This window comes from Myripristis murdjan, chromosome 19 (assembly GCF_902150065.1).
Source record: "Myripristis murdjan chromosome 19, fMyrMur1.1, whole genome shotgun sequence".
NCBI lineage: Eukaryota > Metazoa > Chordata > Actinopteri > Holocentriformes > Holocentridae > Myripristis > Myripristis murdjan.
In genome coordinates this window covers 7730465-8018822 of record NC_043998.1, presented here as the reverse complement: position 1 = coordinate 8018822, position 288358 = coordinate 7730465, and the positions used below count along the sequence as shown (strand labels likewise).

At 41.0% G+C, this 288358-nt stretch overlaps 14 protein-coding genes and 1 pseudogene across 25 annotated transcripts in view; 4 read left to right on the top strand and 11 right to left on the bottom strand.

Annotated features, from left to right (window-relative positions):
* Positions 1–8622, bottom strand: part of LOC115377429 (rho-related GTP-binding protein RhoN-like) — a 33269-nt gene extending 24647 nt beyond the window's left edge. The window contains exons 1-2 of the mRNA XM_030077144.1: positions 8318–8622; positions 7037–7124 (exon numbers count right to left, since the gene is read on the bottom strand). Coding sequence (XP_029933004.1) covers positions 7037–7124; positions 8318–8422 — 193 coding nt within the window. The 5' untranslated portion in view covers positions 8423–8622. The remainder of the gene's footprint in view (positions 1–7036; positions 7125–8317) is intronic.
* A 6285-nt stretch (positions 8623–14907) lies between these two features.
* On the top strand, positions 14908–28403 carry LOC115377739 (synaptic vesicle membrane protein VAT-1 homolog). The gene is made up of 7 exons (XM_030077720.1): positions 14908–15003; positions 15092–15580; positions 19105–19312; positions 22741–22911; positions 23189–23278; positions 23732–23970; positions 25015–28403. Exons 2-7 carry the CDS (start codon positions 15194–15196, stop codon positions 25210–25212), a joined length of 1293 nt encoding a protein of 430 aa, XP_029933580.1. The 5' UTR covers positions 14908–15003; positions 15092–15193; the 3' UTR covers positions 25213–28403.
* A 752-nt stretch (positions 28404–29155) lies between these two features.
* On the bottom strand, positions 29156–68818 carry adam11 (ADAM metallopeptidase domain 11). 4 transcript variants are annotated; one of them, XR_003930066.1, is made up of 30 exons: positions 68466–68818; positions 68041–68177; positions 65826–65902; positions 64402–64468; positions 55705–55787; positions 55154–55217; positions 53025–53088; positions 51572–51729; positions 50600–50674; positions 49655–49726; positions 49289–49455; positions 48776–48860; positions 48595–48685; positions 47961–48012; positions 47619–47718; positions 47348–47419; positions 46474–46566; positions 46247–46327; positions 46017–46067; positions 45810–45873; positions 45161–45263; positions 44820–44939; positions 44000–44168; positions 43268–43382; positions 41910–42000; positions 41307–41324; positions 32344–32498; positions 31890–31974; positions 29365–29492; positions 29156–29248 (listed from the first exon to the last, which is right to left on the bottom strand). XR_003930066.1 is itself a non-coding variant. In XM_030077717.1 (27 exons), the coding sequence occupies exons 1-27, from the start codon at positions 68521–68523 to the stop codon at positions 40760–40762; spliced, it is 2343 nt and encodes a 780-aa protein (XP_029933577.1). In that variant the 5' UTR covers positions 68524–68818; the 3' UTR covers positions 40709–40759. The 4 variants fall into 4 exon arrangements, 3 of the variants coding, with proteins under 3 accessions (XP_029933577.1, XP_029933576.1, XP_029933579.1); XM_030077717.1 differs by lacking the exons at positions 29156–29248; positions 29365–29492; positions 31890–31974; positions 32344–32498 and adding an exon at positions 40709–40775; XM_030077716.1 differs by lacking the exons at positions 29156–29248; positions 29365–29492; positions 31890–31974; positions 32344–32498 and having other exon boundaries at positions 40942–41324; positions 68466–68817.
* LOC115377740 (endoplasmic reticulum protein SC65-like) lies at positions 30394–35835 on the top strand. The gene is made up of 7 exons (XM_030077721.1): positions 30394–31041; positions 31770–31919; positions 32412–32583; positions 32808–32936; positions 33068–33213; positions 34468–34551; positions 35452–35835. Exons 1-7 carry the CDS (start codon positions 30577–30579, stop codon positions 35596–35598), a joined length of 1293 nt encoding a protein of 430 aa, XP_029933581.1. The 5' UTR covers positions 30394–30576; the 3' UTR covers positions 35599–35835.
* Positions 68819–70611: 1793 nt separating the features above from the next.
* On the bottom strand, positions 70612–78914 carry dbf4b (DBF4B-CDC7 kinase regulatory subunit). Of its 2 annotated transcripts, none has more exons than XM_030078288.1 (12): positions 78787–78914; positions 77671–77868; positions 76987–77181; positions 76398–76448; positions 76206–76275; positions 75882–75946; positions 75565–75607; positions 75389–75434; positions 74148–74273; positions 73892–74030; positions 73648–73781; positions 70612–73355 (listed from the first exon to the last, which is right to left on the bottom strand). In XM_030078288.1, the coding sequence occupies exons 2-12, from the start codon at positions 77815–77817 to the stop codon at positions 71792–71794; spliced, it is 2580 nt and encodes an 859-aa protein (XP_029934148.1). In that variant the 5' UTR covers positions 77818–77868; positions 78787–78914; the 3' UTR covers positions 70612–71791. The 2 variants fall into 2 exon arrangements, with proteins under 2 accessions (XP_029934148.1, XP_029934149.1); XM_030078289.1 differs by having other exon boundaries at positions 77671–77821; positions 78787–78884.
* On the top strand, positions 78902–84422 carry LOC115378183 (uncharacterized; annotated as a pseudogene).
* A 1676-nt stretch (positions 84423–86098) lies between these two features.
* On the bottom strand, positions 86099–95771 carry LOC115378131 (gap junction gamma-1 protein-like). The gene is made up of 2 exons (XM_030078290.1): positions 95722–95771; positions 86099–87597 (listed from the first exon to the last, which is right to left on the bottom strand). Exon 2 carries the CDS (start codon positions 87531–87533, stop codon positions 86157–86159), a length of 1377 nt encoding a protein of 458 aa, XP_029934150.1. The 5' UTR covers positions 87534–87597; positions 95722–95771; the 3' UTR covers positions 86099–86156.
* Positions 95772–106285: 10514 nt separating this feature from the next.
* On the bottom strand, positions 106286–109134 carry LOC115378017 (probable phosphatase phospho1). The gene is made up of 2 exons (XM_030078129.1): positions 109058–109134; positions 106286–107610 (listed from the first exon to the last, which is right to left on the bottom strand). Exon 2 carries the CDS (start codon positions 107569–107571, stop codon positions 106792–106794), a length of 780 nt encoding a protein of 259 aa, XP_029933989.1. The 5' UTR covers positions 107572–107610; positions 109058–109134; the 3' UTR covers positions 106286–106791.
* Positions 109135–112192: 3058 nt separating this feature from the next.
* Positions 112193–119277, top strand: fkbp10b (FKBP prolyl isomerase 10b). Its single transcript, XM_030078140.1, has 10 exons — positions 112193–112549; positions 112913–113058; positions 113554–113743; positions 114385–114530; positions 115310–115499; positions 116379–116524; positions 116773–116962; positions 117895–118037; positions 118202–118365; positions 118867–119277. Exons 1-10 carry the CDS (start codon positions 112353–112355, stop codon positions 119059–119061), a joined length of 1707 nt encoding a protein of 568 aa, XP_029934000.1. The 5' UTR covers positions 112193–112352; the 3' UTR covers positions 119062–119277.
* A 245-nt stretch (positions 119278–119522) lies between these two features.
* LOC115378026 (7-methylguanosine phosphate-specific 5'-nucleotidase-like) lies at positions 119523–126703 on the bottom strand. The gene is made up of 10 exons (XM_030078141.1): positions 126519–126703; positions 125997–126071; positions 125221–125319; positions 124676–124745; positions 124538–124584; positions 124075–124160; positions 123670–123759; positions 123197–123359; positions 122176–122376; positions 119523–121329 (listed from the first exon to the last, which is right to left on the bottom strand). Exons 1-10 carry the CDS (start codon positions 126519–126521, stop codon positions 121210–121212), a joined length of 954 nt encoding a protein of 317 aa, XP_029934001.1. The 5' UTR covers positions 126522–126703; the 3' UTR covers positions 119523–121209.
* Positions 126704–127016: 313 nt separating this feature from the next.
* On the bottom strand, positions 127017–131677 carry klhl11 (kelch-like family member 11). The gene is made up of 2 exons (XM_030078494.1): positions 131040–131677; positions 127017–130170 (listed from the first exon to the last, which is right to left on the bottom strand). Exons 1-2 carry the CDS (start codon positions 131591–131593, stop codon positions 128586–128588), a joined length of 2139 nt encoding a protein of 712 aa, XP_029934354.1. The 5' UTR covers positions 131594–131677; the 3' UTR covers positions 127017–128585.
* Positions 131678–132219: 542 nt separating this feature from the next.
* aclyb (ATP citrate lyase b) lies at positions 132220–160014 on the bottom strand. Of its 4 annotated transcripts, XM_030077622.1 has the most exons (30): positions 159887–160014; positions 153871–154052; positions 152966–153088; positions 152108–152170; positions 151810–152000; positions 151057–151136; positions 150007–150137; positions 147845–147963; positions 146956–147092; positions 146505–146566; positions 145404–145521; positions 144851–145005; positions 143378–143471; positions 143056–143112; positions 142269–142298; positions 140203–140344; positions 139535–139703; positions 139307–139411; positions 138897–139093; positions 138252–138333; positions 136795–136905; positions 136562–136689; positions 136363–136456; positions 135964–136118; positions 135344–135494; positions 134928–135071; positions 134574–134687; positions 134080–134162; positions 133788–133864; positions 133607–133701 (listed from the first exon to the last, which is right to left on the bottom strand). In XM_030077622.1, the coding sequence occupies exons 2-30, from the start codon at positions 154027–154029 to the stop codon at positions 133607–133609; spliced, it is 3366 nt and encodes a 1121-aa protein (XP_029933482.1). In that variant the 5' UTR covers positions 154030–154052; positions 159887–160014. The 4 variants fall into 4 exon arrangements, with proteins under 4 accessions (XP_029933480.1, XP_029933482.1, XP_029933483.1 ...); XM_030077620.1 differs by lacking the exon at positions 159887–160014 and having other exon boundaries at positions 132220–133701; positions 153871–154029; XM_030077623.1 differs by lacking the exon at positions 143056–143112.
* Positions 160015–160579: 565 nt separating this feature from the next.
* On the bottom strand, positions 160580–171899 carry LOC115378099 (dnaJ homolog subfamily C member 7-like). Its single transcript, XM_030078242.1, has 14 exons — positions 171782–171899; positions 169448–169536; positions 169037–169161; positions 168764–168877; positions 168548–168622; positions 168110–168228; positions 167766–167919; positions 167512–167676; positions 165004–165095; positions 164829–164902; positions 164580–164726; positions 163359–163514; positions 162144–162218; positions 160580–162019 (listed from the first exon to the last, which is right to left on the bottom strand). The coding sequence occupies exons 1-14, from the start codon at positions 171850–171852 to the stop codon at positions 161982–161984; spliced, it is 1494 nt and encodes a 497-aa protein (XP_029934102.1). The 5' UTR covers positions 171853–171899; the 3' UTR covers positions 160580–161981.
* A 3152-nt stretch (positions 171900–175051) lies between these two features.
* LOC115378434 (zinc finger protein 385C-like) lies at positions 175052–257028 on the bottom strand. Of its 2 annotated transcripts, XM_030078701.1 has the most exons (11): positions 257011–257028; positions 255997–256094; positions 254952–255096; positions 219933–220217; positions 188375–188535; positions 187349–187456; positions 183771–183984; positions 180871–181248; positions 179250–179452; positions 178205–178303; positions 175052–176623 (listed from the first exon to the last, which is right to left on the bottom strand). In XM_030078701.1, the coding sequence occupies exons 3-11, from the start codon at positions 254992–254994 to the stop codon at positions 176393–176395; spliced, it is 1722 nt and encodes a 573-aa protein (XP_029934561.1). In that variant the 5' UTR covers positions 254995–255096; positions 255997–256094; positions 257011–257028; the 3' UTR covers positions 175052–176392. The 2 variants fall into 2 exon arrangements, with proteins under 2 accessions (XP_029934561.1, XP_029934563.1); XM_030078703.1 differs by lacking the exons at positions 219933–220217; positions 254952–255096; positions 255997–256094; positions 257011–257028 and adding an exon at positions 206594–206912.
* Positions 257029–265338: 8310 nt separating this feature from the next.
* Positions 265339–273081, bottom strand: LOC115377997 (ras-related protein Rab-5C). 4 transcript variants are annotated; one of them, XM_030078097.1, is made up of 7 exons: positions 272960–273075; positions 272790–272880; positions 271464–271822; positions 268778–268929; positions 267201–267323; positions 266654–266747; positions 265339–266307 (listed from the first exon to the last, which is right to left on the bottom strand). In XM_030078097.1, exons 3-7 carry the CDS (start codon positions 271630–271632, stop codon positions 266180–266182), a joined length of 666 nt encoding a protein of 221 aa, XP_029933957.1. In that variant the 5' UTR covers positions 271633–271822; positions 272790–272880; positions 272960–273075; the 3' UTR covers positions 265339–266179. The 4 variants fall into 4 exon arrangements, with proteins under 4 accessions (XP_029933957.1, XP_029933959.1, XP_029933956.1 ...); XM_030078099.1 differs by lacking the exon at positions 272790–272880 and having other exon boundaries at positions 272960–273081; XM_030078096.1 differs by having other exon boundaries at positions 272790–273080.
* Positions 273082–288358: the final 15277 nt, after the last annotated feature.

Genomic DNA, 288358 nt, shown 5'->3' with positions numbered 1-288358 from the left:
CATCCTTCTCAGTTTTTTGAGTCACTTGCTGCCACTGTCCCATTTATGCCCATATAAGGACAATATGTTGTTTTCATATGTGGTCATGTTAGACATATATAACCATCCCCAGACTGTTTGGTTCATTTGATTCTTTGTAACATGAATTACAGCATTTCTCTGGTGAAGGAGCATCCACTGTATGTTTATATGTTAGATTTCCACATGAGGAAGAGAGGCAGATATTAAAATGCCTCTAAAATTCAAGGTTTTTATGAAAGCAAGTAACAGAATTGACAAACCCACCATCCGCCACAAAATTTTACTACAGCTAGAGATCATTTCACACGCTGATCTCAGTCTCTACTACAGGGCCAAAACGGTCCTGCTCCAGAGAAGTAGCTAATTATTCAGCAAAACGCCCGAGGCAACTATAGATAGATAATCTTACAGATAATCCTAAGCATGAATTAAATTAGTACATAGAATCCTTTACTACACCTCGGCACAAGAGGATCTGACCTGGGACCTCATTTACAAAACTGAGCTCGGATTTCATGGTCGGCTTGATCCACCAAACTTCATTTTTCAAACTGTTTGTCCAGGATTTGTAGAAATGACTTTGGCCTGATGGCATTTAGATAAACTACACATCTACCATCCATTTACAAATAACCACCTCACACTTATGTGCTCAGGCCTTTTGGTGGTCATTTATTATAATCTATACTTGCATGCCTTATAAAGCTTCCATATGTGCACAATAGGTTAAACAGAGCAAGTTCGAGGTTCTCAAATAATTATATATACTTGCCAAGGTATGTAGGATGAAATTTGATTGCAGGGCATGTTCTTTATTAGGCCCAGATAATTAACTAAGAACTTAAAGGTCATGCTCAACTCTTTCCTATTCTACTTGATGACCTTTCTGAACCTCATTGTTGGCAAATTGGTTGATAATAGTCCAGAACAGATGCTTGTGAACAGCGAATTCACCTGAGACTAAGTCAGAGCAGCTCTGCCTAACGCGCGGTCCTAGAGGGCAATCAATGCCAGAGCAAAGCCGCGGATATAAAATCACACTGGGGTAACACACATAACGGAAAAAAACACACACTCCCTCTCTTGCTTTTCCTCCCTCTCTCTCTCTTTCAACCTTCAAGGCAGCGCAGCAGCCCTCCCCTCTCTGTCCTGCTTTCTTCTCCGTTTCTGCAGCACACAAAATCTCCACAAATCGCCTTGTACATCCGCGCTTGATCTAAATCATTTGTTGCTATGTTTGATGCCAGTTGCCAGGATGGTCAGATAAAAAACAGATCTGTGGTGAGATTGCATTCGGCGCCAACCGTAGTCCATTCTCTGGCGGTTATGTCTCTCTTTTTGTCACAGCGCATAAAGACAGATTAGAGTAAGCCATGTGTGGTATCTGGAACGCTGGATGGCCAGGATGGATTGAGCCAGGGAGGGATGAAGGCAAATGGAGGCAGGGATTGAGGAACAGGAGGCTGGTGGAGGGAGAGCGCATCGTCACTGAGAATCTCCAAAAACGAGAACAAAGAGAAACTTCAGTTTTGTGTTGAAGTTGATGCATTTTTGACATCATCCCGTGGGTTAGACAGGGAATTCATCAGACCGAGACTGACACAGTTTCAATCCATGAAGGAGCATGCAATCCTTCCGTTGAAGTTAAAACACGAAAAACCAACAAAAGTGGAGATTTTTTCAAGACAGTGGGAATACGGGTGTAGGAAAGGTGCTTATTAGGGAAATTAAAGATTAAGTGAGAGAAAGACGCACAGAGAAAGAGTGCAAGATGGGCTAATTATGTGCAAGAATGCTGAGAGGGCATTGCCTCAATAGACCGGGATTCCTGACCTTGATTCGGCTGGGAGGGAAACAGAGAGAGAGAGAACGCTAGCAGCAAGAGTGTTTACAAGAAAGAATGAATGAATTCAAAGGAGGGGGGAAAAAAACTGAGCAAAGATGCAGAGAAATGGAGAAATCAAGACAAGAACGTAGCACTCGACATCGGCTGAGACCACATTTTAAGGCTCATCTCACAAATGACGGTCATTTTTCGGCGTTTTTAATTCCGTCTCGGACAGCCAACACTTGGAAATGTATTTTCAAGAGCAGTCAAGCACATCAGTGTCATCATAATCTCCCTTGTTTGCATCATGTGAGACTAATTTGTTGCTGTTTTATTGTGATTGCACTGCGGTAAAATATTAGGGGAAGTTTTACTTGTGAATACTTTGTTTGGCGCAGAAAATTATTTTGTTTGTTTTCAAGTGGAGGCTTTCCATCTCAAATATACATCTTCCTACAACATAACCTCTGCATAGCCCGACACATACCTCAGTTGACTTACGTGAATACTGTTTATCAAACTGTGTCATTAATTTTCTTATCCGTGGCTTGTGGCAGTTTGGCAGGGAAATAATCATCACGCAGTTTTGCTCAGGTTTGCTTTCAGTCATGTAATCATTTTTATCATATGCCCAATTGCATTTCACTAAAATGCATGAGTAATGTGTGCATCTTTTTGTTTTGTTTTGTTTTGTTTTTGTTCTTTGTTTTTCATGACCAGATAAAGTGATGTAAACACAAACAAACGCAATTGCATTCATGATCTGGTCCGTGTGTTGACCCGGTCTCGACTTAGGTGATCTTAACTACAACTACAGCTGATCAACAATTCAAATCATACGATATTACAATTGTGGTATGATTCGACGTTTTATTGGGAATGCAAATTTTTGCATCAAAATTTTCATTTTCACTGAAAAAAAATTTCAAATGAAGATTGAATTTTTACTCACTACAGTTCCCTGTTCAGCCCAAACTAGTATAATGCATGGCACAAAGAAAGGAAGAACAGGACAGAGAAAGAGATAGGACAGCAGGAGGGCTGGGAGAAACGATGGGGAGAAAAAGACACATGCACAGCCAGAGCGAGGGAGAAATCAAGCGAGGCAGGAGGAAGGAAAGAAGTGAAATATAGGGTAGCGTGCAGGGTGTCGCCTGTGGGAGCAGGTGAGCGCCGGGCTGTGAGGGATGGAGGCTGGAGGCTGCGGCGACAGTGGGTGGTGCGCTGAGACAGAGAGTGGACGAGACAGGGGGCAAGTGTTTGGTCGCACAGCGAGTGATTAATTAATTCCACTGTTTGTTTCTGTACAATGAGCGAGGCAGTGAGGAGGAGGAGGAGGAGGAGGAGAAGAGCGCTGGCACCCGGCCGAACTCTTACCACTGGACGCGTCCTCCTCTCTCTCCCCTGTTCTCAGCAGGCCTCCTCCTCTCATTTCCCCTCCCTCTACTCTCATCTTCTCCTCCTCTCCTACTTCTCAGTTTGGCATCGTATCAAACTTCCTGCAAAAGTCTCAGAATGAGTGATTATTTAAAGGATTATCTCTTGGGTTGTTTATTTAATATGGGCCTTAACTTTCTAGTTTTTTTTTGTTTTGTTTTGTTTTTTTTGGTGATTATTGATTGTCTTGAAAATATCGTCATTTGCTTCACTTTAGAGCTTTCATACCCGCAGATCACCAGGAGAGCTGCTGCCAACACTCAACACTGTAATGTCCCCTTCCTACATCCAATATCCGGCTATGCATTGCCTGAAATTTGCGAATTTTCCAATTAGTGCTGAAACAATTAGTCCATTAATCAATCTGACAGTGAATAGAGAATTGATAACATAAGTTTGAGATCCAGTTAACCGTTTAAGTCAACCTCAGAGTGTGGGAATTTTTAGTAGGTTGTGAAATCTTCCATCCAGCATCAAAAATTGCGGAAGTGTGTCAACAAAAACCAGTAGGCATACTGTAGTAAACAAAATCCTGTTATTCCACTTTTTCGCACAGGGCTTGAACGCAGCCAACAAAGTAGAGAAGGTAACAAATGGACGATTATGACTGCCATGTGATATATACATAGATATAGATATATGCAAAGATATATATTTATATACATAGTGTTAAAAGGACATGGTTTAGTCACTTTTTGGATTCAGCTGCTGGAGAGATGATGTGCTGGCCCTGCATGACTGTGGGCAGCAGCAATATGTGCAGCTCTACACTGACAAGTGACGTAACTTTGGACACACTCAATCTGTATGAAAAGAAAAAAAAAAAAAAAACTGCCCAAAAACCTTTACCACATTGATTGTGACAGATTATTATGACTGCTGTAAATAAACACACTGAGCACACTGGCAGCATCTCTGCAGTGCACTTTCCATTACGTGGCACTGGGTCAGTCTTCATGGGAAATGCCCCAGACTGCTTAATAACACAAAACAACTCGGCACAACTTTAGTCCCAGTTTCAGCGACACATTGGCTTTGCATAGAATGCATATTTGCTCTTATCGCAGGTTGCTATCAACTTTTATCATTTCCCTCTTCTCTTCCAAGCAGACGCCCACAGAGTGTTGCCCTGAGGAGGCAACAGGAGGCAACAGGGCTGATGCAAAATGTGGTCTTAATTCTGAGAACAATAAAGCTCCTTTAACTCCATATTCAAGACACATTTCCTTTATTATCACTGTAACTATCTGCTGTTCTGTTAGTCCCACTGTAGCAGCCAAGCCTTCCCTTTGTTATCCATCACTGTTTCAGGTGCTGACACTCACTCCCTTTTTTTCTACATAAAACTGTGGTGTTTCCAGCATACGCACATTTATTAGCACCTCAATGCTCAATGAAGCTCTTTGTTACAAATCTGATTTTTTTTTTAAAGAGTGCTTTCGGAATAAATTTGAACTCTGAAATGACGTAACAAGTACATCTCTGACAGCAATGCAACTTCAACTGCTGAAATTTCATGGGAAAATTCGCCCTGAAAGTAGCCTGGAATGCTGGCTTTCACCCTGTCTTCCTCCAGCAGCTGTCACTTCAAACACTCAAAATAAAGCCTTTCTCGATATAGGGGAAAAAAAACAAAAAAAAACACGCTCAACAAAACACAATTTCCTTGACTATTTGTTTGATGTCGAAGTGTCACTCACAGCCTCACTCCCACTGGTTTGCTTCACCTGCTGTCATGCAAACTGAACACATCAGCAAGCCATGCCAGCACACACTGGATGCTAAACATTTGCCTAGCTGTCTCTTATGCATGCCTGCACTTGCCTGAGAATGAGTGCACGCACGCACGCACGCACGCACGCACACACACACGCACACAAACAAAAGTATGTACACAGTGAAATGAAACAGTTATTGCATAAGCAACAGGAGGCACAGAAGTAAACACATGTGGATATTACAGGTGCTCTGACACACACACACACACACATACACACACATAGAGCACATACAGAAATGCACACCATCCGTGCCAAATCACTGTAATCCCCCTATTCAGTCATTAGTAAGAAAAGGCAGGCACCTAGGGGAATTCTGGTAATACTGATGTAGGTGCCAATGCACCTGTCTCCAGAGACAGACCCAGAATAGCTTGCAGGTACGCTGGGAGGCAAAACACCCGTCTCCTCATTCACGCCTATGGAGAGCTTAAGGAGGCCGGCTCGGGTCAGGCACGGATCACAACATGCCATAAACTACATCATTAAAATCTGGAACTTGTCAGGCGGCTAATTAATTATACCCTCTTGACGTTGCACCACTAAGCTCTGATTTTTTTGTTACTTTCACCTCTGCAATTTTCTTTCACTATAGCGGTACAAGACAGAAATAGATTTCTGTAAACTTTATTTATCAAGGTAACATTTGCTGAGCATGCAGGCTCTTTTTCAGCAGCACTCTGCATCACATTCGCAGAATTACATACATTCACACCTGGGAGCTGCCCGGTGCACCCACAGTGCTGTGCTGTTGTATACAAAGCAATACCTCTGACATAATGTAATAATATCTTGAATGGCATATGCTACACACACAAAATAAGTGAGTTGGTTTGTTTGTGTGTTGCAGAAAATGCCTGTTTACGTGCTCTCCTGGTGTAATTCTGTAGCTCTGTGAGAGAAACAGCCATTAATTGCGATGGGTGGTGCTCAAAGACAATTGAGCGGCCTCACCCACTGCAGTCCCCAAGCAACGCAAGCCTCAGAAACTAGCTCTTAATCTCCAGCTCGTCTAGCTGGTCTGTCTGTCTCCGTGGGTTGAGCTAAATGGGAACGGCGCATTTTCAAGTTACAGGCTGGTGTGTGAGAACAAGTTTTTAGGCCGTTGTTACGTAAGTGGAAATGAAGCAAGAACGGGCCTACGGGCTAACCAGCCTTCAAAGGGAGAAAGTTAGCTCGTATAAATAGAGTGAAAGCACCTGACCGCATGCTCTTCACACACTTAAACTGTTTAAGTGTCAGCTGCTTGAGTTAGCCGGACGGAATACAAAATGACTCCCCGCAGCAAAATCGTCAGTGGTAATTTAACTCTGAGGGTGTAAAAAAAAAAAAAAAATCAATAGTAAGACAGTGTTTATGCTGTGGAAGTTCACACCCATCAGAGTTAACTTTTCCACAGCTGTGTCTGCTCTCTGACTGGACAAGTAACTCTCAAATAAAAAATTTTCACTGAAAAATCAACACCGGAATGTGGAATTTTCTATGAAATCATGGTTGTGATCAGGCTAAGCATTATGGACACAGCAAATTTTTGAGTGTGAGGTGATATTTTTCTGTGCCAAATGTTTCTCACTGACAAGTGTTGAATGAAGAGTTGTGCGTCCACTCATAGAGCAGATATGGGCTGGTGGCAACTATTCAAAACCGTCAGAGAGTGGCAAATTAACACTGGTGAGAGCAGAAATGGTGATTTTCAGCGACGACATGCTTGCTGATTTCTACACCCATAAGAGACCAGCTAGTAATGTGAGTCTTGTCTGAAATGTAGTGAAACGTCTGAAATGTCATGAGATATTCCAGAGGCCTCGTCCTGACACTCTCTGGACCGACGCCTGGATGCTGCTGAAAGCTCAAAGGAGTCACATCACCGCCTCTGTGGAGAGCCTGGTCCCTCATGGGTCGATACGGTTCACCTCCCGTCACACCGGCATAATAATCTTGTCATATATGGCAAACCTGAAGAGTTCCTCACCTGAAGTGTCCCACATGTTCAGCTCGATCCTGTGCTTGTCGATCTCGAAACTGGCTGTGTAATTCTCAAATACAGTGGGAACATAATTCTGAAATGAGACACAGATTACTATAATTAGATCAAAGCTGATAGGCAGGTTGTGTAGGCTGCACTGCCCAATTTATTCATTTTACACTTCCATGACTAAAGACCAGCAACTAAGCCGGTAATATACCTTCAAGAGGGAGTCAAATTCAGGTTATTGAGATAGAGAGGAATCCTAATATGCTCTGTCAAGTCGACCAGAGGTGCAGCGATGAACATCAGAGGCAGCAGAAGGTGTGCAAGGAAAGCAGATGAGGCCGATCCTGAGCACTGAACTATTTCAAAATTCAGAGATACAGGGAGACATGCTTTGATTTTATTAGCCCCAACTGTTTGTGGGCTTAAGACAAACCTGTAGGAGCACAAGAGGGCTTACACAAAAAGTGTTCATGCTTTTGTATGAAATGCTCAATGTCCAGTGCCCAGGATTTCAGTTTTGATTTCTGACAACATCCTATACTGTTAGAAATAACTTTATTATATTATTTAACGAGATGAGCGTTACTTTCAATGTTTTTTTTTCTAAGAGCAGCCAGGTAGTTAATATCTTTCTGAATTAATAGGGATAATTAAATTAATCATCCATGTCGTTAAACATTTCACAGTACTCCAGTCGCCACATTGAAACAGTGTAAAGTAAATACACATTTGCTTGCTGTCATATCTGACGCTGTGATGCTCCAGCACGGAGCGGACCGCACGGATGGGTGCTGATGCGCGCGATGCGTAAAAGCGCAGGGAGCTCGCGCTCTCCGTCTGAAACACAGCAGCACGGAGCTCAGCTGGGCACGGCGAATTACACGGCCACTCGCTGTGCATTAAGCCTGGACGAGTCCGCAGTGTATGTTTCACTGTTCATCATTCATGATGCGAAACGATCGAGCAAAAACTACTGTAAAATTGTAGTTGAAAATGCACAACAGCACTAATGATCCCTCTCAGCTGTGTGCGTATGCGCAATATATACTTCACAAATCTGTAGTTAAGATGTCACCACACTGACCAAATATTTTTTTAAGTCATAAGTCAGCGCCTCACTTGTCGCCACAAATTTAGGAGATACAAGCGGCTTTATAGGTTTTGGTAGAAAATGACCATCTATGAAATACAGAGACTTTGTCATGCTGTAAGATTTGGAAAATTGAGTCAGTTATCCCTTTACTGGCAGTAATTATTTAATAATTCATGTGTTCTTACCTCTGGGTACGAATCTTTTGCAAAAACGTGCAGGAGAGCCGTCTTGCCACACTGCGTATCGCCGACCACCACAATTTTGCAGCGGCTTACTCCCTTGCTCTCCATAATGCCCCGTGTATCAGTGCGTGGTTTTGTGCCGCTGCCTCCTTGTCATTTAGCTCTCCACAGCCTCACCAAGTTGACCCTCGACGTGTGAAACGTTGTCTATCCTGGAGCGGGTGACTTTACATCCAGCTGCCACAACTTCAGCTCCACAGGCTGCTCCCGTCCAAACTCAGCGGCATGCTCTGCGTAATGGGAACCTGGCTCCTAGACGGGCAACAGTGAAGCCCTGGGATGTCAATGGTGTCAAGGCAGCGGGAATAAAAGCAGTACGTCCGGCCATATTTTTCAAAGTAAAATCCCAATAACTGATGGCGTCGCAGTGTTTTGTAGTGGGCCTTTATACCACACCAAAAATTGAGATCATATCCAGCAAGGAATATAATAGTAAATGAAAATCCAACTGATATCCATCTATTTATATGACTCAAGTTGCATATCTGGATATGAGGAAGGATGTCCATATCTTGACTATATACATTTTAACTCATACTCATAACACTTTATGCAATTCAATGGGAACGTCTTAACCAAATAGTCCAGGTTGTGAGACACTCCATCTCCACCCTGGAGAACTTGGCAAGGAAGGTCAGCAGCTGCCTCACATCTGACGGCTGGGATTGGCTAGAAGCCGCTCCACAGCATCACCCTCAATGGCAAGAACACTGAGCTCCAGCTGCCCATGAACAGGAGCTCAAGGTGAACTGGGCGAGAGAGGTGATGCTGTACTGGGACTCTAGCAACCCAACAGGCAGGAGTGGTGGTCAAGACTGGGGGAAGAGGAGAGCTGAGGATGATGTGGTGTGTGTGTAGGCTGAGTCACTTGAGGAGGAGCCGGGAATGTTCCCATTTCCCCCAGTATTTTTTTTTTTTTTTAGTTTTAGGCCAATTAGCAATTAATCATATATGTTAATTAGAGGTTAATTAGGTCTAAAGTGCTTGCCTATATCATCTGAGAAAAAAAAAATCATGAGTTCTGGGCACTAATTCTAGTTTTGTCCCATGTCTGTACCTGTTTGAGTCCAAGTTATGTTTGAATAAGCTAATCAGTCATTACTTGTCATACAACTGGATTACACTTACTTTAGTTTTAGATCACCTAATTAAAGTTAAGGACAATGTTTATGTATATGTCAGATTTAGTAGTGCACCACTGATAACGGAATAGGGGGAAACTCTGGTGGTGCACAGACAGAGGTACATGAGCCAGCAGTCAGTATTTTTCCATAACAGCAGGCTTTTATCTTGAAGGCAGAATCGCCTCACTTTCGGTGTTACTCTGGCTGGCTTGAAATGGCTCTGGATGATGGTTTGTTCCCATCCTCTGCACCCAGATTTAACAGCCAATGACAAGCCGTTCAGGGCCCAACCCTGTGTCCCTGTCACCTGTCAGGATTACAGTCCCTGTCACCCGCAGCCACAGCTGGGACTGAGTCATTTTTCAGAGGAATTAGTGGGCGCAGTGGAGGGTAAATCAATCTACTCCTCAGTTTACACACATTTCCTCTAAAAAAACGAGTTTACTCACCTTTTCCACGCCAGTATAAATAATCTGAATTCACAGTATACAGGCTAACATAGAGGACCTTGCTGGCTTGTGACATTTTTCTAAAAAACCAACCTAAATCAATATCATCTTTAATATACTTGTTTAGTTGCTGGTTGTTCCTCTTGTACTGATTGGACTTCTATATTTTGTTATTTTCAGCTATCGCACAACACAATCAATAGTGTCTAGCGCATAAACACCCATTCAGTATGTGTATCTTTGCCTGTGTGTGCCTCTCCCTGAGTGAATGATAGCTCAGTGGAATGGAATGGTGCTAAAATGAAAATGATTATCCTGTTGATTACTTGCAGAATCTGCAACAGTCCCCTGGCAACACAGTATTCATACTTAAACAGGTCAAGGAAGACAGATGGGGAGGACTTGTGCACACTTTCTCACAGCTTTTCATGCTTCTCTTGCAGTGGTCGTAAAGGTCTGTTTTGGATTTAGAGATGAATTACACATCCTGATGGGAGTACAGAAAACTCTATCCCCACCCTCAGTGTCCCTACAAAGATGTTCGTGATATAAAATGATATGGCTGAAGATGCTAAATAATTTAGAAACTTTACCAGACATAACTACCATTCTTACATTCTCATTCAAACATTTCTCTTCAGGCTGAGCTGCAGGTTGAACCCTACTTACAGATATGGAGAAAGACACCTTCACTCACCTGTATTCTCCAGTGTTCCCCATTGAAAATGTGGTACAAAAACAGGCTATAATAATGTCGATGCAGGGTAGGTCTAATTTCATGCAGACAAAAAGAAAAACAAATTATAAATTATAAAAAACAAATAAGCAACATCTTTAAAGCTCTCCTTGTCAGTTAACTCAGACTTGGTGTAAAATAGAACTACAATTCCATTTACTGTTTATGTGATTTAAAAAAAAAAAAAAAAAAAAATCATGATTGGGGTGATTTTGCATTAAAAATCCTTTATTTTGTGCCTCACTTTTTTTGACATTACATCATCACATTAGATCTGCTTGCAGTTGCATTTTTTAGACTACAGTTGCATTGGTTATGTCTTTGTTTTATGCATTCTTGAGAGGCAAGCATCCATTTTCTCTCATCTTTACACTTGTGTATATGGTGAAGTGACCAATCAATAACATGATTCGATTTCGTTTGATTTCACAACCATCATGGAAAGCTAATGAACTTATCTATATTTATATACAGTTGAGAGCTGTGTTGGAGCCACATTGCAACATGACTCCAGGATGTAGGTAAATGTAGAGTGGCGTGCCACTTTGATAACAGCATTTAGCCTCAACAGCAAAACCACAGGGATCATTATGTCAAAGATATAATTACAAGTATCGATCAAAAACAGCTTATACATTATCTTTACATTTTTTAACCCATGCTGCTGCAGCAAGGGCTTATATTGCAGATCAGTGTTAGCTGTACTCCTGAGTTGTTCCAATAAGCTGTCAGGTTAATATTTCCCTTCCAGTCAAAACTGAATCACAGCACTAAAGAGATATAAATCTACACTTTAAACCCAATGTGGCACTAGTCACAGTCTGGACATGTGACTCTGAAATTTATCCAAAAAACACACTGACATAAACGTACGAGCCAGAGACAGATGGTCTTTGCCAAGTCTTTAGCTCCACCTTGTGGCAAGAGTGAGGTTAGCAGCAATGTGCCGGTTTCTCAGAACTGCTTCCTTTATGTTGTGATTGTAAGTGGACGCATAAGTGGGTGACAAAGTAAAAGGAAACCCCACATTAAACGTCTTAATAAGGTACTGGGCCACCACAAGCTGCCAGAACAGCTTCAATGCCTCTTGGCATAGATTCTGCAAGTCTCTGGTGCTCTACTGCAGGGTGAAGCTCCATTCTGCCAAAAGATACCTAGAGAGATATTATCATAGGGCTGCCGTGAATAAACCCCTCATTACAAAGACAAATGCACATTTAAGAGTTCAATGGCACTGGACTGCAGAGATGTTGAAAAAAAAGTGATGTGGTCAGATGAGTCATCTTTAACCATGAATCGAAACAAGTGGGCGAGTCCATGTGAGACGTCCACCAAGAGGACAGTACAGGCCTGAATACTGGACCCTGACAGTGAGGGGGTCCACTGGCTGTGTTATGCTGTGGGGGGCACTTGTGCCCTTAGAGGGAAAGCTCACTGCAAATAAATACAGAGTTATTCTGGGTGATCACCTTTATCCTGTGATGAATCATTTCGATCCCGATGGGAGCAGTCTCTTCCAGGATGAAAATGCCCCCATCCACAGGCCACCAGGGCTCACTGAGCGGTTTGATGAGGATGAAAATGAGCTGGATTGAGATGTGGTGACTGTGAAGGTCACAGTCACCACATCTCCCATAGCTGAACACCTATGGGAGATTATGGACTGACATGTTGGACGGCGCTTGCAGATCTGTGTCAAAGTGCATTGTTCTGGCAGCTCATAGTGGCCCACCACTTTGCTAAGACACTTTATGTTGGTTTTGTCCTTTAATTTGTCATCTGTCTGTAGCTTGTACGCTCATTCATTACTTCATTCCAAACATGAAACCATATGTTAATGAGATCAGCTGGCAGAAAACATATGCCTTAATTAATTACTTCAATTAGGCTACAGACTCAAAACATACAGATAATTAAAACTTTACTCCTTTTTTTTATTATTATTTTTCTTACATTTTACACCAAACTGAAGACTCAGTCATTATTTAGCCGACTCAACAACATGGTGAACTTTGCTGAAGTTGGTAGAGCCACCAAAACACAACGAGCCCCTAGTTCCATCTCTGCTTTCTCTCAAACTAATGAAGTTAACGGGCCCATCTGTTTACGGCTCCATAAAAAGGCCTAACATATCCATCAAATCACTCCGATCAGCATGTGCAGCACTTAGTCAAAGTGTTTGGTAATGACTGCATTGAGTCCAAAAAAAAAAAAATCTCCAATTGTATCCAATATTTTCCTCACACATTGCACCTTACCAGTCTGTTTGAAAATTCACTGGAACTGAAATGGGTGGAGAAGATAATGACTGAAATCTTTTGGGATAAACTACTCTTTTTGTAGAAGTTCCTGCATCTCTCTAATTAAAAAATAAACTACTTAAGGGGAAATATGCTCTCAAACAGTTCAGCTTAAGCCAACAGTGCTGAAGCGGTGGAAGTGTAAAGGTGTGTTTGTGGAGGCAGAAGTAGCCAGCAACCTGGCAATCCTCCTCTACACATCAGAGTTTGTCAAAACTGAGTAAACTTACCAGTAAGAGATAAGAAACAAAAAAAACTCTGGCGGAAATTTTAATTTATAAGGGCATGAAATGCATAATAACCTCTGCAATTTCTAAAAACAGTGTCACAATGGCACTTCACTTCTTTTCACTTGCTTTTGGTTGCATTGTGCAATCAAAAACACTGCACATGTGACTGCAGTGTTTGGTAGTAGAAAAACAGTGATCACCCTGTGTGGGGTGTGTGTGTGTGTGTGTGTGTGTGTGTGTGTGTGTGTGTGTGTGTTTGTGTGTGGACCAGAGGGGATTTACTGCAGCTATTTGGTTTCTCAAATGAGACCCATGTTTAGTCTGTTAGTTAGTCTGTGGTGCAATGTGTGTGTGTGTGTGTGTGTGTGTGTGTGTGTGTGTGTGTGTGTGTGTGGTTTATGTGCATGTACTTGTGCATGCACATATTTTCCTGTGTACATATCTCCACACAGAGCCTTTGCCCATACCTCAGTGACAGCTTAATTCAAACTTATGAGTGGAAATATGAAAAAAATTAAACAGTAAATGGCAACTCTGACCTGCTGTGTGTCTCTATATTAAACACGGAATTTTCTGCCCCTTAACGTGCCTTTATCTGTCGCACCATCCCTCCACTTCCTGCCTGACAGACTAAACTACCATGACAAGATGAGATTGCAGCCACTCTGGCAGCATTGCGACATTTCAGGCTGGGTGGAGTGCGTGTGTGTGTGTATATATATGCATCTGTGAGTGTACTTTATGTGCATGCAGCGGGATGATAGATGCATTGCCGGGAGCCAGCTGTAAAAGCACATCATCTTTCACTTCCACTTGGTGATGTTAGTTCAGAGGAAAGGAAAGTGCATGTTCAATTTAAAGTTCAGGTATTTGGAAATAGTGGAAAACTTTTGGAATACCTGGAAAACCTACTATAATAGCATTTTAAAAATATATTATTAATAATTACCATTTTGCAAACTTGTGTTTATCTAAATTAACCAACAACATATGTGAGGTAGATTTATCAGTTCACGCACCTTTTATTTACTACTTAATCACTGCTTGTTTTTGTTTGTTACCTGCAGAAAACAGGCAGGCCCCCTGTGGATTTATAATGTCACCTGTTGCTCCGGCTATTATTTTAAATAATCCAAATTTTGCGACCAATAATCCACTTTCCGTGGTTTGAAGCTCGCCACGCCGCTCTGGCTCACATCTCTGCGCTCCTTGCCAACAAAACGGATCTGTCATTTTTTTGTGCTGAGTCAAGTCAGCCAGAGAGAACGAGAAAAACACCGGAACAAGAGCCTTTTCTAAATAAAGGCCTGTTCAATTAAAAAGGAAAAGGTCGCCCATTTTACAGACTATTAAATCAGATGTTACAGAATAATAATCTGCACCAGAATATTGAATCATTACACTGAACATTCAGCGATACTAAGCAGAAAGATTATTATTATGCACATTAAAAGATAATTCTGTTTACTATTTATTGTTTGGTGAAAGCAGTCGATTTTCTCATGACAAAGACGGAGCGCTTCCTCAACATTTATTTTAACTTGGATTACCTCAACAAAAACACACAGCTCCGTAAATGTCTGTATTTCTTTCACTTTAGTTTCAATTTACCTCTACACATACTAAATGTTACAACAGGTTCTCCAGAGAGGGTTTTATTTTTGAAAACCCCAACCGGATGTTCCTATCATAAACGTGTAGACTTGACGCTGGTCACTTTTCGAGCAGCGCAGACACACTGGACACCACGCAGATACAGCCAGATTTTTTAAATAGGATAAACGAGTACAGTAAGTTATACTCACTTTATGACTGTAAACCAGTTTAAACTTTACAGCCTACGATAGAACAAGCGAAATTTTTAATTTTTGCCTTCAGGTTTGCTGATAAAGTGCTTTTGTGCAAGCAACGCCCAAACAGGCACAACTAGTGAATTTTAAACCCCGGGGAAGCGCACGTACGTCGGAAGTGGGTCTAGTCATGTCGGGCGAAGAGGCACCAGAGGCTCCGGCTCAGCAGCAGCAAACCGAGCAGGAGAAGCAACCTGATGAACCTCCGGCCGCCGCCTCGGATGCGCCGCAGGAGCCGGCGAGCAGCCCCGCGGAGGAGGAGGTTTTCTCCTGCCGAGCCCTGGTGCTGACGGGCTACGGCGGCTACGACAAAGTCAAGCTCCAGGTGAAGACGCGCAGCAAGCCGCAGCTGCAGGCGGGAGAGGTGCTGGTGCGGGTTAAGGCGTGCGGGCTCAACTTCGCCGAGCTGCTGGCGAGGCAGGGGCTGTACGAGCTGCTGCCCTCCCCGCCTGTCACCATGGGCATGGAGGGCTCCGGGGTCATTGAAGCCGTCGGAGAGGATGTGAAGAACAGAAAGGTGAGTGTGTGCCCACTAAATAGTCTCAGAAAGTGCATCAACCATGTCCTCAACCAAACACTGCACCATCTATGGTCACTTCCTTCCCAGCTGCTGAGGATGTTTATCACATTCACTGGCATGGGGTTTGGTTGGGAGGAAAACCTACATATTGTTGGCTCTCCATGGCAATTAAGTCTATTAAATCTTTCCTGCCAAAACATGACACCAGCTGATTTAACCCATTAGTGGGCCTGTGCTCTTCTCAAAAGATTTCCTAAGTGCTGAGATCAGCTGGTGTTGTGTTTGGTTGAGGAGGAAACACCTTACATGCATGGCGTCCACTGAAAACCACTGGAGACATCTCAAGCCATCTGCTGGCTTCCCCATTTCTTCATCAGAGGAATAAATTCAATAATTCATATCAATAAGTCATAATTCTACTGTCTGTATTTAAAGTTGGGCCTCTGCCTCAGGTGTCCATCATCTTTCCATTTTATGTGGTAAAGTATGCAGAAACCGGCCAGCTATGCTTGTTAATTCAAATGATGTAAATTGAAATATATTGTGGTTGATGGAAATTTTCCTGGCATTTTGAAGCTTCTCTAAACATATTCTGAATTATATGTGGAATGATTCTTTTATGGAGAATAAAAGACCGGAGATGAAATTGAACATTACTGGGTTTGAGACATTTACAGCATTTGATTTACAGCATGTCCTTGATGTGGTTTTTACAAGCTTATCACCAGCACGAGGGTACATTTACTTTACTTGTTGCTTGATAAGAGTTTCCCAGAGGTCAAGTGTAACAGTTTGAAAAGTTTTGGGTCAGAAAGTCTGTCCAATAGCTGGTGTTTGGTTTGTTATCCATCTGCAGGATCTATGGGCTTTCTCAAACAGTTCCCTTCTTGGCTCCCTTGAATTCATAAAGAATGGAGAAATGTTATCTGACCCAGTAAAATTTTCTTCAAGGGTTTGTGAGCTGTTCTGTATGACATTTCTGCTTTACTGGACACTGTAAAGTGGAGAGTGACAGGCAGGATGAGGAAGGATGACTCAGACTAACTGAAGTCAAACTCATGACTTAGTTAGCAGTGAGTATGTGCTCTTAAAAGTCCAGTGAAAACCAGACATGCTCATTTGAAGCCATCTTGTCCCCTGTACTGTAGCTGTAGCAGGCTCTGGGAAACAGGTTTATATGTCATCCGTGGGTGTTTGTTACCTCTGATGCCAGTGGTTGTGCATTCAAGCTTTATTTTTACAAGGGAAAAAAGGTTAAAACCACATTGACACATTTCACACAACCCCCGTTGTGTTAAGTCACAGAGTTCTGATAAATCTAGCCAGTTTCCGCTGGAAGGCTCAGACCTGGGTGTGCTTCTGCAGGTTTGCAACTATTGATACTAAATATTGAACCAGCAGCTTGAATGCCTTCTTAACCAAGCTGCCAACCTGCCGCCCAGCCTCTGACAGAATTGTGAAATAAGATATTGACAGGCCTCTGGGTACTTAGAGTCTTGATGCAGAACTGGAGACAATAAGCCGTGACAAGAGCCAATCTATGTGATCTACAGGCGTGACCTTTGGAGCAGCATCAGCCCCTCTATGTGCATGTTTATGGGGAGCAGCATGCATACACACACTTGCAGTATATTGTTTTTTCTATAAATTGGACATGTGCATTCTGGATGTTGAAGTCCACTTGCATTGCTGCACCTCCTCCCTGTCCCTTAGTGTCAGTTTGGAATTTCCCTCCTCCTCCTCCTCTTACTACACGGCCTCCCCCTCCTCCTCTCCTCCCCCCCTCCATCCTTTTCTCCATTCTCCAAGAACAAGAGTCCTATAGGGGGAGCGGTGCATTCCAACACCTCTTTTTTGGAAAGGAGCAGCAGCCCACAAGACACCAAACCACAGCACCAGAAGCAGCAGCAGCAGAGCAGACAATAACAGCGAGGGAAGCCCAAGTGTTTTCGGAGAGAGGGAGGCAGAGAGGCTGGCCCGCTCAGCCTGTTTTCCTTGGGCTGCGTTGCGTCTCTTGGCTGAAGCAGCGGAGCTCTGCCAGAAGTGGACACAAGGCTGAGGCTGCTTCGCTTCACAAAGCGCTCATCAAGTTGAGACAGAGCAGATGTGTTGTTTTGGACCCCGCTCCTTTGTGACTCCAAGGAGCCAAACCTTCCCACTCTCTCTTGTTGATTAATCCCCTCACACCATGTGTGACAACAGCTTTTTTATTAATTTTTAAAGGAAATACATCAACCTTGTGGCAAATAAGCTCCTTGGCCAACTTTGCGATTTGTGATGGACCCACATTTAGTGCAGCAGGGTGCAAAATGTGTACAGTGCTGCTATGCTACCTGGTCCATGTAAGCTCTTCAGCCCTGCCAGTCCCATCAGCGGGCTCATCTTTAAATGCATGCTGTGCAGCCAAGCTTTGATCAAACCTACAGAACGTTATTTTAAATTCTAGTGGAGAGCCCGAGTTTCCAAAGATACCAAATATGTCCTGCTGAATCACAGGGGAATGTGCATAAAATGATGCACAAGACATGCAGATATTTTCTGTTTGGTGTAATGGTGCAGCTGCAAAATAATGGCATCTGGGGTTTGAATGTGCCACTCAGTATAAGTGTGTTGTGGCTTCAATAACACTGCAACCAGTAGGTAAAAATCTAACTCTGAAGCTACTTAAGAGGAAATTCAAGGCAAAATTTGACTGCAGGGGGTTATTATTTGTCACTAATATTGTTGCTATGAAACAGTTTTTTCCTCAAACACGAGTTGTGCGGTTTTCACAACAAAGCTGATTTACAAAAAAAAAAATATGGGTGATGTGACAAGGTTTTTGTGTGTGTGACTGTGATCTGTCTATTGTCACGGGTCTTTGTGCAGCAGGAAGAGGGCGTGGCCTCCATCTTGAGGCTGTATTAACAGGAAGCACCGGAGCATTCACAGCCAGATCAGCCCTCTTTCCTGTGCCCTTCAGTTTTTGGCACGTTTCACAACACCAGTGAAATGTTTACAGCTCAGCCTCTCTGCAAAAAAAGAAGAAAAAAAAACACCCAAGGAGGAACTGCATTTCCCACAAGCCCCCGGCCCCAGCTCGTGTGGCAGTGTCTAATTAAAACATTTCAGTGTGGAAACCCACCTCTTACTTTGCATTCATAGTCTCAAAGTGCAGCATTTGCTCGGCTGTTTGTATGAATTGTGCATCCACTTGATATAAACTAGTTGACATTCATTATGAAATAAATAAGCCCTGCTCTGTGCTGCTGTGGAATACCAGTGGAGTGCTCCAGTCAGATAATTGAGATTGAGTTAACACCACCACCCATCATACACTCCTACACATCACCGCCAGCTTCCTCTCCCTCCTTGACTTTCTCTTCCTCCCATTTTTTTGCGTTTCTCCCTCCTCTCCTCCCTTCCATCAAGGCGTCTTCACATCCTCATACCATCACCTCCATATCCTGTTTTTTTTCCCCTCGCTCTTTCCTCACTAACTTGTTTCTCTTCATCCCTCCCTCCCTCCCTCCCTCGCTCAGGTGGGTGACCGTGTCATCGTGTTGAGCCGCAGCGGCCTGTGGCAGGACGTGGTGCTCGTGCCCGCTGACCAAACCTTCGTCATGCCCGAGTCAATGAGCTTCGAGGAGGGCGCCGCTCTCCCCGTTAATTACTTGACCGCCTACATGATGCTGTTTGAGATGGCCAATATTAGACCAGGCAAGAGCGTGCTCATCCACATGGCAGCAGGTAAGACACAGTTAAAAAAAAAAAAAAAAAAAAGACAAACAAACACAAAAAGCACCATATTTATCAGATTTTACCTCATCCTGTTTTAATGTGAATAGAAACAGTTAAAAAAAAACAAAAAAAAAACAGCAGGTCCAGTTGTTCTAGCTCAGTGTTTTTCAAAGTGGGTCCGGGGACCATCAGGGGTCCTTGAAGGACTTTCAGGAGGTCCTCAGCAAAAAGATAAATCATTTAATTTCACAAAAACTTAAATTAGATTAGAGCTTCTAGAACTAGAAGCTCTTACAATACAAAAAAAAAAAAATCATGAGTGGTTATGTTTTAATCTTTGACTCTATCTGTCAGTGTTTAAATATGGCATCGATTTGATACTAAACACAAGACAAAATATCTTCTTAGATCATGGTGACTATGGGGAAAAATCATTTCAGGTTGGGGTTAGCAGCTTCATGAAAGTCTGGAACCTGAACAAGTTAGAAGACCTCTGTTGTGGCCCATCCGGCTCGATCAGAAACAGGCACAATCAAACATAAAAATTCACATATTCTGTCTAAAGCAGTGTTTGCTCATGTGTCCTCAGAATAAACAAGCCCAGTGAATATTTCTGAACGCTGTGGGCATTCCAGGTCACTAATCACCTCTGTGAATGCAGCCACATGTCTGTGCAGGAAATTATCAGCCAAGAGACCATGGGTCAAAGGTCAAGATAGTGTGTGTGTGTGTGGACCTTTTACACGGTCGCTAGACAGCTCATTTATATAATGGCAAACTAGATCATTGTCAGGCATGGTTGCTTTGGCAACACATGACATTTCAAAAAGCTGCTCCAAGACCATGAGAGAGAAATATGTCCTGTTTATTGTAAAATATTGTCTGGAGCCATGCAACTTGAAGCACAAGGTCAAATCAGATGGGGAATGATTTTACATTTTGCTACCTGAGGCAGCAGCAACTCCATTTGCATACATACAACAATGTAAATATTATCTTTACTTTTATCATGAGAATAATTTCAGTTGTTTACATACACTGCAGGAGAAGATATGGGTAATATTAATCTTTTATGCTTTTTCACTGACTGGAAAAAAGTGATTTCTCTGCTTCCCTATAGAGTACAAGCAGCCCCAGTCCTTTTCCTTCTGTCATAAAGTGCAGTGTTATTGCTCCCATTAATCTTTCCCGCAGTTCAGTCACTGCTGGGGCTTGAGGCAGGAAGTCTGCATGTAAACAAAGACAGTAGCTGTAAAAATGAGCACCTTCTGGCGTATTTGACAGGTGTTATAACTTCTGATGTTGTGAAATATTATATAGGCAAGTTTACCAAGAGTATGGTGAGTACAGTATTCCTCTAGTAATGTAATGGTTACTATGGTAATCTTAGTTGCAGTATTAAAAGTCTGGATACGACTTAAATAAAAATCGCACAATGGGGGTGAGTGAGGTGTTTATATGTCTTAATAATTTTTTCTTCATCATAGTAATAAGGAAAATATAATGTATATGTTAACATAAACACTGACAAGAAAAAAGAAGTAATACACTCTGCACACACTGCTGGCCAGGCTGAAGTCTTCTTTACAGCTTTCTCGGGGTGAAAAGCATCGCTTCCCCCTTGGAGATTTATTTTTAGACGAGCAAATAAAATTTTAAACCTGTGTATTTTTATAGATGATTTTTAAGTTGTTCTTTTTAAAACATCTGTTATTTTATATTATAATTTACTATACCGCTTCCATCAACCAATCAGTGTTTTAGTAACAGCAAGATGAACACCATTCTTATTTTAGCCAAGAATTTTGATAGTTTGATCATATTTCTACTGCCCGAATCCTGTATGTAACAGCTACATGAGACACTCATAAATACAGTTATTCATGTAATTTTTGACATGATACACTTATCCAAGCTGTATGTATTTATTTGACCAAATTTTCCAAACAAAAGCCCATTTTGCAATTGTTATTTGTAACAGAAAAGCATCACGGATTGACCATTTAAGGTTTTTATATAGAATATATTATGTCACCATCCATATCACACACCTTTCCATGCCCTTCTCATCTCAGTTCACACAGATTTTTTTTTTTTTTTTGTAATTTTAATAGCATACTATTTCTGATACATACCATTTATATCAGTGAGAGGGAGACTCACTTGGTCATCATGTCCTTTCTTTATGAATTCCCTCCCACATCTGGGTTATGCATTCTAACTTTGCAGATCACTGCACTGTTACCTAGTTCAGGGGGTTTCTCACATTTCTTTCAGCCACCTTTGTTATCATTTGATGTGCAATTTTGAGGTTGGAAACCGGTCTAATTGGAGCAGTCTGACATTCACCCTGAAATCAGCAAAGTAATAAAAGATGTTCTCGGTGCAGCAGCTGGGGGAGTTCAATATTTCACATCCAGTCCTCGTCCAGTTGCACAGGTCAGTTAGAATAGGCATCCCAACATCCTCCATCATGGTCTAACGCTCCTCTGCATCCCGCCGCTCAAAGGCCAAGTTTCAGTTAGGCTGAGTGGGTGGCTGTCAGCTGACCTCTTATGAATCATCCGCATGATGCCAGGGTGAGGAACAGGGCAGGAAGCATTGCGGGCGACCCAGAACACCCAGGCAACCATCAGTTCCTAAAACCGTCCTCTGGGAGTCGGTACAGAGCCATAAAGACCAGCACTGTTTGCTATTTCAACAGTTTCCTCTTGAGAGACACCATGCATCCCAAATAGTATCATGAGGACTCAGCCAGCCTAAAAAACACAGAATCTCCCCCTCAGTGCCCTCTGTTGAACTCAGTGCCATGCCACATATTTATCATTAACTAGCACTGATCGCACGGCCTTCCAGAGCGAGTGTACGCCACTTTAGACTCACAACTTCTTACATGAATCTCCATCTCACTCGGTACATCGCTCCCGTGCACCGCTACACTGCACCGTGGAAGTCAAACATGAATGAGCTCACTCTGTGTTCACATACCAAGAAGTAGCTGCTTCACTGATTTTCTAACTCGAGCTCAGTCAATACATGAATTAAATATTTAACAGCACCATGCTACCACAGCACTTTCTTGTCAACAAGTGGAGTTTTAAAAATCAGTGTAGTTTCACTTGAGTCATACATACTTTACGCCTGACCTCTCCACCCAAGCACCTACAAAGCACTTGTGCACTTTGTTGTGTATTCTGGACTTACCGTTACTGAAGAAGAGGCTTGAAGAAGCCTTTGAATTTATTTTACAGATGGGATCAGTTTAAAATGTGGAGTAGCTACGCCAGTTCCAGGCTTAGATACACTTAAAAAGGAACATGAAATAATGAAAAACCTTTTAAAATTCACGTTACACAGTATTTCAAAGTGTGTTCTTACCAAACTTGCAAAATATATAGAAATAACTCTTTACTCTGTCTACATCTGTACATCCATAGGTGGTGTGGGTGTTGCTGCCACCCAGCTGTGTCAGACGGTGCCAGATGTGACTGTGTTTGGCACGGCATCAGCTGCCAAACATGAAACCATCGTGCAAGGCGGGGTAACTCACCCCATTGACTACCGCACAAAAGACTATGTAGAGGAAGTACGCAAAATCAGCCCTATGGGTAAGATTTAAAAAAAAAAAAAAAAAAAACTTGCATCATCTTATATTTCATATTTTAAAGTGTGAAAACAAAAAGATGGAGCAAAAGTTTTGTTAAGTTTTATTTAAGATTGTTGTTGCTGTTCTTAATACCACAAATCAGCCAGGCTTGATGTTTTTCTTAAATTCAGTGGAACTTCAGTGGAACAGTTTCTTTTTTAGTCAAGTTGACACCGAGGTTTCTCAGTTTCAACCCCCTCCCTCTTCCTTACTCAGTCTCTGTTTCTGTCTCTCTACAGGTGTGGATGTGGTCCTGGATCCACTGGGAGGCTCCGACACCCAAAAAGGCTACGGTTTGTTAAAACCAATGGGCACACTCATAGTGTTCGGTAAGACACAGTATCTCTGTAGGCATGAAATTCATGTTCAGGTGCCGTCTTGAGTTTCCCCTGCTACGTAACTTAATTTACCCCGAGTTTAAAATTCTAGTTTTAAAAATGTAATTCTGGTAGTAACAATCTTGACTTTTTGGCTTACAGATCATTTTGCCATTCAAGTGACAGTTTAGGAGTGGACTGACATTTCCGGTGTGAGACTTGACCTACTAACCTATATCTCACCAGCCTCACACCTTCAAAAGGAATATCACTCAGATTGAAAATGGCAGGCAAAATGAAATTCATACATTCCTACCTCACAGTTGCTGCTGTATAATTTCCTATTAGACATTCTTGTTGACATATTTCCGTCTTCATAATCTATCATGTTACTGTGATAAAAATTTAGCCCACAGTTAGTCAGACATAGGATACTTTATCTCCTCATCTCTTGTCTTCCTCCAGGTGCGGCCAACTGTGTGACCGGCCAGAAGAAGAACCTGCTGGCCATGGCTAAGACCTGGTACAACCAGCTCTCCATCTCCACGCAGAAGCTCATGCAGGCCAACAAGGCCATCTGCGGCTTCCACCTGGGCTACATCAGCGATGACCAGCTGATCGTCCGGACCATGGCCACGCTGCTGGAGCTCTACAACCAGGGAAAGATCAAGCCCCGAATCGACTCATCCTACCATTTTGAGGAGGTCAGTGTGTGCAAACTGTCAACTGCGACATTTCTTTTTAAACGAGCGAGTATTGCACGTCCTTGTGGCTCAGTGGGTTGAGGCTCTCACCGTGCAACCACAACATCCTCAAATCTGGTTTGTAACTTTTGTTGCATGTCGTACCGCTTTCTCTTTTCCTGCTAAAAATAACCTAAACCAAAATGTGAAGAAATAACCCTAAATACATAAAATACAAAGATCTAATGATTTGAGTGATTTTCCAGAAACAAGTTTTTAAAGCCCTAATACAGCTCAGGATTTTAAAGGCTCTGATGAAAGACAACATTACTCAAAGGTTTATTTTGCTTATTATTGTTTATGTTGATTCATTTTCAGCTGATTACAGTAATTCAGACACATAACAGACTGAGAAAAGCGGCTGATGCACATCCATCACGGGAGCAAAAAACAGGAGGACCGGTGATGCTTTTAGTGCGTCACAGAGGCTCCAAACTCCCTTTGGTGTTTTCCTCTGTTCCATCAGTCGCATGTTGTGGCAGACGAGCAAACCTCAGTCTCCCCATCAGATGAGATGATCTTCAGCAGCAGTTGCTAGGTGATGGATCATTGTTGCCGTGGCATCAGCCATTAAAGGGGATATCGGTGTTTTGAGTGTCACCGGCTGGGCTCGGGGACAGACAGGACTCAGAGCAAACAGGAAAGAGGCAGGAAAATAATAAGACATGGATGACTTGTGGCATAGCCAGAAATGGATTGTTCACATTTTGACTGATTGGTTATTAGTGTGTGTTCATGCATGGATGTCTGTCATACGATGTATAATTACCTCAGCTGTTATCTTGCAGAAATGACCCATTTTTAATTTTTGATATGCCTGGGAATGTATTGTGCTGCTGTTTTTTTTCTCTTAACAATAGTCTGCTTCAGTCATTAACTTCACTTCAGCTGCACTGACTGTTTCTCAGGGAGTCAGGCATTCACCTCTGCAGAGACTTATGCACAGCCCACAAATTCAAATCAAGACACCTTCTTTTTATACTCTGCTTCTCCATCTTCTATCAGGTGGGTGACGCCATGAAGCGCATGCACGAACGCCTCAACATCGGGAAAGTCATCCTTCTCCCTGAGCCCAAGAAGGAGGAAGAGAAGCCGAAATCCAGCCCCGAGGCAGAAGACAAAGCGGACAAAACAGAGGCGAGGGTCAGCGAAGAGAAGAAAGAAGAGGGCAACACACAGGAAGTCAAGGCGGAGGGAGATTGAGTAAGAGTGTCCGTTTGAATAGGAGATTCAAGCACTTCCACATCGATTCGCTCTGTTCAGCTGTCCAAAAAAAAGAAAACCAACATGCCGTTAATTCTTTGACTTTGTCAGTATTTTCCACAGTGTTTATGAAGAGTTATTGTGCAATATGTCTTTAGTGTATTCCAGGGCTGGGCAGTATTCTAATTTAAAGAAAAAAAAAAAGAAAGAAAAGCAACTGTATTCCATTACTTTACCAAGAAACAATGTATTATGATTATTTAGACTTATGAAAAACAGTTGAGATTAATTCTGGGGCTACTTTTAAAATGAAAATGAGTCAATTTAGCTCTAATTCAGCTCTGGTAGCAGGTGATTTACATCTTCATAAAACAAGGTACAGCACAAAAACTATGGTTAGTTGTATGCAAACCTGAAACATACTTCCAGAACGTATAATTTTTCAGTTCCTCATATCTGTACCTTTGTACCTCAAATATGGCCAAGTGATCTGAAAGTAACAGAGTAATCAGAGTAATGCCCGGGATTACGCTGCTGATTACAGCTTTGATTGATAAAGGAACTGTACTGGAATACAGTTTGAAAGAAACCGAGCCACCCGTGTGTGTGTGTGTGTGTGTGTGTGTGTGTTCTCAGATGTCGATGTGAAACCTGTTAGGAAGAGCAGTGGAGCTTTTTGCTTGTCAAGTTTCATCGATTATGATCTACTTCTCAAAACTTTGTGTGAGGATGAGACAACACTACCATGTCTTGTCCTGTACTTCCTGCTTCGATGAATTATCTAAGTGTACTGGACCGCTTTTTTCAGTCTGACAGGAATTGGTCACTAAAACCAAATGTCACACTCCTGAGATCGCTTTGGTGTTTGATAAAAGCAGGAGAGCACTATCTTGATTGCTTGTCGCTCACGTGTGCCAAATCAAAAAAAAAAAAAAAAAACATTCACCACTGCCATCAGGCCAACTGTGAATCATAATAAGAGCAGCACGTCACACCTCGGCTTACACGCAGGGCTACTCTCTTCCAATTAATGCCTCGCTGACCTTGTGCTAAACTTTTGTAACACATGTGAAGGCCAGTGGTTTACACCCTCCTCCAGGCTCTTCTCACGTCATCGATCTGCTTCTTAACCCTTACAGTGCCTCTTCAAAACCAAGATACTTACTGCCAGGTTTACAGAACGGGTGTGAGAACTCAAGGATTCCTCTTCCAGACAGGAGGAGGAAACTTGGGGTGATGCTTTCGCTTTTCCTGCAGCTGTAGTTTTTGCCTTCTCGTATTGTAAGGTGCTCAGTCGCTTTGTATGCTCAGTGACTCTACGCATAATATCGTTCAATTTCACTGCATATTTAGATTTCACACTGTTAACCATGTTCTTTTTCATTGACTTGCATATCTGCTACCTTCGATGAATGACCCCAAATAGTAGAAGTTGGCAGAGAGTGCAGGGGATACAGATGTTTTCCCCAGATGTGGAGGTAATTTAATGATATGACGCAGAACACAGGACAGAGACCAAAAAAAAAAAAAAACCCACACACACACATTCCCCTCTCCTTGCTCTTTGGTCCTGCTTTCTATCTCTTAAATTTTCTCTTAACTCTCTCCTCCTCCAGCTCACTTTGCTTTCATGTCTTAAAATTTATGATAACATTTCATAAGATGATTTTAGTTATTTTTGTGGCATTTTCTCACTGGCCTGAAAAAAAAAGTATTGTTAACTTTGAGTAGTTTTCCTTCTCTTAGCATGAAGTAAGACCTGATGTGGATTTCATGTGGGATTTGGAGTCTTTTTCTGTTAGTGGTTCAAAGAAGTTTAATTTGCCATTCGTTATTAGCACCTTACAGCAAATGTGAGCAGTCAAAGTCTTGCACAGGTAATTAATGCTCCCAGGGGTAACTGCAAAAATCTCCATCTTAAGAGATAACTTCAAATCTTATTTTTCTTCAACCAAGTGAAAAATATCGGCCAGTAGGATGAGATAATCCCACTTGTTTCCAAAGCTAATCAACTTGTATCCAGATTTTTATTGAATCAAGCGGCATTTTCTTGTTACTAGCAGGCTGATCTAATTTATTCTGCCTTGTCTCAACACATTTATTCTTGCTGCCAGATTTAAAAAAAAAAAAAAAAAAAAAAATTAAAACAACATTGTAAGACTGAATATGAGTTGGTGACGTGGACATTTTTTGCAGCATAAGAAAGTCAGTGAGAATACAGCATCAACACTGCATTGTGGGTCTGCGCCAAGATATTGCACCCATAATAATCAATATCAACTGTCTACATTTAGATATTTCAGAACAATGCCATGCTTGCATTTTTATTACGATTGCCAGCTGGGGCACAATGTTCATCTAGATCCATCTGGACTGACTGAAGATGTTTCGCATCTGTAAAACTTTTATTTAGGTCCTTAAACTGCACATGGCATGTATCACTACTCTTGACACAACATTATTCAACATATCAGTAAACATAAGCCTTAATAATATTTTTAAAAAATAGCACTAAGAACAAAAACAAACTCTCTTAAATTCAAATTATCTAAACATAATAATAATAAGTAATAATAATAAAGCCACATTATAACCTGCTACTTAATACAAAGGTATACTGGCTACTTTGATTAGATTCAAATCACAACCAGTAATTATTACACTCGCTGACTCCTATCATGTCTAACCGCATGGAGTGGGGGCCATCTAGTGGTCAGCCAAATAACTACAAAATTAAATTAACTGCTTCCCTGTCTTTTCTTAAATAAATAAACAAACAAACAAACAAACAAACAAATAAATAAATGTCTATGTAATGCTATGCCCTTTGAAACAATCACAAACTCCTGGAAATTGTTACACCCCCATCAATCCCACTTAATGTGCACAATCAGTTAAAATAATCTATAATGAAAACAGACCCAGGCAGCAACACTCTCACACACATCCTTTCTTAAAATTAAAACATATTTGCAATAATCATGTTAGTTTTAGTATAATTAGAGATCATTAATTCATTTTGTCATTCTTTTGTCACTCAGTAGTCATGATGTTTTCGACGACTGTGAACAAATGACGTGTACATTTTGACTCCAAACTCTGTGTCGTCTTGGTAGTTGGTGTTGATAAAAGATTGAAGTTGACTGTATCTGTGATTGTCCAAAAAAAAAAAAAAAAAAAAAAAAAGCTTTGTACTTGTTACATTATATACCAAGATGCTCACAGTCATGCTCATATTAAGGAAAATAACTTTTTTTTTTTTAATCTAAACTTGCATTCAGTATGCCTTCTGATCTTATCTGTGTTCATGTGGCACTAACTTGTATGATGTGTTATTAAAGTGTTTTCAAATATTTTCCTTGTGAATTATTGAACTGAATCCATGCTGCTTGAAGTAGAACTATATAATCTGCAGTTTTTATTTATCCTACCAGCGACTATAATAATAGAAAAAAAAAAAAAAAAACATTATCAGATCAGGATTAGGTTTGGGGTTTAGGTACTTTTTACATGGTAAATCAACATCTAAGTCAGCTAAAAAAATCACCAGAAACAGATCATAATGTTAGGTTTTCGCAATTTGATTATAAATTCACTATCAGGCTGGTAAAAATGGTAATATATGCTGCATCTGTTAGAACACTACGAGATTAGATTTCTTTTGACTAACCGCCTTCACCAAAAACTAACCTGGAGGGATGGCAGGTAACCAAAACTCAGTCCTGTTCAGTGGCTACTTGTGACTTATGTGTTAAAGCACTGGCTCACATGTAATTCAGCAGTGTCAACCTAAATAAACCAAATACAAAAACAACAGCAATGTTTTGACCTTTGACCTAAGTTTTTGTAAAATTCTGCACTGCAGTGATCAGAGGCCGGGGTGTCACCTGGAACCAATATTTAAGATTACCACATCGCTACACAAGCCAGAGAAAAACTGAATTACCTGCGGGTGAACACATTTTGTGCACTTGAGCCCTTCATAAAGTGAACTTGGGGTGAGGCTCCTGATGTAACATGAAACAGCATCTGGTGCCTGAATGGAAAAATACGACATCAAAAGCAGAAGTTTAACCCTGAGAGTGTACACACAGATTCAGATGAAGGATGTTTTCGTGGTGAGGTTTCATGTCAACTGGAGGTTGGACTGACTGCTGGTCTCTGACATGTAAACGCATGAAGTCTGTACAGCCAGCAGGGGTCCTCATCTAGCTGTTGCATGCTGGGAAGAGCAGGGGGTTTCTGGCATTGGACAGCTGCTGGGGCTGGAAGATGCATCTCTGCTGACAAAACATGATCACCAATGTCAAGATTTCATCAAGATGGATTGACTGCTCCTCCACGGGTGTTCAAAAATCAGGAACGGGGAAAATTCCTTAAAATGACAAAGCAGTGAATTCTAAAATATACAGTGCATATATGAACAAATGACAGAAATACAAGCATTTATACAAAACAGTCACCATTAAAATCAACTGGAGCAAAATATTAATATGAGCTTTCTAAGATAAAACTAATTTAAGGAACATATAGTGTCAGTCAGTCCTGAGAGCAGGTGTTATGTGTTTCATTTTTCAAACATGGTGATATGTCAGGAGGTCATTTTGGAATATTCCTTTCCAGATAAATGGATGAAGATGCTGGTCTGGTCTGACAGAGACCAGTTCACCTCCTGACAGACAGAGGTGGAAGTAACTTATTACATTTTCTCACGTTACTGTTATTGAGTAGCTTTTTGTGTACTTGAGTATCTTTTAAAGTCAGTAATTTTACTTTTCCTTCAATACATTTTTGCTTGAGTCTTGTAATACTACATTTTAATTCGCATCCATTACAGAGAGCAAATGACAATAACAGATTGTGGAACCTTTCACAATAAAAGCTCAGTCAGCAAAGATGAGAAGAGGAACCTGCTTCTACTTTTGGTCATTTCCACATTTCCAATAAAAAGTGCATCGTGGAAAAAAATGGAGTATGTGTGTGGTGAAAATATCACTGAGTTCCTCACTTCAATTAACCCTCATTAATTTTGCAGAATGCACCTTTAAAAGAATCTAGTTTGAACACTGTAGTCTCACCTTTTTCTAACTGAATAGAGGAGAGCATCCCTGTCACAATCAACGCCCAGGTTATTATAATAGCACCCACACGCACTTGCTGTGACACACGCCCATTCTTCTGTGCGCCAAATAAAGAAGCGCACATGGCCCGTGACAGCTGTGCGCACCGAGAAACCCGAGACAGGCTTCTGAAGGGCCCAATCCCTGAATTCCCAGAGACCCCTAAGCGCTTCACCAGACCACCACACGAACGGAAAAGACGACGCAACTCGGCCCTGGATAACATGCGGGGTAAGATTTTATCATGGTCGCCTTCTGCGGGAGAGGAGGCCTGCTGTTAGTCGCGCTTTGCTCCAGTCTGGTGTTTGTGGCTGTCGCGCAGTATGACAAGTACAACTTCAGAAACTTCTCCGAGGAGGAGCTGCTGCCCCTGGCCGCGGCCTACGGGCGGGCGCTGGACCTCTACGCCGCACAGAACTGGACGGAGGCCGTGGAGCACCTGGAGCTGAGCTTGCGTCTGCACCGGCTGCTCAGGGACAGCGTGAGATACTGCGTCAGACACTGCAACAACACCAACTATGACGGAGAGCCCTCGTTCATGGAGAACTGGGAGCTCCGTGTGTACTGGCACGTCATGATGAGAGCGTCCTGCATGAAGAAGTGCAGAGAGCACCTCCGTGCGCTGCACCTCCCGTTTCCCACGGAGGAGATCATGGACGAGTTCAGGAGACGGGCTCCCTACAAATACCTGCACTTTGCTCATTCCAGCGTGAGTCACACACATTTTAGCCACCTTTCCCCTCATAATTATACTGGCACTGCTTTATTATGATATCCTTATAAGGTATCAAACCAGCTGGGTTTTCCTAAGGTAAACACACTATAATAATTCAGTGACTCATGCTTCTTTTTGAAAATGTTGGAGTTCGCAGGATTTTCATGGCATGAGGAAATCTGCATGATACAGGCTGCACAGAGAGGCCTGACATAATGAAGGAAATGCTATGATAAAGTGGCTTCCTTTGGGGCCTCAGTGCTCTACAGCCCATCAGCGCAGCAGATTAGACACTCAGGATCACCAGCAGAATGAGAAACGATGCAGTTTCACTATGATTTTATGTACTAGAAATTACTCCCGACTAGAGGCTTTTCATACAGTGTGTCTCACTAGCTCTGTTTATCTCCCCCCATGTCAACAGCAATAATAATCATAATAATCTCCCACTCTACTCTGAGGTGTCTAATGAAGGAAAAAGCCAGAACAGCAACAAAAACTATCAAACAGCTTTTCAGAGCCAGAGTCTGCAGTTTTCCTTTCCAGTGAAACACAGCAGATTTCACTGAGCAAAGATACTGAGCATTTAAGATTTAACATACCAGCTGGCAAAACTGGTATGTGCTTTGTGTCTCTTTAAATATTTACCACCGAAAGATAAAGAACAGGCATGTGCTGCGCTGGTTCTTCAAGTGTCTGGCTGTCTTCTCTGTTTGTCCCAGCTGAACGACCTCCAGAAGGCCGTGCCCTGCGCCTACACGTACCTGCAGAGGAACCCTCATGACGAGGAGATGAACCAAGTCATGGAGCGATACAGGAGCCAATACGACCTGAGCGGCTACCTCACCGACCATGAAGAACGAGCCCACGAGGTGACACCACACGGTTAAAACACTGCAACCCTGGACGGATGAGAACAAATTCCTCCTACAACAGAAACAATCCCGTTTAGATAATGCATAACCGTTTAATACTGCATCAAAGACAACATATGGAAGTCTGAAGGAGAAAATCATATTAAATGGGTTGAATCATAAGACTCCCTTGTGAAATAGCTCTGAAATAAAATTTACTTTATTGCAAATATTGATGCAGGGCCATAAATATTGTTAACAACCCTCCTTTAAATAAATGAATACTCTCAAATGAAAACCGTCTGTGTCACTGCCATAACATTTAGTGATGACTGACCCCCTGTACAGTCTAGTCAGAGTAATGCATGGAAAACACTGGCTGTGCAGTATACTGGTTCAGCATCAGAAACTACAACAACTACCACCAGTTACCTTCTCTTACCAGTTGTTGGCGATTATAATTCCCATTCAGCCTCCTTCCCGTGACAGTGTGGGTGATTCTCTCCGCAGGCCTCCTTCCTGAAGGGAGTGCAGCTCGTCAGCTCAGGCGACTACAGCAGCAGCACTGAGCACATGGAGAAAGCTCTGAGGCTCTACCTGCACGAGTATGAAATGTGTCAAGCAGAGTGTGAGGGCACCAGCCCGCTGTCGTCAGGCAGTGACCTCTACCCAGCACTCGCAGGTGAGAGGTTTTTTTTACCCCCCAAAGAACACAGAAAACTACTGAGCATTGCAAATGACAACATCAAGTTCTTCACAGACTCGAATGTGAGAAGAAAATATTTCAATCTTGCATGTGCATCATTGGAGATGATTTATCTTCAGAAATGGTTTCGACTGGGCCGATCCAGGTGCCCAACGTTTTGGACATCCGCAGTTTCATTCTGTGAATCTGCTTTTCCACAGAGGCCTATATTGACGTGTTAAGGTGTCAGCTGAAGTGTGAGGACAACCTGATGCCTAACGTTGGCGGCTATTTTGTGGAGAAATTCATGGCCACTATTTACCATTACCTGCAATATGCGTATTACAAGCGTAAGTACTCTGTTCCCTGTTGTCTGTAAATTAATACTCCTCACCAAACACAGCACACACAGCCCGTACAGTGTTACAGCGAGAAGACTGACAATCAAAACAGTGATGTTTGATGTTTTTTCTCTGACCAGTGAACAACGGCCGCAGTGCTGTGCCCTGTGCGGCCAGCTACCAGCTGTTTGAACCAGAGGACCAGGTCATGAGGCAGAACCTGCTGTATTACCAAGCCTACGATCAACAGTGGGGCCTTCAGCCCAGCCACTTCACTCCGAGGACGGTGAGAGGACAAACTGTGTCCAAACATCGTGGTCAATGTCTAAACTTTGTTTGTCGATTCAAAAAGAAATCTCAAAAGAGACACGGGACACAGCTAAAAATAAAGTGTGTGACTGAGTACTTACTTTCCTCTGAGAGTAACAGCACGGACATAAGTAACTCCAACTGGACATTAACATTACATTAACTACTAAACAAATCTGTATATAGACTGTAGATGGCAGAGAGAGCCTCGTCTTTGGCATGTTTTCATATTTCAGTTGTTTGAAGAGTTCTTAAGTACAGTCCCATTCAGTGTCCTTTTAGGGAAAATTACATGCCAAGTTCAGGTTCCCCATTATTTTCTTAAGAACTGCACATTATCTTAAGAACTTCTTAATTTTTTCCACTTACGAACTTCTCAACTATCTACCTTTATGTAAACAAACAGCCTCTAGCTGCAACCAACAGCAGTTCCATCTAAAATACAACAAAACAATATCCATACAGTCTCAACTTTGATTTGATGTTATAAAAGTGTTTTCTCAAAAATTGAGATACATACTTTGTATTGGACAGCGACGATATTACTAACCTATTAGTTAATGGAATCTAAATATAATTGACACATGAATGGTGACTGGTGGCTAAACAAAATGTCCTCATATAGACTCAGAAACAATAGCCTATATGTGTCTAAACACTGGTTTAGATATTAGGCTGAATTACAGTTTAGATAACGATTATCACTATGTTAACATATACAATGTAAAATTATTAAGGTATTAGCCTACTACATTAATCTATGTTATATAATCAAATTTGGCTCTAAATTAATCAAAGATGTTTGACATTATGTACCATTTGCTCAAGTAATAAAAATATTTTTCTTTTAGTTTTGATCTTATATCTCAATTTAAAACCCTACACTAAAGTCATTTGATATGTATGCGTTCATTCATACAACACCATTAAGAACTATTTGTGTGCACACAGAGCCAAGAAAAGCAGTTTCTGCACCCAAAATGACTTTGTACAATGGGAGCTCAAAAAAGTTTGATGATAAAAAGCCCAGATACTAAGCCTCTAAGCAAAATGATGACTAAATAAGGCCGGTGTCTTTTTTCATCTTATATCGATTACTCTGGATAATGAAAGCTACCGTAATAGCCAGCAATTTTTCAAATATCCTGCAGCAAAAACTGGACAATGTAAAAGGCTCTGATCCATGGTTGGTTTTTCTGAACTCTTGTTGTTCATGTCTCTGTTTGAACAGGAGGCTCTTAAATACCACAGCCAGATGGTCACACAAAAGCAGATGCTGGTGTTTGCAGAACATTTCTTAAAATTGGATGATGAGGTGAGAGTGAAGTGATACTAGATCATTTTAAATTGAAATGCAGTCATTTTTCCTCTCCTGGCACTTGTGTCTTGTGTCTTATTTTGGGAAAGAAGTTCCTACTTTGTCAGTGAAGCAAATCAACTGAGACTGACTTGTTAGTTTTGCTTGCATTTCTCATTGACTCCAGTGTCACTGCCTGAGAGCTGGCATGCAGCGACCAGAGACCTTTGGTTTGTCTGAAGAAAGCTAAAAATGATAGCAGTGCTATTGTGAGGAGCGCCTTGAGAAATACGGCAAATACATTAGACTGCCAATCATCTTATCAATCAATACAAGCTCATTTGTCTTTGTCAACATTTAGTGAAACTGTTCCCAAACACCTTTAATGCTTGATCTCACTAAACAGGAAAGAGGTGTCTGGCCTAAGGTTATTATAGTTTTGCATTTTTCCATTAGATTTTATTTTTAATTCATTTTGACCTTTTGTTTTCAATATCAGTTTAGTTTTAATTAGTTTTTAAAGCAGGTTTGCGAGATTAGTTATTTTTTGAAAATTCTCAGATTTGGTTTAGTTCTTATCAGTCTCACTGTTAGCATTATTATTATTTATTTATTTATTTATTTTTAACCAGGGGAAAGCCTCAAAAGTTAGAAAAGTAGTATGTAATAAAAATGTATTCACTGAGGACAAACTACCAAATAAATACAGAAGAAATTTTCTCTATAATTTTATTAGTTAGTTTTGTAAACACACAATAGTGTTTCAGTTAGTTATTCTGCATTGTAAAGCCTCATTTTTCTTTTTATTTTTTCAGTTAATAAAAATATTTCTTCACATCTAGTTTCCATTATTTCGTCAGTCTTCGTTAATGATAATAACCCTGGTCTGGCCTGTGTTTTTTTGGGTTTTTTTTTTAGGATTTTCTGGGTCCGGAGGAAGCTGCACGGCTGGCCTCGGACTCGCCCGACATCGAGTTTGAAGGCATGGGCGACTACGAGGAGTCCATCTATGCTAAATGGTGGCAGCCTGAGGGGAAAGGAGATGACGGGGAGTCGAATGCATGAACGCTGGATGTTCACACAACTAAAGAATATGTTTGAACTTTAGAAGCAGAGAAATGTTCAGAGGTAACTAAAATCAAAGAAAGAAAGAAATGAAAAAATCGTTTATGTATTTGTGAGGCAAACATCTCACAGGTTAACGTCACATCCACCTGAAGGACCAAAGTGAACTGTGCAGCATCAACACAACTGTGAATTATTTCAATAAGATGAACATGAAACAAACATCCAATCACAATCTCACATGAGGTGCCGATCTTGTCTTGAATGAAACAATAAAAGCAAGTCTTTCACATTTCAGTTTTATTTAGTCTTTGTTCGTACAGTTTGAATGAATTATTTGGTCATTTCTGTCCATTTATTTATTTTTTGACATTAGGAAATCTGTATCAGTGTACCCTGTCCCAGAGCCGTATCCAAATCTACAGTTCAGTCACATGTGGCTTTAAAAAAATAAGAAGCTCCCGAATTTGCAAGCTCACACACAGCAACACCACTTCTGAGATGGGAGTCCATCATCTTATCCTGTGCACGTGAAATCTGCATGTAACTTGAGGCGTTAATTTGAAAAAACACTGGATTTCCTTTCCTTAGCTGGCATACAAGCTGAAAACACGTTCTGCTAGACCGAATTCATGTTGGAAACTGGATTTTGCACAACGACAGTGATACAGCGGCATAAACCCACCGTCAAATGTCAGCACAAATGCAAATAGGAAGGTAAACTCACACTGAGAATACCAATGTCACATGTCTATGTAATTATATAGCTGTTTTTTTTATGAGCTACAGTATGAAAATGTATCAATTCCTTTACTAACTGCTTTAATAGTGCACACTTAGTTATTTTTTTTCCCCCTTCTTCTGTTTTCAGTCAAAGGTAATTTTAGCAAAACAGTCCAATTGCTTGTAGCAGACGTGGAAATGGTAAAATATGCAATATGGATGTTTATATACACAAATGTGCACACTCAAACATTAAGAAGTGCAATCTGTAATCATGAGTCAGCAACATGTGATGAGAAGCAGTCCAATCTAAATGTTCATCCTATCTGTTTAAAGTTTACATGTCTACAGTATGTACAACACATTCACAGGAATATGAGCAATATTTTACAGTGGATGCCATACAGAGTTAATACAAAGCCTGTTACAGTGAGCCTGCTGTTACAGTGTTGGGTTGGACTGTAAAAAATAAGGACTTTCACTGAAAAGACACTGATTTGCGATGGATAGTTTAAGACACATAAAGCGACGAGTGAAATGCTATACCTGGACGACAGGTTCGTCTTCCTGATTTTCAGCTGTGCCACTCAGATCGTTCACAGATCACCATGTGCTCATGTACTACAACATATCCAAACGCTGAAAATCATTCATTTGAAAGTGAACCAGGCTTTGGATCAAAAATGTGACCAAGTGGCTTGTCTGAAACGTGTAAATCTTGATTTTTCATTTATGCATTACAGTCCCGGCACGTTGATTCAAGTTTATTTCATATGTTGTAAAGGCAAGTTTCACTGCTGGGTTGGTGCCGTAAGTACCAGCATACTGTCAAGTCACAAAAAAGAAAAAACAAGAAAAAGAAACTGCACATATAAACTACAAACGCATGCTGTTTGACAGAGACGGCCTCTGTGTTTAGGTGTTGGTATCTGGGATCCACAAGGCACAGACAGACAGAGCTCCCAGGTTTCGCAGAAAAAGGATGCAGTGATATCGGAAAATTTTGCTCCATTTTTTTTTTTAAAGAAGCCATTTATAAATATCAACTACCAGAAAATGATTGAAAACATTTGCAGTTACTAAGTGGTCGGTAGCAATAACCATTTCCAAAGCACTGGACCCACTTATGATTCCAGGGTCTGTTGTCTCCATTACTAAGTTTTCTATACAAACCACTTAGATTTATTAAGGATATCTTGATATGGAGCTGTTCATTAGTAATTTTATATGGCTTATTATGGAACATTAACTTCTCATTCATGTAAAACCATTAACAATTTGCAGCCAGTAGTGTCATAATCCTGTCCATGTCAAAATTTTCCCATTAATACATTTTCCACACATTAAAAAACATTTTTCCTCTCTCATGCGATAATTACCGTTAGTTATTAAACCAATCATGGGTGACTTTTTAGTGCATGAAATTTATTACACTATTAGCTGCAATCTGTCACTGTATTAACGTTTTTTTTACTTTAAGGAAAAGTTATTACGTGAGCCATTGTAACCACAGTTGATATACAAAACTGCCAAAAGCTACACTGAATCCAAGTCGAGTGCTGGCTCAAGATCACTGGAGAAAAGTGCATTGAAATTCCACGTTGATCCTGATCTCGGGCAGTGTCCTATGGAAATTTAATTATAACTTCTGCCATGAACCCACGTAGGCACTGGGTCGGGTGTAAACGAAAAAACAAAAACAAAAAGACAAAACTCAAGTGGCTCTTATTCTTTTGGAATGTACAGAGGGTTTGGACAAACGCTAGACTTGTATTCAGGAGCAACGTAGTGACAAAAAGTCTACAACACAGCGTACACCGAGCAAACATCAGAGAGACAAGAGGCAAAAAAACGTCCTTGAGAAGAAGTGTCTTTTTCATAGGTTGGTTGACAGAGACGGTTTAACTCCCCAACACCTGTCTGTGGCTATCCGATAGCCACAACAGACACACAACCAGTGGGACACAGACAGGCATTAGTATTCAGGCGTTTTAATATGGATTTTAATACTGTATAAATATTTACATCGAAAGCTAGTACTGGCTGCCTTCGCCTTTAAGAGTCGACCATGTTGACCTCAATATGATGCGTCCAACTGCAATAATATGATCCCAAACAGTGGCGGTGACCTGAGCTTTTGGCTGAGTCCATCCTTGAGCATTAGATAGCGTATAGTAGATACAGAGCTAAGAGTTCAAGTATAATTAAAGGGACGCTGTGACATTTTAAATTTAGTCCCTATTCTCCCCCAGGTACTTGCCACATGATGAGAAAAGGTCTGCACTTGCACTTCGACTGCAATCAAACAACGTGGAAACCTTTTTTTTTTTTCTTCCTGAATCAAGAATGTCACCGAGTTCTGTTTTGCAACAGTGAAGTGCCGAGGCGGAGACCTTCAGCAGACAAGCTCCTGTGTCTGAAAGTGACGGACTACAACACAAAATGTCAACGGATTCCTTTAACGCTACCTTCAGCTGACTGGCAGTGTAACTTGGACCACCTCTTCTAGCACCTGTGCTCATTGTGCAGTAACATGTTCTCGGTGAAATGAAGTTCCTCTACACCATCTGTGCACGCTCCCAGCACAAGGCAGAGGAACGACGCGGTGCACACACATGCCACGGTGTCAGACTAAAGAACATTTTGAAAGAGAGTGAAACCTCATTTTTTTTCTTATCTCATGGTGAAAGATACTTTGCTTACATATTGAGTGCAGATAATATTAAATGGATTAGCTCAGTTACAGTTAAATCCTCGGAGGGGCAGCATGATGCCTCTTTAAATAGACTTCAAATACACTGAATTAACACTTTTAAACCAAATTTGTGAGATTTCTCAAAAACAGCATCAGTAATTAACTGAGATCAGTGAATAGAAATCTGTAAATTCCTGCTGAAGAGCTTCTTCATTGCCACAGCTCCTCAACAGCCCGGTGTCTCGGTCCACGACAGCATCGCTTCAAGCTTGGCAGTCTCTTTCAGAAGCATGGACGAACCATCTCACGTTCACACATCTTTTCTTTCACTACAGTGGGTGGTTCAACCCAAAGACACCCAAATCCAGGCAGGTGGCCAACAGCAACGCTGGAAACAAACATCCACCAGAGCTCTAATTTGCCGGAAACCTTACAAACTGCATGTTTAAACGTCTGAGGTCCCTCTTGCTAAAGCGACAAGCTCCAAAACAAGCGGCTGTCGGCTTGCAGGATGAGATGCAGAAGAGCCTGGTGGTCTGCTCTTTTGCACTTGTGCTTCCAGTCCGAGCGGCAGTGAATCACTGCTGTCTAGATGAGTCACCCTCTCCTATGATACACTATGTACAACAGCACCCATGTTCAGCATACGTGTATGCATATTGAGTTTGTATATGGAGTACATATCATACAGTGAGATAAAACATTCTGTGTGTGCATGTGCAAATGTCTACCTAGCTCGGCTGCAGTCTCCGTACAAAAGTACTTAAATATCAGCACAGAGACACAGCAAGCAATCACTTATTTTTCAAGCTTGAGCTATACATTCATATTAATGCATATTATGTAGGAGCACTGATTAAAGATGGGACTACCATTGGATAATTAAAGCAGCATAAGAGGACAGTAAAATTATGGCTATTACTATGGGATGTAAAGGCCTACGCTTGGAGCACACCAAAATAATCCTCGTTTCGACAGATAAAATGTCAACATTCACCGTTTCGTGATATTAACATACTCCTATTGCAGCTAATTAGCAATACTTAGCAGAGAAAAGGTTTTGGTATATTTGGACACCCAAACTGGTTTCATATGCCATGAGGTCAAATATATTAACAATGTATTATGGGAAGGCTTCGTTAGGAACTTTCTGAAAATTAAAAATCGCGTCCAGACTAGGAGAACGATACAGCCTGTCGCTCGAAACAATCACTTAAAGGGGTAAAGTATATTAACAGTCGAGATGGCAGAATACCAACTGTTCAGTGGTAACCAGAGGAAGAAAAAAATGGAAAACTCCAGTAAACGCACTTGAGATAAGGGTTGGGTGTGTGTGTGTCCTGCACAACACACTTGGCAACCTTTCGCATTAATTAAGTAATACAAAAAGTTAACTAATGGAAACCTAACTTAAATGGCAATGGATGGCCATGTAGAAAACGGGAGGCGATACTGATGACGGCAAGTGGGACATTTGTGACGGGCCAATCCCTTACAGCTTTTCACATCTGGTTGGAATGTATTCACAGGATTTATGTGCCACATGGTAAGAAGTTAGGCTCTCCAAGAGGAAAATACTGATGAAGACAGCATTACTAAAATCAGAAAAGGAAACGTGAAAAGGTTGGGGGAAATGTGGGGAGTGTAACGGTGTTACACAGGAAATGGAAGACATCTTTGTTTTGTCTCCTCAGAATGAACTGGACACAGAGAAAGGAAGACAGGACAGCAGATAGACAGGACTCATCCTCCTCCGGATCTGGAGAGAAAATAGGAAACAGGGAAATAGAGAAAGACAGGAAGATAAAGAGGAGGAGAGGGGGAAAGAGAGAGGGGAGAAAGAGCAGTTTCAGTGCAGCTAATACAGGTTAAAAAAGTGACTACCTCATAAAATGTTTCAAAATAACTCAAAAAATCAATTGTAAGAGGATTTCACCTTTTATTGCCTCTGATTTTTAAATGAACTTTACAAATTTATCAGTGTGGTCTGTCTCAGCCAGTTGTTGTGGAATATGCAGTGAGTATAATGAAGCAAATATACATACAGTTATAGCTGAGCTAGTTCACATGTAGGTGGAGGGACTGTATGTTGTACGTCTACATGTAACTAATGGTTGAAAAATGAAAAATAAAAAAGCATGGGGGTGACGGGTCAGTGTGTGTGGGCTTGGGAATGGAAACAGGTGATAAAACACATGAGATGACGTTATGTTGATGTAACGAACGGGGGATCAACAATGATGCTTTGGTGTGGGTTCATCTGCTCATGTCCTGCTCGGCATATTCATACCTTCCTCTCCGGATGTTTCTGGATCCACAGCGAGGCAGGGGCAGCGGGAAGAGAGCAGGGACAAGAGAGCATCAGACAACCGGCAACAGGGACGGAGCAGGTAGAAAGACAAGAGGGAATATTAACTTTTGCGCCATGTTTGTGATCGGCAGTATGAAAAAACATGCAACAAACCCCAAGCTTTAGGAAGCAAAGCACAGACCAAAGCCATTTCTGTGTTATTTCTTATATCTTCTATATGTTTCCAACAAAAAAATCAAAGTACAACTTATTATGAAGACATGTCCCACTACCCTTACCGATCAATCTAACACCACACCAAGTTTTGTTTTTGCATGTCACAGGCATGCTACAGTGGTGCCATTACTGTTCCCTTTCTCCAACACAGCCACTACGTTCATTCTGCCCAAGATGACACACCATGCGCAGCTTGAACAACCAACCCGTACGGTCTCTGGTTGTGAGTGTGGATTAGACAGCAAGCCAACAAGTCTTTAGGGTGAAGTAAGCATTCAGCAGGCAGCCGCAGGCATGTGTGTGTGTGTTTAGCTGACAGAGGAACACAGCAGGCTCACACAGATGGAGGCATGCCAGAGCTCTTACTTAAATCCCCAGCCAGTTCCCCCTAGGACTATCGCTGCCAGCAGAATCGCCCCAGCAATGGAGCCTATTATGATATTGGTACCACTGGGACCTGTGGGAGTGAAGGAGTCAGCCAGTGAGGGAGGTGGGGAAAAAAAAAAAACAAAAAAAAAAACAGCATGTGAGAGGGTTGGGTACCAAAAAAGTGATACCTGTTTGTACTATGCCAGTATTTGGTATCAGTATCAATTTTATAGCAACAAAAGGTGAGCCTCATTAAGATGTAGATTTGGCACATACTGTGAATCTGCTGTAAATTCATGGTCTTCACGTATTTCCATTTCATGTTTTTTCTATATTTTACAGTCAATTTATCTGTCTGAGAACATCTGGTGTTTAAGTGTTGAGTTTATAAGGACCTCTATTCGTATATACACTCAGTGGCCACTTTATTAGGTCCACCTGTACAATCTAATCCAATCCAATCCAATGGTACTGCCATCAAGTTTACTTTAATGATGCCTATAATGCTCAGGTTTTCTTTTTGTCACAGTAACAGAGGTGTTCATTCAACTCTGTGTTTGGCATTGAGCTCATAGTTAGTGGTGCTGTTGTACTGGACTGCATTTTATTGAGAGCTGTTTCCACTTTTCTGTCCCCCTTATGTATATATTAATAGGGAGGACAAAAAATTAGAAACACCTCTAAATATAATGTAGTCCAGTACAAGACCTCTGCAAATGGCAACCTCAATAAGAAACACAAAATTAAACTGACACATTCTCCACAATGTCAACAAAAAACTGAACATTATAAACTTTGTTAAAAGGTAGAATTTATGGCAGAGCTGTTGCATTAAACTGCATTAGACTGTAGAGGTGCCTTTTTTTGTTCACTCAAATTTAACATCATCTTCATTTTTGACACCAAATTTTGAATCCAAAATACTTTAATCTGCAGAAAACAACACGGCATTTGTTATAATTTTGTAGTGGGGTTTTTGTTTGGGTTGAGAAAGCCTGAGTGTGGGTCTGAGTCTTCAAACACCTACGTGTCTAGCTACAGGCACATAAGGCAGGGTTTAGCCATTTCACTGTAGGCAACATCAGCTGAGATGGTGGGAACAGGAAAAACAAACCATACTCTGTTTACACGAACTTTTGACTTTTTAACTTATTGAACTACTGTGTAGACAAATTCCACTTCATTTGTCTTAGAGGAAACACTTATCTACTTTTTCCACTCAGAGGAGGCACATTTACAGAGGTGAGAAGTTTCAGACGTTGACTGAGGGAAGGACAAACGCTGTCACCAAACTGTGGCTGGTTGCTGAGAGGAGCTCATGAACTCAGAGGCCGAGGCCGGGTAAGGGCGCTTACCTTTGTATTTCTCTGGGCCCTCGGGCGGGGTTGGGATGGGGATGGGGTCAAACACGCTACAGTCCTTCCCTGTGTAGTCTGGGTCACAGATGCACTTCACCTCGTTACTGCAAGTCTGCGGGAGAGATGGGAGGTACACGGATGTTCTTTACTACCTGCAGAATATTATTTTCTGTTCCCAAGTCCAAAAAACAAACTTGAATTACCCGCCTCACACTTGTATGTCTCTGTGAACCTGGCAAGTTGCAGATTAGATCCATGTCTGTCCAGACTTTTGTTGTGAAGACTGGTTATGACTATATTAACCATTTCCAGTGATAAACATACTGTCTTTAGAGGCTATTTTTTTATATAGAGGACTGATAGAGAGCTTTGTCATTTGGTGCAACGATGATCATGATAGTAGCCAGAAATGACTTCATCATGTTATCCTATTAGACATCTGTGTGGAACTTTGTCATAATTAATATATGAAGGTCACAGTGATCTTGACCTTTGATATAATCAGATCATACCTGAGTCCAAGTGAATATTTGTGCCAAATTTGGGAGAAAAAAAAGAAACTGCTCCAGGCATCCCTGAGATATCAAGTTCACGAAAACAGGCCGGGAATGAGGTGACAATGACCTTGACCCTTGACCTCCAAAAATCAATATTTGAAGATGTCAAGGCGTTCCTGAGACATTGTATTGACGAAAATGGGAAGTACGGGCAGACAACCCAAAAACTCACCCCGTGGTGGGAGCAGATGCGTGAGGTGGAGGAGCCGGGGCAGATGCTGAGGTTGAAGGTGGTGACGGGGAGGCAGCGGCGCTCCAGACACATCATGTTCGGCCCACACGGCGTTCCGTCCTCGACGTAGCCCATGTCCGAGCCGTCCTCCAGCACTGCATGGCCGCCCCTGTCAGCAGCAGAGGTCAGATGGTCTATAATACATAAACTATTTATCTTCACTCATTATATGACTATAGATGCTAAATTTAGAAGAGATAGAAGAATAGAAGAGAAGAGAATAGAAGAGATACCAGTGTCTCTCTCACTTTCTCAATCTGCCTCACACATACTTATATAAATAAATACAGGCGGGCCAGTAGTACTATTTGACTGGTGTCAGAGGTGTCAGGTTTATGTCCAGGATCAGTTCTCCCTCCTAGACTGTGTCTGACCCTCTTCAGTGACTCTTCTCACTTTCACTTCTTTCCCCCATCACCCTTTCACTTGGACTTTCCTTCCCTTCAGTCACTTTCACCTCCTGTTAATTCTCTTTCATGTTGGCACTTGTCTTCTCTCAGTGCTCCCACTTTCTAACATACTGGCTTCAACAGAACATTTTTCCTGTCCTTTTCTGACCCAAGCTGAATGAAATAATGGAGTCAGAGTTTTTTCATTGGATGTGACTGAAATCCAACTCCATTTTTTTCTCTTTTACTTGTAGGGACTCCGAGTAGCTCTCTGTAAGTCCCTAAAGGCTTTTCCTTATCCCTGGGAAATCCCGTTATGCAGTCAAAAAGGCGCCTAACCCTCTCTAAGAACTCGAGAAAAGCTGACTGACCTGCAGTCAAGGTATCTGTTCTGATGGTAGATGGTCAAACTGGTGATCTCCCCCTGCAGCTCTCCAAACCGAGGCTTGGCTGTCATGTTGGTGCATAGCAGGAAACCACAGAGAACATCTCTGACAGAAGGAGGAGAGATGGTGGACAAAAAAAAATTTTAAAAAATGAGCAAGACACTCAAAGCCGATGACTTAATGTACACGTGGCTTTTCCTGTGTATGCCGAGCAGGTCAAGAACTGCAGTTGCATGTGAGTGTAAGTGCGCACAGACACATCCTCCATATATCAAAATCATTGTTTGTGTTTTCAGAGTGGAGCTGAAGGCGTCCTGTTCACTCACTGCTTATTGCACTGTATCCACTGGCCACTGGAGTCCCGACCACAGTTTCCTTTCTCTGTGCCTTCAGAGTTGAGTTTCTCATAGCAGAACCTGTCAGCTGTATCTGGGTCAGGAGATCACAGCATTTCACTCAGTGCACCGCAAGCCAGTGACTGACATTAGCCATTTCATTTCATTAGTCATTTCACAACAAAACACAAACAAAAATTGCGTTTTGTTTTGGGGTTTTTTTTGCATGTGTTGCTTAGCTGCTCTAGACATGGCTTATTAGTATTATTAGTATTCCTCATCAAAAACAATGTGTACTACTAATAGGCAAGCTTATGAATAAGCTTGTGACTAGACAAACCTATTGATTTTAACAAGCTGTGCTAAAAAAAGTTACCATTACATTTTTTCAATAGCATAAAAAGGTCTACAAATATTTATTTTCCTTACACTGTGAGAGGTGTCTTTTTAATGGAGTATAAAAATGTTAAGTATCCTCTTTAAGCATTATGCAATTCCTCATGCCTATTATAAAACATCTTAAGATATAAGATGTTAAAACCACCATTAATTGTCATGCAGTTCCTGCTGGAGCCGTCAGCAGGGCCATGCAGCATCAACAATCAAATTCAGTTAAATTCAATATTCAATCCAAACCTACTGTAGCCCCACAGAGTCCTGCACTGGCCATCTCTGGTTTTACACCGACCTCCATAACAACGACCCTGAGAAACATTTGGGGGTTGGGTAAGGAGATGAATGAGAGCAGATGAGACAGAGAGAGGACACACAGCGAGCAGGGCGACTGAAAGTGAGTTAACAGAAGTCACACTGACACAGCAAGATCCCACACATCGTCTGCCTTTACCTGTCCAGCGTCACACATGTAGCCGTCCAGCTTGTGGACGTTATGGGGACACTGCAAGAGACAGAACAAAATGTGAGGTTCACAACTGCACATTCTGTAAACAGTATCATATACAGGCTCAAAATAAAGGCTGTCCACTATAATGTCTGATTTCAGAATTCAGAATCTGCTGGCCGAATGGGCAGGAAAGCATCTTGGTGTTTTTACAGACATGTTTGTGCCTCGAGTACCTGGCTGGAGTCTCCCATGCAGATCTCGGGAATGTCACAATCATTGACGGCGTCGCGACATGTCACCCCTCTCAGCTCATACTGATGTACACGACCACAGAGCAAGAGGGAGAGCAGGGAGAGGTGCAGAAAGAGGGAGAGAGAAAACAAGAGTTGATCAGGGCTTTTGTCAGCAGTTACAAAAAAAACACAAGTCAAAGTGGTGTGATGAACCTAAAGCAGCTCACCTTGCAGTCCCTGCAGCACAGGCCATTGCTGCACATGGCATTGTGGGTAAGTGTGCACTTCTTACAGCAGGCCCCTCCACTCCTCATGCAGTCCTATAAGTCAAAATAAATCGAAAAGCTTTAGAAGATGCTGAGCCGATGTGTGCTTTGTATCGTGTCGTTCTTGGATCCCTCTATTTATGTCCAGTCCAGAATGTGTCATTCACTAATTTCCTTTCTACATTTTGGATCCGCTGATGACTCCACAGCAGTTAAAGCCCGACAAGACTATTTCAAACGTGTGTCGCTTCATGTGAAGTGACACGATCCTGGCAACAGCCAATTGGACTTTGGCTCAAGCGGGAAGAAAAAGAGAAGGAACCAGAAGAGACGTTGAGAAGTTGTTCACAAAAATGACCCCCAATCACATTATAGCTTACATCGGCAGAAATTCCCAACATCACCTGCCCCACCCTTGATGAGCGGCTACATTTCTATTTGGAGAAAGAAATCTCACAATTATACATAATGGCAATGTGCCCGGATAAATCCACATATGTGTGCAATTGCAAATTAAGTGGTCAGTTATTCTCCAACCAAAATCCTTATCACCGCTGTAAGAATATCACTTCAAAAACTGCTTTGTAAGTGTATTTACAGCAAATTGTTCTGGATGAGAAATTGTTCTGAATGACAGAATCCTTTCTGTTAAATCTTTGCCCCTGTCATGCTCACACAGTCTGACCCGTCCTCCTCAGACAAGATATGAACATTGTACTGGTTTGATCTGAGCCACAGGCAGAATTTCATTAACATGTTTTAGCAGAGGCGGTCCAAATTAAATTCTGCACAAGACAAGCAGTAAGAAATGAGCAAATTTAAGTTTTACACTCACCACTTGTGATCCACAATCACATTCCTCTCCAGTCTCTACAAATCCATTGCCACACTCGGGTGGGTCCAGCAGCTACAAACAAACAAATAAACAGCATGATCCATCAGATGCTCAACCATGAATGTAGACATTCATGGTTTGAACCCAAGCTGTCTCAGTAAAACTTTGAACCCAAGCTGTCTCAGTAAAACTGACAAATTTGTCCCTACATTTAGTTTATCAAACTCGTAAACCCTCTGAAAGTGCCTCTCAGACACCAACTGAGTCTCACCTTGCTGGGCTTGTTGAAGAGACAGCTGCCGCCTCCCTGCTGGAGGAAACGCAGATACTCGTCTATACTGCAGCGAGAAAACTTCCTGGGCAGGTAGTAGCTGATAGCAGTGGACAGAAATCACTCAGTATTATGACAACAATTAATTAATGGTGATAAAAATGAAAAGTCAGGAGGAGGTAATGTTTATTGGTGCAACTGTTTGGTTTCTTTTCAATGAGAGACATGGAGAGCATGGTTAAGCCTACAAAGATCTCCTTTTGTATTGTTGGTTTTGTTAAAAATGTGTAAAGGCATGGATTCAACAGAAAGTTTTCGGGGAAATTATTCTGTTGCGCATACCCTGTGTCCTCCATGATACAGCCCAGCCACGGGTCTGGACACCTGCAGTCTCCTAAACGCACAAACACACACACACACACACACACACACACACACACATAGTCAAATGAAATAACTGCACAGGACGATATGCAGCATTTTCAAGTGCCTTTTACCATCATGCTCTGCACTGCTAACCTTCCACCACTTGGGGGAGCAGTTAGTACAAAAAACGCTACAGGCAGCCTTTCACCAACCAAATGCAGACCGTATAATGCCAGACTGTTGGTTTACAACTCTACAGGTAAGATTGCATCAGCACTATCTGCATCAGTTCTGAGAAGAAAACATGCACCAGTCAGGATAATACAACGAAAACATATCAAATTTTATCCAAGACGCACGATCGTCACTAAAAGACTGAAATATTGTAGAGAGAAAGGGGACAAACTACGAGAAGAAGAGATTAGTTTCTAAAGCAATTGTCCAATTACAGCCTATTCATTGTTTTTGAGTCGTGACAGGATCAACTGTCCTTATCCGCCACATCTCCCCTAAATCACTGTACAAGGACACAAACAGTGACTGCATTAAACTAATGCACTGCATCGATTTGCTGAGCTGTCCCCTTTCCTTCAAAGCCGTCTGGTCTCACCTGCACTGGGCCGCTCCTTGTTCCACATCATGCCGATGTTCTGGCCCAGGCTCTGACACAACGTGATGGCCATGGGACCCACGTTGCCATACTGGAACACAGACAGAGTAATACACACCACGTCAACTAAAAAAACGGTATGAATACTAGTCTTTAATTTAATGGTTGGCACGACTGTTACCTCATTGACGCCTCCACCCCTGGTGAGCGAGCAGATGCCCCCGATGTAGGCCGTCCCGCTGCGGCTGCTCAGGAACGTGCGGCCCCTGCAGGGAACACAGAGAGGTTTCACCAGGCGGAGGAACTCCTCTGACCATAAACAGCAGAGCCTCATCGTCTGACCCAAGCAGACAGGCTGTCACACACTGTCCCACAGCTTCACCCCACATTAGGCAGACCCAGTACTGCTATATCAGCTCTCAGCTCCAACATGTCAAATATCATCCAATTACCCTTTTTTGTTTCTTTTCTGTAACTCAAGAGTGTCTAAAAAATATCTGATGACCATGGAACCAAGCCAAATAATTTGACAATTTGGATGATGCAGTGAGAACTGTGGGTTTCCATGGCAAGAATCAGCAATTTTTTCCTAAACTCCTGACGAGATGATCCTTTGAAGACAGGGTTTCAGCAGGATCCTGACAAAATATGAGTGAAACAGATTCAAGTTCTGGTCTGAAGAGACTGAACCTACGAGAAGAGGTGTGTGGCGTCGCTGCGGTCCTTGATGCTCTCCTTCCTGTACTTCATGAAGTCACGCAGGGTGACTAAAGGGTCATCACCCACTGAGACCATGTTCTGGGTGGACCAGGTCTCCATGGCCACGAGCACGATACGAGTGTTGAGCTGCTCCTTGTAGATCTGGCCACATCAGAGAAGAAAATGACAAACAAGAAGTCTGATCCAGATTTAATTTTCAGTTGTGTACCTTGTTTTTTTTTGTTTGTTTTAGTAGTAGTAGTTAGAAAGATCACACACAAAGTGGCTTCCAAACCAGTGCTTCCTAATTTGGCCACCTCTTTATACATTGTGAGTAGAGACCATCGTGATGTGCTCTCACCGCATCGGCCATGTTAACCACCGCTTTGGCAAAGTTCCTTGTCTGGCTGGCTGAGCGACGCAGCTGGACAAACTGGAGAGAAGAGAAGAGAAGAGAAGAGAAGAGAAGAGAAGAGAAGAGAAGAGAAGAGAAGAGAAGAGAAGAGAAGAGAAGAGAAGAGAAGAGAAGAGAAGAGAAGAGAAGAGAAGAGAAGAGAAGAGGAGGAGAGGAGAGGAGAGGAGAGGAGAGGAGAGGAGAGGAGAGGAGAGGAGAAAAATGTGTTTGCAATTTATCTGTTTAGGAAGTTTTATCAGCCCCTCCTGCTTCAATTTCTGGTTCAATTGAAGTGCCAACTGTTTAACCCTCCTATTATGTTTGGGGTCAATTTGACCTCAGCCAATGTTTAAAGTCTCCAAATAAATGATTAATATCATTTTTTTTTGCTTCATATTTAATGAGTGTTCCTAATGTAATGGGCACTACCGGGTAAACATGAAATTGACATGATGATATGTTTTCAATGTCCTGTACACACTTTGTAACGCATTGGTTATAAATTACAAAAATCTGTACTTAGAATTAATATAAAGCCAATAAAACACCAAAAATTAATATTTCTTTCCAATTTTAGATCAATCAGTGAGATTTTATGGTGATTTGCATATTTTCCCATTGTCGCGTCATAGGAATAGGGGTGGGGGTTATGTTTTATTTAAAGGGCTATTTAGGTCGTCAACAAAGAAACATCAAGTACTTGACACATAAACTTTGGTAACAATTTTAGTTATAATAATTTTGTGAAAGTTTAAACTGCAGGGGTCAAATTGACTCCAAACATAAAGGATGTTCAAAAATGTGAACATAACAGGAAGGTTAAAAACTCAGATTCACATCTACGTTGTCATTTTTACATGGCAGATACGAGAGAGAGGAGAAAGACAACACCGCGGAGCTTTCTGCACCCACCAGATCGTGGTCGTTGACGACCATCAGCTCGATGTACTTGGTCTCGGTCTGCACGGTGCGCTGTCCTCGCCGCACCTGGAGGGGGCAAAAGAAGGCCACACAGCCAGACTTCTGAGTCCGCTGTCATAATCACCTTCACACAGGACAAACGGACACACATAAACACACACACACAGAGCAGGTGAGACTGTTACTCACACTGAGCACACGCGCGCACACACACACGCGCGCGCTGATGCGGGTGAAACTCTAGAGTCTACGTCCTTGAGAGGGCACCACAACTTGAGTAGCAGACAATCATTCTTTCATTTATTTATTCACTCAGTCATTCAACACAATATTATCGTGTATATGAAAAGGTGCGTGGCGGTGTCTGTGTCCAGTTTCTGCGGGATTCCACGTTCTTAGTAGCGTGGGAAGTAGACAGGCAAGCTGAGACCGACCAGCAGCACCTCTATTGGAAATATGGCATTGATTGAGTTTCACTGTTGCATATCAAATGGGCTGCTTTGTAAAACATTGATTGTGTTTGTGTATGGCTTCGCAGCTCTATCGCTCTGCGGGGGACGGCTAGAGCTGAACAATTAATCAAAACTGCAATATGGCCAAGTGCAATATCCAAATTGAGAAAGCTGAAATGTGGCAACATATCATTTCAAGTGTTGTGGTGTGACAGAGTTTGTTTGGTACTGACGCCTGCAAAAATTCCCATCTCTGTCATTTTACTATTTTTCAGTGGAAATTTTAATTACGGTGCAAAAACTAGTAATCCCGCTAAAATCGTGGATCGTATCGCAGCTGCAATATCTGTCACAATAATTGCAATATGATTTTTTTCTATATTGTTTCACCATATCCCACCCATTTAACCTGGTGCTCGTTTGTGATCGCAAGCATTTGACCGTGTTCATACCGTGTGTGTAAATGTGTGTGTGTGTGTGTTGTAATGTGAGAGCGAGAGAGTGAACTGACTTGTCTTTTGGAGCGCCTCAGGCCTTCGGTGAAGACGGGCTCCTCTTGCTCAGACCAACTGTCTCCGGTCTCTGTCTCCCTGTCTCCTCGCACCCCACCATCCCCATCGCTGTGGCTGCCTGTCTGCCCCTCAGGCTGTGTGCTGTTCACAGAGCAACCTGGGGGCAAACACACACACACACACACACACACACACACACACACACCACAGGGGAGAGAGAGAGAGAGAGAGAGAGAGAGAGAGAGAGACAGAGTATGTGAGGGAGAGAAAGTGGCTAGTCATCAGTCCCTGGGATGGATGAAGCCGAGTATTTTAGTCCGATGATCTGCAGGAAAAATCAATATCAAACAGCCAGCGGAGAGGAGAGGAGGAGAAAGAGAGGGGAGACAAATATGGGCCAGCTGGAGGAGAGAGAGAGAGAGGGATGAGGGGGCAGGGAGGGAGGAGTGGCAGGGTTGGGTAACAGGAAGAAGTGAGAGATTAAATGGAGAGAGGTAGAGACATGTGGAGGACACACAGGAGAGGAATAGCTAAATGAGATGCTCAGCAAGGGCAAGGAGGGCAGCTGGACAACCTGAGGAAGGGCAGGGTGTGTGTGTGTGTGTGTGTGTGTGTGTGTGTGTGTGTGTGTGTAGTCTCGAATGAGAGCCTATTTGCATTAGATCATGCAGTCCCAAGGAGAAATCAGTCACTAGTAAACATGTCGTCCCCCATGAATGATGCAGGCAATGACTGGGCTGCTCTGAATTAAGATACATCATCGCCATCATGGGCAAGGTTTTATTAAAATTGGTGTTGCAGATAAGGTTTGAAATGTTAGACTTTTAATTACAGCATCTCCATCAGGCCAATTGGTGTGTTTTTTTTAATTTTTTGTTTTTTTATTTGGGTCAGAAACACAGTGCCAAAATGCCTCTTAACTGTCACAGTCAGGCTCAAGTCAGCCAACGGTGTCTAAGATCATTTTGTGCGTTTTGTGAGGATATCTGGATTTGCTCAGCGACTTTCATGTCAACCTGGCTTCTGATGTGGGAGTTATGACCTTATAAATGTTGACATTTTGACCTTTAATTAAGGCGCCATTCAGCCAATCGGTGCAGAGAGGAGACTGATGTGTGTAGTGAGCTTTATGTGAACCAAACTTAATGGATTATGGGCTAAAAATCTGACCTTTAATTACAAAGCTTCCGATAAGTGTGGTTCTATAAATGCTTGAACATTGTGTGAAGATGCCTTATCCCCTGCACGTTTTTAGGAAAAGCAGACCAGCGGTGCCTGAGACATCACCAAAACACAGGTGACAGACAGATGGGCGGATTCCCACTGATTTTACAGCATGAGGAACCAAAGTGACCTACACTGTTATTGAGAAAGGGACAGGGGGCTGGCTATGCATCTATAACAGAGAGGAAACTGGTTGTAGATCGCTGATAAGTCTGCTGGAAGTCCTACCTGGACAGGCGAGCAGATGGAGATCAACGTCAGGCATGCGATAAACCACATGGTCATTCAGCTCCTGCAGCAGCAAGAAACAGACAGACGGGGACAATTGGCAACTTAGTGCATTTTTTTTTTTATTGTGCTGGATTGATTAAATGTCCAAGAAAATCCCCAGTGTTACACTTGGCCCTTATTTCTCAGCTGCCACTTCAAAGGGAGATTATTCAACACACCAGTGGGTTTATTCTCTCAAAACTGGCAGACACAGAAGTGAACATTTCACTATTATCTCATTTTTTTAAAAAAATTATTTGAACTTCTTAAAAAGTATTTTTCAGGACAGAGAATGACAATTATCTGAATCCCTTTTGCCATATTCTTATATCATTTTTAGACTAGTTTTTTTTTTTCCAAAATGAAAGTTTAAACAAAAGGTTGCTGACTCTTGTGGGTCCACACAGGAGCCAATTTTCATGGCTATATCTTCATGAACGCCTGCATAAATGTGAGCACTCCAAAAATGCGAATGTCATTCTTCAGTAAAACACCTCAAACCGCAAAACCCACAAGTCCGACTGCTCCGGATGAGGAATCAGGTCACAGACTTCCAAGGAGAATAAGCAGCCGACATTGTTCAGGCTTGTTTTGAGTCTCATTTGCGAGGGCAGGTGCTGTTCTCTCCGTCTGTCAGCTGAAGGCTGTGCTGGGCTGCCCCGAAATGTCAGCGCACATATTTGAATAAATCTGAAGCTTTGCAATTCTGAAGCGAGTGTGCGCTCAGCAAAACAATTCCCCCGAATACAAGCCTGACTTTATTTTGGGGGCTGCCGTTGATCTGATTGAATCATGAATTTAGAGCCAAGCTTTCCTCCTATTTGCAGACCACAGATGGCGTTATTGATAAACGAGCACTGACGGGGACATCAGCGCTTAAACTGACAAACTTATGTCATGCGGGCTGACATCCCCTTGAACGGGAGAGAGATGTGCTCGACAGATCAGACAAACTTTGAAACGAGGAGCCGATCCAGTGGCCCCGCAGCCCGGCTTGGACTTAAAAGCTTTTCTCTGTGAAAAGCGCGTTCATATATCCTCTGAGACAGCCCAGCACAGACGGGAGAAAAGTGCTCTTGATGCATAATTAATCAATCACTGGGCTGTCATATAATGGCAATAACACCAGTGGACACAGTGGTACACTTGAGATAGGTATAAATACTTTATGAAAATGACCCATCTGAGGAAGAGACAGAAAAAAAGAGCGAGTAAGAGAGGGAGAGAGTTTGAAGAAGAGTTGGGAGGCTATTGATCTCTCTCCCCAGTCCATGTAAGTGAGCTGTGCTTCGATCACAGCGGGTCTTAATGGGGAAAAAAAAAGCTCAAGGCTTTTACGCGCCACGTTCTTCCTTCTCTCTCCTCTCTGACTCTCTTTAAGTCTATTTTTTTCCAGGCAAAGCATTTTCTTCTCAAATCGAATCTGTATATTAAAAAAAAAATCATTTTACTTATCTCTAGCTCTCCTTTTCCCATTTCTCTCTCTCTCTCTCTGTCCTTCAGGTCTCTTTGTTCCCCTCCAGCCTTCTCCCTCTTTCACCCTCTCCTTCTCCCTGCCAAGATCTCTTTCTTTCCACTTCTATCTCTCTGTCTCGTCCCCCATCTCACCCTCCCTCCGTCTCTCTCAGATGATGTCTCACGCAGAGATAAGGTGAGACAGGAGGTGCCTTTTCTGGGGGGGATTGTGTATCAACTCAATACTTTCCATACAGCAACACACAGATAGAGTAACACCGTCTGAACTGCCAGTAAGTCAGGGAGAGAGAGAGGGGAGGCAAAGAGAGAGAGAGAGAGAGAGTGACAAAAAGAGAGAGGCTTATGCCAATAATTGCGACTATATTATGACACTTGCACTGAGTGAGGATCTCATCATTCAGAGGGCCTAAAAGTAGAAATTAGACTCCAACAACAGTTTTTAATTCATTTAGATTATAGATATTATAGAGTATATTCTAGCCTGCAAGTCCTATGTTGTTTTTTCCCCCACATATTTAAGTCTCATTTCCTAGTTTGACACATAGAAAACACATCAGTTTGTTCAGTAATAATCCCAATAATCCACCTGATCTCCTCATTCCCTCACTCACCTCTCCACTGAGCGAAAGAATCGGTTCAATCCCGTAGGAGAAGTTCCCATCAGAAAACATCCCCCTACACAAGAAAATAAACAAATTCATTCATTATATATATTTTTTTTAAAAACAGCAGAATGATTTTAGATAACACAAAGGAATGCTAAAACTTGCTGCTGTTAAGTGAAAAATCCACAAAAATCTGACATTATTAGCAAAGCTATTTTCTGAATAGGCAGTTATATAAAATGGAGTGGGATGCTTGTGAGCTGATGTGTATCTGAGTAAGCTGTATATGCCATTATTGTATTGTTATTGCTGGTGAGGTGGATGATGGGAGAATAGGGTGGTGGGTCAAGAGACAGGGAAATGGAGGAGGTGGTCTTGTTGCACTGCAGTACTGTTTCATTTTTCAAGCCTTGGAAAATATGGAAAACAATAAAAACATCATCCTGGGTGACTTTTTTTTTTAAACTCCACTGTGTGTCTTGGATTGTTCAATCACAGGCCTTGGAGTCGGTGTTTCATCTCAAGTGATACGGTTACACGGGAGCAAGGCGACTCACCGCAGGCCGTGGCAGGTGGACAGCGCGGCCCAGGAGCCGGGCACTCCCCGCACACCGCCGTGGTAGTAGCAGTGCTCACCTCCCTGGAATCGAGCACATCAATCATACATACACACAGATTAGAGCGTGACACTTTACCCTGCACCACCCAGGCGCATGCTCAATATCGGAAAATGACACATACACCGATGAAGCAGTTCTCTGCGAGGCCGAGCCCCTGACCTAAGCCAGCCTGGAGCCTGGGGCTGACGTGCAGGGTCGACCCGGAGCTATCAGTGTCTACTGTACCACTCGGCCCGCAGCATCCAGAAAACCTACACCCACAGCTGCTCCTGGATGAGTTTCACCAGGGAAAAGCGGTGTGCATGTGCATGGGAACTTGCGTATGTGTGTGTGTGTGTGTGAGTGGGTGGGTGTACTACCTGTGCGTGTGTGTGTGATTCAAGTGCAGGAAGGATAAGGATCAGGTGGGAGAAACTCTGCAGAGTCCGGTTTCACTGAGAAACAAGGGTGTCTAAATATTTACAATCTGAAGACCTTTTTTTTTTGCTTGTTTTATTTTCCGCAGACAATACGCAGATGGCAAAAAAAAAAAAAAAAAATCAAATTTTTTTTTTGTTTAAATAAGTAAATTAATAATAAAACTATGTGACAGGATGATAACCCATCTTAAAGCAACAGTGGATATCTTTTAATATTAAAGCGGTTGATTGTTAAGACCATCACAACATTTACCAATAAACAGAATCCAATACAACAATCCCTTGTATGATTTAGGGGGAGCACTTTTGTAGAAATCTGCTTTGCATGTTAAAAGGAATGAAGAAAAGATTGATTTTTTTTGTATCACTGATCCCCATACTGTGCTCTCACATAACATATGTTTTTCAGATTCAAATAACCAACACACCCACACTGCAGTTACTTGTTTTGTTTTGTTTTTTTATGCCCATCGGTGGTGTTACACTGTTTACATGCAACCACTTGCAGTGTGATCTAAGCCTTGTGCTGCTGACTGCCCTTGGCTAGAACCATCAACTATAAAATGACACATGGAACAGACAGAAGGTGATTAAAGCGACGCCTCTTTCTACAACCTTTAAAACGGTCAAAAGTGACTTTAAAAAGATCAGTCTGCTGAGCGCTCACCTTGGGTTACGGCACAAGCAGGTTTAAAGGCTTTAATTTTTATGGATAGTGCATCCTGCTAAAATTAAAATGCACCAAGTGAGTGGATGCCTTCATGAGGGTGCTATCTTGGATTTTTTTTGGACCGATAACCGCTACTTAGATTGCCTCTACACTCCAATGAGCACCTCTCCATCCCACACCTGACTTGCAATGCTCACTGTTTCTGTCTCACATCCTGTATTTTGGTAAATGTTGAGTCAACCATATTTCCCTTCTTCCTTATATAAGAGCACAGTCATCTCTCCGTTTGTGAGATATATTAATATTTAGATACCACTGATTATTAAACCCAGGTTAACAGTAATTATGGGGAATGATAGGATTAATTAATTATGTATTCAGGTTAGGGAGGTACTCTTACCGCTTCAGGTGATCATTATAAAAATGCTGGAATGCCAGTGTCCTGGAATTTTCCTCATTCTAAAATCAAGGACCAACAAGCATGTGCAACATCTAAAGTCAAAGCACAATAATCTGATCCTGTGCTGTGTTCACATATAGATGGGCATGCTACTTCTCTAATAAAGAAAAAACAGATCTGAGGTTTTGTGTCCAATAGCAGCACCTATTGGTTAATTTCCTGAAATAAAAAATACAATACATATGAACCAATAAATAGCTAAATGTTTGATATCAGTGCATTTTCACTGCAAGCATCTAACTCTGATTATTTATGATCCAAAGGACGATCACGTTCAGAATACACCGTTTCCATGCACCTTCTCATAGTACATGAATAATTACGGCTGTGTGTTTGTAGCTCCTTGGAACTAGGATGGTGATGGTGATGGTGTTTGTTTGTGTGTGTGTGTGTGTGTGTGTGTGCACATGTTGGAGGGTCAGTTTCAAGTGTTGGTAATGAAGCCCAATAAGTCTTGTCTGCCACCTGAGCCTGCTGTTGTCTGGCACGCCTGACGACCCAAAAAGAAAAGCGGTAACCCGGAGCTGTGGTTCTCTACGCTTGGTCGACCTTTACTCTGAGTCACAGCGACACTCAGCCCTGAGTATTTCTGTCCAAAAACAAACCCGGAATAATCCACCCACAAACCGGAGTTGTGTCTCATGGTTAATGGCATTTGGTCAAAATCAGTTGGAAACAAAAAGCATTCTTCATAGTGATTTGAATTCAAGCCAAGCCAAAAACAAGAGCTAAATTAGAAACTGTGCCTGATTCAACCCAAGCCTGTCAGATTCCCTTCATGCTACTGGGTTTGAGTGTTATGGTCCATACTGAGACCACCATCAACACTGGGCTAACATATTGGGTTCACAGGGAGGCTATTCTTGACATTATGGCCGTGATCTGTCTGATGGTGGACTAAATCATGCAGGCGTACAGTCGCACACACGCTGAGCCGGTGAGTTCCAGTTGACGGGACATAAATGGCTGACCTGGTTGTCTTTCAGCCGCGGCGTCATCATTCTCTCTCACATCAGTAATACTCAGATCTTAGATAGAGCTAAAAACAGGCTTTTTGTCTCTCATGGGGTGAAACGTGGGCAGACTATGGACTCTCACACACCGCTGGTCTCATTTCGAGGTGCAGGGCTGGTGCACTCTGGCACTGTGCTCTGGTGTTTACTGTTTTGCACTGACTGCTTGGCATGATGAGGACGCTAGATCAAAATGTCAGATGCAGAAAGGCCCTCACGCCTTGAGCAGAAGTTTGAAACTAGCGACACAAATCACACTGGTTGGCTCAGTTAGGAAGCTGTAGATTGGGTCTTTTTTTTTTTTTGTTAGCTGAAATATAACACCTCATAAAAAAAGTGAGCCTCAGCCTAGATGACATTTGGATGATGAAACTTGGAGGACCATTGCGTTTTCACACTGCTTCAGTTTAATGTTGGTGAAAAGAGGTTTAATGATGCCCTCTGATACCGATTGGACCAAATGGCCGTCTGCATCATTCTTGGAGGATGATCTGTTGATCCTATTCGTGATTTTGTTCAGTGAAGGAAACAGTACTACAAATTGATACTGAAATAGAAGTACTCTTACTCTGTTACTGTGTTACTTAAGTAGAAACAGAAGTACTGATGTGAAAATCTACTGCAGTAAAAGTACAAAGTGGTTCATTTAAAATGCACTCAAAGTAAAAGTGACTGGGTTACTTTTTCAAAACAGTAGCTGTGTTAGCTGTAATAATTTCCATGCAGTTAGAAAGGGAGAAGAGAACAAGGCTCACACTATGTTATTTTAAAGGTGCATTGCACAAAATTGCTGAAGGCTGATTGAAGAAAGGACCCTGTAGACTCGACTGACAAATGTGGAATAATCTGATGGTTGAGTCCACATGGTTTTCATCATCAGGCCAACCCATTGATATTATTCCCCTTTTTCCCCACATTTACTCTACATTTCGCCAGCTGAACTGAAATGACCCTCGCTTCCATCAACCATCTGCAGTTTTTCATGGTGCAGCTTTTATTAGAAATTTAGAAATGAAAAAAAGTTGAACAGACAAAGTCGAAGCAGATTCCTCCTCTCATCTTTGCTGACTGAGCTTTTATTGTGAAAGGTTCAACAATCCGTCACTGACCGTTTGTTCTCTGTAACTGATGTGATTTAAAATGTAGTGAAGTGCAACACTCAAGCAAAAATGCACTGAAGTAAAAGTAACATTACTGATTTTAAAAGATACATCACCACACAAAAAAGCTGCTCAGGTGCAGTAATGTGACTTAATGTAATTAGTTACTTCCACCTCTGGGTCTTCTCACCATTCAGAGGAGATCCAGCTGATTCACGATTCACCTGAAGACGTTGATGGAAAGCTTAAAAGTGTATAAAGATACAGAATGTGCAGCTTGTTGTTGTTACCCTGCTCTTAATGAGGTCCTGCAGTCCGTGTGCAGCGTGTGAACGTCTATACCAGCATCAATCATGTGCCACTGCTACAGAATGACATCTGTGCCAGTGTCAGTCATGGGAGCTGTCACGATGTGGCCTGTCAGTGTTTTCCTCCATCAACATCGCTACAACAAATTCCCATAGTTCAGCCGCAGCTGCTGAATGATGCAATTATGATTCTGCTCATTCAGGGACTCCAGGATCGGGAGCCACACGAGCAGCGCCTCACTGAAAATGTTCATCAGCGCACATACGTTCATCGCAAACACGAAAATGAAATTGTAAAATACAAATCAATAAGAGAAGCTGTAACCAAGCAGTTGCAGTTCCACAAAGGGCTTCCATTTTATTTACACGTTCGAGAACATTCCTCACATTTGATTCTCATCTGGTGGAAACAAATCACATCTGGCTTATACGTCCTCAGTTTTGTTTTGTTTTGTTTTTTTGTTTTTTTTAAACTTAGGTTGGTTACCATGGAAACCATAAAATGTGACATATCAAAAAATCATTAGCAGTGCCAAAATGCTATTGGAATGGAAATGCTGAAACTAAAACACAATGAAAAATATCCCAATATCTACTCTAATAGTCATATTAGAGGCCTATATTAGCAGTTAAATGAACAAAATGTGCATGAATATGGAATATGGGTGAAATAGCTGACCTTGTATATGAATCGATCATTTAATCAAGCCTATAATGAACTCACTATGTAAGAATAGCCAAAATAGCTCTGGAGCCGGCTCATGTCTGCTCTATCAAACCATTTAGAAAGAGTAAGTCCTTGCAGGTTGATAGAGCTGATTTAGATTCAGCATCATTTCTCCTTCTGATGGAGAGAAGGACTTTCATCATTCATACCAACAGTGAGGCCGCCCGCAGCACTTAGCCTTGGGCAGGGACAAAATAAATAAATAAAAAGGTAGAATTACAAGGCTAAGTGGAGGAAATCAAATTGCCTGACACAGCACACACACTAACTGAAAAGGATTGAGTGTCCTTTTCAGAGGAGATGTGCGCGCTTCAAATAATGGCCACTCACATGCACACACATAAGCACAGTAACTTAAGACATCAGGGATGTAATTAGCTCAACATAAAAAGTAAATGCTGGCAGGACGGGGACATGTGAGCAAAAAACTTTGAAAATGCATTCCTTTGATGTGGATGGAGTTCTTGAAACGAATGCGAAGACCTTTAAGCATTTACAGGAGGGTCAACTAGGAAAATTATTGATCTTCTGATATAAATCCAGTGAAGAGGGAGCATCTTAATTCTTAAAGATCACAAACACACTGATAACCTCCATAAGTACTGACAGGGGTGACCAACTCACCCTCTGATTAATTCACATGCGCCTGAAAGCATCTGTGAATGTGGGAAAAAAGAAATTTGAGAAAATCCACAAACTCCTTCTCCCTGAACTCTGTTGGCTCTTTTATACCCGAGTGGCCAAAGTCTTACACTAAGTAAGCTCTATGAAATATTAGTGACACCTTCCTAAACTGCAGCTGGTTTTGCACAGTCCACACCTGAAACCTCTCAAAATAAAATATGGTGAGATAAAATACAGAAATCAAATATTAAATCCAGAATCCTTGGCCAACTCGGCTGCTTCTGTCACCTACATCTCCTTTGTCAGTGCTACAGATTTTTCCTGGATTCACCTCATTATTGTATGACAGCATACTAGGGCCCCTGCAGGGGAGGAAAAAAAAAATACAAAGCCGGGGAATATATCTTCGAGATTAATATTCTCTGAGATTAAATTTGTAAATTTTTGAAAAAAAATATAAATAAAAAAAATCACAAATTTAAAAGAAAAAAAACTTAAATTCTAAGATTATAAAGTCACAAACTTGCGAGAAAAAATTCTGAGCTTAAAGTCATAAATATTATGACAAAAAACTGAAAATTGTTCTGTGATTATAAAGTCAAAAAGTTATGAGTAAAAACTGTATTTCTGTATTTTTCTTCATTAATTTGTGAGTTTTTTTCACATAAATTTACGACTTTAATCTCGGAAATTACATTTTGTCTATGAATATTACCCCCCTCCCCCGGCTCCATAATTTTTTTTCCCTCCGTACAGTGGCCCTTGTACAACAGTTTGAGATGAAGCCCCATAGTTCAAGTCAACCTTTTTGACACTGAAACACACACACACACACAAACACACACACACACACACGGGTATATTCCTCATTGACACAAATCTTCTATTTCTGACAGCTCACAAAGCGTGATCAGCAGCATGAAGATCATTCAACAAACATTTTCCTCATACTAGAGGACAAACTATGTGAAGCAGGTGGTCAGAGACTGGAGACGTAAGATTAGTATAGGACACTGACTATATATAAAACAGCTCTTATCAAGTCCACCCATCCGCATCCTTAATTCAATTCTCCTCCGAGCCGTATGTCATTGAGATTCAATCCCAACAAGCCCGTTGCCGGCTCAATGGAACAGCATGGATCCACAGGGACCAATAAAAAAGGTGACACACAAAGGGAGGAGAAATTTATTGGCTGGTCAATAAAACTAAATAAATCAAGATGGAAATGGGAGGGGAGTCGTATGTGTGCGGCTGCTGCCTATTCATGTACACAGAGGAGGAAATGTCCGTATCAGCAGTTTGTGCATGCTATTGTAAGTGTCTCTATAGACCAATGTGTGGGTGTTTGGATGTGTATCAGATTTGCTACTAAATGCATTTTCATAGTTCATCTAAACATGCACAAACGGATTTGTGTGTGTGCATGAGAAAATTTACCGTGAATTTACTGGAAATGAATTATATAAAGTAAAGGTGCATTAAGTAAGAGTTTTAGTCTTGCATAACACAGAGTGACCATAGTACACCTGGGGTTGTTGATCAATACCGGTGAGTCAGCGATTACTTCACTATAGGTGATGCTTTCTCACACACACTCACTTCCCGGCCCGTACACGCCTCCCCCTCGCATTTTAAATGGCTCAGAGATGAAGGACGGCGCTACGAGTGAGCAAGTGGTGCCGCAACACATTTCATTTTCAGGCCACAAAATTACAACTCTACCGTGATATATTTACCTCTTCACTTAACTTTTCTGATGGATATCTGCTCTAATTAATTCATTCTGCTCTTTAATCAGAAAATGTTTCTATTCATTTTGTCCAGGACAGGCTACCTTAAGCTGCGCCAGACCCATTTCTGTTGCTGCATCGCTTGGTTACCAACACAGGTTCATAGTTCACAGTCCAAGTCATATATTACTTAATGCACCTTTTGCTAATAAACTGTACAAATCATCAACTTATTATGTTTGCTTTCAGCTAAGCAGAATTTAGAGCTGCATCTTGTGAATGTCCAAAAATTCTAGTACAATAATAAACAGACAGCAGTAAACAGCATGTGAATATTAAAATTAAAAATATTACACCTGTGATTACAGAGCTAAGTGCAGTTGGTAGAGTCAAACTTGAGTTGGCTGGTTGTGGATATTGGCTTTCTCGGTCCCTTAGTGTTACCCGTTTTTGTTAAATATCTACTCCCTTTTGTGTTACACTCAATTACGACAGGAAAGGGCATTTGTGTGTGAAAATCAGAGTACATCCTCTGCTGGTGAAGTCTCCTTCAGCGTGATCAGCTAACACCCTTCACCAACCACCAGACCCTGCTTGCCATTAGGCTTTCAAGTCCAGGCTCTGAAACCGCGCTATCTGCCACCACCTCTGATCCTTTTCTCTCTCTCCCTCTCTCTGACAATGAGTCGGACGACTAGGACAAAGTGGGACCGCGCTGCAGCTGACTGGTGGTAACCATGGTAACCTTTCACTGATTGGTCAGGTGGTCTTCAAGAGAGAAGGTGGGAGACAGAGAGAGAGAGAGAGAGAGACGAAGGAAAGACAAAGAGACAGAGGAAAGATGGGTGAGGAGAGGCTGGGTCTGACAGCACCCTCATCTGAGACCTGACACATTGAGAGCCAAGAGAGGCTTTCTCCACCTAAAACCCACCAGGGCCTGTCCCTCCCTCCCCGAAATGAACTCCAACATGGACACAACAATCTGAGCCTTTCGAACACAACCGAACCCCACAGGATTCATTTGTCTGCACTGAGACACAGCAGGCTTTGAATGCATGCGAGAAAGGATAATACCAATAATCCGACAACTGTTCCTTGTGCAACATCAGCTAAAATGCTTCACTGTGGGTTTTCCATGCCAGTTTCAAAGTAAATTGTGGATTTACTACAACAGTCAAAAGACAAATCTAACAGTCACCTGACACACATGAAATCACTGCCTTCTTCCTCTTCCTCAGCCAGAGGTATCAGTCACACCAGCCTCTAGTCACTCAAACAGTTTTCATTACTACAAGCCTCCGTCTAGAGAGCAAAATGAACCAGTTCTGCCTTTGTGGGACAGACGTATCGGATCTCTTCAAGGTGAAATGAACCCTTGGAGACGCAGACACGCTGGACATAAAGGCTATTCTGAAGTGCTAATGTTTAAGGCTCGGCACAAAACCAATTCCTGTCAAAAAAAAAAAAAAAAAACAGACCGGGATTAGAAACTTGTGCACTGGTGATGGTTTTCGCATAGACGCACAGATACCAGTGGGGCTACTTATGCATTTGCTGGAGCTCATTTGGGTAAATCCTACCGTGTTCTGGGACGGCTGCCCATCCTCGTCAAAGTGCCGCTCCACATAGTCTGAAGACAGGAGATTGCTGGAAAGAAGAGGAGGAAACAAAGTGAGAGAAGGACAATATCTATTTTGAGATGTGGTGTCGATCTGACTCACTGACAGCCTTATTCAACACCTGCTTAGCTGTCTGAAAAAGGCATGATTGTGGCTGTGATTGCGTTACGGCATTTACTATGTGACTGCCAGGTCATCATAGGTTATTATTTTATTAGAATCAGGATACTCAGCACCGTTACCATTTATACCAATGTAGACGAAGAAGTGGGTGATTCATAAAAGCAGAGCCACAAGGTGTGAAGATTTAATTCTTAAACACAACGTAAGTGTGTAGAAAGCCTTTGAAAGGTATCACATAAACACAGTCCATTAGAACAACATTTTCAGTGTGTTTTGAGCAAAGAGAGGCGGAGGGGAGGTGCATTTAGCCTGTTTCACCTGCAGTCCGTTCATATATTGCCAGCACAGAGATCATGGGTGGGTGGGTCCGGGGAGAGGGATGAAGGGTGAGAGTGTGTGTGTGTGTGTGGGCACAGTCATGTGTGTGCATGACTGTACTTGGCGGTCCTGTGTTATGGATGTGTGGCTGTTCAGCGTGCGTGTTCACGCATGGCTCAGCCTCACCTGTCCTGTGCATATACATATTTTACACACTCTCGGAAACATGAATATTGATTCCGTTTGTTCATAATCAATCAAGCTGATGCTGTCAGGAGGCAGACCCATGTGGACGCTCATCACAGCCGACAGTTCCCACTTTGTCTCTAACTATGACTGTGAGCTTTAGTAACCTTTGACAAACTCTGTTATCTAATCTCCTCCCCACCATCCGCTGTCATTTTCCACGATAGGAAACGGTGCAACATTTCTGTCCTGTTGTTGTGATCCCAACCGGTCACCAAAACAGGTCGATAAAGGTCGCAGATTACTTTACCCCTTAAACCTGACCCTAATTAAATTGTGACTGTGAGTAAAGCACTTAGGTAACTAGCCACCAAGTTCAGTAGCTGATGTTGTGCATTAGCTAATGCACGAGGCAAGGCCATTAAACACATTTGGGTATATTAGTAAAAATCCCCACTGACATGACACACAGAGTCAACACACTAAACAATATTACAAATTCATTACCACAAGCCTGTGTTTTACTACTGAAACATGGACAAAACATCAGCATGGTTTATCAGAGTTTATGAGGCAAATATGAGATGTGACAGAGACTTCAGCCCCTCAAACTGAGGTGAGTTTCTGCTTCTGGCGGGTTTAGACTCCACTGTGATGAACTTTACATAAATGCAGAACTATGGACACAGGCACGGGGCAAGTGTGTGTGTGTGTGTGTGTGTGTGTGAGTGTGTGTATTTGTGTCGCCGCATACTCACTGGTTGAGTTCCAGGTCAAGGATGAAAGACGTGCCAAAGGCCTCCACCAGGAAGCTGCTCTGGGCCAGATGGACAGGCTGAGGGAGGGATGGAGGGGGGTCGAGAGAGCAGAGGAGGAGGAGGAGGCGGGAATGAAATATTGACAACAAAACAAAAGTCACAGCTATTGAAGCATACTGACTTTTAATAGATGGTATTCATCACAGTCCACAGCGAGGGTGGGGGCTGAGCGTGGACAAGAGTGTTTGGAGTCATCTTTTAAATCACTTTTTCAAACCCCTTTTAAAGACAGTCTTTTGTTAGTGTTACATCTACACATTTTATTATTTTATAATTGTTTAATGTTAGTCTTTTGAACTGCAATGCCAGTCTAAGTCAGGGCCATACATTGATTTCTATCCAATGCTCCCACTGAGTTTCATTTCTTGTTTCATGGCTTGACTTTGAATGAGTGCCAAGATATGTTGAGTGCACTGACTGCACAGATGCATTTAAATAGAGTACCAAAATGTGTCCACTTATAACAGTCTAAATCCGTTCTGTTAATCACTCTAACAGACGTCATGCTAGAACCTCGTCAATGATCCCACATCGCTATGCTCCAATAAATGCTCCATAAATAAATCTTCCATCTGAGACCATCAAAACCCCAATTAAGTCTAATTACGTAGGGCTATACTGTAACTCTGTCCAGTCTGAGACAGAAGAATCATCATCCACTTAACAAGTTATTTTTGTCTTTGTTGTTCTGCAGTGGACCAGAGAGGCAGCCCTAAATGTGGCAGTCAGTGATTCCCCAAAAAACAAAAGAAAGTAAAGGACAAGTGTGAGACATATTGTCAGAAGAGCAAACTTTTCCATATATTGTACACTGTAAACATAGAATGATGTGAATTACAATAAAACCACTGGGGTTATTGCTCCGTCCTTGATCATGACTGTATTGTTAAAGCTGGTGCAGTTTGGTGTGTGAAGCAACAGTCCATTGGTTTTACTCACTTTTTAGATATCAGACCTTCAAATTGTCAACTGTGTTCAAACCAACCAATTTTAATTTTCTAAAGCAAATGAATGTATCTGTCGATGAGTGCAGGCAGACATTGGATAATCATAGAGATGACATAATTTGTGCATTTTCTATTTTAGAGGGGCTCAGCTGATTCCACTTCACATCTCAATCCACACGGCAGCGATCAAACTTCCACACACAGAATAAAACAGGCTCTCCAGCCACCACTTGTCAAAAGCATGACACATCCAGAGGCGGCATACACAGATGACTCGGGTGTCTCAGAAAAGAGAGGTCGCGTGGGTCACAGAGACACACAGTGACCACAGAGGGTAGCTCAAGGTCAGACCCGTGTCATCCACTGACCGCCTGACAGACGGTATTTATGGTGAAGGTAAGGAGAGAGGAGCGGTGGAGGTGAGAAATATAATCTAATGGTTGGCAGAGAGCAGGCAGCTGAAGAGAGGGTGGGCTGGTCTGTCCTGCCCCACTGGGTTTGGGCATGGAGGCAGTCATGTGAAACATCTAGTCTGGTGGAAAGACGAGTGCGGACAGACGGGACACATGACCCGAGGCTTGGGGATGACAGAGGGGATCCTGAACCAGTCAGAGAGCAGCTGGAGGTTACACATACAGCCTTTCCCAACACTTAAGACAGGGAGGGCTTAAAACCTACTATTTAATAAAACCAGAACTAGTTTCAAATGGAAATTATTACTAGTAGTTTTCATCCAACAGTACAATGAGAAAATATCAGTTTCCATTAAAAAAACAACTGTGGAAAAATCTACACTTTCAGTCACTTAGTTCATTTTTTTTTTTGTCTTTTCAGCTGCTTCTCTTTCAAACTTTTTTCTCTTTTTAAAAAGTCATTGATGAGGGTATTCTCAGACTTAGAGATGACTACAGCTGCTTGTTCAGAGCTCAAGTAGAGCTTTTCATCATCTCATTTAGTTCAGAGAAAAGTAGCAATTCTGCATTCAGTGGATGGAAGATCCCTCTAACATCTGATCATGAGGCGTTTAATCAAGTTATCTCTACTGTGGCAAGTCATCTACATTCAGAGTGAACTTTAACATTGACATGAAATACGTGGTAATTCAGGTAATACTGGATGGGATCTGAGAAAAACGGTTAAGGAGGATGATGTTCGCCTTGTTGGCTTGGACGATCTGCATGTAAGTGAGCACAGCAGGTAAGACTCACCTGCACTCCCTCGGTGTGGTTTCTGACCCGCGTGCCCAGGTGGCCGTGGATCAGCTCCTCCTGGGAGTGGATCTGCTGCAGGAGCCGCTTGGGCTGAACAACCTCCTCTGCAGGCAGACTCTCCCATTCCCTCAAACCTGCACAGACAAGACAGCAAGCACACCAGCTGACAAAATGGACCTGCATGTAAGACTGATTTTGCTGTGTAGTCTTAACGCTGCAGCGCCTTCATGTACCTGTTAACGACCAAGCGGCGGCTGGTGCGCTGTTTGGGGGGAAATTGTTGATGCAGAATACACACTTGCCGTGACATGAGACGACGAGCAAGACTAAAGTGAGCAGTTTCTCCTTATGACCAATTAAAAATGGCAATATCTATCGTGGCGTTTTAAGGGAGGTAAAATCAGTGCGGTGCTGGCTCTTACCTGTCGTGGCGTACCGTGCACTCACTGCAGCGAACAGCAGGCATCGCACAGCCAGCATGATGCTCACATAGTCCCAGTGATTTCCCCGGAGCGACGCCGTTAAATAAACCGCATGCGAGGTGGAAGTGAAGCTAGGGCAGATGTGGACAACAGCGGCGTCTCTTCACCCGCGGTACCCGCATGTCTCGCCTCCCATTCCGGGTTTGACCGAGGGAACAGCGTGCTGGCGAGGTTACCTCCGACCACAAAACTCCGACAACATGGTGTAGTGATGTCAGGCGCGCGCCATGGGTGGACCACACACACTTGTGTTTTGGCCTTCTCCTATTGCTCCAAGGCAGTGAGGCTGCGCGAGGCTCCGAGGCACCGGAGGGAGCACGTGGGGCTCGATGTGCCCACCCCCTCTGCTGCTGCTGGACCCTCAGGGAGCGGGTCCCAAGGTGGGGTCCGGGCCCCCCACGCGCACTTTACGGGGAACCATGGGGTCCCCCAGCAAAATGAGATATTTTCACCATAGTTTCATTTGAGTAGATGCTTGTATTTTTATCATTAAAACGACTGTTTATCACATATTTAATTCGTCCACACCACTCTTATCTAACTGGCTGTACAATAAAGAACTGTCCCCTGCTGTAACACATCAAATGCAAAAGCCAAAATCCTGTCAGATGAACAAAGTCTTATCAAATGGGGGCCTCTGACATGCAAATGTTTGGAAAACTCCCCTGAAACAAGAGTGTGGGAATGCAGCACACAAGCCATGACTCCCCAATCCTTTTATGCACACTTTCCATTAAAATGCAATCCAATGGGCCACGATTCCCCAGGACGCCTGATATTAATTTAATCACACACAATTCAGTGCTCAAGGATAGAAATGTCTTCTGTAAAACATTACTGGGACCAAGGAAGCAGCAATTCTCATCTAATATCTGTAGCTGGAAGTTTGTTTATGTTTGTTTAAGATCGTTGAGTTTCCTACACAAACCAAATTTCAAAATTGGGAATATTTTCCAGGTCATAATTTCTCAATTATTCAGTATAATCAAGTTCAATATAAAGTATGCTAATAGAGGCTGGGTAGCATGACTGTCAACCACAGGTGGATCCTATAATCATTTCTACACTTGGTTACAGATCTACTTAATTTAATGGGGTCCTTTGTCTGAAAAAACACAGGACAGAAGGGAGAACACAGTGGGCTGGTCAGCCTGATGCTCATAATATAATTTTTGGAGGTCATGCAAACCATTTGGTACAGTAAGTTAAGAAAGGTCAGTCGAAAGTAATTGTGGTATGAGGCATGACATTTTAGGGCATACGACAGAACAAGTTTCCAATTTAGTCCACTCACATCAGCACATTATTGTGCAAATGGTTTGGCATTGGCCCAAATGTGCCTCATAAGGGTTATTATCATACACTGATGCGGAGAGTAGGAGTAATGGTGAGTCTGGCTGGAAAAAAAATCAAAACCCAGTGGCTGTTATTATATTGTGACACTTAAGAACCACCTAGTTTTGCACAGAACAGTGAAATCATTTCCAATTATCACCTATTTATTTTAATTGAAATGACCTTTGTTTTCTTCTGATTGACCATACAGCTGACTGTAAGACAGAACATGGACTTTTGATTGGGTTAATTGTTTTAGATCTGTTACACTTTTTTTCCTCTGGCACCTCATTTTCTGAGATAACCGTTTCTTATTTTGATTTTTGTCCGTATTTTGCCAGGAGTTGCTGGAGTTTAGACCAGGTCTCCCACGGACAAGGTCTACGATCTCAACTGAACAATACTTGACAAATAAGGGTAAGTTAAAAAAAAAAAAAAAAAAAAAAAAAAAAAAAAAAAATTTAAAAAGCATGGAGGATGAAGCATGGTTGGATATCAAATATTGTGCATGTCAGCTGGACACTGGGCTGATGCAGCGATGAGCCAGACAGGGTACATCAGCCCACTCATGCCCTTGACTGCTCTCATCACTTAGATGCCTCTCCTCCCCACTTGCATCTCCTTTAACCTACAAGCACAGTCAGCATTTATGAAGAGAAAAGCAAAACAGAATGTCAATACACTTCCTCCTCAGTGGCTCTGCACTGCTCTACTTGAGCAATACCATTGGATAAAAGGGCACACCGACAAGTTTCACAGTTAAAACATTTATTTAAAATCACAATAAAAAATGACTTTACATTTTCCCAGAAAAGCTGCCTATATATTTCCAGATGTCTCAGAATGCCAGCTGTTATGTGCGAGCATGGCTTCTTTGTTTCCCAAATGTGACCAAAGATGAAGCACTTATCTCTTTATGTATATCTCTGTCATAAGGCATCACAACTGTCTGTCAAAAGGAATTTTTATATTATCAGTCTCAGATAAAACTAAAAACACAGTGCCTTGCTGCCTATGGGAAGGGAAGAAAAAAATAATTTGTGAGGCTGAAGACAGGGAAAAAAAAACTCAAAGACTAATCAGACTGGTACTGTTGCCCTTGTAATATCTATCTGTACTGCTGCTTGGGTATTTGGAGTGCTAGCTGTAATGATGAGTAATGACAAGTCTCAACCTTTTCCCTCAAAATGTGACAAGGCAATATGGAGTGGCTCCCCGCAGCCGCAGTGCACTGCTGTGAACCCTCATCTCTCCTTCACAGAGCCAGTCCTTTGGACCACCTTCAAAAAGACAAGAACTCCGTTTGACATTAATCAGGCAGTTTCCTGTCTCACGGATAGTGTTGGGTCCTCTACTATCCTAACGCTTAGCCTGTTTGACCATCAACACCAGTGCGTGGGATCTGATCCAGACACAGCACTTAAGCTAATTGAGTAATGCCCCCTTCAGAAAAGCCTCATTAAATTCTCAATACCACCATGTGTTCCCGGACATTGCTGCTGAAAGGCTTAAGTCAGCATGACATACAAAATATGGCCTGGGGGTTAGTGCACAAGGGGATTAGGAATGGACCAGAAAAATGATTTTGGACACTCTTCAAATCCTGGTCAAGACGGTTTTAGAAGGATGATGCCGCATCCACCCACTACAGGATAAAATCAAAGTAAAAAAATATATATGTATATACACATTTCCAAACACTGAAATTTCATTAGCAGTAAGCTAATGTTTGAAATATTTACTGTACACCTCCTCCTATTACTCTGATAAGTCCAAGCACTGTCTGCTGTCTCATAAGGTGAGATGTGCAGCTGCAAAATCAAACGCTTAGCCTACTACAAGAGCTCACTGACATGGCCATCCATGACTTATTACATCACTTAAATTTCATCATCTTAAAAAAAAGAAAGAAAGGAAAAAAAACACCACTGCTAGTGCTGAACCTCAACAATTTGCATGATAGTTCTGGAAAAGGCTGAGGACTCAATTTCTTCCCCACAGAGTGAGGCTGTTGGGGTGGAGGGCTGAAGAACAGTGTGCAGGCGTGACTCGTAGCTCGTGTCGTGCATCCAGGTGCACGGCCGCTGAAGCAGCTCTCTGTCCAGCCCACAGCGGCTTTCAGTGGGCGGGAGGGGGGCGGCCTGGGTATCCAGCTGGGACAGCAGTTCACAGTCCCAATCAGAGTCTGATGATGATGTAGAGAGCGTGGCCAGGTCGGGGAGAAGGGCTGACTCGATGCAGACAGAAGAGACAGACTGGGACAGAGAGGTGTGAGAGTCTTGGCTGGGCAGAATACAGTCAGATTTATTGTTGGTAAAGTCAAGTGGAGGATTATGATGTCCTGTTTTTGGAGACACAGGCCAGGATGCTTGCCCTGGTCCGCAGATGCAACCATGACCTAAAGTGGTGTCAATCTGGTTTGGAAGCTGAGTGGGATTCTGTACATCGGGAACCAAGAATGTGAGATGACCCTGCTGGTTTGTACCAACGTTTTCCACAGTGCATAAATTAAATGTTGGCAAAACCTGTGTGGCTGACTGGGGGGAAAAATTGTCACCAAGGTGTAAATCCTGTTGCATATAAATTTGTGGTATGCAGTCTGCAGTGCTACAATTTGGGATTTGACATGCCTCCATGTCAAATAATGAGCAAGCTTCTGCCACGTGCATGATGTAATTTTCTGATTTAAGAAAAGATTTATGCCCTTGTCTCGACATCCTTCTCCTCTTGCTCTGGTTGGGCTCAGGGCTGGCTGATCGGCAGCGTTTCTTGGGGTTTGGTGCAGACACTGACAGACGAGGGAGGGAACGACATCTGCGTGAAACCAACACCTCTTTGACTGATCCCTGTACTTCCTCTGCATAGTTCAAACCAAGAGGAGGAAGGACTAGGGTGGAGATGGGGACTGTGACAGCTGGGACAGGCTGAGGTGTAGTTTCCACAACCTTTGTTTCAGAACTGATTACTTCCATATCCTCTTCCCTGGTGTACTGTTCAGGATTAGGGGAGTGAAGCATGACTTGAGGATAGAGGACAGGAGGCTCTGAGTAAGGGCTGTGGGGCTCCATAATGTGGCAATGATCAAAGACTTGAGGGCTGAGGACCGGCGGCAGGGAGTAAGGGTCAGGGGACTGACATGGGCTGTCAGGGCAGGGGAGGAGTTGCTGAGTATCAGCTATTTGGCTGGAGGAGCAGTGCTTGAGTGTCAAGGCATCCAGTAAGGGAATGGCTCGACTGGGAGAGAGAGGTTGGCTGTCAGGGAACTGGCCACCTGTGTTGGGTGGGAAAATTTCTGGATTTGGGTTGCGAAGCTGAACACCTGGTGGCAGGGCGTCAGGCCTGGAGGAAAGAGGCTTCACAGCAAGGCTATGGCCATGGCTCTTACTTGATGAGTCTGCGGCCAGCAGGGTTTTCATAGCTTCCTCCGTCTCAACATCAGTAAGAGGCTCCAGCTCACAGTGATTGGCATCTTGAATTTGGTGAGGACTTGGTGGGCTGGCAGGGTGATGATAACACAATCATTAATATAAACTATTACCTCAAACACTTACCCATACATCCTGTTTCATGATTTGAGAACATCTTAAAAGGAAGATTCAACTGTAAAGCACATGAAAATTTAATTTGTTTAAATGGTAAGTTTCTGTTAGTGTACCAGACATATGACATAATTCTGTGGAAGAAGAATTTAAGAGACTATGGGGGGGTGGAGGGGAAGTACAGGCAGTGCAGGAGACTAAAAAGTCAATGACAGGTTAATAATTTTGACCAGATATTAAAAACTCACCTGTTTAATGCCGCTTCTGATTGTTGTGATGGACTGAGGTTGAATCCCGCCCGCATTTCAGCCACAAGCTGGTCCAAGACACTGTAGTTGGAAGAATCCAGCACAAACTGACGGTGCTGATCGGACTGTAAGTGCTGCAAGCGAGAGGAAATATGATGTGAGCACAAACAGATATAAACAAAACTGAGGGGAAAATGTTTTATGTAAACAGCAAAAACACAGATCCTTAAAGAGAGATTTTCACCTCCTCCTGATTAGTGAAGGGTTGATGACAGCATTCACAGTAAGCCAGCTCCTTTTTGCATGGCCGCCAAGGTGAAGGGTTACAAGTGAGTGGTGACTGAGGTTTGTCCTGGTTGCTGCTTAGAGACTTTTTCTTTTCCCTAAATAAATGAACAGACATAAACCAGGGGGCATGAAAACTGTTTATTGTTCCATTCAAACATTGGCTTTAACAAGTGTTATTTCTCCACTAGAAACTTAAGTATGATAAATCAAACCTGGTTTTAGCTTCTCCTTGTTCAGTCACTTTTTCAGTCCGAGGAAGTGTCTCGAAGGGACTGAAGCGGCCCAAATAGCAGAGGGTGGGGAAGGTCATAGACTGCATATGCAAGGGCTTGTATTTCCTGATTATATAACAGTACAAAAGAATTTGATACAACAGTTATAATGCAAGTGAAGCAAAATGTTTGATACAGCCAGACACTGGAATACAAATCAGAATAAAATCAATACAGTGGACATCTAAATTCCTCTGGAAAATAAAGTTATTTCAAACCTCTTTAAGGAAGTATTAATATAATATACTGCCTTATGGCACAATTGAGGGAGACCCCAGCTAAGTCTAACAAAACTGTTTCAGATGTCATGGGTTCAATGTCTTGTCACATGGACCCAACCCCTTAGCGTGGGCCCTTTTAATTAATTGAAATGACAGGGATAATGAGAAGAACTGTTAGCACATACAGATCCCCTGCAGGAACAGGCAGTGGAGCTTCCAAAGCTTTGTCAAAAAGAAATCGTATCCGCTTGAGCTCTGGGCTCCTGGGGAGCAGCTTCACTGATGGCACTTGTCAAATTACCCAACAGAACTCCTTAACAGGTTCAATTAAGAAAATCACCTGGGTTGAAACACAAACCTCCAGAACCAGCGCTCAGTGGGGTAGTAAGAGCAGAAAGACAGGGACAGGTCACTGCCACCCATTGTTGTTACACAGCCATTAGGAATTGAGCTGTGGAAAGCATCTAATCTGATGCTAAACAAGCATTGTGCAAACATGTCAGGTCTAGAAACTACCATCCCCTTAGCATGTACCACATCTTCTGGCTGAATTCTTGCTCTGCTTTCTAGATTTACCAGCTCAAGCAGGGAACAGCTAATGAGTGAAGCAGCCGTGGACAGCTTTGGGCCATGGCTGTGGTACCAAATCACCCCTACTCCCCTCTTGGAGGTCATGATTAAACTTTAAACATATGCGTGAGCCAAGCTCCCCATCAGCCTGAGCCCCATACCCTGCTGGTCTACCTTTGTGGGCAGGAATAGAGGTAGGGTGTTAGGATCCCTTTACATTGGGAGAGCGGGGTCAAGAAAAGTTTAGAGGGATTTTTGGAGGAGAAAGTCAGGCACCATGGAGCCACGGAGATCCTTAAGTGTACTGTTGCGCTTGGATTCAAATTCCCCTCCTGTGCTGCAGAGGAAACAAATCAAACTAAAAATACACCGAGGGAGAGTGGAACCCACCTGCTGCAGTCTTCAACTTTAAGGTAGGGGGACCTCAAAGATGCAGCTGTGAAAAAGAGGAAATGACAACAGATGAAGAACATAAGAATAAATAAAATGAGCATATCATACAGTATGTAACTGTAGTGACAGTGTAGAGAAATAAATACATGTGCAGCATTTGTACATAAACTAACCTTTAACGACGCGAGCAGCATACTGTTTGGTTTGGCAAGACTTCTGTTGATTAAAAATTTTTAAATATAATTAAAAACTGTGAAGTGAAAGTCTACAATAATTCATCAAGAAGCAAAAACAAAGACTGATGCCTGAATGTCTTCAGAGTTCATTTATAATGTTTGAACAAGGTGTAACAAATTTCAGTAAATTTTTAATGGATATCCAACTTATTCATAAGTTAGCATTATCTACATATCTGGCAAAATAAAAACCATTTAATATTAAATGTGTATTGCCCGGTGAGTTGAACACAAGTAGGTGTCAAACACGTTACCTCTTGCCTTTTGTGTCTAGCACTGAAGCTCTCTCTTGTCAGCTGTTTCAGATATAAAAGGACATCTTAATCTACATTAAGGAACAATACATCTCTGCATTTTTGAACTGGTTCACAACAGAGTTCCTCAGTTTACTTCAATGACACACACCAGCATCAAGCAAAATGTAAGGAACCACATGGCGCCATCTACTGTAAGCACAAGTTCACTACACTACACAGGGGTGAAAACATACACTCCAAACAAATATCGGCAAAAATCCATCTTGTAATTTTGATGTGTGATTCTTTGGTGATCAACACTCAAGTCAGTCAAAAGGATACCATCCACAGGCAAAATCTTCACTCCCCATGATCGGGCATTGGCCAAGACACTGCTCCCCTTTAGTCTTTCCTGCAAGGCACATGTGTTAGTCAGGTCTAAAGACAACAGTGAGAGTGGCAGTAATAAACAAAATATTAAGAAATCCTGTCAATCAGCAAAACATCAGCAACTCCTACACTGCAATTACTCACATTGTTGCGAATGGCTTTTTCAAGTAGAGCCTTCCCACGGCTGCCACAGCCCTGCAGACAAATATATGATAGATCAAATTTTTCATCCTAGCTTGTAAATCATAACCGTCCCCAACACCTTACTGGTTGACTGAGCCAATAAACTGATTCTAGTGCGACAATTTCACTATGGAAATACTGCAATAAGAATCTTAACACAAAACTAAACCAAATGTAATTCCCAGGAGTGGGAACTGAAACTGAAGAATACGCTGTAAGACATTAACATTTTTGTGAAGCATGGTGTCAAATCATGTACATTAGAACACATCACATGGTCCATATTAATTCTTTCTAAATGCATTATTTATGTGTGAAGTGTCTGACAAAATTCAAGAGTTCATCCAACTGTGTGATTGTGGGTTTTTATGCAATCTGGGGATGGAAAATATCTTAAAACTTTAATGTAAGTTCTGCAAACTGACTGACAAACTATGTAATCTACGCATAGATCAGCCTGATGCTGCTGCTCAGCATTGGCTCAGGGTGCAGCCCTCACTTTTAAACCAACCACATTTTTGTGAAACATATGAGAATGGACGCTCAGTACCATTGGTCTGGGAGTGGCTGGTCGCTGTTTGGCGCTGCTGCTGCAGGCACTCTCCCTCTTCTTGGTGAGGAGTTGGGATTCTTCACTCGCCTGCTTTGCCCCTGCTTTTGTAACCACACCACTCTGCTCCTTCAGGCCCTCTTGGCTCCCGGTCACCACGAAGCTCACATCCTTGTGGAGAAAACTCTCAATGACCTTTGGAGGAATAAAACAAAATCCATGTATCAATCTCTGAGGAGCAGCCATTGCTGTTGTCAAACCTTTAGTTTTCTCAACTCCAAAATCTAACCCCACCTCCACTGAGTGTGAAAGTGAAAATTTACAAACATAAAACTGTGTACTTCTTCTCTAAGAGATCAATGCCTTGTCTGCAGAGGTCAAAAATCAACTCACTGCTTCATCTAAACTCACAAATACAATGCAATTAACCAACTGGATTTGATAAATCATAGAATTTTGTTCATCAGGTGCTAACATCTAATACACAACTTGGTTCAAATCCACAAATATGTGATTTTGGTTGGTTTTGAATGTTGCAATCTTTTCAAATAATATACTGAATCCACTAGTACTGATATATGTCTGACAAAATATGTAAGGCAGAAAATCGGACACAACAGCACAGCAGGACACCTTATATTTTAATGAATATAAGCTGAATATAAATGAATAATATAAGCTTACCCCTCCTAAAAGGGATATGGTCTCCACCAGAAGGGCTGCTGAGCGGCTCCTCACACTATCCAGGTAGAAACACTTCCCCTCCAGCTTCTTTTGCCCAGGAGAAAGGGTGCCCAGGAGGCCTCCCTCCTCGGGACGCTGCTGCTGCATGATCCTGGTCAAATCAAGAATCTCAGCCTCGCAGGACACACCAGTGTCCTGCTGTAAACACACAGCAATGCACTGATGTTAAGGTCATTTTTATACAGGCTGCATAGCATGGCGGCATGATTTACAGTATTTTAGCAATTTTACCAATTAGATAATATCTAACATTGCATAGATGACTAAGAAAAGTCTTTCCACTACAGAGGCAGATGAGGATTAGCTGTGGAGAGCTTGCAAGTATTTTTTTAATTAATTTATTTATTTTTAAATCCTATAAACAACACATTTCGCAAAAACAACAGCTGACTACCACCATCAGTGTGTTTATCCCCTCAGGCGATACTTCACAGCTCAGTGTTACTTTGCTCTTCATTGTAAACACACACTCCTCATACACTGATATGTGGATACATGTGACATCCAAAAAGCAACACTTATTTCAATATAGGCGGCTATTTCTAGATGTTGACTCAAATAATACGCGGAGGAGACGGCAACGAATGGTCTAAATTAAATTCAGCGTATTACAAAATATGTCTAGTGGAGGCTTGGTCGGGGAGAGGCGTGCTTGTTAGCTGCCAAAACACACACACACACACACACACACACACACACACACACACACACACACACACACACACACACACACACACACAATTAGGGGCTGCTCCATATCAAAACATTAATTTACATAAGCCTTTCTTGAGTTGGTGTAGCAGTTGATGTTACATGTTGAGCCATGTTAAATGCTTTCTAAAAAATATAACCCTAGATAGCCTATCTTCATTATTAGCCCCTATGTTAGCTATCGTCCGGGGTTAGCTAACGTTAATGTTAGCTATCTGCGCTTGCTTGTAGCGGATGTCTGGTAATCTAGCGATACTTTAAGCAAAAGAAACTGGTAATCTGGATTAATTACAGCGTTATACACAAACTGATGAACGACTAAATAATTTGAACTGGCTCACTTACTGTTTGACTGCTATAGTGTTGATAAAATCTTCACTACGGGAGCGTCCACCTCGTTGATTTCACCGAAGGTTAGCCGACAGCCAACCGCCGCTTTTTTAAAAACACAAGCGAAGAAATGGACGTACAACCGATGTCACTTCCGACGTGCTGCTGCATTCAAGTGCTTTCTGTACAGTAGTACTTCCGATCATAAGTGGTTGTTTTCATTACAGAGGCAAAAAGCCTACATGTACACGAGGCGCTCACAAAGCCTGAGCGATGATTAACACTGTAAGAACGGCTGAAACGGAAACCAATCTCACATATACTAATTTTACTCGGCTTTTTGTGCACAATTTACTCTTGCAATATAGGTTTACAACACTCATAAAGGAAAACCTGCACCACCGTGTCATTACGATCGAGTCAACAGAGATATCATTTACACACTGCCTTAACAGTCCTTAAACACACCATAGCCACATGTAGAGGGTTAATTCTGTGTGAAACATAGGCCGACATGGGTTGAATGAATTTACTTTAATAAACTTTAAAACACCAATTTATGGCCTAACAGTGTAAATTTTGATATTTGGCATACATTGAAGGCTGTTTGAATAGCCTGTGTATGATGCTGTTTTTGATGTTTTATCTTCAAATGGGCCACACATACACAGAAAATCTCATCCATTTTTATTTCACATTTCAGCATCTTTGAGTTTTCCAGTGTTGTAGGGTTTATCATAAACTCTGAATGTTTTTGAACTCCCATCATTTAGATTCAGGTCAGTCACATTAAGAGAGAAGACGCTCACAACAAAAATATATTTAGCTAAACTCTTGATTGGACTTGACCTGATCATGAAAAGTTTCAGTTCTTACAACAGCATACATAAAATATAGGGTCAAGCCTTTATGTATATATGTGTGTGTGTGTGTGTGTGTGTGTGTCTATATATACATATATATATATATATATATATGTGTGTGTGTGTGTGTGTGTGTATATACACATATATATATGTGTGTATGTATGTATGTATGTATATATATATATATATATATATATATATATATATATATATATATATATATGTATATATATATATGTATATGTATACATATATATATATGTGTGTGTGTGTGTGTGTGTGTGTGTGTGTGTGTGTGTGTGTGTATATATATATATATATATATATATATATATACATACAGTACAGGCCAAAAGTTTGGACACACCTTCTCATTCAATGCGTTTTCTTTATTTTCATGACTATTTACATTGTAGATTCTCACTGAAGGAATCAAAACTATGAATGAACACGTGGAGTTATGTACTTAACAAAAAAAGGTGAAATAACTGAAAACATGTTTTATATTCTAGTTTCTTCAAAATAGCCACCCTTTGCTCTGATTACTGCTTTGCACACTCTTGGCATTCTCTCGATGAGCTTCAAGAGGTAGTCACCTGAAATGGTTTTCACTTCACAGGTGTGCCTTATCAGGGTTAATTAGTGGAATTTCTTGCTTTATCAATGGGGTTGGGACCATCAGTTGTGTTGTGCAGAAGTTAGGTTACTACACAGCCGACAGCCCTATTGGACAACTGTTAAAATTCATATTATGGCAAGAACCAATCAGATAACTAAAGAAAAACGAGTGGCCATTATTACTTTAAGAAATGAAGGTCTGTCAGTCTGGAAAATTGCAAAAACTTTAAATGTGTCCCCAAGTGGAGTCGCAAAAACCATCAAGTGCTACAACGAAACTGGCACACATGAGGACCGACCCAGGAAAGGAAGACCAAGAGTCACCTCTGCTTCTGAGGACAAGTTCATCCGAGTCACCAGACTCAGAAATCGCAAGTTAACAGCAGCTCAGATCAGAGACCAGATAAATGCCACACAGAGTTGTAGCAGCAGACCCATCTCTAGAACAACTGTTAAGAGGAGACTGCGCCAATCAGGCCTTCATGGTCAAATAGCTGCCAGGAAACCACTGCTAAGGAGAGGCAACAAGCAGAAGAGATTTGTTTGGGCCAAGAAACACAAGGAATGGACATTAGACCAGTGGAAATCTGTGCTTTGGTCTGATGAGTCCAAATTTGAGATCTTTGGTTCCAACCGCCGTGTCTTTGTGAGACGCAGAAAAGGTGAACGGATGGATTCCACATGCCTGGTTCCCACTGTGAAGCATGGAGGAGGAGGTGTGATGGTGTGGGGGTGTTTTGCTGGTGACACTGTTGGGGATTTATTCAAAATTGAAGGCACACTGAACCAGCATGGCTACCACAGCATCCTGCAGCGACATGCCATCCCATCCGGTTTGCGTTTAGTTGGACCATCATTTATTTTTCAACAGGACAATGACCCCAAACACACCTCCAGGCTGTGTAAGGGCTATTTGACCAAGAAGGAGAGTGATGGAGATGACCTGGCCTCCACAGTCACCTGACCTAAACCCAATCGAGATGGTTTGGGGTGAGCTGGACCGCAGAGTGAAGGCAAAGGGGCCAACAAGTGCTAAACACCTCTGGGAACTCCTTCAAGACTGTTGGAAAACCATTTCAGGTGACTACCTCTTGAAGCTCATCAAGAGAATGCCAAGAGTGTGCAAAGCAGTAATCAGAGCAAAGGGTGGCTATTTTGAAGAAACTAGAATATAAAACATGTTTTCAGTTATTTCACCTTTTTTTGTTAAGTACATAACTCCACATGTGTTCATTCATAGTTTTGATTCCTTCAGTTAAAATCTACAATGTAAATAGTCATGAAAATAAAGAAAACGCATTGAATGAGAAGGTGTGTCCAAACTTTTGGCCTGTACTGTATATATATATATATATATATATATATATATATATATTTTTTTTTTTTTTTTTTTTTATCGAATTTCCGGCTCAACCAGCATTTATACAATAAATGTGTTTGTAAGTTGCTTGGTATAATACAACACATTAAAAACCATAATACAATCAAATAAGGTTTGAAACAGAAATGTATAAATAAAAAGGGATAGTTATAATAAATGAGGAAAAAATACAAAATGAGATAAAAATGAAAAAAGAAATACATATATAAATACTTATACATATATACATGTTCACACATTCACTCACTCACATATATACACACTACACCATGTTCTACCCCCCCACCCCCTAACACTGACACACACACACTAACACACACACACAGTACATCATGTCCAACCCCCTTCCTCCTTACACTGATATACACAAACACAAACATACACACACTGCACCACAACCCCCCCTCCTCGCCCCCTTACACTAACCTACAAATCCACCCAACCCCTTCCCTTATTGTTCTAAATATTATTCTCAATAAAGATTTCAGCAATGTTATCACTCAAATAAAGTGTGTCTGTATAGTTTTATTTCTTTCCAATAAAAAAAACCCACTAATCAAGCGCATGCGAAACAGAACTAAACCTTTGTTTTGTTTTGATTGTTTTTTTGGTTGTTGTTTTTTTTAAACAGAAATGCTGACAAAAATTGTTCCCAGAAAGCTTCCCTTTCAGTGCACTGGGCATCATAGGAGGAGCAAGGAGCAGAGCCATCAAGAACATCACCAAAGCAGCTGAGAAAGCCTCGAGATGGCTCTGGATCTGGAGGAGTGGTGACCCGGCTCATCAGAGAAGCCCACAAGAACAAGGGGGACCTCACAGTGCTGTGAGCCAATGTGTATGGCTCCATCCCCCACAAGCTGGTCCAGACCACCATGACAAAACACCACGTGCCACACAATGTTGCAGATCTGATCCTGGATTATTACAACCAGTTCAGGATGAGTCTCAGCAGGTTTAACATCAGTAACATCAGAGTGGCACAAGCTGGAGGTTGGGAGAATCACTGGCTGCACCAACTCTGTAACCCTGTTCGCCTTTGCAATGAACATGATTTTCAAGTCAGCTGAGCCAGAGTGCCGGGGTGCCCCGGACACAATCAGGGATCCGCCAGCCACCAATCAGGGCCTTCATGGACGACTTAACAGTCATCACAGAGTCTGTGCCAGGTTACAGGTGGATCCTTCAAGGGCTGGAAAAGCTTATCAGGTGGGCTCAGATGAGTTTCAAACCGGTCCAACTCCAGATCACAAGTGGTGAAGGACAAGGTCATGGATAGATTCCACTTAAACATCGAAAGAACACTAATACCAACCATCTCAGAAAAGCCAGTGAAGAGCTTGGGCAAGGTTTTCAACAGCAGCCTCAAGGACACCTCATCTGTTCAGGTCACCTGCCAGGGATTGGACAGCTGGCTAAGAGCAGTCGATAGATCTAGGCTCTCTGGCAAGTTCAAAGCATGGATATACCAGCATTGCATCTTGCCAAGGATACTATGGCCATTACTCGTCTATGAGATACCTATATCCACCGTGGAAACCTTGGAAAGGAAGGTCAGCAGCTGTCTCAGAAGATGGTTGGGGTTGCCTAGAAGCCTGAGCAACATCGCCCTCTATGGAAAGAGCACAAAGCTCCAGTTGCCCCTGAAGTCTTTGAGGGAGGAGTTCAAGGTTACACAGGCTAGAGAGTTGCTGATGTACAGAGACTCTAGGGACCCGAAGGTGGCCCAGGCTGAAGTGGTGGTGAGAACTGGGAAGAAGTCGAGTGCCCAGGGTGCTGTGCTGGATGCTGAGTCCCGACTGCGCCACCAAGACATAGTGACCATTGTGGCCCATGGTAGAGAGGGCTTGGGGTTGTTCCCAACACCACGTTAAGAGGCGTGCAAGGGGAAGGAGTAGCGGAGGCAGATTCAGGAGGCTGCAGTGGAGGGAGAGAGATCAAGCAGAGCAGTCGATTTGAGGCAACAGGGGGCCTGGACGAGGTGGGAGCAGGCCATGGAATGGAAACTCACATGGACAGACCTCTGGCAGGCTGAGCCATAACGCATCACCCTCCTGATTCGGGCAGTGTATGATGTCCTGCCTAGGATGGCAAACCACTTCACCTGCAGAAAGGCGGAGACCCCAAACTGTCCACTTTGCTCAGCAAAAGGGACGTTGGAGCACATCCTGAGCTCCTGCCCAATAGCACTCAGTCGGGGCTGTTACACCTGGCACCAGGCGCTGAAACCTATTGCAGAAGTCAACAGCAAGGGAGTCAGCAGCTGCAGCTGAGTGCGCAACACCAACCGCGCAATTGATTTTGTCAAGGCAGGAGAGCAGCCAAGGGCAGGGCACAAGATGGCGGCAGCAGGGATCCTGGCAATGGCCCAAGATTGGCAGTTCTCAGTAGACTTGGGGAATCAGCTGAAATTTCTGCAACACATTGTCAACACCACCATGAAGCCAGACATCCTTCTTGTCTTGGAAAGCACCAAGAACATCATCGTCATGGAGCTGACAGTGCTATGGGAGGACTGCTTGCGGGAGACTCATGAAAGGAAGAGGACCAAATATGAACATCTGGTGATCAACCGTCAAGCGCAGGGCTAGAAGGCGAAATGCATGCCCATCAAAGTAGGCTGCAGAGGATTTGTGGGACACCCACTCCACAGAGCTCTCAGTGCACTGGGCATCACAGGAGGAGCAAGGATCAGAGCCATCAAGAACATCACTGAAGCAGCTGAGAAAATCTCAAGATGGCTCTCGATCCGGAGAGAAGATCCATGGGGACAAGCGAATGTCACCTGAACACACACTGCAGCCTGATCAACCGCTCCAGGGTCACCTGGGAGAGAGTGTTGAAAGACCCGAAACACCCAATGACCCCAGGTCACATCACTGATGATGTGTTCAGGCAAGCATCAGAAGATGTATTAAAGAACAAACCCGAAACTGTGAATTGCATTGAAAATAAATGGTAATATCTCATTCCACTGGCAGCTTTTTTTTTCTTAACGTTTTTTAAGGACAAGACCAGGTCAAAAATACTCTAAGTCTGCAGCCAGAAGAACACCAAATAGCAGGATTGACAGGGGATAACAAATTTGTTCATCGGCATCACCTACAAAGAATGCAAGAGAGCAAGGCAAAACACAAACTCAATATATTTTTGTCATTTATTTATGCCCTTGCAAAATAATTAAAAACATGCACTTTATTTTTTCATATAAAACATTTTCCACAAATGGAAACAGTGGCACAGTGAAAAGGCCTAGCCTTAACAACATTTCAATTTGAAAATAAGCAAGCACAAAACATTGGTATTGGTTGGCATGGAATTTGTTGTACTAAGCCTGGGAAAACCACAACTCTTGGGCCAGATGTGCTGGTGTTTTGGGGTGTAACAAAAATGTTGAATGTATGTTTAAACACTAACTATTTCAGCAAGGTGTATGAACTTCCTCCTGTGAACTTGGAAATGTGTCATCCACACAAAAAAATCAGGGAAAAAAAGTTAATAAGAGCTGGAAAACAATATTAACAACACTTTGAACACTCGTGTAGCAGAACTATGTTTAATTGTTCAACCTTTGCCAAACCCTGCCACTGACAAATACATTTGAACTTAAGTCAAAATATGAATAAGAACTACTTATATTTGTCTTTCCCCACAAAAGACACAGAAGCACTGTAGAATATCAAACGCAACCATTTTTAAAACAAAAATTTTTGTTCTTTTTCTTTATAGCAAGATTTTTTTTTCTCAAATATACAACATAATCAATCCAAATGCTCAAGCAGCACCCCGAAAAAAGTGTCTGACATTTCACTGGTTTGAGGGATCAAACAGTAGTAACCTCACACATTGCATATTGCACAAATGAAGGCATAGCATTGTATAACATTTGGATTGTGTGTGTTATGCATTGCTGCTTTAGCTGTGTCTCTGTGAATCAGCCCTTTCACGGTGTAGTAAGGCACCTTAAATAACAACAGAGAAGCCTCCCATATCCACACACAAGCAAAGACAGGATCATAGCACCAGCAAAGATACAAAAGGTATCTTATATTTATTATGTTCCTTTACTTCAGGATGGGTTCAGGAGCAGCAAACACTTAAACAGATGCCCAGCAATGTCACAGACTTAAAGGGTTAGGATACTCAACACCTATTTTACATTACTAAACAGAAAGAGCACAATCAATCCTGTGCTGTTGGCTTCACATGTTAACACACCCCTGTTTTATTTTTATTTTATATTTCTCAAACTATGCCTGTATGAACTAAAACTGTGCAAAATAAATTGTACAACTGACTTTTTCTTGTTTTCATGGTGAGGGGATTATTGTAAGATAATGTAAAATAGTTGACTCACGGGCATACAACCTTAAAGGGATAAGTAAACGTCTGTGTGTGTGTGTGCGTGTGTGTGTGTGTGTGTGTGTGTGTGTGTGTGTGTGTGTGCATGTGTGTGTTCATCTGAGCAAGCTCTGCATTGTCAAAACAACTGCAAAAAATCACAGTATGTCACAGTTTATGGTTCAGATCCACTCAGAACCCTTCCCCCCTCCAAATTTGCTGCTAACACTGTTGCTGCTGCTGCCTATGTCTGTGTCCACCACGCTGGAGGAGTGTTTAGACACCTGCCTTCGCTCACGGTGAGACTTGCTGTGAGTGTTGTTGTGGCTCTGTTTCTGGCTGTAGGCCTGAATGTCAGCCTCCAGCCTGCTCCGTGCCTGACAGATCTCCTTCTGAAGAGCTCTGGAGGCGTCACCTTTCCCTCCTCTGGTTGTGTTGCCATCATTTCTGTTGCTGTGCTGCTGTTGCTTCTCTTGGGCAAAATTGACGTGGTTCTGCTTGCTTGCCATATTGGCATTACTAAGGTCAGTGAAGGGTAGTGGTTGGTCATTATTCCCAGTAGACAGGAGAAGAGGTTTGATGGGGATGTTGTACCCTGGAGGAGCTGAAGATGCGTTCCAGGAGAGAGGGTAGCTGCCATAATCCTCCCCGTTCACTCCTCTCACTCCTGCCTCGTTCAGAGCGCTTGCTCTCTTTGTCAGCCTATACAGCTCATCTTCAGGGAGCTGCTCACGGCGAGAGTGCAGGATCTTACAAATGGTACTGGTGCCCAGGTGGAGCATCTCCCATATATTGAGTGCCAAGCAGAGCAGAGAGACAGTGTACATGATGAGAAGAAAGATAGTCTTCTCAGTGGGCCGTGACACAAAGCAGTCCACGCTGTGCGGGCAGGGCGGACCAGAGCATACATAGCTGGCAGGTACTGCCAGGCCATAAAGGGCATACTGCCCACATAAGAAACCTACTTCCAGCACAGAGCGGGCCAGGAGCTGAAGGACATAAATACGCATCAGCCCATCCTCTTTGATGCGCTGGCGCCCATCATGACGCACCTTCACTTTTCTTTTTCCACCACAACTTCCACCTGCACCATCATTACTCTCCATATCGGGCACTTCGTAGATCATTGGGTCTTCCTCATTGTCGTCCTCAGCCTCTTCAATGCCTCTGTGCTGCCTCCTTGCGGCAAGGTAGTGCTTCTTTTGTTTCCTCTGGTGCAAACCACCCGTTCCCCCACTATCTGCATGTTCCTCAGCCCGGGCAATTTTGTTGACTGCATAGCCCAGGTACATGAGTGAAGGTGTGGCCACCAGAATGATCTGGAAGACCCAGAAGCGGACATGTGAGAGTGGCGCAAAGGCATCATAGCACACGTTCTCACAGCCCGGCTGGCCTGAGTTGCAGACGAACTTGCTCTGCTCATCGTAGTAGATGGACTCACCTCCTACAGCTGTCAGCACAATGCGGAAAACAATGAGGACGGTGAGCCAGATCTTACCCACAAATGTGGAGTGGTTGTGGATTTCTTCAAGCAGGCGAGTCAGGAAGCTCCAACTCATGGTAGTGGCAAAGGAAAGCGGTCAACAGAGAGGCAACATATACCTCTGTTTTTCCTCTAGGCCTCTGTGGAGGATTAAAGACAGTAAATATGATTAACACTTGTGTGACATGCATGCAAAACCATAAATAATATGTGCATAAATACTCAGAAACCATAAATAGAATATTATCACTCTATTATTATACTTCAGGGCTCAACATTACAGCACAGATGTTTATCAGCTTTCTACAAATATATAAGTATCATACATTCCAATAATGAAGGCACATTATTAACAATAACCATAGAAAATATATTGACCTCAGAGGTCACATTTTCTGACAGGTAGTGTGTCTGTATTTATTGCTTACATATTGTAGTTTTTAAGATATCCCTTAGCCTTCAAAGAGACCTGCACCTCCGACCCGACTGTTCTTGGACAACCAAATTTGAGCTTTGTACTTGTCTTGTGGTTTCTCTTAGTGACTGAAAGTTATTATGAGGTGATACATAGGAAATCAGCAACTTCATTGAAATGGTCCACACTGTTTTTAAATAACATTTACTTTCAATTTGAGGTGGTTGTAATAGTGAATAGGTTGTCAGGAACAGTTGTGAGCAGTAAAATGTACATCAGTGGCTATTACATTTTTATTTCACATTTATTTCTAATAGTATTTTTTTCTAGACATGTAAACAAATCTATTAAAATAAGGATATGAGGATGACATAATGAGTGCAAAGTGAGATAAATCCCCAAGCATGTGTCTGTGTTTTCCAGACAGGAAGGAGATGTGTTCGGCTTTATTCACTTCACTTCACTTCAACTCAGTCTAGGGCTATTCTAATCCCCAAGAGTGAATGATTTGCAATAAAAGGCAACAGTCGAAGTAAACCAAGAGATTAAAAGGTGGACAGTACATTTTGTGAATCCAGATTATGCCTATTTATATTTTCAAGGGACTCCGTGAATCAAATCTTTACTCTAAAAATTACATATGTGGAAGATTCAAGAGGGAATAAAATTATGTTCCTAAGTAATTCTAGTCCTCTACATATAGGGCATCATCAAAACAAAGTTTTGAGCTAATCAGACTTTATTAGTCCTCCTTTTTTTAATTATCTACTATTTTTTTTTTTTTTACCACAGGTGGTATTTGTAAGGTGCAGTGGAGGAGTTTGGGTACAAGACAATACTTAATAGGAAGAAATTGTTTCAGATAATACTAATGGTTGGGAATTTTCACGTACCAAAATATTGCTAAGAGCTGCCAACTTGAGCCACTGACTCTGCTTCTTGCTGGACATAGAAACATACCTAGGAAATATTATAGTCCACATAGAGTATGAGGGAGAACTGCAAGCAATATTAGTAAAATCAATATCTTTAAAGAGGCTCAAGGGTTTTTTGGGAGTTATTTTAATTACACTTGGCCCTCTATTTTTCCATATCCTCCGAGAAATACTCTGTCTTGGCAAATAAACTATTATTTCCTTTATCCCTTGAGGCAGCAAGGCCATCCATAGTTTACAGCAACTCTAAATCTCCTTTTCATCCCACTAACAACTTCACTTAGAGTGATTAAAACTTGATGTAGACTGCTGAACTATGGGATACTCATCCTCACCAAAAGAAAATAAATTACTCGAGACTAACTGATAAGAGAGAAGCTGCCACCAGATTGAAGAGTTACTATAAGTTTATCTGCTACACATCTTTCCCTTTTGGATGTAGCATGCATTCCCCCCAAAATAAAAATAAATAAAATGACTGGAGCATTTTACACCACCTAAGAGTGCAGCAAGACTAATGTGTGAAAGGAATGACATGGATGAGGCAGATTTGGACTGACAAGTATAGATCTGAATCTGAATTACAAAAAAAAAACTTTGCTTGGTTACGTAATAGTAGGTCCACCTAAGGACTGTGCAGATCACTAGTTGACATTACATTTGAACGAACTGATTTTATGATGATACATTGATCTTCCACTTTTATTTTATTTTAGTACCATCAAGCAGCTAATCTCCACATTTGTATACAGACTCAATTTCAAGTGTAATCATATTTCATTTATCATAGAGGCTGTATTTATACCACAACACAACTTATGCTGGCACATAAAGTAAGAAATATTTTAAAAGGCTGCAAGAAGTATAAAGTCAAGCAAAAGCCATGAGAAACAAAGCAAACATGCATTTTGCGCTACGATACTGTATATTGTAAGTCATCACAGTCATGTAGTTTTGGCATGAAAGTGAGAGCAGTAGCAGTGTCTTGCTAATAGACATGGCTAATTGTGCAACATACAGTACGTCTTGCTTGCCTGGACAAGTTTTCCCCTCAGCAAATGGAAGGCAGGGTTTCCCCAAAACGAAACAGGCTGTTTTGGCTATTTTCAGTGCTCGAAATCTCAGCAGGCATCATGGTTAACATTGATTTGACAACACTCATAAAACACCAGTGCTGTTGCTGTTTTGCACATGTGAACATGCAATTTACCACATATGGTACCTTTAAATGGTGAAATGAGAATCATCCAAGTCAAAGATCAGCAAAGATCCAACTGCAGAATTATGGGCTGGAGGCCAATGTACAGAATCTTCACGCAAGGCTCAAAATCAAACTTACAGGCAAACAAACAAACAGAAGATGGGATACGAAGCATACTGAATCCAAAAAACAACAATCTGGCAAATAACTGAGGGATACTGATTGGAAAATATATTACTGAAACTAATAAAGTAACAAAGTCGGTGTGCAAAGAGGGTATGCAGTAGTGGTGCTCTGGAAGGACAAGCAGGCAACAGATGATGGGTAAGCAGACACGTGGGGTGTAAGCTGCACAAAGACACACAAAATTTGGACAAACTGGACGTTCTGGCTGAGTCCACGGCAGCAGAGAAGTTCATTTGGAGGAGAAGGTGAGAGAATCAAAGTCTACAAAAACGGTACTGTATTAGACATTTTGGTCTCGTCTGAAAGGAAGACCAGGAACTGTTCAGATCTGTTCTGCATGGCCATCACTTGACATTTCAAGTTCTGCATTATTTTTATATTATTTGATACTCAAAGCAGAACAGTTAGGGTTGTTCTGATGAGATTGTGGCGCTTACACACATACATCTGTTTTGAACGTGAACCTATAACAATTCATTGAACTTGTACCTATTTAGTATTTGTCTGACACTGTCAGACAAATATCACAAAAAGCATGATGAAATTACAGACAATGTAACAGGGGTCAATTCTTCAGCCATTTAAAATAGAATTATGAATGCATAACACACTGGAAAATATTAGTAACCTATAGCACGCATGTAAGAAATAAAGAGAGTACACTGTTGTCCTTTTATCTTTACTATTTGCTTATTTGGTACATTATCCCCTCTCAATTTAGTGGATTTTTCTTCCAAGTTTGCTAAGTTAGTCCTCTCTCCATTGTGGATGATATTTCATTAGCAGTTCCCCTTTTCTACCACAAGGTGCTGTGTGTGTATGCATGGTCAGAGATGTGCAATAATTCACAGACGTTCTCATATATAAGCACACACTGATAAATACCACAGTTTGTGTGGAAACAATTGCACAAATGGTATAAGCACATAACTGTATGTATGCACGGCTGATAAATGAGGGACCAGCAGTGCTGGTCTTTGAGTCCCTCCATTAGCCATGATCAATGCACAGAAAATAAAAATTTTTAAATTCTATCTGCAGTTTAAGCAATTCATTTTTGATGGAATTAATACACTTGTAAGAGATTCATATGCATGAAATTATGTCCATTTGCAGTTCAGTGATTTATACCAAAATGTTACTGCATCATATTTGTTTGTTTGTGCATATGCTCCCTTGGTGAAAGAAAAAGACTACTATGTTTTTTCTTGTTTCAGTAACTCTTTCCACAATATATTAATGCTATCAGAGGAGTCTGGACAACTCTCATCTCATCAGCAATCCCTTCACTGTGTCATCCCCTGTTGACCCTGAGCATATCAGACACATCTTCACCCAAAACACACAAGGTGTGCCAGTGTCCAAGTTATGACAACAAGAGGCACACAAAACAAAGGCCCAACTCCTGTCCTGAATCAGATACTCAAAAGGAAAAGACTCTGGAACAATAAATTAAAAAACGTTCCTCCCTATTTCTCTCATTTTCTCACATTCACACACAGATGAGGCCAAATCTCTGAATAGAAATGATGTCACAAATTCCTCTGGTATATTTTGAGAATGTTTTCCCTCTCTTTGCTGGCAGTGATGGGTATTAGCTTTTAATTCTTCTACCAAATGTAGAACAACAAAAATGACACTCGGCCTAAAATGCAATTCACTGTGAAATTGATCTGAAATGGCAAAGAGACAAAGTCCTTTTCCGTTTAATTTCCATCACTCTCCAACACTGTATTTCTGTGCAGTGGTGACAAGTTTACCCTTCTTTCCTTAAATAGCTGTGCATTAAAGCTCGTGTCTAAACATACTCTTGGGACTAGCACACAGAGGGAAGAGTAATGACAACGATGGAATGCTTGACCACAATTACTGTTGTTACTGAATGTCCTCTGATATGAACTGCACAAGAGATCATGCCCTTACACTCTGTAGACCACAAATTTCCACTTTATTCCAAAAACAGTGAAAAGATAACATGTTTGAGTATTATGAATCGTTTTTGTTGTGCTGTAAAATGAAGTGAAATACTGAGGACCTGAGGAGGAATGTAATGTGTGTCAATAATCAAACAGCGCAGTACAAATTCTGGTGTCAAACAATGCCATGATAATGACAATAAACAGTAGATATGTGTGCATATGGGGCTGATGTAGGCTAGTAGCATATTGTGGATGCACATTAAAAGGGATCTATTTGGAGTCAGTTTTAAATATTTGGAGCTGAGCGGTACATGTCGTTTAAAAAATATCATTAGTGAACAAAGCTTGGATGGCTGTCTAATTGCGGTCAAAACACAGGACAGCATGTTTACCTTCCACTGACATCGGTCTACTGTAAATACATATGGGCCCATTATGCTCACACAGCTGTTCCTCAAGCTCTTCCGATGCCCCATCAGGACAGTTTTGGTTTGGCCTCCTGCATTTCAAATATTGTAAGTATGTTGTCAAAAAAACAAAACAAAAAACAAAAAGAAAAGAAAAGAAAAAAGTTTGCCATATTGCTATGTAGTTAACTATACATTTATATTTATTCTGATATATTTGCCTATAACCTCAATACCAGCAGCTACACTGTGCTATCACATATAAAACAAACCAGCAAACTGCTCACATCAGTGTCCGAAGTTTTCAGTCCACAGTCTTACCTGTCTCATTAACAGTCATGTGTCTTCTAAAACTGCACATCTGGTCATGTTGTGTAACGTCTTACTTTGTGCTCCAGCAGCAGCAGCAGCACCCAAACACAAAGATGGACAGTAAGAAACTGTTTGGGTATCACCCTTAATACTGCTCATTATCAGCTCATCAGCCAAGCTCATCTTGCTGCTGCACAATAGTAATTATCCAAAACTACAGTCCAGTTTCTTAATGCACAGATGTCTGCTTGATGATTATGTGGGACTTGTACTTATAATCATTGTTACAATTAACGGCCACTGAGTCCACCATAGAAGATGCAGTTAGACAATAATTACTCAAAGCAGACACATAACCATCTAAACCAAAATATTTCAAACTTAATTAAGTTATAACATATTATTTTTGTCAATAGTGTGTCTTGTGCTGCAAGCGAGGGCACAGCAGCCCCATGCTGGCATCACAGTTATATTCTCGCATCTTATCATTATACTGGTGGCCCTTACAATGCTTGCTTTTTATTTTTTATTTTATTACACTCTCCTCTTAAATAACACATTTTCTTTCGGTTCCTTTTGCTTAAATATACATCTTAATATTTAACAGGGAAAAAATGCATTTACACTTACTAATTCTTTCATAAGATAGACCAAAACTACCTTATTCGTTTTTTTTTCCAGAGCGCTGCTTTTATTGGGGAACAGAAGAGCTTGTTGTCCTATAAAGTTTGGTATACTCTTTGGACAACATGCTTTGCTTGAAATGGTGTGAGGTTATAACATTGTGACTCTTTGTTGCCACGCCTTTCAAGAACAGAATATGAAATTATGTACCCTTGTCAAGGCTGATATTATCATAAGTATCTCAAATATCTAACTATTTCCACATCATTTATTAAATCATATCTATTATATGAGAAAATTCAATAAATTATCTCACACTATATTGAAGGCTCTCGAAAACACTGTAGGCTTAGTTCTGGTTGAGCAAAATTTCATGCAGGCTTTTCTCTGGCTCCCAAACAAATATTTGCCGTATGATCAAAGACGCTGTGATACTGAACGAATGGATGTCACACAGTTTTTTTAATTAGACTTACGCACTCATGCACTCAGCACAGACACTTAAACACACATATTGTAGAGACAATATATCACTTCTAAACTAAAACAAGGTCCCCATTCCGCCTGATAAACAATCGTGAAATCCAAAGGGAATATATTTATAGGTTCACACTTTTTCCCTTTGATCATCGCATCCAGGATCCTATTCAGTCATCCCTTAAGAATCTCCCTCATCCCATCTCTTTCCTTTTTTTTATTGGAATGCACACATCCCCCCACCACACACAGCCTTCCATCAGCACAAAGGAGACACAGACTGAGCTTCATAATTAAGCATGTGGCCCGAGGACACTGGTGTGTGTGGGTATGTGTGTGTGTGTTTGTGCGATTGCAAAAGAGAAGGAGAGCGAGCTCATAATCCACATTGTCTGAGGTTTCTCTAATTAAACACTCAGGGAGTAAGAGTATGATGCAGGGTTTGTAAGGCATTTAAAGCAGAGATGGGAATGGGGAAATTGGGGCAAATTCCTACATATGTACACCTATAATAATAACTAAATTCTGGATACAACTCAATAAATTCCTATCTTCATTTCCCAATTCAGATCAATAATGGCAAATCATGGTTATATAGGGTATTTCATTTATGGAGTTACACCAGTCTGTCAGTAATGCAAAATAACCCACTGACTCTAGTTGGTCTTTCTGCAAGGCATCTTGTACTATGATGCTGTTTTAAAAACAAATAAATAAATTAAAATTAAAATTTGTAGATGTCCCCGCCCCAAGCTTATACCACAACTTATTTTTCACAAACACAAACTATGATAACCAGTGACATACACATGGTGGAATATGTAAATAAGGCAAGTTAATTCACTTCAGTAGCAGCCATTATAAACATCAAGATGAATAATCGACATGAGGGATAATCGTAAAATCAATTAAAATCAGCTGGAGTAGCTTTTAGGCTGCTCTTCCTGTTAACGGCACATTTTGACAGGTTATTTTGATCTTAAAACGTATTAATTTAAAACTTCTTGAGTCCCTGATATGATGGATCAAGTTTGTGATTCATCATGCCCAAGAATTCAAATTACACTAATTGTACACTAAATACATCACATACAAACACAGGTATACATGAACACGCACACACTTTCTCTATTGTAATAATAATTTTCATTTTGATATTAATCATTCAAATAATGTTAGACCAGCAGACCATACAGGTAACAGAGAAACAGGAGGAATAGCTTGCAGAGGTATAGGTGCTGCCACTTTGTGTACAGCCTGAGGAAGAAGCAACAAGTTTTAATGCAGACACTGACTCTTTATACAAGATCAAATATTAATACAAGATTAAACGTTTTCTTTAAAATTGTACACCTATGTGTGTGTGTGTGTGTGTATTTGGATTTGTTTTTAGATGTTATTGTTCAGTTATATCTTCAAAAAAATTATCACCCATATCGAACATTAGACCTCCTCTGCTGAATGTACCTTTAGAATGAGCACATCTTTGCTTGCTAAAAATTTTAATGGAGAATTCTGAATAGACTTTGACAAATTAAAAGGTTTTAGAGTGTGATTCTGGATGTATCACATGGAACAGATTTGGAGGGAAAAAAGCTGAACACACCACAAGTGAGAAAACTCCCTCTACTTCTATTACCAGTAGTGCCTCCACTGGCACGACAAATAATAATACTTATGAAAAAGTTTTTAAGAAAACAAATGTGTTATAGTTTCAGCTCAGATCCCTCTCAAACAAAATTCTGAAGCTGCTTTTTTTTTTTTTTTTTTGAAGTAAACAATCATTACCTGTTTCTGTTTTGCTCTTTCTGTCCACCTTGATTGCAAGACCAGAAGTCAAAGAGAATTCAAACCCATGTTCCTGCAAATCAAACAAAGTTGAGGACACCATTAATCCTTGTTAGATTTAAAAAAAAAAAAAAAAAAAAAAAAAAAAAAACTGACAGAATAAATCAACTGCTTTTAAAACAGACACATCTGTTAAAGGAGAGTTCAACTTTAAGCTTAATTAGACAGTATCTATTCCATAACAAATATTTTTTTCTTTATTTCACAGGCCATGTGTTTTGATTTACACAATATTATTCTCCACACACACACACAACTGATATATGTAAATGTTTTCTTCTCATGATTGTGAGGATTTAGATCACACCAGTGCCTGGCCTGTTTCAGATTTAGTGTATATTACTGTGAATACCATGATATTATGTGTTAACATTTTAAGCCTCCAGCATTCATTCAATCAACTTAACCATAACTATATAAAACACACACTGACACACATTTTAATTTGAACGCCCTACAAGCCTAAAGCAAAAGACTTTCCACCCATCCTCTATGGCTCAAGGAAAAAGACTCATGGATAAAAGAAGATTTTACCTGACCAATATATTGGGTGGACAATTTTATCAGCCAGTATTAGCCAATCACAGATATATTGGTATCTGTGTACCCATTTTTGTTGTTTTTTACAGAATATAATGCCAGGGGTAATTTAATAAAAGTAGGTTGGCTATATATGTGTGGAGATACAGAAGCAGTGAGGAGAATAGTGTATGAATATCGTGGGGATGAACTGATTACTCAAGTTAAATAAATGTAAATAAAACCATATATGATGATGACTTGTTAACTTTACCGCTCTAACATCAGCGTTAGAAAACTAAGAGCAAAACTAACTAGCTAGCTAATGGTTTGTCCAGAAGCTGGCTGGCTCAACTGTTGGCTTAATTTACTTAATTATTTATTTTACTTTACTAAAATTTGTTGAGTAAGTGTTGTTCAAGCAATTATTTTCGTGTGTGAGCCTGTTTGACCAGTGAAAAACCAAAACTGAATGCGCTAATATTAGCTCGTTATCTTAGCCTGCTAGCAAACTAACGTGCTAGTTTTGAAAAGACAAACGTACTTTTTTAGTCGTTTTTTTTTTTTTTTTTTTTTTTTTTTTTTTACACTTCAACACGCGTCGTTTGCGTAATAAATGCTTTCGACCCTGCATTTTATTCGTTTTCACCAGGGATACAGACAAAGTTAGGTCCTACTTGAGGTAAGTTTTCCCCACCACAGCATCCTCACCTGCTCAGGCACATCTGGCGCCGCTAGTCTCCGGCGGAAAACGAGTTTTCACCTCACAAAACAAGATGTTTCAGTCCAGTACAAAGCTACACCGACACATGCACTCCTCGTTTTGAGGCGCCGACAGTTCACTCATATTAAAAAATATATAGATACATATATATCCGCAAAGTTTCTCGGAGTCGAGCAGATGTCGCCAAGTGCCAGCTGTCTGATCTGAAGACTGGAGAGGAAGACCGGGAGGAGAGGAAGGCAGATGGGATGGTGCGGTGAGCGGTGTGTGTGTGTGTGTGTGTGTGTGTGTGTGTGTGTGTGTGTGTGTGTGTCAGACTGAGAGAGAGAGAGAGAGAGAGAGAGAGAGAGAGAGAGAGAGAGAGAGAGAGAGAGAGAGAGAGAGAGAGAAACTCTATTGTCAAGTGTTTGTCCTTTGTTGAAAAAGGAAGCTATGCCTTTCTTGGCTCATATCCCTGTTTTATCTGATAAATAAGATAAAATCACCTGCCATGGATGTAGTGTGTAGGGTATATTAAATCCACTAAACGAATGGCAGGTGTAAGTTAATAAGAATATAGTAATTGTTAATAATAATATAGTTTTATGAATTGTTTGTATTGGATTGCTTGTTTGTATTGGTGGTTGTTTGCCTCATGTTTATCACTGGAGGTCATAGTTTGCCCACTACATCATCGCCCTACTGCATCCTTTATAGCTGCAGATACATACCACAGAGGTCTCAGTCCCACTTGAATTCCCAGCTCTATGTGCACAGGCGTTTCTGAGCACATACACACTCAGGATCTATTGTTCAGCAGCCAAATATTTTCTGAGGTTAAGACCTTTCGCCCCATGTTCGCCCCTATCATCTTTTACCAAAGTCGAGGAATGAGGCCTTTCTCGTTTTCCTCCTTTATCAACAATTCACAGGACAGACAATGGTTAGGTAACTTATAGCACAGTGCAGTGCGTCAGACACAAGAAAACCAGTCTGCCTTTGTGTTTCTAATCTACATCTGTTCCTAGGAACTGCTGAGCTTCATCAAAGTGGAGATGCTGGTGAAACTCATCCATTTCCTTTTGGATTAATGCATACGGCACACCAGATCAAGTTGATTACATGCCGCACAGAGTTTGAACTTATTGAAAAAGGAGTGGGCAAGACTACTTTATTTATTTATCCACTCTGCTCCATTACTTTAAGACTGAGACTGCACAGATACTAAAAGTTTTCTTTTCATCCTTCTTCCATTTTGTCACACATACAGGTCCTGGATCTGTAAAATAGCTTTTTTTGGCAGGAGCTTTGTGCCTTCAGCAACATGCCTCAGTATGGACTGCTTCTGGCAAAATTGTCTGTGTGTATCTCTAGGGCCAAAATGTCTGCCTGTGTTTGTCCCGTGAACTGGTTGTGTCTGGTTCTCTATTCTTTTTCATATTCCTGTGTTACTACTATTCTTTAATTTCCTCATGTACAAGTTATGCGTGGGCCAGGATTTTGATAGAATAATTAATATTAATTAAAACTGCACATGGCTTTTACTCGGTTGTCCTCCCACTGCTGGCTGTGAGTATTTTCAGGACTTAATGTAAGCTACAAACAAATGGACGCTGCTCACAATGCAGTGCTGTTTTCCATTAAATATTTCCTGAACCTCAAGGACAGCAAAGATTGAGTCTGTCCAAAACAAGTGACTGATGACCTGTGAGGGTCATCAGTCTCGATTTTTTTAATCTCCACTATTCCTCTGAAGAACAGTTACACTTAGTTCAGACTCTCCTTTCTCTTCCCCTCATGTTGCAAATCGACTGTTTTTTCCAAGGAGAGGCGTTTCTCAAAGCCATTAGCTTCACCCTTGGTCTGCATTGTATTCTCAGAATATCAGCAGAAGAATCAAACCCAGAGGACAGGAAACGCTTAGACCCTAATCAGCCTGAAAGCATTTTGGCATAGGAAGCCCATGTTCTACTTTCGAGTGACCTCTCACATGTCCCAAGCCCCTTAAGTGAGTTATCTTTCACCTAGGAAGGAGTAATTGAATGGAGGAAAATCACTGAGGTTATCCATAAAGCCAATCATCAGATAGTGTTGGCAATTTAAAGCATTTCAACAGTTGGGGTTCCTCTGTTATTGGCGAGGGACCTGTGTATGTTGTTTGGATATTGGCAGGAAAGAAAAGCAGGAGGTAGCAGGAAGAATGAGAGAGATGGGGAGGCTGTAAGGCATGACTTTGAAATCCTCAAAGACTATTTGTCATCGTTCTTCCCAGATTGATGTTAATTAGGTTTCCTTTCCATTCACTTAGCTCCTGAGGTCATTTACAATTAGGTTGGACAACAAGTTATCTTTTGTTCGTTTAGCCATAAATGACACAGACTGTACTCTCCCCAACAATATCAGCCTTAGTATGAAGTGAATCAAAAGATCAATTCAGGTAATATCTTCTGAGCTGTGAGTTGCATTTTCTCTCTGGAAGAAATCCAGACATAACGCAAAGCTTTACCAAGCAGACATGCATAAAGGGTATTGGAAAAGGAGGGGGGGAGGGGGTACCAAATAAAAGAAGTGGGGAGTGAGTGAAAGCAGGCTTCCAGTGTTTTGTTCAGTCAGCTTGTAGCTGGTGATATCATTAGGGGCCTGGAATGACAAAAGTAAATATAAACAAAAATAATGACACACCATCACCCGAGGGACAGAGTGACAGAATAAATCCAGAGAGAGGGAATGAGGTGGAGGGAGAGAAAACAAGGGATGAGATTAGATGCAGTGATAGAGCATGTGGATTGCAAATATCTGGTATGACAGAAGGCATTGTGCAATAGGCAAGGAGAGAGGAAGAAGGCAATACAGGGCAAAAGTTAGAGCATGGCTTCGATGCAGACACAGAGTTATGACGTGCTTAAGGGAGATAAAATTGGCTGAAATCCATACTGTACTAACCAGGCTGGATCGCTGAGTCGACAAATTGCTCAGCTGACTTCAGCAGCATTTCAAAATCACTACTGTGTGAGTGGAGTGACATGAGTCACGTACCCCCCCACCCAAATGTCATCTCCTCAGCCACAGCCTGTAGCCTTGGCTGTCATGAGAGTTCAATTCACATGTTCACACAGGGGGAACCCAACTTGTGTTACAGTCACAGGGTTTCACTGCGGTGCAGAATTGCCTGGCTGTTTGAGAGACTGCTCAACTGCTAGAATCAACAAAAATTAGAAGGACTTATTGATAATTGTTAATATACTAAGTATATTCCCCGAAGATTTTCGAGATACGATATACTGATTTGGCGCCATCTTCAGGTCATGAGATTTATATGCACAGGTGCACTTTGCTAGATAGATAGATAGATAGATAGATAGATAGATAGATAGATAGATAGATAGATAGATAGATAGATGCCAGTGAGTGGTATTTTGTAAAACAACAAATGATGCAGTAATATAATTATTATAATTTCAAGTTCCTCACACATCCTATTTAACTAATGCATAGACCACATCACAAACCCAAATATAGTATTCTTCATATTTAGCCATAGGCCTGTAGAGATTCAATTCATTTTCTCCATGGGATCTTCTGCCCCATTTTCTTTGATGCAGGTTCATTAATTGTTCCAGAAAAGTCCCAGGATGTGCCCACTTTCAGCACAGTGGTGATTTTGGTGACAATTGTTCCACTTTAAGGAGAACATTCATTCAATATCATATTTCTAAAGTCTGTTAGGTTCTGCAGACCAACTGTAAAAAAAAGAAAAAAAAATCACAACTGAAGTCTCTCAGAAAAGTATTGCCTGAATGAGTCTCAACTTTCTCCTAATAGGTTTGACTAAAATTGAAGAAAGCCTGTAGTTTTAGGGATCTATGCTCTGTTTTAGACATGCCAAAACTGTACAGGAAAATGCCTGAAAATATATACAATACCAGTGTAGCCAGTCTGGCCTGACATGTTTTGCTATAAACTCTGCATTGTGTTTGTGGATGATGATGACGATGATGATGATGATGATGATGATGATGATGATGATTAAGATGAGGAAAACTTCTGCCTTGCCAGCTGGGGGATCTATTCTCTCAAAGGCTGTGTAAAACACAATAATATCAGTGCAGCAACTCCTCATGTCCTCACCAGCTAAGCCTGAGATTAGTAAACTCACATGTTACACAAAAGCGCTGTACGCAATAAAAAATGCATATGCACATTGAAGTGAAATTATGACAACAAAGACTGGGGTTTGTGACCTGTGCAAAGTAAGATTTGTGCCTCAGCTTAGCCATTTTACCATGTTTTAATGTGGTGGTGTGACTGTCTCTCACCATCTGTATCTATTGGATGTAAAAGGGTGTTTGGATGCCTTGAAAGTATATCTAACATGACTGGTGAGTCTGAGTCATGCTCCTCATGCAACTAAACTGTCCAAGTTACTGTTTCTGTTGGAGTGGCTCTGGTCATGTGAACAGCACTGGGTAAGATCATCTACAGACTGCTCCTCGAACTTTGGAGCACCCTGGCTTGACTGATCTGACTCAGACAGTCCTTCACTCACAATCTCCTAATCTCCTGACTCTGACTGTCCTCTGATCCACTCATTATCCATGGACTTGTTCTATTCCCTGTATCCTCCTCCTCCAAAGAGTCCAGGGGGTCAGTTGTCACCACAGGCAAAAAGCTGATTCCAGGACCAGGTTGCCATGCACTATCCTTGTATCACCTTTACTGCAAAACCTTGGGGGATTGATTACTGGTGAATAATAATAGGTATAAACCTATTATATTAATACATCAGTTACACTAACATTTATTTCATAAATTCAGTGGGAACTGCTTCACAGAGACACATGATGAACTTAATGTGTGATACAGTGTACAGTTTTACACTTGTACACTTTACTTCCCTCTCTGCATGCAATCTGTCATTGAAGATTCATTTGAAATCTTTACTGGTAAAAAAAAAATGAGTTCTGACTTGTAAAGTTGGGTGTATTTTAGGCTTAAATGACTTGTCAAACATGCTTCTAAAAACCATTTCATCTCCTTCTCCACCCTTCTAACCACTACCCTCCCTCCCCACAAATTAATCTCTTCTCATACAGTCAAACTGGAGATAACTGTCTATCTTTACTAACTCTGCTATCTCCACATCCCTATCTGCTCTTGCCCTGTCCTGTCTCTGCTTGCCCCTCAGTTGTCTGCAAATTCAATGCATGAGGCTGGAAAGACTGGTGCAAGACTTGTGGATGACCTCTCCCACTGTCAGTCTGTCCTCTCCTGACTTGTCATCTTGTCTCCTACTTTGAAAGGAAAGATGATGTCATTGGGCACCCCTTCTCCCAGCTGCCCGCTAGCCCTTCATCTAAGTCACTCTAATCTCTGACACTGGCTTGATATATTTCTTTCCCCATTCCTAAATCATAAAGTCAAAACCAGCCTCTTAGCCCCATCCTCCTGTGTCCAGATCATAGCTTCTAATCTCCTTCCTCACTCCCATGATTATCCCTAACATTTGGCTGAGCAATATCTGCCTTCAAGCCAGCTTGAGCAACTCTTCTATTCAAGATACCTACCTCTGGCTGATCTGACGTCAAAAAATACACATCAGTATCACTCTTTATTTTTATAAACACATCTGTCACAGAATAACCTGTTTAACCCAGTCCAGTGTCCACTGTTGGCTGCTTGACACTGTCAGCCACCAGATGCTCCTTGCCATTCTTGCTGATCAGTATACCCTCTCATGCTTTGTCTCAGACTTAACTCACCACACTGATCAGGTCTGGAAAGACTGGGAAGTATACTCTGTCCTCGCCCCACTTGGGCTCATCAGGCCTTAGATCTGAGGTGCCTATTTTTTTTTTTTTTTAATTTGTAAAGTAGATCACTTGGCCTGATCTTTATGCTGCATTAATTCCAACTCATAAGAAATGTCTCCGACCGACCTGTGAAATATGGGTATTGTTTCAGTTGCTCTGGTGGCTCTGATTCATGAATGATGTCAGCACACAAAAATTATGGGAAAAAAACTCATCTTTTGTTGTTGATGGCAAGGATCGAATCATTATGAGCATTTTATTACAACAGTTATTGCTGCATATATTTTTGGTATCCCCCGCTGTAGGAAAATGTGATTTGTTCTCCTCGTTGGTATTCATTTTCTCAGAGCTAACACCAAGTTATAGTCACACAAAGGGGGGACTCCTATCTCCTATTCCCTGCTTCCTATCTCCTTTTTGTTGGTTGGTGTTATAGGGCAAGACCTTCTAATAAAAGCAGGTGTGCATGTGTTTGGGGGTGTATGTGAGGAATGAACAGTGACTCTTGATTGCTGCATTTGGAGACTCGACTACCTGTTTTTTTTGTTTTTTTTTGGGGGGGGGGGGGGGGGGGGGGGGGGGGGGGTTGCTAACCACCGTGTTGTTTTATTTTATAGATCGATCAGCTCATACACACTAAACTGAAATTCTTCCCTTCATAATCTGCTTGGGCTGGTTGACATCGAAGACCACGTCGGGTCTCAGTTAATCCCAGTCAGCCCAGCCAGGAAAACTGTCTAGCCTCTATATTCCTCCTTTCAGCTACAGAGACACTTGTGTTAGGGAGTGAGCGGCCCTAGACAACGTTGTATTAGTTCAGCTGCCTCACATCACCATGAACACAATCTCGCCACAGGTCGGATAAAAATTAATTAAGATAAAAATTCTGAGGTACAAGCAGAAATTAATGATACATTACATCTTGTGATTTCTCGAGTAATTGCTATGCTGATGACAGACTCCTGTGTGCCATCAGCATAGCACTTATTGATAGGAGCTTGCTTGATCCCTCAGGAAATGTTAGGTGGTAGTAAAATAGGACACACACACCAGAGACAGATTAATCAGGTAATGGCTTTATATTCCTGTTACAAGGCTGCATTACACACATGATCTCATTTTTGATTGAGGATGCATTCAGTCAAGAGACAGTTAAACACACAAAAATGTGAGGAGAAAATGTAGCATATTCCCAGTATGTCCTGATAAAACATTGTTTTGCTTGGTTGTTGTGAAACCATAAGATAATTTTAATTATATTTTACTGTAAAACACTTAAGTATCTGGAGTCATTTAGGATATCTAAAACATATCAGTAGGTGATGCTGAAAACATGTTTGATGTTTCCTCTCTTTAACCTTGTATCTTTCCACCACCATATCAGATACTTGGCACCAATTATTGCACAAAAATCCATGAAAGCCTTACAAATGTTCAAGCAAGTCAAGTAAAACTACATGCCCCTTTCAAATTTGAATAATTCTAGCACCATAAAACTTAAATTTCTCAGTACATCATGATGTTTGTCACTGAACATCTGTTTAGATATTGATCTCAGACACTGTAGCATGGGATCGAATTCCAGCGACCTTGATTACATCTCATCAAGATTATTATTTTGTTCATTACAAATGAATTAATTGTTCTTAGAGCAGCAAATATGAAAGTGCAAATAAACATTTTAATCAACACCTACTGCTATGTTTGCTTGTTAACACTTTCTTCTCTACTCCCTGAGAAATTAAAAGCTTAACACTGGTCAAAAGAAATCTCCAGTATTCAAATGTTATGCTGTTCTGTATGGCTAGAAGAATTTAATCAATTAATAAGCAACATTAGCATTCATTTAATTTGCCTTAAATGCCTTCATCAACAGTATATATAATTTTATGTTAACTCTCATAGATTAAGATTGTTTTAAATGGATGTGCACTGTTATAAATATTCCAAATACAAAATTATTCCAATTTTTTTAACAGTCTCCTAAAAACCAAACTCATTTAGTCACACTAACATTTCATGAAAATTACTAATGTGGATCGATATGAATGACTATTTACATGCACACAGTATTCTGGATGTAAGCAAATGAACTTATACAGGCTGCAAAAAAATCAACACATTCACTGATTGCATTGGTTTGCACTGGTATGTCCCAAGTTCCTTATTCTGGTCTCTCAAAATGGTAACTTCCCAGTTATTGTAAACAGACAGGAAAACAAAACTAGGATAGGATGTTTACATAGCACAACTCCAATACATATTATTCCACAATCATTCCGAATATTATCAGAGTATCAGTGTGATCGTAAACATACATGTGTTTTCAGTATATGTTAATGTTCCATTTGTTGTCAAGCATCCAGTGAGGTGTGTGAGGCTACATGTTGACTCCTAGGCTGAGACACTGATTACCATTTGCTCCGATTACATCTTTTCACTTGGAGTTAGTACAATCAAAAAGAAGGGGATGATCTCTTCATAGAATGACACCCCTAAACCTCGATGGTTAACCTTCTGTTGGAGGTGGCTTTCTGCTGATGGTAACAGAGAGTGTACGGACACAGGCTTGGTTCCCTTTGGATCTCATGTTGGTGTCCATTACTGTTGTATAATCAGGCCCTAGATTAGATATCAGTAATGAGTGGTGGATTGTGTGTGCGTGTGTGTGTGCGTGCGTGGGTGTGCATGCATACCAGTGTCCTCCACAGGTAGTGTGCATGTGAGTTTTTGTCATCTTATCCCTGTGCTCTCCTTTCCTTGTCCCTGAGGGACACTAAATGTGTGGACTTTGTCCAGACAGCGCTGTAACACCTGATCCGTCTCATCTGTCTGTTTTTGTGGCCCTCAATGAATAACTCAGAGGTGTTTTGGTGCAGGGTTTTGAAAAGAAGCCTGTCAACACAGAGACAGATGTGTTTAAAACTGTCACTCCTGGTCTTTTTAGAGTTACTGAACTCCTCTGTTCCAAGGCACACCTAACAACAGACTGCTGAGAAATGCCAGATACTGGTGGTCAACTGATGTGGGTTTTTCTATGGCTGATTCTGACATTTAGAGAGCAGGGCAGTCAATGGCCGATAAATAATGCCAATATCATGTTGTTGTTTTTTTGCATCTGGTGAAATAGAACAATTTAATAATGATAACAGTTGAGACACAAAATTGCTGAACTTAAATGAACATTTATTTAACACTAATGTTATTGTCTGCATTGTCTCTGTTTACTTAAATAGATCTGCACTGTCTGCAGAGCACTTATTTTAAATTTTAAAAATACTCTACTAAATAAATGTCCACAAGTAATCAAAAAACAAAACTATGTAAAAACAAACAAACAAAAACATATGAATTAAGAATAAATAAAGTTTTAGTGCACTTAACCACCACACTTATCTCAAAATGCCAGATATCAGCCCGATTAATCAGCCAAGCATTTAATTGATCGACCACTGCCAGATACAATGAGTTACAAAAATTATGATGTGTAATCATGGGCTGACAGCTCTGGATGACAATTCCACTCACTCCAGGGCACACTGGGCACAACTTTGGTTGAGACAATCTGCAGCATGTTGAGCAGGCTTTAGAACCAGAACCTCCTTAGTGCATCATCAATACTGTATCAATCAAGTTGATCCTGATCAGCCTGATTGCTGACTTTATTTATTGCCATTCTAATACTGTTGAGTCCTGTCGTAATGTTGCATACACACTTCAAACCAGCAACTAATATTTCTGGTTACATAACTTTGATCCAAGTAGGCAAAAGACTTTGATACCACGCTAACATTAAAAGCAACTCTACTAGATCTACACACACCGCTTGGCTCCATCTTTACAGGTTATGCCAAGTGTGTTCTACAAGTTGTGACTGGGGGAAGATCATGCCTGCAGTTCACTGGGTCTGGGGTTGGTGTATCTTTGCTGTATTATTCTCTATTTGTCTCTCCCTCTCTTTCCCATACATACACAGTCTCATCTCTCTTCCCTCAGCTTCTTCAGGAAGTCTACCACATCGTCACCGCTGGCCCAAGGAACCATGTTGGCCTTGAAGTTGGCTGGCTGGAACTGCTGCATCTCCACCAGCAGCTTATGCATGGGGAAGTCCCTCCTGGGGAAGGCTGTGTCCTGGGGCCCCAGAGCCAGACAAGGACAGATGTCATTGGCCCCGTCTCCAACATAGAATACCCTGTGGAAGGGGGCACCACCACGCTCCTCTTGTCGGTGTGCCAGATACTCCCGCAGGATTACCTGCTTGCACATGTTCTCGGGACAACGGGAGCAAGAGTGGGAGTGGAAGGGGAGCAGCACGAGCCGCCCCGCCGCATCAAAACTAGCCGGATTAGTGAAAATCCTCCGGAAAAGGTGGCGCAGCCCAACATGTTGCAACCACGTGTCGATGAAGTACATGTTGGCATCAGAAACCACCACCAGCTCAAAGTCCTGCTGGTGTTTCAGGAGATACTGGAAAAGGGCAGGGAGGCCAGGCGTGGGCGGGATCTTCTCCACCACCGATCGGATGGAGTCCTGAGACACACCCTGCTCAGCCATGTAGGCCAGCACCCGCTGCATGTGCTCGTTGTAGTGCCCCTCCCTGTAGCAGTCCTTCAGCCAATCAGGGAGCTGCTGGCCCGGCACGGCGCGCACCACTGCATCATCGCTGCTCTCATTGATGATGGTCTCATCAAAGTCAAAGAAGACCAGAAAGCGCTGAGCTGGTGAGGCAGCATTGGTGAGGTTTGAAAGAGCAGCCATGTTTGTGTGTGGAGAAATGGGTCGGCGGCTTGCCCTTCTCTAGGGAAAGTAGTTTGGAGAGAACAAAATCATTGCAAGTGTAAGTTAATTTGAAGGCAAGTTAAGGTTTACTGTGCATCATCTGAAGCATCTTTTGGCTGGGGGTTACTGTTGTCTAAAAAAAGGCAACTGTCATGACACCAAACTAGTCAGCAACTGTAACATTTCAACCTCATACTGTGTCATGAGTATAATAAAGCAGCAGCACTGGACCAACCAGAGCTGAGGAAAAGATCAGTATATATATAGCTACTCATAATTACGTTATAAACTGTATGGGAAACATATGTTTACAAAGGAAAAGGAGGCGACTTGGAGGTTTTTTAAATAAAAGGCGCACAGGATAAACAGGATGGGAAGGACACTTAGCTGAAGAAAACAACCCCAAACAAACCCATGCACATTCTAAGGAAATAGCACGCTGTCTTTAAATAAATGATTGAATCACTTCAGCAACCTCTAGTAGGAAACTCACAGTTACATTGACGGCAGATGAACAGCTCCCCCCTTGCCTGGCAACATTCCCGCACTCAGCACATAGAAAAACTCACTGGCTCCTTTAGCATTCAGTGGAAAGTTCACATACACATATGCAGGCCAGATCTCGGACTGGTGCCATATTTACATAGGAGATATGTTCACGGACAAGGCTTCCACTGTTGCAGGCGTGCTGTAACTTGAGTGAGGAGGGGGGCTGGACTTAAAGGTGTTATATCACTGCATATCTTGCCCATAAGTGGAACAACTGGGGGTGGACATGCCAAACCTCTTGTATATAGGCTATCGCTGCTATTTAGGCCTTACAATGCAAAGCCTATAGATCGCAAAGGCACCGGCCTGTCTGGTGGTATGCATTGTATGAAAACTGCTTCTAAATAACGTAATGATTATTTAAAGTAATACAGGGTTAATTTAAAAAAAACTGAAAAGCTCATCAGCAGCAGCCAAATCGTTTTCTTTACTTATTTTTTGCAGGTTTAATTAGACAATATAGCGCATAAAAATCCATGCATTTATAAGAGAGGGGGGTCGGGGTGACGCCTATCCCTACAAAAAAGTGAAACTGGGCACCAGGCTATGGCAGCGTTATAATATAATATCTGTAGCCGGTGTGGATCATTTTTCTTAAGGCTACTGTGCCGTTTTCCCTGCACCGACGCATTATGACAAGTGAAGGCTCCTTCTCCTACAGCAGCCACGGTACAAACAGGGAATATGTACAGACTAAGCTATCTAATTTTAAACCCACAGAGCTATTCCTGTGTGGGAGGGTACCCTTGAAAGTCATTAGCGCCGCTCGCTCGCAACTCATTAATCTGCCAGGTTGTTTTTGTCCGAGGGGCCAAAGAGCAAAAGGCAAATTGAATTAGTAAAATCACACACACACACACACAAGAGAGACAAAGGAAGACAAGGTTGAGGATAGCGTTAAGATATTTCTACCTACCGGTTACAGGCATGAGCATGGATGGTCGGTGCCCGGCTCCGGCAGCCGCATCCCAGTGACGAGGCAGGATTGCTAAAGGAGACTCCAACAGAACCGGCGAGGGCATTCCCGTTTAAATCAACCCAGTGTCAAGACGCACGGCATAAAAAAACAGCGCTTCCGGTCACGGCAAATTTCAAAGTAAAATTCTAATTACCGATCTCGCCAATAATGCTTTTGAAAGAATACAAACGCCACTAATTGGGGGTAAAAAAATAAAGTAAATAATTTATTTACCCGGGAATCTAAAATAGCAGTTGTGAGCAGGTATTTGCACAATTTAAGATTTTATTAAATTGTGATTGCATGGAAAAGGTTTGTTTTACCTGTAAATTTCAGTGACAGTTATATGCCGACACAATGTGATTTTTCATTGTCTGTAAATGAGACATTGCAGGCCAGCTATCTTGGCATAAGTGAAGTGTACTACCAAAATAGCCAAGGTTCACAATAAATGGCTGTTTAGCAGTAGCTTGACAACAGTAAAATCATCAACAATGATTATGGAAATGACAGTAAGATTTGCAGGCCAATAATAATATAAGGAGATTCAGTTTTGCCATACCAACTCAATTGCTTTGATGAGCTCAAGACCAAACATGCACAACATAAACCCCATCCCCTTTAATACTACTACTAATGCAACTACTTCTATTACTAATCATAAGCACAATCATAATCATGAGCATAATCAGTAGCATAATCATAATAACCACATTCATAATTATAATAGTAATTGCCATGGTTGACAATCAAACAGTTTCTAGCATGTGGAAAAGACATATTGTCATATGTGCTGTAATACTGAAAAACAGAAGGGGTCACTTTGCTTCGCGCTCAAAATGTTCATCTAAAAATACATGGAAACATTTCCATGTTGGCATGAGTCAGCAGCTGTTAGGAGCACAGGACTGACATCTGTTAAAATCAGCTTTAGGGGTTAAGTAGAGGCCAAGAGAGGAATTCTGCAAAGTATGTAGGCCACTGTACTAAGGGCTGAGCAAAATTCTTGCAGTGGCAGGAATTAGAGAAATACCAAGAGTTGCAGTATTGGCCAATAAAGAGAGGGAATGTGCCTGGTGTTATCACAATATCAAAGCACGGAGGATTAGAAACTGAAAAACATATTTCAGCCGTATATAATGATTCTTAAACAACAGGGGCCATGCTTCAAAAAATGTCACATCTATACAGTCTGTAATCATACATTGATTCCAACCACATATTTTGGAGAGCACATGCATTTGGGCAGGCATTTGATTGAATATTTAGTCATAAATATGAAGTTTCCAGGAGGCTTTGGATTGGACCACAGAGCATTACCTGTGAGCAACTACTTGACTTAACACTATACAGTCTATATGTTTATCAAGGGTGGAGAGAGAGAGTGACCACATACAATTACTCAAGTGCTGAAGTACAGTATATAGGACTTAAGCATATTTTTGAAACAACTGTGCTATCTTAAAAACTTAAAAACTGGTGGCCGGTCAGCAAGGATACAGGAGGCAAAAGGGAAGGAAGAGAGCTGGCCAATAACAAAGGCGAGAGTAGCTGTAAAAACTCTGGATGGGAGATCTCATGAGGGCAGGACAGATGGAGAGGTTCAGAGGACAGGTGGGGAGCACAAGGGGGGTCTGATGCAGGGAGTTAGCTTTTTTCTGTATTTTGGCACAAAACTGGCCCACTGCTCTTAAACATCCAACAAGACTGTGGCTCTCTGCAGTGGCTGATCCCATGAAATCTCAGCAAAGTGAATGAATGGGAAAGAGTGGAGATGGCCCTCTGTGGATCTCTGTGGTTTTGGTTAACAGCGCAACCCCAAGTAATGCCAACTCTCTGGCTCCACCTGCTGGACAAAAAAAGTAAATACAACCAAGGGAGCCACCTGGAATCGTCTGGATTGAAGAAAGAACCAAAATCTCACTCAAAGAGCTGCACGTTTAACCAAAGGAAGGAAGGAAGAAAAATTGCTTATTTAAAATGCACTCAACTTTGAATTTATTTATTTAAACGGAAATCAGATTTCAAAATGGCTCCACTAGATGCACTCAGAAATATACTCACTACGGGAATGATACTAGTGCTGTAGAGGAGCCAAAATGAAACAGGACAATTTTTGTTTATAAAAAAAAAAAAAAAAAAAAAGACTCAAGCAGAAGTAAGAAAAAAGAAAAAAAATGCTAATTTAAAATAGACTCTGAAAGAGAATTTGTCTGTATGACATTTTTCCATTCAGCCATTTTAATTGGAAAAAAACAAAATTTCAGATCAGGCCAGTTCCCTCTCTTCTCCTTGGCTGACATTTCTGTCTCTGACGCTAATCTACTACAAGAAATATACTCTGTACTTTGTGCAGTACTTCATTCAAACATAAAAAAGTATCATCTGATTGCAGAAAATACTCAGAAAAGTATAAATACACGTAAATGCTACACTAATTTATCCACCCCTGCAGTGCTGACAGCAGTGGTACTGACAGACACTAATGGAAGCAGACAAACCGCAATAATGGTGGCAGAAGCAGTGATAGTAAAACTCAACCACAATGAGAGGATTTCAGTCTCTTCAGATGCACTTAAAATATCTAACATTTTGTGCATGATATAAAAAATATTATAGAAATTAAACTGAGGAATGTAGCAAAGATGATTGATACAATAATCGCAAAATTATAAATCATCACAATAGTGGGAAAAAAAAAAACCAATCTTTCCAACAGAGCCTTGGGGCGTCAGGAAGCTTATCCACACGCAGGCGGACCCTTGGCTGTTCGGGGCAGATGTGTCAAGGTCACAAAATAATACCAGTTAGGCTCTTTTTCAAAATAAAACTATAAAACTATTAATTTGGTGGAATACATGATTTTGCAGCACTTTCGTTGAAAAATCTGCCGGCACTTGTCAGTACACATTCGATTTAAATGGAAAAACTAGTTAGTAAAATCATATGCTGCACTTTTTAGCTATCATGCGCACACAAATCCATCGAGTTCACCTATTGTGAGGTTTGCGGCAGGAAGTGGCGTCGTGTTACTGTGGTAAACTTGACAGCGGCAGCTCCCAGTCACTGCGCTGAGTTTGTGCGGCAGCCTGGAGATTGTCCACGTTTACAACATTTAGCTGCACCGCGCAGAGACCAGCAGCCTCGGCCTTGTGCGTTCAGTGCGCAGACGGATGTATCCAAGCCCCCAAACTTATTGAGCCTCCACTGCTTGGACCCCTTTGAGTTAAGTTTCGCAGTTCTGTAAAGAAAAATGTTTGCGAGTGTTATTTTTCTCATTTTGCTCTTTACCACTTTGTCTTCCGTGGAGTGCAATCCAAGTCCTCTTGGAGATATAGTCGTGGAAAGAAATTTTATTCCCAAGAACTGCCCCAGAGAAGTGAAGAACGGAGATTATGTTCGCTACCACTACAATCTCACATTCCTGGATGGGAAAACATTTGATTCGAGGTGGGTTCATGTGCATTCAGCTATTTGTGAGGATTTGCATGGATTTGGTTTTAAGTTTGTCTTCCAAAAGGAAAACTATGCGCTGCATAGGCCGTTGTGCTACATGTAAAGCTGGATGCAAAGCACACTTGAAGCAATAGCATTGTTTCAGATCAGTGGTCAAGCTCAGATGGTATGAGTTGTGCGTCTCTAAGAGATAGGCCTGTCTACACGTAGGCATGTCGTGCAGATGTGGAGTAGCCAAGTCTTGCACTCTGTGGCCAACATCCTGCCTTGAGGTTGACAGAGATACTGACATCCATAGGAACTTCCTGACATTTCCTCTGCCTTTGTGAATGCTGTGGTTTCTCCCCCTTGTCGCAGCCATGAGAGCGGAGCCCCTAAGGTGGGCCTGATAGGTGAGGGGCGGCTCATCGCTGGCGTCGACAAAGGTCTGCAGGGCATGTGCGTCAATGAGCGCAGGACGGTCACCGTGCCGCCTCACCTGGCCTATGGAAGCACCGGGGCAGGTAAACCAGTCCAAAACAAAACTCTGAAGTGTTTTACTGGTTTCAGCAGATTTCAAAGACGTATATATAGCTCTCTTCAGCCATCAAATTTTCCAGCATGGTGGACAGTTATTTGGATTTATCAGTTTGGATTATGTGCTGATTGGAGAATTGTTTGTCCACTTATAGAGCCAATGTGGCTCTGTGGTGGCTGCTCAAAAGTAGACGGTGTTATGTTGCTGTGTGAGTTAGGGCTGGGCAATATGTATAAAATCAAATGTGAAATAAATTTGGCAGAATACTTAAATATTGATACTATTAGATACTGAAGGAATGACTATTGGTGTTGTCATAAGTTATTTACACACAATTTTTGCTAAAAAGTCATTTGTAATGTGGATATTGCATCCCTTTACTGTAATGCAGTCTGTAAAAACTAGGAAGAGAGATTACTTATGTCATATCGTGATATTATGATATCCAAGGTCCCAGATGATATCTAGTCTCATATCTTAGGTGACAAGATCCCCCCAGACACCACCCTGGTGTTTGACCTCCATCTGCTGGACCTGTGGAACAAGGCGGACCTGGTGGTCACCAAAACCATCTTCACTCCTAAAGACTGCACGCGCTCAGTGATGCGCTCCGACTTTGTCCGCTACCATTACAATGGCAGCCTCCTCAACGGGACAGTTTTTGACTCCAGGTGAAGTCAGGCTCAGACCACCGGTTGAGTTTGGTGGTGGGGTGAATGAGGAAAGGCCTCCATTCCAAAATTTGGAAAAGACGATGCTTATAATATGCACCTACAAAATGATTGCTGACACCTCAGGCAGTACATTTATAACAATATATATATATATATAACATTCACAAAATGACTGATTTTGAATGATTTTAGAAATTTCAGGCCTCTTTTGGGATAACGCCTGCAATTCTAAAATGATTAAATCATTAAAGTTAACATAAGCAATTTTAGGCACAGCTTAATACATTGATGAGCCACAAAGGCCTCTATTTTATGTTTTTTTCTACTAGTAGAAATGTATTAAGCATTTATTATTAAGTATTTAATAAGCACGGGGGTGGGTAGATTTTAAGTTCTCCGGTTCAGTCTGGAGAGCTCCTCTTTGCCATTTTATACAGAAGTGGAAATGATAAATTGCACATTGAGCTCATTTAAAAACTGAAGTAGTGCTTGTTTAATGACAAATGTGGTTCTCATTCAGTCCAGTGACACAGCTATCTAGCCGACTGACTGCCCTTGTCCATCTGTCTGTCTGTGCTGTTATCCAGGTTTGTTGTCTATTGTGTGTTTGACTTTGCGCTTGTATGAGCCCTACGCAGCTACAACAGGAAGCAGACCCACGACACCTTAGTGGGTGAGGGCTGGCTGATCAAAGGCATGGATGAGGGCCTGCTGGGCATGTGTGTGGGAGAGATCAGAAATGTTGTCATCCCACCTTTTAAAGGCTATGGTGAAAAAGGACTGGGTAAGTAAAAAATCAAGAACCAGGGAAAACGGAAATGACTGGTTTCACTCAAAAGGAAGTTGAGGTTTTTAGATAGTAAATTACATGTAGAGTAATAGACTGCATTGTAGGATTATTGCTTTACAGTAGCTCCCTGTTTAGGCAAACTCCAAGGGAGCAGGCGTCATTGAATAGAATGAAATATCTAGTACAAGCAAACAAACCAGTTAAAGCCAGTGGGTGGCAATAGACGATGAAATAATGGCTCAATAAGATGTATGCTTTTCTAATGCCATCTATACTACCTTTTCCAATATGCACTAATGGAGCTGAAATAAATATTTAACTTTTTTGCACTTTTTTTCACTCCGATTTTCTATGCATGAAAACCAGAACTGAGCAGTAGGTTATGGTTAAAAATGCAAACAGCAAGAAATGTAGTAAAGATGCCAATGTTTTGAAATGAGCCATTTTTCTCAAAGTTTTTACATTTTTCTACTGTATTCAAGAAATAGTGCATAAACAAGATATTTTACACTTTTACATGTTGGATAGCCTGGATATAAATCAAGTTCTGTTATATTAATCTGCTTATGGTAATCACACAAATGGCAAGCAGTGGTCACCTGTTTTTGACTAACAGAACAAACAAGTAAATAAATAATTGATGGTGCAGAATAAATTAGGTCAAAATGAACCAAAAATGTCAAACTAAAACTCAGTTCTAAATCAAATTACCTGTCTGTTATCTACACATGGACAGATGGGAGATTAAAAATTCTGCACCTCACACCCACCAGGTACAGACGTTCCCTCCCAGGCGACTCTGGTGTTTGACGTCCTCATGGTGGACATTCACAACCCGAAGGACAACGTCACGGTTGAGAGCCAGGTGGTGCCCGAGTCGTGCACGCGCAAGTCTGTGGTCGGTGACTATATTCGCTACCACTACAACGGCACCTTCCTGAGCGGAGAGACCTTCGACACCAGGTGAGCTCTGCTGAAACGTTGACAGCTGAAGTTGAATGTGAGCTGAGATGTGAAGTGTCAGGGCTTCAGGCTTTTTGACAGAACTTCAATTCATTTTCAGGGTCTGTTTTCCTTTACAACCATTATTATTGCTAACAACAATAGAGCTGCAATGATTAGTCAAATAATTGACTAGTTGCCAGTTATTAAATTAATCACCAACTATTTTAATAATCCATTAATTGTTTTGAGTCATTTTTAAGAAAATTTCTAAATTCTCTGATTCCAGCCTCTCAAATGTGAATATTTTGTGGTTTCTTTAGTCCTCTATGACAGTAAACTAAATACACACACACACACACACACACACACACATATATATATATATATATATATATATATGTGTGTGTGTGTGTGTGTGTATATATATATTGTGTGTGTGGACTTTTGGTTGGGACAAAACAAGACATTTGAGGATGCCACCTTGGGCTGTGGGAAATTGTGATCAATATTTTTCACTATTTTATGGACCAACAACTAATTGAATAATCAAGAAAATAATCAACAGATTAATCGATAATGAAAATAATTGTTAATTGCATCTCTACTCTAGAAACATTAGTTTTAAGCACCATTGTTTTCAGTTCATTGAAGATGCTACAAAATGCCGGTATATGGCAGCTAAAAATGAATCATCGAGAATATATGTAAATGCATCTCGATTCCATTGTCTTTGGCCACTGAAGTCTTAGGAGTTTTAATGAACCAAATTTCAGTGGTTACGACTTAAATGATCAAACAGCCAAAGCAACACTCATGTGAGCTGTTGCAGAGAACGACAGCTTCTCCCTTGAAATGTCAGTTGTGGCATTGAAGACTTTTGTTTTTTACCGCCAACAGCTACCAGAGGAACAGCACATACAACACCTACATCGGGATGGGTTATTTGATCGCTGGCATGGACCAGGCTCTGCAGGGGATCTGCATTGGGGAGAGGAGGAGGGTCATTATCCCTCCACACCTGGCATACGGACAGCAAGGAGCAGGCAAGTTGGCTCACACAGTACAACTTTGTTTTTTTCTAGGTGTCCATGTTAGGTGAAACTCTGACAGGGTTATTGCACTCTAAAGAAATTCTAAGTTTTATGTTCTGCATACAGCATGTGATATTGAAGTATAGATATAGGAGGGGCAAATGCAAGTGTTTATGTGAATTTTCCAACACTATGAATTGACATTAACGTCCCTCCATAAATCTCGAATTGTTTCTTGATTTTGGTCGCTGGCTGTCCAGGACAACTCATCCCCGGTTCAGCCGTGCTGGTCTTTGACATTCACGTCATCGACTTCCACAACCCCAAGGACTCAGTGGACATCCAGGTCACCTACAGACCCGAGGGGTGCAATGAGACCACCGAAGTCGATGACGTGATCCAGTACCACTACAACTGCTCCCTGATGGACGGCACTTTGCTCTTCTCCTCGTGAGTTCCCACCCTGACACCTGGCACAATGACTTCGGAATGTTCAGTTAATTTGTCAAAGTAAAGGAATACTTCACTCAAAAAGTCTTTTGAATCATTTACTCACCCCAAGTTGTCTTGAATGTCTGACCCAAAAATTTTAATCGCATGGAGGTTGAATGGAGAACAAAGGTTCCAAAAACTGTAGACATTTATGGCAGAATAGAGTTGAAAAGACGTTTTTTGTTTCGGAGGTAACTTCCTTCTTCCTCAGAAAGCTTTCTGAGGAAGGAGGAAGTTACCTCCGAAACTGTCAAGGGGTCACTTAACTTATGTCTGAACAAAAGAAACAAAAAACGTCCTTTTAGTGTAAATGAAGACATGATGAAAGTGTTTGAACTACTAGAATAGAGTTGATTGGCAACTTTGACAAACCAGAGAAAAATTGCTATAAATAATATTTCTCTTTTGGGACGTCCCAGTGGCTCCCCTTCTGGGGCTGGGAACAAACTGGATGCGGGTCTTCTGGTTGGTGAAGGTGGAGGCCAGTGCACAGGTGCTCATTTTTTAGCAGTAGTACATTCGTTTGGGACACCGTGAACAAAAAATGAAGAGTCAAGACTTAGATTACACTGCACTGAGTTTGAGATTTTGAAACAGACATTTTCATATCCTTTTTGCTGCTGTTTGTCGAAATTGCCAGCCATCTCAGTTCTCAGAAACGACGACAGTTTCTGTAATCTGTGAGGTATGCGATGAAAACTTTTGTCCGATTTTCAAGACAACTTGAAACAATTCCACAAAAAACATGTATAGATTCTGGATGAAGTATTCTTGAGGTTTGCTCATATTCACATGTGATCCAAGTGTATGACCATTGAAATAATGATTTTACAATGTTAGAATAGACTTAACTATAATGAAATTTCCCCTCTGAATAACCCCGTCCTCAGAGCCAACTATGAGAACGCACAGAATGCAGTGCTGGGCGCCGACAAAGTGATTGACGGGCTGGATGAGGGCTTGAGGGGCATGTGTGTGGGAGAGAGGAGGGTGGTCACTGTGCCGCCTCACCTCGGCCACGGAGAGAGAGGAGGTGAGGGACTCCTGCCGCTCCTCATAACACACGGCAAACTAAGTATTCATACTTAGTTTAGTTCTACTGGTTTCTGCTAATATTACTATTGAAACATAAAAAATGAAATGTGCTGAAGGTGAAAATAAAGGTCTAAAATCTCTCTTTTGATTTCTATCTGGTAGCCTCTGGTGTGCCAGGCAGTGCTGTGTTGGTATTTGAACTTGAACTGGTGACCCTTGAGAAGGGCGTGCCGCCTGGTTACCTGTTTGTGTGGCTCGGAGACAGCCCTGCTGACTTGTTTGAGGTACTGGACATCAACAAGAACCAAGAGGTGCCGAAAGAGGAGGTAAGTGACTATTAACAGTATCACCAGCTTCAAGATCATTTTCAGATGGTAGATGATGGTGCCTGAAAGAAAATCTTCAGGGAGCAGTGCAACAGACAGGAGGGCACTGACTTAACTTTTGTGCTCTTTCTGGCACATGGTTCACCAATTCATATGCAATAGGGCAAAAATGCAAAGCAGAGCAGTATCTATATAGACGCTTGTTTTTCCCTGATGAACAAGGGTGAGGGTTGGGACACCACACCTCCTCATCTGTCTTCTTAATGTGGTCCCCTGGTTGTGGTTTGCTGTGCACTCTGATAGTTGACTTTAATTTTCTTTCATCAACAGTTCTTTTTTCTGAAGACATAACATCAGCACATATTTCTTTGAAAGTGTGTGCCATCTGATGAAGGAGTGCACCAAAATTAATCAATTTCATTAGAGTGGAGGTTAGGCTGAAGGGAGGTTGTCACGGCATCACACCATCACTGACAAAGCTTTTCCTTTGAACCTTTTCAGTTTGAAGAGTTCATAAAACTGCAGGTGGCAGAGGGCAAAGGTCGTTTGCAGCCAGGGAGGGCCCCCGAGGAGATTATTGCCGACATGTTCAAGAACCAGGACAGAAACCAAGATGGAGTCATCACAGCCAGCGAACTCAAGCTGAAGGTGGACGAGGACAGGGAGGCGGAAGCGGCGAGGCACGAGGAGTTATGATGGGAGGAACAAACGCCCACATTCTCTCTCAGGGATACACCCAAAACACCTTAAAAACATTTAGAGAGACTTTCCCAAACATTCAGCGTCCTGTTTTAAGATATTCCACGTTACATTTGACAGTGTTCTCAAATAACATGAAAATAATGCAAAGGATCTTTTTATATACAGTGGTTCTGTGTTGTGTGATTGGTTGTGTTTGATAGTGTGGTTTTTCAAAAGTACCTTGTTTGCTGAAGCTGACCTACCAACAAGCACCTTTACTTGTTCCTGACATTCACATTGATAAAACTGGTTATAAGAAAAACTGAAATGGCTCGTTTTTCTACTGTTTTTCATTTTACATTTGACAGTATTTTCACATGACAAAAAATAATGCAAATATCGTTTTTATATGGTTCTGTGTTGTGTGATTGGTTGTGTTTGATAGTGTGGTTTTTCAAAGTGACTGCATTTTCTAAAAAACAAACAAGCACCTTTATTTGTCCCTGATGTTCAAGTCTATTAAATTGTTTTTGAGAAACAGTTGTTTCAATTTTTCTACTGCGTCAAATAATCTTAACTCACTGAATCTTATGAGGGGATGTTGAGATGAAGAGAACTGTACAGCAAGCCACAATGTTCATTTCAATCTATCTGGTAACAAACATTTCACTGTCTTAATCAAGACTTCATAGCCAAGAATGAAATATTACATACATGCATAACCTCAAAATTTCTGTTAAACATGTAGCTCAGGTGTTGAAGAAGTCCATATAATTTGAGTGAACTTGGCCTTCCTCTGTCCATCTGAAAAGCACTTGTACTGGTGTTATTGCATTTAGTATATTTGAGGCAGAACTTATTAGCAATCAAAAGGGAATTAAGTGAAATAAAATAATGTTTATTATCCCTATGGTTTTTATCAGAGGCACAGTGCCTTTTAGATGGACTGTATGAACTCAGACTGATCGTCTTTTACTCTGAAGTTTCAAAACAGTATCTCTTGTAAAATACAGACAGCTTACTGTTAGATCCTTCTTATTAGCAGCAGTGGCTGTGGAAGCGGAGTGTTTCTCAGTTCTCAGATTTTAAATCCCCATCCCATTCATTCAATCTTCATCTCTGTCTTTCATATAAATCTCTATATATTTCCCTATCTGTCTCTACTGTCAAAAGACTGAAAATACAGGGTGACCCAAAAAAACGGGAACTTTTTAACAATCCAATAAAACCAAGAGTGATGGAAGAAAAATATTTTATTCATAGTAATTGAAACCTGAAAACATGCCATTTAAGAAGACAACGATGGAATTTTCATTTTTTTTAAAATTGTGCTGCCACTTGCTCATGTCTGCCAATACGCACTTCAAAAATTCTCGTTTTTTTGGGTCACCCTTTATAAGAATTTCAATCTTAATAAACTACAAACTAATACATAACATGGCTTGACATTAAAAACTAGAGACTAGCAACATTGCTTGCAAGTCAGCTGTAAACAAGTAAATTAATCACCCATGTGTAAAGCATCTGTGGGGTAACATCATTACAGTGCTTACATCCTCCATGGCCAAATAATAACTATTGTGCAGATAAGTAATGTGATGCCTTTCCACGCATATGAACAGAATAGAATAGAGTAGAATATATATCTTGTTTACAACTATCCCATCCTCACCCGTATAAGTCAACAAATTAAAAGCAAGACAGATCTCTGTATACAATAATAAAATAAAGTGTTTAAAACTACTATGGCCTAGTGATATTTGTAGAGGTTGTTTTTTTTATCTGTGGGATGTAGGAACTCCTATTTATTATGTTGTAAATATATAATACTGATACATTTCATTGAGGTTTTTCTCACCTAAGTTGACAAATAGATGATTTATCTGATCTGCCTTGACACCCTGGAAATGCAAGTTAAAATATAAAATACTGTGAGTGTTAAACTTCCGAGGTCCTAGTGTGTGGTTTGCACCGATAACCAGTGGTGTGGAAAAAAAAAAAAAAGGTCCAGCCTCTTGGTCTGGTGTGAGGTAACTGATGGTTGCCATGGTGATTGCGCCCCAGCATGCAATGTTGTGAATGGAGTGTCAAAGTGGCGAGTCAATCCGGTCCTTGTGTGCAGCTTTGGATCAGTGATCGGTGTCCCGTCCCTTCCTGTGTGTCTTACTTGGCGTCTCCCGCTGAGGTGATGTAGCTGAGGACGGCGTTGGGAACGTCCATCGTCTCGTCCTTCACCAGGACGATGTCGAAGGAGTTGACGTATGACTCTTTCCTCTCTTCTACCTGAGAGATACAGCAAGCCATCCACAAACTAAGTGTGCTTATTGAACTCTTTCTACATGTGAGTTAGTGCCCAACTGATATGGGATTTTTGAAACTGATATCAATTTTAGAAAAGAGAAATTCACTGATTGCCAATATGACAGCCGATATAGTTTAAACTCAGATGAAAATAGACCTTTATATGTGGATTGTGCACCGAGTTTGCACCAATATGACTATGCAAAGGTACTCAGAAGGCTGTTTTCTTAAACAAATAACTTATTAAAGAATATTCAGTATTATTATACATACACCAATCATAGAAATGGACACTGACCATTGTTCCTTTAACTAATAGTATTATATTGTTTACACAAAGTACAAAACTACATACAGGCCACCACAAATCCCCTGGCTTGGGTTGATGAGGAATAATGTCATTCTGCCTCTTTCTGTTGCGTCAGAGCATGAACTTTAGTTTGGCAAATGTGTCTGATCAACTGAGAAAAACTGCAGGGCCGCTGTTAAAATCAAGCCATGGCTTCCAATATTTTGAATCCAACAGGCCTCTCTAATGCTGCAAATAACTCCCTCTGCTGGAAAAATATCAAAATAACAACAAAGGCATTATCTAGTCTTATCCATCCCCAATAAACAAATTATTTTAGAATTATTATCGGAGAATTATTTCTTTTACATAACAGTCACGTTGGCATTTTGATTGGCGCTGCAAAGGGAGCTAACACTTGTCTGAGAGTGAACCATGAACCTGATATCTCCAACCCGCTGTGCTGACACAAGGAATCCTTGGAAGAAATAGCACAAAAGAATCCCAATGAGCTCGCGTGTCCTTCCCTGTGGTCATACCTGGTCATTGAGAAAGCCGATGGTCAGGATGTTTTGAGGCTGCGACACCCCGTCTGCCATGGTCAGGTCTCCCAGAGAGTCGCCCAGCAGCAGCACGTTGGGCCGGCCCTGCAGCTCCCTGAGGTGGGCGGCATGCAGCAGAGCACCCTCCCGCTTGTTGAAGGTGTGGATCAGTTGGCCTTTGAAGGCTTGCAGGACGCCCTTATCAACAAGACATGATGGATTAAGATCAGGCAGATCCCTTTTCATCACATTTATAAAAAAAACTAAAGTGACATCCCATTAAAGCAATTTATAACCTTTATCAATCTCTGTTTTCAACCAGCAGGAATTGCCACAAGGTTAGCAGAGCAATATCTTCTCCTATACAACAAGTCTATGTTACATTCTTGACCTCCCAGCTTCACCCCTCCTGATCCCTAAAATTATGGTGGCCTGTGATTCAGACAAACACTGAGGTCACAAAAAGAAATGAATAAACCAGCTACTTAGAGCACAGCCTGACTGGAAACATCTAGTTAAAGGGTAACGAATCATAGTGGAAAAAATGCCAATAATACTAGGCTCTGAAGCTTTTTGACCTTTTGTGGAAGAATAAAAATCTTGTGATGCCAACCACTCACTAATACCATAGTCCCCGGACAGTGAGGAGTTGAAAATGAAAAGGGACTATTTAGAGAGAGGCAATTTAACTTCCAGTAGGCGGTATGTTTTTGTTTCTACAACAAGAAGACCATTCTGGAAAATGAGTTTTGAAAGCCTCAGATGTTTTTGAATCTCAGCTGCTTAGTCATTGCTCACAGTTTGGGCTCTGGGCTGTAGAAATCTTATTTTTGTCCTTCACATTACCTGTCTGTGTATGTTGTATTAAATCTGTCTCTGTCCACAGACTCAGTCACTGTTTTATCTTTATAAGGGCACACCAGAAGATCATCTGTCATATTTTTGTATTTATTTTATGTAAATCATTTCATATTATGAGGTACACAAACACTGTGCCTGTGAGGTGTGATGAACTCACAGTGCGGTCAAAGTCCATGTAGTTGGAGATGATGTGAAGGTTGGGATGGAAGACGTGGTTCTGGCGGATCACCTCCTCCAGGATGTCTCCTATACCGGCTGAGAAGATCAACAGAGGAACCTGGTGCTCAGCCAGGCGGTCAAAAAACACCTTGTAGCCCTCCCTGAAGACACACACACACACATACACACACACAAACCACTAATTAGATGTGAGAACCAAAGACTTAAGTTTTGACTCTTTTCAGCTAGGTCATACTTTAAAATATGTATGGTACTGATTGATGTAGTCTGAAAATTTGTTGTCAGAAAATTTGTTTAACAGAAATATGGATTCAACATGTATTACATCCCAGCTCCTCTGCAGACTTTGATTACAGAGACTATTTTGATCTGTTAAGCCTGTAGGTCTTCTTGCTAAGTTCATTCTTGTCTGGGACAACTTTGTGAAAATGGCATTTGCGCTATGTGGACCTGAGCATAGCGCTGGACTCCTTGACAGCCCGGGCCAACATGTCCTTCCTGATCTTCTGCTGGATCAACAGCTCATGGACTTTAGTCCACCTGTAGAGAGCAGCACAGCACGACCTCAGCATCTCCTCCAGGCTTGGCTGCAATTTCCTTTCATTTCAAGAAGTGGAAGTTTCTCCAGAATTCAAATACTGAAAAAAGCTTTAGCATGAGAATGACGTAACATCTGACTTACTAGGAAACGCATGCTGTCATTACCAAATTAATCATGACTTGTATTTATGATTTGAATAGAGGTAAGTAAAGTAAGCATTACTGTACAGCAGCCCTGATATCAACTGATTTCCTAAGACATGCAGACTAAAAAGAGATAGGACTTTTATTTCTACTGGTCTATCTATTTCTTACCATTCAACCATAAGAGGCTGCTTCTCTTCAGCAGTCCTACTGGCATCGATCTCTATAGGATAGTAGGTGTTCAAAAGCTCCCGTATCTACAACCCACAAGGACCAGCACAGATACAAAACAGTCACACAGGCTATTAAAAAGCTTGGCTCCACTTTAGGTGCTGGACCAAAAGCTACAAGAGACGCTAAGAAATACTCCAGATCAATGCTCACTAGTTGCACGTGATGCATCATCAAAGGTAAAGAATAAGCAATGTCAGGGTGCAAACTGAAAAATGGAAGCACAAGCATAATAGTTTGAATTGTAATTTTTAGTCATAAATACAGGAATGTAATTAAGTATGTCATATGACCAAGGAAACAACCAGAAATACTACAAAAGGAACGACTCAAGAACACGTAAGATAAGCCCATTATTTTTTAAACGGCACATTAATTAATTCCTTTGCTCTGCTGCAATTACCCTTCTGGTACAGTCTTCATTAATCAGCAACCGGTTATCCAGGATGTCTGGAGAAACACAGGGAAACAGGCTTGGAGTGTAGTCTGGCAAAGATGCAGATCATGGATTGCTTAGTTAAAAAAGAGTGTGTGTGCTTACTGTGGGTGGTAGGCACTCGCATCCCGTTGTGTGCAAATCTGGTGAGAGTCATGTCGAAGTCTGAGATCACCTGAAGAAATAGGACTATATAGATCAGAACTGCCCTACTGCACTCCACCACATACACACACTCAGGGTGCAATCACATCTGCAGTCTATTTACTTTGGTCCAAACCATAGTGGAAAAGGACACTTAATAATTGAGTTGTATATATGGACTTACATGGTGGACATGATTGTGCATACCAGTTAAGAGCATGTGATAAACAGCTGTATATGAGTCAGTCATGCCTGTTAGTGTTGTTATGCTAAGCTTTCCACACATGAATTAACGCCGGCATTGGCATATAAACATCTGTCTCCTTATGCTCACAAAACCTCGCTGCTTGGGGTCCGGATTACATTCTCACATCTGACAAATGACGCTGCGGTTCACTTAGAAGAGCACTTAACGGCATCCTTCCTGCTGGTCCAAAAGAACTAAACTAAATGATTAAGGCTCTCAAAGTCATACCCAGATGTGGCCGTACATACAGTAGACTCACCTGCAGACTTCCTGCACCGGCCCGCTGCATGGCCTGGATCGTCTCCTCCACTTTACTGCGCTCCCTCATCAGCACTGTGCCCTTGGCCAACTCTGGGATCTGCAGAGGGAAGAGTTCAATCTGAAAATGCGAGTCAATCCTTATCCAGATCGTCCAAAATAAGGAGGAGAAGAGCGGCTAGTGGTAGAGCATGAGAGAAGAGAAGGAAGAGAGGATAAAGGGCAAGGGAGGCTTGATCCTGGATTTCATTGTGTGTTTGCACTTAAATGAATATGAAGTTCATCGCAGCTGTGAGGCCGACTAAAATAATTTGCTTTTGAGACATGTGGACGGTGCACTGTAAGCTTCATTCAGCCACTATGGTTGAATGGCTATTTAATCGCCTCAGGTGTACAAACAGACACTCACACCTCTGTTTAACCAGTATTATCTTGAGATTTGCCAACCTGGTTTACTTAGTTTAAGTGTATTTAGTTACTGAAATGACACTGCAGTCCACCAAATACCTTAAAGGACAAACTGTTTTGCCCACAGACTGACCCACACAATACAAACAAAACAAAACTTTGACTACACAATGATGATTCTTTTTCCAAAACTATGGACAAAAAAGCTCCCTGTAGTTCATTAACATATATGCTGGTGGCCTATGTTTATGTCATCATCATTGCAACATCTGTAATGCTGCTATATTTGTAATAAATGGTGTTTTCTATAAGTAGAGAAGCTCTGATGTTAAAAGCAGGAGTGGACAGAGAGGAGGAAAGCTGTCTGACCTCAGGCCTGGTCAGCTGCTGCCAGATAGCCAGCACAGTCCGCACCGGTATATAGATCCAGGGAATTTTGAATATCTGCACATAAAATCGGGGAAAAAATTTTTGACATGACACTGCATTGCTAAATGAATGAATGAATGAATGAATGAATAATAAAAACAGAAATCTCAAGTTGACCTGTACGGTTTTAAATAGCGTAGCATAGCTCTTCATTACTGTGGGCTCGTTTAGACGTGACAACAGGTTTGGCTCTTTGTTTAAAGGAATTTATGAATGAAAACTTAATGTTACAGAATAAAATACTTTATTTGAGCTTATTTGAAGTGACAGCTAGCCAAACGTTAACGGGCTAATGTTAGCTACCGTAGCTGTAACTGCATTAATTAATATTTTATATTTTTTTTTTTTTTTAAAAAAAGGCCATCTGAAGCTACGAAGTGAATTGTTTGAGCCAAAATTAAACTAAGTGCCGGGACAGCTGTTGGGTTTCTGCAACAAAATGTCACTGTAGTGAAAACTTACCATTTTCAAAATCGTCGGCGAGGTTTCTTAGCGTTAAAACAAAGTGACATTCAGTTATGAGATGGGCATAGCTAATGGTGGGGAAATAAATAAAACAAGATACGTTGCAAAATAAATATTTAACATCCGATTTGTACGTTAGCTGATTGAAAGGATTTGTTTACATCCTTTGTTGTTGCACCGGCGGCGTTCCCCGACTCTAAGTGCCCAACATGGTTCCGGAGTTTGTAGTTCCTACTTCATTTAGACCTTGTTGTGGAGAGACAAAGGGGAAGGCTGTGTCTCTAAAATTAAAATATGAGGGTAAATTACAGGAGGTAGTGCAATGGTTTTGCTTCACACAGTAGATAAATACACAGTGTATGCTACAATGGCTGCCATGGAGTGCTTAAGCTTAATAATGTGGAGATCGTGAGAGAGCTGATGTGTTCCTGTGTAGGGTCTGCCAAATGTGTGACAGTATACATTTCTTCATATTCACAGATGACAGAAAACCAATTTCAATGAAATATCTGTTTTAATGCAAATGATGCTACCACAGATCGAAGTGCAACCATACCATGTTCTTTCCAGTATACACAACTATATGAAATCAGAAAACTGAACTGGGAAATAATAATAATACCATATAAGACATCAGTATGACACTCAACCTAAAAGGTTGTATTGCATTGCCGATAATAATGAGCAGACTGTACCTTTATCTGATTTGTTACACATTAATTGTGCACTTTACTTTCCAAGAGTGAACTGTTCACACTGTGCGTCGATGGAGAAATGTTGAGCTCACACCAAACACTAAAAGCCAAAGCGATATAAATTTAAGCACAGCTTGGCTCGAAATATCACAGGCACTGGCAGTTTCAGCAAGAACATGGAAATACACTGAAATCAGCAGCTGGTCCCAGCAGAACAACACTGTGTTTTGAGTTGGAGGATAAATGCCAAAAGCCTAGCGGTGTACGACATCAAACTTAACAAACACATTTAATTTCCTTCAGTGTGGGAAATCCAATCAATTCCTTGTGTTTTTACATATTTCATCATCTTCCCATGGCCCAGTGTCTGCCTATCAACATCTGCTCTTGTTCAATCAGACAGGATAAGAAGACAGTCCAGGAGGCCACCACCACCTCTAAGCAATTTGTAGGAATGTTCTGGCAACATGAAACTGGAAATCACAGAGCCCAAATGGAGCCTTTGTTACCAAGAAAACAGATACAATCCTTTTTTTTTTTTTTTTTTTTTTTTTTACTATACTATATTATATTATGAAAAAATAATGGTCAAAGAAAAGGTTTAAGCAAGCAGTTCAGATTTTTAAATAGTTAAAGAAAAAAATCACAACATAACCTGGAATGGAAAAATAGCACTTTAACTGTAAAAACTGTCAACACAGGTGCAGATCTCTGGCTTATGTTATAATGACGGAAAAATATTTTCTGGTCCCAAAATTAAGCGCTTCCCTCTACTTTCCAATTCTCCACAGTGCAGAAATATAACACAAATTAACATGATTGTCCCTTTGACTACATACGTGCTACATAAAAATTAATATTTAGAGATTTAATCCCTAGTGCAAAAAGCAAAAATGAAAAGGAAATAGGAGGTAGAAGAGAAATGTGTGAAGAAAAAGAAAGATGTAAAAAAGAAGTAAAAAAAAAGAAAAAGAAATAGAAGTGATGAAATCAAACTGAGGCTATCTTTTCAGAAACTGTAACCACAGTAACAAACATTTACTGACAGAGAAAAACAGTAAGGCAAAGCTGATTATGTAAGGCCAAGATGATAAAGGTAAGAGAATACAATCATAGTCTACTGTCTTGCTATTTCCAAATCTGTTCCATACAAACTTTTCACATTTTGTAATCTCTGCCAACTGTCTTTCTGCAAACCTGCACCAGTTCAGCCCATGCACACATGCCTCAAAAAAGGCAAAAAATAAGACACAATGCAGCATTGGATTAGCAGCAAGCAACCCATTGGTGGATGGAGTGCTGATCAGACAGAGCGGAGGAGAAAAACTGAGCAAACTATGTGCAAACTGCTTTCCATCTCAGACTGAACTCAGCATTCAATCTGAGACTGCAGCTGTCTGCGCAGGGTGAGGGTGCGTCGGTGCAGCTGCTGCATCTGCTGCATGCGGTCCCGCTGGCGGGCCAGGTTCTGCGGCATGGGGTAGCGCTGGCAGCCGTACAGAAAGTGGTACGGGATGCGAACGTGGCAGGCGGTGGCTCGGCAGCGCGGCTGGGGCATGGGCGGCAGCAGCATCCAGCGCTTCCTCTCAGCACAGTAACGGTAGGCCTCCTTGCGGTACTGCTTATCAATGTCATCACTGTTCTTCCACCCGCCGATGATGAAGACGTCTTCACCCAGGTAGCAAATAGCAGCACCTTCAATGCTGGTGACGTCTGAGGGCAGGCTCTCCAGGATGTCATCAGAGATGTGGCTACTTATTTTCTGCTGAGCAGCCTCGTCTGTTACCACGTAGCTCTTGGGACAACAGGAAGCGGTGTGGTAGAAGTTGGTGGACGCCACGGCCATCTGAAAGATACAATAGTTATCAATGAGCGGGAAGGAGTCCACTTCCTGCCACTGGCGGCTCTCTGTGTCATATCGAGAAGTCACAGTCTTCAACCCATCATCGCTGTCTGTGTCCACCGGTGTCCGGGCCATTACGTACACATAGCGGTCCTCCACACTCACTGCTTTCACATCTCGTAAAATCTTTGGCGCCGACTCAAGGTTGTGCCACTTGTCCTGCTCAGGCTCATAGACGGTGACATCCTTGAAGCCTGGGCTGAAGTTGCCGTGGCCACCGATGCTGTAGAGAACGTTTTTGACACAAGTGAGGCCAAAGGAGTGCTTGCGGGTGGTCAGGTTGCTGACCTGCTCCCAGGTGTTGAGGCTGGGGTTGAAGCGCTCCACAGTCTTAGCAAAGCTGGGCTCCATGGACCCGGCCACATAAACATGGCTGTCGGTGACCGCAATGGCATGTCCGTCTAGGTGGTTGTGAATGTGCGGCAGGTTGACCCAACGGTCCTCATACACTAAGTAGCCCACACACTCACTCAAATAGTCACCGCCCTCTGACACACCGCCCACCACCATGATTACGTCCATGTTCTGGCCAAAGCGTGGCTGGAACTTTGCCATATAGGAGGCCCAGAGCTCTGTGTCACCTGAGCTGAGGCTCTCACGGCGAATAGCGTGGGCCTCGAGGGCATCGCACACCAGCTGCCGGCAAGCTGCACTGTTGGCCACCAGGGGCTCCTTTTTGACGACTCGTGTCAGGTACGTCGGCGTGATCTGGGGCAGCCTTAAAAGCCGGAACAGCTCCTCAAAGCGCTTCTCTTGCTCCTCTGTGTTTCGCTGTACCCATTTTACAACAGTTTCAAAGAGCTCCTCCTCAGACTCTACAATGATCTCACTGTCAGACATCCAGTCCCGCACCAGGTGGAAGGGCAGCGTGAAGAATTCCTCATCCTGGATCACTTTGTGGAAGTTCTGGCGGATCATCTCTGCAGCTCTTTGGGCCAGCTGGTCCAGGGTGTACATGTGGGCCAGGCTGTGTACCGCGACGCAGTTGGTCAGACTCAGCTTCCTCTTCAGAAACTCTCCACAGAAGTTCTTAAGCTGCCCCAACAGGAACCTGACAGTGTGCACAGGACAAAACGATCAGACTTCTTTATGATTAAGACACTGCATATGATTACATACTAGTGTGTGGGTAAACAAATTATAAGGAAATATGTTCTTGTCAGTGGCGTGCACAGGGGGAGATTTGGGAGGGGCAGATTATCACCTCTGCTCTTTTTGCTCCAAGTGCCAAAGTGTATTTTCTTTAAAATCCTTTCTGTAATCAGGGCAGGTCTCTGTCCATTCTTGATTTTTAATCTACAGTGATTATTAGCCATGTTTTTTCCTACCATAGAGACACTGTAGTTGCACATACAACCATTTTTTTTTATCCAATGGGGCATCCTAATGGGCCACTTGCATGTTTATTTTGGGGAAAAAGTGTGTTTTCTGCTATAGGGACACACCCTAACATCTGATGCATGAGGCCAAAGATGTCAGAAATACAGCCTTTGGGCCAAATCAGTGCTGTGAGCATAGCTCCTCTGGCCCCAAGAGATATTTCAGAGGCCAATTATTATCAACTATTATAAACTCTCCTCTACGTTATGTAATTCTACATTATATGCATCAACATGCAATTTCTCATTGACTGGTAGGATACAAATTGATTGCTTTATCATAATAAATCAGAAAATAGTCAAAAAAAATAATCAGGACCCTGTGAGGTCTCATTTGAGCGAACACTTTTGCTGTCTTTTTCCTGAGTGTTTCTGTGTGCATGTATGTGTCACCTTTTCAAATGCCCTCATAAAAATTCCAGGTGGTGCCACACTTTAGTGTAAGCAAAGGAGGGGCCCTCTTTTTCATTTGCACCCCGTGCTGTTGAGAGTGTGCGCGCCCCTGCTCCCTGCACTGATTCAGCTCAAATTCAAAAGTTACCTGTCGGCAAGCTCCAGCACTTCATGCACATTGGCGGTGGTGACCCGCATTTCCCCCGTGTACATGAACTGTATGACGCTCTCCACCGTCTCCGGGTCCGGTCCCGTTTCTGAGCTCCATTCTCTGATCTCCACTCGGCCGGACAGTGACTCTGAAAACTGCCCCCCCAGCAGGGGCGTGAAGTAGTCCGTAGCAGCGGATAAAACCGAGCGGTGAGCAGACACCTCAAATGTCCGGGCTCTTTCATTGGACGCCCCGCCCGGGCTGAACACCAGTGTCATGTCGCAGAAGAGCCCAGCCTTCCGCTGCTCGTTCTGCCGCCGGGACAGCTCCGAGCAGTGGCTCAGGCAGGAGTAGTGCTCGGCCTCCTCTGGCTCTCCGTCACCTGTCAGCGCCCCCTGTGCGCCGGGCCGACCCGAGTCCTCCGCCGCCGGTGCTGCCGCGGCCATGTCGGCAGGTGCTGCTCTCAGTTTCAGAGGGAGGCTTTGCGCTATCTTTGGAAAGAAGTCATAGGTACATACAACGCAGGTAAACAGACATTCAAAAACGGACATGCGTAGCGTTCTGCTGGAAAAACACGGAAGCAGCTACAGATCGTGACGTCTCACTGAGCCTGCGCAGTGGGGAGCCACAGAACAGGTGCGTCAAGGTAATGAACTTGGTATGGCGATTTTAGAGTAAGCTTTATATGAATTTGTCATTACAATACTTTATATTTCTATGACGTGTGTCTGTGATGTTTCATATTGAGTTTACAGTGGTACTTTATATTATGCTATTTTTTTTTATATCTATTATTTTGGCTCACTTCCCCAGTGATAATGTTGTTAAAACAATGAAAACGCCATATGGTTCACAATAGAATTTCTCATCCTTTTAGACTGCTAATGTTTCAACACATTTATGCAAATAAATACAGTTGGCACGAGTACCAGTTGCTTTCTTTTCTGTTCTTTACATTCAAAAACTTTTGATTTTTTTTCAGTGTGTAGGCTTTAACAAGACATTTCTCTCTATTATTGTAACAGTGACTACTGGTTGCCTGTTTGGTCTGAGTCTGTATACTGCTGCTATGTGGATGTATGTACTCTACTGTGGCTATGTACCAGTACTGAATAGCAGGTTTCCTTTTTAAAATGCTATTCCCTCCCATAAAAGAGTTACACACAAGACCACTACATCCAAAATGAAAAGTAAAACAGGTTCTTTATTATACTACTATATAACAGCATATATTAAAAAAGCATTTATTTCACAGTTAAATAACAGCAAACAAAGATAGCAGGCCATACAGCGGGCAGTTACAAAGCATCTTGAGGTCATGTCAAGTCTTCACAGAGAGTCAGACAATTCTTTTACAGAGCCAGACATCTATAGTACGAGCAATACTTCATTTTTTCCCCCCAAATAAAGTCGACTGCCTTCATGGTCCCTCACCAAAAGCTGAATTTAAGACTCACAGGGCACATTCATGTAGCGTTTCATTCACCCCAGTTTGATGCTTCATTTTCCTCTTTTTTTTGGATAAATCAAAAAAACCGAACATAGAACGGAAACACTTTAAGTCCAGAACTTTGAATGTGAAAGACGTTAACATAAATGCCTCAATCTGGCATCTACTTGAACTGATGAACTCCAACCACTGTTTTGAACTCAGGGTTGTATAGGGAAAGGTGGTGGGTAAGTGACACTTTAAAAGTCATATCATGTATGTGTTATCTCGTGTGTTTGCTTCATCTCTCCCTTTCAGCTCCAATGCCTCTTAAAAACACACGGGATTCAGATAAGCCCTGTGCCGCCTACCACCGGACTCAGTTTAACAACAATAACTAATTCCTAAAATTTACTTTGGTTTATCTTGTGCTGATCACAGTTCTCTCAGTGGGAGTGGAATTTATTTGGAGAAGTAAGCCCAGAGAGTAAAATGAGCTATAGATTGCTAGTGTGTATGCTAAGGTGCAATAGACAGTTGCCCAAAAGTGAGCACTGGAGCACAATCTCAGGGCCAAACAATTCAAAGCTGATAAAATATTAGACCACTGGTTAATACAGTTATAAAAGGAGAGAGGGAGAGAGACAAGTTACAGTATTGCCGAGCTTGAACATGAGCTACAAACATTGCCATCAGCAGCTATTACTGCAGATTACCCAATCAGACTCCGTAACACAAGGGTAATAAAAAAATAAGCTGTCAAGCCTGCCCTCGTACCAACTGTGCGAAACAGATGTGCGTGCATTTTTCTGAGTACCAATCTAGTTTGTGCAGCTACAGTTGCTGTATTTTGCATTGGTTTGGCTCTTTGTTCAAAACAATAAGTTACAACCCATTTAAATAGTTTGTCAAAAATCTAAATCTAAAAACACGGTTACCCTTTTTTCCATAAAACTAGTGCTCCCCTGCCACCCAGATACCACAACCGTCCAATATTTCCTCTTTCCAGAATCGTACTGCCTAGTTTTCTCAAGGCAGCTGTTGTCATGAGTAAGGATAAAGTGAGGTGGTGAGACGCTGCCCGCCGGCTTCGGGCAGTTCCATCTGGAGTGCATTCTGCTGCGTGATGTTATGATTACATGGACATGTGCTCGGGAAGCACATAGGAGATGTCATCCCAAGGGTGGCGGTACAAACCCTGTTTCAGCCTCTTCTGGTCCAGGTAATGGCCTGAAATAGGATGGAAAAAAAGTTATGTCTTTGTTAATTATTCCTCTGGCAAATACTCATTAATACTCCATCCTGATGGGACTCACCAATGAAGCCCATACTCCGGCCAAGGACAAAGATCCCATTCAGCGCACCAATCTCCACAAACTCATCTGCTTCATCTCTAAAAAAAAAAAAAAAATTAACATTCAACCAAATCCATGTGAGAAGCAAGATTACATACTATGGCTGATAAATGTAAGCATCATGTATTTGCACTGATGAGAAATGGTGTTATTATTGCATCCCATTAATAACAGCTGCTGGTACAAAATCCTGTTATTGAACTGGCCCCTTATGCCTCTGCAGGCTCTGCCTAACTGCGTGTCATGTGCTTACCGTGTGAAGCCACCACACGTTCTGAGCAGGTCCACAAAGGCAACGCCAATAAAGCCGTCGACGTTGAGGATCAGATTGGGTTTCTGAAAATAACAGAGAAATCATTTGGTTTGCACTCGAGGAATATAATCACACAAGAAAATCAGCCAAAACCCCTAAATGTTTTTTTTTTTTTTTTACTGTAATTGAATTCATGTAGGAAAAAGGAGACATTTTAAACCACGTGTCCATTCTCATACAACAAAGATAAAGGGATTATTTAGTTACATTCAAAAATTATATTGATGATTTGACTTTTTTTTTATTAAAGGAAGCTTTTTTTCATTGGCATGAGAAGCCTCAGGGACAAAGTCTTCTTTTAACATGCTTTGCTCCACTTTTACTAGTTATTTATAGGTACACAGTGACCCATTTGATATGGTTGGATAAAAAAATGCACATATTGTGAACAAAAAAAGTGCTGAAGTGGCAGGTCCCAAGGAGCTGGCAAATACCTTGGAGGTGGTGATCTTCTCTACATCAAGGGCATAGTCCAGCAGCTGAGTGGCGGGGAAATGTTGCTTCACAAAGTCCTTTAGGATCTGCACTCGCATGTCTGGGTTGTTGATCTGAAAACACAAGCACAACATATAAATCCATTCAATACAGCTGAGCAACAAAACTGGCAGCTCTGTGTCTTGTTTTAATCAACTCATTAATACATTTAGAAAAAGATCCTCCAATATTGGTGTCAGACAATTATTTGGACTGAACCCAAGGCAAACATTTTAGACTGACTCTTCTATTCTTAAAAAATAAAGATAATGATGGTGTAACTGCAGGTGTATGAAAGGCTAAGCACTACTCACTGATTTGACCCTGTGTCCGATGCCCATGATCAGCTTGCCATCCTTCTTCATCTTGTTGACAAACTCCATGGGCAGCATGCCGCTGTCAAATGCCTTGCTGAACTGCTTGGCCGCTGCATCTAGAGCTCCTCCAAAACGATCCCCCTGGAACACAAGAGAGAGAAGCTTCAGCATGTTTCAGAGCAGAAACCATATGTGCCCTCAACTGGAAATTAAAGGGAAAGAGGGGAATACATGGAACAAACATCTCAAGCCAGATTTAAACCCAGGACATGGTATGGATCTTAGCCAATTAACCCACTATGATAGCCTGAATTATCATCATTACTCATTATGTAATCCGTTGGCTGGTTGACAATGATGCCAAAATGATAGTGTATGTGAAGTGTTTGTTTGTGTCTGTGAGTGGTACTAACAATAGTCAGCAGGCCAGAGGTGAGGCTTGAGATGAGGTCCTTGCCAGCGCGGGCGCAGACAATCGTGTTGTGGGCACCAGAAACTGCCGGTCCATGGTCAGCAGTCACCATCAGGCACATTTCAATAAACTGGCAGGCATAGCGTGGCAACCTAGACAGGAGCATACCAAAGCTTAAGTAGTATCCCTTGACCATGACTATTCATTCTGCTTCACCTTTTCTCCATTGGGAAACTACAAAATCAATCGACATGTTATCAAATAGTTTAGGGGGTAAAAAAGACTTAACATTACACTACATAAAATTGCAAAGGGACAATGAAGTGATGACTGTTAAGATTCACCTCACAAAAACGTTTGGAATAAGCACCTAATTTGATGGCTGATGAGTCAACACCATTGTCAGCCAAAAACACTGACAAAGTAACTGTCTCTAGAAGGTTTTCTGTGGGATCCTTTGCTTAGATAAGACTAAAATAGTGACAACAGTAGTGCCCTGACTCAGCTGGGCTCTTTTCACTAATTTGGTCTTCAGGCTTAATAACCATCATGCAAAAAAGATGAATAGCCAGTTTTTCTTTTCCCAGTTCCCAATATGTTTGTCCCATAGCACCAACACACCTGCGTTGGAACCAGAGCAGACCCAGCACCCCTCCTAGACCCATCTCCTCCTTAAAGACCTCAGTAATAGGCATGCCGGCGTAGATTAGCTCCTGGCCTCGCTCGTCACAGATGCTCGTCATGAATGATGCTGGCTTACGGATCAGACCCAACTCCTGGGGAAAAGAGGCGCAGTAAAGCAAATATTAGCAGGATTCTGTAACACAATTAATCACTGCAGTGTGAAAATGTACATCCCACCTGCTTTGAACATTCAGCTAGATCTGTTAATGGAAATTTTAAGAATGTATACTAAATTCAATGGTTAATTTTTTCTGCACTGGCTCTGTACATATGAAAAATACCAAAACAAAAAAAGAACCTTTCTGGGGTTCTCAAGGTGTTGAGCAAATGCCTTACCCTGGCCCAAGAGTAATCCATTGGCACTGTTGGGGGTGGGACCTCCTGAGCAGGAACGATGGTACCATTGGCCACCAGTTCATCATACACTGTGCTGTTTCACCACAAATGCACAATGTCAGCGAGACACCTTCCAGATTATTCACTCATGAAAAAAAAAAAAAAAACCTGTTAGATGACCATATACTGAATGTCTCACCTGATGACACTGCCAAGCTCATCAAAGCTCTTGGGTACATAGGCTCCAGCGTCCCTCAGGGCCTGGTTCTTAGCCACTGCTGTCTCTGATGTCTGGTTGGCACAAGCCCCAGCATGGCCAAACTGAACCTAAAGATAGCAGCATCATGTACAGTATTGTTAAGATCAAATTCTAAGGTTGCTATAATCTTTTTTCACAAAGATCAAACCCAGTCATCAGTACAGTCAACAGACCTCAGAGGAGAACATGGTGGCACACGTTCCTATACACCAGCCCACCACAGGTTTGGTTATCCTGCCCTCGCTGATGCCCTGGCATATCTTGTATTCATCTGTGCCGCCAATCTGGAGAATCAGAATTAAGGAAATATTCAAAAACAGAATCAATTTCCTTGTGTGCTTATGCATACAAGGAATTTGACTCCAGTTTACAGTGGCTTTTAGTGCTTATATAATATCACTCGAAAACAAAAGAGAAAGGCAACAAAAAGAAATTAACAGGAATAATAAAAAGAATACTGGAGCTAAGTGTGTACACACAATAAGGTATGTCACAGTTTTGTTATGGCTGAATAATTAACAACCAGTACACAGCAGATCTACACTACTCACAAAAAGTTAGGGATATTCGGCTTTCGGGTGAAATTTCAGGATGAACCTAAAATGCATTATAACCTTTACAGGTGAACTTAATGTGACCGTCTGTAAACTTTTGAATGCACATGTCCAACTGTTCAATGTTTCAGTACTTTTTGCACAAGTTGCTGTTCTCTAACAAGGAGTTTAACGGCAAAATTCACATCAGGTGTTTGATGCTCCAGCTCATCGAGGTCGTATCATTAGGGAATGGCTGCTGGAGACTGGGGTATCTCAAATGGAGTGGCCTGCACTTTCTCAGACCTGAATCCCATAGAAAACCTATGGGATCAGCTGAGTCGCCGTGTAGAGGCTCGGAGCTCTGTACCCCAGAACCTCAATGTCCTGAGGGCCGCCCTTCAAGAAGAGTGGGATGCCATGCGTCAGCAGACAATAACTCGACTTGTGAACAGTATGAGATGTCGTTGTCAAGCTGTAATTGATGCTCAAGGGCACATGACAAGTTATTGACACTGACATTTTTTGTTGTGGTATATCCACCACTGTTGTTGGCTTTTGTTTCAAGAAATTGTTTGAGATGAGGAAATCACCAGTGTATGCTTCTACTTAAATGCCCTACTTTCATGATATAATATCACTGTAGCGTGAACTTTTTATATTTTCCATAAATTTCACCCAAAATCCAAATATCCCTAACTTTTTGTGAGTAGTGTATATGTGTTTACTGTATATTGCACGTTTGATTCAACAAAAGGTAGTGCACACATCAGAGGTATGCAAGTGAGAGAAGACCGTCTGTATCCCAGTGCTGGGCTACGAGTGTATCTTTAGAAGAGAATAGCGTGCAAACACACAAATGTACATTATACTCTACATTTGAGGTATGACAGTAGTAGCAGTATGACAGATAGATAGTGGGGTATATATAGTAGTTTATATACAGTAAGTTTACAGCCCACGAGATCTATCTTCCACTCTTAGGATAAAAATTATGACATGGCACAAGTTATACAGGATATAAGCTCATCTGTTCCACAAAGTAAAAGCTGTTAATGCCATTCTGAAAATATAAATAAACGCGGGGTTAGTCCCACCTCTCCCAGCACCACCATCATCTTAACCCCTGGAGTGTCCTGGTAACGAAGCACATGGTCCATAAATGTGGAGCCTGGATACCTGGGCAGAGAAAACCACAACAGCAATACTTAGAGAGGACAGCATGCCTTTTAATAGTTTACTTTGGGGAAAAGGCTACCTCAGAGAAGCATGCTTCTGTGAAAAAGGGAAATACCTAAAAATCTTCATTCTCCAGCTTCACTAAATCCACAGAACCCTGGTTGCTCTATTCTTATGCAAAACAATTTTGGGGTCTTATCTGACACATTTTGCAAGAATATGCTCAAAAGATCATAATGACAGCGGTCTTGCAAGTTAATGCATGATTTTAGGGAAAAGCAAAGCTAGAGTGATATGCCCAAGATATTGAAATATAATTTATGACTTTGGGCCAGTTTAGGGAGGTTGTAATATGGGTTTTAGGCAGAAGAAAGAGAGTGGGAATAAATAATGACAAAAAGGGTATAAAGGAAGAAAGATTTCTAAGCCTTAAAAGCTTTCCTGGGGAAATGTGTAGATTGTCTTCAGTGAGGCATTTAACAAATCTAAAACATATACCTGAAAAGGGATTATGCCTCAGCCTTTTAAGCCCCAAGTTTCCCAGTTTTTCAGGCACACATTACCTGTCTCCTCCAATGGCGACGCCCTCATAAACACCATCAGTGGTGCGGGAGATGATATTGTTGAGTTCATTGGACATACCCCCAGAGCGTGACACATATGCCACGCTACCGGGCCGGTACAGCTTGGATGCCAGGATGTTGTCCAGCATGCCACCTGTATTGCCGATCTTGAAACATCCTGGCTTGATGCCACCAACCTGTGCCCAAGAATTTTAGAAATATAAAACTTCTGTGTTCTATGTCTTTTGTGTCTCCATTTTTAAATTATTTTATTTCCTTTTTGGATGCATTGCTTAGAAAAGACACCCATACACCCACAGATAAACACAATGGCCGCTACATTAGCAGCATTTTGTTCCAATTAGTCTTTTTTCAGTAGATGGGTAGGCGTGTGTGGTATAACAACATACCGTAGCAGGGCCAATGATAGTGACGCCTTTCTCATCTGCCATTTTAATCATCTTCCTGGTCTGGGCTTCAGGGATACCCTCAGCTATGATGGCAATGGTGTGGATCTAGGGATACAATTAGATAAGACAAAGAAAGAATTCCAGTTGATACTCACTTGTCTGAGTCTCAGATGGTCTTGCACTGAAGAGAGAGATCACTGATTATAATAAATGTTATGTGTTGTCTACCTGTGGGTACTGCATGGTCTCCATGGTGCTGTCAAAGGCTGAGCGCAGTGAGGCAAAGCTAATCAGAACGTCCACCTCTGTGTGCTTCTTCATGGCGTCGGCCATGTTCTTGTAGACTGGCAACAGGATCTCCTTGTGACCCCAGTAGAACTTCTGCTTATGATCCCCACTGTACAACACAGACAGACAGTTACACTAAAGAAACTGGCCTCACAAGCAGAATGGAGCAATGAAAATTTGCATCAAGTCATATTTTACTCTGATATTCTGTGGAGCTTTAACTTTTGCAGTGAAAATTCCCTACCAGAGTTTTTCCCCCTTCTCCAGTGTTTAATATCAGCAGCTGCAGTGACAGGTTTTTATACTAAGTAAGAAAGTGGTGGTGATTCTGAGTCCCTAAAGCAAAATTTTGGTGACTGACCCTTGAAAAACTCTTGTAAAGATTATGTGAAGTAAAAGATGTTCCAGCAAGCTGAAGCGTGACTAATGTTTGATACACAGCAGAAGCTGAGGATGAAAAGCTTCATGCGTAGCTAGTACTCACACAATGCCAATGTGTATATTACCTCATCTCACCTTGTTTGGAGAAAAAATAATAAAACACATACAGTAAATAGTTTACATCCCCATAACCCTGCAGTTTTGTACTGAGATCATTGGCAACTTACGTAAAGGGGTAGACCATGGCTGCCACCGAAGGCTCGTCCCGTGAGCACACGTAGTCGAAGTCCAGCATGCCTTGCACAGCACGTGTCTGCATGCCCCAGACGATGGCCTTGGTGTGTCTGCTGAACAGGGTCGTGGCTTTGGCTGTGGAGAAGAGATGACAGACAGAGAAAAGAGGGGGCATGTGGGGTTGGGGTTTGGAGAAAGAGAAATCAATGATAAGACGGGGGAGTCATTTTTGGGGACAGAGCAGGAACGAGAGCTGTAGCAAGCAGAATACACACAGAACTCCCAGGGAGGATACAGGACACAGTGTTAATTCAACAGGGTGATTAGGAGGTCTCACAATGTTACAGTTTTAATTTGCAATTGTGGTGATGGTAGAATGATGAGAGAATTGTAATGGGTGACACTTTGAGCCACATTGTTATGGTGAAAAATAATCCTGCACATTTTGGCAAGTTAACTACAACTCTGCTTAGTCCTACACTAATCCTGTGTAGTTGATCAACTGAATTCCCTCCGTTTGACAGACAACTGCCAGCAATCACTCATGTCTTGAGATGGTCATATAATTAAATTTGGATGAGCGAGTCATCTATAGTGTTTGTATTCAGTCACAATGAAACAGATAAAAAGAAGGATATTTTGATGAAGTGGTAAATTTATACTAAAAACCATGTTTTATAATCTAAATAAGTAATTGTACAATTTATGCCTCCCTTCACTCTATGGCAACAAAGAATTGGCACCTTAGCTTGAAGGACAGGGAAATGCCACAAAGAAATGTTTAAAAGCCAACCAAATGCCCCTCTTTAATGAAAATATTCAAAGAAACAAGTTCCAGACACCACAGCAACCCAGAGCACAGCAATACTGTTAAAGCCAGCTAACACAACGCATCAAAAACACACCAGCAGAAATGAGCTGCATTCAAGACAAAAGGCTGCATCAGTAGGTTGTGCTACTGACCACTGCACATACATTATTGAGCTAAAACTATGGCGATCACGTAAAAAGACTACAGGCAGACTAGAGCATGGTAACAGCAAATTATTCTGTAACAGAGTTGAGAAATTAAACTGTAATCAGTGATGAGTTTTGATGGGTCTTTTAAACTATGCCAAGTTAACGGGTAATGTTGTTTGAGGTTATGTGTATCATAATGACACAGCAACTAGTCACACATTTGCTCAATTCCTCCAGGTCTCCCCTTCCCAAAGCCCTGGCACACTCCCTCCCTTCTGATGCACAGAGCTCGTGGACCGACATTGAGCAGGACTGCTCTGGTATAAAACTGGTCTTTAAATGTAACCACAAAATTTGAACTGAAAAGTCCGCTTCAATAGTAGTAGGTCATTGTCAATTCTTTCGCGAGGTTACTCTTAAAACCCAGATAATGCAATTAAGGAAATACCACTAGGCTTTGGGCAATATCCAAAATATGACAATACCGTCCAGTTGAAATATTGCTATATAAAACATTACAGTATCATGGTTCTCCAACATCCATTGATTACAAACATTAATCAAAATTATTGTATACATAGGCTAATCAAAATTACTGTTACTCTGTGCTTCTGTTCAACTGTTACATAAGTATGCATAGTAACAGTGCCAACAATTGAACAATTAAACAATTAAAACTGAAACAGAAGTTAAATAAAACAATAAGTCCGACTTAACAATCAAAATTAAATCAAATAATCACTTTAGTTCAAGGACTGCAAAAGTAATACCATCCTGTTAGTGTTGAGCATTTAAAAATGGACTGAAGATCTGTCCAGGGCGTGTCTGCACCTTTTGCCCAATGAGCACTGGGATAGGCTGCAGGCTCCATGAACCTTATCGGGATAAGCGGCTTGGAAAATTAATGAATGACTGCTATTTTCAATCAATTAAAGTTCAGTGGTGGAACACAGCCCTTACAATGAGCCAGTCACCATAGGAAAGCCCAAAGGAAGGAGAGACTGAGGAGGAACATCTGAGCACAGACAGAGAGGGGACGGCAGAGGGAAGAGAGAGGGGGGAGAAGGCTGGAGGACAGGTTTTTCACAACCTTCCCTACCTCCACTGCAACCTGAAGAGGCTTGTGCTTCTGTGACCCCACAGGATGGAAACACAAATATGATATAATGAGCACAAAAAAAGAGAACAAAACAATGAGTGCAAAACGATCTTATTCAACTGACAGGTTTCAATGCATTCTGTCAACTGCATGTTATGTATTTCTTATTTTTTAGGGAAAAAAAACAGTCTCCAAGAAATACATGAATCACAGCAGAGGAAAGAGCATGCAAAGCTTAGCCGCTACAGGGCATGCCTCAGCTGTGTCAACTGTACAGTGCTGCTGCTGTAAAAAGGCAAACTCGGACGGCCCTGAACCCACAATAAAAATGTCATTGCCATGTAGCAAACATATGAACTATTGCCTTTTAATTCTACAGCCAAACCCTACACACTTACACCAAACTGAGTCTAAAAAACATTTGCTCTCAAAATCCCCAGTTTGATTAAAAGTAATTTCTCACCAATTTGAGTCTCAATGTTAGAAAATTGATGTGCTTAATTTAAGAATTATCTAGCAGTCTTTATTTAGGCCTGTGACCGATAATGTGAGGTAGAGATTGGAGATATTTTTTTTATTGTACAGAACGAGATGTACCGATTGGAATTTGCAACCAGGTGGCAGCACAGAGGTGATGCAGAATATGCAGGTGTCAAAGCCACACACAGACACACTCCTTTATACCTGGACTGAGGAGGAAGGGTGAGGGTCAAAGAGAAAGGGGACAAACCAAATGTCGAGCATGGATGGCAGAGACAGGTGTGGGCATGGCACACCCACCACTTACCTTTCCAATCCCCTGTGACCACATTCTTCAGGGGCCACAGGACAGGGTGAAGAGAGTCTTAGAGAAACAATCATGAAAAAAGATGAGGGTGAGGGAACCGAGTGCATGGAGGAAAAACAAGTGGAGGAAGGAGAAACAGAAAGAATTAAAATGCAGAATAGTGGCGACAGTGGGAGATGGGGTGAGGTGAGCAGATATAGAAAGCAACAATGAGAGAGATAAAGAAGCAAACAGCAAAGGATGAGTGTATGACTGAGTAAACATATGGAGTCTGGCTGATGAGAAGCAGCAGAGAAAGGTGAGCCCTGTTGGTGTTTGTTACCTGCTGGGAGACCTGCTTTAGACTTTTTGGCCGGAGTGGCATCATTAGCTGCTCTGTGTTCAGAGAACGAGGCTGTCCTTGTGGCAGCTGGAGTCTGGCACAGAGAGGAGAGAGACACAAGCTTTGCATTATTCACAGCCCAGCAGAAGAAGAGGATTGAGTGGAGTTGAGAAATGTGGTGAGAGGAAGTGGAGAAAGGAGTTTTCACAAATTTGTGCAGCTTTGTGAAAAACTCAACTCCATTTAGGGGCTCTTGACAATGTTCGGTGTTGAATTTTAAAATTTGTGTCAACACCGTTGGGAGTCAAACAGAGTATTACGTTTTACTGCTGCAAAAAAATAGAAAGGGTTTCATAGCTCCAACATGTGGTAGCACAGGGGAAACTAAGACAGCCAAACAGGTTTGGAAGCCCTGAACAGCCGGTACTACTGGAGGCATTTAATAACACACTGAAATCATGTCATCAACAAAAGAGCCAGACACAAGAATGCTGCCCTGGGAGTGACAGTGAGAGAAAGGGAACAAGGGCTCTTGTTTAAAGCAAAGGATTATACTATGCTTTGAGTGGTTATACATTTATGTCCATTAAAGCTGTCAGGGAGGAATCTGATAGCTGTACTGACGTAAGTTTGCCTCAAATAGTGATACCTTGCCAATTTGCGCATTTGTAGAGAAAACATTAAAATCATCATAATCGCTTTGCATGTATATAGATGTAATGCAATGGTAATTGTGTTCTATGTCTTTTTCGGTAGTAATTTTGTTTGCAATCAGTGATAACTGAAGGGAAAAAGCCTCAATGCCATTGGAAAGCACAAATTTAAGTTTACAGTCTTTGGGACTTAATGAATATGGCCTTGATTCAGGTCAAGAGGAAACATACCTGCTACTGTGTGAATCTAGTTAAAATAGAGGACCATGGTTTATAAAAGAGATCGGCAAAAGTCCTGACATTGACAATATAAACAAGAAGAAAAAAATGGACAGGGCTTACAAAGATTTTCTGAATGAGTCTGAATGAATATAGTTGACACATTTTTCCACCAGGAAAAAACTTCAAATATTTTGTGATCTTATTGCATACTAGCCCCTTCACCTAAAACAATTTATGGCATTTTTCAAATAATTTTCTAAGATGATGTAGATTATTTTATGTGGCCGTCTCCTACTTTGTATTTACTACATTTAACTATAGTTTAAACTATACTATGTGAAGTACATTTAATGTTCTATGTCTGAGCATATGCATGGTGCTTGAGGACTTTAAGTCCTGATTGGATAATTACATAATAAACTAGCCAGACTACATGCAAAGTCGATGCCTTCCTGACTGTCACTTTGAATACAGTGCACGTAACTGAATAGTATCATAAAAAGACAGGTAAAACACTTAAAAATGTAACGCTTTGCAAGATCTAAACAGAAATTAGAGACATTTGTGGCATCCCCAGTGTTGTATCGTGGCATAATACCATAGCATTGTTGCTGGCGTTGAGGAGGAAGTTGGCCGTGTGTGCATCCATGGGAGGCTGGTTGGGGATTGGTCGGTGTCCCAGAGCCATGCCCACAATGGCTGTCATGTGGGTCTCTGTACCAAACACATGGATGGGGATGCCTGTAGTCTTCCCTGCAGAAAGAAACAACAAAGAGTTAAAATAACTGGCTCAATGTCCTGAGAGTGAAGGCAGTATCATATTACTGGCTTTCAAACACTCCAGACACTTGTGTATGCAGTCTGCAGTATAATTATCTGCCAATGTGTCTTTTATGTACAGTATAGAAAAGAAAACATGTAACTGTACAAAATACTTCTGTAAATCAGTGCACCTGCTCCAACAACCAGAGTTTGTTAAAATGAGAGCTTCCCTGTCAACAAGACTGTTGTTTGCCATTATGTTGAGGAATGTTTTCATCAACCAGCATGTTCATATCTTCAAAATGACATGTTACACACTAATGAAAATCATCTCATTCCCAAGCTGTGACTGGCCCTTGCCCTTTGACCCTGAACCTTGCGTTACTCACCTACTTCCCCCATCACCCTCAGGCCCTCCTGGTAGTTTGGGCCACCACGCCGAACAAAGATGGTGACCTCATGCTCCTTCAGTGGACCCTGGTAGTCTTTGATGGCCCTAACAATGCCCTGAGCAGACAGACAAGAAGCAATCCTTTGAAAACGTGTGCAGTTGTATATCGTATGATTGTGGCTCAGAGACCCAGGGAATATTTTGGTGTGGACACTGCCTCACACAGATATATATACTCTTTTGTAAAAATGTTACCTGCTGAAATTACTCATTTACCTCAAGTGTTGTCATTGTGCTGTTTTAACTGCATAAGTATAGATGGATGGACTATAATATGAAAAACTAAATTACACTGAGCAGGCCACATCAGTGCAGTGATGTGATTATTATGGAAGCAAAATGGACAATGGATCAAATGTAAATTTGAGTAACTGTCTTATTTAAATTAGAAAGTTTATTCAGATAGACTCCTGATCCTCAGAGCAGAGCATAACTCACTGTAACTGATAACAACATCTTCTGAAATAGCGAGCAGCTTACTGAATATTGCAAAGCAAATTTAATATTTTGTGCATTACTTAATAAATGTCAGAAGTATTTGAATGAAAAATACAGCAACCCACTATTAGACATGGATATAGCCGTCCAATTTTGTTTCAAGTAATGTTTGTTCACATTTAAAAGCCTGATGTCCCCTTCACATCTAGCAAATTCTGACATTTTTCAAACAGTTTTCCAAGCTTATCGATCTTTTATATTGTGTGACAATTTTCTACTTTGCATTGACTACATTTAACTATCATTCAATCTGTACTGTGAAGCACATTTAATTCAAATCATTATTTTCTACTCACTACTGTGAATGCTGCAGGAGACTAATGTGTTTCAATAAACAGTACACTCAGTCCAGTGAGACAGCAGCTCTGAATCACATATAGAGTGTGTGCGTCCACAAGAAATGAAAACACAAGTCACAGACTCTTACACTGGAACCATGTGAAAACATTTATAATAGCTGTTGCTAGAATTAAAGTAATAAGTAATCACATTTTACTTTACAAACAATGTCTCAGATAAAGTAAGTGTTGAAATGTTTCACCTTGAATGTTGCAGCTACATTGGTGAAGTTGGCAATACTTCCTCCAATGATCAGCACTTTCCCTGCAGGGTGCAGAGAGAGAAGTTAGCATGTTGACAGAAAGTCCATGGCTGTAATTTGACACCTCAGTTACATAGTTTGCTGACAGCCTTGGAGTGTATTGACGGCAACATACAAATAGTGAACAGTGGCCTTGTGACTAAAGGAGAACAAACAATTCAAGGACTGAAGGCTACACTGCAGAGATGTGATCTGAACAAACACTCCAATACTCTAAGTTTATAGGATTAAATAATTCACATTTTAATAATTCAACTGGTATAATCAAAATAGCACACGCATGTCTGCAGGCAACCTATCAACCTACTACCTTCCTTCATTCCCCAATACATCTTTAGCCCCACCTTGGGGAAACCAGACTGCCCCTGGTGTTCATTGTGGCCACACCCACCTTGTGGATGCTTCTCGCGGGTCATGAGGGAGAGGATGGTTTTTGCGTAATCATACGTCTGTTGTTCACTGGGTGCTCCAGAGTACTCGCCGTAGTTGGCCAGCTCATCCACTCCACCCAGGTCGCAGATGGTGTCACTGCAGCAGAGGGAAGATGAGCAGTCAAATACTGTGTCACATGTCTTTTAAATACGTATACTTATGGCCTATACAAATGAAGACAGCACAGACAAATGCACAACAATCAAAGTCGATGCTAAGCAGACAAATTAGGCAATATGCCATTATGGTCACTCCACGTGGCTGGTTAGATAGCTATACATATTTCAGGAAGAATACACCTATTACTAAAACAGTAATGTGTTGCAGCAGTATATTGTGACATGGGTGATCTGTATTGTCCAAGATACTCTCAAATGCAGCTATGGCTCTCCTATTATACAATACATTTAGTGTTCAAGATTACAACCCATCGTTGAGCTACTTGAACCACCAGTTTTTCTGCCTGTCACTTTTAATTAACTGTGGTGACTTAGTTTATACATAAAAATGGAAACAATTTAAAAAGCTGAAACTTTTTGTGGTCACTCTAAGACTAACACTGCAAAGTACAAACTGGGGCTTGCAAAGATCAAACAAAAGATTAGGCAAATCTGCACCACAAATTGTTATTAACTGTCCTATTCATCTTCTTATATGAAAGATGTCATATCTTAACTCATCAGTTTCTGCTAGAATACATCAAAGGATATGTAATCAGATTTGATCACTGGAAAATATGTTTAGATCAAGGAATCCTCATTAGGCAATGCACTCTGAACAGCTCACGCTAGCTGACAAGGCTCTGTAGAAACTCCACCCTTCATCAATAAAAGGCCTGTGATGCATACCTGTACACTACCGAGGCCCCCCCTCCGGCCACCATGGTCCAGATCCTGCCACGAGGGTTCAGCAGGGTCAGCTTTAGACTGGCACCACTCTTGGCATCCAAGTCTGCGATGTAGGCCTCCTGCAATTGACACGCCACAGGACTGGTTATATACTGTGGTCACTGCATGGAAGTAGAGCCCAAGACTGAGGGCCCACTCACATTGGCAAGTTTGAGTCCGTATCGTGCTAAAGCCAAAATCCCCCCCTCCCCAGTCCCCGGCTGGCCTGCACTCATTACCTTTTTCCCAAACGCGCCCAAGCACGATTGCCCCCGCTGTGCACGTCATCACGTTGAAATACGACAACAGGCATGGCCCGACGTCATTATAAATCAGTATAGTTCAAATACATTCATCATGTCTTCCTTTTAATTAAAAAACGTTTTTGGTCCTTTTAATCAGACATGGGATGTTTATTTACCTTGACAGTTTTGGAGGAAACTTCCTCCTTCAGAAAGCATCCAACTGACAGCCGGAGCGGCACCTGGCAGATCCGGCAGACCGGGTGACTGGGTGGCCGCACACCGACCGGTGCCGGCCAGCACCAGGTCTGCCGGATCTCCGCACACAGACTGCTGTACTTTCATTATAAACCGACTTTTGTTTATACGCGGTTGCAGCAGCACAACGGACAGCGACACAGACAACATGGTTGATTATTGATTGCGCAACGCGGCCATTCGCCGGTAATCGCGCTGCGCACATTAAACAATTTTGCAGAGGCAGGAGGAAAGTTGCATGATTTACGTCCGCGCACTGCGTGCGTGACCGTGCATGTGCTCGTGTACGCGCCCGTACCGCGCTGAAGCACACCTCCTCCAACCGTGCCAGAGCGGGGGAAGTGTACTGTATTCAAGCACGATACGGAGCGATCACACTGGTCAAAGAATCCGGATTTTAAGGGCAATCGTGCTTGGGCGCGGATCAAACTTGCCAGTGTGAGTGGCCTCTGAAGCTCCTTGTGCACCGAAGCTGCTCACTGCAGCAGAACTCATTAAGCATGGGTTGCTGGTTGAAAGCTACTGGCAGAAATGAGCTTCATTCCACTGTCCTTCATTAAAGTGTGAAGAAAAACATGACTGGCAATGAATCTCAAAGTGCATTTGTACCCTGAGGCAGTCAACTTAACTTTTGACAGTTCTAAATATCTTGATGTGGCAGTTCTTCCAGTTCCAAACAGAGTGGGAGCAGAATGGATCTGAAACTCACATATGTTGATTATGCACATGTGCTATACTCAACTGGCCCAGGCTCCAGGCCACAGGCTGTTCCAACCTGGGTTAAATGTGTTTGACAAAAATGGTTTCTATCAAATAATGTATTTTTATTATTATTATGCAAACGTATTTAATAAGTGACTTATGGGCTATAAACATTACATGGTGGTTTCAGTTCAAAGCCTTTCTTGCCCCAGTGCACAAGAACTTGTAAGGATGAAACACTGACCCTGATTGCAGAGAGCACAGTGAGGCATGACAGTTTCTTTTCACTGACTCAGCAAAAATAAACACAGCCCATTGCAGGGCCAACCTAAACTGAGCAAACTGCACACTCGTGACTGCAGAGAAACAAACAAAGAATAGACAACAATTACTAAGGAGGAGCTGTTCACCACAGTCATCTCTTTTTACCTTTACTGTGCTATTACACAAACAGTTTGATATACTGGTGTATTTTGCAGATTTCATGTTGACTTTATCAGTTGGCTACTTATCTGTGATCCATTGCATAATTAGCATGCAGTAAATTATATGTGGAAATGAGATGCTTAGCATTCTGGGTAGAGTGGGGGGCTAGAAGAAGTGGATCAAACTCATAAAATGCACTCTTTGGTGAAACTGAAATGAAATAATGTCTGTTCTGCACTCCATTCCACTGATATGCTGTGGTTTACAACAAAGCAGCCTTAAAGATTACAAGGTATAAATGCATTTGGGTGTAAATTACACATTAGTCTGTTAAACCGTCTAGAGAGACAAAAATATTCCATCAGAATGATCCTACTCATACATCTTTCATGATTGAAAATGTTAAACCAAGAAAAGCCATTCATATCAACAACCATTACAACTCCATGGCCTCTAATGAGCCAAGAAATGTGTTCTACTGTGCTTTCCTCTCACCTCAGGATAGGCTTCTCTACCAAAGGGTGGGGGGAAATCAACATCACCCCATTTGGCCTTGCAGATATAATCTGCTGTGGCATCAATCTTGGCCGCCATGTCAAGGATGTACACTCCATCACTGGTGACCACTAGCACAAGGAAAAAAGTAATTTTATTCACTGAGGAATAACAAAGCATCTTTATATGACATAAAAGTGCCTAAATCTCATTTAGCCAAAATACCTGGGCAATCAAATAATGAGTTAAAAAAATGAAACAATTCGGAGAGGTTTTAAAAATGCTGCAACTTTCAATAGTTCCAAGCATTCCTCCAGACATTTCTCTTCAGCTGCAGATCAGAATATTAATAGTGGTATCAGAGAGAGGAATGCTCTATCAAAAAACTATTAAAAGACAGCAGAAGTACAGTTCAGCAACTTGACAGAAGACAGATGGTTAACACAGCAATGATATTTGTTAACACATACATCCTTTACATACTTTGTTTCAAAAGGTATTAGCAGATGTTAAGTCAAGAAAAACCGGTATAAGACCGGTATCCCTACTGCTTTAGGCCTCCTAACATTTGTGGAAGGAGGAGAAACACCTTTATTGTTTGTCACTCAAACTGTCAGTACTATCAGTTGTAGCAGCAAGAGTGATAAAGATGATAATGTCAATGATATGTTTTGAGCTGCTTGCCTGAAACTGCACCAACAATTTTGAGTGCTACAAACGAATGTATCTCTCAGTCTTTTTATTTTGACACTTGCTCCAAAACCAATCAGTTATTGAAACAAATAACTGAAACTTGAACTAGATAACTATCTTTTTGTTGTTTGAGTTACTTTGTGGTGGTAAGACTCTTTCTGGGAAGACAAATTTGTATTGTGGTGCTGAAGAACACCAATTTGCTTAATTACAGATTTGATATTTGTTAAAATAATCTCGTTTTCCTTAGTTGAAGAAATGTACAGTAACCTGAATCTTTCTTTTGGAAGATTCAAAAGTTAGCAGACCACTGTAATATTAGCAGGTGATTGGAATATGAAATTAGGAAGAACGTACCTAGTGGATTGATCTCAAGGTAGGTGAAGTAGAGGTCCTCGTACAGGTTGAAGAGACCCACTATAAAACTGGCCAAGACTCTTCAAGGGGAAAAGATCATTAGATTAAAATTAGCATAAAAACAACACACATTTACTTTGTATTGTGCTGAGCGGTCAATGACAACATTGCTCAATGAAATACAAAAAAAAAAACATACAATAGAGATACATCCGTGCTACCCATCTGTGTAAATATAAATTAAGACGTTTCTTGTTGCACAACAATTCTGCCTCAAAGGAGGAGGTAGAGAAAGGGCCAGAGAGGCCAGTGTGTTTTCTGCAATAGAGATAGAAACAGCATGTAGACAAGAAAAAAAAAAACAAACAGACGAAAACAAACTGCTAAATGTCACTCTGTTGGTACAACCAAGGACACAGTTTCATGAGAAAAAGCCTAGCACTCCACAAAACAGCAAATCGCAGCCTCACTAGCTCACTTGCAAAGAGGAATAGTCAACACAAAGACAACAGAATTGAAATCAAATTTTTGTGTGATATTTAACCATTCAGGAAATCCTCTTCATTTCACCTTAATGTCAACACAATATCCAACATGTTCTGTAGTTTCAATCAACAAAGTTTGTGTGAAACCACAGCAGCATGCTAGTTTGAATCAGTGTTACCACATCTGTCCTGAACTGTGCCATCAAAAGAGAAATTTATAAAACATTTTCAAAAAGAAAAAAAGGAGGGGGGTAAGAAATATCCGTACTCTTTCTTATCATCAGGGACATGTGTGAGGAGCTGCTCTGTGACTTGGTCCTCGCTCAGCTTGTCACCCACGGCGACCAGCAGCCTATGGGCTTTGGCGTCCACATCACCCACATCCACTCCTCCCTCATGATGGAAAAGCACATGGTCGCCCTCACGCGTGGCGTAGATGCAAACATAGAACTCCTCCTCCTGGGTGGACAGGACAGTGGAAAATATTTTTTTAATAACATCCATTTTCTCAATTTAACCAAAGTGACTCTGACCAAGTTAGGCATCATGTGGACTGAGGACATTACCTGTGCATGTGGAACAAATGGCTCAATAAGGAAGTTCTTCAGGACACCCTTTGCTTTTCCCACCTGTCAAAATAGACAGTTTCATTTCATAAAACACATGCATGTTAACCCTGTAAGGGACTTGAGAAGAAACTACTGCTAAACGGGAAAAGAAATGGCTTAACAAAAAAATGACGTGTTGTACAAATTCCCTGTATGGGGACATGGAGGTAAAAATAAAAAAGCTGAGTAACAAAATAAGTTGTGGAAAAAGCTGGCTAGTGCATAAATTCACTCTCAGTTTGCTTAAAGGCAGCAAGTATGGTGACTGCTTGTTCTAAGAGCAGCAGAGCAGGGTTGTTTGGATGTCAGACAAGAATAGGCTCCCCACCTGACCCACTAAACCCCCTCATTGGCGTAACCTCTGACCTGGCAGATCTAAACATAAACATGTGTCTTGTGGTGCTGTACACAACTGACACCACATATAGCGGCTCCATATGCTGGGACTAATGGACAAGGTATGATTGGCTGACTGGCTTTTCATATAATAGCACATGATACTCATGTGATTATTACATGTGTTGGACTGCTAGGTCTTCATTTTCAAACTAATTCAGAATGGATTTAGCCAGAGAACCACACTGAGATCATGGCTCTCGCTTACAAAATGCAAAAAATACCAAACTGAGTAAGAAAGACATCCATGTTTGAGAACCAAATCAAGAATATTCTCCAGAAACACATTTGAGATGAAGAATAAATGATAAATGAACTCCAAGGACTATGGCAAAAGATTAATTCACAACATTTTCTGTCTGGGTTGACTAGACAGCTAAATGGCCCGAAAGACATCAAACAGAGGAACAGTGGACTCACAGTGGTCTCTTTCATGAAGCGGGGTTTGAGCCAGTCTCTGACACCCTGCAGGTCCAAGTTGATGCCCACCAGCCCAAGCTTCCCGCGCCGCTTGATCAGCTGGTCTGGTTTCACAACCAGCCGCTACAAGGGGAAGAAGACAGAAGACAGTTATTAGCAAGACAAAAGCCACCAGAATAGCAGATCAAACAGATACCAGGCTAAAAAAAAGGGTATTGGTATCACAGAAATCCCCTTTTACAAAACAAAGTTGACCTCCACAGATACAGATTTTTGGTAATTCTAATGAGAAACTTGTCTCACTCAGTGAAATGCGTGTATGAAAATATGTGACAATTTCTCAAATGTAAAAGAAAAAATTGTTAGAGTTGTTAAGTTAACAGCAAGAGCATTCCCTTGCCCATTCATTCACCTAGGTTTAGTTTAAAAAACAAAACAAAACAAAACAAAATTAAAAAAACAAAAACAAAAACATTGCTTTTCACATATCAAGTGACTGAAATGCAGACAGGGCCTTAGGTTTCTGATTTCACTGGGTAGAGGAAAAGAAATCAAGCATTAGTGAGTGGTGTACTATCACAAAAAGTCTGCACTGGTATCACTGGTATTTTTAAACCTTCCATATCTTTATTGCATTCAGTAATCATGTATTAGCCAAATACTCCTAACAACATGACAGCCTTCATCTTGTCTGAGATTTGATGCACTGACTTTGTCTCTTGGTTTCAGAATTGTGTATATTCTGTAAAAATCACTATTAAACATTATAAAAGAATGTGAACTGAAGGCTTATGCCAACACAAACCTGCATTAGCTGTGCTTTTGTCTGCCACAAGTGAGACAAGTAACCTAGACAGCAAAGTGACCCTTTTAATCCAAGTTTTTGCTTGTTGCAGCAGCCTCACCTCACTAAGCAGCCATTGATGCTCCTGTGTGAGGCGGTCCCAGTCAGTATCAGAGGTGACACTGGCATACCGAAAGCGATTCTGCACAGCCGCTGTAGTGCAGATGAACTTGTAGAGGAACTCTTTCCCTGTCTGCTCTGAAATGGCTTTTGCTGACATGGCAGCACTGGGTGGCACAGGACCTTGGGACAGAGAGAGATGGCCAATATTCAATTTTACACAACACTGACATCTTAGATGTGATGTTGATGGATGAGTCTAACAAAAACAACCGTGTAATGTGAAGAGATGTGCTAGATCATTATTCAGGGATGTGATAGGAAACAGGAAAAATTAAAAGAAGATTAATGGGATTTGCGTTCATGTCAAATATCTGAAAAATACAATCACATCAATCACAATCACATTTGTACATGCCATATGGGACATAAGTGATTCTGATGAAATCGGTTACTCATACTCTGTCAAAGAAAGGGGGTCAGTGGAGCTTAAAAGGCCCTCCCAAATAGTAATGGCAGCCAATAACAAGTTACATTTGCCAATTCTAACCACTAGGGTAACTATAGTTTATTTTACTTACTGCCAAGAGCAATGTAGGCTGCAATGTGTGGACTGTAATTAGGGATGCTAACCGGTGGCCGTTTGACCGGTTGTTGACCGTTCGAACTTTAAATAATCTTGTCGGTTAATTTTAAGGCCGTCGCCGACACAAATGCGCACGTCACATTGTCAATACCTTAACTTCCGTAAAGTTTGCTCTATGGAAAAATTCCAACTGTTCCTGAAAGCTAAGCAGTTGCTCATGAACCCACATACAGTTTAATACGGTAAACATGACGGGACGCTCTGCCGGGCTTGGATTAAGTCATCACGCTCAGAGCACAGCTCGGTAGAGACAGACCGGAGAAGCGAGCCATAAGTATACACTGATTCGGCGAAATAACCGGAAGTAGAGCGGCCGCCATTACTGCGGTGTGCGGTGTCCGGTGTGTCCTTTCAGTATTATTCTGTGGTCGTCCAAAAAGCAGTGTAGTATTTGGCCGACCCATCCAGAGCTCAGGTAATTCTGACCCTCAATCAATGACCTGTAGTTTTTGTTTTGCTGGTCATCGCTGGCCAGCCGATGAATAAAATACTCCTGAATATCTAAAAATGGAACAGAAACGTGTTTTTTTTCTTAATCATGTCATAGCCTGGCCATATTGATTAAACACCACTGTTATGTACAGAAATTGCTTCTCGCCGAGATCCACCCGTTTATGCAAATGAATGTGAATTTCACACATGCAACTGTGTGGCTGAAAAGGCAGGGGATATAAATCTTGGCAGATCTTAGCTGTGCCGTATATCGCATCCATCTCCGACGTTTGCTGGTGAGTCTAAAAATATCTTTGAGCAAGTTTTAACTTAGTTCAAGCGGCGCCGTCCGCACATTTTATTCTATCAACTTTGACTTGGTTGAGCTCATATTACATCCATTCAGTTCTCAGTTATTGTGTGTAGATCTTGGCAGGCATGCATTTCTCGGCATAACACTGTTAGCCCACGAAACTAATATTTAATCCCTACATTATTTTTTAATCACGAAGGCTTGTACACAATGATTAAATGCCTGTTAGCTTGCGAAGATCAGTATAAACGTAGCCTAGCCAGTGTTTACAGTCACACATTTCCCTCTACTTCAGTATTCCACACTGAAATACTTCATAGTTTTCATCTTATTAATTGCCAAATTAATATCGGTATTAATTTAAGATACCTTCATCAGTAACCGGAGGCCACTGTCTGACATCGTGAAACCAGGTGACTTTATTCATGCTGTCAATGATGCTCTCAGTCATTATTTATTGGCATATCGGTCTTTATTGATAGCATGACAGTTTTATGACATCGCCACAAGATGGCGCCGCCATCTTGTGGCGGGGGGGGGGGGGGGGGGGGGGTCGTTATCCTCTGTCGTTTTCCTCCATCATTGTCGGGGGGGGGGGGGGGGGGGTCGTTATCCTCTGTCGTTTTCCTCCATCATTGTCAAGTTTGGGCCCATAACGTAAAAAAGCCGAAAACCCCCGTCCTGCACACACCAAACGCGCCCAAGCACGATTGCCCCCGGTATGCACGTCATCACGTTGAAATACACAGGCGTGGCCCGACATCATTATAAATCAATAGTTCAAATACATTCATCATGTCTTCCATTCCACTAAAAAACGTTTTTGGTCCTTTTAATCAGACATGGGATGTTTATTTACCTTGACAGTTTCGGAGGTCAACTGTCACTCTTCTCCGACAATGTCACACTAACCTCGCGACAACTGCCACCTACAGTACATGCAATAGGTTACTGTAGCGGGTGACAGAGGTCAGACTGGGAATGGGCGGCTCGCCCCGGGGTATTATTATTATCTTTAATAAATACAGGTTAAATACGGAAATTTACGGGAAAATACTAATACGGGAGGGGGCCGGGAAAGGAGGGTAAAATACGGGAAAATCCCGGCCAAAACGGGATACTTGACAGGTATGTTTTAGGCATGGGCGAAGCGGGCAGCCGCCCGGGGCCATTTTTTCATGTCACGTCGGGGGCGGCACGAGCGCCAAAAAAGCGCTGCAAAGCAGTTTTCTATTACCGTATTTATCCGAATGTAAAACGATATTTTTTTTCATTGAAAATGCCCTGAAAAATGGGGCATCCGTGTCTGCAAACTTTACAGACAATAAACTTTACAGACAGTCAAATAATATTCTCGGATAACCATCCCTTCGCCATCCCTAACTGTAATACAGAATACAAAGATAAAAGAAAATTGCATAGCTTTATTGAATTCAAGCTAAGCAGCCTTAGAGCATTTTGCTGCCTTGCCACCAACTCTCGTGTTAAATCCTTTTGCTATTAACTATAAACTGTAAGTGATAACTATCAGATGGACTGTGCAGATGTTTAAAACAACATGCTCAAATGGACAGGAAGACAATATCTAATGAGACATGAATACCATAACATGTAGGAATGCCATTTCAGTAAAGAGACAATGTGTTGGTAAGGGCAGTGCTGATATTCTTCTGTTATTACGTTAGGATAATGCCGCCCTTTGGATAATGCCACTGCTCTGACAGGCCTACAAAACATCAATCATAAGTGTGGAGGACATTATATCCAGTATATCAGGATGATTGAAATAACTGGTATGACAGCTTCTTAATTGTTGGAAACTATGTAGCTCAACAATATTATGAATAAGTACCCTTTGATCATGATCAAAACATTAATATTCTGACTCTTTACAGTGTCAGTCTGTTTTATTTGTTAGTGTGCATCTGACTCAAAGAAATCACACCTCTGTTTAACCAAACTGGGCACAGGACAAATGTAATGATTAAATGTGAATATCAAACTTGACCTGAGACAATGTGATCGGTATTTGAAACCTGCAGTCTGATGAAAATATCTCCTCTTACAGAAAACTAAACAAAGCATCCTGTGTGCTGTCACTGTCATGATGGAGCAATGCATTGTGGTGACATCAGGCTGAAGATTTATGACAAACTGCCACCTCATGCTTGGATACAGGAAACAGTAGTCAACACTCAAATAGGCTGTCATGAATCATACCAGTAATGTTGCATGTTTAATGTAATATCTACAAAAACGTATATACTTAATGTTTCTGCTCATCTTTTACCAAAGCAAGTGGTTGTATTTTATAACTCTGATATCATTTTTCTAACTTTTAGTATGCAGGCAGCAACTGGTTTCCATTCATTCCACTACAATATTAAAATGAACTTAGACTTAAACTTTCCATCACCGTAATGAAGTCACCCACATTAGTTTTCCTAAAAGCAGCGGCACTGTTGTGTTTTGATGATTTGAAATTGGGCAGAGCGAAACGGTTTCTCTGTCAGGAAAATAGTCCCTGAGGAAACGTTTGCTTTACACAGACAGTTATCAGTTCTGTGGTTTATGAATGGTGATGACTTTATTAACCTCAGAGACAGAACACTATAAAGTGGGTGGTTCACCAAAAATTCAAATTTGAAAAATCAAGGGATTTTGATATATGATGTCAAATCTTTACTACCCCAACATGATTTGCAAAATGGTTTGTTGCATTAAAAAAAAAAAAAAAAGGTAAATGGGTCAAACATACAAAACCACTGTTATGGCTTTAAGAACGCTTAAATTGAGGGCGAAATCATTTAAAAACACTCTACACATCTAATCTCCTCAGGCTCCTACACAAACCAGGCATTTACAATGAGTACGAGTGGCTGTGGTCTCCTTCATTCAACCAACAAACCAGCCTTTGTGCCACATGTGTAATGATGTGCATACTGACCCCCAGACACTGAAAAATTAGATGCACCATAGAACCAATAAGACAACTGGGTGAGTTCCTCCAAAGTCTAAATTCAGAACACGTGATGTGTTTCAGGGGACTTGCCAAACAGGAATTTGTGAAAGTCAGCATAAATTACAGGAAAAAAGAGAAACTGTTTATTTTCATCTGGCACATTGTCTTGCTAAAGACCTATCAAGGATGGCAGGATGGTATCACCATAATCATGAATTGGCATTTCACTACGTCTGATGTGTCTGAAATAGGATGCGAATCATTTACACTTGGATGACAAGTTGTATTGGCGGTGTTGACACTCTACATTCAGACATCACAGCATGTCATCAGACCAGCTCCTCACTGCCTCCCCTCTCTCCACAAACACACACACACACACACACACACACACACAGAGAGAGAGAGAGAGAGAGAGAGAGAGAGAGAGAGAAGCATTAATTGGTCATGTTTTGGCCCAATGCCTACAGTCTTAATGAGAAACAGCAACCTGATCTTGCTGGAGGCCATGCAGGGCCTGCTGGTCAGCTGGTCCTTGAGGTGCAATTACCACCACCACTAAACAAACAGTGATAAGTACTGAGCCATGATAACATGCATATTATCTCCTCTTCCATACTGATAAGATGTTATGAGGGTTTGGTATCTCAGCTACTGCACAAGCAATAGCTTCCTTGGCTGTTTTTGTGAGTTTGAACACACCAGTGTAGTAATGCAGCCTGCGGGATGACTAACCTCTCGCATGTGAAGGCTAGCTACTTGGCTATGAATTAGCTTAGCAGGCTACGCTGTCCTGCTCTCAGAGGCAGATGTCACTGTCATAATCCAGGGGGTCCTGACCATTGTTTGAACTCATCTAACCGTGAAATTTGTGTCTCACTCCAAAAGCTCCTACGGGCCATCTGCGAGGAAGGAAAGAGCATTTGTAGGGAAGCACACTGACTGGGGATTAGCTGCTAGCCAGCGAGGGGGGCATTGCTTCAGAGACAGCTGCGGCTTGATTAACTTGTCTTAACATCGCTTCCCCGGTGCAAACTGAGAGCTAGCCGTATCACTGCAAGCCACCACACCCACTTCAAGCTCGACACACAGCCTGTAGCCTCAACTCCAGTTAGCTAGCCGGGACAACTTCCATAACTTTAGCTTGCCTCCAGGTGAGTAAATAAGGAACCGCTTCCTGGAGGAGAGAAAACAGTAAACAGATAGGCCAATGGACCAAGGCGTAAGGGAGAAATACTGGTCTTAACGCTGTGGCAGACAGACTGTCTTGGAGGGATAATTTAACGTTAAATTAGCTTACGTTTTCCTGACTAGTGTGACTTCTGGCTCCCTGGCCCAGGTCCTCATCTACTAGTGAGGGGAAACCAAGTCAAATCACTTAAGCATTACGGCCCATATTTCAGTTGCAGTCACCTTCAGCCAAGCATAGCCAAAGTAGAGCAGGTAACTTAATCCCTATAACATTTTAAGCGAACATGGACCGCAATTCTGGCAGGCGAACTTGACAGCATCTCACACGCATAGGCTAGCTAACCGCTGGTGCCGTAGCCTGATACAGGAGACCTGACCCGGGAAGCCGAAAGACTAACTAGTAATTTAAAAAAACAAAAAAAAAAAACATGAGCGACACAAAACATGGCCATATCAGTGAAGGTGGCACTTACTTGGAGTGTGTAAATGGTGCTCGGTTTACAGACTACAGCCACTTCTCACGCCGGAGTCCCTTCTTGTCAGTTGCCACCTCACTCACTCTGTCGCACCATAATCTGGCGACCGATTACACGTTCTCCCGGCTCTTCCCATTGGTCCACATTCAGTCACATGGTGCTGCCATACACGCCCACCGTCTTTATAAAAAAAAAAACACCTACAAATAAATCACTATCGCCTACAGTTGGCTGGCAGTGGCATTGAATATGATGTCCAAAAAATAAATGCATATATCTGACAAATATATAAATTTCCTCAACACATTTTGTAACGCCTAAAATAGGTTATGATCTATTTGAATCAATGAATCAAGTCTTGATGAGACAAGATCATGCACATTGTGTACATGAAAGTGCATTGCTGATACGTTCTATTCTTGTTTTATCTACTAAATTTTGTCTTTGTCGCGGTGATGTTTCATGTCATTTTTATCCCTTTTTACCGTAAAGTGTCACTGAGTAGTAAGAAAAGCACTATACAAATAAAATGTATTATTACACATATTATCATTATGAAAATGGTTGATCATACAGGTAAATATACCTGCAATAAATAAGTGTATCAGGTTTCAAATTAAATTTGATCATACAGGAAGGTGAAAACAGCCAGAGACTGGCTGATATACAAGACAAAACTAAACTCCAACATTACAGTACGGGACAAATCTTTATTGTTCCAATAAAAAAAAGCATGTCTCTTGTTCATTCATGTTTTTTTAACAAAATGATTCACAGGTCGGTGAGAGGACCATGACAATGGGACATTTCCAATCTCATTACCCTTGACAGGTGTAACAAGAGGGGAGGGTACTAACCAAACGTGCATGACAAGGAGCAGCGTGACAGCAAGGTGTGACTGGTGACGATACAAGACTCTGAATCAAGTCCTACATGATTGGCTGGATTTAAAAAAAAAAGAAAAAAAAAGAAAAAGGATTCAGGGACATTTAAGTCTTCACTTGCAAAATTAATTTGCCTCTATTGGGCTGATGTGAAAAGAAGCACAAAAACATGCTTAGCGAGACTAGTTTCTGCCTTTGCAAGTGCAGGCGAGCTGGTTGTAGGGTCGTGGAATCAATGTGTCACTGTAAGAAAAGTATGTCTAATTGCTAAGTTCAGTCTGGTAAGGCACCACGTAATTTGATAGGAACATGGTCTGTACCGAGTGGAGGTGGATATTCCTTTAAATGGCTTTAAGCAGCTGTAGAACAAAATGGTTTGCAAAGCTATTATGATTTTGGCCTGTTTCAATGAAAAAAATAGCCACTGAAACTCAAAGGGAGAAGGATGGGTGGGGTGCATTTACAACTAATTAGAATAATAAAAAAACAAAACTAACCATCAACACTGGCATTAGTTTGCTTACAGTTAGAATATACAATAAATATAAATAGATCTAAAGGAAAATGAAGGAAAAAATTATGAATACAATAAACGCTTTACATTCCAGTCAACTGTACAATGCAGCATGGAGACTAGATGAAAAAACAAAGATCCCAGCAGACTGATCCCACGGTCTGCAGGTATGCCAATAAAACCTGGACATATAAAACCTGGGCAGTGCTGTCCTGAGGTCACTTTTGACATTACTGATTTTTAGCTCTATAGAGTGCCAGTCTGTCCCAAGAGCATCTTACAAGGTCATATTACACATTTTTCCTGATATTTAACTGTAATTCTTTTTTCAAAGCATTCCTTAGTATTTAATCACCTCTATCAAGGTATAGTGGCAGTTTTACAAGTCTAGATTCAATTCTGCATTGTATCTCAATTTTGGGAATACGATCATGCTCTGAGAAAAGCTCAGCCACACTTCTCAATTCTTCACTGATAATGCTACCTTCATTATTAAATTGCCCTTGTTCATGTTTCTGCCAAATGCCTGTTAGTATAAGTGTGACAAGTAAATTCAGGAGGTGAATGCAATTACCAAAAACATTTTTTGCAAAGTATAGTGCGGGAAGATTTTGCGAGACAAATCAGGAGGTGATTGAGTCCAATTTAATACTGTCCATTGCAGGGCTGCAATGTTCCTGTGCGTTGTTTCACTTTAGCCAAACTGGAAAAAGAAATTTCCAGGCCCAGCATCTGAAAAAAAAGAGGGACACAAACAATGCACAGTCAGTAAAAAGACATACATTCTCTCCCATTTTTCAATAAACGTAGTGAAGTCTGATGTTGAAAAAGGAAAGTCTGGCAGAGGTGTACATACTTGGACTGGATTCAAAATTAAATCCTCCACCCTGGCCACCGAAGAAGGCCCTGAAGATGTTGTTGGCATCAAAATCTGGAGAGGAAAGCCAAGGCAAAAATTATTTATTGACAACGTGTTTGCGAGCAACAAATCAAATCTAATCATTTGTAGAATTTTATATTCATCTCCATTATAGTGCTTTGGTGAAGATAACCACTCAACAGTTGGAACTTCCTTCCTTCTTCTTCTTTTTTTTTTTTTTTTTTTAAAACAACAACAATAGCAATAACCACACACTGCAGATTTTGTTTCAAACTAAGACTGTCCCTACAGCTGCATCCAAACACACTGGTGTACTGCAATTAGCCGCCATTTTCTCCACTTCTCAAAGTGATTGAGAGATTTTACAGTGTCATTACAGGTGAGAGAAATGAGTGGCAGCAAAACATTGCACTCAGGCTGTAATTCGAATATTGCATGTAAGCACAGCTGATTAACTAGAGTGGTCTGAAAAGAGGCTGTTGGTACTGACGCATCTCTGTAAGCCAGTGTACATTCACCAAATAAACCAACAAAGACTTGATATATAAATATAAAGAGTTTAATATATATTTAAACATGTGACTTGCAAAAGTAAAGGCTAGTTTACACTAGGAAATAGGTTATAAGGGTTTTAATTACAATTCAATAACGATGTCTGAAAAGTCTGCTGCACATTAAAACCTTAATGATTGTTTGCTTCTCTCTGTAAAGCACAATTTTGCACCTAGTGTATCCATGTCTGTTTTATCAGCATCACAAAGTCATTGTTGTCTTGATCTACACCAGGGCTACTCAACTTAAGATGGCTCAGGGGCCACTGGGCAAAATTCAGGTTCTGGTCAGTTTCGCCCTCTGGTCAGTAGGTCAAAATAGGTTCATGACATCAGCGCAATAGCCTATGCATTATCGCCCTCTTGTGGTTAGTGATAGAAATGAATTATCGACAGACTGAAAGTCTGAAGAAAAATAACATTTTTATTATATGATGGTGGTGGCCCGCATAAAAATGACGCAGGGGCCGCATGTGGCCCCTGTGTCAGGTCAAACACATTACTGAGAGTGCTGTCAAATTCCCCACTTGAAGTAAATCAGCTTAAAAAGGTGATGAGGACAAATACACCCTCTTTCAGCCATCAAACGACTGTCTGGTTCAATGTAAACCTGACCAAATAAAAGATAAAAGGTGCTTACCTCCTCCACCAAAGCCGCCATCATCCTCCAGGTCATGCCCGTTATCGTAGCGGACTTTCTTCTTGGGGTCAGACAGCACAGTGAAGGCCTCGCCCACCTCCTTGAACTTCTTCTCCTCCTCCTTCTGCACTTCTGGAGTCGCTGCACTGTGGCGGTCTGCAAGATAAAGACAAAACCACTCACTTACAACAAAGACCTCACCACACTCGATTCAGCTGTCATCAAACATAATCAGAGCTAGCATTCCTTATGAACACAGTCAACAGCTGACCAACATATGATAATATGAATTCATGTGAAAACAATATATTTTTATTTTAAAGACTATTTTGAGGCATTTCTACTTTGGTTGACAGTCACAGAAGAGAGACAGGGGATGACATGCGGCAAAGAGCCTGAGGTGGGATTCAAACCCTTGACACTGCGATCAGTGGTAACAAGTGGTACATGCTCTTACCAGGTGAGCTATTGCGAGGCGCCCCCACATTTTTATTAAAAACATCATGCTTTAATTTGGAAGTCGACACAGAAAAGACATTCAGAAAGGCTCCTTGGCTGGGTCCAAACACAGAACATCCACAGTATATCTCTTACCCAACTGTGATACTACGAAGTTCCAAGAAAATATATATATTGATAAAGTTTTAACTTCAATTTTAAATCATTATCAAAAACTACTAATTATTTCACTGACATAAGGAAGAAAGTTTTCAAATTCCCCATCTGTTCCTGTCAAAAGCAGAACTTGCACAATTCCACAATATAACCAATCACCCATGATAATAAAGCACAAAACAACAAGATCATGAACATAACATCAGTGTCTGTCAAAGTTTTGAGAGATAACTAACACTAAGCTTAAAATAAGGCACCAAAATAAAATCATTATCTCATACAGTTCTTTGAACAAACTGACAGCTGCTACCAATATAGCTCTGTTATAAATGATACATACATGATACTGTGTTTCTGAAATATGATGGTGGGTATTATGACCTTTTGGAAAATAATAATAATAATGATAACGATAAATATTATTATTATTATTATTATACACAATAATTTTTTGACTATATCAAAAAAGGTGTCATTAAGGACCAATAACAATAACAGGAGCTGTTATCAGCACCAGTAGATAAATTCTTGACAATGCCCACCCATAAGCATAACAGGCTTGAAGGTATCTACATGTGTGCATGCACATGTGTGTGTTTAAATGACCTGGGTGGTGCATGAGGGCCCGTTTGCGGTAGGCCTTCTTGATCTCGTCATCAGTGGCGTTCTTTCCGACTCCCAGCACCTTGTAGTAATCTTTCCTCTTGCTCTTCTTCAGTTCCAGCTGGGCGTTCTTCAGCAGATGCTTGTGTTCTAGAGAGCGAGACAAACAGGAGCAAGTGAGAACTTTACGAAATAACCATTTTATTCAAATAAATGGCTGAAAAGAAAACAGCAATGTTGACAGCAGCATACCTTTGGTCTTTTCCGTCTGGTAAACAGTTTCGTAATCCCGTACAGCTTCTTCATACTGCTCCAAGTCCATGTAACTACAAGACACACAGAGTCACTGTAAACAACTACACATGTTCAAGAAAAAATACACACAACAGGAGCATTAATGTACCCAAACAGAAAAGACAGCACATACCACTGGGCTCGTCGTAAATAGGCCTTGATGTAAGTTTCATCCAGCTTGACTGCACTAGTGCAGTCCTCGATGGCTTGATCAAGTTTCTTCAGCTATTGATGAAGAGGAAGAGACATAGGCATGAGCTGCAGTTTCCATTTTTAAAAGTAATTACTCTCACAGCATTACTGCTCATGTATATCTGATGGTGCTAGGCTATATGGCTGAAAGTGATTGAAATCAAAATTGGGAGATCATCATTTTTTAAAATCACAATATGTAAAATCACTATTTTTGTGAAACGTAAAAGGGATAATGCTGCTAAATGAAAGATTATTAGACTACTCACCTTTCATTTACAAAAAAAAATACAAAACAAACAAAACAAAAAAGGACCATTACTGAAATATGTGTGAAAAAAGTGTCAAAAATGTGTTGAGAGGCTAGGGTTAGGGCTAGTTTTTAAACAGGATGCAAAGAATGAAATGATCATTTTAGGACAACAACAACTATATTATTGTCATTATTAAAAGTTGAAGTTCAGATGATTTGGAGCCTATCCCAGCACAGCAACACCCTGGACAGGTTGCCAGCCCATCGCAGGGCAGACAGACAAACACTGACATCCACACACACAATCACACCTAGGGGCAATTTAGCTTCTCCAATTCACCTAACCATGTCTTTGGACGGTGGGAGGACACCGGAGTGCCCGGTGGAAACCCACGCAGACACAGGGAGAACATGCAAACTCCACACACAAAGGACCCTGGGTGGGAATCGAACCCAGGACCTCCTTACTGTGAGGCGACACTGCTAACCACTGCACCACCGTGCCGAACCAGGGCTGCATGATACGGTAAAAAAAAGTGCTATTGTTATTATGTGCTTGCCTTGAAAAGGCAACACATCTTATTATCTTGCATACTTATTATTTTTCTTTTTATTATAGTTTATTTTTCTGCAAATCCTTCGGCGCGCTACTCCTTCTACAGCTTTCATTTTAGACCCACACAATGAATTGGGAAAATGTGCAGCCCCATTGAGAGAAGTGTGCTATTACTTTTATAAGGAATCCGACCCACGGAATTCTCAAAATTCCAATTTTTGTGGAAAATTTCGGCCATAGGAAATGAATTGGCAAAAGTTTGGACGGCTCCAGGGCCCACAGCTTTGGACCTGCGTCTACGCACCAAATACGAAAAACGTGCGTCTTATGGAGAAGAAGCGGTGTGTCAATTTTCAAACTGATCTGACTTTCTGTTTTTCCACAATTCCAGTTTGAAGTCGGAATTCCAAACGCAATACACACTAATGGAGTGAGCTAGAGTGGCATTCCTGAGGGCTAGAGTGGAGCAGCCCTGAAAATTCGCCTAAAACTTTTGTCTTTAACTTGCTCTCCTGGCCACAATTTTCACTCCACATGCATAATTTTTTGGAAAGTAGTAGGAAAACTAGTTGTGCTTTGAAAAATGCAAATACAAAAGCAAAGTAGCTTCAACTTTTTAAACTGTGACCCTTAACGAGGCAGGAGTGCCAGCTCTCTCCCCCATAGACTCCCATTATATCTGGAATGCAAAGTCTCAGGAGAGAAGCAGAAGGACACACTTTTCCAACTCGCTCTGAGGTGGGCATTTTTGGGAGTTGGAAAATAATTTTGACACAGTTTGAAAGCCCAAAGCCTTGCCTTTCTCATGATACCTTTTATTTTCTGCTCGGACTTACTGTCATTGAGAACAAAGCAGTAGTTTGACCACTACGTTTAGGTGATTTTTCACAGAAGCAGCACTGTCACTCATGCTGTGTGCTTCATAGAGCCTCATTTCTGGCTCCGCCCACACAAGCCCCAGTGGCTCAGTGGATAGTGTCTCTGCCTGCCATGCAGGAGACCAGGGTTCAACTCCCCGCCTGGGCAAGAGCCACAACACTACACAGCCCACAAACAGCACAGGGCTGCTGATTTAGCACATGTCCAGGCGCTTGCAAGGCAAGCACATCAAAGTTTCTTCAGAAACTTTATAAAGTCTAGTTTTTTTGATACTATTGCTATTATTTTGACAGATACTGCAATTGCTAAATTTGCAGGAGTGTTTTTTCATCATAATTTACATTTTAACTAGAGAAACAACTGCTTGAGGATGGTGTGATTTTTGCTCAGGTCTGCATCAAAACATGTTTTTTGTTTTAGATCAGGATAATATGATTTGTAGGTATAATGTCACATTTAACCTTTGTCAAAAAAAAGGAGCTGTTGTGATTTGGATACCACACTTAGCCATATTGTGATTTCGATTAATTGTGCAACCGTAGGCTGATAATATTCTCCCTGACTTTCTCAACTAACTTCTAGTTTTTCCTGAGATGTGAAGGAATCCTGTAGGCAGGCACCGGGTCACTCCCAGGTGTCTCAACTAAATTCCAAGCCTGTTGTACCATGGTACTTTTCACTCCAGTGTCATGGTGTGTGCACAGTATAATGCCAAGGCTGAAAAATGACTCAAACATGTTGATTCTGTTGTTTCTCTTTACCTTAGCTCCCACTGTGCCTCTGTTGCAGTAGAGTTTAGCATTGGTCTTGATGTTGTTGGGGTCTATTTTCAGAGCCTCTGTGTACAGCTGATACGCAGCTTCATAGTTGCAGTCCTTGAACGCCTGGTTTCCCTCCTCTTTCTTGGCTTTTAAGGCTTTAGCGTTCTGATTTGGGAAGAGAATAATAAGTCATTTGTCTTTTGCAAACTTTGTCCAAGTTTTCCAAAAGTTAAATAGAAACCCTATCTACTTACCCTGCAGGCTAACCGGGCCTTCTCATGATCGGGTGCCATGCGCAGAGCCTGGACAAAGAACTGCACGGCTTTATCGATACAGTCCTCATAGTAAAGACACAGGCCTTGGACATACAGTGCATCTGCATTGGTGGGATCCATCCGCAGGATATCACTAGGAGAGAATGTTTTAATAAAAGATCTGTTGTAGATATTGTATATCTGAAATTCAAGGCAACTATTACTTAGGAAGAGTGTACTTTGTTCTATGAAAGCAGTTATAGAAAGCAAAAAAATGAATGCCTATGATAAAATAACTGCAGCTGCAACGTCAGTTCCTCTGCTGAAAAGCTTGGTGCCTCTACCTTGCCACAGACTGGGCTTCTGGGTAGCGTCCCAGCAGAGCGAGACACTCTGCCTTCAGGATTTTGAAGCGGTGGCAGGCAGAGGCCAGAGCTAGAGCCCGGTCCATACAGTACACAACCTGGAGGAGGGCAAGAAAACTGAAGCTAAGCAGACACAAACTAGCTCTGTAATTACTCACATCTTGGAGACTTTTTAAACAAGTAAATATTAATATGGAAAAAATTCTGGTGAAAAAACAGGATGGTATTTCACAAAACGGGATTAGGTTAGCCAGATAAATGTGAAAAAGATCATCCTGCATCCTGGCAATAACATTGTCTGCCTTAGTACAGTAGCTATTCCTGCTATCTGAAATATACACCCCAATTTTGACAAAAGCTAACTTCAGACATTAGGTTTTTATGTGTTTAATTAAAATGAGAATAACTGAGTGGTACCTTTCTGAAATCCCGCTTTTCAAAGCCAAATTCTGCCATTCGCTCATATTCCTGGACCGCTGCAGCATTCTTATGCTGAAACACATTAAAAACCAACTCTGAGAACAGACTCACTGGTGGAGATTGTCAGTTCACCTGTGAACAAAACTTTGTGCAGAAGGATGTTCACATTTTTACAATGACTGACTAAAAAGGCGAAAGCAGCTAAGCCCTCACCTCCTGCTGGGCCTGGCTGTTGCTGGGCTCCAGCTCCAGAACCTTCTGGAAACAGCGGCTAGCAGCCATGGCGTTACCCAAAGATAGATGGCACTTGCCCTCACGCAGATGCCCCTGTGGGACAGAAAGTTAACACCGCCTTGATACCACAGCTGAAGCCACCATCATTACTCTGCAGGTGGAGCCAGTGTTGGGGAAACAACTGGGAATGATGAGATTGGTAATGATGCTCATTCTTGTTCTTGACCAAAGTGTGAGTGTGTTCACACTGACCTTCATGAAGCAGTCATCCAGCCGCACAGCCTGCTGGGAGTCTTCCAGGGCCTCTCGAAAGCGACACAGCATCATCAATGTAGCTGCCCTGTTGCTATAGTAACTGGCATTCTTGGGGCATGCATCTGGGGAAAAACAAAAATAATCCAAGTCACACGGGTAAACTTATTCCCTAATTTTAACACAGGAATTGTGATGCATGGGGCATGTAATACAGCTACAAATCAAAGAAAAGATAAATCTGAACATCTGGGTCTGGCTACTAAGAGCTACGGGATTTCTCTAGTATTCAGGGCTGAGGACAAAGATAGCTGTGTGTCGGTCCATGTTAACAGTAAATATCTTCATAGAAATGTTCCAAGGTATACGCTGCAAGTTTATAGTATAGGGAGTTCTGAGTGCTGCTCTTACCGATGGCCTTTGTGTAGTAGTTGAAAGCTTCGGAGTAATCTTTCTTGATGTAGAATGCATTTCCTTGCTCTTTGAAGCCCTCAGCCTGACTGGGGAGTGAAGAGAGGAAACAGCAACCAACGTCAAAATGGAACAATTATTAAAGCTGTTTTTGTGGCTCTGCGTCAGAGTGTTGCCATGCCTACACTGTAATTGTCTATGGCACTGCTACATGGCTGCGTCAAGTATTACTTCCATGTTAACAGAAGACAGATAAAAAAAAGAAGTGTTTGCATTATCTGAGTCCAGGTGTTTACCATCAGACATAATTGCTGGCGTCCAAATCAATGTTTTGGGATTTTTCTTGCTGTGAATTTCCTAAAATCTGACTGGCTTGCGAGATAAAGGCCTCCAGCAACAACACACTGTGCTGTTACTATTTTTGCCTGTTCTTGGTGACCCATATCTATCAGGGGCTTTCTTGCAGATGGGGCAGAGTACTAACGGGATGTCAGAGGACTGAAAGCTGCTGTTTCACCTGGAACTTGGACAGCATGGCAGCAGGGTGCTGACTGTCCTGACGGCTGTAAAACTAAACATAGCAGGGACAATCACCTGCTACAGTCCTTTCAAATGAGGAACCCAGCGTTAACTCTACCACCAACTTTCAGCCATTGAGGTCATCTTGTATTAATTTATCCTGATTACAAAGACGAAGTCGACACATGAATCTTTTGTAGTAAGACCAGGATTAGATTAGTAATGTGTACACAATGTGTGTGCAGCAATAATAGCAGGTCAAAGCCATCTATCCAAATTTGCCACTTTACACTTTCATAACAGGCATTTCTTTTGTATATGGCTGGTACACAGTTGATTCTGTTATCTTAATCTTAATAATATACCTTTTTTTATTATATCATGTCAACTTTTATTATACCATGTGATTTTAACATGTGAGAGTATAGCAGGAACACTGGATGTGTACTTGCTGGTGAAAGGGAAAACAAGTAGCCGAGCACTTACATTTCAAGATCTGAATAGTACAACAAATCCTAATACTTTATTGGCATTTAATCTGCTAAAATATGAGGTAAGAATGGATAAGCCCACTAATGACAAAGAGGCAAATCTGTCCTTGAAGGCAGTGACCCTAACAAGACACTGTCCCCTGCTAAAATAACATATTCTAAAACTGTATGACAAGCCTCTTCACGTAAGAACTAAACAATCCAATATCACATGTATTTACCGCCGAGTTTACCTGTTTACATCTGTTTTGCCAGCAAATTACACAGACCTGCTTTTAGAATAACGACTAACAATTACAATATTAATCTAATACCCATGTATTATTTCATATCTACAGCATACAAAACATGGGGACGTTACTTTCTCCAAAATACATGACTTTACGTAGCTAAAGTTGTTTGTTAAGGAATGCCCTTGTTAAACCTGTTATGTGGTCCTTCCATGAGAAATAAGACGGTGGGACAAAGTGTACATATTCTGTGTTGCTGGAAATGTTTAAGCTTGAATTTTATCATTAGCATCATTAATAGCTGTCTTGCTTCTTATTAAATAATTTTAAGAGCTTTGGTGCCCCATCTAAACATTGTTACCATTACATTACTACATTACTGCAACCATTCAAGATTAAACTGGGTCGAATCGTTGATTTAATAACTTTATAAATAACTTAAATCGTTTGGGTAAGTTAACTTGCCTAACGTTACACACCTTCAAGGCGCCTTATGTGGAAAGTTCTCGAAAGCGGAAAGTCGCTAGCATGTGTGACACGAGACGGCTCCAAACGACGCTTCTGTTCCTGTCCTCAACTTCAAAAATGAGTTTATAAATATATACACACAGCGACATAACTACCAACCACACACCAAACGAAAAATTACTCTTTAAAGGTTAACTCAAGCTTACAGACTCAAGTACGCCTTCGTAACATCAGTGACCTGAACTGAGACATGAGCGTTAGCCTAGCTATGCTACTTAGTTAAAGTTAGCTGAAATCTGTTCCTTTTAGCTGGTCTAACCATACAAGAACACTGTTTTTTTTCCCGGGTTGATCAACACCAAGTTAATGTCAGCTCCTGCCGCTTGTCGAGTCGTGTTTTGGTGTGTCAAATGTAACTTAAACCAAACACACAGCACATTTACACAGCCTGCCGGACGGGTGTGCTAGCCCATTTAGCTCGTTTAGCCATTGTTGTGTGCTAGCCTTGTCAGGTTAGCTAACTGAGGCTGATCAACAAGCCTAAAGCAGCAGACCGCGCTAGATAAATTTTGTTTCATGAAACTGCCATGAAACGTGTTCAGATAATGCTGACAAAAGATGTTTACCGCTCTACGTCCTCCTGAAAGGGGGTCTGGGCTTCTGTTTCCATCGGCATGTCGATGTCAACAGCTGCCATCTTTTTTTCCCGAAAGGAACGATCAGACGCAATTTCCGGGAATATCTCCGACCACAGGTTGTTTCATTGGGCCTCACCTCGGTGGCACTGCCAGGGGCGTGCACAGGCTCTGACAGGTCAAGTGTCCAAGTACAGAAACTCCTCACTGTATTGGAGGCTGAGATGTCTGTAAATGCAGTGTCTTAAATCTGATTTCACCTTGTTACTTGTCAGGCTGTCTGTTTCTTTCCATCATTTGTCTGTTGCAGCAGAAATGTAATAAAAATTACAGCTGCTGCACAGGAACAGCACGGGATCGTGCAAATTAAGAAAATGTGGCAGAACAAGAGGAAGAGGAAAAGTGAGAGTAGAAGTCTCCTCTCTGTTAGCTCCTATAAGTTGGTGCAAATTTATGGTTATTTGTACAATATGAGTTGTACTATTTGCCAATAATACTGGACAATGATAACATCTGACTACAAGGCACTCATCAGGGTCAGGAAATGGCCAGCTCACCATTCAGGAAACTCACCTGCTGACTCTACCACCTGGCCAGATGAGGTTTAAAAATGCACTCTAGACTAATGATCGTGGTAAAGGTAGAGATCAAACACTGGCTGTAATCCCAGCTGTGTGGATCCTGCAGGCACTGGTTCTAGTGAGCTGCACAACCTCTGTGCCCACATCGGTTTCCAGCAGGATATCAGGATATCAGGAACTGTAGTGTCTCGTTTCAGAAAGACTTGGCTGGCTAGTGCAATATGGCAACCCTGCCTAAAGGATAACATATTTTTAAGTTTGCCTCCTTTTTAAATAAAAAATCCTGTGCAGAATATGGCCAGCAAACTTGAAAAACCTACAAGGACACACTGTTCTGTTGAAAAAATGTTAAAAGGCCTTTATTATTACATGACTTTACATGAAAATATTGAGTATTTCCATTATAGATATAGAGCCGAGAGCCATAAACCAAAGTTGTTATGAAACTGCTGAAATACACTCTTAATGATATAGACATATTCAATTTATGTTTTAATACCAAAAATAAAGAGCTACATCTTTTTCCTAACCCAGCATCTGTGCTATGTTAACACCACAAGGCTTAGCTGGTGCATGTGTTTTTATAGTTTTATTATTTTCTGCAGCACTTTGATTCCAGTAATCATTGTTAAAGCCCCCAAAGCTGCTTATAAGGAGGAAGTGCTTGCCAGGAAGATCACACGCTGCTAATATCCACTCTGGGCTTTATTTGTGGCATCTTTAAGTGTAAATTCACCCCAAAATCTTATGAGCAGGGCCTGTTCTTATTGTGGATGCATCATTAAGACCGTTTCAGTGTAGTGCTGGTGTGATATGTTTGTTCTCTAAGTAATAAAGCATGTATTGTGATGAAAGTTATGAAAAATATTCTGCATATGCCACCAAGTAGTAATAATACTTTTATATGGTCATGTGTGTATATAACCGATGCATTAATGTAATAGGTTTGTTTTCCCCAGTCCATGCCCCATTTCTGTTCAGGTTTTGCTGTTTTTCCATCTATATACCTGTTTTAATGTATATTTTTTTGGTAATTGAATTTTTGTTGTGTGACCTTTGACATTTCTGTGGAGGTAAGTTGAAGGAGGTTGATCCCACCATTTCAATAATCATGCCAGAAGTTGTCCTCGTCTCATTCAAACACAACACAGAGTTCATAGCAAAACAAAGTGTCAGGCCAGACCAGCTTCATATATGCAACACTGAAAAACTGAGGCTTTACAGGTTTCTTTGTGCAGCCTGATGCCCATTACCTTTAGTACAGCCCAGATGGCACAGTTTTAATCAGACTGAAAGCAGACATTTGGACCAGCTCAAGTCAACTGATGCCAACCTGGTGACACCGGACCGAGCTCCAGCAACAACAGGAGGTCAGCTTCGTGTGATGTGTTTTTAGTGCTACAAACAGTAACAGAAGACTTTCCTCAGAGATTAAATGAAGTATCTTAGCGGTAACATGGTTTGCTATTATGATGAGAATCATTGTAAGAACACATCATTCGCACATGCGGCATAAACACTTATCATCTTGCTCTCACATCTTCAGGACACTGATTGTTAATGTAAGACATGCAGGATGGGGAAGTTTGTGGAAAAACAAGGTAACTCCTTGGCAGCAGTTTATTGTGAAATTAAAACATATCTCCAAAAGGGTATATTTAAAAATAACATTTCGGAAGATAAGGACACATCTATATTTGCAATACACTGATACTAGAAGTGTTTTTTCAAAAAGTTTATTAAAGTTTATTGTTAAATATTCTTAGTTTATCCATTTTTTAATGTTTGGGCCCACTCATGGCACATTTATGACACCCTGGTAAAACCTTATAATGACATATGGGTCAGCAAATTCAAATACTTTAAGCTGTTTCCTCTTGGTGCATATGGTTTGATGACGCTAGACCAGTTGGCATCCAAAAAATATAAAGTTTGAATCTATGAATAGAAAGCCTAATTGCATTTAGGCTGTGCTTTTTCTGTGTTTGTTCATAGAAGACCACTGGATGGCACTAGAGTGCTGTTGATCACAAAGTATTCATATACATGTTTTTGTCAGACTGACAGATAAGCTTTGCCTTTTGCATGACATTTTTTTTTCCTCACACAAACCTATTAGAAATTGTGTTGAGCCTGGTTACAGGAGCGTCTACTTACCTGTGGTTAATGTGAGTTAGAGGCAATACCTGTGGAGGTTGACTTCAAAACAACTAGCAATTTAATGAATCACAAAGCATAAGTATGATAAATACAGACTATTATTTAAACGCTGGTGTTTGAAGCATTCAGTACTTCTTCAAAAAACTGTAAAAGAAGCAACTTATTCAGCTGTTTTGATGCTTTGATCATTAGGATGCCTTGGGAAACCTTTTATAATTTTCCCAAAATGGATGTAATATGTTTTTTTTTTGTTTGTTTGTTTGTTTTAGAGGGAAACAGTAATTTGCAAATGGCATATTAACTTTTTGACCTTTCATCTCTCCACAGTAAGTATCACAGAGATGATAAGAGCTGAAAATGTGCCAGTTGAATCAAAACCAGTCAGGCCCTTTGACCTTCTCTACCACAGGAAAACTAAAATCAATACCAACAGGTATGATTTGTGGGATCACCAGTACTATTGTTTGAAGAAAGAAACAACCACAATTGTGTAAAAAAAACAGTATTATTTTTAAGGTCATATAGAATACAGTATGGATATTTTTTTAATGAATAATAATTTATATTATTGCAATGGATGCACAGTTATACTAGTCATGAATTTCACCAGGTGACACTTAGAATACAACTTCAATATACATATTGCTTAGGATGATTCAGCACAAACAGGTGGTGGTGGCTGCTCAAATGAGAAAAAGGTAGTTATTTATTCATACAACTCTATAAAACAAAACAGGTTTCATTTATAATGTCAAAACCACTTGTAATATTTAAGAACTTGAAGATAAATCACTTTGCTTTTGGGGTTACAGCACATGAGTCTGCCACTCCATATTGCACATGTCAGGCTGTGAAAAACCTTTAATGAATGCATCCTCCCAATGCCTGAAGAGCTTGTTCTCCATGTATCCTGTCAAAGAAACATGAGCTGTCTCTTTCAGGGTTTATACAGACAACAAAACCTCATGAAGTCATTTTAAGCACAAGGTCCAGTGGTGAACATGCACCCTGTCTGCCTCCCTGTAATGAATATACTTGGCATCATATTGGGGTGATGGTTGATTGTCACCTTGTTACACAGGGAGAGCAAGAGAGAAAGACAGACAGAGACAGACACAGACACAGACAAGTCGAATGTCTATATTTAGCTAATGTAAGTTTAAAAAAAGGCCTCCAGAGCAGACAATGGCTATAAAAACATAAAGCTGCCAAGATGCAATATCATCCCCAGTAATCCCAAGTTATGGATCGTCCCACTTTTCCTAGGGTTTCGTATTTCATATCAAAATGGAGAGTTTTATGGGTGAATATCACAGACTGGATTTCCTTGATCAAGATTTGTGGGATGAAAACTATAACAGGATAGAACTGTTGTACTTGTTCTCCCAGAGTACAATTAGAAATATTTAAAAATGCTAGGATTTTGGCAACAGACACTTAGTTTAAGTAACATTTACACAGGCCTAGTGTATTTCTCTATCATATAGTCTTATTCATAAAACTAAAAGATGCTTGTCGCTATGGCTTCCAGAGGGGTCCAGACCCCAGGGAGCATGCACTCAACAGTTTGTGAGGAGGGAACAGCTGGGAACCTTCCACTGTGAGTTCAGCCCGCAACGAGATTTCAATCCACACCAGAGGATTTGACGTACTGAACTCATGACCTGAACCTGCCAGACTGGACATGGTGATATGTTGTCCCACTGTTGCTGCACAGTGTTCGCGTGTCACTCACATCACTCACGGCCATCTCATGTTTTAGCTTGACCTTGTCCAGACTAAGCTAGGCTTAGCTTGACTAGCCCAGGCTACAACAGTCCTCCAGCTCAGCTTGGCTCGCAGACAGCTAATATGTCTGTAGCTAGTAAGGAGAGAAGATAATGGGTGTGTGTGTGGCTCTCAGTGGACCCGGGGCAGGCCTGAAGAGTGTGGGGCTGATCAGTGGGCCCTGGATGATGGCTGTGGGTGCAGGCGGCGGCCGGAAGGCCAGAGGTCCAGAGGCCATGGTGCACAAGGCAGCTGGGTTGAGGGGACTGGCCAGAAACCCTGCCGGCAGGGCCTTGGAGAGCTGCTTCTGCAGGGCCAGTTTAGTCTGCATGGTGAGACACAGAAGACAAGATGCCTGCTCAAAGTCCAGGGAGAAAACATGTCCAACAGTTACAAGAAACAGCATTTAGTGAGAGAGAGATTTGTGCTGTTCACTCCAACTGCGCACCGAAATTTCAGCTCTTGACCCCTCTTCTTTAGACTAAAAGCAGTTCAGATTCTGTTTATTTTGCAAGATTTGGGTGTCAAACTCCAATACATTTTACTCAGAAGCTTTTTCAAACCAACTTTAAAACCACATGGGTTCATTACATTTAACAAGTGTAGAGTTAAAGTGGCGTTAAGTAATAAAGTGACATTAAGTGCAGTCTCTCATAGCTGGACCTATCTTCAAACTTCACTTGAGTGCTCTATAAGCCCAGTGCTAGAGAAAGGTCTGGCTGAACTCATTATCATTTCTGCTATAGGGGGAAAAAGGCTCTGACATGTTTGTATTTCTTTAAACACAGTTGTCTGGGCAGCACTAAGCCCAGGATGCAGCGACGGTGCCCTTGCAAAACAGTGTCGGGGGTTAGTGGAAGGGGAGGAGAATTGCGACTACAATAGTCACCCAGCGGCAGACTTATAACCACAGTCTACATCTTTTGAGTCAGACTACGTTAAGTGGTATTAAGTGGCTTTTATTAAACTCTGTAGGAGAATTTGCAACAACACTGAGTAATCTTCCTGCTACAGCTTGCCGTAGCCTGTAAATAACAGAAAGTAACCCAGAAAATCCAACAGAAATGAGTAAGGAAGAGGCCATTTTTAATGAAACAAAATACAGTAATAGCAATAGCAATGTTTTGCCATTCATTTTTTTTTTTGGCTGAACAACTAAATGCTAGTGCTTGCTTGCATCCTTGTCTAAGGAAAGGGTGAGTAGTTTCCATGTGCCATAAATACCTGCACCTACCAAAGTATTTGTTTAGTCGTCAATATTAACGAATATACCTTGTAAACTCCTGCAGATCAACTGTGGTCCGTCTGAGCTCCAGTGTGGGTAAATTGAGCACTTATTGTACCTTAAACATGGTACAGTACCACACTTGGTGTTGTCTTGTATTTTCACTTTATTCCATTATGCTGTTCAACAACTTCCATCTAATATTTTTCAACAAGTATAAAACATATCTGTTCATTAAAATTAATCCACTGGAGTGATGTTTATTTTGACACGGCCAACAATAGTGTGGTGGGAGAATGCAGCGTTAGCCATGCGATCCATGTGTGAAAGGCCAGGGTGGATTGTTGGCAGCTCCTGGGGCTGGGGCCTTAATATATCCCAGATAAGAATGGGGTAGGGGCTCAGGCTCTGGTGCATGTGCCAATAGCTGTCAGTTCAAACAATCTGGCATGCTGGGAAAATCTGGGCAGGGAATGTGAATGACAATGCTCTCCCCTCCATCAACACTTTACGCTGAGCTGTCCATGAGCAAGGCACTTAAATTCCCAACCGCTGTGGTAGATCTGAGCAGTGAAGAACAAGATGTGTGTATGTGTGTGTGTATGTGTGTGTGTGTGTGTGTGTGTGTGTGTGTGTGTGTGTGTGTGTGTGTGTGTGTGAGGAAGGGCGGCTAGTTCTTACCGCCAACACAGCGCTGGGCTGGACTTTAATGTAGGGGCTGAACTTAGGCTTGACAGTCTTCCCAGCCAAACGCTCTTTGTGTCTCCTGCTGCTCAAGTGCTGGAGGAGACAGGAAACAGTGATGCAGTTAGCCTGATGGACAAGACGGCTTTGACCAACAAACCACTGAACCAACCGATTAGATAGTTTTGCCTGGCATCAGGGTGGTATTTAGTATTCAGTGGCCACTTCATCAGGTCCACCTGTACAATCTAATGCATTTCAGTGCAACAGCTCTGCCATGAAATTTACCTATTAAGAAAGTTCATAATGTTCACTTTTTGTTGACATTGTGGAGAATGTGTAAATTTAATTCTATGTTTATTATTGAGGTTGTAGTTTGCAGAGGTCTTGTACTGGGCTACATTATATTGGAGGGTTTTTTGTCCTTTATTTATTTATTTATTTTTGAGAGGTATTTTTTGTTCTCCCTATTTATATACATGATGGGGACAGAATAGTAGGAACACCTCATTAAAATGCAGTCCAGTACAACAGCACCACTAACTATGTGCTCAATGCCAAACATAGGATAGAGTGAACACCTCTAAAAAAAGTGACAAAAAGAAAACCTGAGCATTATAGGCATCATAAAAGTGAACTTTATGGTAGAACAGTTGTATTAAATAGTATTAGATAGTGCAGGTGTACCTAATAAAGTGGCCACTGAATGTATATGTGGAACTTATATATGTGCTTGTCCTTATAAGGTCATACATGTGCACAACATACCTATATGACAGTGGGAGCTGGTGACATATGCACATATATGTCCATAGATGAAAATGTATGGACAAATTTGAAAATATTTCATATAAGGTTATTTAATGGTGCCTGAATTAAACTCATGAATGTAACACTGTACTGCAGGTCCAGCCACAGTGACTACCATTCATGACCATGGAAAACCTTTAAAAATGTTGAGTATTACAAAAAGTGAGAAAAATGTACCATGAGTGTTAATAAGTTTTTCTATCAGTGGGATGTGAGGTGAGGTCGTGCCCACCTGTTTCAGCTGTGTCTCGGAGTTGACGGACAGCTGGCACAGCTCACAGTGAAAGGGCTGGCTGGACACGCCAAACCCCACTCTGCTCTTGCTGCCCATTCGCTGCTTGGTCCTGCAGGTGGGCCGGGGCGATGACATTATCTTGACCCTGCGCTGTGATTGGCTGCCGTTCTGACCATCCAGCATTTGCTTATGCTTGGAGCCTAATTTCACCAATCAGAAAGGAGGACCAAGTGTCAGAATCACTCACTTACCTTTCAGGATGAAAGGTTCTTACAGTCATTATTGACGCACTGCACGGAAATAACTGTACCAAGTGGCTAAAACTGCCAAAGGAGTCCATTAGACTTTGACTAAATTAGGACTTCAAATAAAGGAAGGTGGCCTGCTGAGATGATGGTATGAATCTTCCCCCACAGAGGAACTGTGCTTTGCTTTATATAGAGCCAAGTGCTGTCCAGCACTCAGGCTCTGCAAGGCTTCTCATTTCTCACAGAAATGCAACTACAGTTAAAGTCTACACTTAACCAACCTGACCAAAACATGAATAAGGCATTCAGTCTATTTAGTGTAGTTTTTGGTGTGAGTTGGTAGATTTAATGATTTTAGGCTTTAACTATTCAAGGAGATATGGTGATAAAATTACTTTTGTCCACCTTGAGTCTTTTCTGTCTCACAAAAAAAGTGTCAGCTATTGCAGTGTTCAATTCAGTCCTCACAGTATTTGATGGTATGTGTGTACAGTTTCCAAAGACAGAAACTGATAAAATATAGGAAACCTGCACTCAACTAAAAAAATTACCAGAGAAAGTTTGAGGCAAATTCCTTTAATGCTATTTATTTAGCCATGCGCGTATTTTTCTGCCTCATACTTTCTTTGTGAAACATTTTTCAGCAGAGTGTGCTATGCCTTATCTCATCTGTCTCACAAAACAAGATTAATGAGCTAGCAAATTAACTTTGGGCTTAACTCTGGCTTTTCAGTCTCACAATGATGGTTCACTTTTTAGCAGGGCACTGTACATCACCATGGTAACTTAGGGTGCAAGCCTATTATGCTCCAACAGCGGGTTATGTTGAAGCTTTTGGATCCAAATGTATAAAAGGCCTGCCTTCTGAGCAAGCAACTCTCTGGAAAAATGGCATCACCACTCCTACAAAATCCTATAGAACATTTTTTGTTTTTCTGCAGGAATTCCATCTACAAAACCCAATAATTATAAAAACAGTGTATACAAATGAATGTAAACGCATCCACAGATACTAAGCTGGTCTGTTCACAGGACAACTGTGCTTACAGATTCGCAGAACTACTTTGCTTTCCTTGATGAGTTGTTATCCAGGACATTTGCCCACTCTGTGATGAAGTATGAACTGTGCACTGTAGCAGTATGCTTTATTGATGTGGTTAGCATTAGCCTAAGTATCTATGCATTTAGTAAATCTGCCATTTTCCTAGAACAATCTTCACAGACTTTTTATTTTTGCCCTCAGGACAGGTTGATAGGTGAGAGCCTTCAATATGAGATTGTGAGTAATTCATCATCAGTACTCTGAGTGACTCTGTCAAACTGCTGGGGAGCGCACCACTGATAAGTATGGCAGCTATTGTAGTACGTACCACTGTAGTGAGCTTCCAGCTGGGAGCTGGAATTGACTGTGACTTTGCACATAGGACAGTGGAGAAGCTGCTTTGAATTGCTCCTCTTGGCCTCCTTAGCCTCTTCGACCTCCTCTCCTTCCTCCTCGCCCCCCGTGGAGGTGCCCTGAGGGTCAGAGTGGGGTGCAGGGCTTGGTCTGGGGCTGCAGCTTTCCATGGGTGCGCTGTCTGAAGTTGGCTCAGACAGCTGTGAGGCAGGGGAGACTTGCGGAGACAGCTGAGGGGACAGCAGTGAGGAGGCTTCCATGGATGAAGGCTGTAAGGCAGGAGCAGGTGTTGACAAGCTCCCCTGGCTGTTTTCTGCTTGCAGCTGTGCTGGCTGGGAGGAGGTGCTTGGGCCTGGGGAAAGACAGGTAAACAGATTCAATTTACACCTGGTACTGAAACATGATCTGTATTTGGATATTTTGTCTGGATAAGGACAAACACATGTTACACAGATCATATTTTGATCAGAGTGTGATCACATTTGCAAGATGATCTCCAGAGGGTGTCTGACTGACATTGTGATCAGTTCTCAAACAGGGCCATCCAGGTGTAAATTCAATCTGTACACTGTGTACTCATTAGTGAGAGAGCATCCACCTACTCAGTACAAACGTTCTCACTGATTCACTCAAGGTCTCCAACACTCCCACTCCACTCCCATCTGCCATCACAGTGAACAAGTGATCATGGTAGCATTCACAGCTGCTCCAAACACGACTGCTGCGAAAATAATATCAATGTTTTTGTTGCCTCCAACTGGACTCGTACAACACGAGCCCTCCTGCAGTAAACAAGGGCTGTACAGTAACCTCACCTCTGGCGGCCCCACAGCTGCCATGTTGGCTCTACTTGTCGACAGATGGACTTCACACTTCCCCACCTACTTACCTGCTTCACATAGCGTACGCATAAAATAAGGTCAGAATGTGAACAGAGGAATAACAAAAAGAATAACAACACATAACAATAATTTGCGCAAATGCAAGGATGTGATTAGAGAGTTTACTATTTAGGCGGCATATTTACATTTTAGAAATAAGTTGTATTGCCCTCTATGGCACAGGTTCTTAACCTGAAGGTTGGGACCCTCCATGTTGTCGTAAGATAATTTCAGGGTGGACGCAATAGGATTTATAGAATAGAAAAGCATTTGTAGTATACAAATTTATATTAATGTCCATGTTTTCTTTTTTCCCTTCAAATTTTTAGTTTGTTTCCTGTGAAATACTGAATGTTTTCCCATGACAATGTATGCATTCTAAAAAAAAAAATGCTATAAATAAACTGCAAGTTTTGAGGAGTGCAGTTCTTCTGGAAAATATTTTTGATCTCTGGTCGTATGGATTATCAGACAGACAGATAGATTTCCTTTTCTCTGTCCATATCTCTGTTCTTCCTTGTCCATCAACCTTTGTGCTCATCTGTCCTTTCACCTCCTCTGTCACCATTAATTAATGGCCATGGCAACCCCTGAATGTCACAAAACTATAATTATGTGGTTAGAGGGAAATGATGGAAGAAATGGGAGGGGAAGGATTAGTGCTAAAAAAAAAAACCCCAAAACAATAAAACCATATGTAAAGAGTAGGAAAAAGATTTTTCAGTCAGGAAACGTGAGAATGAGTGTGACAAACAAAAGGGAGTAAGGAACATCCTTACAGCAACGATGTGGAGAATCAACACCACAACTTCTATGTTATGAATATGAATTTCATCAATTTGCTCAGATTTAAGTCAAGCCCTAAAGACTAATTGCTGCAATATGTTAGAAACTTGTTATATCAGTTTAAATGTTACCCTTTCATCTTTTTTCTTCTTCTTCTTCCTTACTTGCACTGTCACCGCTGTTTTGAAAACAATATCTTGATCTCACACACAGTATTAGCCTCTCTAAACGAACAATTCAAATATTTCTCAGCAGCTCCCATTACATCAAAGCATCAAGGCAGCAGCAGCCAAGTTGAAGAGGTTGTGGTGCGTCCTACACCACAGTGGTTGAACATCAGTGAGTCACATGAATTTGCAGGTCAGCATAACTTATTTGTCACAAGAAGCGATCATTTTTTTGATCCTTGTGGGGTTTGTAAATGGGTGCGATTGGGACGAAATCATTTCCTTAGCAAACAACAAAAAAGTGGGATAAATACCTAATTTATCAGTGAGTCAAGCTGCTGATGAAAACCAAGCAGACTCAACAATTATATTATATGCTTGTTCCGCATTTTTGGACAGTTGAGTGTAATGGGTGCTCACTTAAATAGATCCTCTGCAGTTTTGCATAATACACCTTTAACTTAAAAAATTATGACTATGTAGTTATGAATATATTTGCATGAATTTCATGGCATGTTTTTTCCTGCCTCCACTTCCTTCAACTTTGACTGTCCTGCTCAAACTCTGGATCCAACGATGAAACATATCAGCAGCCAGAAATCCAGCTTCCACCATAGTCATAGACAACAAAATAGTTACATTAGCCATTGCTTTCTACAGTCTAGCATGCAGCCATTAGTCCATAATGTCCATCTGTGGACATTATGGCAACATATCTCAGTGAGAAAAAGCAACTAAGAGTGGGATTTGTGTTGAAGCACTGTTGGTTTAGAACTGCTTAAAAAGTAAAACCACTTGGCATCCTTCTTCAAATGGTATCTCTATTCAAGTTCTTCAAGTCAGCTCATCTTGCAGAACCTCTTTGCTTGATGGAAATAATTACCCATCTGACAGACCCAATGATAGCAGGACAGGTAATAGCTGGTAATTAGCCAGCTGAGTGGCAGCTACCAAGCTGGTAAGTGCTTACGACTCCCCAATTACCACTAATTTCTCAGAGGATGGAGAGGGGGTGCTTTTGAAAAAAGAAAGATTTATACCTGTTACATCTGTCAGTTGTGAGACGATCAGCACCCCTCCTGCTCCTCCTCCTCCTCCTGTCTTCCCTCTGTCTCTTTCTCTGTCTCTGTCTCTCCCAGCGGTCGAGGGAGTCTGTCCGTTCCTCTGCCGGTTCCTCTGTGTGTTCCTTTGGGTGTCCAATGCTTTCAGCTTGCGAGCATGCTTGTGACCCTTGTAGTGGGCTTCTGCCTGGGTCTGGCCACAACACATACACACGCACACAAACATGCATGCATGCACATACATGGGCAAAATGAGCAGAGGAGTAAACGAATATGAATAAAATCAGCAAAATCACTAAATCAGTAGGAGGACAGCATCAAATCTATAATTATTTAGGGCCTATAATTCTTCCATCTGCTGTAAAATTCCACTTTACATGGAATTGATATATTGAAAAATGCAGCTTCGGGGAGGCATATAGCATTTTTCCATTATGAATTCCATGAGGCAGTATACATTTCAATGGATTGATCCCAGTGTATTTAATTTCTGTTACATATTTCCAACACTTCAGATGAAAGTGAATATTATGCTGGTTTCTCATGCTTCCATGGCACTGGAGAAAATGATGCAGTTGGGCATTTGACTTAGAGGAAGAGTCACATCATCATCTTGATCATCATCGTCATAGTTGTGGACAAATGAGCATCAGTTTGACTCATGGCATCTCATGGCCAGCATCTCAGCTCGCTGGCTCATCTCTCCACTGATGCATTCTGACACAAAATGGCCTCTGTCCGTTTTGCTCTGACGCAAAATGACCTCTGTGTCTTTCTCAGAGGGAGAAAACACATTTGTGGCAGTGCGACAACAGATGCATGCAGATTTGGAATCCCAAAATGGCTCTGGATGCCTGCAGAAAAGCAAGATGTGCTCCATGGAGGAAGATCTACTACCAACAACTACAAGTGCACCAATGGTTATATATCACACAAAAACAACAACAACAACAACAGTTGAAGCAAAACACATATATCCGGTAGTTCACACACACACTTGGCAAGAGGCGAATGTTTCCATACATACACACATACACACATCAAACCTGTACATATACACCAGCTCCAGGAAACACAAACCCAAAGCATTTTTCTAAGCACCGCCCCCTCTTTTTTCCCTATTTTTGAGTAAACCCACATTTGATAGCATTTCCAGTATCAGCATGCTTCATATCCAGTTCTTTCATGGACAGTTATTCAATACGTAATATATCAGTCTTGATATTTTCAGTTATGACCTTCTGAAGCTTCACATTTTTTGAGAAAAATGCGGTGGTAAAACTGTCCACCGATGATGTAAAGGGGTTTAAATATCCTGACACTTCTATTAATAAGGAGCTAAATTTAAATAAATCACTTACTTTTGGCATGGAAAAAGCTCGGATGACTTTAAATTTAGAAAACTATCCATGATGCCTTGTGATGCCAACAAAACAGAACTTTTTTCATGTAGGCTATATACTGTATGGTATTTATGCAACACCTATGCAGTGACTAAATCATAAGAGAGAATTTGGTGTCTGGGTTTTGGCATGTATCAAGTATCTGGCTGATTCATGTGAGGCTGTCAGATAATTTGGCATTGCCCAAATTATCCATGCTGCTTTCCAGGTATATGCTGTGCACAGTGCAGCCCCTGCTTATGCACATTCAAACCCACAGAGTGCAGTGGTAATCTTTCAGAAGTTGTGTGCAAAGGACGGAAGGGTACAAGTCTCCCCATCAACACTTTGCCGAAAGCTCAGTCTTGTACACAAACAGAACGGTCGCCATGGTGGGTCAAAGTGTGTGTTGGGGAAGAGAGGGCTGGGCAAAGGGTGTACGACCCCTTTGGCTACGTTGAATGTCAGTGCACACTAGCCATTCAGCGTAACTTGCAACTGAGTCAGAGGGACAAATCTGTTCCCATCTGCATACTACCACCCTATCTAACATGCCAGTGTAGTATGCCAACATGTTTACTATGTAACAGCATAGTAACTTTAAGAGAGAATAAAAGTGGAATAAGTGTCCCGGGACGGCAGGAAAACAAAAAACAAAGATCCTCAGATTAAAAACAAAACAAAACAAAACAAAACACCTGAAGGCTGGCATGACTGCTTAGCCTCGGCTGACCTGGATTCAAGCAGCTTTATGCATTCTTTTATTTATGCCCAAACTCCACATACACAATGAGCAACCATTGTCCTCCACAAAAGGGCAGCAAATTTAGAATGTCGCACTTGATCCTTCAGGCATGAACTTTTCATGCTTCATCAGTGAGTTTAGCAGCCTCGGACCTCCGTGTGGGGTCAACTAGCCAGTGGTGCCCCCTGTTGGGACCTGGTACCTGCCTGCAACCTGGCATCCACCTCCTGGGTCAAGCAGCACTCTCAGCTCAGCTGCAGGTAACACAGAGGGGAGGAGGAGAGAGCCTGTTAGCTAGCAAACAGACTCCTGACGACATCCTCGGGAGAGCAAGATTTAAGAAGAAACAGAAAAAGAAAGAGGAGAAACTGGAGAGAGAGGAGAAATTGGCTAACGCCAGTGTCCAGCTTCCCTTACGTTTCACAGGAGCGTGATTGTCATTCTGCTGGTTTCTTCCTAACAATATAAATGCAAATAAGTATAAACTAACTTCATAGGAGCGGGAGCAAAATGAATATGAATTTGGAGGGCTGATGACGAGGAAAAAGCATTAGGACTAGATGATGGTTTCTTCTCAGAATCCAGTGGTCAAGTAGAAAAATAGGAAGTTCCTGATTGGACTGATAGCACAGAAGAGTTCATTATACACAGAATAGCCTATGTCAAAGCTATTTCATACCACTATTATGCAAATATACTGCAGGTGATGTGAAACTTTCAGCATCTGAATGCAAAGATAAAGAAAAGATGAACTGTAGACAAGAGGTTTTATCCTCTAAAAAACTGCATGCATAGGAACTCAGTGTCTGCGGTTCAGCTGCTGAAGTTAATTAGCTTGCAAAATAGCCTACCATTGCCGAATTTCCCATTGAACAGTTTAATGAGGCAGTTGATCAATTAGGGAACCACAGAGCTGAGATCTCACTCAAATACACTGCTGATGAATGAATTTAACCAGAAATTGCTATGTTCACGTACAAAACAATTAATTTTCATCAATGTATAGAAATGCCTGCTTTTGGCATGTACCAGGACAGTAAGCTGTTTGTCAGCTAAAGCAAGGAAAGGTTAAGTTACTATGCATTCCTTCACTTTATCATATAAAAAGATGTACAGTGGAATTAATATGATTAACTAATGGCTATACACTGTGGCAAAGACAGACAGGTAGATAAAAGTTGAAAAGTCAAAGCTTCTTGTGGTGCTTTATTCATAAATCCAAGCCCTATCTTTGAGATTTGCCTTCTCCAACTTACCAGATGGAAAGTGAAAGAAAGAACGAGAGTCTGTTTTCTTTGGAGAGCTTTCAACTCCAAAAATAGTATTTTTTTTTTTTTTTTAAATCACTTAATGCTCAATTTTGCAGTGTTGTCAAGTCAGGAGTGCTCTCAGTCAGCATCAAGCAGAAACAGATTGGCTGACTGACTTACAGTGGAGTTGAAGCGCAGGTGACAGATGTTACAGGAGATGATGGGCTTCTTCTTGGGCGGAGCAACACCAAACGTGTGGTTGATCACCGCCTTCTGCACCGGGTCCATCTGGTAGGCAAATAAACACACACACACACACACACACACACACACACACACACACACACACACACACACACACACACACATACAGTTTCTTGACATTTTAGCAGTATTTTCAGTGAGGAATGCCAAAAGGGCATTTTAACTCAAGCATTTTCGGCACAAAGTGACAAGAGACTTAGAAGAAAAAAAAATCTGCTGCAGGTTTCTTCTTAACATCTTCCCTGTCAAGTTGTTTTCCAACTTGACTCATCCTGTCACAGTATTTAATCCCACATAATCCATTCTGCACGTCATAAAATAATAAGAAAAAGGATAGCTTTGCATAGGGGTAATATGCATTAGATTTACAATGGTGAGAAAATATATATGTTGTATGTATGTAATGTACAGTATTTCCCTATTTTTTTCTGTTTGAAAACCCTCATGTATTCGATGGCTCTCAAGCTATGTAATGCAATGATGTGATTCTGATTTTAAGATATATGTGATATATCTAGAAGTAAAGGAGACTAAACACATATGAGACAGGAACAATATTATTTATCATATTTTTAGAAAAATATTTCCTGGAAGAGTTGGGAGTTCTGAATATTTGGGAGTATGTGTTTCAGCTTTGGGTTTAAACCATCATCACACTGTCAACATACTTTGGCTGAATAATGAGAAAAATGTCAGTGCGAATTTGCAAGGTTAATTTTCTGACAGGATGACACAAAACAGTTTGCTTAGAGACACTGTACTATTGAAGGGCCAGCTGAACTGAAACATAATGCATGTTGGCAAGGGGAGATTAGTTTCAGCTTCTAGTTTGTTCAGTGGGTTTAGGAAACATTTTTCAAATTCTGGGTTGGCTATAGGCTGAACTTTTTAAGCCCAGGCTGCGTTTAGAATGAATGCGTTTGTGCCTGAATGCAATCTCACCGTGTTGAAATTGGGGAAGAGGCTGAGCGGTGAGGAGCCATTGACCCTGAGGGGCAGGAAGTGTTTGAGCTCCAGCGGGGCGTGAGTCTGAGGCTGGATGGGTCGACCCGGCAGAGGCAGGGAGGCCAGGAGGGTGTGGGGCTTGCCCTGGGACAGCGTACCTACACCAGCACAGAGGGCAATCATTTTAGCAAACACACAAAAGTTACAGCAGATTGTTTTTTTCCCTCAATGCAGTAACTAAGTCACCTGGGGAAAAATGAAACATCTAGATAGGAGGGACCAGGAGTCTCCAGTGGGGTTCAGCTGATATGGTAAGACCAACTTTATCAGTAGCTTCTTTAGATGAAGCTACTAATAGCTGATTTTATGCTCATAATTGGCATTTGAACTGGAAAATTAGTACGCAAAACAAACAAACAAATGCAATGGTAATTATTAAAGTAAATTTAATTATATATTTAGTTAAATAATTGAATAAACAAAATGAATAGAGACTATTGCAAAGGCAAAGATGAGAGCGATACTATCCAACAATATAAGAAAAATCTCTAAAAAAGAGCTAGAGAATAATCTGTTTCATACTGGAGAGGGAAGACATGGATAAGCAAATACCCAATATATTATTTTATCTTCAAAAAAGAAAAAGTCAGATATCGGCCCAATGTATCGGTACACTGTTAACATAAGCAATCAGTTCCTGTCAAGATCCTGATATATCAGCCATTTGTGGATGGATTAAAATTAGATCCTGCCTCATATGGAAACAACTGCTTCACACCTTCGTACACACTGGGACAAAGATAGAATATGGCACACAGATTAAGACTCATTCCCTCAGTGAACAATTCACTCAGTAATGCTTTGATGACTTTGGCAGTATCAGGGAATAAACAATAAGACCCAGTGGGGCCATTTCTGACACCAGTAGTCTAGAGATTATCTTGATAAATCTCTCTGGCCTTTCAAATACAGGACTGGCATTTTCCATAACTGTGTGTTTTTCTTCTTCCCCAGATCCTGTAAATGCAGACATCCAGCAGGAGGAGAGAAGAAAGGTAACAGCACCCAGGTGTAAGGACGGAGGTGACTGACACACTGAATATGAATGAACTATGAAAGTCAGATTGGGCTGATAAGACCCGTCATATAGTTAACTCTTCAACATTATCTTTCTGCCTGACCAGTTTTCTGTCTTCCTCTGTACATTACTTTGTCTTTCAGCAGCCCCCCTCTGTGGTCTGTTTTTGAAGTAAACATTCTGCATGAATGCCACAGCAATTTAGGGGAGACACTTTATTTTGAAATCTCCTCATCTCATCACAGTTAATTTTTGGTTTGCAGAATTGCTTTCAGGCAGCCTATGCTTTAAAGTACTGCAGCACCGACCTTAGTCTAGACCTCAGCGCATTAAAATGCACAATAAAACATGGTATGTAAACATAGTGATTGAGGAAGGTTTAGCATCTGTATATGAACCTTACTCCAAAGGTGAAACCACTGAAACTCCAGAGATTGCAGAATCGAAATGATCACACGTTAATGAAAGAATATGAAGTGAGCAATTTGTGTCTCTAGGTTCAGCGTTTGTATTTGCACTTTGCGTCAGTCGCACAGTCTCTCCTTTCATCAACAAATGTACAGTAGGTTAAAAGCGTCATTTTCAAGCGTGATCTATTTAGGAATTAGGACGGTAATATTTAGCCAGAATGACTGACAGGTATGTGAGCTTGGCATGATAGGTGAAACTCAGACTGGATGTGCAGAAAGAGCGAGGAGTTCTTGGCTTGTTCTTGGCGTGGGGAAACTTGGCTTAAGTCAAGGGATATAGCGCTATGTGTGTGCATCATGACTTAAAGGAAAATTCCACTCCCAGATACTCTTACACTTCTATATATCATCAATCTGTGGTGTCCAGTGTGTTCCTGGAGCTATTTTATGATGTTGTAATTTTGGATTTTTCTTTTCTGGACGCACCTACTTTCTCTCAGCCTGCCTTATACGCTCGTGAAATTGCTGCACTCGTTGGTTCTGCATGTATGTGAAGAGATAATTAGTAATTGCGATAGTGTGGTAAGAGCAAAACAGTGTCAGCTGCACCCTTAAATTAAAAACACAACCTGTCTTGTTGCTGCATTGCATTCTGGTTCATTGAGGCCACTGTCAGGAGAGAAAAATGGTATTCCTGCCTCTTCTACGATATTTTCCTCCTGTATGATTGTTGATCATCTACAAAGCTCATACTCTTTGATTATCACAAACATATACCAAAACCATATGTATACAAGAGTTGTGGCTGGGATGGAAAATATATCACCAAACAACAACAAAATGAGCCCCAAAACATGCAATGTGCAATCCAATAGCTGCTTTTTGAAAATGATTCAGGCGGAATTTTTCCTTCTGAGAGATTGAGCTTGACTTGGTGTGGAGGGGAAATTTGTCTGTGGTGGTGGTGGTAAGGCAAGATTGAAGGGAGGCTTGGCCTGGGTGGGATGGAAAGTGTCAAAAAGAGCTTGTCAAGAAGGTTGAGGGAAAGCTTGGCTGCGAGGTGAAACTGGCTCTGTAAAAGTCTTGAAGGAAAATGTCTGACGATGACAATAGTAATAATATGCCAGTGGATGACGGGAGAGAGAATGGGAGATGACTCACAAAATGTGGATTTGTGGAGAGATGTGTGTGGGAACCTGCAGCTTATATGTGCACCATTTATCCCTTACTAAATCTGAACAAATAAACCTTCCACTAGATATCACACCCTTTAATTAAAATTTTTTTTAAAAAGCCCAAATATTTATTCTGTGCATGATAAACAGCATCACCAGAATGACAACAAACATAACATGAAAGGAAGGTATAGCATATAAAACAGCTTATTTTCTATGAGGACTATGACATTTTCTATGAATACTGAGAAAAAAGAGAGTAAATGCAGTTTAATAAATCTAACGAAGTCATTTTGTAGCATAGCAACAAGAAAACTGCAGTGATTTTAAGTGTTGCTCATTTTCATGATGTTGCTCTGAGGGATTTGAAAGAACAATTTAATTTGATGGCATTGCCTACATATTATCCTGTTTTTCATAGATGTAGTGTTTACCTTATTTAGTTCCTAAAGTTAGAGTCAATTTAAAGTGACTAGTCAAGCTTAAGTTAAGCACTTTGCTCCATTTTCCTCTTCTTTTACTTCTGGGTTTCCTTTTTATCAGGGGGGATGAGGCACACTAGAAACTCCTTGAGCATTAGTGTGTTTGTGCTAATCTGGGGCCATGTTCACAATGCCTTCTACTATCTGGGAGTGGAAGAGAGGAAAATGAAATTAAAAAAAGAACAAATCCTTTTCAAAAGTTGTTCTGAGCAGTTTTTTTTTTTTTTTTATAGAACTTTTAGCTGATGTGTAGTGCCTAACACCTGCTATTAGGGATAATCCAAAAAGGGTTGCTATATACAGGTGACCACGCATCAAGCACAGAAAATAAAAAAGCAAAGCACATCCTGTCCTGTGATTACTTGGAGCAAAACGTCTCAGGTAGCTCTGGCCTGGCAGAGAACATTGTGAGAGAAAACACCAGTAGAGCCTTTAATGCCCAGCCCAGTTTGGTGTAAAATCTCTGATCCAAAGTAATTCAACCAGTTGGTTTGGAAGTGGAATAGAAATATTTTAACCCTAACATTAAAAAAATGGATTATAACCTTTAAAAAAAAAAAAAAAAAAAAAAAAAAAAAGAATGTTAGAGTGTCCACAGTCCAGACAACAAAATTTGTCCTGCCTGACATCTGAAGATGGGAATGTGGCATAAATTATGAAAACACAGTACTTAAAAAACTTACTCATTAATCCTGAATTTTACAGTGGAAAAAAGGTAAATCCTATTAGGACAAGAAACACACCACGTATGTGACAAACTGAGGGAAAAACAATACTAAAAATAACTAAAGACTCAACATGAGGACTAGAGACATTGAATCTCATCTCCATCCTTACTGACAACAGTTAGTGTCTTGTACAAAATGTTAATTATGTTGCACTGGGCTTTTGACATTGCTGTTACTTTGGCAACAGTAAACTACATACACAATGTAAGCATTTAGAAAAAGCAGTTTGAATCAAAGAGAAGCAGTAGTGATCAAATCCAATGAGAAAATTGATTATTTTTCCCATGCGTGTAACTTGCAAACCAGATAGTCCATTATTAAGCCACACAAGTGCGCGCGCATACACACACAGAGGTGTAACGGGGGTTTTATGATTAGATTTTGCTTGTAGATTCTCAAGAGTATTTATTTTTACATAATGCCAATAAGGCATCGTGAAATGCATTAAATTGAATTGAGAGGGGATGATAGAGAACTGAAAGCTGAAACACATAGTGTGTATCTGTGTGTTTGTATCTGTGTGTGTGTTTGAGAGACAGAGAGAGAGAGAGAGAGAGAGAGAGAGAGAGAGAGAGAGCACCAGAGGCAGATGAGTGTTTTTTCTCCTCCTCCGTCAGGTCAATGTCGTTAATCTGCCTGTCAGTATGACTTTTGGGGACATGGATTCTCCCTTCCCCACAAATCTGGAATTGATCTCATTAATCTCAAATGCATTTACTCACAAAACACAGCAGGGAGTGACATTTAATTTACTGCATTTTGTACTAAAAACACATCATCTGTGAGAATTTGTTCACCACCAAGCTACACAGAGAACAGGGTTTCGACATTAGCCATGTTGTTTGCATCCATGTGATGTTAAATGAATCACAAAAACTTCCATCCTGGTGATTTTACAAGGTGGATTAAAAGCTGTGGTGACACTTGTCATTTCAACCGGTCATGCCAGGATGCATTAAACTGCAGGTCTAGATTTTATGCACATTATAATCCCATTAACCACCTCACATTCTGAAGTGATCAGGCTCACAATGAACAGCAGGAATCAAATAGAAAATGTAATGTGGACAAAGATTTACAAAGATACGGCCACAGGAATTTAATCGCTGATTTTATTGGGTATGGATTTCCAGAAATAACAATCTCACCACATCAGATATTTATAATCAAATCTCAAAAATTATGGCAGATTGAGTAGATCCTTGGTAATAGAAAATAACATCACTCATAGAGAAATAAAAAGGGGGTTGAAGTTGTATTGGGTTTGATTTTCTTCTGCTTTATTTGCTTTACTGTAACACCACATATTCAGCTGAAGCAGTTCCCCCGTTGCTACTCTGTATTCCCTTTCTTTCTCTGTGCAGGAGGACAGCTTCTTCATGGCTGATGGGAGTCTGGGGCACAGCAGCCAACCTTCTCATATTGAGCGGGGATAAAAGATTATGAGCCAGAGAAATTACAGCACCTTAAAAAAAACTGTGGGAGAAGCTTAATCTCTATTATTTCCAAGATTATTCTTCGGGTGACTCAACATCACAGCAATCACAGAGGGAGAGAAATGGCTTCTTTTGATGAAGGGGAAAAAGGGGGGATGGGATGGCTTTCATAGCGGGGAATCGGAGCGACAGCTTCAGAGGAAGGGCTGTTTTGGCTCTTTTCATAGCTGATGCTTTCCCCAGGATCATCCGTCTAAGCCAGCCTTTCTGTCTTCACTTAAGACCAACATGGCGCAGTGGAGGCATGCTCCCCCCAGTCTCACTCCTGATACCTACCAACGTCTCCTGATGATCTTTCTCTGCGTGTCGTCAATGATGTACGGCATTAGCAACTGAATTATTTCTTAATTGTAAATGTTTGCTCTCTGCATTTTGTCTGAAAAGCATCTAGTGTTTTGCTATAATACAGCCATCAAGACATTTGGGAAAAATTATCCAGGAGAGTTTTCATTGAAACATGGGACCAGATTCAGACAGATCATCAGGATTGATTGTATCATATAAATAATCAATATCAATAACAAGACAAAAACTGTAGTATTATGAAACGCAAATGAGAAACTGGAGGAAAGAACAGATTAAAATGCTCTTACTTGGATCATTTTCACAATAATTCACAATATTGTAGCTCATATATGTCCTTCTTTTGGAAACCTCAAAGCTTGAAACTTGCAACAAGGACCAGCATGCATTATAAATCTGAATCAGAAGCCCAGTATCATTTCCACAATGTGTAACTCAAGACAGTCTAACGTAATCTGCAACTCTAATTTTAGATTCATATTAAAAAGAAAAAAAAAATACTTTGTTGAACTGTGTATTCTCTCTCTACTGATTACTAAAAACCTCAATTTTGAGGAATTTGGTGTATTGTTTTGTGCGATAAGGACATCCGATTGCTATAAAGAACCAAACATTGTACAATCAAAAGGACTCAAGAATATGTCTGCTTCTTCTGTTTTTGATGTTTAACCTACCTGCCTACTCTCACAGTGTATTCCTGTATGACCAAGATTACAACACTGTATCATCTTAAGTCAGGGCAGCACAATGTATCCCATATGGTCCAGTTTAGAAACACTCCATCTTCAACTAACAGCAATCTTTCTATTTTCAGTATACCACTCAGACATAACCAACGGTTTAATCAAATGGGCAGGATTATGCACTGCAGAAGTGCAAAACTGTCAATTGCTAAAAAAAGCATCACCCCTTGTGACAGTGTTGCTGCTAATCCTGCAAAAAACATTGTCAAATAATGAAAAGTGAATGGTATGTTTCCACTCCATCGTAGCATGGAGGATGAGGCTTATCTGAGTCATAAAACAGAAGTGGTTAGCACACTATTTTTGCAGTAATGATGATGCCATTCACTGCTTACACAACAGGGAGAGAGCTGGGCATTTGTGATGAGCTCTGGAGGAGGTGTTAGCATCCATTAAAACTACCATTGACAGCTCCACTAAGGTTTCACCACTGGAAACAATTTCCATGATGGCTTAAAGCACTGCCCCTGCTTTGCACTGTGTGGTCTTTAAATAAATCATCTTTATTGTGACTAAGTGCATTTAGGCCATGACTGGCAGCCGACAGGCAAATTCTCCCTCTGGCTGTCACTGTCTATTTAAACTCATATAGCCGCAGCTGGTGGAGCCAGAGGCTTCGTGAGAATTTCTACCTGTGGGGCAGCATCCAACCCAGATCAGGCTCCCTGCGGTAATCTGTCCTAGTTTCAACTGGAGCACGGTGGGCCCATTTTCACCCCAGGGCCCTTAAACTTCTATTGAATTTGTTCAAGGTGAAATCCAGCACTGGTGTCCTCTGGTCAAAGAAAACACAAGGCAGACTGTGATTACTTGGCTCCTATATCTTTACAGCCTTTTATTATCCACACAGGGGAACAAAATCGAAAACAATGAGAGTCAAAATTCATCAGGTTTCCCCACACACCCCACCCATGCTGTTAGCACACACACACACACACACACACACACACACTGACACTCTGGCTGCTGGATCTGAATATCAGACAAAGCGCAGAGCAGGGAGTAGAGATAATTTAACACAATGAATCAGCGAGCTAATTAACATCACTTAAACAACTCAAAACTGCTTACAGTGGAAGTGTTAATTCTTATGACCAGGTTTCCTTTATAGTTATTCTAAGAAATGAATCTGCCACCAAATCTCTGGGCTTCTCTCTCACTCATCATTATCAGCTACAGTTAACTTTTTTCTATTTTGCTCAAACTAGCTTTTTGTTTTTCAATTATCCACCGTCACATCCAGTCCAGCAGTTTAATGTGTTACTGTGTAAATGTGTTACATTCATTCAGACGGGCTGCCGGCCAAATGTCTGCGTCTGTCTGCACCGCTGCCTGCCAGTGTGGCCCTGCATTGTTTTGTTGTCCTGCGTTGCTGCTCCTATTTGTGAGGCGCCGCTCCAGGTGACCCCTCCCCCCACACAAGTCCCGAAGTTAATCTTCATTAATCAGATAGTTCACTCAGTTTGTGCCTCCAGATGAATGTGTTTTTTGTCCTCTGTATCAAGTCTGGTTTGGAACTTGTGTTTTAGGAGGCTCATCTACTCATGCTAACCTGTTATTTTTCTGTTTCTTCCAAACAAACTGCTGCTGGTGTTGCCAGAAAAGTAAAACATATCACCTCCTTTTTACCGGAGGATTTCTCCTGATAATGACTGACCAGACAACTGGCACTTTGAACAGCAAATTTAAAAACTCATAAGAACTGGCTATAGACTGAATGACGATTGCATTATGCATTTATTGTATTGGCATTTAATTTTTTATGAAAATGTAGCAGATCAGTACTTGAAAAACTCAAACTAATTCAACTAAAATATCATTTCTTGCTTTTCCAGTCCCAAACAGTGCATAATTAAAAACATTACATACTGATGTGACATTAGATAAATATCAGCGTCCTTGATAAGGCAAAAGAGAATCATTTAGATCTACACTGAACAACAGAAACTTTCAGATAAAACATTTCTTAAACACTTTTTTAAAATTTAATGTATGTATTTATCTTGTTTGTGTTGTATGTCTTTTTTCTAATGGACTGTCAGTCCAATAATAAAACTGACCTGCTGACATCCTCTGACATGATATTCACTAACATGTTAACAAAACAGGGTGATAGAGACTTTGTTACTAGCCTAGACAAAATTCCCCAGTCTGGTATGGTATATCACTAGATTTTGTGATGTTGCTGCGTCTTTGAGGAGGTCAACAAGCAGGTGTGGCGCATCTCTCTATTTTACTGTGTTTACCACATCCATCAACAAAACAACATCTAAAAAAATAGGCCAGAACTTTACAGGAGGCTACCAGTTTGCTAGCACTAGTCAGACGTATTTCACCCACAGATTTGTCACAGGGCACCATATTTACAATATCTGGTTGTGCTGCATTAATTTTTACATAATTACAGAAACAGCCCTATCTGGTACCTAGCTAACCTAATAATGGGGTTTGTTCTGGCGGGACACACACTGGACTCAACTACTATATACCTCATCTATGTAAAGAAGGCATGAACACCCTGTCAGCTTGCTCCTGATGTACTTAGTTTCAATTCTGGGGAGTGTTAGCACACATAAAATTCTAAATGAAAGAACAGATCTGCAGGGAAATAAGCGGTAGAATTAATGATCAGTGTTGCTTGGCCGGTGCGGTGGGGTTTCTTTTAACTGAGGACTCACCCTTCCATAGGTCTCCGCATGTCTGTAACAGGCCATTTACAATAAACTGCCACCATCTGTCTGCACTGAGATAAGCCTGAGCCCAATCAGACCCGCTGAATGGCAGTGTGCAGATGTGCAGTACACACATATTGATATCTGAAGTCTGTCTGCAGCTTTATCCGCCCTGTGTACTTAATAATTAGGAGCTTTCGGTCTTGATGCTCCCTTCTGAGCTGCAGCGAGGCTGACTGACTGACTGACTGGTGGCTAGAAGGATCGTCCACCAGCGGCTAAAGAGACAACAAACACCAAGATTTATGCTTACTGGTATGTCTAATTTTTTTTTTTTTTTTTTTTTTTTTTTAAGGGAATGTTAGTGAGGACTAAAAAAAAGTCAGCAGTTTCATTATTGAGTATATAATTATTGAGAGTCTTAAGAAATATTTTAAGCTGAAAATATGAAACAGGATTTGAACTAGGCTGTGCTGTTGCACCAGTGACCCCCTAAAATAAAATGTCCTGCTGCTATTTGATCAGTGCGTCTACTGGGTCCCAAACTTTACTGTAGTTTGCACAAAAAAAAAAAAAAAAAAAAAAAAAAAATCACTGGAGCCTCTGCAGGATTTTCTTTCTGGTCTATAAATGAGGCACTGAAACTTCCGTCTAATGATCCCTTACTGCAATTTTTCACTGATATTACAGTGAGTCTTTTTTCTCTGATTGAAATAATGCACTTGGATACCTGCACTTTCGTTTCAAAATAAAGGCTTTTTTTTCAGAAAAAAAAATCTACCTCTCTCTCTCTCTCTCTGTATCTATCTACCTATCTATCTATCTATCTATCTATCTATACACATAAGTGTGTGTGTGTGTGTGTGTGTGTGTGTGTGTGTGTGTGTGTGTAATTAACATTAAGTTGGCTCACATCTTTTTTCGGTGTTGTCTATTAAAACCTACAGGCTTTGCAAAAGGCACGGCCACTCTCCTGGTGGTTAGTAGGTTTAAATGGAAACTGCTCAGTCCATCTCTGCTTAACTTTGCAGGTGTATTTTTTTTTTTTTTTTTTTTTTTTTTTTTTTCAATGGAACACCATTCTGACAACAGCGAAGTTGGCTGGCCTGTCTGCGCAGAGAGCAGCTGCACACATGCCCCTTGAGTTGAGTTGTGGGTTGCCAGGTTGCAGTGACAGATGGGTTGAAATTGAATGTATGTGCACACAATCTACATTGTGTGTATAGACTGTGTTTTGTAGACAGTGTGGCAATTTGTGTAACGGCAGAGAAACATACAAAACTGATGTATCTGTGTATGATGATTATTCATCGTAAAGTTTGAGGGCCATGCAAGGCGTTTCCTGTGAGAAACAACAAAACAGGAAAAAGGAAAAAACAGGAGCAATGGCAGGTATGCACATGGCAAGGATGAGCCAAGTTTCAGACACTTCAATTCACCAATTTTCCAAAAAAAATAATGCTCAAGAATTATTGATAATATAATAGTAAGATGTTGTTTCCTCTAAAGTCATTAAAGAATGACAGATTTCTTCTTCATTCATTCTCAACATCAGCCAAAATACACTTGTCCCTCTGGTAAGTAATCGAGTTCTTAATTTCTGTCTGATGAGTGTACACATAGATAAGCCACTATTGTATTTGGTTTGGTTAGAGAGAGAGAAATGGGAAATTAACGAAGTTATCAAAACATTCTAACATATTCAGTGAATGAGTTGTATGATTTAAGATAGCCGCTAACTCTTCAACTGCGATTAATATAGCATTATAGGCACAGAACAAAATGCATTAACATGGGCAACACATTTCAGTAGCTGACACATGCCTTACTGTGTAAAAGGATGTCTGGGTCATTATTTTCTATTGATCCCCTAAGACAGGTGTCACCCCGACAATGACAGGGGGGCGATTTCATCCCACTATTAAAATCATAGTGGCTCCTATATAGATTTATTGGAGGAAGGCAAAGGCTACATACGTGGAGGAAACATCACCCCATCACCGTATCTTCAAAACACAGGAGCAGCTTTGTTATGCAGTTCACTGCTACAAACATTATTGTATGTGCATCTAGCCAGTGTTTTACATAAATCGTAATGGAGACAGCTGAAATGTGCACTTTTTTGGGCGATGTAATGTCTTCTCATGGCCGCATATTTCAGCAGTTTTTGCATTTTCTGCTTGATTGTCAAGGCATGTCACTGGATATGGAAGCACAATATTTTCATACAGGTCAGCATTTCAGCAAAAACCAAAATGTGAATGCATATTGCTGACAGACGGTGGTGTTTGCATGTGAGTGGGGCCATGTGTGTGTGTGTGTGTGTGTGTGTGTGTGTTCATGGGTAATTCAAATTGATGCATGTGCTATAATTGATCCATTTAGGAGAGCTTCTGTGACAGCTGACCTCAATAGTTTGTCAAAACTTAAAAGGGAGATAGAGTCTAAAAAAACACTGAAAGCATCCACATGACCCCAGTCACCGTAACTGGCCACATCACCAGCAGGAAGAAGAAATACTGCAAAGCCAACTTCATTCATCTCACAAGTTAGAAATAGACCAAAACGTTCCATATTCAAAGAGAAGTTTCTGATTAACTGTTGCACTTTTCCTCCCAGCTTAAAGTGAGAGTAATTTTGAGAGTTTGGCTCATGAAGTGTTTGGAGGTCAGGGAAAATGGTGCCAGTGCAAGTGTCTTCAAGGGTCCTTCCGCCAGTGGTAGTGACAGAACAAAAACTGCTTCGACAGAACAAATCATCTTTTTGCCACAGAGTACTAAATCCCATTTAGACTGACTGTTTAATTTTGTTATCGCAACTGGATATTTTCCCGTCATGCAGTGGCAACGCATTTTGCCAGACAAGTACAAATTAAAACCAAACAGAGAAGCAACAGCATTCCTCAGCTGTCTAGAAATTGTGCTGATTCACTCTTCGTGTCATATTTTTACGTGCTTTGTTAAGATGGAGACACACTCTTCTGATGTCCGAACGTGGGGGAACTGTCCACACAAATCCTTTATCATAGGATGATATGCCTCAGGCCTATTGTGACATTTCTGACAACACTGACTGGCTCCTGGCTTCAAGACAATGTTGATATACACAGCAACACCAAAACAAGGGGAGAAGGCTGAGGTCACAGTGGTTGTTGTGAAGAATCCAGCTCCTTTTTATATTTTATCATGATGCATCCACAGAAAAAATGCAAAACATATATGGATATTATAAAAATCTAAAAAATATGTAACAACTGCGATGAATATAATCTATAATTAATACACATGTAATGTAAATGTAATGACAAGGACATGAGAATAGAGAGAAAACAAATGTGCATATATACAAAATGTGCAAATATGTGCATCACACTCTAACAGACCTACAGAAGGCCACACATACGAATACAGTATCTTGTTGTGCAGACATGCATTAAAAAAAAAAAAAAAAAACATGGCGCCTTGTGCAGACATATGTACAGAATGTGTCTATTTAAATATGTGCATTACTAGTTGTTCCCTAATCAAAACCTCCAGATGGAGGAGCCATATGTACAGAAAAAATGACAATCTGCAAAGTGCATGTGCAGTGTTGCCTGCTCTCAGTATCACTGTCATTATCATTACACATTTACGGATGGAGATAGCAGGCGTGCAGAGAACGAGCCCTGAGATGCAGCATGTGCCAACTCATGCAAAGAATGCAGGCACATATGAACAGAGCAGAACCTGGGTAAAGAAATGTCACAAAAATTAGTGCAGAGCATGGGAAGGGGAAAAGCAAAGCAGGGGAGCTTGCATAGACAGTGCCGGTGCCCGTTTCAAGGCACCTCTTATAGACGGCTGAGGCTGCAGGAAGCATTGTACAGTCTGACGGCTGTCGACACACAAAAGAGCCTGAACAGCCCAGAGTCCCTCTGCCAAACCTGTTGAAGACCAGGTTGGAGCTGTGCGTGCTCTTGGCAAATCAAGAATAGAATATAAATCCATGGCATGTGTCTAACCCATTAAAATGGCTAAGTTGGTTTTAGAATACAGTTCTATTCCCCGGATTAATTTGGAAAAATTTGCCCCCATTTTGATACAGAATGTGAGTCACGCTGAGCTCCTACGTGAATTCAGAGCCGATATGGCGTTCAAGCGGAATTACTGTGTGTAAATCTTTATCTTTACACAACTCTTGACATTTTTACCCCCAAGTATGAGGCTATCAAGATGCTCAACGCAGATTCACAGACGTATCCGACTCACCAAATTTCCAGCCCATATATAGGATCATTCAAACATGTCTTGCTCAACAGATGTTAGATGTATGCCACACAAGCAGATACTCTGAGCTCCATCACAGGATTAAGGTTCAATTTCAGTTTCATTTGAATCAATTCAACATGTAAAGGATTTTAAGACTAATGGTAATGACCGAACATTCATTGTCACTGTCTTATGCAAAAAGCATTTAATGTCTTAACTCTGGAGAAACCAATGTTCATAACTGACTGAATGTCAAGCAAATTAAACCAGTCTTCGCTTCATTATAATAGTAACTTATGACTCTCTATTGAACATCACAGAGACGTATATAAGATTGCTCTACAAAGCTCTGTCACATTGCTCTTCACACTACGACCCTTGGCATTTTGGAATATGACAGACAGATGGAGGCCAGGGTAAGACTTAGTGTGGGGCTAAAATGAAACTACTCAACAGTATATTCATATAAAATGAAGAGAGGTTGATTATGTGCACATTCAGAGGCAAACTTCACAGGTGCATGACCAAAAACGAGAAAAAGAGAAAAAGAGAAAAAGAGAGAAAATACAGTCTGCACAGTGCATAGAGCTCGCAACACATTTTTTAATAACCTTGTACAGGCAACGTCTCCATCACAAAGATCTTCTTGAGGCAAGTATTAACAGGTAGACAGCTCCTTTGGAGAAACTGCAGTCAATCACAGCTACTTGCACCTGCTAGCAAATGCCAACAGGACATACACTAGAAAGATGGCAAACACAAGGGAATAGTAGTGCTTCATATTGTACAAGATATGCAATCATAAAAAAAAAAAAAAAAAAAATAGAATCAAAAGAAACATTGAAAAATAAAGACAGATGTTGGACAATGACACAACACCTCATTGGATAAAACCTATTCAAATTTGACATTTTCAGTCATTTTCAAGTTATTTATACAAAGGAGGAGCTATAGAGTGCACCCTCTCTTCTTTCTCTATATTCTTGTAAATGCTATAAGCCTACTGACGGTCGCACTGTACATGCGTGCACATGTGCTGCAGACATGTCAGCAGCAAAAGGAAACCAGTGCATTATCAATGAGTGAGTCTCTATACAAACAGGTTACTGTCTGGCTGGGGTCAGTCCCCGTTGTCTGATGTCCTAACACGCCACCCATCCAGGGGGTAAACGCACTTGGCTCTGTGCGTGCGAGTGTGTATCCAAGATGTTTATGTTCGAATTGTGTCTGTGTGTGTGTATGTGAACTCCCACACCAGTCAGGCTAATCAAACTCGCACAACACTGTCAACACAGTGATGACTGATCGGGGCTGCCAGTATTTGTTAGCATGAGATGAGACTGGATGAATGGTTTGAGGGGGAGGGTTAGGGTTAGGGTTAGGTTTTAATACAAACAACACACTGTTCCCCTAAGATGGAGCATGTATAAAAGGATTACATGTAAGAGACATGACTAGAAACAGGTAGTAGCACTGAAATACTGCAGTGGAAAGTAAAGGCATTGTGGATGGATGTATATCTCATCAAAGCTGATGGCCCAGATCAGACTGCCTAGTAATTCAAAAAGTTTTCCTACGGTGGCATTTTCTTTTTCTTATTATTTACCTATGAACAAAATCGAACTTCAACCAATGTTTTGACATAACTGTTAGATAATTTTTTTCACATGACGAACAAGTGCAAAGTTTTCACAGTGCAGGAATGCTATGTTCATGCAAACCACGTCCATTACACGCAATCTGCAATCTGCATTCTGCATTTCAGAGTTTGTGATCATTTCAGAAAAGTGACTGTGACTGTGCCGTCACTTTGGCGCATATGGAAACAGAACAAAAGCTAAAATGACAGTTATAGGCAGCTTGTTTCCAAACTCATTCTATAAACCAAGAATTAAACGTGTGAAATCGTTTTCAGCATGATATATCTGCTCTGAACTTGCAAGCTTGGCTTCTCACTAATGACATTTGGTAAAAATATTGGTATGGCACAAATAAATTATAACCCTCTCACCTACAGAACAGGCACTGAGTCAAAGTACAGTAATCTTACTAAATTCACTCACTACAATAATCTCTACTATCAGTATTGCAATTAAAACCATACTGTGTCACAGTCATTATCCTCTGAGTAGAATAATGACTCATTAGCATGACTGGATAGAATATGGACCCCAGCAGGAAAATTAATAGCCCTGTCTAAAGTTACTCCTGAACCTCTTTCTTATTGCACATTTCAAAAATAGGCAGTTTTCTCTACAAGACCACTGATCCCACAAATACTTGTATGAAAAGAAATAAAATGTAGACTAATTACATGTCTAACAAAGCATAGCAAAATATTACATTAGATTTCCACAGCTACTGTGCTGGACTTGTGGTGAAAGAAGCTTAGTCACATACACTGATTTTTAAGATTCGACCTTACTGTCTAATGTTCAATTTTGTACTTCCCCCTGTTATTCTTTAACAGTTAGTGTTTTCTTTCACTGTTTATAATGAAGCAAATTCCACATAAAATTATGCCTTAATGGAAACTACTTGGCAACCCAAAGTGGATCCTTTTCAAGAAGCAAATTGTTCAAAGTTATTAAACTTTTGTGGTTATAATCCTGGCGAGAAGATTTGCATGTTTGTGCCAAATGTGAGGCAAAGTTCCTGTTCGTCAATCCTAAACCTAATTACTGATTACAGTGTCTCCGATAATATGTCTAAGTTTGCCTGTCTTAAATCTCTATTGGCATGCCATAATAGCATTTTAAAAACCTGCATTGAGAAGATTAGATAAGGAAAATTACTGGTTTGAGCAAATCCAAGGTGCAAAATATGAGGTGCTCACTATTTGCCAGGGGCCATAACTATGCTCCAAATAGGGTGAAATTAGTGGGAGACTATATTGAATGTTTCTGTTAAAGGACTACAAGCAGAAGATACCACTTCAGAATTAGAATAATGTGAACTGATGCCTAAAATGAAATTTGACTGGACTTGTGTGAGAGCAAGACTAAGCAAGGGTACAATTTCGCTTCACAATGTCTAACATTACAGTAATCTGTTACCTACAAGAGACCTGCACTTTAGGCTGATCATGTTGCAAGACAGAGCTGTCAAACAGATGATGGACACACACATTGTATCCCACAGTTTTAATACAGAGTAGCAGATCAAAGTGCAGGCATTTTCGCCCTCACTGATTTAAAATTTAAAGCCTCAGATGTTGAATATGTTGTGTGTGCATGCTGTATGCGGCGGTGGTTTGGCTGCTCTATGTGTCTTAGAGTGTGTGTCTCATTGCCAGGCACCTCCAAACACTTTAATACACATATTGTGCTCCTAGTCTGCTCTATCATCAAACTTTTGCCCCATTTATTAAGGCAAAGCACTAGCAAGGGAGTGCTAGCTCTGTACCAGAAGTAACCAGGAACAGTAACTACTACCTACCACCTCCGTAGTTTCTGCTGTGCTATATACTTTCCAAAGTCTACTTCCTTTAAACAAAGAATGGGAGAGAAAGATGTAGATCTCACTGCCGAGAAACATGTTCTTTACTTTGGGCTTTTCGCACATTGTCACATCTCCTGCATGTCACAGCGAAGAGGGAACGACATTTATACATAGCCTGTCACTGCTGCCTCAAAGCAGAGCTGGCAAAGGAGGGTGGAGGAGAGGGGACAGGGCCACCAGGCAAAACTCCACAGTTATCTCCTCTCCAACTATTTCCCTTTGATCGTCCCACTCTGCCATTTAAAGAAGAATGCATCCACCAGAGCTCCCACACCTCCACTTGATAGTATTTTCTTCCAGGCACAGTCTACTGTATGTGTGTATTTGCTGCTGGATTAAATTTCTAAGTGCGCACATATACCCACATAGGTTAAATCTGCCCTATCTCTCAAGAAAGCCTGGTAGGGAGGATTTAAAAAAGCAGCTTTATCACACAATCTGGGATGCAACAGTGATAAGCAATGAGAACATCAGACGAAACACAGCTGAGGAGTTACACTAATTTCTCACCCCATCAAGACTATGGGATTTTTTTTGTCCTTGCACTTATCAAAAATAACAACACACAATTTGAATTGTGTTTGCACCTTAAACTTTCATTCAGTTTGCTCTTTTTACTGCGCCTTCTTACATCCAGAGGTCACAAAATTAGCCTTATGTGTATATACCTAGGATAAATGTGTGTGTGTGTACTGTATGTATTTGAGTGGGTAAACTGCAATGTCTCCTGAAAGTTCAAGTATTGAAAAGTAAGATAAATCTAAACATAATCTAAATATAATTAGCCAAATGCAATCAGCATTTTGCTCTCAAGAGCTGCACCCCCCAAACCCGCCTGAAAAAACAAGTGAATAAAAATCCCCACACCGCCTTTATCTTTAACAGGCTCCAATTATGGTAGCTAATCAGGGCATATTTCCCTGGGGAGGCGAAGACATAATTGCCAGCAATCTGCACGGTGATATCAGCACTGTTCTTCTGTGGCTTTAAAATGACTTGACACGTCTGGGAACGCCGGCATTGGGTGGTGTCAACTCCACTCTTGGCATCCTCAAAAGGGGTCAATTAGAAAAACAAACAGGCCCGGGTCTCATTTTGGATGCGGAGGAATTGAGAAAGGACAGATGGCAGACAGGAGACTGAGCCTGCCCTTGAGCCATGGGGTGATGACACTGTGCTGAAGTGCGCAGTGACAATATTTACATGCATTTACAGAGACTGAAGCCATGAAAGATGCCAAACATAAATCAGACCTCTTTTTTATTAACTCAGCATCTGAGGATGCTGGTTGAAACATACCAATAAATTTAAAAAAACCACGAATGATTGGTGCTGTCAGCATGTCAGCACACTAATCAGAGTAAACAAACGGTCTTACCTAGCAGCATCTCCACGTGTCTCATGAATCCTCTGCCTGCCACTCTCTTGACTCTGACTGAGCTATGGCTCTCCTGCCAGCTTATCCCCCATCACAAAGTTGGAGAAAAACCAGCAAAGTGCTCCTTTAAAGAGAACAGCCGAGGGAGCAAGAGGATCTCTTCTCTCTCTCTCTCTCTCTCCCTCTCTTCCACTTTGCTTCTCTCAGAAAGGTGGAGTGGCAGTCCTTTCTCAGTCAATGACACATCTCGGGTATAATCCAAACTGCCGCAGCTGAAGAGTGATACATATGTGCTTCAATTAAAAGCTGCATGCTCTACTGATCATCCTGCCATTTAACAGAGAGGGAGAGAAAGGCAGGGAGGGAGAGAGAGAGAAAGAGAGAGAGAGAGAGAGAGAGAGAGAGAGAGAGAGAGAGAGAGAGAGAGAAGCAAGCAGCGGAGAATGAAAGAGAGGCTGGTGCAAAAGAGAGACAGAGAGGCAGAAAGAGCAAGTGTGTATGTTTCTGTGTGTGAGCATGTAAGAGAGAGGGAGTGAGAGTAAAAAGACCAACAGAGAGAGAGAGAGAGAGAGAGAGAGAGAGAGAGAGAGAGAGAGAGAGAGCTGGCAGACCTGCTATTACATGAACATCCCACTCTTCCCTCTCCTTATATCTCCCCCTTCTTCCCAGCACCATTTTCTATTCAGCGTTCACACCTGCATGCTCCCTTAAGGACACTCAAATGTAATTTCCTTCCTGGCATTCCTTGACAACAATAGACCCCATTTATCACTCTGTTCCTATAGCGAGTGTATATTTATGCTTTAAAATACAGCCGTGCCACATTGTACTCCTAAGTTATCAACTTTGTGGTACCCAAGTGGAAAACATTTGAAGGCTTTCATTCCAAAATGAGCGATTCAGTATTTGAAAAATGTGACACCACACAATTAAAAGCATAAAGCTAGAACTCAAAATAGAAAAATTAAACACGGACCAACCATGAAGATTCAGTGATTTCTATATTCAAAATATAGTAATGGTGACATGTTCTGTCTCATAAACAATATAATGTGGAATGAAACTGTTATTTGAATATCTGTTGCTGATATCCCAGATGATGCACATTTATTCACACGGTGAGTTCATTAAAGGAACCCACGTTGCTGTGATTTGCACTACAATGCTGCGCTTATGATGATTGATTGCAAGGGCTTACATTGATTACCATGAATAATTTCAGTCCTGTTTACGTTTTCAGTAGGTAGACTGTGCAGAGGGGTTTCAATCAAAACAGCTCATCCAGTCATGCATCACAAAGTCATCTAGTTTTATTCACCACCGCATCAGTGTGTCTGATATAATCAGCAACGTAATTAAACATGCAAACTGGAGATGCCCGGTTTTAGTTCAAGTAGGCCATTCTAAAGTTTACACAGATCCATAGGAAATATTAAATTAATTGTTTGGTCTTGGAGTCTGATTTTTTTTAATAGTTAAACAATTGCAGTATGAAAGTACACCCTGGGTCACACTGGTAAAACACAATAGGAATAACATTGCTTGTGAGATTCTGTTAATGGGCAGTGAAAAGAAAACTCCTCCTTCCACACAGAGTTTGATTTTGTTACACAAGGAGCATTTATTTGTTTCACTCTTTCATGGTTAGATGGTACAAAGCTTGTACAAGTGATTGAAAGCCAAACATTCCCTAATTGTGCCATCCATTGTGCACCAGTATTTGTATTTTTGGAAACGGATATCCTGTGCTGACACTTTGGTAACCAAGGACAATTGAGGCACAGAGATTTTGGCTAATTTGACGAGTAGCTGGATTGTTACTGTCTGACAGACTATAGGGCACCTCATTAACTATACATACTGTCACCCTATCAAAACCTTCATTAAACCCTAGTTTAATGTGACATAATTCACACCAGCAAGTAGACTGTAATTCCAAATCTGCTGGACTCTGTTAAAAGCGAGAGGAAGAGTTTTTCAATAGGAATTAGCTTGAGCAACTTTACATTAACATTTCCTTTGCTAAATTATAACTACATATAAATATATACATATAAATTACAAGTGTCACTGCACTGGATCTTGAAGCACCCAAGAGCAAAACGGAGAGGTAATAGTTCACTGAACAGCGCTCGCTCTCAAGGCTGATAAAGCTCCTTCTGATCACAGCGTCGCCATTCTGCAGAACAAAATCTGACTGTGAGTTGTTCTTCGTCCTTGTTGTCCAAGCCAGTGAATGTTCATCATCTGCCTCCTTTATGACTCTAACAGGCCATGTTACAGCTGAATAAAGCATTTTGCAGCTCTTTAGAGCATATTTACCTTGAAAGCCTCTTTGAATTGTGATCATATTAACCACAGCAAAAGTTTTAATGGTCAGTTACCTCTGGGAAATGATCTGTTCCCTGATGAAAATATTCCACCCATTAATACAGCAGCCTTTCCAGTTGCTACCAGCTGATTCCAGCTACAGCTTGCCAGACACAGTCTCTCCTATAATTATTTTCAGCAGTAGTGGTTGCATATAGTTTTGGTTTTGACCTCATTATAGTCTCTGTTTTGGACCAAGAGGCAGCACTGGTGTACATTCTATTGATGTAGGTTGTAATAGTTAGATTATATGGCCCTAACATACATATTTGTGTACTTTATTGTCATAATAATGATCTTTTGTGGGGAAATTGCACAAAAGTTGTAATATTTTTTATGCTCCAGGAGCCGGTATACTACTCCTGTTGAATTAATCAGAAGGAAACAACACAGGGCCAGTAATAGCACCCATCGAGCTGGTAGTCAGCAACTTGCTCAAAGAGCTGATGCTGGTTTCCACAGGGGCCTGAACCCTGGTCTTCCACTGGAAAGACAGTCTTCATGCTCATTTCACCACCTTGCTGCCAGACAAATGTTGGATTTCAGAAGCAAGAGGTCTCAGTGTCTCCAACTAGTGAATTTATGGATGATACAAACATGATATTCCATTTTAAAACATTCAATGTCTGCAGTGGGATTGCCTGCACTTGCTCAAATTCTCTTGTACACACACTTGAAAGAATTGGTGTGGAGTTTTTGGTGTAACATCACATTGCTATTTAGGCAGAACAGAGAACTGCATTTTACAGCTTTTGTGTTTACGACTTAGCAAAGGAAAGATAAATTAATCTGTGTGACAGCAATCTCTTTGCATGACAGTACATATTTATGTTTGTGTGAAGTTGGCACACAAACAGAAAGACACAAAGACACACACACACACACACACACACACACACACACACACACACGCACACACACACATGCACGCACACACAGGATCCATGACACTTGCAAAGAAGCCAGGCTGCTCTTTCCATCATTGTAGTGGCTCTATTGTTCCAGCAAGTGGTGGAAGTGGTCCAATAGCATTTTCCAGTCATATAATAAAACAGAAGATGCCTACCTTTGTGGGAATGGACCACTGACTCTAAACTCTGCACATCACTCTGCTAACTGGGACAATGCCATTTCATTAACACCGGGGGCCAGATGCATAAAACCAAAGCAACCAGTGTCTCGTTATGCACAGCTTTTGATTGATCAGCCATGGGCAGGTCTAATTTCTGATATGACTTTTGTGTTACTCTTAGATCCACATGAAAACCTGCTAACTTGAGATGGAATAAAAATCAGGTTTGTAAAAAAAAAAAAAAAAAAAAAATGAGATGAAACCATGTTGAGACCTAATAGGCTACTATTGTGCTGAAAAGATGAAGTCCAAAGATAAAGTCCAAAAAAATATGACTCAATGTCTTTGACTTTATCTTTGTTACATCACGCTCAATCTGCTCTTAAAAATCTGTGTACTCTTGGTGTGCAGCTTTCAGAGGTGTGCATATTCTCACTGCTCCTTCTTTTTAATATGTTGATTTCACTGTTAAAATTAACCTTAACACACAGTCATTATTTATACATCTGGGCTCAGGTGTACTTTCTGTGAAATGTATGGTTAAAATGGTTGATAGATCACTGAGGAATGTTTCACTGCATTCAGCAGGCATTGTTTCCAGAAATTTTTAGTATTTATGCGAGTAATACCAATAAACTTTATTTGTATAGTACCTTTCATGTAAGAAATGCAGTTTTAAGTGCTTTCCAATGAAGAAATGATTTTGCACAGAGTGCTTCACATGTAAATAGACATAGACTGAACATAAAAACAGGGATAGAATGCCATAAATAACGTGACATGAGATGGAAAATCAGTGCGCTCCCTGCTGAAAGATGTAAATTCCAGACTTGCATGCAACACCTGAGAGTAGACTGCTGAGGATTTTTTACGGCCACTGTCTAGAAATGTTAGTGCAAGTAACAGCACTGAAAACCAGGTCTCTGAAAACTGCATTTAAGTGACTCTCAAGTTTATGACATGCTGAAACTTTAAGGAGGTTGTTTCAGTGGTGCAAGCTATATGCAATTTTTCAGAGAAATGTTTTTTCAACCCCACAAGCACAGAAACTGTTAATAAAATGCTCTCAATCCCTTTGCCTAACATCTCAACTGGAACACTGGTGCAAGTGTGTTTGCAGGGAGTGAAATAACATCTTCTGTGTGTGCATTTTCCAAACAGATAATCTTTTGTTAAGATTTTGCCAGTGATATTGTTTATTATTATTATTATTATTAGTAGTAGTAGTATTATTATTACAATCAGACACTTATTTCTACGAGAAGATGTAAGATACAGCACAATTTTTCGAAATACTCTGAGAAGTAATTACAGGACACAACTGTGGCATTTTATTACAGTTCTCAGGTATGAAAGTTATGTGGACATTTTATAAAATCATGAGACTGACTGTCATGAAGTTGACATTATCACAAGTTTGACTGGATGGACAGTGTTTTAAAATATTAATCCATCTTGGCAGAGCCTGCATTGAAATAAAGAGTCTGTCAGTGCTACAGTATGTGCTTTTGGGTGCAGAAGAAAAGGAGAAACCCAGTGTTCCTGAAAAGTTGTAGGAGATTTGACTCCAGAAGCTTGCAGCTATGTCGCTGCAGAGGCAACACACAGGCTTGCTTGCACTGACAGGGTAGGGCAGGCTTTTACTATTATTATTCATTCCACAGTCACTATAATCACTTCAAATCAACACAATTATTCCCACACTCTCCCCTCAAACCCTGGCCTCAAATGTCACATGAGAGTCATCACACACACACACACACACGCACACAGACACACACATACGCAAACACATTTTCGTTGTGTGTGTTTGCCCTGTGCGCTTCTTCCTGGCTCCTTGTCGACTTGAATAAGTGTGGTAGGGAAACACAACACTGACGAATCCTGACAGTTTTACACTTGATTTCAGGCTGCTGCATTCAAATGAAAGTGCAGAGAGATGGCCTCGAGCAGAACGGTCGCATGTCGGCTCCACACAGTGTGCTTTCATCTTGCCGTGGACCTACTGCACATTGTCTGCTCATAGCTCTGGACACAATTTGTACAGTGTGTGTGTGTGTGTGTGTGTGTGTGTGTGTGTGTGTGACATGCAAATGTTTAATTCCTGTTGTATGGAAATCAGAGATCATCACAGACATGTTAGAGGTCAGATGGGTCGAAACCAGATGGATGAGAGAGAATTGCGAAGCCCATCTGCTCTTAACCTTCTTGACCACATGTTTCACTATATTCTGTATTTTACATTCTCGCGGTGCCATAACTCTTTAAAGCAAAACTGAACATTGTTAGCGTTGGTTTGTACAGTTACCCGGGCGTGATGTGAGTCCACATGGTGGCAAAATATCCTCATTAATTGCTCCATGCTCGCCTGAGCCGGTAATCCATAATACTGCATTTTTATCTCTCCATTCACTTCCATTGTGTGGCAAAACAGCCTGCAAAAGAACACTTTTAGGGCATAAAGGAATGTGAACAAAGTGGATTATGCCAGCATAAAAAAAACAAGTTGCAGTACCCAGTTCCTGAAGAAATTAAATGGATCTTTTCTCATTATTTTCCTATTTGAACTGGAAAGTGGATCTGTCAGGTAGCTTCTCCAGGACAGTAGCCTTTCGTCTTGGAAAAAATGATATTTTCATTAATATAATACAATGTATAAGCAAAAGTAGCCTACTTTTCAATAAAGTCATGTCATTCTTTATATAGCTTGACTATCAATTACTTGTAAGCTCAATAAACATAAACAGACAATATTTGACCAGAATTTCTGTCAATTATCTGGGACAATGAAATCTTCCAGGACACATACACCGGCAGATATGCAGACCCTGTGCCAGACGTCAAAACACTCAAAAACTGACACTTCCCTTGCTAAATAGGATAAAGCCAGCACTGCTCATGTTTGTTTTAAACTATTCAAATATGTTCAATGACTCTTCAGCCCAAGTGACGCTGATGCACACTTGCAAAATTATGTTGAATGCACAAACTCACAGACACAACCGCTGTGTACCGCCAGCGATAATATCAAAAGACACAGGCTAACTGTGATCACTAAAATTAAGGTGCTGAGACACCCCTGACCTGTTTAGCTGTTACAGACATAGGTAAAGCTCTGGTACTATTTATACTGGGAACAGATGTTTGCTTTACTGGTGATAGTCCCTGAGGATAACAGTGTCACATCTTGCCAGCCACTGAGATGAAAACACTGGGAAACGCTGAACAAGCCAACATCACCCTTTTCTGTCTCTCCATCTCCCTCTCCTCCTCACTAACTCACACTTCCTCCTGCAGGCCTTCAGAGTGTGGAGAATGGCCGTTGATTACAGATCAAGTGAGATCTTAAAAATGGCTGCTTCTGCTCAGCAGCCTCTGCTGTACGAAATGAGGCCAAGCAGCACAAACATCCAGCTGATAAATGTCCTATTTCACAGCTCACACAGTGTGTTTGAGAGTTTGTGTGTGTTTGTTTGTGTGCACACACATGCACACTGGCACACTGTTTCCATGGCTGTTTGTGCAGTACCATGTGTATCTGTATGTAGCATTGGCACAGCCTGCACAGGAAATAATTCTACCTTCAGAAAAAACATTGAGAGGAGTCAATCTCCAACGCAGCTCTATTTGAGAAATTTATAGATTTTCCATTAGTGAGGGGAAGCTTTGCTGCAGGAACAAAAGGCTTAATCTTTCCTGTTCAATGGCAAAATTACTGTAAATGACGCAGGAAATTCAGTAGCCTGCAAAACCTCTCTGACTGGCATCATTGCTCAGGCTTGATTTAGCATCTGCTTTTGGTGAGCTCTGTGTTGAGAAACCAAGTAGAGCTCAGAAATATGGACAAAATTAAAAATCACAATATCTTTGACTGAGAACCTCAAGATTGACATTGTGACAATAGTGTAGGGATGAGTATTGGTGCTTAAGAGCAAATACATTACAATTTAAACAAAAATCTTGATGAAAAAGCAAAGTTTCCCTGGTATTTTCTCTTTCTAAAACTCTGCCTCGATTTTTAGCAGGCTCTGCTCTTCTCCTTGAATCCTGTTGAAGATGATTGTAAAGCACTTTCCCTTCTCCTTCCTCTAGTTGGAAAGCAGCCGCCGTTGTTCAATTACTCTAAAGCAATGCCAGGAAAACTCATGTGTCAACAGCCAGAACTGACCCTGCGCACAGCTCTGAAGTTGTCTGTAATGTGTGTGTGTGTGTGTATGTGTGTGTGTGTGTTGTGTTTAGACAACACATGGCATGCAGGGAATTAGAAATCCATATCCCCTGAACTGAAGCAGCACCACAGTGGTCCAGTTACTGCACCAGAGCTTGGCATGGAGAGAAGGAGAACTGGAGTGGAAACTGCTTTGCTCCTTTCCCTTTTCAAAAGGCCCCCAGTGAGAACCACCCTATTAAAATCTCTTTTCATTTGAGCAATCATTTCATGAAGCTAAATAAAGGGGAATGCTAGTTCAGCTATGGGAAGGGAATGGGTATTATTAGGCCGGTTTCATTGCAGCAGATTGAATTATACTAACAGTCACCTTAATTGACTTGGCTCGTCCTCCTTTTCTTCTCTCTACTGAGAGATGGGCGACAGGGAAAATGGCTTTCCTGAATGAGAAACTGTGACATCAGTGTGTTTTGTGTGTGTGTGTGTGTGTGTGTGTGTGTGTGTGTGTGTGTGTGTGTGTGTGTGTGTGTGTGTGTGTGTGTGAGTGAGTGTGAGAGAGAGAGAGCGAGAGAGAGAGAGTCTACATGTAGAGATATTTCCCTTCTCTTTGTTTGCAGGTTTTAACAGGGTTGGTTGCCTGGCTGCATCCCACCATTTTCTGCCTTACAACTTAAATTGTTGATTTCAATCATGACTCATTGTGGTTTTACACAATTTCTCTGGTCTTAGGGAATATCTTTGGTTATATTATCACACAGTGATAATGTTTAGGGCTCTAGAGTAGATCCAGCTACTTAACCATTTGTGAAGATTATCTCTGGTGTGTACTAAAGTTCCTCTCTCCAGGTTTATTTTCTATTTTCTGAATTTGATTAAGCTGTCCTTTTATTTGCAGGTTTTCACTGGGTTGGTTATGTCACCAATTCCTAATTGACAACCATAACATCCAATATAAGTAAAGCCACATGGTTGTGAAGGTCTTAATATTACTGGACTCAATTTTGTATCTTAACAAGTAGATGTGTGAATACACCTTATTTCCACAGTGTATATGTGGACATACATAAATGCTAGGACTGTTTAGGTTTTACAATTCAAGGTCAGTGACTTGGTAATAATTATTTGTTATATAACTTCTTTAAAATTTGTATTAGTTATTTCCAGGAAACCAAAGATACAGTTTTAAAGAGCACCAAAGGATATTTAAAGTGGTATAGGAGACTGAAAAAATTGATCAATCTGCTTCTTTAAAAGGGCAATTCTCTGCCTATTTCTCATCTTTTGGCCAATTGCATTTTCAACAAACCATTTCTGGGTTTATTTTACAGGTCCCTACGCTCCTCAGTTTGAATGCAGCATTACCGCTTTGACAAACAACCCAAACAAAAGGGGTCAAATGGGTTCAATTCAACAGCTTCAAACATGACAGGTGTGAAATCACTCTGCGTCCTGAGAAACCAGAGTCCCCTTCGCGGATTGAAACAGGCTGGCCACAAGTCAGCCTCACTTCAGTCATCAATTAATGGATGAAAATGGCTCTTTCAGTGTGGCCTGCAGCAAGTCAGGTGTTTAAATGCTGACAATGAGTATGCTGATGATGTCCTGGTCTCACCCAGAGTAGTGAATGCTGTTAAAGGCTTGCAATGATTGACAAAAGATATTTCACACTGGTCTGGCTTATAAAAAATCAAAGACAGATGCACTGATTTAATGTTTGCCTAAAAGCAGGGGCAAAGTGAGGCAAACTGCAGCAAAAGCTCCGCTGTGTTTAAGCTTTTGAAATGCCTATGAAAATGTAGCTTCAGTGGACACTACCACTCTATTTGATCAGTAAAATAGTTTCACTACTTGAAGCTATTTGATTTGGTAAACAGTGACGTTGCAATCACGCTACTGAGAAATGTAGTTCAACTAGTGACGTTGCTACTTGTAACGCTGCTACTGCCCAACACTGAACCCAACATACCATAGTCATTATCTCCTCAGGGTGAGACACACCGCTGATTATTCTCCATCACATTCCAGTGCTGCTATAAGAGCTCTTTCTCTCTGATTTCCTGTCAAAACTAGATTACAGGTGCTGTCAGCTGAGAACTGCTTAGCCTTATGGCGTCCTGACAATCATCACCCACACTAGTTCAACATCTAGAATCACCTCCACAGTTTGTGTGAATGTGACTGACTGCAATGTAAAGGCTGGTATGTTGTTGATTTGGTTGCTACAGCTATCCTGAGAGGTGTTATGAAACGGGCACTTCCTATAACATTTGATTCGCTTAAAGGGCCCACAGCATCTCCAAGTGGTTCAAAAGTGATTTTTTTGTGTCACAGAGCTCCCGCCATCTTGCAACAGCCACTCTCAAATACAACAAAAGAAGCTCCTATTGCCATTCTACCATCGTTATTCAGCCATTTCTGAACTCACTGCTGATTTCAACAATTATTATCTGCTAAAAGGGACAGCAGGACCAGCTGGCTTGAGACAGTCCACTAAGCAGATCAGACACCAAAATTGTTCTTCTAAGGTGTTTTTATGTAACTGTGGAAGAACCTCCATCATATCCGCAGGGGACTATATGACTGGCAGATACCCAATGCTTATGAAAAAAAAAAAAAAAAAAAGATAATACCTGTCCTATAAATCCTTGAATATATATATCCCACGTCCTGACATCAGAAATATGTCCTGTCCTGTAGTGTGGGTTTTGGATTATTGCAGCATTTTAGTTCCTGTACAGTTTCCTTTTTATTTTTGGTAAGATGTGTCTTTAAGGGCAATGTCAAATCTGAGAACAAATTGCTCTGCACAGCCTTGGCAGCTAGCTGGAGCCGAATGGAGGTCACATTCAAAAGAGAACACACATTTTCTTGGATTTCATATAATGATGGTGTAAGGGACTGATAGCATTTTCAAGAAGGTAAAATTTCTCTGACAAACACTCATAGGCACACACAATGGCAATATCATATCCCTATTGCTGTCCACTGTCACAGTTAAACAAATACGTCCTAGTCCCAGGAACACATACATCCCTGTTCTTCAATCTCCCATTGATGACATTCATTCGCTAACCACTAACCATGAACAAAATCTAATCCTAATTCTAATCTTAAGCCCAAAAACTCAAGTCCTAACTCTAAACTAGTTTCTCACAAGTACAGAGGCAAACACATGCACAAACACACACACAGAGACACACACACCAAGGCACACGAGGACCCAAGCGCCCGTGGGGTTAAGATGCGGTCAGTGAGTTAATGTTCCAGATGTCCACTCAAGTGATCGGCTTGTGGTGCTGGCTCAGATGTGCTGGGTCAGAGAAGAGCACTTGGGTGTGCAAAAGCTCAACGGACGCTGTCTGAGTGAATGTGCATGTATGTGTGTGTGTGTGTGTGTATTTGTGTATGATGAGGGTGGATGGTTATGTCCAAGTGCCATGTAACAGTTTACAGCCATCTGGTCCTAAAGTTTGTATCGTGGGAGCCGTCCTTGCCGTCTGTTTCTACTCCAGGAGGATGGACAGTTGGCCCCTGACCCATATTTCCATTCAGTTTACTGGAACTTCAATTCTTGATCAGTGGATTGAGAACCAAAGCTTGCTGAGGCACAATGAAATGTTCAAACATAACAAACAAATACAAAATTATAAGTTGCTGAATAAATCCTGCACCTGTGTTAGTCATATATCTTTTCACAGGAATCCTGCCCTTAAAGGCTTCCAGTCATACAGTGAGCATTATATAGTTACAGTCATATGGTCATGTGGTTAAATAAAAACAATAAAGACTAATAACAATAAAGACTAAGACTAATAAAATCTGTCACCACTTTAGACTTGTTCCTGATTTTGAGCGAGACCAAGAATATAGGAGACACAAAGGGAGTAAAAGAACAGATATGTCATTCAAGAGTTTTAGTTTTATTGGGTGCATAGTTCCCATTTATTTCTAATAAGAGAATACTTTTTGTATTCCTGATTACATTCTGATAAATATTAAGGGGAAAAAATTATATTTCAGCTACAGATGGTTCCTAGTCAAATCACAGGTGAATGGACAAGGAACACAAAAATGGTGGCCCCTTGGATCAATTTCCTCCCTTTACTCACTTTCTCTCAGCAGTGCGCGCACACACACACACACACACACACACACACACACACACACACACACACACACACACACACACACACACTCACACTATCTAATGGCTCCTTTTGCGGTGCATCAACCTCACACTTTTAAGTATGAATGATGACCCAAAAAGGCTATTATCTGAAATAGAACATGTCAATATCATCCTAATGATAACAAAGTGAGGCTGAAAATAAGGAAGAAATTAAACGAGGCAGACAGTATTAATTTCATCTCATGGGCTGTGCTGTATTGGAACAGGTAAATGTGTGTGGTAAGCCTACAGGCCGACACGGTCTCATAAATCAACATTAAAATGTGCCATATCATTGGCCAGATCCCCCTCAGTGGCTTTTCCTGAGAGCTGATTGGTCAAGCTGGTCAGTATGACACAGGTGGTGATGAGTGAGGGTGATTAATGGCCCATCATCGAAACAGGTGTGTGGGAAACGCTTGGAAATGGCGAGGGGCTCTTCTGGAATATTGAATACGTTGAATGCATAACGCTTCACTTTTTCAGCAGAACACTGTCAAAATAATGTAAAACACCTGACTAATCAAGGTATGTTGAGCATGTGGGTACACGTCCAAGCCTGGTTCAGGTTTATTCAGATCCTGAATGATGACTCAAACTATTTTTCAAAACCATTGATAAAACACCAAACAGTAGGCTTTTCCAGACACTTGCAGAATCCATGCCAAGAAAAGGAGAAGCTGTTGTGACAGCTTGTGGTCGCCTCATGCCCTATTAGGACACTATATGTTAATGTTGCATTCATTTTGGCAGTTACTTTGTAAAATCCCTTGTCTGCACAGTGGAGAAAACTGCAGCAGTGCAAAAGCCAGAGCCATTAACTTCACCAAAGAATGCAGCAACTCTGATATTGGCCAAATACCCTCAGTATCAGATTTTAGATCTCATACCGAGAGTGACATGTCACACATCATAGATCAAAGCAAAGCAACATGTTTTTCTGTCATTTTCACACATAGATCTCTCTAATGGGGAAAATGCTTTAGCTTATGTCAAATATTTCTGTCCAGTGAACTCAGATCAATAAAGTAATTTGTTTTTGTTCAGTGACAGAAATTAAATGGACTGTATTCCGTCAACAAAAACTGTCACTGAAAAAAGTGTGTAAAACATTTATCAAAAAATAGTTTTTTTAAGCAAATGACAAAGGCTGACTGAAACATCTTGAAAAAACTATAACTAAAGCTAAATTACTTGTAGTGAAGGCTGACAACAACATCCAAATAAAAACATCGGTTACTGCATCAAGTTGGTTTTAATTTTTTTGGTTCAGTTGTATCCATGTACAATGAATAAAAATCTACGTAGCATAAACTGCAGCCTTGTCACTGGCCACGTTTCCTTTTGCAGTCACAGCAATGGAATAACGTTCCCTCAGATTCACCTATTCCCAGATCTATGACTGTTAAAGCATAGAGTTTGGAGAGCATCATGTGTGCGAGTTAGTGTTAGGCCTATGAATAAAATGACTGAATTATGACTAAATTAAAACTGAGTAGACTGATACAATCAAAACGTTTGTGGAATTAGAAGTGAGGAAGCGGTCTAGGTGTGTCCCTACCCGTGCTGGCCGCCTTGGCCAGGTGGCGCAGTCTCCTCTGGTGCGTCTTGCCCCTGTAGTGGATCTGAGCCTGGGCACAAGAGTTAAGCTGAATGTTGCACACCTGGCACAGCGTGGCACCGCCGCTGCCCTGCCGGCGTTCCCGCTTGGCCCTGTGACTTGCCACCGCAACGGGCACCACTTCCCTCTCCTCTTCCTCCTCCTCTTCTTCTTCCTCGACTTCCTTCTGAGTCCTGGGAGGAAGGCTGTTTTCCAACCAGTCTGGGCCCTTGGGACGTTTCATGTCTACAGGTAAAAAAAAAAAAAGGTCAAAGGTTGATCATGAAGCTCCGAAAGGTTGACCTCATCAGAAATGCTGTCCTACTGTAATATTTCATTTCCAACAGAGGTGACGTACTCCCAATCTGTGTTGTCTTTTCACCCAGAATGTGTGTGTTGTTGAGGCCTCCACAGGGGGGCAACAGAGCAGCATAACTCCACTCAGAATGGAGCACCACTAGTCTTTCTCCATCGGTGAGGTGCAAACTACAATATGCTTTGCAGTGCCTTTATTGAGCTTGATGTTTTATTCAAATTAAAGCCGTACCAAACAGTGGGATTTAATGGGCATAGAAAGAAGGATGCTTATCGCTTGGCTGGATCCAAAACATCCTTTGACCACTCTGTTCAGTGTCGACATGTATGAATTTCAACCTGTCCAAATGAAGGCATAAATGTGCTGAAAATCTTTCACATCCCATTAAAGGGCTTAAATCAGACATCCATTAGCTGATAAGAAGGACCTATCCCTGGCAAACATCACAGCATTACAACAGAGACGTGAACAAACTCCAGATAAGGATCTTGTTCCAGCTCCTCTCCATTTATCAGATAATAAAAGCTGATTCCCAGGGCACACAAAACGAGATGCTTCTTTGTGAGAGCACACAGCCCTAATACCTATAATGGCTGAGCGATTATGGTTGACTGACAGCATAAATCAGGCCGCAGCACAACGTGGGCTCTGCTACAAACGTGGTAATGTCACCCAAAGTCTAATTGAATTCTTTGCTTTGTGTTGTTCATATTATAATAGAGTCAATTAAGTGCTCATGGTTTTGGACATTTCACCCTCCATCCCACTGAATCCAACCCTTACTAAACAAACCACGATTTGAAAGTTCTTCGTTGCTCTAAAAATTCAATTTGGCTGGTAGAAAGATGAAAGCAGCTCTTAAATTTTGGAATCAAACAGCCTCCTATATATGTTAATTTTCTGCACTGTGCTCCAAACAGCAACATGGGCTTCAAAGCTGTAGCCCAACACTACCAGTGTTCGAGTGGTGGTTAATGCCCTTTCCCAGTTCATACTGTAAGCTACAAGCACTGGTCTAGCAGGTACAAACCAGACATCCAGACTAGAACCAGCCGTTGAGCGGCTGCACTCACTCATCTTTATGTGATAAGCTGGAATGGGCACCTGACAGCCCCATTACCAGACAGCTTTTAACAGGCTGCCAGCAGCTGCTGGTGGGTTTCTGCTGGAACTCAGCACAACAGCCCCTGCCTCTCTGCCTGCTTGGCACCTGAATGGGCAGCTGGTTTGAGCCCAGTCCACTGCTGATAGTAAAGTGCTGCAGGCAGGACAGAGACTGGTGCTCCACAGAGTGAATGCACCCGCTGAATGTGTGCTTAAATGTAACTTAGGATGTAAAGTCTCCATTAAATGTTATGCTGAAACCAATTAGTTTGACACTAAAAAGCTGTGTCTCTGTTTAGCTGTACTATGGAGACTTAAAGGGACAGTTCACTGAATATATAGAACCCCTAGTGTCAGTCTAACCAGACAGTTTCTGTGTTGTTTGTAGAGCTCAACCCAAAGAACACTAGCAAACAACAGATATATGTAGTCTGCTGGTGTCTGTGGCAGGAAATAGTTCCCCACACAACTCTTCCACCCCAAAGGCTATGAATTATGGTTGAGCTGAGCTGTTGAGTTTTTTTACATGTAATTCTTGAACGCTGAGCCCTATTGTACGCACTCCAATAGAGTGGGGCCCAAAACCAGTTTGCCAGCCCCATATTAAGAGTAGCTTAGCTTAACATTACCTTGCTCTAATGTGAGGGAGATGATGATTTTCCTAACTAATTTAACATAAACAAATATCAACAAATAGGCATGTTATCCAGTGGTGTAGTTGTGCAGTTTTTGGTGCAATTCCTTCAATTACTAATGGGTTGGGAATATAATATGTATATCATTGAAATCTAGTAACAATTACCAACGTAAACCTTGCTGTGTTTGTTCCCCTGTCAAGTTTTCTCATGTATCAAAAGATTACTGCCATTAATTTCTGTTGCCATGTATTTTATAGGAGACTTTACACATAGTAGGTTGTGTAGTTTTAAGCTGTAGGTTAACTTGCGTCTATGATGGAACGAGGCTATTTCAGCTGATTAAACTGTAAAATGTGGTGACCATAGTGAGAATTTAAAAGGTATAGGTAGTACAACAGGCAGCTGGAATCTGACATAGCTTAGTTTGGTTCAGTCAGAAAATATTACATGTGTTGCAGACAAAGAAAACAAACAAAAGAATCAAAGAAAAAAACTCAAGAGCACACAACTGAATTGCATAAAAGCAACAATATGAAACCAAAACTTGCCCTGGAAAAAAAAAAAAAAAAAAAAAAAACATGATCACAAAAACCAAATCAGAAATGACAAGTAATCATACATAAATGAAAACAGAATGACTGCAAAAAAATAGAATCCGTGGGAAACCAGTGTATGATAATGAGCAGGAGGACTTACCCACTCACTCACTGATACACATATCCATCAGTAGCTTCAGCACAGAAATCTGTACAGCAATGCACGAGGTAGCTCAAGTCGTAAATTGAATTCGCTTTTGGGTTGAGGTAACGCAATGTTACACGTGAATTTTAATTACTTTACCTGCTGAATAACAAATACATTAGAAGTGCTACTGTAACTGCACCTATACAGCCAACCTACAGTATCTGTACTCCTGGAAATGAAGCTATCTGACTCTAGCAGCCCCATAAATACCAGCACTCATCAGGCTGTCAGTCAGTCCAGGATGGAGATAGACTGCACCAAAGCCAAGAACATAAAGCACAGGTTGTAAAGGCGATGCTATTCTCTCTCTCTCTCTCTCTCTCTCTCTCTCTCTCTCTCTCTTAAACGTCACACAGTCACACATCAGCCAACATGACATACAGTAAAACTATAGAAGATTTGTGTATATATGCAGCATTTCTGTGCATAGTATGTATTGTCTGTGAATAGTCCTTGTCTGCTCTTTGTGGTTAAATATATTTTAATTTTAAAAAATCACACCTTCCCCTGCTTGTGGATAGGGCCTCAGTACTATCCTAGGACAAGATGAAAACACACTTGGTACATTTGGTTACTCACTATGGTAACATCAAGGAGACTGTGAATAGTTGTCCTAAAAACCATGTTTCATGTCTCACCAGCACGTCTTTTTCTGAACGATACGGTTAAAAAAAATCATAATGTGATTAATTTTACAGATACTGCTTTTGTGATATGATTCACAATTTCAGTGGGAATGATTGTTTTTGCATCATAATTTTAATTTCCACTGAAAAACCTATTAAAATGTCAGTAATCATCTCAATAACCATCTTTCAAAACAGAGTTACAAAGCACCTCACAAAAGCAAAATGAAAGGCGGAATCCGATAAAATGAGAATGAAAGCATTATAAGAACATAAAAATAATAAATGAAAATAAAGTACATGATAAGACAGTAAAATAATAAAACAATAAAAACAGATTATTAGACGTACATAGTTAGGAATTAATTGAGTAAAGTCAAATTTAAAATAGTGCATTTATAAAAGAGATTTAAAGAGTGACGGGGCCCTGATAGCAAAGGCCTGATCGCTCCCAGTTTTCAGTCTAAATCGTGGATTCTCTAAAAGGGAGGAGGAAGATTTCATACACTTAGGCTCATATGTGATTAAAAGTTCATTTATTTAGTCTGGGTCCAGTCTCATATGATCCTGAAAAGATAAAATTAATATCTGACTCTAAAATGCATAGGTTCTCATGCACTTCTCTCAGTGATTGGGGTTATATGCACTCTTGTTTTTGGCATTTCTGCTTCATTTGAGAGTCACAGTAGAGAGAGACAGGAACAGCAGGCGAGAGAGAGGGGATGACATGCAGCAAAGGGCCTGAGGTCGGATTCAAACCCAGGATGCTGCGATTAGGACTAAGCCTTGGTACGTGATACACCCAATTTGCACTCTTTTATAAGAATTCGTGCAGAGCCTGGCATCATCATTCTGAATTGACTGAATTTTGCATATTTAATTAGGCTCTCCACAAGCTTTCTGAATCTTGAGGAATCACGCAACCTTGGCATTAGAGCCACGACCAGCATGACCTTTTAATCAGTTGACACTCTCAGTATCACTTATTATTATTATAATATCAGTATCACTTGTTATAATTCATCACTAGTCTAAATGTTGGAAACGCATTGTACAGATGTCTGAGGTAAGCCGAACCTCAAACTGTCTTATAAAATGTTGTCATGAAAGATCACAAGCAAGTTGCACTCAAATCTTTACATGCTTTACATGCATATTATTTGTGACAACCAAGGTCGGTGTGCTTGCTCTTTTGTGTGTTCATGTGTAACATCTTATGCACTGTGCACTGCTTATGAAAATTACAGTGAGGAAATATAGTGTGCTCACTTACATCAGGCAGCATGGTAGATGTTAAATGAGCATAAGCCATGTCTGTGTTGGTGTGTGGCACATTCACATACCAGGAAGTGTCTTTGGGATTTTAATTTAAGTCAATGCATGAAATAAATATTTTTGTTCAAACACTTTGTTGCTATCACAGCACATTGGTGTTAACAGGCAGAGCTGTTGAAGTCAGCGTAGTTTGATTCACTCCAGTCACACATACCCCCACCCCACCCCTTCACACAAACACCTACAAAGCTGTGGCGCACTTGTTAATGTCATTTGGTGTCATCATTCATTCTACGGTGTAACAGGGCCCAGGGCATTTATTTATTTATTAGTTTATTTGAATAGGGACAGTGCAAATTTACATAGCAACATTTTGCTGGTTTACTCAAGCACATGAAGGTGATGTTCTGCATGTAGAGATTATAGCTAATGCTAGTTTTCAACTGCAGTCCCTAGTTGGGCTTTTAAGAATGAGTATTAAAAATGAAGCACAATGGTGGAGTATAGAAGTGTGCGGAGACACCACTATTTGTATTTGTATTTGTATTGGGGCAAAATAATTTGGATTCAGACTTTGGGAGAAAAGTGGGCATGGCTCAAACCAGAAGTGATTTATTTTTCATTCACTGGGGTGAATCATTGAATCGTTGGATTTAACTGCAAAGAAATATAAAATGACTGCAATTCCTGCTTATTAAGACTATATAGGTTAGGAGACTCTCTCTAATGACTCTGCATTCTGCAAATCAAAAGAAATCTAGCTGTGGAAAAAATGTGGCGGACTTCTGTCTCTCTCGGTGACCAACGTCTGAGAGAGTCAGTGGAGTTTCCCAGCATGCTTTTGGGAATCAGACATTGACTGAGCCCAGTTCATTGTTGTTCAGCTCATGTTCCCTATTTAGTTCTTTAGTTTATATGTGTGTTGTTTATCATGCGGTCTTTGTGTTGTGTTATGAAGTTTAAGAATGGTGCTATGCCTTTTGTCATATGATGTCTGGGTTTATGCTGCTTCAAAGTAAAAGCCTGAATATTGAAGACAGCCAAAGCAGTATCGTCCCGCACAGGTAAGCTCAGATTGCAAAAATATTAAATGTATTATCTAAAGCCGAACCTTTAGAAAAACATTTTGAGGGATAATTTATTTGTTAGGAAGCCATTATTCATTACTTGCCGAATATGGATTTGGGTTCGGGTGCATCCCTGGTGGAGTAACACACAAAGATAAATATTCAGATACATAGACATGCAAAGACACAACACACACACACACACACACACACACACACACACACACACACACACACACAGATATGACCTTATATACAAGGGAACATTTCAGTAAAAAGAGAACGCATGCAAATATTATATGGCCTAGCAAAGTACTAATACATCTAACACACCCACTCATAGCATCTTTTGGTAGAACGTAAACACATTATGATATTCAGCTGAACAATCAAAACAAGTACCAGTTACTATTGGAGATGTAAATAAAACACGTCAGCAGTTTAAGTCTCATCTAAAACAGGGAATACTAACTAGCCCAGCTGACAACATAATAAAACTCAATACTTGCTTTACGGCCTAAGACAGCTGCATGGAAACGACCTGCCAACATGATCTTCTCTATCGAGGGAGTTGATTCAAGTTATGATGGACAGCAATATACCTAAATAACACGGTGCTTAACTGGTCCTGAAGTAGAGTGTCAAAGGTCAGCGTCAAGCCCTGAGCCAACACACTGAACTAGGAGTAAATGATTTTATCCATCTGTATTGAAAGAGATTTGCTCTTACCTGATTTTTTTTTTTTTTTTAATAAATGTTAGTTGGTGCATCATATACAGAAAAAAGATTGTCTTTGTATTTGTCGGTTTCAAGATTTTTCTTTGTTTCTTTCTTTGCTGTTTCTAAACATGACAAAGCAAGCGTGGCTAAGTGTGTCTGTATGAAGCTCAGCCTGAGAGGAATGCACCTTTGGAGCTCCTTCTGATGCTACAAGGGCATTGTGGGATGGCGTTTAAGAGGCTAACACCTAGCAGCAGCAGTGGCAGCAGTAGCCATGCCAGGTCCGGCTAGGTGGGTACAGGGCTGACAGGCAGATAGAAAAGCTGACAACTTGTTCAGCCTGTTTCCCCCAGCTGCTCTCCCCATCTGTTTGATGTGCTGGGTCTGTGTGCCGTGGTTCCACACCAGGGGTTAGCTCGTTTATCGATGGGCTTTGACAAACGAGGGCTGCTGCCGAAACTGCTTTGGCTCTGTGAGATGTAGAAGAGATGTTTGGAATAACAGTCAGTCAAGGTTTTTGAATGGATTAATGCAAAACTAAATTCATGAATCACAGGGATGAATGATGTATTGGTGGCCGATATATTATCCTCCAATAATTGAGAAAATTTAATTAATGTTATTGTTCTGATAATGGAATTTCAGCCACTAATTACATCCGATAACGTGGAGCCTTTTCTTGCAACAGCTATGGTTCTTCTGTGGCCCTTTGCCATTACATTTTAGTCATTTCAGGGAAAAAAAAAACAAAAAAACATTGAGTCAGAAAAGTTATTTTTCTTTTAATTCTTTATTGTTCATCAATTTACAGAAGCACTGCATGTTGGCTGAAATGCAACTGTGGAGGGTATCTAGCCATACAAGTTTTTTTTTTAATGTATATAAATTACACTATTGCCTGTTTGCACTGTAAGAGAAGAAACTGTAATAACAAAAAATTGACAATGGGAAAATAAACAGGTCAATCTAAAAAGTTAGCCATTATTGCACCGTTCACATTTTTGCAGATGCAGGAGTAATATTATTGGTCATGGTATTGGTATCAGCCAATAAACAACAACAAACACATCATTTTTGGCTATCATTATCAACCGTGAAATTCCATATATAATAAATCACGTGTGCTGGACATTTTCAGAAATTCTTCAGAAATACAGAAATTTATGGCAACAGGGATTGTTGTAAAATGAACAATTTGCAAAGATCAAAAACCTTTCATCTTTAACTGATCCTCAGATTCATCACAAAAGAAAGAAAAAAAATTCTCATGCCCTCTTTATTTTTAATACCATTAATGATATAATCAAAGCACTTGTCAACATGTAGCTCACTGGTCCATGTATTCCCAAGGAGACATACCACAGCGTGGCGAAGCGCACTATAAATAGCCCAGATTAATGCCCACCAACTGTACTGTACGTCTATTACACTGTAAAGGCCAGGCTCCAGACCATAATGTCTTTATGCCTCAGCTGTGAGCCTGCCTGCCTCTACAAAATAAAAACTTGTTGCAGCCATAATAAACACAGAAACAAAGAAAATCTATGTAAAGAAATAAAGATTCTTTTTTCTCAAGGCGCCAAAGCTTTTTGGAAATAAGATTAACTAAATTCAACACACCTGTAGGCTATTCTATTATCCACCTGATCCTCTGGGCTGTAACATCTCTGTTCGGTCTGGGATCTAGGGCAACTTGCTGGAATGAGTCAAGTCCAGATGTGGGCCAAGCCCTTCAGGACTGATATGTAAGGCAGCTGATGGGTGTTAAGGCGATGTTTCGACATATGGATGAACTCCTGAAAATGACACTGTTGCAGACACTCAGAACGAGCTGAGGTGCCTCGCCACAACACCTGTCATCGCTGTTCCATTACGTCAATAACAGACGACAACACACACGGACTGGCATGGAAACACTGGGCGGGGGAAGTAAATGAGTAATTATCTCATGGTTTCTAAGAATTACTGAGCATGAAATATTAATGTCTTTAGTCAGTGATGAGCAGTGCGTCATATTCTGGCAGATAAAGTGCAAGTTTCCACCGCATGTTGAGTAAAATATTGTTATCAAATTGGTTGTCTTTTAGCATTACTTATCACATATACAACTGCCAAATACAAGAAATAACAATTCAAAAACCAGGACACTTTGACATCAAATTTCTGCTACAAGTGGTAAAACATGTCTACCGATGCCGCGTTGGGAAGACAGTTGGTTACTTTAAGAAATAAATCTGCCTCCGTTTGTTTTCTGACTCCGCTAAACACCAGATGCTCAGTGGGTCTGTTAATGGAAGCATTATGCTTATGCTGTTGATTCAGACAAGGAGCACTTAAACCCAAGATGAGACCCTGTAGTCTGGGGAAAATATGTATTCCATTTTGTGATTTTGAAGCCTGTATTAATGCGTGCCTCCATCCCACAAAGTAATTAATTTCCCATTAATGACCACAGCACACGCTTGCTTTAGCTGTCAGTTTTAAAGTCCACCGTCCAAACACCAAGTTGTCAAACTGATCAGAGCAGAAAATCTGGCTTCTTTCTCTGTCTGACATCAATAAAGTGGCGACTGAATCATCGTTTGATCTTTGAAAACACTATGTGTTTGCTACACTGTTATTTATTTATTTTTTCATACTTTTTTGCCAATGAGGTACATAATGGACACACCATAGAAACAAAAAAGGAAGCTGAGTCAAGCATTATGTAAATGATAACTCACTCAAAATAGCTTGGCATTGAGAATGACAACAGCATGTCCTGAGAGATAACATCACAGTCTATTTTTCTTTTTTTTCCCAAGGCAGGGGAGTTATTGCAAAGATCTTGATTGTTGGAGTATATCAGAGCAATTTCTGAATTATACTGGCTCAAACAAGTAGTCCAAAATCCAATCCAAATTCCCATATATAACCATACTGAAGGCACTCAGCCAAAACATGAATGGTAGTATGTTTTTAAATTTACAAGCCTGACGGGCATCTTTTTGATACAGGAAGAGTGTCCTGTTTGTTGTCTGTTTTTACGACCATATAGTAGGGCTCGTGGTACTGAATTTAAATATTAGGGAAGCTGTCCAGTAACTGCTATTTTGAAGCTTTGCCATGGCCTGATGTCTGATACCAGTATGGGTACAGGTGCAGTGACAGGTTCACATTCCTCATATGTGCTGTGTTTGAGTTAATCCCTGTCACTTCAGAGACGGATGACAGCAGCAGCCTTAGTCCTCATTTAGCCAAGGGGACACTTCAGTACAATGTGCTCATCTCATCTGTCTTCTGTATCTACCAATACAAAAATTCACTGTTAGAGTAAGATGGTAACAAAATAATTGGATTACCAAACAGGAAAAAAGTCTGAGCAAAATTACACAATGCAAAATTTCCGGTTGCCAATTGTAGTGTGCCCCCTTTAGACTAAACCGACAAAATATGCAGAATAAGCGAGTAATCGGGTGGTTGGCGCTACATGGTTCTCATCAGCAGACCAGCACACAAATAGATTGTGTGCTTATTTCACATTTTTGTCAGTTGAGTCTAAAGAGTCCTCGCTTTAATTGAACCTTTGCAACTTTGCATACTGCACCTTTAAGAAAGACACTCAGACGAAGAGAACAATAAACAGATAAATAATTAGCAAGCAAGACAGTAAGATAACACTTCCAAACGAGCTATGAGATATAGTCTGGAAAAAGGAGTAGATATCAGGAACATTATATTGCAAATACAATCAACTAAAGCACTAGTCATTCTAAATCACTTTGGCTAAAGTCTTAGTAACTGCTTGTGGTAATTTTTAATCAGAAAATCAACTATGAAAATGTAAAGCTATCAGCTACGTCTTTGTTGCAAATGCAAACACAATCAATGATCAAAACCCTCTAGAAAAAGGGCTGATGAGGATTTGACTGCAGGGAAATGCAGATCATTTTGTAGGCTGCTTGGTGATGAATATTCAAACCCTGCAATTATCCATGAGCAACATGAAATCACAGTTTGGGGTACATTACTTCCCTTTGAAAGGCAACTATCACAAAACAGTTTTTTTTTATTATTCAGGAGGTAAAAGTTGGAGTTAGAGTAGATTTTATTTTTCTGTGGTGGACGCAGAGTAAGTACAACAAATAGCCCTTTGCATCAAGAGGAGCCCAAAGAGGAGCATGACTCACCTGAGAGGCTAAATGTAGTGTATGTGCACACAACCCAGACACAAGCACAAATGCAAATACACATTCAAGAGGTTAACATTCAAAAACACACCAAACACCACTCACATATCAACACACACACATTTTAAAAAGTAGCACATACAAGCATATGCACATGTATAAACACATTGTGCTGGGATACACAATCCCACAGTATGAGTGGTTCATAGCTCTATGACAAGGTCATTTGCAAATGTTCCATTCATTTAATGCATGATTCACCCTGTTAGGTAAGTGAGTGGGAGCTGTAGTTGCCCAGGTGTGTATTATTAGTCTTTTCATCTCTCTTGGACTCAACTGCTTCTCAAACTGGGAGTGGGACTTAGGGCTGGGGAACAGTCTGTGTGTGTGTGTGTGTGTGTGTGTGTGTGTGTGTGTGTGTGTGTGTGCAAGCATTTGTATGTGTGCAGTGTCAAGGCTGCAATTTACACTTTCACAAGCCAAGTGCCCCATGCGTTGAATAAAGAAATCGACCATCGACCATCAGCTCCATGGCCTTGCCAAAAGAATAGGAAAATGCACTGGGGGTAAAAAATTACTGCCTCAAACAAAAGGACCACCACGGAGTAGGTTTCTAAAGTTGAAAACCCCGTAAATTTTATTTTTTCATATAATAATAACAAAATCAAGTCAATATCAAGTAGTGGCTGAGGACAAAACAAGTCAAAATAAGCACAAGGGACTTGACAGCCTTGCTATGGCAGTGAAGAGATCAGTCCAGTGTCATGCTTCTTACTGCAAAAAGTGTTACTAGTTACTCATTTCAAAAGTAATGTGATTTCTTATGACTGACTGGAATGGTAAATTGTTACACTATTTATGTCAGTTTTCTGCTGCATCTCGCCTTATGTTCAAATTGATAACTCTGTAACCTTTCCTTTACACTTTGTGTGAATTAAAATAACCAAATAGTGTAGAGATCAAAGGCTCTCATCATCTTTTGTTTGATCAAACCAAAATAAGGGAAATAATTCCACTGAGCTTTTTAAACTTGTACAAATGGCAATAAATTCTATTCTATCCTATCCTATTCTATTCTATTCTATTCTATTCTATTCTATTCTATTCTATTCTATTCTATTCGAAAGAACCTCTCTCCAAACATTTCTCATCTAAGCTAGAGTTTCAGCTAAGAGGATGATGACAATGACGATGATGAAACTGTGGAGGCTGAAGGAGCGGGATATCGCTTTCGGGCAACTCAGTCTGATATTTAGTGAATGATAAACAAAACATAACCAATTATTTCTCTTATATTGGTAGCTGAATATTGTGAATTAAACTGAAAGAATTTGTTACACGAGGTGTTACTGAAAAATAAATAATGGCAATTTTACACTGAATTAGTCATCTGTGGGAAATCACTGGAAGGCAGCATAGTAATATATTCATGTATTGGCATAGCAGCTTAGTCTAATTCCACAATACACAGCTGTACTCTGTGGAAACTGTTTTATTGTAAGGCATTCATTGTACATTTAAAACTAGACTTTAAATTACGAAAAACAATATCTGTCAAAATAATGGCAGCTGCAGATTTTGCCCATAATGTGGAGCAGAAGTGCCAGGGGTAGTGCAATCATTTGGTCATGTGAATACTACAACTGTTCATACACACACACACACACACGCACACACATGCATACAGACACACAAACACACACACACACACACATACATTCCCCTCTGGCATTGCTCATTGGCAGTGTTCCAAACAAATGTCTGCACTGGTTTGGCATCCATCTTGCAGACACCTCACAGCAACCAGCAGATAACATACACTCTCACACACACCACCCTCTGTAGCAGGAGATTAGGTCCAATGTTAAACAAAGAGGCAGAGCAAGTTTGTGACATGCCAGCTCTTTAATTAGACCTCTATCTGAGGACATACACACACAGATGCACACAAACTGTTGCCTTTACAAATACTAAAACACTCGCAGAACAATAAGTGAACTTGCTCCGTCAAACATCTACATTTGAATGCACACAGATACAGACAAACACACACACAAACACACACACACAGGCACACACAATCACAAACCTCCTCTAGCTAAGTGCTAGGACACGACAGCCAGATAGGAGGCGGAGCAGCCCATCAGCCTGTCAGCCTCTCTGATGTGTTGTGAAGCTTCGTGGGACGAGGCGGCCCTGACAGCCACCAGAGCCGCGTCTTCACTGCCTGAGCAGCGTTCGAACACTAACCTTACAGGCCAAAGCAGACTACAATCCCAGTCCGTCCAGTTTACTGATCAATGTGGACACACACGTTCTTTCAGTCAGAAACCACGGGCTTTGCCAAAAAGTGAAAACCTCTGATGTAGCTCATTAATTTGTGGTCAAATGTGATAAATGTTGAAGGACTGTAAACTGATTTCCTTAATTAGAATAATGTAGTATTCTATTATGGACCAAGAAGTAGAAAATCAAGTTTCTTTGCTTTGATTTCTGAGATGTTACACAACTCCTGGTGTGGGATTTTAGCATTGGGGAAATTTTCCGATATGCTACTCGATTTTAGCCCGGCATGGGCCCATTATTTGACAGCAGTGTCGGTATCATAAATCCCAAGCGCCTGGTGAAATGTTGTTTCAGACAGCCACAGCAGCACCTCAAGACGCAACAGCACATAAAACAAGGATTTCCGTCTGCCTAAGATGTGTTAGAGTGTTTCCGCAGAGAAAGCTTCAAATCCACAGGACATAAAATATCTCTCGTATCACAATCTGGGATGAACACTTACTCTAAAGTGAATGATTTAAACAATTCAGACCTAATACACATAATCTCAGAATTGACCCCAAGTTGAAGACCGTCTTGCTGTTTCCTTCAGCTATTGGATTGGAGAATTATGTTCTTCGTCCTCTGTGTAATGCCATCTAGAGAGCACTGAGCCCTTGTTGTGTTCAGTGTAATCGTTTATAGAACAGCATGGCTCAAAGCCTCAGAGAGGAATGCTAATGGGAAACTGTAGCTATCAATTAGTGAGCTGGTTACTGAGGAGCAAATGGGGCACCATGGGAATTTAAAAAGTGACAGCAGCATGAATGTCTAAACTCACAATTACCCATATTATCCACAGAACTAAAATCGAAGGCAACAATTCGTTTTGAGGGACTCAGAGCAAACCAGCATTCATTGCAGGTGCAATACACTGTAAATAACAAAGGGGATAGGTGGTTTTCCCGATGTGTCTATAAAAACTTCTTCCAACAATCACAAGGCTGGAGTATTGTTTATTGTTTACTGTTGACACAGAGGCAAAAGACTAGTCTTCCTTGGCTTCATTTAAAACATCAGTAGAATAAAAAAGATCGAAATGCCAATCAAAACTTTTAAAACATCAGTACAATTAACCAAAAACGCATATTGAAATTAAAACCTGCAGATACAACAAGACAATCACCATCACCACAATCACAAGATGGCCAACAATATGAAAAAAAATAAATAAATAAATACAGCACAAGAGCAAGAACCAGACAACTGACCAAATAGCAGCGCACCACAATAGAGGTGCAGAATAAAACAAAAAAGATTTAATCCATTTTCTAAACTCGCAGCCACAAAGAAAGAGACCTCTATAAATACAGTTTTTTTGTTTGTTTGTTTTTTTGTTGTTGTTGTTGAATTAGTTCGAGGACTTGGTAATCTACTCTAGCTGAATGATATGAACAAAATCAAGGGGGATTGAGGGAATGACTAAGATAATTCATAAGATATTTAAACACAAGAGATTTCTTTAAAAAAAAAAAACAGTAATTACTAATGTAGGTGTGATAATGGAACAGCTAGAACAGCCTTGTAATTTCAGAAAAATGAATCGCTGTACTGTAATACAGCCTTTAAAACCAGGAAAAGACATTACTTATGCCACATCACCATACATTATGATAACCAAACTCTCAGATAACTATAGCGTGTAGCCTGATATCATGATACTGATATAACATCGATATATGGCCCAACCCCAATTGATTGATCCTGAATTGATTGATCAGGACAATATGCAAGTTGATCAAAAAGAACTGTAGGATAATGAGCATAACATTTTCTAATAAGTGTCAATAATCTGATGGATAATCTAGTAAAAATGATATGACATTTATGCCAGTGTAATCACTTGGCTAACAAAGACACAGTATTTCACTCAAACCAAGTCAAAGGGGATGGCCAATTCTTATTCAAGTCAGATGAATTTTCAGATATTAGTGTTTACTTGGAATGGTCCAGTGCCTTGAGCGGTCAGCCTCTGTTTACAGTGCGCTGTTAGGTGCAGTCTCACATTTACTGACTGTCTGTCTAATCCTGACAGACCCCCAAACTGTACGTGGTGGGAGAGATTGATGAGGTGTAGGCAGCTGTTGTCGCATCCATTTGCGGGTCTCTGTGATCCTCCACACCTTAGGCCCGTCATTCCACTTGTGTGTGTAAGGGTGAGTGTGTGTATGTGTCACTCCAACACCACCACATCCATCAGTGACCACTCTATGAGGTGTGCATCAGGATTTAACAAAGGAACCCCATGAGGCAGCAGGTGCCACAGTCTGACCTTTGGCCTTGCACTATCTATCTCCAGAGAGGCATCTGCCCTGCTGTGGCCTTAGTCCCATGTTAAGTCCCTGTTTGCAGCAGGGGACACATGAGGATAGGTCAGAGGAAGAGGGGGGGTCAGAGGGAGATTTGGTGGAGCCGCCTGTGTGACACTGGTAAAACTTATAGCAGGTGCACATCCATGTTTACTATTCTTCTGGCTGGGCTCTCAAAAAGTTGGCTGGGCACTCAAATAGTTGGCTGGGCACTCAAATAGCTGCTCTGTATTTTTTGGCCCAGTCATACATCTTTGTGAAAACCATGGATTTGGAGGCACTCAAAAATAATACAATATGCCTGATAATATGCCTAATGTTGGCCATCAGTAAAGCATGGCATAAATGACGTCCAGTCTCGTCACATTTTTGAATGAATCATTTCTAAAACAAGTTCTATGTGTCACTACCTAAGGACAGAAAAGGCACTGCAGTGCCTTAACCAATAAGTAAGCGCTTGACTTAAAGCTGCAGTACTTTAATTCTGACCACTAGAGGGAGTTGAGAGCTAACACTTTGTAAACAAACAGAGTGGATCCTGCTTCTGGGTTCACGGCAACTTCTGGGTTCACGCCAAGTAATCCAACCTTGTTGGATTACTTGGGTTATTTTGTCTCTGATATCCAATTTGAAAATGTGGTGAAGACTTTCAGCAACAAGGTAAGCTGATTTGAATAAACCTTTTCTATTACTGCAGTGCTAATTGCAGCGAGAGGAACTAACATTGACTAATCTGAAATATGGATGTGTCTATCTGCGCAACGTGTGGTGTCAGAGATGCTTTGAATGAAGCTGAAGCAACGAGCCAATCAGGGGCTGATAACAACATGCTGGCTGCAAATTCAATGATGGAAAGAACAAATGCAATGATGACTCTCACATCATTTCACTGTAAAAAATGTATGTGTAATATTGCATAACGTAGCTATAATGTTTATGTTCAGTCTAATTTGTTTGTTTGGTGTGTTTGTTCATCTGTCTCGACCATGGTGTTTTCTAATGCTGTAGATTCAACATTTATGGAAAAGAGGGGCAATGCATAGCATTTTCTGAGCCCATAAATAAAGATTGATGATGATGATAATGCCAAATGAGAACACATAAAAATGATTAAGCCTGTCACCCACTGATAAAACTCTCTGCATTTTGCATTATGGCAGACAATGCAAAGCTGGTGTCTGTGGTGACACTCCTGCTGACCTTTAGTGACGCATTTTACGTAAACCACAATTCACAGTTTCTACCAGAATTGTATAACTGAAATCTTGGCACAGCTGATCACTTTGTCTGATGATCCCACGACTATGTCAAAGGTTTTACTCTTCTGATTTGCTTTGCACGTGAGGACTGAAAGGCATTCCTTGAGGCACCCAGGAAGGGTGTTTTTCAAAGAGCATTTAATTTAACCCTGCTCTTACGCAAAAACCTCCACATCTGAAAGACTGAAAAGAGAAAAAAAGAGGGAAAAAAATCTGCTTCTATGGTCTCTGTGCATTGCCTCTGTGCACTGCCTGTTGGTACCTACATCCCATCGTACTTGAACTTAGCTTTATGACACTTACTGATGTTCTCTCCTGACTAGATCCTTGGTTGTGTTGTATTAACTCCCAGATGTACATAGCCTTGGATAAAAGCAGCTGCTAAATGAAACTGTAACATTGCATAACGTTGTAATTTGCTGCCTCAACACGGAAACAAATCATACAGGGCTGGAAAGTTCTGTTCAGTTTAATGACAACATGGTGGCATAAAACTAGTGTGGATTAATAATGGCCAAAGTCGCAGTGACAAATTCTTTTGTTGACAATAACAGGGAACACATGGCAGAAGTTGATGTGTCTCTAGTGCAGAACTTGAACGGAGGACAGCGGTCTTTCACATTCAAATCATCGTACCAGGATGATTGAAGTAGCGTCCATTTTCATGTATAACATTGATATGTTATGCTAGCTGTTTAAAGTTAGCAAACACTTTTCTGTTAAAACCGGGCAAAGCTATGATAGTGTTTAAAACATTTAAAAGATTATCTTAAGTAAAAGGTTTGTTTGCTGATGCTGACCAGCTAGGTTTACTAGTTTGCACATGCTGAGTGGAGGAGCCAATAGGAAAAGCCTAATCTAATGTTATTCTAACCTTGTGTGACACAGAAGGACACAAAAATATTCATGATTCCTTTAGTATGTTTTGCTTTCAGACTATAGCTACAATACAACGTGTCTGCACAGTTAGCAATTATATGTGACACACTTTACAATCCTAATGGCTTGCTACCATAGCAAACAAATCTAATTGCCATTTAATCTGTCACAGCCAAATGACCACAGCAAATAGAGCAATGTTCGTTGCACTCGATTCATGTTCTGTGGTCTTTACATTAAAATTCATTTATTTAGGCTCAGTGCAAGTACAGCTTTTTTTTTTTTTTTTTTTTTTTTTTTTTACATTTGTAAGTGAAAGCCACTCAGCAGTCAAATCATATTGTTCAGGGGTCAGCATTCAAAGCTGTGAAAATCTCTATAAAACATCTGCATACATGACACTATCACTTTCTTCATTTGGCAAATGGAATATGTTCAGTTTGGGCAGGTGACAAAACCAGAATCGAGAAAGTTTGATAGCATGGTAAAAAAAAAATTATTTATTAGGTACTTGGGAGAAGCATCTCTGCAAGAATAATTAAGGCTCTATGTTTTTGTTACTGTGTGCTCAGTAAAGCTTAAGTCACTCTGTTGGTTGATTGGTCAACCAACAGAGTGCCAGTGTAAAGACTATGTCCATGCTTTTGATGCCCCTTTGAGTATGGTTTAGTTGGTCAAGCATAGATTTGCCTAAGAACCCACATTCTGAACATGCAGACCTACAGTATGTTCTTTTAAAAGCTGCAGCCTAACTCTTGAGTATGCATGCTGGAGGTGCCATAAAGGGAAGGCAAGCCAATTTATAAAATGACCAGCCACTGCTGGGCATTGATCATCATGAAAATGACTACTTGGCACATCTGACTCAATACACTCAATTCTCTCCCTCTCTGTATATGTTTGTATATACAGGCCTGTGTGTGAGAGAGAGAGCAAGAGAGAGGACGGAGAGAGAGTGTGTGTGTGCGTGAGAGAGAGAGAAGGAGAGAGAAAGGAGAGAGAGGAAGGAGGGAGAGAGAGAGAGAGTGTTTGTGTGTGTGTGTGTTTATGTTGGCAAATGTTAAGCAGTATGCTTGATGGCTAGAAATGAATTGGAGTTCCTTTCATAATCCCCACCCCTCGCCTAATGTGCATTTCCCCTCCAAACGTCCTGGCTGGCATGGTCCTTGTCAAAACAGCAAGCTGGTCACAGATTATCACAAATTAGGTGCTTTTTGCAATGCACTGATCTTAGGAGAGCTGCAGTATGCACTGTTTAGACCATGTAGAGCCCTAAAAGCCCTGGAAAAGGAGAATAGACCAGGCCGAAGTCTAATCATCCAACTAAAGGCAGGTGTGCAGCCATACAGCATGATTCAGTGCTGTACATTTAATATTTTTTCACAACCTGGCACCACAACACAGCACTACTGCAGCACTTTCATGTTAACAGGTGGTATTTTTAAACGCTTTTCCTCCAAGTGCCTAGAAAATGCTAGTACCCTTGTTTGCGATTAATGTCTGTGGTACAGATTAAGGTAGTGTTTAAATGTATTGCAATGTTCTCTGTGTTCTGTCTCGAGTTCATAATTTGCTCACAGTTGGGAGTCAAATAGTTAGGAGTTTCTGAAAAACATTCCCTCATGTAGGGCTGGGTGACATATCAATATTATATCGTTGTAGCTAGATATAATCTGGGATTTAAAACATTGTAATATTGTGATATTTGTTTCCTTTCTTGGTTTTAAATGCTGCATTACAGTAAAGGGATGCAATTTTCTGAATCTATTCGACTGTTCTAGCTGTTCTTTGATTGTGTTCGTATTACCCAATGCAGCCTCCATCTATCATCTACCTTTTTCAGTTTCATCCTCTTTTAGCCCTTATGACTGCCAATGGGAACTTTCCATAATCTGTGACTTTTCAGAACCCAAAGTTCTGGGTTTGATTTTGTTTCTTTTTCCACTTTATGAAGAAACAACAGCAAAGGATATGACGCAAAAAATTTCAATAACATTTTTCATTTAAAAGTGAGTTGAGCTCCAACTCCCCAAAATTCTGATAAGGGCATGCACCTCTTCATTTGTCCAGCTTGCAGTTTTCAGTGTTTTATTTCATTGGTTTATGCAGTTTGTTGCTTGGTACTAGTTGCATTCAGTGTCTATGTTGTGCTGCAGCAGAAATTTCGTCACATCAGTGTTTGAAAAATCAAGAACAAAAGCGTTACTATCTGCACTTAAAGGTTTCCCGATACGCAGATATAGATAGATATCATCCCCTGAGCAAGGGTAAAATTATTTTCTGGGAACTTTATAGCCTACATAAACAATTCCTGAATCCATGGAATATCTTTGCTAAGTTCCTACAGTCAAAAAGAGCTGTTTGACGATTTGAACCACAAAGCTATTAAGAGGATGTAATTAGGGCATGCATAACTAGACCACTGAACCATCAGCTGACTGGAGATTACAGCACTGAGGATGCAAAGCTTTTCAGCAGTAAAACACGACACTTGAGTAAATACCACACTACATTACCACTACCATACCACTCATGACAGAATGCACAAATCCTGACTATGTGAGATCATTTAAATGTCAGTTTTGGCATGTGGCATTCAACGCATTCAAAATGTATTGGCCGATGAAGTTAAATTTTCAACAATTGGCTGGACACACTGACCAAGACCTACTGTAACTAGAATAAATCCCTCAATCTTTGCAATTAACTTCTTTCAAGTAAAAAACTCACAAAGAAGTTGAATTTGAAAATAGTTTTCTGCTTCATGTAAGTATTGCTGAGGAGGGCTGCATCCTGGAATAGCAAAATGCAATCTCCTTCTCCCAGGTGGACTCTTTTGTAATGTCTACTAGCATCTGGCCACATAGGCAGCCTGGCTCCCCTGTAATACAGGTAGAGAGGGATTTGGATTGGGCAAATTTTAGAAATACCTGAGAGATATTTCATCATGGTCTTCTTACTTTTAATGAAGTGCAGAGTTGGTGGCAACCTTCCACCACTTCCACCATCCACTGGAGGGATCAAGCAGCCAATATGTTACCCCACACGTGACGTATACTTGCAAGAGCTAAGTCTCTGCTAAATGTTTTGCACCCAGTGACAGGACATAAAGGATGTAAGAGCAGGCACTTCATTGTGGCTAAAACCCTTGGTCAGCATCCAGCTCCATGACAAAATGGAGCAGAGGACATGGGATCAAGCCAAGGACAAGAGTGGTAGATTAGTGCTGACTATGGGAACACTTTGTAGGGAGAGGAGAGGCGAGGAGAGGACTGTGGGATGCACATACAATTGAAGAGGCAGAGGAGAAGCGAGGCAAAGGAGAAGAGCTAAATGTGGACCAAGTGGGGCTGAGAGGGTGTAGAGAGAAAAGGAAGGGAGGGAGGAGACGGAGGAAAATGAGGAGGATGTCTGAGAAAAGATGGAAAAAGGACAGAATGATAATCAGTCAGAGAAAGAAAGCCTCAAACAAACAAGGATTACAGAATACTAATGCACTAAGTGGACACACACAGGAGACAGACTGCAAAAGCAACTTGGAGGTAGATGATGAGACAGAACGGGGCTAGGACAAATAGGAGGACAGGGACATTGGGGGATATGGGGGGTGGAGGGGGGCTAGTTTTATATCTGAAGGGAGGGACTGCAGTCCAACCAAGAGCAGCAGTGATTGTGGGCATCTGTCATCTACCATCTGGGAAAGCCTATGCCCTACAGCCACTGTGCAAATGTGACCTGTGCCTGAATGACAGCAATGTCCTGGAAAACTCACAATACTTTGAGTCACATGCAAGCAATGGAAAAAAAGCAAAAGCAGAAAAGCAGAAAATTACCTTAGTTGTGCCAAGTAGAAGTTTATTTGTGGTGTAAAAGTAAAACACCACGTAACCGGTTAAGCAAAAACAATGTGATATGATGTGCAATTTTGTGCAGAAAGCAATGTAGACCATGGTGATTCAATACTAAAAAAAAATGAAGCTGCCCAAACCTTTGATGATAAATGTCAATAAGCTTTACTCTGATGCAGAGTCCCTGCTTCACCTGTGTTAACCTTAAATATTCAGCTGGCTTCAAACTGCCGGAGACATCAGTGGCATGTTTCAAATGTAACTAAAAGTTTCAGAGATCCTGCTTCCAGGCTAATCCAGTGAGTCATGGTGAATGTGGGCCATGAAAGTGTATGGCGAGGGAGTGCTGGTTAGAATAGGAGGGATTAGCTGGGACTAGAGAACAGAGCTGTTCTCCCTCTCTGACAGAGGTGGGCTGCTGAAGGGATCGGACTATAGTCAGCTGTAATCCTTTTCTTGCCACCTTCATCTCGAACTGAGGCGAGCAATTACAGCTCGATGCAGCACTTGACCTAAATTCTCATTAATATTTTTTATACATATAACAACAACCCTCAAAAATTTGAAAGTGTATGGCTAAGTGATGAGGAAAAAAACAGGGAATGCACACAGTGCATGGGCGTAAGCTGGTGGAAATCTTTTACTATTACATTTTCCACACAATCCTGTCCATCTTGCTGTTGGCAGTATCTGTTATATTGCAGAAAACGTACATGGTTTCCTCGCGGTAACATGACTGCTGACTGTTACAGTGTCATGTAGATTTTACTCTAGGCTGAGCTCTATGTGATTTTACACACTAATTCAATCCAACCTCCATTCTTTATATGTTAAACAAGAAATATAAATCTAACTACACTGAAAGAAAGTAAAGGATTGGACACCTCAGTGGGATTCATTTGAACGTAATGATTTATGACTCATAACTATGACAAAAGCCAGCTTGACAAATGCCTTGCTGTAAGACAAGCTAGGTAGAAGGGGATTGGGCCCATAATTAACTCAATAACTTAAACCTGGAAAAAAAATGGTTCAAAACTTGGCAATCCCATTACCTCCTTGAGGAATTTTAGCTGAAAAAGACCCAAATCTCCTCATACACTAGCGTTAACAATTTTTAAATTTTGAGAGGACTCCAGGGCCAAAGCAGGGTTAAGCCAGATCCTGCCTGTTTTCCCTTAGCGCCTTGTGTTCCTGCCAGCTTTCAGAACAGTTAATAGCCAGTGAATAACACTGATAAAGCGGGCACACATATCCACTGATGACACCTCAATCAAAGTGTCAGGCGTCTTATCTCTCACTCTTACTCACATCGTCTGTCTCCCTGCTTTAAACGCCGTTGTTCTTGTTCTGTCCTGACTTTAAGCTATATTCTCACTGCTTTTAGAACTTTTGCAAAATGCTAAACATGATTATGCTAATCGATGGCACATCGGGCACAAAATCCTTCCATTTACAGGGGGGAACGTATGCTTTCCATGTGGAGTGAAGGCAGGAGGTAGGAGGAGGGAAGCAAGGAGGCAGGGATGACTAATGAGGATGACTAAGAGATGTGTTTAGGGTGGTTTTCCATCTCATTTGTTGATAAATATACAGTTAGGAGAGCTGTTGGTGCGGCTGGCTCCTCATGCTGGACTAGGATCTCAAAATTCAGAGAACCCAGAGAGTGAAGTGAGTGCCAAATGCCAAGGATGCTTGAAATGCATGATAATACACAGTAAAAGAAGGTACGGTAATGCCAGGCTGCTGTAATGCATCTCCCATTATAATCTGCCCCTCTTAATAAGCACTCTGCACAAGTATTTTCACCAGAAAAAAGTGGGCCATTCCAGTGGCAATCAAATCCTGGAGACAGCAGAAATAACGCAATACTGTCCCCACTGCAGTCACTGATAAGCAAATCTTCAGTAAAGCAGGCGATATTCTGTTTTACCTGCAACAAGACAGAGGATCTTGACATTGCATAGCTAATTGATGGCAAGCCACATCAGGAGTTATCCAAACAGACTAATTCAATTTCTTTTTGCTTGAATGGGCATTGCTGAGGCAGCTCAGCATGTGAACAAATTCAGTACTGCTTTATTTCTGGATCAAATCATTCCAAGACTGACAGATGACTCCAGATTATATCTTTGCTCATTCTCTCCTCTGCTCCCCGAACCATTCATCCTACAAGTGATAATCTCTGCTGACTCATCTTGAAAAACAGACAGTCTAAATTGTATTGGCGTTTAATTAGGTGCACTCCCATGGGAAAATGGGTTTAATTGCCTGAATAATCTAGCTAGTTATTCAAGGGGGTAAGGTGAGCAGCAGAAGCAAGCCACTTTCCCACCTGGATGAGCTCTTCCAAACCAAACTATCTGCCTGTTAGTTTGAATGCATATGCTTGTCAGCTATACTAACTCTCATCTTGTCTAATATATTATGCAACATTTTGTCATTTATGATAGTGCCACTTCTTGACAACAAAACTGTCTGTTTCAATTGTGTAGGCTTGGTAACACTTGTGTTATGTGACTCTGGCTGATTAAAACTGCTACTGTAAAACTATATCTGAGCTACACATTACACATTTAGACCTAACTGGTTACCATCATGAAGTTTCTGACTGATGCACCCTTCAATCAACTTTCATGGGCAATCTGGCACTAAGTTCTATTCATCTCTCAATGGTATCAAGTGGTAATTCTGACGCATATTTGAAAGTTTTTGCACACCAGTGAGAGACCAGTGAGTTTGTCTCTATTTCCATCTGCTTCACTGTCCTCAATAGAGGGTTTCATGCCTTGAGTATAAAGTAAATGAAAAGAGAACGGCACTATTTTCATTTTGTCAAATGACCCCAAACTAATGAGACAAGTGGCAGACTAGATGGGTTCTCCATATTGGATGATGGTGTAATTTGGCTTGAGCAGTGAATTTGTGGTATCAGTGCACAATTATTGCTAAATTCCAAACCAAGCAAACTCATAATTTCATACAGTATTAAGAGATCCCCACGCCAAGAGCAATGCTACTGTAAAATATATATTCAACCATTTTCCAGTTGTAGTTTTGCATTTTTAGGCAAGCCAGCACCTGAGATCTTGGTCGCTTTCTCTGAGGGTTTGAGTCAATTGCTCCACAGGGATTAGGCTAGTGGAAGAAAAAAACAAAACAAAGCAAAACAAAACAAAACAAAACAAAACAAAACAAAACAATCTTGCGGTGTCCATTTTGATACAGGTTACAGAGGAAATGTTTCCTCCACATTCACTCAGCAAGAGCTTTAACCCACTGCTGCACATTTACCTCAACTGTGGGAAAACAGGTAAAGGAAGTTCTTATTCAAGACATATTGCTTAAATACAACTATCAACTCATTAGCATGGTAAATACATTTTGCCCTCCATCTATTGTGATGTCAGGATAAGAATTAAATGAGAGTTTTTTTTTTTAACCAGGTAAGCAGTTAAAAAAAAAAAAAAAAACAGGTACTGGCACTAGAATTACTCTAATAGTAAAAAAATATAGTACAAAATATTCTTCAGGAAAGACTGCCATGAATATAAGGAAAAATATAGCCCACATGATTTTTCACCAACAGCTCAATCCTTGATTCTTTTAATTTCTGAATTTTCTAAAATGCCTATTCATGGGTTAAACAAGCAAACAGGAATAAGCTCAGAGGTAAGTGAGATAACAATGTAAGCAAGATTAACTGATAAGAAGGGGAATTGCATTCAGTCTAGAAATAATAAAGCTGTAACATGAGAGAGAGAGAAGCCTTCAGAGTTACAGTTATGTCTCAAAGCTAATTAACCCACACCCACCTGCCCACATACGTATACATACACCACTCACCCACCCACACACACCCAAGAGGTGCTAAAAATCTAACTTTTTTAAATGGCAAAAGAAAAGGAGAGTGCCTTGAGAAATAGGACGAGGTGAAAACCGTTGAGGTCTTGGCTATTTTTGTCTTTGGTGATGAGATTCTTCATTCATAACATTCAGCCCTCTCTGCCATCCCAGTAGGGCCAGACAAAGAAATGGCTGAGGTGAATGACGATTCCAAATATAGCAGCACAATACTCCACAGGCAGAAAACACAATTCATGTTTTTGAAACTATACTAAACTAAAATATCAAACCTACACACACACGCCAACACACTCGCACTTAAAACTACTTTCACTGAGCAATGTAATACTAATATAACTTAGTATTACATGCACTAATGTTACCAATGGAATTTGAAATTGTTCACTATGCTGACACCTTAAAGGAGTAGTTCACCAAATAAAAGAATCCCCAAACATTTTCCCCTTCCTTTTTCTCATGAAACATCAACAGCAAACCACCACCAAAGACTATTAATTCATAGCAGATATACATGAGTGCAGTTTGCAGGGGTCCCTCAACAGGAAATAGTTCCCAACTCTTCACTCCCGAGACCTGTGGACGATTTGAGTTCCACAAAACAATACCCATCAAGCCTCAGACTACTGGGGTGCCACAAAACAGCAGATTGCAGCAAGATGTAAACCTCACCATATCACACAGAACCTGCCAAGATGGAAGGACTGCACCAGGGCTAAGAGAGAAAATATCTTTTTTGCATTATGAGTGAACTGTTCCTTTCCGCTCTTAAGTGGTAGTGTTTTACATCACTGTCACTGAGAAGATTCAGATGGATTATGTTAGCTCTAGCAGTGCTGCAGGTAACGCTTTGTTTTGTTGTGTTTTGCCATTAACTACTTTGTTACTGTGGGAATATGAGTGAACATATTCTTGAAGTTTGGACATAGCCAGGACCCTCAAATTAACAAACTAACTACGGTTGGTAAATGTTAATGAGAGCTCATGGTACAGCTATCCAGGCTCAGTATACAGCTTGTTAGTTTGGTTACACAGAACATGTAACACATCATGGTAAATGGACAGTATTTATAAAGAGCTGTTCTGGTCTACCAACTACTCCAACACTTTGCAATGTCTGCCTCACATTCATCCATTCAAACCCATATTTATAAACTGAGGTACCCACCTGCTCATCAGGAGTAGTCAGGGGCTCAGAGTCATGCTCAACATCACTTCGACAGGTAACCAGGACAAAGAAATGGCTGATTACTGATTACTAGATGACTGCTGTACTTCCTGAACCATCCTGCCCTTAATAAATACCATGTTTAGTTCATGTAAAATGTCTGAATTTTTTACATCTTCACTCTCTTACTGAACTGTAGCTCAAATGGCAGTACTGAGCTAACTAGGGGTGTAAATCACAAGTTTCATAATGATACAATATAATATTGATTCTCTGGACAATCATACGATCTTTACCAATATCACAAAGTCAGCCCTGTTATGATTTCAGTTAGATTCAATTCAGCGGCCGAAGATCGATATAAAACTATATCGCCTACCTGTTTGACACATTTTAGGTGCTTGGCCAGGTTTGTCATGTTGTCTGAGTATTTTATGTTGCCCTGGCATCATTTGTGTATGGCATGTGATTTGTCATCTGACCTGTCTTTTCTCTGAAATCAACAGAAAATATTCCCACTCAGCTGATTTATTCCTGAGAGGGGAGTAGATATCCTTATTGTGTTCTTCTTGTCTGCTGGCTGCGGCTGCCAATATCTGCCTGGCACTAGAACTATTTTAACACTTAGGGAGGCAGTGTGCTTGGACAGAAATAATGACACTGATGTGCCATGGGAATTTCAAAATAAAAGCATGATGATACGGGTTGATATTTTTACTCAGTATCTATATTGGATCATTGATCATTAAATTGATACATCGATCCAGATCTATGGATTGTTACACCCCTAGGGCTAACACGTTGTTGATGAGTACCCCAAGGTGATGTTCAAAACAAAATAAAGCTGAGAGGCTACACTAGGTTAAAGGATAGCTTTGCAACCTTGGTCTCAACTTATTATTGTTACAGACATGTACAGCTGTCACAAGACAATCTTGGTAACCATACAAGTCAATAAATTGAAACCAACACACAAAATAAATAAAGTGTTCATTGTACTATGCTATCAAAATCAATTTAAGAATGATATATTGAGAATATTCTTCATGTAGTAGCTTTAAGCAGGTCATTTTAGTCAAATTAATTGTTATGAATAGTACATAACAGTGCACAGATTGTCCAGGGGCTTTGTCCATCAATGATCAGTCACCTATCAATCAGTCACAGTTGAGAATGACATCACTATACAAGCAGTGATGCCATGAAATAACAGCTGGTTCAAACGACCACCCTTTACTCTAGCCTGCACCGTTGGTCTTTTGTGTTCAAAAGGAATGGGTTATTATAAGAAATATGACAATTCAGTGGAACACAGAAGAGCTAAATTGGGGTATTTCAAAATAAGGGAATGCATTGCAAATTCAGATGCAAAACCCAGCTATTTGAGCCAAGGTAAAAAAAACAAACAAACAAAAAAAAAAAACCTAGAGGGCAGGAATGGTCTAATAATGGCCGAGGTGTTCCTTTCCTCAGCAAAAAAGCTGACTTCCAATTTTGGCACAGCTGTACAGTGTGATTTGCATCTCAGTTTAGTGGGGCTTTCAGCCTGGTTGGGGCACGGGGAGCCTTTACTCTCTGATGTCTCAAAGAAAGGAAATATGTTTATTCTTTACCACCGTCAGACTTGACAATTATACCTTCAGTTATATTACAGGCTATGTAAAGACAAAATGATGATATAGCCTACATTTCCGTGTCACTGTCTCAAAACTACAGAATTGAGTAGCTATGTTTCAAACACTCGATGTTTTATTGGATGTCTATTCTTCATGCCTGGCCTTTGTGATGATCCAACCTATATTCTGCAGCAACATCTACATGTTTTTAATCCATAAATGACATGGCTGGGAAGTAGCACACACACACACACAAGCACTGTCCCCTCAGGACATGGTAACATATGGAATATGCAGTAGATACACAGCGAAAGAGGGAAAAACCATCTCTAAAGCAGAGACACCCTTTCAAGGTGTCCCCTCCTCTAAAGACTTCAGTAGGAAGATCACTTTTCTGCACCAATGACTGGGATTTAACTGTAAGGAGAAATTAAAGAGGGTATGGGACACCAGCACTGGTCTAGTAGATCATAGATAGTCCTGTCCTGAGGCCAAATTACAGGGGAAAATATGACAAAACACATACGGATGCTGTTTGGATGTTCTTTCATAAAAATAAGTTAAAATGGTAAAGGTAACGTTGATTTAGTATTTGGTTCTCTACTGGTATAATTGGATTTTCCTTTCTGTCAAATTAGAAATAAGAAAGGATGAGAAATAACGATTTTATTCTGTGATGTGGCTCCATGCTCCTTCAGTGGACTGCAATCTGTCTTTTAGTTTCTTCTAATTTGTGGTTAACAGGAGGCAGCACAAATATGCAGCTTCATTGTAAAAGGAGTCTATACCCTCATTTAAATAGCCTCACCTGAACAGGCAGGCTAATTATATGGATAAATTTGGTCTAAAGTGTAAAAGACACTCTCTGAGGATTTCTGTCCATCCCCATTCTAAAGGACAGTTCCTCTGGGGCTAAGTTAAAGTCACACCTCCTCCTCCCCACCACACACACACACACACACACATACACACAAATACACAGCACAGGTGCACCCACCCACAGACACACACACAACTACATTCACAAAGCCGCCTGCTGTGTTGAACCTGCGCACCATGCTGCCATGAGGGAATGGTGAGGTAATGGACCGTACAAAAATCCAACTTCCCACACAGCCCTCAAGGTTGTGCACCCATCTTTCTGTCCATACACTTCTGCTGTATGACAGGCACTCATAAAGTGACCATCAGTTCAGCTCAGGTACATACACCAGCCCATTCTTGCAGGCATCTAAAACAACAACAACAACAACAACAACAACAACAGCAACAACATTTATTCAGTATCAGTGTTGCCTCTGTAATTTTATGCAGCTTTGGTGTTTTGGGCCATAATTCTAGTTTCATCCCATATCTGTTTAGATCTTCTGGTTCCAGTTGATTGGTAAAAATGCTTTAAATATTAACACAGTCATTATTTCTAAAATATCTGGACTACACTTATTTCAGTTTCAGATAATGGCAAGTGGTACAAATGTCCTTGATGCTGCTAAATGAACAGAGAGGAAGCACGGCAGTATACGTATGAATGAATGTACTGTGATGTGTGATATGCCTTTCTTAATGCAAGTGAAAGCAGAATTTTGTTTTTACTAGCCGTAGACTACAAAGCCACAGGGATTTTTGGAAAACTACTCTTGCGCCAGTGTGTGGCTGGTATTTGAGTGGTGACTTCATGGGATGTTTCCAAAACGGAGAAATCAAGGGGCCCTCTGTGCTGTGTGTATACAGTCCTGTTGACTTTAGGGGCCGGGGCACAGATATTACATGACATGATGAGGAGAGGCCCTTCTTACACGGGAGCTGTAGAAATAAGGGCATGTGAATGTGTTAGGTTTACATTCTGTAAAACAGTTTTACATACAAAAAAATCAATTCTATAACAACAAAAGACTTCTACCCTATTTAACAACAATAAAGCTGATGACCCAACCTCAGGGAGGATGAGTCACACTCCTCATGTAGTGATATATGAGCTGTGAAAACCCTTTTAGTGTAACCAAACATTCAACTAAGCCCATGGCCAGAGAGTCTGTTTCTCTTCAGTCAGTATATCAGAGCCCAGCATTAACTAGCTCCTTTTGTCATTACACCTTTCCTATTGATCTTTTGCAGCCATTTTCACATTTTTGTAGTGCCTTCAAAGATTGTTTTTCCACTCTAAGCTCCAAGCTAGCAAAGGTTTGTTGGAGGGGATTTTCAGAAAGCAGCCAAGCAAAGGTCACAGTTATCAGTCGAAAGGGAGGATTAGACTGCCACTATGTGAGGGAGACTGTCATCTGACTTGTAATGACACATCCCGGGAGCCATCGCATCTTTGATGGGAGACTTAGGCACAAATCCATTCCAACGTGTCTTAAGTGAGCCGGGCTGAGGGAGAGGTTTGGAAAAAGCAATCTGTTTTGAGTCCTTTGTGATAAGGTGTCTGTTGCACATATAATGCAGCAGTGGTGGAAGCTTCTGTTCAGGACAATAGCGGTTTGTCATGTCATTGATTTTGACCACGACAACGCTTCATTTTAAATTACTCGGTCCTAGATTGGGATTTTTGTATCCACATTAGTCTGAGCCCTCAGAGGACAAAGACAGAAGAGTGTTGCCTTAAGCCAACTTTAACTTTTGCCATAGTACTCTTGGACATTTATTTAAAAAAATGTCTGCCATGTGGCACTCTGGTGAATGTGCAACCTACGGTGCATACTGGTTTTCTGGACCTCATGCAACACGTGCCACAGACCTCATTCTCCAAGTCCCCATGTCAGTTCTGACTCTTTTACAGTACATTGTACTGTCTGATACGCTGACTCAGTTTAGACTCCTGAGAGTGGAGATAACTAATTAAAGTTATCTGGGACAGGTGCACATCCCATGCTCTGATGAAGGCTCCGGCTGAAACGCATCAGCATTAAAACCTTTGATATGGACTTTTGAGCCTGGTCTTGCCCTTAATTTTGGAGTGTCACTTTTTCACCTACTCATAGGTGAACTTCATCTCAGTTTAGACTCCTCTCAAGTCAAGAAGTCTCTGGACGTAAACATTTTAGTTCAACTGATCATTGCATGTAGTTTCCTCGTATTTCCTATAAGTTCTGCTTCCTCAGAACCATTGAGAATGAGGATTCGTCCTCAGTGTGTTTTCCAAGATTAAATAAAGGTTAATGAATGAATGAATAATACTGTGTTCAAAATATTCTGCTTTCGATTATAATCTTTTTCAAATGTCATCAACCCTTTCTCTCCTATCATATCTGTCACTCTCACCTGTATATTTCCACTGAAGAAGAATTGTCTTAATGAAGAGAATAATTGTTAAAAAAGAAAAAGAAATACTGTAGGGGCTACAATTCATAGTAAAAATAATGTTTATTTACTTTTAAGTTAAAAAAAAAACATCTTGAGGACTATTGTAGAGCTGTATGTTATGTATTGTTTTAGTTTGTCTAATTGGTTGTAAATGGTCAACTGGAGTTAAAACGTGATTATCACCAAAATGGGAGTTGTGATGTTTTTACCTGACAAAGTCAATATGTTAAATGAACCACTGAAGATGTAGTGTCAAACTGGAATAATGAAACTTGGGTATGTCCAAAACAGAATGAAGGTTACCTTGCTGGAAAAAAATGCCTCTAAAGGAGTGTTGTGCTTAGTGGGCCAATGCTACTGGTGGACTGCCCTGATGGATTTAAGACCTACGTTCCTGAGTGCCACAGAACAGGTGGCCCTCTCCATCTGTACACTTATGAGTGTGGAGAATAACACTACTAAATGCAATACCTGTAGACAAGCAATTTACTGCATGGGAGGAAACACCTCATGCATGATTAAGCATTTTTGATGTATTTTTGTAGCCCCAACTCTAACCTGAATGCAAAAGCCTAAACATACATATAGTTCACAGTGAACAACTCCGTGCTTTTGTTATTGTTGCAATTACGCTGAATATTTTCCACTGTTAAAAATGTTTGTTAAACACCCATGCAGCTGTAATGTTAGTCTTTGTTTTGATCGAGATTAACAGACTTTATACAAATCACGAGTAGTTACCATCACTGCTATTCACTGTATTTGGCTAACATTTCTTTAAAAGATAATGGCAAATAGAGTAAGACTATGTGCTATATACTTAAATATGATATACAATGTAGTGATTATCATGGCACATGGTACATGGTACATGATGCTAAAAAAAGTCAACATTTTCTTTCTCACACAGAGTATCATAATAACTGACATCAAGATTCAATGAGAAATTGAATCAATAAGTAGCACTGGAACTTGGACTAATTAAATCCAAATAATTCCTGATTCTACCAAGAACGTTGTTCGCAACCACACCAAACTTGTGACTTAAAAATGGAAACATTTTGGATATCTGGAGCATATAAACGTAGTAAGGTCCACTCCTTACTTGAGCACAACAAATACATGTATACCTCATTATTTTGTTAACAAGACCTCACAGACAGTGTTTCTCATATGGCGAGAGTGGCTTACCTTGCAGAAATAATCTTTATGCTAGACTTGCAGAATGATAGGTCATACAGATGACAAAAACTAATATTCACCACACGTCAACAGGAAATGTGTTGTGGATGATTGTTCAGTCCTCGGAGGACTTTATCAGCAGGAACCATGAGTCCACTGACAGTGAAGGGCTGGAGCTCAAGCTGCTCCCGTCCCAATCTCGTTCCACATGATTATTCTCAATTTCACAGCTGATGGTTTTTACTGAGACAGACGGCAGCAGCCAAATGCCAAAGTATAGAGGGGAGCGCGCTGAGGTGGGAGTGAAAGGTAGGGAGGGAGAAAAAGATATGCTGGTCACTCAACTTCATTACCAATGTTTGGGATAAAAGAAGTAATCTGTGATTGTGGCATATTCCCAGGGGCAGAACGCTGAGGGATACGGGGCACTGCTCAAGCTATACTCGGGTCTGACCGGGCCTGACGTGATGCGAAGCTGAAAAATCAGTATCTTAACTCACACCTTGATAACTTCTAAACTAAATCCTGTCTAAAGCCAAATATTTGACCAAAAATCATGCTTTTTGTGCCAAAAAACCAACATAACCCCAAGCAAGGAAGTGAGAAATATTTCCTGACATGAGCCCACTTGGTCTAGTTGTGTCCCACTGGGTTTAGCCACAGTAAATAACAAGCTCTTGGCAGTGCACAGGTAAAGAAGAGAAAAAAAAATGTGAGTGCCCTCGGCCTATTCCTAAGAAGCTTGCTTGGTGAATTTCTGTGAATCTTTGTATTGCTCAGATGGTGTGAGCACGGCCCAGCTGTGTTCACACCTAAAAGCTCAACAGAATTACACACAGGAGTAATGTAAGTACAAGCTCTCCCAGTCTCACACTGGAGTGCTAGTGAAAATTACAGCATCACCCTGGGGAGTGGGCAGGGGGAGGCGCAGGATTTGATGAATAAAGGGCCTTTTTTTGTTCACAATGAAAATGACTGCTTGCATACAGTTGGAGGGAACGTCGTTTTGGAGGTGCAGCAGTGCTTGGCAGCAGACAGGCATCATTTGAAGCCATTTAGATTTGAAGCTGAGGCAGACGGGGAAGGATGAGAGAAGGGTCATTTGAGGAGGATGCGGAAGATGATGATGTTGCCAGTGCTGGGCATTTAAGCAGTGAAGTCCAGTCTGCTTGATTTGAGTGGCAGCTGACTATGCCATGGCAACACTCACAGTAATGACAAAGTGAGAGGCAGGCTTCCATAAGAAGATAGGCTATATAGGAGCCAAATTTGAAATACTGACACATGATGTTTTTTTGCCAACTTGTTACTGAATGACGTGGGTAAGTGCGCACATGTGCACCCTGCTCGCACCGCTTAGCTCACTAAGTTTACTCTTAATATTCTTGGGAGGACTAAAGTCACCGCTGAGCCCTGTTTAGCTCTAAAGAATAGCCCATCTTATGGGATCCTAAAGAGGCCCAGATGACCCCACTCAGTAAGAAAAGAAAGACAGAGAAAACAGACTGGTATTTGTTCGGAGACCCCTGTAAGACAGGGAGCTTTTTGTCAAATAAAAGCCCAATTAAATATTCAGCAGTGTTTTTTGCTGTTGTGCCCACATTTAGGCACTCAAGTTACATCTCTATGTCTCTTTCCCTCTCTCTCTCTGACCTAGCTGTGTTTTTCTACTTTCATGGGATATTTCAGGTAGCTGACACATATAAGCTTCTCTCTGTCATAAAAAAAAAAAAAACGTGCATGGTCACAGAGACAGACGCCCCTTTCTCCTCTCCTCTCTCTCTGAGGACTGAGACTGTGATGGGCAGAGTCAATCATTGAACCCCGGGGGGAAACAATTGCTCCATTAATTAACGTTAGATTAGATTATGTTTAATAAACCATTTCCCACCATTACAGCCTACTATACCTTGGCCCACCTCCGACTGTAAAAAAAAAAGAAAAAAAAAAAAGTCCACCTTTCTCAACATGGTAGGCTATGAACAAAATCCTGGAAACGCGGCAGTCTACTAACTAAATAAGTTTATCTGCCACAGACAATAGTCGAAACACGGTGAGTAGTCCCTTTTAAAAGTTTCCACTAGTTTTGAGCTGGAGCGACAGTTGTGGTTACGCATTTTAAAGGCGCAAAACACATTAGTCTCAAGCCAAGCAAGTTTCCCAAAAGCTCTCTCGACAAATTGAAGACAAAGGCGAGCTTGTAGCCAACCATTTTTGATAAATTCACTTAACGTTATCCTTATGAGAGAAAAAAGTACTCTAGACTGTAATAAATATAAATCACAGCATATATAATATTCGGTGCGTGTATGAAGACATATTGTGGTGATATGACATAAAATAGAAATGTCAGCTGTAACAAATAATGGTAGTGATTTTTATATCGTTAACAAACACCTCTACTTGTTTGTTAGAGGCAAAATAATTACATTTTACCATACAACAAAGGCATAGTGGAGATGTTTTAGACGACAGACGACAGCAATCGACATTCGCGTCAGAAATGACACGAATGGAGAGGAAGACAGGCCCGAAATGTTATAATTAATGTCATAAATATTTCCCTACCTGTGTCAGAGGGTTTGGCAGCTCCTCCGTCCTGACTGTCCATTTCCAACTGTCACAGATCACGGCGCGAGCTGCAGGCGTTTCAGTCCCGCGAGCGTGTCAAGATAACCATGCCGGTTATGTGCGCGCGCTGTGCCACCACTGCCTGCGCGACAGAGATATCAAATCACCGGGCGCACGGGGATGAGAGAAATGTTAGGAAAATAAAATCGGTATTTGCAAACATGAGTCGGCCGCAGAGGAAAAAAAAAATCATAAACCATGATTGGGTATGAAACGATGTGACATTTGGTTAAACCAATAAAACCTCTCAAAGCTTGTCAACAGTGTGTTTATGGCTGCAGTTTAGTCGTGTCATCAAAAAGGCATTTCAATCAAATATATGCTTCAGGCTAGTGGCGACCAGTTCACTGTTGCTGTTTATATATTTTAATTTATATCATCTTCAATAAGAGTATCTTTGGTGACCAGTCAGTATGGGGTATGGCAATTCCTGTATGAGATATGTCACAAAAAGACCAATTGTTGGTACTTATATCAGACTGTTAAAAAAAACAGACTTCTTTTTTCTTAGGCTTGAAATAAACTATAATCTACTGAAAAGACATTCCCTTTGTTCTCTTTGCTTCTTCTGCCCAGTGAAAGTGTGGTTTGCATGATCCCACATAAAATCTGGGGATCCTTGTAAAGCAAATACAGGCATTTTAATAGCCTCTGTCCAATGCGGATGTACATCAGTGTTCACTTCTATTAATAACCTGCTACCACATAACAGCTACTTGGAGGAAGATAAATTGCCCAAGGGGTCAAAGGAAAATCATGACCATGTTGTACCACCCTGACATGACAAATCCTCTCCACCTTTAGGTCCTCTTTGAGCCTTGTGGGCCCATCACCCAGCGATCACTGCCCCAATACCACCCCTCAGCCCCCCTTATTAAAATTGCTGGGCTATGTTAAATCATGTATTCATGTGGCCAGCCGGGTGGTGTGCAGTGGGGGCAGCTGTCAGCCAGGCAGTGATGGATGCAGTGTGGAAACATACTTGGAGTTTGAGCTATGTCCTTCTCATTGAAGTCCTTTGGCACCCTGCTTGACCTCCACCGCACGGCAGCCACCCTAAAAATAAAAGGTGCACATGTGCTTGTGCACACACATGCAAGCAGAGACAAGGGTGTAAGATAACACACTTCATCAAGGGCCCTTGATGTCTCTGCTTCTCTCTCTCTGTGTATGTGTGTGTGTGTGTGTGTGTGTGTGTGTGTGCTGGGGGTGTGGGTGTCTGTGATTAGCGTGGGTTCACGTAGGAGAACAGAACTAGCAAACTGGCAAATGGAGCCACATGCAAACATGTAGGCAGATGCACACAATCACATATGCAAAACCAGTTCAAACCGGATATTCTGACTCGATTTTGTAACAGAGGATAAGGATGTGAGGTGTATTTGGTAGCTCTGACTCTAGCCTGACATGAGTCCAGTCGACAACATGTTCCCGGCATCAAAGCTGAAGCCATTGCTCTGCTCCATCATTATCTTGAGTGCTTTCATTAGAGACCATTTTATTCTTCTGGTCCATGCTGTTTCTCAGACTTACCTCAATCAAGACCTGGCTGCCCCTCAGACCCTTGCATTTCAATTAACCTGGTTACCATGGCAACGGTACATACCGAAATTGGTTGTAGTGCCTTTTGGCTTCGACGTTTGATTGAGATTGCATCATTTGAAGGATGCCAATGGGTAATTGCAAAGGTGGAACATGAAACAAAAGAAAAGTACCACTGTAAAACCTGTACCCAGATAATGACTGTACCTCAGTGCTTGGAACATTGTAACCCAGATCAGTGAAGACTGGTGGAGGGTGACAATGCAATATCTGACTTTTCACTGGCTGAGTACCTTAATTCCACACAGATTTAGCTAGTGGTTCACTAGTGGCTGTGGAAAGCACTGTACGCTATTCCTCAGCACAGTGGTTTTCAGAAAATATCCAGCACATAGACCTGCACATACATGGAAAATTCACAGTTCTTCTGGAATAAATAAATGTCAGTACATACCCGATAGAGGAACACAATCTGTGAGAAGTATATATACATAAATGAGTTTATATATATATATATATATATATATATATATATATATATATATATAAACAGCAGGACCCCAGCTCTGTTAGACCCAAGTGGAACACAACCTTAGTTAATGTCATTTGTAACACCTGTGTTTGCCTCGTTATTAAGGTCAAAATGCACCGTGAAAAAAGTCTGTTGTACTCACCTGTTGCTGCTTTAAAAAAAAAAAAAAAAAAAAAAAAAAAAAAAATAATAATAATAATAATAATAATATCTATCTATCTATCTATCTATCTATCTATCTATATAAGTATAATATAATACTTCAAGACTGTTACTGCTAAGCAATCTATACATTTAGAGACTCACAATTTCAAGAAAAAGTCAGAATAAAACTGAATTTTGTGAGTGTCCATGTTATCTTTCCTGCTGAAGCCGGATGTTAAGGTGGGATGTAATGGGGAAGAAGAGGGATCATTCAGTGTAAACCACTGGGAAAATGCTGAGGGAGAGGGGGCCAGATTTATCTGATGCCATGGAAAAATCTGTTATTGCTTTTATTAGCTGGAACTTTTATGTACACCTCCTGAAACACCATGAGCCAATCACTAAAGTACACCAAATAGACCAAATGTTTTCTCCATATATAATGGGATTTTGATGCAAAAATATAAATTTACATTGTTTTAGGTGTATATTAGGAAATGTAAAATTAGCCCATTTATAAAAGAGCCACTTTTCATTTCATTGTGACTTGAAAAAGGGGTATTAAGTGATCCATGGCATTTCAACATCATCAACAGAGCTTCCATTTTGGTTAATGGCCCAACGCTGAAATTTTCATGACCTCCACAGAGGAGGTGATGGAGGTCATGTACAGTGGTCGCCCTGGCTGTCTATGAGCAAGACACCTCAAAAAAGGCTGAATGGATTTACATGGAATTTTGTAGAAATGTTGGTGCCGAGCCAAGGACGAGCTGATTAAATTTTCACACCAGTTGGCCGAAAGGTACAACAAGGACAAACAAGGACAAAAGAAACATGCCTATGACCATGTTGCGATTCGCCTCATTCACCTTGGCACCATGCAGGGTTAACTGACCTCCTGTGGGGGAGCAGACATGGAGGCGCCGTAGCCTCCAATGATAAAACTCCACATTAAAAATACAATTTTAGTTGTAGGGAATTAAATGACATCCAGGTCACTCTTTCGTAATTTCAAACCCCTTGTTAAAAAACATCAAAAGTGTTAAATCAAAGCAGTTTCCATGACATGGATGCGAATGGCTGCTCTGAGCGCACCATCCAGATCCGTTTAGTTGCTACATACATAACACAACCAATATATAGGTTGTTCACCTGATAACCTGGGCAAATGTCAGCTCTCCCTCCTTGGTGGAGATCTGCGTCTTGCTGAGCCTTTTTTCTCATTTCTTCTTGCTTAGTGTTTAATAAACTTTTCAAGCTAGATTTTGTGCAAATCTTCTAATATGGAATTCATTTTTTTCTTACTTTGAAATGTTAAGGCCTTAGTTTTGTCACCAATTACTTAAATAAACATAAGTATAGTTTCATATACTGTAACAAACTTAAATGACCTCTGAGCTTCGCTCCGAGGCACTAACAAGGAGGACGTTACGCTTTTGCTCACTGAATGAATTAACTTGGAGCTCGCTATCCTTCCGTTTGCAGGTAGCTGGGATGTTAACTATCTGCTACTGATACAGTGATGATCTATTGCACTACAGAAACAATTTGTCCAGTAAAGTCATTATACAAAAAAGGCTGTCGAGTTTACTGGGAAAGTGTGAAAAATGTCCCCTTCATTGTACCACCCGAAACTATAATCCATTGTCTGCCTCTCAAGGATACCAGAATAGAGGACGTTGTTCAAGTTGAATTTAACATTGACTTCTTTACCCATGTGGCTTTGCCTGGCCCATTTTTTTTTTTTTTTTTTTTTTTTAGAAGTTTTTGACTCTGGAAATCCCATAAGGAGTCGTCATCAATGTCAGACCAAAGTCAAGGTCAGAGTCAGTCAGAACTTTTTTATCATGGGTTGGGGTATAAATCAAAGGTGGGACGGTGAACACTGCCACGTTTTCAACATCCACAAGAGAATCAATAAGAGAAAGGTTGAAGTGTTGTTTCCACCCACATCTTTAAAATCTTCATTCAGTCACCTTGTTGGGCTTAAACGTGGAACAAATCAGAGATAGACTGTGATGACAAGGTAAAGGAATGACTAAAAATCTTGCAGCGTGAGCGAAGTAATGGAGTGTTGTTTTATTTATTTGTTTATCTGTCATTCAGCTATACCTTCTTTGTTGTCCTCTTGATCCTGGGTGGATTATAAGGCTGCAAAAAAAAAGTTGTGCCTCATTAGTTTTGCTATTGTCTTTTGTGGATGTCACCTTGCGTGGAGAGGGGTCAGAAGAACAATAACCATTTGTTAAAATGCTTGCTTGCTCAGTCTGAAATGATTTCCATTCAGTCTTAATATTTGCCCACGCTTGAGCTAAGGCACCTCACCATACTATCGCACTCAGTATTTATCTTACTTCTCCTTGCACCATCTTAAAGTAATATGGAGTTGAATAGTTAGAGATTTTGTAGCTGCAGGGTTAAATTCCCCAGAAATATTTAGGGGAGCGGAGTGATTATCACACATCCCTTAACATCTACATCTCCCGGTGTGAATGTGTGAAACTAAGTGAATGCATAGCAGGGTTTTGCTAAAAGACAGCATTTGTTTTTAGGGAACCCACTGTAAGTAAATAAAGGCTGAAATGCAACAGAATCCAGAATATAAAAACAGCCTATTTTCTGCTGTCAGTTCCCGCTGTTTTGTTGTGCTCCAGTCTGGGTTCCTGCTTCGCTGGTGCCAAATCCTGTTGCAGTGCTGTTAGATGCTTCATTTTAGATAACAGCCAATAACTGTAACCGCATCACACTTTCTATAAGCTATCAGCAAAAATCTCAAACTGCACCGCTGGGTTGTCTACATAGCGTATCCTTCCCTGTCCCAGTGTCCTTGGTATTTAATGGCATTTCTGTCTGTTCAGGAAAATAGAAGGAATCCATCAAGAACTGGCTATCTTGTTGTCACATGCTGGATCGGAAAGATGAATCACCCTCTTGGCATTACTGTGATTTTGAAAGTCACATCATAATGCAGTGGGTGGGGATCTTCCCTAGATAGGCCTGTTTTCTGAAAATAAGCATAAAGGCAATTATTTCCAAAGGAGAGAGACAGTTTCCCAAATCATTGTCTCACCCGTCAATATGTGGCGATACAAGTCAGTGCTCAAATCACATTTACATTGTTGAAATGATTAATGGATTTACCTCTGCTGCTAGTCCTTTTGATGTGGGCCAATGGTGTCCCCCCAGCAAAGAGAGCATTCACAAAAGTTAATCCACACCTCCTTGTTGTTATGACAACCAGGCATTATTCAAGGTATTTATTGGCCCTGTAACCCATTTTATCTGTGCCATGAATGAAAAAGAAACAGATTATTGGAGTGAAATGTGCAATTGCAAAGGTATTTGACTATGTTTGTTTTCAGGGCACGTCTCCTCTTTTTCTGCAGGTCTCTCCTCCAAACACATTCATTTTTAGTCCTGCTCCCCCACCATTATGATTCATAGTGGCTGTATAGTAAAAAGTGAGTTTCTTTTTTGACAGAGCATGCCTTGACTGACAGCCCAACAAATGAGAAAACATTTACTGTGAACAGAGCAGAGCGACCGCTTGCTTTTGGCAGAGCAACTGTCTCCTAGGCTTGTGTGTGTGTGTGTGTGTTTGTGTGCGTGTGTGTGTGTGGCAGTGGCTGCCTCAAAGTAAGAACATGGTCTGATGCATCGCAGCCTCAATAGCAACAATAGGAGGTCTATCATCTTAAAGACAGTTTACGCTGTCTCCTGTGTAAAATTTTGAACATTGCCAAGGTTTCTTTTTGAAGTTCACATGCAGGTCTCCAGGCCAACGGGAGAGACTTTAAGCAATCTGCTATACCTGCCTGTAGAACACAAAGGAACCTTTGAGAGTGAAAATGTACAGTACTGTGCCTTCATTAGATTTCCTGTTCTGTACCTCAGGGTGACACATCAGGGAACCCATTCATAAACTTTAAATTATACTGAAATCCATGCTCTGGCTAGTGTTGGATTTTCAACTCCTGTGACTGTTATCCAGCATGAATATAACTGGAAATAATACATTGGACATTTAGATTTTAAAAATTCAAAATATTGCACAGAAACGACTGAATGAGCTATATTTAATGAATCTTTTTGTGCTAAAGAATGATGTAAGATTTAAACAGTCAATAAGGGGAGCATGGCAATATAAGAGTTAATTGTGTTATTCCTTCTGAATATCCCCCAAAGACATGTGTTATGTTGATAGAATTTGTAATACTTTATATAGTCCATACTTCCAGATGCCCAGGCCAGTGCAGATATTCTTCAAAATCCTGTACAACCCCACAAGAGTTACCTTGTATGGAGACCATTTAAAATATTATGCAGTTTCTTCCACTAATAGATGTAAAATCTGAAAGAGTTTCAGGCACCTCTATTAAGAGGGCACTGTTCATCAAAGTAGAGTGGACTGATGCATTAACCCAGAGAAACCCTGTTTTAAATGCGCAGTAGAATAATCAGGTGAGCATAAATGAAGCATACCCCTATTGTGCCATGCCTCCGCAAGACAGATAATGGAGTTTTTTTCCCCACTGTGCAAGTAATGGCTTTTTGCATGGTCACTCTTCTCATTCACACATACATACACATGTTCATGCATACAAATGTGAACACCGTTGTGTAGAAATATTTTTAAGCTGTTAAAATTGTGGTTAAGAATGTTGTGTCCTTTGTGTCACTCAGTGATGACATTATTTGACTAAAATCTACACCGTTTAAGTGCTGTAGAGATTAAGATTATGGTTCAATTACTAAATTACAATAACAAAAAATCCTTATCATCATCCATAATCTGTAACCCTACACATAATTTATTCGTAATTGTAACCCTAAAATATTGTTTATTGCCCTTACCTTTGCCTTACTCTCTTTTAAAGGTGCACTGTGTACTTTTATGGCGCTTTAGCACCATCTAGTGGCTATTCCCCCCTATTTGTTTCTGTATACAGAATGGGAATTAGGCTTAAGATACATAATATTTCAAACATCATATTTCAAGGCCATATTTTTGCACCACAACACAGGTGAGGTTTGAGCATAACGTTATACAAATCTTTGTTAAAGGAGTAAAAAGAAGAATCGAGTCAAGGCAACAGCCATGGGAAACATATAATTGAGGCTACAAGAAATAATAATACAAATCTGCTACTACTAGCCAACAAGTTGTTCTGGGTGTATTGTTTGACAGATATTTATAAATAGGGTGAGAAAGGAGAAAGCAGTGTTGGGCACATAAGGCATGGTGTTTTGGTATTTTTTCACATTTAAAGCTACATTAAGCAATATTACATACATTTTGTAGCAGTACAATGACCCTGTGCAATGTGACAGTCATCACTGTGGGTCTACTTTCCACCGTACAGCCAGCCTGTTATCATTTCCTGGTTTTAGCTTTCTAAATTTCTGTATCAGCCTAATAAACTCCTCCTCTTCCCTCCTCTTCACCTGCTCACTCCTAATCAAACTTTCTGCAGATAAATACATCCACATTTTACATCAATGTGCGATTGCCTCCGTTGCTGCAGACAGAACTGTGGCTACAGAAAAAGTTCACTCAAAGCAGTTTACCTTGTTGCTGAGATTCTGCAGGTTCACCACATTTTCAAATTGGAGGTTAGAGACAAAATAACCCAAGTGATCCAACAAGAGGCTCGTGGGAGTGAAAGGTATCCATTAGTTCCATCTGAAAAAATGCATTTTTTCGCCTCAACTTTTGGTTTTATACAAGCAATCTACCATGAACCCAGAGGCAGGTTTAGACTGTTTTTTGAGCTCTCAACACCCTCTTGTGGTCAGAGATCACCTTGAGCAGCTTTAAGGAAGTAAATTATTACAATACAGTACCTTTAAATGTAGACCAGAAAAATATGTTCACACTTCAGAAATATCCATTTTCCCTAAACTATCCAAATTCCCTTTTCCTAATGAGGTGATTACTCCATGTAAATAACTAAGCATTCAAGAAGACTTTGAGAGACATGGCATTGAGACTTAGAAAGCATTTTGCCTCCATCTAGTGGTTGGAAATGTTCAGTGTGGCTGTGCTCATGAGCTTTAGTCTTTCAGGGGTCTCCAAATTAACATCTTTAACTTCACACATATCAAAGGTAACTAACATCTTCAATCACCCATGACATGCATCGTTAAATATTGTATGGTGATATTTGTTCATGCTGATGCCTTTATTGGCCTGATGATGTGGGTTATAACATTACGTCAATACTGTGTTACAAAAACAGACAAATTACAGTGTCAGAGATTAGAACATAGGAACAGACTAACACCTCTTTTAATTTGTCCACCAACCCTAACACAAATTTGAATAATACTTTTACCTTTATTATGCACTTGCTATTATGCCTTTAGTTTTGATGTGACTGTGTGTGGTGTGTGGCTCAGTGCAATAGCGCAAAGTGTTGAATCAACACTTTGGCAACAGTGGCCAGTGTTTGCTGCTGCACCCATAATGATGTTAAACCTGCTGACCTTGTTATTATTATTTAAACGGTGTTTTGTCAGTTTTGAGTTCACTAAACCCACAAAGCACACATAAACAGGCTTAGCAAATGCTCATTATCCTTTGATTATCTATAAGAGGGATAAAACCTGGGCCATTTTCCAGGGAGTATTGTGATTCTTTGGTAACTGAATGCACCCTCTGTTCCCCTTTTTGAAAACAGGGAAAAGCACCTCCATACCACTTCAAAAGCACTGTTCCCAAATTGTATCAGATAATGAAGAGCTTTCACTGTTTCAAGATAAAATGACTAGTACATGATCACCACCATCATGTCTGAGGTCTAAATTCTCACCCAAACATGGTGGCCTGTATTATCCAGGTGAGGGTTGAACACTGCCCCAAGTGGAGAAGCTGGGGTATCTCAAGCTCTTATTCGTACAAGGAGGATAAAGTGTCAGGGGTGGGTCAGGTATGTGGAAAGGCTGCCCCCTGGCTGTCTCCTTTGGGGGTGCACTGACAGACTGTCCAGACTGACCCTGGAGCAGCACACCCAGGCACGCTGGCTTGCAGGGCATTTTGAGATCCCCAAATGAGGAGGAGAGGAAGTTGCTGGGGAAAAGGATATCTGTCTTGCCTTGCTTCCACAAGTGGAAATGTCCTCCATAGCTTTTATGCTCCAAAAGGGTATTGCCAATTTCACAGCAGATCCATTCAACAAATACATTTTCTTCCACAGAATGGACCATCAGTGAATGTGAGTTTCACATTTCATTTCAAAGCTACCCACTATACACCAAGACCTTCATAAGACCCTGAAAACTGAAGCCAGAGTTCACACCCTTGCCCTGATGCGAATTTACATGATTCTTTACAGCTTTCCTTGACAAAATTTAAAACAATTCCAGTCATGTTTGTGCTGTCAGCCAAGCCATAAAAAGGATAAAATGCCTTCTCTGGTTATTGGACACCTTATGACTTAACTACATGAATACAGTAAAAAGTTAGGACTTAGTTTTCAATCGTGTCTTCTGAAGATTTTGAGCTGATTCTGGTCATTGTACACCACGTACGATGTTCAGTGGAAAAGTGGCTCAGAGTAAACAACTGAGTCACAAAGACCTAAATGTCAAAGTATGTTCATAAAAGATGTGATGAAAACACACCTTTCAGTTAATTGAAAAAGAGATACTTTTTGATCAGCTAGAAGGCAGTTAAGGTATTAATTGTTATTCAGTCATCAGTGGTGGACTGCCTTGCTAAGAAATATACCACGTCTAAATAAAATTATAATTTTGCTCAATGTCTGCTCAACTGTACTGTCTGCAGAAAAAGTTCTTATGTGTTATTACTAAGTATCCAGATACATACAGCTATTATGTATCAGGGCCTGGCAGAAAAATAAATGGTCCTGACAACAAAACAAAACTTATTTCCAACTCGCAACGTTTACAGAGAAAACTAGAAATACCTTGGTAAATGCTTCCATATTGACTCAATGCTCAAAATAAGAGAGAATTGCTACAACCCCCAGCATATAGTATTAAAGAAATCAACATTTCAAAATCTTGTTTTGCCTATGCTGCAGTTAGTCAGACGACTGACAACTAAAATCTGGATTTGGGTCAAGAAATCTTGGATGTTGTAAATTACTTTTTGGTCTTACGATTTATTTTCACATTTATTTTACAATTTTGAAAAAAAACTGCTAACATCTCTGATATTACAGGTGTTAATGCACATTGGATGACGTGTTGCACAGGCCACAGACACCTTAAGGTGTGTACTCGATCAAATCATGACCTGCTACAAGAGTACAGCAGTCATAAGCCGGTTCTAACTCCTGATCAGGTCCAGGTCCCTAAAAAGCGTGACAAAATGCAGAGATCTGAAAAGCACCGGGACACCGTCTTTCAGATCAGTGGCTTTGTCAGTGTCAAGATGGTTGGGTGTATCTTTCAAGAGGACACAATCGGAACAGAAAAGAAAACAACCGCCAAATTTCACATATATTTCCAGATTTCGCCACTCACACACATATACAGTACACACACACACACACACACACACACACACACACACACACACACACACACACACACACACACACACACACACACACACACACACACACACACACACACACACACACACAGACACACATGCACTTACGGAGGGCAAAATGACAACCATCATCCTTCAAAAAGGTAATTTAAGACAGAATTCAATCAACAGAGAGAGGGAAGTCAAAGATGGAGAGGGAGGTAGATAGATACAGGGGGAAAGGACAGGAGAGGAGCGAGGGACACTGGAATTCCCTCTAGCTTATGATTCTTTAAAAAATGTTCCTTTAATCACAGGGGATCCAGATAATCTCATCTGTAATCTCAGTTTAAGTGCAGAGTGGAAGTCCTGTCTGGATTTGTAGTCAGCTGCTGTCCTTAAAAAGATGTTCAGGGCTTGCTCACTAAGTTCATGGTTTTGCGCTTGCTAGTTGCTGCTGCCACAGCACTGGCTGCTGCGGCCCTGGGGGGCGGCTTCTTGTAGGTCCACTCCTGTCCTGGTCCGTCCCCCTGGTCCAGCTCCGCCCTGAGGTTCGTTTTTGGGTAGCTTCTTGGCTGCACAGACAAACAGCATCACAGTCATTATATGTTTAACTTGAGCAATGTTCCAGATCTGCTAAACAAAATGTAGTATAACATGGGTTCCACTATGAATAAAAACCTCTGACACTGTTAACAACGGAGACTGGGAATTATTTATCCATTCACTGGCAATGTTTTAATTTGTAACTAAATACAATCATCTAACCACTACGTACTCAATTAATGTCACCTCAGTATGTGCACTCATACTTTCCTGCAGTGAAACAGATACATTCTATAGTGTTATCTAAAATATCTACACGGGGAAGCAGCAAGAAGAATGAAATGTACATTTGACTGTGGGAAATGATGCACTTACCAATGGCCATGAAAATTTCATTGACATTCATGGCAGTTTTAGCTGAGGTCTCCATGAAGAGCAGACTGTTGTCATCTGCATATGCCTGTGCCTCCTGGAGAGAACATTATTTTAGATGTTTAGGGCAGTATTAGACACCTAATGCTAAATCTGGCACATTTATACCACAGAATCGTGATGCTGGTCAATGTGCACGGTCCCTGTTGAGTAAATAAATAAAGCAAGCCAGGGAAGGTGCAATTCTCTTTCAAAATATTTTCATTTCAGGAAGCAGATTTATGATCCTTGGAAAAAATTAATTTATGCACACCTGGGTGACCTTCAGGGATCACCAACGAACCTTTGATAAATTAACTGCTATAAAAATATCCTTACAGTTAGTCTAGTAAGTAAACTGCAGTTTTGATTTATACCTTGGTGTATCTCAGTTGAAAATTAAGCAATGCCAACTCATGTTATTATCAAATAAAAAGTTCCAAGGTCACATCTGTGAGAAATGATCATGTCAATGCCACATTCAGTAACTTGGCTGGTATAATCTCCATACCTGAAGCTCCACAGCTCTCTTGTTGGCGACGTCAGCCTTGTTGCCCGCCAAAGCGATCACGATGTTGGGACTGGCTTGCCTCTGCAGCTCCTTCACCCAGTTTTTTGCTCGTATGAAAGTATCCTGATGAAAAAAAAATAGCCTGTTGCGACATTGCTCTTTTCAAGACATTTTCACCTGGAGGTTATATTTAAACATGGCAGAACATTTTCATGTTTTAGTGTACACCTACATATCACACAAGACGTTCATAAGAAGCTGACCTCCAACACCTGTTGACCCGAGGATCTGATGTCATTACTTAACCACTTTTTCAACTCAACACCTACACAAGGGTCTGCACCTACACAGGTATCTACACTAAAATAACTGTTCAACTAAAATGCAATTTTAACCTGCTATGCTGAATAATTTTAGAAGACAATTGATCCCATTTTAATCATAGCACTTACATCAGGAGAGTAAGCAAAATGTGCAAGTATGTTTCACATTCTGCAATAAGTCTTGTCTACACTGCTCGATTTTGCACCACTGCTTCTAAACAAATCTTGTACAACTTCATAATGTACTCCAAAATACTGCTGGTGCTGGCATTCAGAGCTCAGACAATCAATTGGAAAGGAGAAATTGTTTTCAATAAACACAAATGATAAAACTAGCAGTTAAGTCACAGAGGTTACTGCAATTACAGATTCAACCTTGAATCTAGGGCACTGGCTCTCAACTGGTAGGTTGCTGTGAAAAAGAGAAAAAGAAAGCAGATATCCAGCACAGTATAACTACTGACTCTCATCTAAAGACATAAAAATGTAAAAATATATATATATTAAAAAAAAATAATAATAATAATAAATAAGACTGACCCAGCTTTTGAATGCAAATAAAATGTTGATCTTCATGGGTCAAAGCAGTGACTTTGAATATATTTTTTAGAAATATGAGGGGAATTTCATGTTGCTTTCAGAGGGTTAACAGCACATCAAACCATTGTTGATTTCTGCACTTTTCATTTTGAAAATTCAAACTGATTTGCTCATAAGTACGCCTACGTGTAGACTGCGGTTTAATCACCGAGGACAAAAGTTGACCCTGAGGCTACACAAGTTGAAATGCACAGCTGTGTAAGTACAGGAACATGCCATCAGAGTAGAGTTGCAGTTCACGATTAATTTTATTATTGATTAATCTGTTGATTACTTTCTCGATTAATCACTTGGTTGTTTGGTCCATAAAATGATGAAAAATGTTGATCACAATTTCCCACAGCCCAAGGTGACATCTTCAAATGTCTTGTTTTGTCCCCACCAACAGTCCACAACCAAATACATTTAGTTTACTGTCATGGAGGACTAAAGAAACCAGACTATATTCTCATTTGAAAAGCTGGAACTAGAGAATTTGGAAATTTTCATCTAAGGAAATGGCTCAAAACGATTAATCAGTTATCAGAATAGTTGTCGATTAATTGAATATTTGGTAACAAATAAATTATTAGACTAATTGTTGCAGCTCTAAGTTCATTGTGTGACTGCTGAGTTTAGTTTAGTCCCTGCAGGTGCATTGCAGAGGAGACATACTGCGTTGGTGATGTCGTAGACCACGATGGCGGCCTGGGCCCCTCTGTAGTACATGGGAGCCAGGCTGTGGTAGCGCTCTTGGCCCGCTGTGTCCCAGATCTCAAACTTGACTGTGGTGTCATCCAGGCAGACAGTCTGGGTGAGGAAGGCAGCTGCAGAGGGTAAGAGAGAGTACATAACTGGGCAAGAGCATCAGTCCCCCTTCATGCATGAAAGCTGTGTAACATCTGATGTGAAAAGCAGGAACACACAAACCTAAATTCCTCATTCCAAAAAGGCAATTTGGTTGATATTATGGCTGAATAACTGCTCAAAATATTATCAAAGCTGCAATTATCACCAAGTGCAATATCCAGTTTGCAGAGGCTGTAATTTTTTGATAAAGATAAAATGTGAGACCTGACACCATTATAAATGAAGCACAGTACTACTACAGAGATGCCCTGGCATGTAAATCATATTCTCCATATATAAGAACACATGTTTGTTTGGTACAGACCACAGCAAATGTAACATCATCCTCATTTTAAACTGTCAAAATAATTGCAATATGATTTTTTTATTACCATACTGTTAGGTAGAATAAGTTCTCAGATGTAGCTCTTTTTAGGCTGTTTTCAAATTTCCTATGCAGTAACGTGCTTGTGGCACAGTGGGAACAAAAAACCCAACAACATTTTTTAATCACTTAGCAAAGAAATCGAAGTGATTAGTATAGTAGATTTTGCTGATTAAAGCTTGAGTTCCCAATGTAAAACTTGATTTGGCTCAACGTGTCAGTATGGGTGTAGTATGACCTGTGTAAGGGGATTTAACACATAAAAAGCAAACTGTGCAATTAGTCCTACATGTAATGCCTGATGTCCCAGACAAACACAGGAAGAGATGTGCTATGAGAAGTTTTGAAGTGTTAACTCAGTGAGTGAAAACTGTTAACAGTTCATTTGGCTCACAGAGAACTCCTAAATCATGAGTTAGAGTACTGAGAGAGTGAGATTTACGTGCTACCCCGAGAGAAGCTGCTGTACTACGAGCTGACAAGATGAAGCTGTGATTCTGAGCGCACCTTGGTTTCAATCCGTTGTTAAATAACGCTGACGGGCAGTAATGATCGATCATGAAGCAAGAGGATGCCCTTTTGAGATTACACTTTAAGCAGCTCCCATCCATTCTTTAAGCGTTTTAGCCGCCACTGTCACAGTCAGGCAGTTCTGACCACAGATATTCAATTTCTGATTGTGATTCTCTCTGTTGCACAAAAGAAATTATAAACAATGTCAGTGGTCTGTGTTTCAAAACGGCATGCTACTGTAATCATGGATCGAGCCTTTGCTTTAGAGTTGCTCCTTGTGAGGCCTCCAGGTCATAAATTAACTACAGCAGTGCCAGCACACATGATTTAAGGCCAAGTATATGTAGTGGGTGGCTCCATGGAACAACTGCATCTTAATGACTCATTAACTTAGAATGGCGATAAGACTACTTAGTCAGACATGCAGTGTGGAAATTCATTGAATGGGGTGCGTTTCTATGGCGCTTTTCTAGTCTACCGACCACCCAAAGAGCTTCACAATGTCTGCCCCACATTCACACAAACACACTAACAAGGTGCCAAGATGCCCATCAGAAGCAGTTAGAGGTTCAGTATCTTGCTCAAGGACACTACGACGCACTCTCTGGAGGAGCCGGGGATCGAACCAGGAACCCTCTCATTACCAGGTGACCGCTCGACCTCTTGAGTACCAACAGGGAATTAAAACAAACTCCGGGCCATCAGAATGGAGTAATTACCCCAAATATATTTATGCTGTGTGTCATTTTGCCTGATTATGGTCATTAGGCAGCTCAACCGGTGTGGTGGTCTGGGGCTTGGAGAAAATAGGCTCTACAGAATTTCAAATAAATTCAGCCAAAAGCTCCTTTCCATCAACCACAACACAAGCAGTCCTGTGGGGGCTGGGGAGGCAAGGTACACAAAGAGAATTGGATGCAGGTCATAACACAATTTTAGGTGTTAAATTCTTTTATTTGTACAGTGAATGACCACATACTCATTATAGATGCCTACGCTGGAAATGAAACCCTCAACCCAGTACAATGCTCTATCCACTGAGCTGGACAGAGAATAGATCCCTAACACTGATTGTGTTGGTTTGATGCTCTGCCCACTGAGGCATATCACTACCACTGAGGCATATCACTACCCATCTACTAGTTGAGTAAGACTGAAAACTGAAAAAAACAACAACAAACTGTTCAACACACAATACACCCTACAAGGTGCGGGGTTGCAAACGCATCCACTGTAAGAGAGCCAACTAACTACACACTTAGCTGATGAATTTATGAATATACTCAAAGTCTTTTTATGATTTTTTTTTTTAAATAGTGTAAGTAGACTTTTGTCTTGAAGAGAACATTTGTTGATTTCAGAGTGTTATCCCAAATCTCAGAATGAACAATAAATAATTTTGCAAATAAGACAAAGGACAGAGAACAATGGAAATGGTGGTGTTTTTTTCTCCCTGATGTACAGAACAAACCAAAACCAAAACCAAAATTGTGTCCAACAAAAATGAATTACAAAGCAAACAGTGGGTTTACTGAACCATTACAAGCCTCATTTTGAGACGCACAGACACAGTTCAGTACTTCAAGAGCCTAGATGCATCTTTACACCCCTTACCTCCGATAGTGCTCTCCTGGTATTCATGGAACTGGCCTTTGACAAAGCGCAGCACGAGGCTGGACTTGCCCACCGCCGACTCGCCCAGCAGCACCAGTTTGAACTGGCAGATTTTGTTGACTACCGCGGGGCCATTTGGCCTGGCTGCTCCTCCACCACGCCCAGCCATCGACAGAGATAGGGACTGCTCCGGAAGAGAGGGCCTGGGCTGGGTTGAAAGTGGTGAGGTGTAGACGGGAGTTTTGGACCAGACAGTGGAGCCAACTCCAAATGCACAGGCACTGATGGTGAGCGAGGTCAGAGGTCTAACTTCTTGTGCCAAGACTCAAACGGGGCGAGTAGAGGTGGACTGACCCAATCTGCCATGAAAAACAAAGCCATAGGAACTCTGTTACAAAAGACCATGTTTTCAGAAGAAACATTTAGTGACAAAACCACGTGTTACACAAAAATCTTAATTATGAGTAACATTATAAAATAATGCATGCCGCTGGTCTTTACATAGGAAGCTGGGGAATGAGATAACATAATATTGTGATAAGGCATTAGTGCTGTCTTTTCTTGGTTTTAAAGGCTGCCTTACAGTACAGGGATGCAATTTTCCTACTTTACTGTTAAATTAGCCGTTCAATTATTTGCCTCTGCCCCGTCATCACATACATATTACTAACGACTGTTCATCAAAAATCTTGTGTGTAAATATCTTATGAAAGCACCCACAGTCATCTCTACTACACCGTCACAATATTGACATTGAAGTATTTGAACAAAGACCTCATGTCACTTGCTTTTGCCCATATTCCCCAGCACTATTACTAATGATCTATAACTTCATATATAGAAGGCTACAACTTTTATTTGTCTTTGGCTTAACTTTATGTTGTAATCAAACTTTGGGAGTCAACATCAGTCAACATCAGAAAGCCACAGACTAAGTTTGGATTTTTATTTTAAAAAATGCACAAAGGGTTGCAACCCTGGTTGATTTGGTCTTATTTTGAAATAGCCAGGAGTGGCACTTTTCTTACAAAATATAGAAGATAATCACCTTTATGATGCTGCCCATGTGTAATTAAGGAGCAGTTTTTAGTACCTGAAAGGTTAGTAACTGGACTAACACTAACACATGGGCTATGGCTGGGAATAATGCAGGTTAATCAAGTGTGCGACTACCAGATATGACTTTGTAGAGTGTCTCCACCCTGCCAAAAACAAGGAAATATTCACGTATCCATTCAAAAACAAAAGTTCAGTAGTTAATTGAACCCACAAAACCTGCTAAGCTTGACTCAGTCTCCATGAAAGCAGAAAATAAGAAAACAACACCTGCTGTCGTCCGTATCGAGGCCGAGCTTGAATGCAAAACAACCGAAGCAGTTGGCGTGACGTTTAGCTCTGTCGCTGCCACAAAAATAAACTAGAGACAAAAAAGACAATTTCTTGTTGTTCTTACCAACAGCGACACACAAAACAATTCGCAAGGCACCTTAACGTACAACTTATAAAAGTGCTGTTATTCCTCCCTCCGAGTTTTTTCCTCCACGAATACTTTCAGGCTTAGCAAAATCATCCTCTCACTTCCGCCTTGTGTAACCCCCAAACACTTCCTGGATTCACCCGTCACGTGATGCAGGGTCACAGCCAATCATATGGCTGTGAGGTCCCCTACAAAAAACTGGCTGCTATAGTTCTGTAATCAGCATGTCTGCAATAAATCTGAAAGTGGTTTCCACTGAAATACAAAACAGACACAACACACTATTAAAAACATTCCAGAATATCACTGGTTTCCTATTTCTTATTGGGCTTACACACTCACACTTACACACTCACAGTTACACACTTACACTTGTGTTTCCTCTACCACAAGGTGGAGCAACATGATAGGGGAAAAGACTTCATCAAATCCTGCTTTAACTCACAGGAGATCAGCAGATTCTTTCATAAACTGAGAGAAATTGTGTATTTATTTTCTGTAAGGTTGGCTGATAAAGCACTGTCCTTAAGAGTTGTGCTTGAGTTTATTGATAGGTGTCGCATATTAATATTGATGGTTGCACTTGATTCAGATAATCTGTGACAGAGGCTTTGGCTTGTGTACGATGGTAAGCAGTAGGTTGGCTCATTGTGATTAGTTTAATTATTTTATATTTCACAATTCACACCTAGACATTTAAGTTGAACTGTGGGTTTCATGAATCATTTATCAATCTGTTTTCATATATCCTTTATATAATTTTCTTTATTTAGGCCCTACTTACTTATTTACTTACAAAAATACTCAGAGACAAAGAGGCCTATGTATCCAGTTTCCCCTCACGGATCAATAAAGTGTTTCTGATTCTGATTCTATCGTTTCCTGTCTCTTCTTGCCATTTTAGCGAGGAGGCTGTTCGTGTGGTGAGAGCTCTCCCTCTAACCTGAGGCTACCTGTCAGTCCAGGTCTCCCTGCACACCAACACCGTCCTCTAAAGGAGTCACAAGTCTGGCTAGCTGAGCTCATCTCTGCCTACACTTTCATCCCGTATCTGCATCTCCTTACTCACACTGATGCACACATCGGCTCAGAAAACACAGCAACACCTGCTGAACTGTGAACTCGCAGAGAGTGGCTTCAGGCGCTGCGCTCCCCCCTCCTCCTGTGGTGCTGATGCCACAGGTCGGCTCAGCCCTCCCACTTGCTCCTCTTCTCTGTCAGTCAGATATTGTTTCATCCGGATTTTGTGCCTTCCCACCAATTTCCCAGTAAACCTCCATTTTCCACTTTCTCCAAAACACACCCACTTTCGCATTTTATCTCCTATCTTTCATTTACTCAGCCCCTTTTCTCATGTAATTTGAGAGGGACGCCTTTTGAGCCCTCGCACATCCTCCCTCCACTTCTAACCTCATTGACACCTGCTGAACATCTCTCCCTCATCTCTTCAAAGATTAAATTCTGAAATTCATTTCTGCCAGAAGGGCCACCACCTGCCTTCCTAATGCCATTCCTTTTCTCCCCAAGACAATTGCCGCTCATCTGTTTCCTCTCCTGACAACCATCATCAAGGCTGCATATCATCTGCATTCAAGTCGGCGTGAATCAAGAATCCAACCTGCAATCCATCTCGCACCAAAAATTACAGAACACTAAGGCCGCCTTCATTTCTTTTCAAATCTCTTGAACACGCAGACACTTACGGTACCAATTTTCTCAAAACAATTATTCATGGCAGCCTGCTGATCCCCAGCCAGTCATGGCTTATGACGCTAAAGAATCGGCACACCTTGCTGCCATTCAAGCAATCCACACCACTGGAGCCACCTCTGTGTTTTCTGCACTCATCCTTATTAAACCTGTTTACTGATTTTAACACTGAGACTGAACTGGGGATCTCAGTCTGCCATCTTGTACACCGATCACCTCTTACCTTATGGATCTCCCTAATCAGGCACTCTTAACCTTGACAGGATTGAGCTCATTCCCTAGTAATTCCCTTCTAATCGCTGCATCACTAATTGACAACACTATAGTGACTCCCCTGGGAACTCATCCAACTTACTATTGTGTGAGCCCGACAATGCAGTTCCTACTATATTTTGTAGGTTTTACCCAACAGCATCCTCCTGTTCTGGCCTGCATACACCGGGGACACAGACCAGCTCTTTGTCTGAGGGAGAAATGACATACACAAAAAGGTGCAACATACCTTAATGTTTCATCTCCTAGAGGGCAGTGCAACAGGTGTTTTCTGCCTGATGTGATTTAATGTTGAGTCTTTAAAGAAAAACTAAACACCAAACCCAAATCTCTGTGAAGCCTGACCTCTGATGGTTAAAAAAAGGGTTTTTGGTGGCAGGTGGTGTCACTAACTGTTGGACTATATGGATGGTGACGTCACTTACCAATAGATAAGATAAGATAAGATAAAATAAGATAAGATATTCCTTTATTAGTCCCACAGTGGGGAAATTTCAAGCATTACAGCAGCAAAGTTGATAGCAAAATATGAAGCATAATTTACATTATAAACAACAGATAATAAATAGCAAAAAGCAATATAAACACTATAAACAAGGAATATAGGGAAAAAAATAGAAATAGGCGTAAATGCCCACCTCATCGAATAAAACTGTTTCTCCTCCTCAGTGATATCCTATTGGTTTAAATCTTTCAGTGATCCTTCTGTGTGTTACATCCTGCCCCGTCCTGTTACCACAGCAAATACACAAAATACACCCCTGCATTCCTTCCTACTGGCTACTTACAATATGGACAATCTAGGAATTTAATCTTAATCTACTGTTGCCCTCACTGTTAGGTGAGGTGTTCTGGATAAGAGTGTCAGCTAAGTAGCTACAGGAAGTAAGGAATATTAAATAGACTGTAGTTTTTGGCCCAGAGAGAAATGATTGAATATGCACATTTAAAGATTGCTGTTCCCATGCAGTTTATTTTGTTAACCAAAGCTTTTCTCAGCGTTTTTCATTTTGTGCCCAATTTCATACCAGCTCCCAGAGGGTCTGAGCAAAGGTCAAATGATTTGACTCATGTAGCAGGCGCAAAGGCTGATTATCCATGATGTAACTCAGATTTGGAAAGCATATATACATAGTCCTGCCTATGTAAAGGTATTTAACTTGAACGTTTAATATTCAAAGAGATAACCAAGAGCTTGATGCATACTGTATTAGTTTGGCACCCGCTCGCTTTAACTGAGCACAGTGACCAAATGTTGAGCCGCCTCTGCCAGCACTACTTTCTAAAGCACTTTCATTAACAAAACATCGGAGTGGATAACCCTAACCCGACTTTCCGATGGCGGAAGTTGAGCAGGTGGGAGTATCTAATGACGACCCACTCCGTTCCATGGGTAGTCGTGTACGCCTTAACCTTTCGAACCTTGTGCACTGTTAACAAAATGTTCTCCTAGGCACAGACACCAGTGCCACTGACCCGCCTCGAGCCCTCACCACTCCACCAATATATATATATATATATATATATATATATATTTTTTTTTTTTTTTTTTTTTTTTTTTTCCACAAGGGCTAATGTGGAAAAGTGGCAGCAGCTTGAGGGCACTAGCTGGGGAACATGATACATGGAAATACATGAGGTATTACAAATAGGAGGGGTGAAATATGACCAATGGCAGATGAGTGACATGCAGTGTCAGACCACTGAAGCCACAGGTACAGCCGTTGTACTGTGAGTGACAACACACACTACAGGTTAGGTTTGGCATTTTTTAGTGAAAGATAAAAAGAAGAGGGTTCATTTTAAGTTGATTTCCATGTGAAGTATATAATACTCAGGTTGCCCTTTATTGCAAGGACCAAAGTGGATGCCGAATGTTGGCTTTTTGAAATGTGTTGCTTCTATTTTTTTAAGACAGCCAAGCTTTTGTTAATGAAAATTCCCAGCTGCCTTCCACAGCCAGAGGCAAGAGAGAGTTTTCCTTCCTGAAAGATACTGTTAATTTACTCAGAATTATATCACATATGGTAATGGTAAATGCTTACAGTCTCAGAAATGAATGTACTTTTTTGGTTTTGAAATCATGGTAATGACTAAGCTCTCTTGAAAGCACAGTCTCATATTCATTAGGGGAGTAATGTGTGCCTGCTCTACTTCTGTTTTTCACCCGGCCCGGTACCCACCTTTGATGTGTGTGTAACTACTCTCTTGTGTAGGTTCCACACAGTCGCTCTCCCATTCATTGTCAGTGGAGTGGCTCTTATTTCACACTGTTACAACATCACAAATGATAGTCAATTCTCTGGGCTCAGGCTGTGAGGAAAAGTTGTTGATGTTCATGAACTGACTTCATTGTCCAAGGCTGTAAAAATATGCGTTTATAAACAGAGTTTTTTCCTCTTTAATGAGTCTTATACTGTAAAACAGCTCACCAATAATTATTGAGCACAGTGTTTCATATTCATAGTTTTCCCACAGAGGCAGTTTAAAATTGTGTTTACACTGCAGTTGCCATGAGCTCACATGTATGTTTCTGTCCCTTTTGGGTGACCACATAAATTGCGCTGCATGGTGTCCAGTAAGATAAATGTTGGCTAAATGATTTCAGCCACACATATTTTCCCACCTGGATGCATTCAGTGTTTCCATGGTTACCAAATAGCCAAGATGCTAATCAAAGGCCCACATAAAGCACAGGGTGAACCGGAGAAGGCTGACATGATACATTATAAAGGTTCCCATTTCCCGCAGGGCAGGAAAGACAACTGGCTGGCACTCTGGACAAAGTGCTGTCACAGAAATTGCAGATGATGTCGGATGTTAGGCTGAGGAAATTGTGTGGGCATTCTTGTCAATCAGAGCAGACGAGAGGACGAATCTCAGTGCAGAACATGAGTGGGGCAGAGGCCACTTGTAAAAGTCAAAGGCAATCGGTGTAAAATAAAGGCACATCCAAACAGGAGACAGAGGAAGACGTGGCAAAGCTAAAGGGGCATAACGAGAAACCAGAATAGAAGTAACTTTTGAAGCTTTTGCATTTCAATTGACTGACTTTTTAGTTTTACTTGGGCATGTTTTGTACCAGTACTTGTACATTTACTTATAATTGTAAAATTATAGTAATTAACATTGTGTCTCTTTGAGAAGGATATTTTGACACAGTTCCACACCTGGTTATTGCAACAAAGCACTTGTATTGACATTTAAGCCATGAGTAAATCTGATCAAAGAGTAAACACAAATATGAGAACCCAGTCACAGCTGGAATCACCCAAGTCCTGCACTGCAAAAACTCAAAATCTTACCAAGATTATTTGTCTTATTTCAAGTCAAAAATGTCTTATTCCTAGTCAAAATATCTCATTACACTTAAAATAAGACATGATCACCTCAGAAGTAACTTGTTTTTAGACAATTGTCTCTTGTTTCAAGTGAAAATTTGCTTGAAACAAGTGAAAATTTGCTTGTTTCATTGGCAAAATTTGTTTCTTGTTTCTAGCTAATTTTCACTTATTTCAAGTGAATTTTCACTTTTTCCACTGGAAAATTTTGCCAATGAAACAAGCAAATTTTCACTTGTTTCAAGTGAATTTTCACTTGAAACAAGTGAAAACTGTCTAAAAACAATTTACTTCTGAGGTGATCATGTCTTATTTTAAGTGTAATGAGATATTTTGACTAGGAATAAGACATTTTTGACTTGAAATAAGACAAATAATCTTGGTAAGATTTTGCGTTTTTGCAGTGTGAAGCTCTGGTACACAAGCAGGTAGAGGTAAACATGGATGGATAACTCACACCCTCACTTTCCCTCATTCCCCAATCCCCCTAACCAGACACTGCAAAAAGCCCAATTTGGGGCTACTGTGAATAGACTCATATATCTGACTTCCCTACACTGAAGTGATGGGGGTGGTCCAAGTGTCAGGTTTATGACTAGAAGGGAACTTGTGTGATTCCCTGAAATGATGGAGAAATGTGGGTGGGGAAAGTGAATGAGTAACTCTCCCCACACAAACAACTACTATCAAGGTGCCCTTGAGCAAGATATTTTATGTCCAGCTGCCCAGTGGTTCACAGAAGGGTGTGTGTGTGTTTGTGTAATTGTTTTAATGCCAAGTGTAGCCTATCTGAAAAAGAGCATGTGTTCTTATCCAGTCAAGGTTAACATAACTACAAATAGATCCCACAACTACATACAGCAGCCTGGAAAAAAATCCCCATCCTCCCCATATAGTGGCCTTCACAGGTCCCTGGTGAATGATTAAAATGGCTAATAGAAAATAAAAAAACAAAGAGAGCTCAAATCCCCATTCATAGTCATGATCTGTTTAATGTCTATGCCTATAAAAAAAGAGGAAATTAGGTTTGTTTGTTTAACTGAGATATCTGTCAATGCCCATTACCTAGGTCATTTCTTTCAATAGACATTGTGCCTTCTGTAATATATTCTTTTAAGGGGCAGGATGTTTGATGAAGGTATGCATATCACACCACAGGACGGCATCATGCATAGTGCCTTCAGGAAACATTCACTTTTTTCTGTACTTTGCTGTAACACAACTTGGATGGTTTAAATTTTTTTTTTTTTTTCCATTGATTTAGTTTGTAGGTGGGAAGCTGGAAAATGTTAAAGGTCTATGAAAACTTGACCATAATAGGCAAAATAAATGAAGGAAACATGCTGTCATGTCAAAAATGTCAAAAGAAAAGGCATTATAAGGCAAAGGAGCACTTTATATTGGCTTACACACACTTGGCAACGCATTTTGAGTCAGTTGTCATCATTGCAGCCGAATTGTAAGCGCTATCTCTGGCAGGAACCAGGCACAGCTCATCCTCCATTTATCACTATCTCTATCATTAACCTAGGTGGTGGCAGTATCATGCTGTGAGAGGGCTCTTCAGCAGCAGCATCTGGGAAATTAATGAGGATGTAGGGAGCAATCAATGGAGCCAAGCCAACTTTGGGCTGGCTATAACAAGGATGTGGAAGTCCTAGAATGGTTGAGCTCCAGCTCAGACTTGAATCCCACCGGAAAAACAATGGGATGACTTGATTTTCTCACATGCTTTCTGCCCAACCTGGCCATGCCTGTGCAAAACTGCAGAGAGGAATGCAAGAAAACCCTAAGAACAAGATTGGCCTATCCTAGAAGACTTAAGCTTTGTTTGGAATACATTTGCATGCTTTTTATTCATTTACTTATCATTTGTAAATCTTTGTCACTATGGGCTATCTTGTGTAGTCTGCATTTTGTGTTTCACCAGTCTTTCAACTGGATGATGGACAAATGTCACATTTTTGGTGTAGTAGCAGCTGGTACAATTGCCAACAAGAATTACACCTGTGACGTATCAGTGCCTGAAACTGACTTAAGGTTCAAGGTTCAAGGTTCAAGGTACTTTATTTTCCATTTGCATGAGTGCATAGGAAATCTTTGAGCATTGCTCCTTAGTCAGCATTAAAAGAGAGAAAAAAGTACAGAAAGACAAGATAACATATATCCTAGAATACTAGAAACCTAATATACTTAGAGTTAAAAACCAATGTCAACACCTTTAATAAATAGCAATAAATACTGTATGTTTAAATCCAATACATTCGAGTTCAAGCCTTCAGAGTTCAGTATTACATCCCAGCTTGGTGCCCCTCACTTTTCCCAGTCCTGTGTGAAAGTGAGGTGTTGTGTGTAGTCTTGATCACCGTCCTTAATGTCCTGAACTACCAATCGTACAGTGGCTGGGAAGAAACTTACAGAGGCGAGCCTTGTGAGTGGAGATGCTCTCTGGTCTGTGGTGCCTCAGGTTGTACCCTGAGTCTCTCCACACGAACAGAGAGTGAGCTGGGTGATGTTGGTCCATGAGGACTTATTTGCAACCGGAGCCTACAAACTGCCAGAATGTTGGCCATTTTTGAAGACAAAGCACTGCTGCGACCCTATTTTGTGCTGTCAATTTGAAAAAGCATGTTGTGAAAATGTGTATTTTTCAGCACAGTTTGCAAAGGCTGTGACAGTGCTTATGTCCAGGTGCCAAACACAGAAGAACCTCCCACAATACAGACAGTTTGCTCCATACTGACTCTTGATGAACAGAATAAAATCCACTACTACTATATTTTTTCCTCATTGTGGTGTAAATTGTCATTTTCCAATTTGCTGTGAAACCAAGCCTGTTTAACCCTCCTATTCTGTTCATTTTGGGCTAACACTCATGAGGTTCCCGGTCACATGTGACCGGTAAGATTGTATTTGATTATAAATCCACTATGATACATATTATCACCTAATGTTGTGTTAGATCTTTTTATCAACTTCTGCTCTTGTGAAAATGACAAGTTTTGAACTTCTATTTGCTATGTATGTGCTGTAGGCCTAATTTACCTGAGATCACACCATTCGTTTTTTAGGGAAAAAAACATTATATAGATATTATTTTGACTATAACAAATACTCAGATGAAACATATTGTAGTATTTATCACAGAGTACTTCATTTCAATGTTTTCCAAGGACACTGTTTTGAAAACATTTCAATTTTCTAAATAGTGGCAAAAAAATAGCATCTTTTGTGTTCCCGTCAGCATTGACCAGTATGATTTAGCTAGTCATCCTCATGACATTTTCACATGGAAGCTGACCGTTCCTCTCAGGTGGGGATGAGGTCCAGGAAAAATGACCATTTTTGGACCGAAAGGTGACCACAACTTCAGCTGGTCTTCTTCCTGACACCTGACACCTGACAGGTGTCAGGTGCCAGGTGTCAGGTGACAGGTGTTGGCAGTTCCCGTGGCAGGTTCCCGTGATGGTTGCCATGGAAGCCAAAAAGGGGCAAAATTGTGTGTGTCTGTGTGTGTCTGTTTCCATGTGTGTGTGTGTGTGTTTTTGTGTGTGTGTGTGTGTGTGTGTCTGTGTGTGTGTGTGTGTGTGTGTTTGTGTGTGTGCGTGTGTGTGTGTGCCTGCTCAAAGACACCTACATGTTGGGGTGTGGGAAAGAAGTCTGAGAGATACTTTCCCGTGGGGGTTGCCATGGAAGCCAGAAAGGGTTATAAGGTGTGTGTGTGTGTGTGTGTGTGTGTGTGTGTGTGTGTGTGTGTGCCTGCTCAAAGACACCTACATGTTGGGGTGTGGGAAAGAAGTCAGAGAGATACTTTCCTGTGGGGGTTGCCATGGAAGCCAGAAAGGGGTGTAAGGTGTGTGTGTGTGTGTGTGTGTGTGTGTGTGTGTGTGTGTGTGTGTGTGTGTGTGTGTGTGTGTGTGTGTGTGTGTGTGTGTGTTCACACACATCTGTGTCTGCTCAAAGACACCTGCATGTTGGGGTGTGGGAAAGGAGTGTGGGAATGTGTTTAACTCTATTTTATACACTAATTGTAGTCTCACCCATTCATTTCTAATGACCGGTCATTTGTGACCGGGAACACGATGGGTGTATACAAGTTAAATAAAACATTCAAAATTAATAAAAATTCTCCAAATTTATTTTATGTGTTCAGATGCCATGTGTGAACAAAGTCATGGAACCTCATGACAAACAGATGAAATTAACTGCATTTTTTGGAGAGAAAACTTGTACACCGGTCAGATTTGACCGCGAACACGATAGGAGGGTTAATCAGGCCATGTTATGTTGCCTCATTTCAGTTCCTTATTATAATAACTACAGTAAGAGGGGATGTAAAAAAGGAAATAAAAAGAATAACAAGAGATATATAAAAACTTTGATCTTGATACTAAGATTATAAAACTAAAGCATTCCCATTAGTCTTGTATCAGTGGTGAAAGGCACTGCTGCCCCTTTTTTGCACTCTCTGTATCTCTGCGTCTCTGAGTTTACATCAAAATGCAGTTCATCAGTGAGGTGCCTGTGCATTTATAACTGCCACAACACTCAGCCAACTGTCCTCTTATGTCAGCTAGTTGGGGAACCTGTGGTAGAGTTAAGAAAAACAAACAAACAAACAGTGACCATGTCCTTTGCTTTTGACACATCCAGCTGCAGGGCCATGATGTGTCTCCTCGCTTTGAAAAAGACTGACTGAAAACAATTTTTTCTTAACTTTAAGAAGTTCAGTGACCACCTCTCTCTGTCCATCTTGTATTCACTGCCATTGATTATAATGTAAAACCAACTCACAGTTTACAGGTGAAATACTGTGAACACATCCTCGGTTTACATGTTTGCAATACTGCAATGTTGCAACTTTCCAGGAATACCTTGTGTTAATTATACTTTACACAAAGACAAAGAAGAAGACAAAAATGGCTCTGATTTTGGTCTTAAAATGCTCTTTATTAATAGACTCCAGTACCCAGAGGCTTTTATATGAATTAGCAGGTGTGGAAAACATAGATGGATGGATTGCTCTTGATCCTGTTCTTGCAAGTGGACTATCTGTTGCACAGGTCATACCCGCAGCAGTAGACCGTTACCGGTGGCCGATTCATGTCCCTGCATTCCTCACGACTCATGCAACGCTGGAAGAAGTTAACACCTAAGGAAAATTAGAGGACAATGGAATGGCTAAACTGGACAATGGAATTTACTCTATAAAGGAAATGTGCCTGTTTTCAATGTACTTACTTGAGCCAGCTTGAATGATGACACTGGCACAGAGATCATTTGAATTGTAACAGGTCTGCACGTTGCCTGAGCAGCCAGAGTTGCCACTGCAGTGGCACTTCAAGCCTTCACCTGCAATAACAAATAATACTCTGAAATGCTCTTGTTCAGCCAAATAAATAAATAAATAAATACATACATAAATAAAATCATTTTCAAAAGAGTGAAACACACAGTTTTAGTTTTAGAGATAGTAGTTGTAGCCACAGCATGTTGCAAACCACAGTCAGTGCTATTGTGCAGGCCAGTTTACATGCACTGTACTGATCAAATGTGAACTCTTGATATGATTTCAGGGACATTCTCTCTCATCACATGTGGCTCTTTATTTGAGTGTTTAACATAATAGCTGGTTTATAAAATGTTGCTTTCACAGACACTAGGATCGTAATGTATTCTGTTTAGTTAACTCACCATGGCTGACAGCGAGCAACAGCAGAAAAGCAAGCACTGCAATCTTCATGTTTTCACAATGCTGCACACAGGTCTCTGTGTGAATCAAAGAAAAGTAAGAGTCCACCTGTGAGAAGATCAGATCCCAGATTTTCAAATTATTGCTGAAACAATTTCATAATCTGTAAATTCAAAAACATGAAGGTCATCCAGCAAAGTGGGCCATCTTACCCCAGTCTTGGTGTCCCAGATGTGAGCTCATGTGGGGCTACCAACTTTCTGTCTTTTTATATATTCTAGTTATGCAACTGCTTGATAGGGCTATTGCACAATCAGTATATCATTAACACTGAAAATATATTTTTGGCTGATACGGAGTGTCTTATCTAGGCCAGTGATGCTTGGAAAATCGTGTGAAAACAGTGTTGCACTATGGAAAAAACACCACTCAGATATAAAAGTCAACACTACTGTATCTATGGCATGGAAGTAAACAATTAACACCTTAAAAAGTAGTAATATAGTGCCTCTACCTTACTACTTTAAAAATAAAAACAAAACTTGCACTGAAGCCTCCAGATATCTGAATGAAAATGGGTTCTCTGTGCGCTCATGGGTCTCCCCTTTGCAGACATGCCCACCTCATGCCAACCCCATGCAGTTTGGGTTGCAGTCTGTATGCAGTGCAAATGTGTTATTTTCTCCTATTGTTAAATGGTGTATTTGTGCATTCCGGGGCCTAAACAGTCTTGGAGCTGCATAAATTGGGTTTGACTGGATAATTGAGACTCTTGTGGTTAGCCCCCATAGTAACTATGTCATTGTACTGAGACCATTTCTTGAAACTTGATGTCACTGTATAAAATGATTTATTGTGACCTCTAGGATAATCACAACCTCATGAAACTTTACGAACACAAACTAGAGACTGAGGCCTTTCAGAAGATGTCTGGTTTTCCAGGTGGACTGTCAATAAGAGGGATTTTCTGAGTGATTTCCAGAACAGAATGCTCGCCAACCAACTGCCAAAAAATGCAATTCTCACAGAAATCTCCAAATGTTAAATGTGTTTGACACCAAATCACAGCATCAATTTTTCTACAGTGTTCCTTGATGTTCTAATGTGGTATTATGGAGGGATTTTTTTGCCATTTTTATTCATTCTCGGGTGGTCCAAAATGGTTAAATTTTACACCAAATCTGTGTAACAAAATAGTTGCAACATCTTATGACACATATTTGAACATGGGAATGGCCACATTCCCACACTATGTTTAGTACAAATTTATCACTACAATAATGTGACACAATGCTGAGCTGCATCTCAAATTCATCTTCAGGCTCCCAGCTTTCAGATGATGGTTACCACTTCTATGTGGCATCTACTGTTGACATTTTATTTCACCCTGAAGTTTCCATGCGCCCACCCTAAAGTTGTAAAGAAAGGAGCAGGATGGTAAGGCTGACTGATGCAGTGACATATAGGACCCCATTTTCCAGCGGTGGAAAGAACCACTCATGGTTTTAAAAAGGTGAAATATTGTGAATCAGTGGCTGTGACTCAGGCTGTTTGAGGGGCAGGGGTTAAAAAATAAAAAGGGCACCTTCTGCATGACAGGTGGTCCCATCTGTACGCAAACAGCTATGGTCCATCATAGCACCATAACTTTTATTTTTTGCAAAGTATTTGGTGGCAGCCCTAGCCTGTTGTCACAGCCTCACTTTGGGAAAGCCTGCCCTACAGGACACCTTGAATGGAGACTACAGAGTGCTGCATCTGTTTTTTTTTCCACTGGTATTTTTTTTTCTCCATTGCAAGGGCACATGATGGTGTTTTCTCCCCTGGAAGGGCGTATAAGAGGGCGCCTTCTGAATTTTCTTCATCAGAAAGGCACCTGGGGAACCTCACATTTATCCTACTGTAAGGTCTCCTGTCCTGTGGCAGCACATCACATTTTCTCCACTGCAGGCTCATTCCACAGCCTCACACACGTAGGGACAGCCTTTACAGCACTGCACCACATTTTATCCACTGGAGGGGCACTTCTCTATTAGAGGAGCACCTAATTTATTATAATTTATTATGATTATCGATTTATTTATTGCATGAAGGGGTACATCCTCTTGTTTTTGCACTCTAGAGGGCACTTTAGTGATGCTGTTTCAAACATGGGAGCACCAGGGTGGCGGCTGTGAACATATCATTGGCTTACATGCTAGCTAAACAGTTTCAGCTTTCCAGCAATAAGGCTAGTGGGACTTCTGGTAGTTTGTCATTTATTCTTTACAAAACCACAAAAACAAAAATGTCTCTCACAGTAATTAAATCATAAATTACTCTTTATTAATGAGCTCAGCTCCATTCCCCTCTGACCCCTAATAGGAACCAGCAGGTATGGAAAATGAATGGAGGGACGGCTCGCTCTTCATCCTCTTCACTAGTTGCACAGATCACGCGTGCAGCAGCGTGCTTTCAAAAGTATGCACTCGGCCCCGTTCATGCAACGTCTGACAAATGAACCTACAGAAAATCGGAGAAAGACAGAATCAGTGGCAGGACAGCTTAAATTTTTTCTGCAAGATATGAAAAATCACACACACTCTTCACTGCTGCCCAGTACTTTATTAAGTATGGTGTGAACTTTTGTAAAGGCATTTTCAATGGAAAATTGAAGGTTACCTACTGGTCATTAGCCAAATTATCTCCTAAAACATTCAGAAAGTTTTCACGTGTGTTTATGATATTGAGAAACTGGTAAAATGGGCTTATTTGTCAACAATGGCACCACTATGGCATTCCTGTCCAAATCACACTGATGTCAACCCACCTTTTACTACAGGCTTTAGAAATAAGGAGTAGGTTAATAACATGGACCAATCCCTTAGGTTGATTAGCTTGCAAAGAAAAATGGCTGAAATCTCAACTGCCTTGTTAACAAATATTAATACTGTGGATGACAGTATTAATATTTGTTTCAGTTTGAAACATTTTCACACTTTGATTGATTGTGCTACTGCTATTTCAAAAATGAAAAGACCGACAATATACTAATAATTTGGCACTAGATTGAAAGGAAGGTTTATTTTCTGTAGAAGCACCTTTAAAGTGCCACGGCTTTGTAACTTCACAACAACAATTTTTGTGGTTTTACCAAATAAATAAATAAATAAATAAGTGTGTGTCTGTGTGTGTGTGTGTGTGTGTGTGTGTGTGTGTGTGTGTGTGTGTGTCTGTGCTTATTTGTATTTTTGGGTTTTAGGGATGCAGAATCATAGACACTCAATTAGCCGTAATGCTACACACTTCAATTAACTCCACAAAAAAGGGTGATGGGTGGGGTGCAGGGCGATTGTGGGTGAAAGTCTAACCAAGTTTTGCAAGTGTAAACCACAACAGGATAGACTCGCTGTACTTACGGCCCAGAACAAAACTGCCGCAGTGATCACGATTGTAGGCACAGGTCTGCACTCGGCCTGAGCAGCCAGAGTTGCCACTGCAGTTGCACCTCAGGCCTTCACCTGCAATCACAAATTATCTTCTAAAAAGTTCTTGTTCAGCCACTCTCATGAAACTTGAACTGCCTTTTCACCACAAAATCAATTTTCTTTTCAGTCATTTTCAAAACAGTGAAACACACAGTTTTGCAGGTTTTGAAATCGCAGTAAAACAACAGCAGTTGTAGCCTACAGCATGTTGCAAACCACAGTCTGGGACAGTTTACATGCACTGTACCGATCAAATGTGAACTCTTGCTTTGGAGGAAAATTCTCTCCTAACATGCATCTTTGAGTGTTTAACATAACAGCTGGTTTATAAAATGTTGCTTTCACAGACAGTAGGATCGTAGTATAATCTATTTAGTTAACTCACCATGGCTGACAGCGAGCAACAGCAGAAAAGCAACAACTGCAATCTTCATGTTTTCACAATGCTGAACACAGGTCTCTGTGTGAATCAAAGAAAAGTAAGAGTCCACCTGTGAGAAGATCCCATCCCAGATTTTCAAATTACCAGTGAAACCAATTCATAATCTGTAAATTCAAAAACATGAAGGTCACCCAGCAAAGTGGGCCATCTTACCTCAGTCTTGATGTCCCAGATGTGAGCTGATGTGGGGCTACCAACTTTCTGTCTTTTTATATTTTCTAGTTACGCAACTATTTGTTTGATGTTGCCTAGTCAGTATATCATTAACTCTGAAATGATCATTCGGCACACAATGACTTATCAAGGCCAGGCAGTGATACTCAGAGAAATTATTGCATGAAAACACCATTATAGCATCAATACAATAACTCGATGATGAAAAGTCAACTTTACCACACCTACAATTTGGAATTAGACAAGGAGATACGATACTAACACCTTAAAAATAAAAGCAAAACTTCCTTGCACTGAAGTACAACCACAGTGTGTGGAG

Coding starts and splice junctions, on each gene's coding strand:
- LOC115377739 (XM_030077720.1), top strand. CDS start 15,194: ATGTCGGGCGAAGAGGCACCAGAGGCTCCGGCTCAGCAGCAGCAAACC. Junction 22,912..23,188: donor ACGCAAAATCAGCCCTATGG/GTAAGATTTAAA, acceptor GTCTCTCTACAG/GTGTGGATGTGGTCCTGGAT. Junction 23,279..23,731: donor GGGCACACTCATAGTGTTCG/GTAAGACACAGT, acceptor GTCTTCCTCCAG/GTGCGGCCAACTGTGTGACC.
- LOC115377740 (XM_030077721.1), top strand. CDS start 30,577: ATGGTCGCCTTCTGCGGGAGAGGAGGCCTGCTGTTAGTCGCGCTTTGC. Junction 32,937..33,067: donor GCAATATGCGTATTACAAGC/GTAAGTACTCTG, acceptor TTCTCTGACCAG/TGAACAACGGCCGCAGTGCT. Junction 34,552..35,451: donor TCTTAAAATTGGATGATGAG/GTGAGAGTGAAG, acceptor TTTTTTTTTTAG/GATTTTCTGGGTCCGGAGGA.
- adam11 (XM_030077716.1), bottom strand. CDS start 68,523: ATGCTGGCTGTGCGATGCCTGCTGTTCGCTGCAGTGAGTGCACGGTAC. Junction 48,686..48,775: donor GGGGTGGAGGCGTCAATGAG/GTAACAGTCGTG, acceptor TCTGTGTTCCAG/TATGGCAACGTGGGTCCCAT. Junction 47,420..47,618: donor TCTTCAACAAGCCCAGCAAG/GTGAGACTCAGT, acceptor GTTTGTTTGTAG/CTGCTGGACCCACCCGAGTG.
- dbf4b (XM_030078288.1), bottom strand. CDS start 77,817: ATGCAGCAGCAGCGTCCCGAGGAGGGAGGCCTCCTGGGCACCCTTTCT. Junction 76,276..76,397: donor AAAAAGCCATTCGCAACAAT/GTGAGTAATTGC, acceptor TGTGCCTTGCAG/GAAAGACTAAAGGGGAGCAG. Junction 74,031..74,147: donor CAAGGAGAAGCTAAAACCAG/GTTTGATTTATC, acceptor TCATTTATTTAG/GGAAAAGAAAAAGTCTCTAA.
- LOC115378131 (XM_030078290.1), bottom strand. CDS start 87,533: ATGAGTTGGAGCTTCCTGACTCGCCTGCTTGAAGAAATCCACAACCAC.
- LOC115378017 (XM_030078129.1), bottom strand. CDS start 107,571: ATGGCTGCTCTTTCAAACCTCACCAATGCTGCCTCACCAGCTCAGCGC.
- fkbp10b (XM_030078140.1), top strand. CDS start 112,353: ATGTTTGCGAGTGTTATTTTTCTCATTTTGCTCTTTACCACTTTGTCT. Junction 113,059..113,553: donor CTATGGAAGCACCGGGGCAG/GTAAACCAGTCC, acceptor CTCATATCTTAG/GTGACAAGATCCCCCCAGAC. Junction 114,531..115,309: donor CTATGGTGAAAAAGGACTGG/GTAAGTAAAAAA, acceptor CACACCCACCAG/GTACAGACGTTCCCTCCCAG.
- LOC115378026 (XM_030078141.1), bottom strand. Junction 124,161..124,537: donor ATGAAGACTGTACCAGAAGG/GTAATTGCAGCA, acceptor TGTGGGTTGTAG/ATACGGGAGCTTTTGAACAC. Junction 122,377..123,196: donor ACATGGACTTTGACCGCACT/GTGAGTTCATCA, acceptor CTTGTTGATAAG/GGCGTCCTGCAAGCCTTCAA.
- klhl11 (XM_030078494.1), bottom strand. CDS start 131,593: ATGTCCGTTTTTGAATGTCTGTTTACCTGCGTTGTATGTACCTATGAC. Junction 130,171..131,039: donor GTGCTGGAGCTTGCCGACAG/GTAACTTTTGAA, acceptor GCACACTGTCAG/GTTCCTGTTGGGGCAGCTTA.
- aclyb (XM_030077622.1), bottom strand. CDS start 154,029: ATGTCAGCAAAAGCCATTTCAGAGCAGACAGGGAAAGAGTTCCTCTAC. Junction 140,345..142,268: donor CTCTTCAGGTTGCAGTGGAG/GTAGGGAAGGTT, acceptor TCTTCTCCACAG/CCAAAGCCACGACCCTGTTC. Junction 139,412..139,534: donor AGACCATGCAGTACCCACAG/GTAGACAACACA, acceptor TTGTATCCCTAG/ATCCACACCATTGCCATCAT.
- LOC115378099 (XM_030078242.1), bottom strand. CDS start 171,852: ATGGCAGCTGTTGACATCGACATGCCGATGGAAACAGAAGCCCAGACC. Junction 164,903..165,003: donor TATTTACGACGAGCCCAGTG/GTATGTGCTGTC, acceptor TGTGTCTTGTAG/TTACATGGACTTGGAGCAGT. Junction 163,515..164,579: donor GGCCCTCATGCACCACCCAG/GTCATTTAAACA, acceptor TTTATCTTGCAG/ACCGCCACAGTGCAGCGACT.
- LOC115378434 (XM_030078701.1), bottom strand. CDS start 254,994: ATGGACAGTCAGGACGGAGGAGCTGCCAAACCCTCTGACACAG. Junction 187,457..188,374: donor TCTTCCCCAATTTCAACACG/GTGAGATTGCAT, acceptor TTTGCCTACCAG/ATGGACCCGGTGCAGAAGGC. Junction 181,249..183,770: donor ACAACTGACAGATGTAACAG/GTATAAATCTTT, acceptor GTCTTTCCCCAG/GCCCAAGCACCTCCTCCCAG.
- LOC115377997 (XM_030078099.1), bottom strand. CDS start 271,632: ATGGCTGGGCGTGGTGGAGGAGCAGCCAGGCCAAATGGCCCCGCGGTA. Junction 268,930..271,463: donor CCAGGAGAGCACTATCGGAG/GTAAGGGGTGTA, acceptor TACCCTCTGCAG/CTGCCTTCCTCACCCAGACT. Junction 266,748..267,200: donor AGAGAGCTGTGGAGCTTCAG/GTATGGAGATTA, acceptor TGTTCTCTCCAG/GAGGCACAGGCATATGCAGA.